Genomic DNA, 227,402 nt, shown 5'->3' with positions numbered 1-227,402 from the left:
TCCAATTACATTTGACATGGCTTCAAAAGAATAAACTCGCAGCAAAGCTGCAAGACACGCGCGTAAACGAAAACGCTACTGAAACGGTCTTTGTCTCGTTCAAACACACCGACGTCCGCGAACAAAATATGGTACTTTGTTACCACGATTCTCCGGAGAGCTACGCGCCGAACAAAGGACAACTGCAGTGGTGTCACGTTTTTGACGATAGTCACGCTATTTTTCTACGATAAAAGCACAATTGAACGAAGAGTGAAACGCGTCCTCGTTTCACGAAATTCTCTATCGCTCTAATTTTTACGTGATAAACAGAACATCGAATCTTGTTCTGTCAATTTATGCCTCGTGATAAAAAATTAATTTATGATTTTGGGGAATCTTTAGATTACAAAGATTCGTTATTAAAAACGACGTTCCGAAATTGTGCTTTTCTCTAAGGACACGACGGACTGGAAGAACGATACAGTTGTGGATTCATCGATTTGACTAAATCGATAGAAAGATAGAGTCGAAACGTTCGTTGAAAAATAAAGTCGTTAGACGGAGCAAAGAATTCTTTGTTGTTGAAGGGTCTCAACGTTACTCATCGCTCGCGGTTATCAACCATCGACGGTTAATGAGTTAGAAGAATCCCAACGATCTCAGATAACCTCTGAGTCACCGAATATATCTCCACCTCAACGCGCATTATATATATTTATGTTTTTTTCATGTTAGAAAAAAATATTACTTCGAATGTGTTTCACTCTTTAAAATATATCATGCCCGAATGATCGTATTTTATGGGTGCTTAAATTCGATCGATTTTTATTCCCGAATTAACGATATTATCAATTTAAATTAATGTCAGAGTTATTAATTCGAAATTGTAAAGAAATTTTTTCAACTTATCTTTTGGCGAATGAAATTACAAGCCATTGATTAATCGGGGGATCCATCACTGACTGAACCACAAATTTCATTCGTCCCTGGTGAAAATACTATAGTTTTTTATGCAATAAATCGCATTAGAGAGCGCAAAGGAAAAACAAGAAGGGAAATGGTCCAAGAAAAAAGTGTTTCTTGCTCCATGTTCAAAAGTGTTTAAAAAAAAAAAACAAAAAAAAACAAAATGCCGAAATAAGCAAATGCGTGAGGTTACGAGTGCTCATTACCAATTTCGTTCAATCTTTAACGTAATATATCTTCATTACTAGTAAGACAATCGTCTCGAATTTTTTTCCAGACCTTCGTTATATACTTCATTGTTACTGTGTACTTTTTTATAAACTTTACAAGAAGCGTTCATTCCTTATATGGAAAAATAAACGATTTTTTAAGCATAGTCTCTATAAGCCTGTGCATTTTTTTAAATATTTAAACACGTTTATATAAATAACCAATAAGACGAACCCTTTAAAATTTGATATGCGCATCAGTCGACCAGCCATTTAAACTCTGTGTAAATTTCAAGGCTTTCTTAAGAAATTTGTTTCGTGCATTAAAAGTACCTTTTGAAGGTTTCTATTTTGCTCTATCCTATTATTGCTACACATTTTATATTATGTTTTTTCGTCAAAACGTCGAAAGAACAATTAGAAGAGACAAATGCATGGCTGTCCCTTACACACTTAGATACTTGTACGATGGAGTTTTTTATATTGCATCAAATGAGGGATGAAACGATCGTGAAAAGTGTTTATCGGAGACGAAAAGTCATGACGAAAACTCGAAGGAGAATCCTTGCACAAGAAAGAAAATAAAATGGTTCCCGTAGATCGGGTCCGTAAACGTCGAATTCTTCATCAGAACGTTGAGCAAACTTAAAACCGAAGGAAAACGAATGTTAATAAATAGCTCAGATTTTTTTTCGTTTCCTCTCGATGTGTTGTCGTTGAAGTGAAAATACAGCGACTATTATCAATGTTGACAAACGAATAATCGGAATGGCGTCCCTCTGTTTTTCTTTCTCTCACACACTCCCTCGCTTTCTTCGTTTCTATCTATCTGTCCGTTTATTGGTACAACTGTTCCGACTACATGAAATCGTTTAATGTCGATGTTATTCGCGACCATGAAACTCGAGAAGGAAAACAAGCGGTGGAATGCAGCTGTGGACAGATGCAGTGTGAAACGAGAGGAAGAGAGATCGCGGAATAAAGATGAAGAGAAATTCGTATGACAAGCCGAGGCGCGACTCGTTCCAGGCAGCTAAAGCTCAATTCCACGGTTTTCAGAACGTTCATTCGATGCACGTTGACGCGCTCATCTTTTTTTTATTCATTTTTAGATGCCAGCTTTTCGTTTTGTTTTTCGAGCAAACCCTCGAAATGTCCTCCTCTCCGATTCGACGTCTCTCGTTCCTGTTTGCTTTCGGATTAAATTTCAAGTACATTTATCTAAATTACAATTCTTCGTCGAAGAGAAAACGCTACTTCCGCTAGATTCGACGTGTATATGAATGAGAATGAAGTCTTGGGTCAATACTATCGCTGGAAACTCGCATCAAGGATGGCAAGAGAGACGCGGAGAAAGAGAGAGAAGGATAAATACAAGGAGAAATAAGCCTTGAAGGAACGACCAAGTTGAAGACTCTTTGAAGCGTCGCTCGTCCTGCATATACAAAACTCTCACACGTTATATTTAACCCGTTGCGAGAGCCCATCTCGACCGTTTCGTGAAACTGGTTTTATCACTCGCGCGAAATTCGTTTTTTTCCCCTGCAAAATATGTACATTTTCGCGGCTAAGCCGATCCTCCGTGTTTCTAGAGATTCATTTTGACGCCCGTGGAGCACACTCGACTGTGGGAACATTTTGGTCTTGCGAAGAATATTTTTCTTCTCCTTCGCCAGATAGTTTTTCTTCCGAGATTTTATTTCAATTCTGGAGAGAACCGCTTCCTCGAACAAAAGATTTTCCGCTGCTCGATGCACCGAAAAATACTTTAATTACGACTTTAATTAACGCTCAGCAGCCTCGAATCAGGTTTTCAGACGAAACGACGCAATTTCCAGCAACGTTCGCTCGCAATCACGAGTGTCTACGATTGGCGGACCGAGAAGCAGCGGGGGTGAGAGACGATGGACATGGCGAGTACGCGAGCACGCGAGAAACCTCCGGAACGAAAGAGAGCGCGATAAGACGACCGCGAGAGGGACTAATCAGTCGCGCGTACGTTAGTCCAAAAATAAAGTGAATATCGACTTGAGCATTTTTCATCCAGCAACGACATCTTTTATTACGACAGACACGGGGGCCGAGGAGGCGTCGTAAAAACGTTGAAGGAGACAACGAAAAAATCGGAGCCGGAGCGAGCGAAAGAATTTGAAATATTTCGCTCGACGAAACGTCCAAACTTTGGAAATTATTTTGCACAGCATCGATCAACAAACTGAACGATTTTCCCATATTTTCTCCCTCTCTGTCACACTTATCCTCCATCCATATTCCACGTTACGTGCTATCGGTACGAATCAACATTCGAGACCGGCCCGGAGTCAAGAATAAATCTTGTTTCGCAAAGGAGAATTCAAAAGCACGCTCGATAGTCGGCATTAGGCGCATCGAAGCGCAACCATACAAATTCGCCTTTCCCAGAAGCAGGAGAAGTCGATGACTAATGCAGTAAGTAAGCCAACTGTAATCCGCATCGATAGAGAGTTTGATAAAAAATAATAATAAAAACAACAGCAAGGAACTAGGACATTCGACGTAGATCCATGCTCGGTGTGCTGAGATATTTGCAACGGCTCTCTCCTGGAGGAATAAAATCGAACGAACTTTGCCAGTTTTCTGAGCCTCGGCGAATTCATGTAGTCGAACAATTCGAATTTCCGATGTTTTTTACTCTCTTCCATCCTAATTTTGATCACTGCATTTTTTCAACAACAATTCATTCAACAACTTCGAGGTTGCGGACACGAGTGCGTTACGATGATCGAGAATACCACGCGAGTCAGATTGGTTACAAAACAAACTACTTGTGCTGCACACGCTCGATATTGAGCTGACGATTACCGGTGCTCTTTCCTACGATACGCACACACTTCCGGTACGAGAGTACTCGAAGCCGACGATGGGGAGAAAAAAAGAGTGAAAGAGGAATCAAAGAATAGCTTCGTTTCATGAGTGTAAGGTAATCATTGATTTTTTAGCCACACTTTATCGGTGACTGCTCGGAAATGCAACTGCTTTCTCACCGCGATTGAATGTCACTCGAAAAATCGTCAAGGATTGTGAAAAATCTTTTTTTTTCGCTTTCAAATTCGACAACTTTTTCGAAACTAAATTTTTCATGAGTTTTCATGAAATTTCGTACTCTCGCTCGCGTCAGATCGCGAAATCGCTTTCGTTTTACCGTCGATTCTTGATAAGTTGAAGAAAAATAATTTTCAAAGTCCGATAATTTGAATATTCAGTAAAATGTCGGTTACACGTGCGAATTCAAACGATTTTCGAGGGGGTTCGGAGTATTCAAATTCACGGTGGGCTAAAGCTCGCCGAGAACGAACGGCGAACCGCGCGCGTATGTACCTGCGCCATAGAAACGTGCATCGTTCCCCGTTCAAGGACGCAAACGCTTAGGCCGCACCTACGCATAACTTTCCCTCTCTCTTTTCGTCCCCTCGCCCCCGATCCTTCCTCTCGGCCGCGCGCAATCGTTTATCTCGTCTTCGTCGTGTGCCTGAGAGTCGTCTCGTCGGGGGATCGAAGAATCTATCTCCAACGACCCTGAAGAAGCTTCTGCACAACGACCTTTCCGATTATTATTAAATTTCTGTTTGCCAAATGGTCGGTGCAACGTTCCTTAATGGCACGAACAATTTTCGCAACAATCACCTCGACTCGGCGAGAATTTGACTTCGATCCGGGTCGAATTGAGCCAGCCAGAAAGTCTCCTGCGGGCTTCCTCACATGCGTGACTCCTTTTCTTGAAACGGCAATAATATTCCAATTTTTTGGGGGAACATTTGCAAGTTGCAACATGCCAAAATACCTATTTTGTTGGCGATTATTTAAAGTTTTGAAATATTTGACAAATGCAAAATGACAATATGAGCGGCGTCGGTGAAAAAATGTTCTGACCATGAAAAATCATAAATGTTGCGTGTCGAGAATAAATGGGAAACGAAACGTGGAATGTGTTCTCACTGTTCTCAGTATTGCAGCCCCGAAACAGATAAATTATCTCGTTTCCTATCGAATTTTAATCCGCGTCTTTTCGATTGCGACTGTGGCTATTTACGAATGAATTGTCAAACATATTCGCGCCTTCGACAAGTAGATTGAAACGCGAGAGATAAAAACGACTGCGATTGGACGAGCGAGGAAGTGAGAAGGGCGACGATAGCCTCTGCTCGATATATTGCATTTCGTCAGCACTGTCAATCGAACGTTCTCGGTATTGCATCGATAACTGTCCAGAGATTGGTAGCATTGATGATTACAGACAGGAGAATTCGCGATAAGGGCGATACTTTATCGGCGTTTTCTTGTATTCATTGATCTCTCGCGCGGAAACTTCGAGAGCTCTCAATATTTTTAGCTGCGATTCCTCGATCGTCTCGATTTTGAGGATTTCAGGTTGAGAAAACTGAAAATTCCATTTTTAACTGGAAAAACGTCAACGAAACGATTCACTTCCACGTTGGTCAGAGTTCGATAAATCGGGGTGAATATATAATAAAGGAAATTCCATGACCGAGCAGTCGTTTCGAGGAAAATGTGCCACTTTTCCGCGGCAGCGGATGTTTTTTAAAAACCCATTCAGTCTTAGTGCCGCGTGGATAATATTGCTTGGGGCGTTTGCGATACTCGGCGATCGCGAAACAATGCGGCATTAGGCTGCCCGTAAAACTTGGGTCGGTTGGTGGTTCGCGGTAACGTTTCTCAAGCCTTTTCCACCTGGAGTCTCTCGCGAGCGATTATCTTCGGAAGTCCGTTAGTTACGGATCATCGAGATAAAGCCATCCGCGAAACAAGGTGAATTTGATGGTCGTTCGAGTTGTGCAAACAAGCGGGTGAAATAGTCGGAAAGGCTGCGGCGAGGGGAGCGCTCGCGGTCCTCCTTTCTCGTATAACTGTACGCGTGTGTCACACAGCTTTCTTTGGCCACGCTCGAGATTTCTCGAGGAGAAAATGAATCCTCGGTATTGTCGTTTGTTCGGAGGAAAAAATGAAGGAGACAAAATTCCTCTTTGCCGAAGCGATAACCGTGCGAAAATACCGCTCGAGGCTCGAGTTATTTTCTCGAGTTTTAGACACGAGAGAATCGGTAACCGAGCCCTCGAACTACTTGCGCCTCGATGAATATTCATCGGAATCGATGCGGTGATGCTGGAAACGGCGTTTCTATGGCGATTCGTAGCAGGAGCTAATAGCTCCAGGAACATTGTTGCCTCGAAAAACTGCGAGGAAATAACTGCGCGAGTTTCATTGGATCATTTGCTCCGCCGCAAAAACGATCCCAATTGTTTTATAGAGACGAACCACCGGACAATTTTACGTGATTCCTCGTAGCTACAAAAATGGCAGAGCGACGTAAAAGAACAACGCGAAGTGTCTCACCAGTCGTAAAGTTACGACGTTTCGTGTGAGCAGAGCCGCGCGGCAAAACTCGCTTGAATGAGGGCTCGTTCATTCCACGAAATTTCCGCTACGGGGATTACTCACGCGGAGATACTCCAGTCGTGCTCGCTTTTATTCTTTACGTTCTGCGCACTCCCCAATGATTATTACTCATCGAGAAAAACCATATACAATGTCGCTGACGTCATGGCTTGTTATTTTTATTATGCTCGATCTACCGGATTGTTCCAACAGCCAGCATCTCTCAAAGATTTTCAAGAGCTGGTTATACGTGACAATTGGTCCAAGGACAAAATATCCTGAGACACAACATCCTCTGTAATTTTGTTCAATGATTTTTTGTTTTTTCGTTGTTTTACACACTTTTATCATTATACACACACGCACGCGCGCGCACACACACACACACACACACACACACAATTCAAACAAACAGACACACAAAAAAAACAAACATACAAACAGTATTATTTTTATAATATTATTTACTATATTATTTTTATTATTCATAAATACTACTCATGAAAATATCCAAGACATTCAGTCTTATAAGTGTAGGATATTCTCAAATCGAGGATATTTCTCGTCAGGCTATTTTGGCTCAGGAGCTTTCGACCGTGTATCTCGAGAGCTTCATCCAAAATCTCAAATAACGATAGAAAAACGACCTAAAATGAGCCTGCAAACGAAAATCTGGGAATCAAAGTTTCCAAAGATGAAAATATCGTGAGAATTGCGTTGAAAGTCGTTCGGATCAAGAGACTCGAGAATCTCTATTCATTAAAATGCAGAGATTTTTTTTTCAATGGAGAGAAATTGGTCAGTCAGTCTGGTTTTGCGCAGGAAGACGACAGGAAGAACGATAACATTGCACTTGGAAGAGAGTCTTGGACTTCGCTTCGGTCGATTATCCCTTGGTAAATGAGTAAATTGGACGTTAACGAGGGATAAAGATTCCCTTGATTTTTAGGGCTTGATCAGAGCGTCGCACGTTTCTGGCGCGGTAATCGAGCCAAGCCCGGGCGAAATTCGGTTCGTATCTTCCGTGGGGATGCTCGCGTTCCGGCATTTATCCGGGCCGATCTGTATAAATACATACGAGAAGCGGTGCTCGTGCCCACACACGGACTTGCAAGTACAACGAGCTCGGACATCCACGTCCATGATTTTCGGGAAGAACGTCTTTCTCTGAGACAAGGCGATGGAAGCGCGGCCGGATGAAAAGTGCAACCGACAAATTTCTTCGCCTAATTGAATTTATGCTTCATTTTACATGGACGATATCAACATGTGGGCTGAAACGAGCAGGGGAAGGCTGAAGGCTTCATTCGAGCCGCGGACCTCTTCTGTCCCCTGACTTTCGTGTCATTGACATTTTAAGCGCAGGGAACGGTCCTAGAAACCGAGGAGGACGAGAAAGTTTATTTTGATTCTTCTGGGAACGACGCTCCTCAAACTTTTTCAAACGAAATCAAACAATTTGATTTCGAATATTCTTCCGGCGAATTTTAGCAGCCGTTTTAAGGAGGGTGGATCGCGACGATACAAGTATGGCATGCCGAACCATGCATGTTAAAAATATTAAGATGAATTTCAAAATTATAAGAATTTAGTCAAATTTGGTAAATGCATTCTTTCAAAATATATAAAATAATATGAATTTTTTTAGATTTTTCTACCACATAGCTCTCGAGTAATTCAACACTAAAGTTATACATCTCGTGCATAAGAACTTCGATTTAAGGAGTTTGGGTACAGTCGATACAATGTTGTCACGCTAAACCATGTTAAGAACATAAAAAAATTCAAAAAGTTCAGAATTTTATAGAATTTGGTGAACATATTCTTTGGTACCAAATTCGACAATAGATATTTTTTAAAGATTTTTCTTCTACACCGTTATCGAGTAATTGAACTCGAAAGATCACGTGTATAAGAAAATTTCGAAAAAAATTAAGCTTTTGCGCGTTACGTTGAAGAAGATTATCACCGCAAGTTTTATCAATTTCTTAACATTTGTTAACGCAGGTATCGAAACTCCTTAACGCTCAATTATGCGTTACCATGTGGTAAAAAAATTTGAAAAAAATGGTATTTGTATATTTGATGCGAAAGAACGTTACCACCAAATTTGATCAAATTCTGATTATTTTGATTCCGCGATCCACCCTCCTTACGAGAAATAGTGATAAAAAAAATAGACGAAAAATCCCGAGGTGGAAACGAAGACAAACAATCGGGACGAAAATAATTCGAAGAAAAACGGCACTCGTCCAGCGAGTCAGCCGGGGAAAGCAGCTCCCGGAGCTTCCCGTGCGCGATCTTACGTTCGAAGAGAGGCCACGTTCGAAACCGGAAACGGAAACTCCGCCTCACTCTCGCCGAGAGTGGTATAACAGCGGCGTTACTATTACGCCCGCGCGCGAGTTCCCGTTTCATCCTCGTACGGCATATTTCACTATAAAACCTCGAGGAATGTCGGTGTTTGTACGGAGCTTGCGAACGCTCTGCCGTATCCGACGAAAAAGTCGGATCAACAGACGCAACCCGAAGAGGAATTCCCTTCCCAATGCGTAATCTGCGCGCGTCCGAGTTTGAAATATTTGATGAAAGCACTGCCGCGAGTATTCTCGTTGACGAGTGCGAGCAGCTCCGATAAATACAGAAACATGAAAATTTCAACGTTCGCGAGCGAGACGAAGAAAATATTACGAGAAGGACGCGAACGTCGGGGACGCATACCGGCGCATAACTAAGCCTTGTTTAACGAAATATTGATAGTGACTAATATTCGTGTTGATGCGGATCGAATGCGAGAGCTCGTATAAGAAAGAGCGTTTGAGCCATGGAATGTGAGATTACCATTATAACTCGAGACTCGACGAGACCCGATTGTTGTGAAACACAAATCCTCGAGACGCTGCTGCGGTGATTAGACCGTTAAGTTGCTTCTCCCACTTCCCCGCGGTAATTCGATCCCACGAGTGTACACTCCCGCTTAATAGACATTGGTTAACGACGAAGGCGCGAAGGGAACTCGACGAGAGCAGAAAAGAGCTTCGTTACGAATCGAATATACCTCCGAGTACATCGCTGCATAAAAATGAGCGTCTCGACTGCACGACTCGATGGAATTCGGCAAGTTGAGCCGCACCGAGGGAGGAGCGGAACGTCGAAAAATCTGGTCCTCGAGTGCGGGAAGCCGGCTGAATTTCTTCTAGTATCGACTTCCGCGGCAGCATCGTCGACGCGAAATCGCGCAAAGTTCGCGATAAAAGTTCCTCGACTCCGAGGCCGCGCTCTACGCCTTTTTAATTCGACTAACACACCGCTTCCTCGAACGCTCCGCGAGAAGGTAATCGAGAACGGCGCGGTTCTACAGACAGGATATGAGAAAGAGGAAGTGAAGAAAGGAGGACAAGGAGCGAAGATGAAATATATGGGGCACAAGGCCATAGGGTTCTCGGGTGTTATACTTTATCCTCGTTCTTCCTCGATCCCGCTGCACCGGGCAACGCTCGGTCGCTCTCGTTCCATGTACGTACATGCACCTGACGCGTGCAAGAGTACGGAGCTCCTCGGGAGAACGGACTGAAACCAGCGCCCCAAGGGGCCTTCGGTGTGTCGCGGCATAAAGTACGTGCGCGTCTTGTTTTTTCCAAAAAGTGCTGGAAGCATTGCAAAAACGATTGTGCATATTCCTATTTTCTCGTGGCGGTGACGCTCGCTGACATTAGTTTCACTTCCGATCATTTATCCGTTTTCTTTTTCTCGGCGTTCTTCGCTCCGGAAATTGTGGTCTCGGGGAACCCGTCGCAGAAACGACCTCAATTTGGGTGAAGGATCTAGCTTTGACGAAACGGGGGCACACCCTCGATCCGGAGGCCGATTTGTAGAAAATTGTCGACATTGGAAAGAAAAAAATGATTTTACGCAAGATTTTGGGAGTGTTGACGATTTGGGACGAAGCTAGCGAGACTTTTCGAATTCCGCAGGAAATAGTCGGAATAAATATCAATTCGGAGATATCCGTCGGGCACTCTTGGAACACGCGAGTTAAGCTCCGACTTCCGAATTAAAAAATTCGTCAAATTCCCCCGGAGGAATATCCGTCGGAACCGTGGCCGGCTGGCGCCCGTTTTTTTATCTCCCCAAGCGTGTGTGCGGCACGTAGGACGTAAATTTTTCGTCGTGTGAGTCATATTCTCCGCGTCACAATAATACTCCCTAAATACATACGTGAAATTGGACTTGCGCTTCGTTCGTCCCCCTTGGCTTGTACGGCGGCTCACACACTTTGCCCATAATTATAATCGGATGCACGGCTCCATTGCCGTGAATTCGCGCATCCGCATCCTAATAAATCCAATGTCGCTCTCTTCCTCCGTCTCTTTCACTCCTCGATTTGCACTTCCGGTGGGCCAAACTTTCGGCAATTTCGAAACACGCAGGTACGTCGTGCCCTGGGAGCGCGACACTTTTGTAATCGAATTTTTTCCTCTTCCTCCGCAAACTCGAATATCCCGATTCGAAAAATTTCGCTTTTGCCGACGACGAGCATCTCGTTTTTCAAAGACCTTAACCAACGCGAATCGAAAGAATTTGCCGACCTTTTCAACTTACTTTCTTTCATGCTCGATACCATTTTCTCGAGAAAGTCTCGAAATTTACGCAGAGCTTAAATGGCTAGTCGACTGACACGCGTATCAAATTTCAAACGATCATTACGATAAAGATTGAACGAAATTGGTAAAATGAGCACTCGTATAACCTCGCATTTGCTTATTTCAGCATTTTGTTTCTCCTTGGCTCGGACCATTTCTGTCATAGCTTGTTTTCCCTTTGCGCTCTCAATGTGATTTTTTTACATAAAACACTACAGTATTTTAGTCAGGGACGAATGAAATTTGGGGTTCAGTCACTGGTCGATCCCCGTTGAATTAATGCCTTGTAATTTCATTCGCCAAAAAATAAGTTCGAAAAATGTATTTACAATTTCGCATGAACAACTCTGACATTAATTTGGAGCGATAATATCTTCAATTAGTCAGTAAAAATCGAGCCAATTTAGACACCCATAAAATACGATTCTCCGGGCATGATCTACCTTAATCAGCATTGCGACTGAAACGCCCTACATCCTAAGCACCTCGTTCCAAGTTTTTTTCGCCGCCGCACATCCCGTTACGATTCCCGTCCGTGTCGCGTTGAGTCTCGTCGTCTCCGATGTGTATACATCATCAACCTTTTTCCCCTCAATTTCCGTCTCTCTTTCTCTCGAGGCAGTCGCACAAACGTGTTAATCGATCAATGGGCCGCAGCGCGAGCAAAACTAAGCATAAAAATGATTCTCCGCAAACAACAAAGTCGATTCAATTAGCGAATGCGAAGTGAGATAGAAAATGGAATGCGTGAGCAATCCGCGGGGCTGTCTCTTATCGTTGATCGTGTATGGTGTTGCCCGTTATTCGGACTCGGTTAACGGCTTACCCGGGAGAATTCTCGCGAAAGATCTACGGTTATCCCATTTAGACAGATTCATTGCTAGAGTTATGCGCGTATTATTTCATTCTGTCCGTCACTCAGACAGTCTCTCTACATGCTTCATCATCCATCGATGCATTAGGCTTATTAATTCGCTCGCTTACTGCTCCCCGTCAACGCGAGTTCACTTCCTGGACCATTCTCGAGCATTATTTTATATCGTGAATTCCACTACTTTGGTGATGAACCAAAAAAGACTAATTGACAAATTTCCACTTTCATTGGGTCAATTTCTATTCGGAGCAGATTTCATCAACTTTGAGATTGATCGGCGAAACAATGAAAAAAACAAAAATGGATAAAAATACATGGAAGACGAACGTTACGCTTCTTCTGTCAATTACGTCGCAAGTGACGCGAACAAGATGCAAATCCTCCGATTCGCGTAGCAGTTTACTCCGTTTGGAAAGGGGAGACGGATTTTTATGTAACACGCAAAGGAAACGGAAGTGGCGTTTAACCCTTCGCCCGCTCGATCCCGCGAAGAACAGGTTTTTAGCTTCTCAACTAATGTACGCGCACTTCGCTCATGCACGTGCAGATTTTTTTTGCAGTCAACTGGAACGATCGTTCCTCACGTTTAGCTTTCGATTTACCCTTTTTTTTCTTGTTGAACTATCCGTTCGTTCGAATGGCGGAGCTCCAGAACCTTTCTCCGTAACGCTGCTGACTCATTCTAACAGTGCTTCGATTACGCAGAGATTCGGAAATATCCAGTGCGCTGAAAATCATTTTTATTGCTACACAGCCTCGCACCTCTCGTCCAGCATTTCCCAGTTTTTCCATTTCAACCGATTTTCACGAAAGTTCGTACACAATGGTTCTTTGAGATGTTCCGTTCGGAAGAATACGTCAATGTGGGAAAATTGAAAATCGCACATCGATCGGACTTGGATAGCAAAAATTTCTGAAGATATTTCATTTTTGAAGAAACTCGAAATTCGTTGGGTCAGGTAGGAATTAATCGAGTGAGCCAACGAACGCGAAATCCATGCAATTTTCGCTGAGTATACAGAAAAAAACTCGGATCCACTTACCTTCGGGTTCAGGTTTAAAAAGGTTTCCAGATTTACAAGGGTTTTTGAACTCGTTTGGATAATTATTGGAGTTTGGGCTCTTTTGATCTTGTTTCTCTTCATGAACAAGGCAGGCTGCTCGAGAGGCTCGAGATATTGAAAAAGTCACATGCCACTTACCCGTCGTCAGAAGCCGGTTATCCAAGCGTGTCAAAATCGGCAGCGTAGACACAGCACAAGAAACACCACGAAAGTACGATAAGACGGATGTTAGCTCAAGCGATCATCACTCGGATCTCTCGATACACTCTTCCTCACAAGTATATTGCTAATTTTCTGCAAAACAGACCCAAACATACGTTCATAGAAATATTCCAGTTTAACACAAACTTATTTACCTTAAAAAGACCATTTTTTGACGAATAGAAGATTATTCGACTAAATCGTGAAAATATTTTTCCAGTCGCTTCAATAAATATTCGTTTGAATCTCTATAACTCAATGAAATTTTATTATTCATTTTTCCATAATAAATTTATCATAATTAAATTGACTGAACACCAATCGTTCACAAATTAGTTTATACCGAAATATATTTGTTGCTGGAAATGAAATTTGAACGAAAAGTTCAAGAGATATTTTGGAGCAAACTGGGAAAAGCGTAGACCGCGATAACTCGCATTCGAGTTTGTTGCGATAAACTTAATTGTAAAACGATTATCACCGCGAGCAAGTTAAAAATAATATCGAATTCGCATGCCACATGAAATGAGAAGGTTTAAATTTAAAGGAGTTGAATAAAATAGTTCAGGTCGTTTGGTTGGGCGCTGGAAAGACGCGCGGGGAACCCCGAGCAGCGATAGCTCATGGTGGATGAAAAGTGAGTCGAGTAGAAGCGGTATCGGCGTGGAAGGGTCGTGTATTGATTGTGCCCCGTCGGATGATTCATGGGACTTGGAGCCGCCACCACTACTACTACTATCGCCGTAACAGTGACTATCGCCCCCGCTTCGACAATATTCTAAGCACGAGTGCACCTCTTTGAGCACGCGGTTCTCATATCTCGTTCTCTCTCTCTCTCTCTCACAGTCGAGGTTTGCGCCATGCTCGAAGATACAAACTCCGTGAGTTTGTACAGCGTTTTTGAAAAAAGGGGGGCGTGACGAATTTCACTTGTTTAACGACGAATATCGATTGAATTTAATCTCTTCGAATGCTACAAGTTTGAACATTTCTGTATTAAGGAGGTAGGAAAGCCTAATCCGTGCATGTCCATCGAATGATGCGCATCGAATGGTCGAGCCATGAAATCCATCGGGTCCCTTTTCGACGGTAACTGCGATCGAATCTTGGATCAATAACGTATCTCATTACGCGGGCGGGCTATAATATCATATAATAATCGTAATGGGATCAAATATTTTGACTGAAAACGTTTATTGGAACGGTTGAATTGAATCCACAATTTTCTTTTTTCTTCTCGTTTTTATGAACGAATAAAAAGTGAGCGGAGAGTTTTTTATCATTGGTTCAATTCATTTTTCGAGCAGCGCACCGTCGTTTTGTCTCCCGACGAATCGTCACTTGACCGGGGCGTTTTTGCACAGATAAAAATTGATAACGGATCCGCCGCGGAGGATTTCGTAACGAAACCATTTAGAGGAGCCTCGATGCGATTTTTGCGAGAGCCTGTACCTTCGAAATCGCATGTACACGCAAGTACAGGGCAAGTCTCGAGTTCAGGAACGAGGCAGCGCGCGCATGCACACCCTCTACTCTCAATCAGAAAGCATCAGCCCCATTCTGTGATCATCTGCCACGACGAGCCGCACATACGCATCGATAAACCTTCGAACCCCGCGGTGAGCCTGTGCAAGCTGTAATGCCGGTGTACAGCGGGAAACGAGGACGCTGCAAATTTTCGACAAGTTGGGCCAACCGCACGAGCCTCGTTATTGCGCTTTGTACTCCGAAAGTATGATTTTCACGTTGCGAGAGTACGCTCGAAGAAAGAATTTCGTTGAGACGAGAAGATTTTGGGCGCGGTTATGACCGCGTGGAATTGCACCAAAACTCGCTCGATTATATCCTAATTTTATATTTTCCCGCACTATTTCCATCGCCATTTAAAAGTAAATGAAATAGTGAGCTTTTTCCGATTCGTTGAACCCCCGTTGAACTCGCGCAATGTTAAATTAACGGGGTCACAGGCTCTCGGTTCGAATTCAACGAAGTCGTGTACTTTATCGTGTCGAAAGCTCAGCGACCGATACTCGTGGCAGCATAAAAAACTGCATTTCTAGTTTTCCCGAAGCATAACCGAATAAGTAACATTCATTTTCCAAAGTCCCGTGTCCCGTTCAAGACTGCACTCACGCTAATCTCGTACTCGGCCATTTTTCTGCTTCATTTGCCTCCTCGGCGAATGGGATGATCACGAGGAGACGGAGAAGAGAGAACAAAAGCCAGCTCTTGGACGTAAGTATGATTCAGGAAGCCGTGATTACTGCCACTTCTACTCGGACAGTTTCATTATAGGTGACGGGCCGCGCGCGCGCGTACGGATAACGCCTCTACGCACTTGGAATTGCAATATCCCTTTTTATATGAAAAAATATATATATGTATATACGTGCCCTCGGTTGGGTCAATGACTAAGGTTATTTAGTGTCACGAGAGCAGCCAGAGAGCGTGAACAGTCGCTTTTACCACTTTATTCGCGTTTCCTGCTTCCTTCTCCGAGTTTGCACTGATTTGGATCAATTTCGTCATGATTTATACGCAAAAACGGCTAATTATATATTTCATTTTTAAACCTCTCGGGCGGTATGTTGCTTCTGTACGCAACACGCGCTTTCAGGCCCCATAAAACTGAATCGGTCGCGGTAAGCTCGGGCTTCTAACTGCCTAATTTTGTCAAGTAAGGTTAGCGCACGAAAGATACTCCTAAACCAAGAGATGAACTGCCTTAACCCATCGAAATATCGATATGAAGCCGGCGTTTCGTGTTGAGTTGGCGCTGCGTCGTGAAAACGTGCGTTTTAGATATCGCAAAAGAAAAGTATACACATTCAGTTTTTATATCCCAAACGTTATATCCATTCAAATGGAAGCTAATATACGATGTATTTAAGGCGCTAGACTTATTCGTAAATTTTCCTGATTTTACTCCTCCGAGTACCCGGTGCTGCGCGCGCACCCAACATTCAAAAAAAACTAAATTGTTACAATCGATTCGTAAACCAATCGATTGTAAATTCTGAGATTAAATTATGAAAGAAATAACTTTCCTTCAACGTTAAATAGGCCTCGGTCTGAGAGGGTTAAATTGATTTCATTTATCTTTTCTTCGTGGTTCGTATTCTACTCCAACAGCTATAAAAACTCGAAAAAAAAAAAAAAACAGCTGAAAAGGTGTATCGCCCTGTTTTATTCGCCGCGTTCCTTCTCAATTTTGGTCTTCATCGCGTGGCACGACAGCGAAAAAGGGGGAAGAAAGAGCCTCGAGGGTAGGTAATTTCCTCCCTTCCGTGGTACTCAACGTTGGTGAAAGATTGACGAAAATTTCATAGGAAAGTGATCGAAAGCGTTGGGGAAGATGAGGCGTTGAATAATCGACAAAGTTGATTCGCGATACGCATGGTGAACACGCGTCGCAAGGTCTCGGTTTCGTCGGTGGTTCCGGTATTGCTTTGTTGGCTTCTTCTTTGCTGTACTTTCGTATCCATATAATATTACAGACAGGAAAGGTGGTCAGCGTGTCCAACTCAAACGAGTGCCAAAGTTTCGTGAGCGAGTTGGAGCATCTAATTAGGATTGGCGGATCAATTAGTCGGGAAAATATCAACGATCGAAACAACGTTTGACAAATAAATGATCGAGCACGAAGGAACGAGGAAGGACGAAAAACGATTTGAAATAAAGTTTGAATGGATTTCTGGCTTCTTCGAGAACGGATGACGCCGCAGCTTTTTCAACTGAAAAAACTGTAACAAGGGTCAACCTTTTTTCACAAGGATCAGCCATGAGCGGGTCTTGAGAGAAATAAACTACGCGGCGCACTACGATCGTCTCTGTGGAATGGTTTCTCGATCGGGTGACCCTCGTCTCCGAGCTCGAGAACAAATTCCTGCCAGTCAGAGATTTCTCGGCATACTACACCAAGTTGAAAAAACGATATTATAGAACGGAGCAAATGTAATAAAGTGAGGGAGAGAAATAGACTCGAAAGTGGGCAACAAAGGATCGGGACCAACCGGTTTTCTCGAGGGAGATAACCGATTCGTGAAATGCCTTAATTATTGTGGACGAAAGGAGCTCAAACCGAGAAGATCCTGCTGAGAATTTGAGTTTGTGGCTTTCGCAGAGGTTCTCGTGATTCGGAAAAATGGTACGAGCGTATAAAAATAAATTTCAATCAGCTCGAAATCCTACAATTAGCCGAAGATTAATGAAGCCCCGAGAACGCCAACTGTACAAATAGAATACGATATTTCAAGACGGAACGTGAAATTATGATAAAGAGCAAACGCGACAGGGATCGAGCAAAGTGGAACGACACGCAGAACGAATTGAAATTATTTGAGAAAGTGCTGGGAACAACAAAGAATTATGAGGGATAAAAAGGAATGCGAGAGAGGGCGCAAGAATGCTCTCATTCTCCCTTATCACTCGTATCGTGTCCCCTGCTATCTCGCGCTGACCCATTCTTTTGCCTTCTGCTCCACTTACTCCGACATTGTCCCATTCGCTCATTCTCGGCTATCGGGAACAGAGCTCTAAGCCTCAGGCACATTTTTCGTCGATCTTTACATCGCAGGCTTCGCTTGAGTCACGAAATACCGCGTTCATCAAAACGAGCAATAATTCTGATCCGGAAATGCCAAATTATTGCTTCTGCGCTCGGCCAATCCGATTGAATTTCCTTTAAAATGTCGAAAATTTCATAAACACATTTTTAAAATATTTCTTCGAGGAGCAACAGAAGCAAACGGAAGCTGCGACGCGTGCTCGCCAACTGGTACGAACGTTTTCCGTTCGTCATCACTTACGAGGAGCTGAATGCCTCCTTCTCGGTTGCTCTCAGTTAATCTCCGTTCACATCGTCGTCGTCGTCGTCTCGTAAACATCACGACCTTAACCTTCGTCTCTATCTACCACGAGCAAGTGTTCGTTGACTGCGTATTGCAGGCAGCAACGACGTTGGAGGAGAGAGAATGAAGAAAGCAGATGATAATTCAACGGGGCGAGGGGGGGGGGGGAACTATTTTGAGGTTTCACTCGATCCAAAGCAGACGCGTCGAGGATACGGGAAAGCCATGCATGTTCGATACTTGGAGATAGCACAAGCTCAGATCTTATGTATACAAATACCGTACACGAAGATACAAAGATACGGAGACACACGCACGGATAATGTATAAACGAACGTCACGACTCCCGGCTGCATATCATTCGCGAAGAGTTTTGTACACTGCGCGACCGAAGCCGGTGTACGGAGAGCGAGCATTTGCTTCAATCTTGACACGTTTATGCTCGACAACGCGGTCGTTAACGCGTTGGAGTATGTTGGAGTTGGGATGGCTAGTTGATCGAATTTAACCAGACGACAAAGAAGCGCAATGTCGCTCCATAATTGTGGCATTGTATTAGCACAACAGTCCCTCGTTTATCTACGCTTCGCCGCGAGTCGTCGCAGCCTGGTTCGTCATACCATACGAGATACCGCAGACGCAACTCCTCCACTGATAAATGTGTTGAAAGACAAACACAGAGTCAGGTCGAGACTAACTTTCATCCGGGCGAAAAAATCGCTCAATTACAAGTGTGTTCGTAACTCGCTCGTCGCCGACGGTCAAGAAGGACTTATACTGCTCCCCCGATTCGAAGACGGTCTTGACTCGGTTAAGCCCTTTCGTATAGGAGTCCCGAGTCCCGAGATCGAACGACTCTCGTTATCCATGCGCCGAATCTCATGTACGCTTCTGAATATTGAAACACCGCGTGGGCAGTCGTTTTTTTTAGGGATTTTCGCGATTTTTTTGCGGCGAGGAATAAAAACGTGGTGTTTTGAAATTCGAAGGGTTTATTAATTGGTGATATTAAAAACTGAAGGATTTCCGCGCTTTGAAACATCCTGAAAATTAAACTTTTGTGTTTCGAAGCGCGAGAATCCTTCAATTCTTAATATTTCTCTATGATTTTAGTTCGGGCGATATAGCCGCACTGCTTTACACGTCGCGAAACGCTCCGTGGTTGTTTCATCTCAGGGAAACCAATCCCCCGGAGCCCCGAAGAAACGCGTTGGTTCCTGTGGAGTAATTTTACACCGAATCTACCCGAGATATCAGAGTTGAAAAATTCTATTACAGAGTCGAAATACCAATAAATAAACCCTTAAAATTTCAAAATTCTTTGTTTTTATTCCTCGCCGCAGAAAAATCGCGAGAAAACCCGGCTGCTGCACGGGGTGCGACCCCCTTAAGTGCGCTCGAATGAACGATTCGTTGGGTCTAGGATTAAAAAAGTCTGTGCATCAGTGGATTCGAGTTCACTTTGCGAGAAGTATTCGACCGGGTTCCCACGGATTTCGTAAGGTGCTCCGACTATGACGACAAGTTTTGACAGCTTCGAGCAAGAAAGGGAATGAAAAGTACGGAAAAGAGCCGAAGGAGAATCGCTTATCTGTACTTGCCAGGATTAGACAAGACGGCTCGTCGCTAATTCACGGCGTACAAAGGCCATTGTATTACCGGCTGTCCGCCCGGCTTGAGTTGACGCGGTGGCCAACGCGATGGAGTTAATTGATGTAATCAAGTGTCGGATAGTCGCGCGTCTATAAATTAATTACCAGCCGCAACGTCGTCACCTAATACGGTAAGCTCGAGTTTTGGATCGAGTGTTGGCACAATAAGCCCGTAACTATGCTCGAGTTTCCGTCCTGACGAGTCACTAATTAACAGTGAGAACTTATTAAGGACGCGCGAGAGAAAGGATTTCGAGACGAATAGAGCGTTTGAAAAAGAGAACTGTTCTGCAAATGCGACTCGCGCTCTTTCTGTTGCTTGTTGTCTGCGCTCTTTCCACACAAAAGATACAAACAACACTGATATTTTTATCCTCCCTCAAATATTTACGCAGGTCCGCGGTTCCGTCAGTCGTAAATCTCACAGACGTTCGATGATAAACTCTTGGCTTCTTCTTATTTCGATCTTTTTGTTCGTCTCTGAGGGAGCTCGCGACTCGGAAACGCGAGGGAGCTTCGCTTTGTTTATTTATATCAAAACTCACGAGTTTTTCCGATTATACGCGCAGTTCGGTAGTCCCATATTCCCCCCTCAACTCTCACGAAACCTCAGCAGATTCGATTTTCGCTTCATTCGATTTTCAGTCTCGCAAATCTCCATAAGTTCGTGAGAAATTGTCAAATCAGATTAAAAATTCTCTTTCTCCTTAATCCAACTGCCAAAGCGTAGTATCGACGTCAAGAGGATTCTTCTGACCCGGAAGTCTTGGAGTGTATCCTCGTACAATCATGGTAAAATAATGAAGAATCCCTCATCGGCGCTGTTGCGGAGGGAAAACATAGAAAGGGAAGCAGCTTCGCGAGATGAGGGAAGATGGAAAATAATCGAGGGGCGCAAAGGAAGCCCTGTGAAAAGTCGGACTCTGCATCAGTATTTCCCCCTGAAAGAGCCCGCAACGCTCGTGTAGGCGTGCTCGTCGCTCCGACGAGAAGAAAACAGTAAGACGATATCCCGATTGTCGACGCGCGGTGACGTATCGAACGAGATTAAGCTCGTTCGAAGAGTGTGGCAGACGAACGCCTCGCCACTTCCGGTGCCGAGTTACATACACGTGTACAATTGTCTATTTCCTAGGAAATGTAAACGGAGTGAGATTTGCAAGAATTAGGCTCGCGCTGCTTAGCTACCCCGTGATAATGCGAAAAAAAAAGGAAAAAGGTTTCATGAAGACGCGCGGACGTAAGTTTTGTCCGCGTGCGCAGCCCCCGAAACCACGGAGCCGAGGGCAGCCAAAGGGGAGAGAGATGCGTACGTGTGCGTCTGTATGCAGAGACAGAGAAAGCGAGAGTTTGGAATGCGGGGGAGAAAAAAGAAGGGAGAGAAAAATGCGCGAAGAGAAGTGAGTAAGCGAGGAAAAAGAAACTCGAGAGAGAGAGAGAGAGAGAAATAGCGAATGAAAAAGCCGTATAGTAGAGCACGGATGGTGAACAGCTGCCAAGCAATGGCGTGGAAGTCTCTTTGGTTATGATTTTATAAGCCAATGTCTTGCTGCCCCCATAACCCCTATACCATTGGCAAAACACCCATCGGTCCTCACCCCGCTCGCTCGCTCGCTCGTTCTTTTTCCCTTGGTCAAATATAGAGGCGCTCTGCTTCGGTTTACCTCCCCGCACCCGACCGTATATCCTTCATCTTCGAAAACACACAAATACGCTTGTGCGAATGCAATATAGCAAGCGATTAATCCACTCGTGTTATCCGGTATATAATCGACACAAAATCTCAATCGTATTTACCAACGGAGAGACGTTAATTCCGATGTTACGAAAGCCTTGAACGAAGCTCCACCGAAGTCGACGCTTTTCACGGTATTTGTACTACGCGAGGATCAGTGATCGAGAAACACAGCGGTGCGTTTCCGTTTGAAAATAGTTTGGAATAACTCGGTGCGACGAGAGTAGAACAAAGAAAAATATATCGCTACAACTAGCGTTGTAGTGGCTTGAAACGGATGAATGGGTTTGTTGTGAAATCGAAAAAGCACGGTTGGCTCGTGAAACTCGGGAGGGAAAAAAGATGGAGGAATGTCGAGGCGCGAAATATCAATAAATTTGTTTTGTTCGAACCCGAGAGTGGAACGCATTGTTGTAACGAAAGATGATATTGTGCGTCCAACTTGACGACGAGTGTGGGTGCGGCGGTGAGGACAAACCGGCCCGAGTTAGAGGCTCCGTTGTGCGATCGGTTTTGTGGCACAAAATCACTCCTGTGACACGTGAACGCAATAATACATTTTTCCAGGACGAAAATTTATCGATCGGCAGAGCGTCGAATGGGTTCGTTGAAAAAAAAAAGCGAAAAGGTTTTTTCCCAAATCTTGCCTATTCGTCGCATCGAATTAAGTTTGCTGCCAGAATAGTTTCCTTACTGTTTTCCAAAGAGCTCAATTTCATTTGTCCCTTGGGATAAATCGATCGATCGATCGATCGATAGCCTCAAAGTCAGATATACAAACACGAGAATTAATCGGTTTATTGCTCACGGATAACATCACGGGACGATTGTCGAGCTGAATTCTCTCGAGCATCGCTACTCCGAAGGGGCGTTCGTACCCGGAACGAAAGACCGATCAAAGTCACGAAAATGCCCAGCATATTTTTTGTTCACAAGTCGGAGGACGAAAAAAGCTGAAAACCACTGTTTTTTCTAGCGAAGGAGCGACGAGCTTTTCCAAATTTTCTTCGAATCGGGATTCGGGCTTCGGGCTGAGATCGCCCGCACATAAAAAATAGTCGGAGCTCATCGACGTTGATTTTCTCGTATTTCTTCGTGAAATGGTCACCTGCCGTTGTGCTACTCCGGAGAAGTAAACCCATCCAGCTCTATGGGGCTTCTCGTGGCCAGCTTCGTTTCAGATCGCTCGGTTTATGTCTTATAAAGAAGTTGCTTTACAATGAGACGAGGACGGAGAGCTCCAGCGAGAGAGAAATAGAGAGAAAAAAGGGGTAAAAAAAGCAAGGATCGCGGGCTAGCCTGGACCTTGGGTGAAGAGAGAAAAAGAAAATGAGCAGAAGGGGCAGAGAGAGAAAGGAAAAAAAGGATAGACGCCCGCAACCTCCGCGTGTCCCGCCACGTAGAGAGGAACTGGTTCTTCCTCTCGCGTTAAATGGACGGTTCTCACGCATCGAAGAATAACGCCCCGATATGTTGCTACAGTAATTACACGAACGAGAGGAGCATTAAAAAGCCGTGGCCTATCGCCATGAGCACCACTGGACAACACCAATATTTCCTTTTTTTCGCTTCAAACCTTATTATTCTTTTTTGGATTCGGTGCCAGTTGCGGGAACGACTGCTCCCGGCCGTACTCTATCTTGTTTGTGCGTGCGCCTCTCTATCAAAATGTATCTACTAAAACTATGCCTCTCGTTATTGCTGACATTTTTTTCCTAATAAATCCCCGTTTTTCTCATTATTTCATTCTATAGTTTTTATCGGGTTTCTCATGTTCCCCTTTCAAGGGGATTATCCACAATGGAAACGTCATTGAAAAAATTCGTAAGCTACCTTGACGAATATTTCGAGCTCGCTCTTTTCAATGGTGCCATTAAAATTTGTCCGAAACCCTTTTTTTTTATTAGGTCTTTGCAAAATAAAGCAAAAGAGTAGTAATTTTAGAGGTCCTTTTTTCAATCAACGATTCGGAATCTCAATCATTTTTAATGGTCAAGGTCAAGTGCATAGATCGTGTCCTCGATGTTTGTACTTTCGAAGTATGTGCTTGGTTTTCTCTTCCCTAGACTTATCAACTAGCAAATAAACGACAAAATTGCTGAAATGAAAGGTTTGATTTTCAGAGTACTCAAATTTTGTGACGAGAACGAGTATTTTAGAGTTGATATATGAATTACGCATGATGCTCAAGGTTTTTTGGGTCGCTCGTAAGGAATTTGCTATTATTAGTATTGCGAAATTAATTTGTTTAAAGGATCTTTGACGGAAAATCAAAATTTTTTCCAGAATCGTGATCCTCGCGGAAAAGTACGCCAGAAAAGCATAGTTACAATGTGTTCAAGCTCGGAAACGTCGAGCTCGTTCGTCAAGCATAATTCCCAAAATATTCCGAATTCGAAAGAATTCCAACTTTTTGGAAAGTGCGTGCAAGTTTTTAGTTTCTCACGATCCCGCGCGAGGCTATTTTTAAGCGGGTTTGCACAATGCGATTTATCGCGAGAATGCAAAACTCACCGATCAATGATGCTTGATAAAGCAATTATGCATTCTTCGACGACTCGAAAAATAGACGAGCGAAGCAGTCTCGGTCGTCAGGCTCAACCAATCTGACTCGCGTGACGTTGTGTATACTGAGAAATTCATCTATCGCGATAAATATAACTCGAATCGGTAATTGCTCCGCTGAGCATTAATTGTGAGCCATTGCGGAATGAACCTTCGCGGGATGAATTCGCAGATCGGAAATGGCTGAGATTAGTCACTCGAAAGATTCGATAGATCGAACTCCATTGATCGGAATCGTGCGAGGAAACGTAATTTCGGAGGAAAAAACTTGGAACCCGCTAATGAATATGCTACGAGCTGCAGCCAGAACAAAATCTCTTTCTCAAGCTTCCTCTTGCCTCGAGGTGGAGAAAAAAATCGAATTACCGTTGACAAGTTTAATTCGTGGGAGGAAAAAATTAAAGCGTCATCAATTTTCTGTCTCGTTCGGATTATTCTGACAATGATAAATGGACAGTTAGCTCCAAAAGCGAGTCCTCGCCTTTGTGAAATGGAAAACTCTTCGTGACCGCGCCGACCAAGTGTTAACCATCGCGTATTATTCGAGTGAACGCATGCACGATTTATGATCAAGTGCATTCTCCCCATCAGAAACTTTATTCCCCGAGAAATTGATTTTTTCCCACAAATATTGCCGCGAAATGTATCCAAAATTCCACTCAACTTCGATTTTATGGGATAGGCTCAAAACGAACTTAAGATAATGGATCAGTCGGTAATCACACCTCGAATTTTTGAAATTGAAACTCTTTGACATCGTTCGTCCGATTAAAATAATAAAAATGTCATCGTACGCAGCACGATCGCAAAAATCCGATGAAATTTTTATTTTTTTGATCAGACGAACGATGTGGAAAAATTTCCTTTTCAAAATTTGCAACTATCTCTCTCGCACTCACGGTTGTGATTACCGACTGATCCATCATCTTAAGATCAACTGTCTCGTGCCAAAGTATCCTAATGACATAATATTCTCGATTGGAAAATATCCTAAACTCGTAAATAATATTGTTTGTATCTTCATTTTTGAGGGACAATAAAAGTGTGTAAAAAAAAATAAAAAAATAAAAAAATCATCAAACAAAATTATAGAGTCAATTGTGTCTAAGGATATTTTGTCTTGGAACCAATAGTCACGTAACCGATATTGTATAGCTCTAGAAAAACGCTGATGAATCTCGATAATGATTATATTTTCGAGGATACTTTTCTAGAAAAAAGTAGTTGAATTTGTTTAGAAATATATTTGTTCATTGGCTCGGATGTAAAAGTGAGAGCTCTCCAGTCGTATTTCTTATTCTTCTCGCACGTGTCGAAAATTTATTCCTCAATACGTAAAGCGATAAAAAGCTCGAGTGTCCAGGCCCAGTGGAGATAATGAGATAGAAGTTGTGGGCATTTAAAATCAGCATAAACAACAATGAAAGCGGCAAATTTTACTTCACCCACTTGCCATCGAATGCTTGAATTCGGAACGTTTAATTACTGCTAAAAAAGGATTAAGGTAGAGGTGGATAAAAAGGGTGGAATGGCCGAAATGAAAATTTATGAAATTCCGTAGGTAAATGGACAATTGTTTTGTTGGCGGCGATGGAGATGAAGCTGTTGCGGAGTCGCTGAGAGGTTTGAATAGGAACCGGAACTCCCAAGTTCCGTGCGCAGAATCGCGTATTCAAGAGAGTCGACGCGGTCTTGCATACGAAATCCGTACAGTCCGGATCGAATTCTTGCTTGTACTTAGGTACGACGGAGCGTCAGAGATCCTCGTCGATTAAAACCAATCGCATGCTTATATATTCGATGCGTTTGTCGTGCTTGAAAAATTTTATTCGACAGTCCGAAACTGGGGTAGAAAAAAGTTGAACCAACAAAGGGACTATCGAAGCTTTTTTCGTTTCCAATTACGGAATTTCGAGAGCTGCCACGACTCGGGGCTCGAATTTCCCATCCGCCGTTGGAACCAATATTGCAACGGATAACAAAGAACAACAAAAAAGCTCACGAAAATACCACTCCCGGTCAGTGACATTTCGAGATGGAGCCTCGAAGGGACAATAACCGTAACGAGAAAAAAAGTCGTTATTTTCGGGCTTTTTTCTCGTTACCGGGGTATAACAATGCTGAAACGAAATATAATGATATTGTAGTTGAAATGAAAAAAATGATAATCGATAAGATGCAAAGACTGCAATATTTATGGTCCGAAGGTCACAAGGGTCGTAATGAGTTTTTTACGATCGCGTTCAACGGGAGAATATTTGTGCGCGTTTTCGCGTCAAGAGCCTCATCAAGGTCATACTTCATACGAGCTAAAAACACGCGTAAACACTGTTTTTGTACCGCGCGTCAAATTACGCGAAATCAACGTCCGAACGCTTCATTCGTAGGACGATTTTTTGGTCATCTCCCTCATGAATTCTTTCCACTTCCGCTCCCCGACCCTCTCTCGTCTGGCACTCACTGAATACCCGAAATTGACTGGAACGGGCGATATCACGTTGGAAAAAACTCTGTCTCAATCCCTCTCGCTCGTTTGCTTTCACTGGGTGCTTTTTTAGCTGTCATTTATTCACTCGAAGGTGTGACGCGATCCAAGAGAAACGAGAGTACACTCACCGTCATCAATACGTCGTATCGGTGTCAAACAAAAGCTCTCGCACGATGAGCGATGATTTTTTCGATTACTCATACCGCTGATTAGGCGATTACGGAATCACAGAAATATTTCGAAGCTTAAACGTATGCGAGCAATTGAGCCACGCATTTTTGGCCTAACCTAGCTTTTATAAACATTTTTGGGTCTGATAAATCCGATAAAAAGTTCGAACGTTTCCACTGAATAAATGTAATTTTAAATGTGCTCCTAAAATGAGAGAATAAAATTTCAATAGAACCAGTTTTGCGGCCAGGCCACGAGGACCCGGAGTATACGAGAAGGCCATAATGAAAATTCATCCACATCACCCGAGTTGAAATAAAAAAAAAGATCAATAGTAGAAAGTAAATCCGCACGACTTTGGCACTCTCGAACATGTTGAGAAATCACGAATATCCGAGGAAGGTATCTCACGAGCATTAAATGGATTTTACTCGTATATAGCAAAAACATATTGAATGGCAATTACTCGAGTAAAATAAGTCTATGTCAGGCTTATTTCGATCCTCCTGTGTCGCACATTATTTTCGAAATATTTATAAGATACGAATGTGTGAACATATTTTTGTAGGTTATAACCTTTCGCCGAAGAAAGAAAAATGATGTTCGAGTCGCTAGACACGCCTATTCCCTCGTAGCTCTCCCGTATCGCGGGATAATTGCCCGGGGAACGAGACGCAAACCCGGCACATCGTGCATCATCGCGATTATATTTGATTTCACATGATATCTATATTCATGCGTGCTTCCTTGAAAAACGGGCTTTCCCGAAGCACTTAGGACGAAAGTCGAAATATTTATCGGGCGAGAACAAATGCGAGAAACACTTATGTTGTTAAAATCTCGTTTGACGGAATAATACACGTGCAAATTGTGTGTGTTCACGGGTGAACGTCGTGGGGAACCGGCGCGCGTCTCGCCAGAAATGACACACGCCATTTCATCAATTCTTTTCGTTCGTACAATGTAATTATGCTTTATTATCAACGTTGAATAATCGTAAAATTGACAAAATGTGTGAAAAACCGTACAAAAGGTATGTCAACTCACCTCACGGGACAGGATTTATCGTAGACAAAAAAACACGTCGAAAAAAGCACTCGATCACACACAGTTTTTGTCAGCAACACGAAATTTCAGGCACTGGCCGCCGTTCGTCTATGCCGGTTGGCCGGTTATATTGCGTGCGCGGTGCGCGTCTTGTGCGCGAATTCACCGGCGTTTGCCGGCGTTTCTCTACCCTACCCGTACATCTCGCGACATCTTGCGGATATTTTCTGATATACAAAAAATGGCGGATTCAAATAAGCCGAGCAATCATGGATATAACGAAGAATACAGACGAAACAGACGAAATCCAATAAAATATAAATTTTGATTCCAACAAATGAATTAAGGCCCTTGCATGAACAACGCAATTTTCCGTAAACCAAACACTTTTTTGTCAAGTATTAAAAAAGCCGCCACTCGTGTACAGAACAGAAGCCATGATGTAGATGATTGAGAAAATGATGACCGAAACGAACGACAACAGCAAGCAGCGCTCCTGGCGTTAAAAAGTTCCAAGCGTCTTACTTCAAATTACCCGTCGTGCATCATTTCAAAGTATGTTTTTCCGTTGCGACGGTTGCAATGAACATTGCTTGTTTGTATCGATGGAATGCTTTTCAACATCGTTAATTCATAATATTACTCGGTTAGAATAAAAAATAAAAGCGTCCGCAACAAAAGTGAAAACGAATATAAAATCGGATTTAGAAGATGAATGATTATCGCGGTAAATATAAACGAAAATCAGGTGGCGGGAACGATCCGGATTTCGGTCGCATTTTCCGTACCGAACAACATGAAGAAAGGCGGAAGGTTATGAGAGCGGAATATTATTCTCGACACCGAGATCTTTCGGACAGTCCGGAAATACAGGGTGAGTTTCTTGATTAAATTTTTTCGAAATGCCTTATCCCGTGGTGAAACGCGATTATCCTCCTCTCAGCAGTTACAAAAGAATTTAAATGATGAATTCACTTTTACTCCAAAGAAAAAATCCAGCAAGATCCGATAACTCGACTTCGGAAGTGGCAGCTGGAAAAAGCATTGAAGAAGAAACTAGAACAGAGAAAGAAAAAGCCAGCTTTCAAAGTTGGAGTAGTACATCATCATTTTTACTCGCCAGTGCAGGATGAAAAATCAAAAGCAAAACCAATACCGTGTCATGGAAAAGGAGCGAGAAGAATCAAGCCACAGCCCAGTCCGCCCAAAAGAATAACTCGAGCGACGCTAAAACGGTTAGAAGCTAAAAAAAATGCAGCAACACCAACACCAGGGAAGCGTATTGTTAATATCAATACTCCAAAAGAAAGGACTCGGACGGCAAAGAAAAATGCGGCAACGTCAACACCAGGAAAGCCTGTCATTAAGACCAACACACCAAACGAAAAGGTTCCACGGGCAAAAAAAAATCTGGGCATGTCATTTGCTCCGGAAAATTACACCTTCAAAGGCCCAGCTGGGATTGAGGAAATTCCAATGTTTGGGAAATTCATCAACAGAGATTCGGTTGTCGATAAACAGGATCTTGCAGAAGAAATATCGGCTGAGCTGAATAAACCCTGGCCAGATTCCAAACTCAGTTTTCACATAAGATCGTCCCAATCGAAACAACGGAATAGCTTTACCCGTCAGATGGCTGTTGATTTGTCCAATAGCTCAGTAGAAAAAGAACCTCCTCAAACGGAAGACTCGTCGGATGAAAAAAGTGATTATAAAAATGTTGATCCTGAACCGGAATTGGTGACAATTAATACTCACTGTAATGGAGAAATGGATAGCAATAGTCTTGAAACTCCACCGCGTACGGGGTCTCCGGCTCCTGCATTATTTTCTCCCTACATAACAACCTCGCGAGGGAAAGACAGCGCTCGTCGGGAACGACGCTCGAAAATGGGAATCGGACGAACGACTCCTGATGAAATACCAACCAAAGAAACGATAATGCAGAGTCTCAACATTTCTGTAGAAGAGGAAGAGCGAACGGCTCAATATTTCAAATTTCTGTTGCAACGCGAAGTTGACAGGTTGAACGGATTGTGCGCCAAATGGGAAGGAATGAAAAACGAACCTGACATTACGGAGGATGGGCTTTATTTCATTAATCAGGCAGTCGGTCAAACGAATCTTTTGATTAAAAAAAAATTTGAAAGATTCAGAGGACTGGTTTTGGATTGCGAGAGCGGGAAGGGCGAGATGCTTGTACGATGCCGAGACCTCCAGGGCTTCTGGGACCTGATGCACATGGAAGTGAAAAACTGTGACTCCCGTTTTGAAAAACTCGAAAATCTCCGCTCGAAAAGTTGGATCGAAGATGAAATTGTTATGGCTGTAAAAAAACCAACGGGGATTAAAAAAAAAGTCGCAGCATCCAAATTCGCCGGGAATGCCAAAAGCTCCGTTCGCTCGTGGATTTTAGAAAAAAAAAAAAAGATGGCCCAGACTGAACAGATATCCGAAGATGGGATTCTCGTTAAGAGCGGTCATAGAACGTCTGTGCCTTCCGAAATCAACGAAGAAACGACTGCAGATAAAGCATTCAATTCTCGTCGTAGCATCAAAAGTTCTCCCAGTGCTTACCCCCAAGCAAGAGTACATGCGAACTTAAAGGCAACGCCAAACAGGACACCCGCTTCGCTTCTCAAAAAGGTTCAATTGTCCCAAGCCCGTAAGAGCATTCACAGTCCATTGGCGGTTATGAAAATCAGCAAAATGTGTAAAACACCTGAAATCCATTTGGACGACACGATATCATATGTAAATTCAGATCAAACACCACAGAGGAGTATTCTCAAAAAATCGTCAACAGAGGACTCGTTTTCGGCAAACGATACTGCCATTACGAAGTCCAATCGTAAAGTAGATTTCAACGATGACGTTATAGCCAACGAGGCGGAAGAGGTTGACGAAAATTTGGAAAACAGCATCGATCTTGGTCGTGCTCTCGCCCGCATCGATAGCTACAATTCCGATGATAGTTCCGACGAAATCCCCGAGTCACCCGCTGTCCCGTTGAGAAACGTTACCGTCAGACGCATTGAGAAACGCCTCGATTTCGAAAACGAATCTTTCAACGAAACCGAAAATACCGAAACCGGTGAGTGCTCCAACAATGTCGTCGCTGCAATACCGAACAGTTTCGAACTTCCGATTGTCAATGTCCCGGAGTCTCGTTCGTCGAAACCGTCTCAAATTCCAATTATTCACGTAACCGAAGCTACTCCTTCGAAAACGGATAAAACGCCAATGATTTACGTAACCGAAGCTACTCCTCCGCCACCTTCGTCAACAAGCAGATCCACCAGGTCGAGAAGACGAACCGGCGGTGTCGCTGACTCTTCGATTCAAGAAGATCAACCTACGGAAGATCAAACGATAACCAGAGTATTGAGAAACCGAATTGTACCCGCAAACACACCGGGTAAAACAAACCGCAAAAGTAACAGAATTTCGGAATCGTCGAAACTCGATCTCGACTTTGATAGCAGCACAAAAGAAAACGAAAATCCACGGGCGTCTGAACGGAAAATCAATTCGTCCATGTCAAGCAGCAAAATCATTGAAACAGAAGATTCTGATGATAAACTGGCTAAAAGACGAAGGTCTACGAGAAAAAGCGTTCGTTTTAATGGTACTTATCCATTGTTTTCATTTTATCACCAGCTTCTCATTTTTTCGTAAAAAAAAATTATATTCCGCGTTCTACGACTGTAGTTTTGATTTTTTTTCTATAAATTTTTGTCGTTAAAGAGTTTGAGAAACTTTGACGTGTAGTATTATCTATCTATTTGTTTATAAACTTTTACAAAAGAGATCGTTTTAAAGCATTTTTTCTATATATAAAAATATTAATAATGCACTTCGAACATACGTCTATTATAAATATTCACATACAGCCATTACATCTATCTTTCCACAGTTATAAATAATACATAATTTTTTTACTTTTCCGGACTTTGGGCCTAATAATTATGATTTATGATTTATCATATGGATAAATATTTTTCGAAATATTGATGCAATTTTTTTTCTATCCACAGCCGATGACTGCACGGGCTGCGTAGAATCATCGAAACCTGTACATCCGATGACTCCGCACTCGCGTCGCACTCGAAAAATCAGTTTACTAGCTGACGATTCGCGGCAGTCGGTAGTCCCATTCACCAATGGCGATTTGATGTCGTTCGATTCACCCGCCTCAATATCAAGTGAGTATCACAAATGATTTGAAAGTTCAAGAATTTCTTACAGTTTATAAAATCTACTCATTTTTTGAGGAATGCAAATGGCAATCGATAAGGTTTTGAAATACTTTATTTATTTTTGTTGAAATCAAACTGTAATTACGTCAAAGATTTCTTGTAAATGGTACTTTCTTTTTACAGTTCCACCTCGAGTTCGTCGTACGAGTGGATACACCAAAAAAACATCGAAACAATGAAAATAAAAAAATATAATTTTATTTCCAAGACGTTAACTCTATAAACGTAAGAATATTTTGTATACATACATTTTTTAAATTAGTTTTCCCTTATATTGTTATCTTTCTAATTCATAATTAGTGAAATGTACGATTTGATGTATTCGGTTCTTTGTATCAGCTGTGGAGTTATCGATTTAAATAAATGTACCACCATAAAAATTCAGAAAATCAATCAACGATCAGGGAATCTTTATTGTGCACCCTGAAAAAACCATAATCGAACGCTGTTGTCACGGTCGATGAATTCATCCTCGCAAAGCCTTTGACCCGAACTTGTCGCTAATATTGGTAAAAACTTATGGATACTGACGCCATTTATACAATCCTTTGATAATTGAATTCTCGAGAAAGGACTCAACTCTTCCTCTTCTTTGAGCAGGTCGGTTTCTTGCCATATACCGATGAAGCCATCCGTTCCTCCTATCATGAATAGCAGAATAAAATAAGTTGTAATGTTTTTATTTTAACTACATTCGGAGAAAACTGAAGTCTTTTACCTGAAACGATTTGTGTGCCATCGCTCGAAATTGCAAACATAATTTTTTGATTTGTGTTGCTATGACGATTTTTCATCGAATATAACAATACACCAGGATTCCGTAAATCCCAACAAAGAAATTCATTGCTACGACGCACAGCTGAATACAATTTTGTTCCGCAGGGGCTGAATTCGATCTGAGTTACCCCACTTTCCGTTTGAAGCGAACACAACGGACCATTATTGTATAAACCTAAATTAAAATATATTTTTACTATAAAATTGTAATGGATATGCGAATTTTCAATTTGAATAAAATGTCGCTTACCAATGGATTTTGAATAAGTGCCAAATGCAATTAACCCCGGCATGATTGGATTTTCACGTATACAGGAAACAATCCCTGTTACGTTTGGAAAATCTTTCTTTAATGAAATCGTTTCTTTTTGACGTCCTGGACGACTCGTATCGAAAGATCTCAATGCACCTTTGAAGCCACACCAAATTTCTTGACCACCCTCAACGAATTGGACACTTATCGCAGCTTCCACTTCATCTACCCTGAATGAAAGGGTAGAAAGATTTAAAATAAGTTTTTTCATGTGCAGCAACAATTTGATGTATAAATAACACATTTTTTTCTACTCTCTTCTCTTAACTAGGAGATCTTATCATTTCAGCAATAAAACTTTGCTGTCCATTTTCTACTTCAAAAGTTATCGGCCCTTTGAAAACTTCTATTTTTAAATCATTTTCCACAATTTTTTGCTTTCACGTTTGCTTTTCTATTACTTTTTCTATTCTAGAGCTGTTTTATTAAAATGCATTGTTTCGAAAAACATCCTCGAGTAGCAGTAGTATTGTTACTCTAAAGCAGAAATATGGTGAAACTAAGTATTGAAAATTAAAAAGAAAAAACAGTAACAAAAATAAAGACCTACTGGTTATAAGGACGATAAGTAGCTCTGAGCTCCCCTGTAAAAGCATCCCAAAGATGAAGAGGGCTCTCTCTGCTGGTGCTAAGAAAACAACAAGTAGCAGGATCCCATGAATTCATCATGGGATACCAACAACTATCGTAGACTAAACCACCTTCTCTCACTGATAAGGCAGGTTTTAAATTATCCGATGGTGGTTCAGTATTAAATGTGTAATTATACATTTCTTTGGGAAGTTCATATACCCGTATTCGAAAATCTTCAGCAGGAACAAGAAGGCATGTTCCATCCGGAGACCACTGGCAACCTTTTGTAAAATTTTCATTTGTTTCAGTAGGGATGTAGTCTTCAACAGCAGAGCATAAAAGTTTCGGCGAGTTGTTCCAATCATAACGAAATATTTGTGGTTGCACCTCAGATGCAGAAAGCTCTTCCGAAAACTCCGTTACATTGTTTACTTTTTCGTTAGTATTCTCGATTGTTTTATCTTCACTATTATTCGCTTGAATAATGTCAGATCTTGAAAATGGTAAATTTTTATCATTCGTACACATTTCTTCACTTTTTTCGATACACTTTGTGTCAATTTGAGCAACTGATTCGCCTCTGTTTATTTCATGATTTTTTACGGCAGTTTCAGTCATCATTCTGTCAACGTTCGAAAGTTCACTCGACCAATTTGTTGGACGAGTAGCATACTCCATAATTACGTATTTCTAATATGAATGATTATAGAATATGAGGAAGAATAATTTATTATTTCAAACGATCATATTCTATCTTTTACTGTTGCTAACATTTTCACCGGAAAATTTGTTGAAATTCAAGGTTAGTTTGTATTCATTTACGAATCACGTGCGTCGCTGGAACGATGTAAATCTGACTACTCGCGCGCAGTGTGCAGAAATCATAAACGTAGGGTGCGTTGGCGTTGTGCGTTCGACTTGAGGTCTCACACGCTTCCAGCGCTCACGCTTATAAGCGGTGCTGTGAGACGTTTGAGTTGCAGTGAGCGCACCAAGGGAGCGCACACTGACGAGCTAACGAAAACGTGTAATCCATGGTGTAATCGTTCAAGCCGTTCAAGTCGAACATACCCGTCAACCGTAGTCGTCTATGTTGAGTGTGCCCCCTGCTGCTTCTCTAGAGTTCTGACGTTTTGGTTTAGAGGGAAGAAGAAAAACAAACCACTCTGTTCGTTGTATCAAAATAGAATGTGATTGCTTCTGCTTTAATGTATTCGTTCTATAATAGCACGAATTATTTAAACGTACAATCTAAATAAATAGCAAACAGAATTTTACAAAATATGGGGCCCCCGAAACGTTTCAAGAAAGATAATGGTACATAACCTATGGAAATAAAGATATTCTATACGAATACTTACAACTTTCATAATTTTAAAATATTAGAAAAATACATTCAATCTATGGCAATGGCATTATTTATAAAGAGGACAAATGCTTTATACGAAATTCAAATTGTTCATTACCTTTGTCTGATTTTCAAGACCGCGGCAAGTGGAAAAAGCGGAAAGAAGATCAAGATGAGTATAATGAAGATGATTATGGTGAGGGTACGGAGACCGATGGCATTCCAGATGCAGCAAAAAATGATGTTGAAAAACAGGACGAAAGTGCGATTGAAGATGAATTTGGAGCTAAGGATTACAGATCACAAATGATATTAAAAACTGATCACAGCACTAGACCTCTGTGGGTTGTGAGTATTTTTATATAGATCTAATTACACTAATGATATTTTGAGATTCAATGAAGCAATTGGACAAAGGCTTTTTACGGCTAGAAACTACAGTGTTAACAAACTTGTCTAGCGTACAACAAAACTATATACTATCTAACAAAACAGATAAATGTGATATAATCTGATATAAAAATAATATTTTAAAGGCACCCAATGGACACATTTTCTTGGAATCCTTTTCTCCGGTTTACAAACATGCTCATGATTTTCTTATTGCCATATCAGAACCGGTTTGTCGCCCGGAATACATACATGAAGTAAGTTTCTGTTATTCCGTAATTTTAAGTTTTCAATATAATATTTGCACAATATTATGATTTTTTTCTTTTGCAGTACAAACTAACAGCGTATTCATTGTATGCTGCTGTGAGTGTGGGCTTGCAAACACACGACATAATCGAGTACCTAAAGAGACTGAGCAAAACTAGTATACCCGATGGCATTGTAGAATTCATAAAACTCTGTACATTATCTTATGGAAAAGTAAGTTGGGATAATTATAAATATTTTTACAAAAACTCTCTCAATCTAACCAATTCACGTTGAATCCATCGATAGGTCAAACTGGTTTTGAAACACAATAAGTATTTTGTGGAATCTCCGCATCCGGAAGTACTGCAAAAATTGCTCAAAGATCCGGTCATTCAGGAATGTCGGTTGCGAAAAAATGTAGAAGAAACCGTCGAAAAGGAGGGTTTTATAACAAATGTACAGAGTAAAACAAAAGCTATACAGGTACATGATCAATACTCATCGAATCCTCATATTTTTTATAATTTTGACTATGAGCAATGCGATTCCTCGTATCAATTACATCTGTAAAATTGAGTACATGAAATTTATAGTTTGGTGCAAAGCCCACAACGATTGTGCCGGCTGTGCCAGGAACATCGAACCCAACGGAAGGTGCAACAGAACAGCCAACTCCGGTCGAAACCGTTGCTGTGCCTAATGATATCACAACTTATTTGAATAAAATTGATAAAGACGACGAGGAAGAGGAGGAGGATCAACAATTAAAAACCGTTAGTTTCGAAGTGAATCAAGAAAAGATTGAAGTCATACAAAAACGATGCATCGAACTTGAACATCCTTTACTCGCCGAGTACGATTTTAGAAACGATACCGTCAATGCTGATATAAAGTACGTTGAATTCCTAATCGATCAAGCGACTACGATCTTTTTCCTTATTCTATGTCTTTCACGATTTCCTCCACTATCATTCTTTTCCTATCAAAAAAAATTGAATTCAGTACATAAGACGAAAAATTTTTTTAAATCATAGTAAAAAGAATAAAATTAACGTACTTTCCATTTCCAGCATTGACTTGAAACCATCCGCTGTCTTGAGACCTTATCAGGAGAAAAGCTTGCGGAAAATGTTCGGCAACGGGCGTGCTCGATCCGGGGTCATCGTTCTTCCCTGCGGTATGACGTGAAAACGAGATCTCATAACCATCCTCGTTGTTTTATGACGTGAATCATGTTTCTTTACATAATGGGTTAAAGGTGCTGGAAAAAGTTTGGTCGGCGTGACAGCCTGTTGCACTGTGCGCAAACGAGCATTGGTACTTTGCAATTCTGGTGTATCGGTCGAACAATGGAAACAACAGTTCAAAATGTGGTCAACGGCTGACGATTCAATGATATGTCGTTTCACGAGCGAAGCTAAGGACAAACCTATGAATTGCAGTATTTTAGTCACAACTTATTCCATGATCACGCATACGCAAAAGAGATCGTGGGAGGCTGAACAAACGATGAAATGGCTGCAGGATCAAGAATGGGGAATAATGGTGTTGGACGGTGAGCCCGACGATCTTTTTGTTGCTTCAAACTCTACCTCAATATCTTATATAAAGTACAATTTCCTTTAGAAACAATTAGAAAGTGTTAATATGAGTAAACACATTTTTTTACAGTTTTGCGTTATCACTAAGAGTGATTGTCTTTTATTTTGAACAGAGGTGCACACTATACCGGCAAAAATGTTTCGTCGTGTATTGACGATCGTTCAGTCGCATTGCAAGCTCGGTCTGACCGCGACTCTATTGCGAGAAGACGACAAAATAGCTGATCTCAATTTTCTCATTGGACCAAAACTCTACGAGGCCAATTGGCTTGAATTACAGAAAAGAGGTTTTATCGCCCGGGTACAGTGTGCCGAAGTCTGGTGCGCGATGACACCCGAATTTTATCGAGAATATCTCAGTCGTTCGTGCAAAATGAGTCGAAAACTGGTAAATCCATTCGATCCATTGGAAGACATTTTTTTCCGGAAGCTTCTCTTGAAACAATATTTGACATGGAATTTTGTTACAGCTCCTTTACGTTATGAATCCAAACAAATTTCGAGCCTGCCAATATCTTGTTCGTTATCACGAGAGAAGAGGCGACAAAACCATCGTGTTTTCGGACAACGTATTCGCCTTGAAACACTACGCCATCAAAATGAACAAACCATACATTTATGGTCCAACGAGTCAGGTGAATTTTCGAAAGTACATCCTTTCCCCGAGAGTGCTTTCACCCAATTTTTCAAAACAAATCAACTTTCGCCCACAATAACGAGTCATCACTTTCATTGTTTTTAATAGAGCGAAAGAATTCAGATACTGCAAAATTTCAAATACAACATGAAAGTAAACACAATATTCGTCAGTAAAGTTGCTGACACATCGTTCGATTTGCCGGAAGCTAATGTTTTAATTCAAATATCATCGCACGGTGGATCAAGAAGACAGGAAGCTCAAAGATTAGGTCGTATCCTTCGAGCAAAAAAAGGTTAGTACAATATGGCAATTCGCATGTATTTTCTGAAAAGTCGAGAGATGCACTGGAATTTTTCTTCGGACGAATCAAATGTGTGTGTAGAAAAGTATTTTTTTTTTTTTTTAATTCACAATATTCGTTTCACAGGTGCAATTGCCGAAGAATATAACGCGTTTTTCTACACTCTTGTATCTCAGGATACAATGGAAATGAATTATTCCCGGAAACGACAGCGTTTCCTTGTCAATCAAGGATACGCTTACAAAGTGATAACTAAACTCGCGGGTATGGAGGAAGAGCAGGACATGTTGTACAAAACACGCGAGGAACAAGGTCAATTGTTGCAACAGGTGTTATCAGCTAGTGACATGGACGCCGAAGAGGAACGAATACCCGGAGAAGGTCCTCGGCAGGTGAGTTTCGTGAAGAAAAAAAATAATAATTCCGAATTTGTCAATGAGCATTAGTCGGGGCAAATTTGACCATTCGAGGGAAATTATCGAAACAAAATCGCCAATTATTTCTGACATGGCAATCGTATTTTTTTAAAAAATAGGCCACAACGCTGATATTAAACAACAAAAATTCCAGATTTTTCCATGTTTTGAGTTTTATGCGTTGTGTCTAATTGCCGAATTGTACAAAATAAATATTCAAACGAATTTTCAGATTATTCGAAAAACGGGCAACCTGGCATCGATGTCAGGAGCCGATGACGCCGTTTACTACGAGTACAAAAAGTCAGCTTCTTCTTCGACGGCAAATAAGCATCCATTGTTCAAAAAATTCCGTGCCTGAATTCTGTCGAATCACTTCCATAAGATTATGCATCCGGTAAATAAAAATTTATAAAATCCTTAAAAAATTGATCATTTTGAGATGACACCCAGTCGAGATTTTAGTTTGTCGATTGGACTTGTTAACAGGTCGTTTTTATTTTTAGCTGCCAAAAAAATGACATCATCTCAAATTTTGAAGTAGGCATCATTGAATTTACTCACGAATTACGAAATTGCGTTGATACACTTTTATTTTTGTCCCCTCTTCGTCAATTGCCCCGGTCGTAGAGGGCACGTCTGCCAAGGTCAATGAATTTGTCCAGGGTTAACGAGTACATCCAGCTTTTTAATTAACCCTCGTTAGTTTGGTTACGTCAATATCTGCGAAAAGCATTTTCTTAAGTTGATAATTTTTTTTTTTTTTTTTACTATTGTTTAAATCGATCTGATCCCAGTCCGTCCGATTTTCGTCGGTTCTTTCGAATGAAAAAAATATGCTTTTGAGAACGATGACGTACTTTTGTCTCACGTTAAAAACATGAATCGAGTTCGTATATCGAATTACAATTGGATTTTGTATAAAAAAATCCAATCGTTCAATTTTCAAAGCTCACTCAAATTTACGTGTTGTACGTGCTAAAATGATAATTCGAACTTTACTTTTATTCGTCCGATTCCACGATCATGCGCGCTGCGAAAAAACGTCTTTCATGTGCGTGCGCACAGCCACTACTGGTACGCAAGCTAGAGAAAGGCTACCGAGAGTTTAGGTACTGAACGTTCCGAAGTTAAAATCTCTAAACACGATTCCCACAACTTCTGGAAAATATAGCAAACTAGACAAGGATCAATGCTCAAAATGCGATTTTCAGACTCAACTCCGCCAAAATGTACTTGATTGTGAAACTAGAGGGAAGAGCGAACAGTCAAATTCGCACAATCAAAGGATGTGTCTCTCTTCCAAAAATGTATTCAAACTCAAAGTATGTGTACGTGCGCGTGTGTGCGTACTTTTCGCCAGAGGTAAGCGACTGGCTTTTTGAATGTCAGAAGAACAAGTATGAGAGATATTAGTAATAAAGCTTTCACTACGTTTTTTGTTCGCTGAAGTTCCGAGGATCGAGCTGAACGGAATTGCGGATCATCGACGAATAAGAATGTCACTCTTCGATAAAACGTTTTTCTCCATTTCGCTCGTAATTATTTTTTTGACGCAGTAACATAAGATTCGTATAAATAGGCACAATGTAGAAAATCCACTAGCATAAGTTTGCCGGGGATAAAGAGAACGTCGTGGTCGAAGTGGGGTGGAGTGATCGACGCTAAGGTAGTATTGCGGTGGCCGTGGAGCTCTTTGCTTCGTGTGCTTCGCTCCTATAGAAGGAAAGAGGGAGGGGGGGGGGGGGGGGGAGAACGTCACGTCGGTGAGTTACACATACCGGCGAGAAAGAAGCAGCGTCGAATCGAAGCGACTGAACTGAAACGAGCGAGAGCCAGCAGCACCAGCAGTACAGCAGCAGCAGCGGCGTTCGATATTTTCGTCGAGTCTCCCTCTGCCTGCACCCCACACACTCATTTACCGGTTGTCACATGTGTCAGTTCAGTTGTGTCCCGTGGACGCTATTGAGCTATGCGCTTTCCGCGGATCTCAAATTTCCCAAGAGACTTCAAGACGGATGATACTCGAGTTTTTTCTCTGAGAGACACAAGCCTGTGAAAAACGTGCGAGAGCAAAAGAACAAAAAGAACACGCAAATATAAAAACCGCAGTCTCACGGATGTCTAGTTTATGGGCGTCCTGAAAGCGAGAGAACGAGAGATCATGACTCCTGTGATAATTCGTGAGTGGGAAACGGTTTAAAAGTTATAAAATCGAATGTTGAAGTGAAGGAAACGGAACGCGAATAAAGTGAGCGAACAACATCCTTGAAATATCTATTGACGTAAACGTTGAAAGAGAAACGCCGATTAACGAGTGTGAAAAGTGAAACAACCCTCGTTCGTATGATTTTTATAAAAAAAAAAAAAATATATATATAAGGAGCTTCATTTGTCTGGTATGAAACGAATCGGAACGAATCCTTTCTATCAATCATTTTTTATTCGAATCCTCTGTTGAAAATGAACGATACGCGTAAAACCAGAAACGAAAGTGTATGTTACGAGTTTTTTCGATTTATATTGGATGAACCGTGAATTGGCAGGCTCAATATTTGAGAAAGAGAGAGTGTATATACGTTGACACGCGCGAGTTTAGAACGGAAGAGTTTTGTGTGGTGTGTACCTTCAGGTAGGGCGAGTCAACACACCGGAGAGACGATATCACAGCAGCCTCTCTCTTCCGAAAGAGAAAGAGGGAGAGGGAGAAGAATTATCCTGCTTGGGCGTATAGTGTGGAGTGGCGAAGGGGAACGAAAAAACAGTGATATATAAAAACATCGCATCAATCGACTCTTGGGTAATATTTTTTGCAGAGTTGTCGCATTTTTTCTACGCAATTCTCGGGCTGTCGAGTGTGTACGTGTGTAACGTAGTTGAGGACGGGTAACCGGTGTTTTCGAAATTCATTGGCCACGCGAGTGATGGCTCAGGACTACTACAGGACGAATTCCGGTCACGGGGGAACAACGTTTCTGTGATAATTGTTTTTGCCTGACAGCTAATTGGAGAAATATTAAATTTTCGGCTATGCTCGATCTTCTGGCTCTCTCGATTCTCGGTAACAATAATAATAATGAGCATGATAATGTCTAAGAATGATAATACACAGTGATGAAAGAAGCACCAGCGAGAAGTAGCGTTTTCATATCGTTTTCGTAATTTTTTTCCAATGTTGGTGGTTGAAAAGTGGATAAGCGTTCAAGAAATCGAACGTGCGCAAATTGATGAGGTGTGTCGAATAACGACAGTTGGTGCTGGATATGACAGGAACACCGGGCTCATGCATAATTTGAAATAGTGAACGTGTATTACGTTGGAAAAAAGTGGTCGATGGTGTGTCTCTCTGGCGGCAGAGTATCGAGGAGTGCAGTGAATATTGAAAGTGAGAAAAGCACAGTGAATTTGAGGAGTGAGGGGTGTGTCGTATTCCGCGTTTGAAATAAAGGATAAAGAGTTTTTAAAAAACCGCGTGAATGTGTCGACTGCTGGTGACGTCGAGGAGGAGGCAGAAGACGCGGTGTCAGAGCGTTCCTGAGATAGACGACGAAACGAAAGTTCGCTGTACGTGTGATTTTTCGTTGATTTTGTTGAAGAAAACTAGGAAAAAATCGCTTCGGCTTTTATCCGGTATTCGCATTATTAATTATCGAAGGAAAGAAGATAAAAGAAGGACGACATCGAGACGAAAGGAACAGGGTGACGTGACGATAAAAAAAGAAACATTCGAAATGGAAATAAAGGAATTTCGTTCAAGCCGGTTCAAGGGCCCCGAAACAACGAGGTTCAAATAAAAAATAAAACAGTGTCTCGTCCCAGCCGGGCGGACACTCATTTACAACCCGGTTTTCCCGGGTTCGTGCGACTACGTCATCCGTGTCGAGGAAGAAGAGAACAGTGATAGTTTTTTTCGCGCGTTCCGGCGCGCTGGACCGACGACCGGCTTCGGTGTAGCGGAGCAGCAGGCGTTACGTGGGCTTGTTTCTTTGGGGGCAGCACCGTCGTGTGTTTCGCGATCGAAATTAACGCGCGGGAATCACGCCTAGTGCCTATAAGAAAGGATTCAAGCCTCCGCGCTCAAATTCATATTCCGTTTTCTTTTTTTTTCTTTTTTTTTTTTTTAATTTTTTTATTACTTTAACGTTCGTTTGTACGAACTCCTCTCCCATCTCATTGTTCGAACAAACATGAGCTCCATGGTGTACACCCTCTACGGGTTTGCGATATTTTTCATGGCATTTTGGCTCGGTATGTGGATTGTTCACGTACTGGCGCTCGTGGCAAGTCGTTGGAAGCTTCATCGCAAAACAACTACGGTACCCAGTTACGAAGTACCGTTCCCGGGGGTGACAGTGATAAAGCCTCTCATGGGGGTCGATCCGAATCTTTTCAACAATCTCGAGACTTTCTTCACCATGGATTATCCAATGTACGAGTTATTATTTTGCGTCGAGGACGAATCCGACCCCGCACTGATGCTCGTTCACAAATTAATGGAAAAGTATCCTCTCGTTGACGCGCGATTATTCGTCGGAGGTTCTCGCGTTGGGGTTAATCCGAAAATCAACAATATGCATCCCGCTTACGAAGCGGCCAAACACGAGCTCATACTGATAAGCGACAGTGGTATTAAAATGAAGGAAGACACTTTGCTGGACATGGTGACATATATGACGGACCAAGTAGCTCTCGTTCATCAATTACCGTTCACCTGTGACAGAGAGGGCTTTGCGGCGTCTTATGAAAAAATATACTTTGGTACCGTACAGTCGAGGATGTACCTGGCCGCGGATTGCCTTAGGATAAATTGTCACACCGGAATGTCTGCGCTCCTCAGAAAAGCTCCGCTCGAAGAAGTCGGAGGACTCAAGACTTTTGGCGTTTATTTAGCCGAAGATTTTTTCTACGCCAAATCCCTGACGGACAGAGGCTGGAAAATAACTGTCTGTTCCCAGCCTGCCCTACAGAACAGCGGACACTGCGACATGCATTCCTTTCAGGCCAGACTCAAAAGATGGGCCAAACTCAGAGTCGCTATGCTTCCCCTCACCATACTCTTTGAGCCGCTGAGCGAATGCTTCGTTCTTGGGGCTTGCGCCTCCTGGGCAGCGGGTATTCTATTCGACTGGGACTCGCTAGTATTTTACCTCGTTCATGTGCTACTCTGGTTCATGTTCGACTGGACACTTTTGTGCGTCGTACAAAACAGTCCCTTGCCGTTCAACAAATTAGAATTTGTTTGCGGATGGCTTCTCAGCGAAACCACCAGACCCTACCTATTTCTTCAGGCTGTTCTTCATCCTCTCATACAGTGGAGATCCCGCGTTTACAAACTGAGGTGGGGCGGTTTGGCCGAAGAGGTCAAAGCTAAAGTTAAATATTAGACGATTTTACAATGATCGCGATTATTGCCCAAATTTCGCGCTCTACATGTACATATTTTTGTGTGCGTCTGCGTATGACTCTGCGACTATGTAAATATTATATTTAAGGAATGCTGAACGAATGGAGAATGAATTTGCGCCGGTGTTCATGAGATACAGAGTATGAATTAGCGCAAAAATACTGCCTAGTTGGCTCGCAACAACTCGTTTGATATCATATATAAAACACTCCATCAATGCGTTTACATTTTCATGTATGTAACTATCAATTGCCTATGAACCATTGCTCTCGACGATAAATTCATTTTTTTCCCTCCGATCTTTCAAGCACGCTCATAATTTCAGATATGAATAAACTATTTTTCAATATATCACTGCGACGCGGTTGAATCGCAGTTTAAATTTGAAATTTTACAAAATACTGCTTTGTATTCGAATGCTTTTTAACGAAAAAAAAATTCAAACGTTCGGTAGTAAATTTCGAAATATTTCAACCGGAAGAAAAGTTAAATTTTTGCCCCTCTTGAGAAAACGTTGATCCCCCCCCCCCATTTTTTTTCGTAATCACATCGTTACCTCACAATAAATGGGGACTTTCTTTCACTTTTCTCGAAATTTGAAGATCGATTAAAAATGTCTCGTCTCTTTGAACGACCCTTCCAAATCTGCTCCCATTTTTGAGCCTCCTCAACGCCAATGCGTATTGTTTGTCGAATCGAGAGCTCGGGTTCTCGCCAATTGATTCACACGCCTCGAGTTCTGTATATAATTACGAAAAAAATGGGAAAGCGTACTACTTGGAAATATTGTAGCGCTCTCGCGTCGCCTCGAACGAGTATCTGGAAGGTCGAAAAAACTAAACACGTGTGTGCACTAGAGTCGAGGCTTCGCAATAAGAAAAAATAAGAAACAGATGGCCGACGTATGTTTAGCGATGCGCGTCGATCTGAAATTCAAAATTTCTATTTCGTATCCATCCTTCGTACAAAGAAGCAGGTTGTCCTTAGCCATTTTCCAAAAAATAATATTTCCAAACTATGACATCACAAGCTTTACGACTCGAACTATAAATATAACACAAGAAATAAATCGGCTCGAGCGAGCGCGCTGAGTGGACGAGATCTCAACCTTGAGACTGCATTAATAAGAATTTGAAAAGAGTTTGAACCGACTCCTGGACTCTAACGTTGTCACAAAATTAACCAAATAACGATAAACGCTTTTTTCACATATTGTTGATAAGGGAAAGGCTAAAAAGAGCTTTGTAATCACGCTATACGTACAAAAATACGGTCATCAAGTTGATACGAGAGTCAGAAACAAAAGACAAATCATCAAAGTTAATATAAGCTGCGGTAAGATTACGTAGAAAAACGTAGATACTGAGCCCGGCATAAATATTGCCGTAAAAGACTAAACGAAAGTTTACCGGATATCGAATAGTTTTAGAAATACTTGTCCGTAGATAGACGCGTAGTTAGATAAAAACAAAGTAAATCAAGGCGCGAATAATTTGTTTCCTTGAGGCAAAAGAAGCGAGCTCGCGTTGACAGAAAAGTCGCCGTGTGCGTTCCTCGAGTGCGTATGCGCGTGTGCATCGTTCAGGCCGTTGAAGCTCGAGAGCCAGCGACGAAAATCCGAGTTTCCAACGAAAATTACGAGTCGAAATGTTCTGTGATAAACGAGCGAGTTATCGATTGAGACAATGATCCGCGAGGCGGAAGAGTGACCTCGGTGAAGATTTTTCGCCTCGAAATTCCTGCGGAAACTCGTCGCTACGGTACGGGCTTTCGACACGGGGGCGGGATAAACACCCTACGTCAGCCAGGATCGATGAGATTGATTAGCAAGCCTGTTCCCGCGGAATTCGCTACACCGCGCCCTCTAGTTCCGTTTTATAGACAAATACGTTCAAGATTAAGGTATATGAAGAAGCAATCGTCGCAATATTTTGTCCAAGCGTGATAATCATTTATTCCTCGTACACATTTCATGCGAACAGAGGGCTTAAACGAACCAAAATTTTCACTTCGACAATTGAGGTCGAAAAAGTAAACTTCAGGTTTATCGAACGGATGAGAATAGCTTTGAAACGGCGAAGAGTCATTGAAACTCGAAGGAAACCAAGTCTGACGATCTGAAAGTTTTTTCAATGAAACGCTTGACCGAGGGGATTCTCAAGTTTTCATAAACGAATTATGTGAAACGTGTAAAAATGGCTAAATTCGTGCCAAAAGTAAAATAATCGGAAAAATTGAATTCCACTTGGGAAATGAGTAAAAATACTTGGCATGCTTTTTTTTTTCTTCTTCTTTTTTACACTTCCGTCGCAAACTTATGACGAGTGCACTTTTTCAATGATCTATTTTCCTCGCTTTTACGTTACTCGTCTTGGTACGGCGAAGCGTTTATTTTCCCGAGCCAGGGCAAGAAACTGTCAAGCTTATATTCGCCAACGCACTCTCGGCAATCGTGTCGCGAAACGAGTTTTTGTACCGCCGCTTTTTACTCACTTTCCGTATTAGGTGTAAAGCGATTCGGTACGCGTGCCTAACGAGATCGAAATCTTTGTGTTATCGTGCACTTGTAGCCTTGCACCGTAACACATTCCGCTCAAGAGTTAATACACCACGATATTCCGCAGGGAGCAGTAAACGATTGAATGTTTGCCTGTGGCAAGACTCGGGATCTCTAATCCAATAGCGATTTCTGGGGCTGCGCAGACGTTTTCAAATTCCGCAAACCCGTGAAACTATTTTATTTCTAATTATTTTGCCAGTTCCTCGTCTCCGGTGGGAAAAACTTGATGCTTTTTACGTCACTCCGCTCGAGCTGAAATCACATCTGTGATATATATCGTCGACGAAACTAGTGTTACGAACAATTTTAGAGCGATTAAGAGTTTATCTCGGAACAGCAGTCTCGGCATCTCGAATTAGCCTCGCTTTTTTGTTTTGTTTTCATAAGCGATTATACCGTTGAAGAAATGGTTTGTTTGTGTGGTAATTCGCGGAAAAACCTCGATCATGCTTCCGAGCAGTTTCGGACCTTTCGGACCGTTTAGATTCGCGCGAAATTTTTCAAACTGACGCTGAAGTTTGCAACGTTGGGGTTCAACGAAGTGGAGGAAAAAAACATTCGTAATTCACCAATTGTGCAGCTTGAAAAACTACCAATTGCAAATTCGGCAGGGAACGAAATTGGAGAATTATTGGAGGCTTTTATCGATCACGCAAACAGTTCGACGTTTTACCTTCGACAAGAATCATCCTCGCAAAATATTGTCAAACGCGAGCATCGTTATACCCTTCGCAAAGCTCTTTAATCAATATTTTCAAACATTATTTATTCATGAATAAAACTTTATGAACAGTCAACCTTCGCCGGTCACGCGTCGCGAGCTCGTCGCACGCGCTCATGAATAATGGATGAGACAAAAAAATGAATGACAACTGAACGAATGAAACTTCGACTCCTTCGGAAGATGATGATTCTTTTCAGAATACCGCAAGGAATGAAGGGCGTTTCGTCTCGTTTTCGTATTTGAAAAAAAATCTTCCGAATTTCAAACCTTTTGCAGACCCAATTGACCTCAATCCGTCCCCACATTTTTTCGTCCGTTCGTCGCTAGATGCTCGGACATTTGCCCTTCAACATACTCCGTCTGCGTCGTTAGTTCACCGCCCATAAATTCGTGGGCATCGTTCTCGCCTCTCGAGTCCCGCAGAGACTCTTAATCATGAATTTATTCGTAACAAACAACCAGCAGCACGTATTTATATAGGAAACTGAATATTGACGGGTGACGCTTGACTTTCAACGGAATGTAAATGCGCTGTTGCCGCACGATTACTGCATCGCTCGCAGTCTGCGTACTCAAAAAAAAAATTATAGATCTTTCCTCGTAAGCAGATTCGGACGAGGTACGATGTTTCCTCAAAAGTTTACGACCGATCGTTTATGCGAGAGTTTAATTTTGCTTCCCGCAGCTCAAAGTCAAAACTCTCATTTTCGTACGTTTCCTGGCGTTTTTCATGTTCGCGCGTCAATGTCATTCGTCGCTTTCTGCTTTTCCATCGTCTGTACGTCAGCACGTCTGAGCCTCGTTTCATTTTGAGTTTCGGAATTTCGATACGGTGTTGAAAAAAATATATTTTCCGAAGAGAAAATACGAGATAATTGTATCCGTTCGCGACGAGGATCTCTTTTCTTTTTGTCTCAAAATTTTTATAAAAAGTCTTCATTCGATTTCTACGCTTTCATTACGTCCACGTGACGTTGAAGTTTGCAAGGTTGGCTCCAACGAAATGATATTAAAAAAAGTCTCCAACAATTCCAGAAATTCTTCAATTTTCTTTCCCACAGACTCGGGCGTCGTTACGCCCATTAATTCTCGCAGCTCAGGTTTCCCGATTCTGTGTATTTTGCTACTCTCCCTTAATCATTGATTTCAAGAATAATAATATCGCGTCACGTTAAAATTGGACGAAATCCGATCCTCTGTAGCGTTCCTTTCAAAATTCGGTCCCGCGCTCCTGTCAACCGGATTATCATCGGCCGTAGGACAGCTCGTATAGTGCACGCGCTCCGAAAATAAATTCAGGCATTCACACTGCATTAGAAACTTGCGGAAGAGAATTCAGTTCAAGAGTATTCTAATAATAGATTCAACGTTGGACGATAATAGCTAACTCGGTGACAATAATCACTCAAACTCTACTTAAAATTTAGCGAACTTTGCCAACGTGAGTTTAAAATAATTATGGAAATATGACACCCTCATCTGGCTTTCGTTTATTGTCGTTTTTGCTTCGTTTTTCAGCGAGGCAAAAAATCGCGCTTTTTTCCCCGATTCATCGGGTGCCGAAGATCGCACTTTTCGTAGCGAATGTATCTTCCACAGTCGTTCAACTTCCGTCGTAAATTTGATGCTTGGGCAGCCCGAGGGTCGTCACCGAGACTCGGTCAAGTTATCTTGCCTCGACATATGCCTCTGAGCGTGCTCTCGATCGTTTTTATGTTCACCCGAAACTCGTGTTCGCTCTCAACCCCGCAGCGCGTTTCAAAAGTTCCTCTTGAGGGAGCGACGAAAAGAAAAAGCTCGATGCATTATTCGCCATCGCAGCGGTTATTGAATCTCGCACGAATTTCTCATGCCAACGCGCAACCAAATGGACCAAAATAAAATAGCTTCCTCTCGCAGATTATTCCTCCGGGAGACTACTTCGTGCGATATAAAAAGATTTTTATCGCGCGAAAATCACCCTCCGATTAATCGATGAAGCGGAAGAGAAAAAACAAGCGTAAATAGTTCCTTTTTTCAACGTTCTTATCATCGATCGCGAATGTCAGATTCGTCGAGCAATAATCGTTATATTAAAGCGAGTTTCGTTTGCAGCTTTATTTTTCTCTTTGTGAATTGAGAGGCTTACAGCAGCTACGAATTTCGCCCCTTTATTTTCGAATATGGTTCGTTATTCGAGTGCACATTTCTATCACAATTGGTTACCGCGCACAGCAACATTTCGATTGTGAGAAAGAATGAATCAAGACTCCGCGAGAGGGCGAAATCGAAAGTACGTTTTTGAATTTTTTATAAAAAGTGCGCGAGACGAGGAGAGAATGAAAATGGTTGAAATCCGGAAGGAGCGGGACACGAGAAATTGAGCCGGCAAGGGGCGAACCCCTTAATTGTTGTATATAGGCTACAAGTATACACGCAGCTGGCACAGTTTATTTTTATAACTGTGCAAGAACGTTGTAAATATAGATTTGGGCAACGATCGCCCGTCCGATCATAATCATCTCGAATCTCATTACACTCCCGCCTTACGCATAATAACGCTTACGACAAAACTGTACAAAAGTAAAGGAATAAAAACACATAGGACATAGTTGTATCAGTGCCGCGCGCTCTCAAATACTTGCCCGATCGAAGTTGCACGCAATGACTGCTCTTTTCCGTTTGAGACGAATTTTTCTGTAAATACCAGCTCAAAGTTTCAACGAAGAAGCGACGAAAGCATTTCCGAACGAATCTTCTGCGCGTTTGAGCACAATTCTATTAATAATAACCTCGAAAGTCTATTCCGCGCCGGAAAATTTGTCGATGTGGTTATGAAATGGAAAAAAATTGAGTTGCGTATACCAATCTCCCGCGAATATGCGTCGCGTGTGCGAATAAATCTGATCGCGCGAGTTATAATTGGGGGGGGGGGGGGGGGGGGCTATCAGAGAAAATCAAAGGACGGCGTCGAGACTCGAATATTCATTCTATCGGTGATGTCACAATCGTCGAGCGAGCTTCGGACACGTCTCCTCGCCCGAAGCGAGGAGACGTATGGACGAACGAAACTCAGGGACGTCACTTAAACTCCAACACGAATTCATGCCCCTAATTGTTCCCGACACACTCACCGAGCACCAAACACGCACTGGGAAAAGAAATGACTCGAGGGGAATGAGAAAGAGATAACGTGGAAAATCTTCCTCTTTTGTCGCCCCCCTTTTTTCGCTCGCCCTACAAACATAATTGCGCGCCATTAGAGCAGACACGACGAAGCACGTGGAAACAAACTCGTATATATATCCGTTTGCATCGACTTCGTTGACTGGACGAATCGCGCTTCAAGTGGCTCGCAATATTACGAACAGTCCCGCGAATAAATCCCGATCACTTGACATTTTATTTCTCTTTCTTTGCTTCCCGAGTATCTTTCTCTTTCTCTGTTCGCGACCGCGCGAGGCCGCTCTCGAGGGAAGATTTGAACGCGCAAGGTCCGAATAAAGTTGACAAAAGCGCGACGTTGATCACGAATTTGCATAACAATAGGACTTCTTACCGTTTGTACCAAAGGCCAAATTTCGAGCTTTCATACGCTTCTTGCCGTACGATTATCTCTCATGTCGTCATGACGTTATCTTATTATTTCAAACGACTCGCAAGTCGTTGCCAATGAAATGACGAGTCTTTGAAACTCGGAGAATCTGAATAATTCGGTGGTGTCGAGGATCTCCAGATTCTCATCGGATTAAATCGTTTCGAAGGGACGCTCTCCCGTCGTGGACAAAGCTGTACCGTTCATCAGGAAACAGCCAAATGCGTAATTTGAAAGACGCTGCGAATATTTTTCATGGGGTTTCGAGCAATGAATTATTTTTGATTCGTAACGAATCGTTGTTCACCACTTCGAATACTTATTCGAGTAAAGATTACGTTTAAACTGAGCGACTGTTCCGAGAGCGGATAGAATGCCCGAGAAAATAAAAAATATAAGAGTGAGTTTGAATGAGGAAAGCGGTGAATTATTTGCAAGTCAATCAAGCTTCCTTTGCCCATTTCTACTTAACGATCCTTCATCCTGTACATATAATCGCATGCATATAACGAAGAACAAACAAATACGACCGCACCAAAATCTACGTACGTGGCCCACGGTACCTATAAACTTTAAACTTAACAGTTCATACTTTTTACAGATAATTGTATAAAAAAATAGAATCTCCGAGTGCGTGTAAGACGAGAATAATATGAGAACGAATGAGTAGAAGAGCAGGGCGAGAATAACGAAGAGCGCGCACGTTGGCTCCTGTACGAAAGATGAATCGCCTCGGAAGCATGCTGCATAAAAACATACTTAACGAAAGATCAGTGTTGGATATCGAGAAACAAAAATCCATCCCGCGTCGTTCGATATGACTATGAGAACCGTAGAATAACTATTTCGAGGCATAACTCCGATAACTCGTAGTTCCAGGACGCTCCAGTAACGTGTGCAATATCCTTAAATTCAGAGTAAAAAACAACAAACGGAACAATTTTTCAAGATTTACCAACAGATTACCCGTATTTAGTCTTACAAATAATGACATTTCAATTTTATAGATATCTCGTCATAATTCTGAAACAAAGGTACGAATTTATAATGACTTTCGACCTTCGAGGCTTGACATTTCGAACGAATTATCTCATCAGATCGATTCTCGTGCGTAGCTACGACACCGTTCACTGCAAAAGTATACGTACATGTGTGATTGAGTTTTTGGCAGGGATTTTAAGGTCTTGTAACTCGACTGCGATCACATCGTTTCGCTGTGCGAGCCTGTTATTCCTGCATATTAAGCACGTACAAATATTATGTCGATTTTTCGAATTTATCATTTTTTTCAAACATTCGCCATTTCGTTGGTGTTAACGACGTGAGACGCGAGTTGTGCTCGTACTGGGGGAACAAAAAAGCCACGGGTATCTGAATAACACAAAAAAATATGAATAAATTAAACGGAACAAACGATATATGCGAAAGATATTATAACAATTATCTTTTTTCAAGGTAAAGAAGAAAAAGAAGAATTAATAATGATAATAATAATAAATGTACAATTAAAACGGCGTATTAAAATAAATGGAGCACGTTCGCGTCTTGATACGAAATATCAACCTTCTCGATGAGTACAAGCGAATTTTTTTTAATTTTCTTTTTCCCATCGGAACGTTATATTATTTATAATTTGCATCGTCGAGCGACACACGGAACTCGAGTGATCCGTTGGCTAAGTTCGAACGAAATCCATATTCCGACATACATAAATAAACAGAAAAATTCGTTCAACAATGAAATAATGAAAACCAAAACGCGGCGAGGCAAAAAAAAAAAGAAAGCGAGGTTTGCCCAGCCGCGACGATCTCGTTTTATGCAGTTCTATTTATTGCGATACGTTCGTATGCATGTGTAAATCGAAGTGCGTCCGGATGCGTGTGCGAGAGAGAGAGAGAGAGAAAAAGGAAGAACGAGCGAGAGCGAAACGAATCGCATTTTGTGATATTTAATTCTGTTATTGTAATTACCATGTAAAAAGCCAGTATTGATTTGCCTATGCGCTTAAGAAAGTCCTTTCGTCGGTGATTATTATTATTGATATTATCGTCATCCGTATTGTTGACAAAGCGAAAATTGTTAATACTGTCATGTAATGTAATTGATTACTTCGTTTCTATATCGGCTTATTAGCGTGCTAGTCAAGTTAACGTGAATCTCGATGAACTTTAAGTTAAACTTAAGGTGTGGTCATGACGAAGTTGACTGTATATATATTATTATACGAGGATGAAACAATATTGTGAGCAATACAAAAGAAAACGATGAAGAACGATCAAACTCGAAATAACGAAATAAATAAAGGCCGTCGGCAGCCGAAAAACTCGTCCAATTGTTATGATAAATTACTTATACGTATACACACGAACGCTTGTTTCGACGGCGTTCTTCGCATTGTAATAACGGAGAGAAAAGGAGGAGAAATCGATTACATCAATTCTCACGAAACAAAAAATGTCTTGATCAATTATTTATTAAACTTTTTTGTTTCCCAGCACACGCTTATTTCTACGGCTATCCCGACTCGAGCCGCGCGATCGAGTTTTCTGCTGTGAGAAAGTACAAACAATTTTCCATTGAACGTGTTATCCGTCGATGTTACCGATCCCGGAGTGCGCTGCGCAAAATTATGTAATACAAATGTAGAATATTATTTCGTGGCCTTCGAACACGAGTAGCTGTGCGTCGTACCGGAATTAATTTCGACGACGTTATTATATCAAGCTCGATGCGTGGGACGAGGCTGAGAATTAAAACTCGCATACCTCAGAGGTTGATTCACTTCGAGATGAAATATTTTTTCGTTCCCGATGTACGCGTACCAAAAGAGAAAGCGAACGAACGCGGCGGCTAGATTTCGAAGATGATTCTCGTTGGAAAATAATTGAGCACGGGCCCGAAACGCAAAGCGCGCCAGTGGCCTCAGCCCTGCTTATAAACTTGGAGCGTTTCATTTCCTGGCCTTGGATCGCCAACGAAAAGAATTGGAAAAATCAGCCGGTGTCCGCGCGGAGAATCTCCCAATATATGTAATGGAGAAAAGGCGATCCCTTTCATCGGCGCCAGGCAGGCGCCAGTCATCGTGACTGATTAGAACATCAGTTGCACCGTTTCCGGCCTCCCTCCTTCGCCCCATCGCCTTTTCGCGCTCGTCAATCGATTCACCTTCAAATTTACTAATAAGTTATAAAAAATTCACTCATTTCGTTCCATCGTTGAGCAAGATGCGGCCACGAGGAAAAAACCTAGAACGATGTTACTCCGGTGACGTGTTTGATGATATTTGTTGCCAAGACGCACGTAAAACGTTGCCGTATCGATACGCGGACTGGTCCCTAAATATATGGGGGCGTATACACCGATAACATCTCGAGAATAATTTCCCTCTCTGCGATTGTAATTCGGGAGCGAACGTTATTGTCGAGGTCGCACATTTATGCGTGCTTTTAAACATGATCGATTCAATACGTTCCATTGACGGGGGGGGGGGGGGGGGGGGCTCCGTACAATGTCACAGCTCGAAAACTCTATCGAAGCGGAGTCTTTATTCTTGGAGCTCTCGTCGGCGTGTCTCGTTCGCTGAAAAAAAAAAAAAGTAGGCCGATGTACCGGCGACGAAAAGACCGAGGACGCATTGATCCGAGTGCAATTATTAAATGGAACTCGTGGCTTCTCCTGCGGTGTCAAATCTTGTCTCCGAGGAGGCCTGTTTCGCCGTATACGTATGCCACGCGTTTTTTTTTCGAATATAAAAATTCACTCGATTTTTTGTAAGATTAAAAAAAATTGAATTCATTATTTTTTATTAATCAATTCATAAAACATTCACAAGTTTTTCTCGTTCTGAACTTCGACTCTTGTCGGCGACGTCTCTCGAGATCGTGCCAGCGACGATTGAACCGTATTAGAACGACGCCAACGAATAAATTCCATTGCCAGCGAATCGACGGGCAACCATACGGACATTAAACTCATTTTTAAGCATTCTGTAGAGCATGAGCTTCGGATACTTTAAAGCTTTCGAGATACAAGCGCTCGAACTTCGTATACGGTTACAAAAGATTTCGCTCTATTTGTTTCTCGCAAGCGAGCATTTGACATCATTTTTTGTTTTCTTTTAGTCCGATACAGAGCGCGTGGATCAATGGTTCATTATTCACGGGTTCTCGGGATTTTTTCTAGAGAAGACCGGGACAAAGCGAAGTACTTTAGAAAATATTGTGCTTTTCTGTTGACATTTGACAGTCTTTCCATATTTTAGCAGAATAGTAATAATAAAAAAAGCCTTATCTTATTTTTTTAATCGAGAATAATATTTGAATTCATTGCAGAACATATTTTATTCAGAGTCTTTCACATGATTCGATAGTACATTGTGGTGAAAAAGCAACGTTTGACAACGTTGAACGTAGTCACTTGACAGATCAGATCAGAGATCACTATAAATAACCCCGAAAAGTACAGCTGTCACTTCCATTGACAATATGATGCAGGTTTCACTAGATACGACAAGTGACTTATGGACCTAAAAAATTTCAAGATTCTGTAACCATTCGTCGTCTTCAACTCAATATTTCTAATTCGTTTTTTTAATCTAACTCATTTTTTAACGTAGCATCATATTCCGCGAGATTTAATTCACATAAATGATGGTTTTAATATTTGACGTTTAATTTAGAAATATATTAAATTTTGAGTTGAAGATAATTGAAGGGGCCATAAGCGACACTTTAATTTCCGTACTTTTCGATTGTTAATATTTTTCACCAAACAGTCGATAAAAGGGGTCTTGAAATTTCACAGGCATAGAGAAGAAATCTTGGATTGTAAGAGATAAAAAAATTAGAGTGCTCTCTAAAAGCAACCTTCGCGCCTGTACATCCTTAACAGGCTTCGTCTTAACAGATAAGAAATGTTTAAAAAAGATGTTGTTTTTTCAGGGCAAAAGATCTCCCCTGCATTTACGAAAGTGGGACGAAATGCATTTATATTATTGTTCGAAAGATGGTGAAGATTTCGTGGGTAAAGTGTGATTTTCAAAGTGTATTATTTGGACGGAGGCCTAATGACAGTTTCTTGGTAAAATGAGTCGCGTGACCGGTCTGTGTATTGTACAATTTCAATATAACCGAGCCGTTCTGTCCTAGATAATATTATCGTGGAGTCGGTGCTTCGTGGCACCTCTGTCATCGTTTCGTGTGTAAGAAACACATTATTATAAAGTCTCTCTCGTTCGTGTCTTTCGAGCAGAAAAAAAAATGTCACAACTAAAATGTGCTTTCCATGTTTGACCTCTCACAATATTTCCCTGTCATAATATCGGGCCCGGTGAATTTCAATCTTTTTCATTCTGTTTGACTGATCGACCGAAATTCCGTAGAGAAATATCGCAAGCGGCTCGAACGCGAAAGCATTTTTTTTCCCCGATTATATACATAATTCATCGAGTCGAAATAACCGAGACTGATAAACGCACGACGAGAGATTAGTGTTTTGAAAAATAGTATTTTATCGTCTAATTTATGCCGCTCGGAGGCTCCGTTCCCCAAAAATTGTCTCTCAAGAATAATTAGCTCTAATAGACAGCGGTTCGTTTATTCTCGAGTCGTAAAGTGATTAATAAATGATCAAAGCGTATAATCGTGCTCAGAAAGCATTCAGTTTCGAGTGGAAGCCAGAGGTTTGTTTGGATTTCACTTGCTCCGCGGAGAGCAATAAAAACTGCTCGACTCTGGTGTTAAACTGATAACGGAATAACGTTGTGTACTTCTCATAAAACATACTGGCAAATACGCAGGAGTGGAGCTATTTCGAAAAGACATCGTAAGTTCTTTCCCTTCATCCGCTACCGCGGGCTAATACCAGTCGTAACACTTGACGCCACTGTTGATTCACTCACGAATTCTTCGCCCCCGTTGAGCCCATTTGAGTAACGAATTTCTGGGAAAGCAGGCCCCGATTTTCTTCCAGGTGGCAGTGAGCCAGCATCACAGAATTTCAACCTCCAAGTTCATTGCTCACGCGTTCAGCGCGACAAAAAGTAATCGGTTTGGATGATGCGTCTCCTCAGATCGGTGACAGGATAAAGGAAATGAAGAAAATTGGAGCGGAAACGACGGTTCGACCGGAGTACGGACTTTGTTTCGAATGTTTTCACTTGCAAGGTTGGGGAATTGGCACACGGTTTAAAAATATCTCAGACTTGTTTGAAGTGTCGTCGAGGAACCTGTTTGGTTGTGGCACCCTCAAAGATAATGCTTTGAAAATTCGTCCAACCCTCTACCCGCTCTGGAGTGGGATCGATCGCGAGCGTGACACACGAGCGAGCGACGAGGGTGACGAGGATCGTACAGGATGGAGAGGAAGACAATCGAGGTGATAGGTCACCCGGAGCATCGGCTTGGCACATTTGACCCTCTCCTCCACTGTCTTTCCGTCTTTTTTCACGTTGCTCGCCTCCTTTTTTCTCTTTCCGACTCCGCGACTGCTTCTCCATTCGTCCCTGTCGTTCTTCCCTCCGGTTTGACTCGCGTCTTCTCCAACTCTTTTTCCTTCTGTCTGCTATTTATCTCGGGGAAGCTGAAAGCGTTTTCTCTCAAGCTGAAAATGCACGAATGCGAGGCCTCTTTGAGAACGATGATGCGAAAACAACGGCGGAGGTTTTTTGTATACCAGTTGCTACAAAGACCGTTTTTGTTTCTTTTTTTTTTTTTTTACATCGCGACGACAAATAGAGCCCTCTCGTAATGTATTCATTGACGGAATGACTCGGGGACTTCTGAATTGAAAGTCTCTTTCGAACTGGTTCAAGGAGATTTTCTGATCGTCCCGAGATTTCGTCGTTGGGCCGTTGGAATTCTGAAGTTCTAGCACCCAAACTGGCACGACTTTACGTTTCGTGTATTAGCCCCGCGACCGCCGCTCTTCCGATGCTCGCACTCTTGAACTTCGGTTCAAGGGCAAACGTGCCGCAGTGTGTAACGAGAGATGCACGAAGGGCGATCACACGAGATCATGCGATGGAAGAAAAGTGGAGATGGCGAGCGAGGGAAAGCGATACGGCGTGGAAGTCGAACGCCGCTGGCATGTTCAACCGCGACTATTTAACCACCAGCGGGAAAATTCCTCCGTAAAAACATTCTCGATCGCTGGATCTTTCGCCTGTGGTCATGCGATGAGTTTGCCTCTGAAAAAAAAAAAATAACCGCGAAGGTGCCAACTGGACGATGCCCATTTTTCGAGAATTCATCCGCAAGATTTTTTCGTCGCTACAACCGCGATATGATATCCAACTCGGTCTCTCTGTAACCGCAAATATTATGTCACTTTTTTTCACCTACCAGACATTCCGAGATAAAGTAAATACCGTTGTTTGAAGATCGGCAGCCACAAATCGCGGACGCGTGTACACGCGTGCCCGCACCCAAGTAAGCCATGCGTACGTGCGCGGAGCTCCGGAGTCTGTCTATTTGCCTGCAGTAGCACCGTTTCCTGGTTTCGTTCTAGCCCGTAGATAACGATGATCGTCGTTCAAAATTTTGGAATTCCTTCACTCGGGGAACCCTCGTCTCTGCATGTCCAAGGCAGGAGCACAGTCTTTCGATCCTGCTGTTTTTTTCTTTCGATCGCCGTCGTTGATCGTCTCGGCAATTGATTCGTCGAAAAATATAAAAAACTCGTATTCTCACAGCCTTTTCCGTGGCTCGTTTTCATGGGGAAAATAATGATTTTCATAAGGAAATGGTTACAGGTGCGAGAACAGCGCAGACTGCTCGTTTATTCGATATTGCTTCTGGCTGGGTGATCCGGAATATATATGCGAACTTTATCTGCACGGTTGATTGCCGATGCCAAGAACGGCTCGAGGAGTAACAGATGGAGGGATGCGGGAAAGCCTATGCCACAGGATCGTGTGTAAGGCTAGTTGAAAATAAGTATTCGATTGTAATATACAGATATGGACGAGGGTGGGCTCTCAAGGACGAAAGTACCGCAGCAGCCGTCTACCGGTCGCTTCTATATACTCTCAGCACTGCGGATGTATATTTGTAATCCATCGCCTTCCATTTTACCTACCCTTCCGAATACCGTTCCTACATTTATGCTCTCGTATTGATAAAACTCTATTTATGAATCATACGCTCGTGTCATCGATAATAAAATCATTAAGGTAGAGGTGTGCTCATTGATGAGTTATCGATGAGTGACGTCTACCGATAAACTGATTAACCGATAATACTAATAACCGATATGATCGCGATAACGCTTTTTTGAATAACTTGAATAAGAACGACAACAATGAAAGCCGAGAAGATTCAAAAGTCTGTTTCGCAAATGCAACAAAAATATCCTGCGCGGATTCGAAACGGGCGAAGGAAATAAATGAAGCCTTGCTAGAGATGATTGCGGTAGACGTACGTCCATTTAAGATCGTAGAGGGAAGAGGATTCCGCGAGTTCCTTAATGATTGGGGGCCGCGTATAGTTCGTCCGTTTGTACGCGACGAATTTTCTTCAATGGAAAATATTTATTTTCCTTCGAATGCGTGTCGAAATCGCTCTTCCAGGGGATGAAGATTGTTTGTATAACTCGAAAGCATCGGAGGCGCATCTAAGCATGTCAACGGCCATGGAAAAGTTCTATTTGCTTTCGGTATTTGCTTTCGGAGATCCCTCGCGAGCTTGACACTTATAAGATTGTTTTAGCCTTCTCTGTATCTCTCTATAATTCCATCTTCCACACTATTTTTTGTGCAAAGGAATGAACATTTCGAAGAAATATCGTTTGGAGTACTCACATTTTTCATAATTTTTGGCTCAATTATAAATCATTCGGCTCAATCGTCACTCAATCGATTTTGGGTGATCGCTCAATCGGGGCGTTGAAATTTGTCGTATTTTCATCTGCAATTCGGTGAATTAAAATTCGAAAAGTTATGTTCGAATGGGACCGGACTGTGGTTACGAAACTGAGTGAAAAAATGCAATGCCTCGCTCTTGCGATCCGCTGTACCCGATCGGCTATCTTTATGTTCTAAATCGAGAGCTAGTCTTGTCTTGCAACCGCCGACCTCGAAGGCTCCTGGAGGTTCTGAAAACTTCTAGCTTTCAAAAATATTCATAATCTCACATTCGAAAGTTAGATTCTGGGATTCCCGCGTAAGAATGTTCGTAGCCTCAAAACTGTCGAGTACTTTCACCTCACTCGTTACTGACAAAAAACAATTGAACGAAAAAAAAAAACGATCACAGTTATAGAATAGTATTTTACGAGTAATGCTCGATTTTCGTAAGTTTATAAAGTATTAATTCGAAAATAAATCTCTGTTTAGTTTCTTGGCTCATGATGAAGTACGATATTATGTATCTGTTTGAAAACAATTAACCAAAACGAAGTTTGTATTACGCGTGTATTCGCGTTGAAGTCACGTCTGCGAGGGCGAAAATTGAAGGGGGCGAAAGTGTTTAATGAGAATAGCTTCGCATCAGTGCACGTCGTTCGACTTCTGTGTATTTTTCGTAAATTATAAACCACGATTATGCTCGATTCCATTAAGGGGTCTAGCCTAAGGGGCAAGAAAAAGACTATTTTCACGAATTATTTGACCCTTATGAATTATAAATATGGATATAAAACGTGTAAGGCCTAAAAACCACACTCTTAAAATACTGAAAAACATTTTTTTAAATTTGCTTTACTCAGTTTTCGTATACAGAAAAATGGAGGAGAAAACAGGTCGAAAAAAGATGAATGTGCGCTGTTGATAAAATTTCTGGAATGGATGATCGGAGAAAAAAGTGGTTTTAGATTCAATAGGCAAATGGCTATAGCGCAGATCACACGGTTTTTCATTTTTTTCAAAAATGACAAAATGGCGCCGATTCTCCCGAAAAAAAATAGTTCCGCTCAAAATTTCAAAATTCGTATGATACGCGCTATAGCTATAGTCATAAAGAACACGCGTGGTAAAATTTTGGTAAAGATCGTTTGAATAGTTTCGGAGATTTTATCAACGAGCCGTCGAAAATCGTAATTTCGAGAAAAACGCGTTTAGTAAACGCCGCTCAGATCTTTGTAAAATTTAAGTGTGATATTTAGAAATATTTATCGAAAAATGCAACAAAATCGATCGATTTTTTGAAAATTCTAATGAAAGTAGACCCCTTAATCGAAAAATGTTTGCCTCGACGCGATGCTTTCTACGCCTTACGACTTTCATGAAACAAAAATCGAATGACAGGCTTGTCAGAGAGCATTAGAATCTAGAATTTATCTCTCTTGCACGTTCACCGCGATTGACCGCACGTTTTATCTTAGCCACTTACGGGTGCATCCTCGCCGGCGCGCCTTCCTCTTAAGTGAGAAACTCATTTTGAAAGCTCTCACACCGCTGTGCGTGTATACCTCGTGGATGGAGCTAGAAATTCTTGAGAAACCAATGTTTTTTCTATTTTTATAACCGTCCCGGCATAACGGTCACGTATATTATACGTACCTCCTTTAAACCCAATTAACCTTATGTCAGTTGTGATGAATTTAACGAGACGGAACGAAGTTGACCGAGAGTGTTGAGACAGGATAGTCCTATCCGGGGCTATCGCAATAATTCGAGCCCGACATTACGACGAATGAAGAATGAAGAGGGGCTCCCAGCAGCGGGTGTAATCGGTGATAAGTGATAATGATACAAGGTCATTTCTACTTCGACATTTTCAAATGAAAATATAACTCACCCCGTCGAGTCAATTGACGTAATTAGTAAATGCGTTTTAAAGAACGATTGGTATTTCGATCGAGGCTTTCGTAGTCTAATGAAAAGAAAAACGAAAAAAACGCCCGACGTTTTCCATGTGAGGATCAATTTTCGGGGAAGAAAATGCTTCAACAGGAATATTTAAACGAAGAATTTTTTAAGAGTAACTACGACTTCGGTTTCGTCTTCGAACCCCCTTTCAAACAAGTCTTTTTCCATTCTGTGGACTTTTCATTTTTCGCTAACGTCTCGAGAGTGGAGAAAGATACTGCGCCGCGTTCGTGACGTCGTTTTATCGAACGGAGCGCGCATTTAGCGATCTTTTGACGAAAGATTCATTGAAATGGTCCGGGTAGCCCCGGAGTTATAAAGAGTTCAATATACAGAGAGACAGACAGGCGGGCAGCAGGCTTCGCTCTTTCCAGACGTTTTTTTATTGGAGGCAAAAGCGCAAGTTCGAGTTACGCGTACACACGGAGTACGTCAGTGTCGTATGGCAGAGCGTTCGACAACGCGGTGTATTATAAATAGGTCAGGGTCACGAGCGCAAGCTCTAGCCTGCTCATTCTCGTAACTTGCCATTGGATTGAGGTTTGTGAGGCGAGTGTGTAGCGATTATGAATAACACGAGCATTAGTTACTCGCCGATCGAATTGCGTCGAGCTCGCGCTTGTGTATGCGTTTTATTCGCGTTCGACTCGCAACACGCTCGCTCGCTGCGTCGTTGAAATCGCGGTAGTATTAACGCGCGTGTTTAATTTATCCACGAAATTAAAACCAATATCAGCAAATATCGAGTTCGTTATGTCCTTTTATGATGTGTCATTTAGTACAGAAGTTAAACGTGCTCGTACGATAAACGCAGTTACAGCTCCGAGTGCATTTATGGCTTCGGCTCGGCGCTTAATCCCCACTTTCCCTCGAGCTTTCGACCGTTCAACTCCGACGCTTCGCTTTTTTTATTATTCTTTCTCGTGACCGGACCACGCTGGAACTCTTTGACGTGGCTTTTTCTCTTTCCCACTTTGCCGAATTCTCCGACACTGTTTTGCTCTTAGCCACCGGTTCCGAACGGCTGAGAGCACTCGGAATCTCCGATTTTTCATGTTGCTTTATTCTCCTCCGTACACAGCACATCTTTCAGTTGCTCGCTCTTCGATTACGAGGGTAAATAAATCTTGAACAAATAAGAAACCTTCGATCGCGTCAACGCAAACTTGTTTCTATTTTTTATGCACGATCATGACCTCCGTGTCCGGTCTCCCCGGGTCCATGCGACCCGGGTCACGTGTTCGACCTGCAACATCCATGTTTTTAGGCCGCGCGCGTCTGCCGCCCGAGCTCCGCGCCCTCGCCATTTCAGGTTCCCTCGTGATTGATCGATCGAACGATTTTTTCGCGTTTACGTTTAAAGCTGCCGACACGCTTCGGAGCGGGAAGCAAATATTCAACATTTGCGAGTACAATTTCTATAATTTCTTACGCACACACGTCTCCGCATATTGAACTCCATTCATAAACCATTCATTCACAAATCTCAATTGCTCGTGCGTCGTGACAAAAGTCTTGTTTACTCGTGCCCTCCTCCGTGCGGTCGTCGCTTCACTTTTTCGTCTCTTAAATAAACATACCCCAAAAACCGAGTTATTCTTAGAAACATTAAGAAAATCGAACTCTTCCGTGCATCAGCGATATCCGCCACAAAACATTCGATATCTCGCAATGAAACTGGCCAAGTGGCTCGTGCCAGGATCATCTTTCGTTTACACCGGGTCGAATAAATATAACGAGAAACTGAAGATGTACGACAAGAGGTTTAAAGATCGATGATAAATAGTATCGATCGTTAAAGATAACGCGGAGCGTCGCGCACCGGCTCGACTCGGAAGTCTCTCATTCATCGAACGACATTTGGATAAAGGGAATTGAATTTTTGAGCGGAGTCCTCGATGTACGTGCACATTACTGTCGCGTTTCTTTTCGGCTCATAAATTTTTAACGCGACACGAATTTCTCTACACGGTACAGTCATCGATACCGCTTCGATCAGCGCTGCAAAGTAAACGTCGATCCACGCGGTAGAGCTGAAAACGTCGAACGCTAACTTATATAAGTAATTCGATCGATAGCCGTCGCGTGAGAAACAACTTTTATAAGTCGCTCGATCATGTATAAGCTAAACTACGAATAGTTATTGTTTGCACAGCGTGTTGTTACGTCCTTCTGATAATATAACTTCATGCAGGCACGTTTCTGGAAATGTGTGTCACCGAAAGCCACCGATCAACAAGACTAACAAATAAAACTATAATTTTTCTTCATTTTTTCGATAAACGCGTTGAAATTTCGTTTATTGATGCACGATCAATCTCGACTGTTCCACCGTTTTCATTTTTTCGTTAAATTTTGTCATTTTTATGAAATGAAATCGAAAGACGAGAATCGTGATAGAAATTCTCGGAGCACTGCTCCGCTTTTTTGTAATGTCAAAGGTCTCTCCGATACGAAAGATCTAAGAAGCTTTTATTTTTCTTCCGCAGCCGGCTCCCGCGGAAAGCGAGTGAATTTCGATACTGCGCTGGGCACCGTTCCCTGTAATCCACCGTAAAAATCTCCTGTTCACGCTCCGGCATTTGATCCCGCGAAACTTCACGGGCGCGAACTCGAGGATTCGTAGAGCTCGGAGTCCCAATTCACATCGGCGAATATGCTCAACGCCGGAGTCCAACGAAACGATATATAAAAAAAAGCTCTCAAATAATTCCAGTAAATCTTCAACATTTTGTCCCGTCGAATTTGAAATTTGTCGTTTTTCAACCTACACCAATGAATCGTCAAATAAATAATTGGTCAATTGCAAATATTTTTTTCGTTCGCTTCGTTCAGCTCTAACGTTGCAAACTTCAGCGTCGTATCAGTCATCCTGTAAATCCGGAGATCATAATCAGGCTTCAGATTAAAACAAGTATCGTCCCTCCTGAGATGGCTCCGAGGCGTTTTGACCCAGAAAAATATGATTGACGCTATACTCGAAGCTCCGCGAAGCGTCTTACCATTGTTCGATTTATTAAACGCTAAACATTACAGATGCATAGACATAGCTGGCACTAACAGTTGTTGCCGCACTCCTCGTACATACATGTATGTGTATGGAATACCGCGGGCCAATCGATAAGTCGCGTGCACCGGGTCAAGACCGAGAGACGCCAAAAGCATGTAGTACTTCTGCTTTCTCGGCCTGTTCGTACGGAGTCGAGTCTGGCCCTCCCCTCCGCTTCTACAAACATGTAATAATCGTTCGATTAAATAAGTCAGTCCGGGGATTCGGCGATGAACGAGATCAATGTAATAGGCACATAAAATTGTAACATCCTCGGCTCCGAGTCTTTTTGCCGTCTCGTTTAAAAGATTGAACGCTATTCGCGGCTATAAAGTGGGATCGATGGAATTGAAAGGGAGCTTCGAGCGACTTTCGTCGCATCCCGTTGCCGCGACGGGGTTCCGTTGATTTGGCTCTTGCCACGTTCATTATCCTCCGAAATCGTACGACCACGTTCTCGAGTTGACAAACATCCTCGGGGGCGAAGCCGCAGCCTCCTCCCGTTCGAAAATCAATGCGCAACGAATGCGGAGTCATCGTTCATCCAAGCACGGCGACTAGGCTCCGACCCGAGAATCAGCCAGCACGTCGTTCCGACGATCAAGATATTTCGTCATTTGCTTTGCCGGCGTTTATCGCGTTTCCGCAGTTTTTCGCACTACCCTTGAATTTTTAATGCTAAAAATGACGCCGCACTCGAGGAACGAACTTTCCGAGGGCGAAATGAGGCTCCTCGAGAAATAATAAAAAAGAAAGAGAAACGAGTTGTTTGACGCAAAAACAGCCAATTCCGGTAGACAATAAATTCCGAGCGTCATTACCATTATAAAATACAGATATACTCGGACCGAAATTATTAAATGGACTTAGAGAATGCCAACGATCTTATCTAATGCCGGATGTCCGAGACGGGTTGCACAATCTTATTTCTAGACGAGTTGCTCGACGTGGCGCGTTAGGCGCGATAAATTACAACGCGCTAGTTTAGATACGCGACGTCGGACGGTTATCCTCGTACTTTGTAATAATAACGATTTCATTCCGAGTATCCCGGATCGTTGAATTTACGTGCCGACTACCCTTTGCAGATTCTTCTTTGACACGGATATTTTTCTCATTTTAAAATCAAGCGATTCGAATCACGGAACGTCACAGTTGTGCGGACGCAAAAAATAACGAAGGTGAAACTAATCACGCGACATTTTTTTCGCAAAAGCTGAAATCGCAAGTTTATTCGGTAAATATTTACTTTATTCACTTTTCCTAAAAAGCATGGAAAATTATTTTTCGAGCATTATTAACAATAAAAAATAATATCGCGATCAATTTTAGGGAGGGGGAAGGTACAAAAACCAAAAAAAAAATATTTTGAAAAAGTCCGAAAGAAACTTCAGTTTCTTCGCTATATTCAAAGATGCGTTCCGGAGTCACCCAACAACAATTGTTTGTTGCTACAAATACAGTAGAATAATATGAACGATAGTAAAGTTTACGTAGTATCATTCAATGGAATGAAAAAATGTAAACAAAGGCATAATGTTCACGTGTCTGGCCACAAAGTATGAATGTCAACGATTTCAATTTGAACAGTATATACGGAATAATCATGTGTGACGGGTGTTCCTTGTCGCTTACAGAAGCAATCGTTAAATTTCAAACGGAATCTGAAAGTATAACTTTTTTGGAAAATCACGGGGTGTTTGAACGGGAAGTGATCCTACCGTGCTCGATAAAAATAACAGATTTTGGCGTTGCCAAAAACAGTTTACAAACTAAGGAATAAAAAAATCATATGTTGTTTTTTCCCGTTTTCCCTCCTTAAAATTAATCGCGATAATATTTTTTATTGAGAATAATGCTCGGATGTGTGTGCGGAATCGTTGGATGGGTTTGAATATGGGAAGAAACTGAAATTTCTTTCGGACTTTTTCAAAATTTTTTTTTTTTGGTTTTTGTACCTTCCCCCTCCCTAAAATTGATCGCGGTATTATTCGTTATTGATAATAATGCTGGAAAAAAATTTTAAGACTATTTTGAGCAAAAGTGAATAAAGTAAATATTTACCCAGGGCCAAGGTAAATGAAATCGGAGAGAAAAACTCTTTCGCACAGTCGTTCGGAGTCTGTTGGTTGCACACGCGGAGATAAAACGTGTCACGTCGCATCCGCGAATTCAGAGACGCTTTCCTGTTAGTCACTCAACAGTCTAGAATGATTCAGTACTCTGCATTGTCCCTTAATTTATCTCCGTTCGGGTGTCGAGCCTCCCACTCGATGTGACCAGTTTACAATCGCGAGCAACGAAAAAATTTCACTCGGTGATCGAACGAGGACTTTTGACGATGCGTTCTACTCCGGTTACGTGGATGCTCAATCGGAATCTACGGAGAGAATTAAAGGGTAATATTTGGCGTGTAAAATTAACCGGATGCGTTTGACTGCGGGGACGAGTTGACGAAAAAAAAATTAATTCTTGTAACGCACTGGAAAATTTTAAATATTTTACGGAGTTTTCAATTTTGTAATAGTAAATATTGCAGTTTGTGAAATTTACGGTACGTGTACCGAAATTAAAAAAACGTTCAGTTAATTGTGTTCATTTATCCGAGCCGATCCACTTGTTCAACGTATCCATGAGCGCCGATCCCATTGGCCTAAACGACGAAAAACTTATTTTCTTAATCACACGCTTCGAGTATTGTATTTATACCACGAACAATTGTGATTTCGATTTCTTTTTTTTTTAAGAAGGAACGTCAGCTTGAAAAAAGTTTAATCCATTTCATTCAGCCATTTTTTAGTAAATCATTTCCAAACTTGGAATATTTAACACCTGCGCATAGGAAATAACTCCACAGATCCATCTTTTCATACTCAAAAACAAATAAAAAATGGTGATAGTTTAGAAAAAAAGTACTATTCCACAGTTTGAACTCTAAAGCACATGTGTGCAAAATTCGAGGTCGTTTAATTCTGCCATTTTTTTATATATCACATAAATTCCACCCAAAAATGACGTAATTTTGAGGGTCAATACCGTATAAATAAAGCAAACAGGGTTTACATAATCTAGATAACTTAGATAAAAACAATGAAATTCATATTTACATAACCTCACTTTACGTGAAGCTGATGTTCCTCCTTAAGAGCACGGATCAGTCGACTAACCTCACTTGGAATTTTCGAAATCGAAATTCTTTGACACAGTTTGATCGATTAAAAAAAGGCTCTGCCAGCCTACGCAGAACGATGGCAAAAATTAATTGGCGGTCTTTTTTATTTACAACGGTCTCTCGTTTCCCGTGACTCCGAGCGAGGGCCTTCTTCTTTTGTTTTTGATCCGCCAGAATGATTCGAATGTGTCCACACGCCTGTATACATTCATACAACTTATTGCTACTGCATAAACGAAATCCAACACGCTTGGAAACCTCATGCGAGACTCGAAACACTTCTCCGCATTGCGCAAAAAGCCTACTCATTAGAGAAGCTCTCTAACGAGGGGAGGGTAGCATCGATAAGACTGATTGAGAAGAAAAATATTTATGAAATAGTCGATTGATGGGGAATTATTGAGATCTTGAAGATTTTCAAAGTTTGACGTTCATTTTTCACTTTCAACATTCCGCGGGTCGATTCGGTCTTGTTAAATAATATTTATTTAGCTCGAAAAGATCGGGAGGTTCATCAAAGACCATGAATTCAGCTGATTTTTACGGGAGCGCGTCAATTAAGAGCGGGAAGTTCATTAAAGAAAAAACGGGGAGCTCTTGATTCGAGACAGAAAAATGTGGGATCTTACGGGCACGAAGCAACGTGAAAGGAAAAATGCAATTAAATATTCATGGGCTACAGGTGGGGGCACAAAAAAATTTTCCGCACAATAATCGGAAAGAACGCGAGGGACGAAGCTCGCACAATAATTGTTCTATCCAAGTTTACCGGAAGTCGATAAAAGGCGTCGAGTCACAACGTGACGAGCGTAACGAGAAACGCGTCAAAAACACACGTGGCTGAATTCAACCGATTCAACCTAATACGATCGAATACAACAGGTGTACGCGGTTGGATCTCAGAAAATATCAACGTGAACGCACCGTAAAGAATCTTGGAGAATATTTTTCGAGTTATTCGAACTCTGCTCTTTGAGACGAAATTCCGAGTAAATATCTAGCTCGGTTTTTCGAATTATTTTCGCCATCCGTATTCTACATTAAAAATGGTAATACTCGTAATAATATTTTCATCGGTAAAGTAAAAAAAAACGAGGTTCAGATGTACACAGTTTTTTCTTGTTACGACGAAGCGATAGCTCGTACACTCGTAGATGACATGTAAACACGAGGGCTGCACTATTCGAGTCATGCGGCCCCTCAATTATGTTCTAACGCTCTCTCGTTATACACGTAACTGTTGTGCACACGATGAACGATGCAGTAGTTGATGCTTCAATAAAATTATATTTTTACGATTCGTCAACAGCGCGGCGTTTGTAATTTCGATGTCTCCCGGTAAACAATGAAGCCCCTGTTGCTTTGTTTAATATTATTAATTGTTCTTTTGCATTGTGCACACACGGTTTACCAACGTACGTGTAGAACGAGTGTTAAAAAGTTGTGTCCGTCGCGTCAAATTACCGAACGGTATAGCGAGAAGTAACCTCAAAAAAGATTCCTACTTTCGATACACTACGCGAGCATGCGTGTTTTTAATTGGTTATGTTCTACTGGTCCTACGCTCACGTCATTCCGTCCGAAACCTGAACTAACTTTGTTCGAGCTCAATTTACGAACCCAGCAACGCGATGAGAACACGCACTGTAGCGTAAAATTTTTATGTTGGTGCGTAATCCGCGGCACGTGTTTTGTGAAAAAATTCGAAAGGACGACGACTAACTCGAATAGCTCGTCCAAGCATATCGAGCGTTAGTAATCGACGGCGACGCAAAAAAAGTTGAAATTTTGGTTATCGGCAGTTTGTTTTAGAGAATATCGCTCGAGGGAAATGATTTTCGAGATCGGAATAACTTTCTTTTGAGATGAATTCGTGAAATATGATAATGTCGATTGCGCACTATCTCCATGCTCGATCGGATCACGCGAGAACGGTAAAAGCTTATAGCAGATAGAAGTAGGTAACTGTTTGCATTATTTTTTTATCTGTGGAACCGCGAAGCCTCACGGCTGGCTGGCTACCTGTTTCTGTATAATGAATCATGCTTTCATGTAGATTCACATGTATTCGAACATCCTACGCGACTGTCCGTTTCATTCTTCGTGAATCCGGCAAACAACGAATGTATAGACAATGAAAAAATGAACAGGTCATGTGAACGCTAATTAGCGAGCCTTGTTCTGCGGTTCGAGGACACCGATTAAGCGCTCAACGATGACTAACAGAATCTGACCTATTGAGCGTTCGTTCTCATCGTATGATAATGACATTGCTTAAGTCTAGTGTACACAAATATTTGTGTATACAAACTTACATAACCTTGTTTTTGGTAACCGCTGAGGGATCTTGACATTTTTCCTTTCGTATCAGTTATTTAATCGCACTTAATTGACACTCGTTGTCGTTCAAGGGCTTTGGATACATTGACGCTTACGTTTATCTCACAAATCGTTAAATTTCTCGAGTGGTTCAACATAAACTCAAGTGCCTTTATCTCATATATTGACATCGATCGTATTGGCTCACTTTCAATTGACTCTCGACGCTCCGCAGTAACAGTCCGGGTGTTGTGTTCGGTCGCACGACTACGATCGTACGAGATGTATCGGGTCGTTTCGAGATTCAATTGAAGAAGAAAAAAAACATGTATCGCCTTGAATTTTAGAAGCGTATCACAAAGTTCCCGAAAATAATAAATGTATCGTAACAAATGAAAATTTATTCAAAAGTTTGAGGTTACAAATTTTCTTCTATAGACTTGATCACCGTTCATTCCTATCGGATCAACGATTTCTGCGATTCTTTCAGTGCTAATTACGCTTCGTACATGACACTGTGGAAAAACTAACGTGACAAGATGTATTTCAACTGCCACGCCTCGTTATATATACGCACTTAATAAAACGTATGTATATATATAATAGAATTTGCGGTAACTGCTTCAGTCACGCGGAAGGGGGAACTAGCGTCTTTCCTGCGTCGTATTACGCTTGCAAATTAAATTCTGTTGTAGGTCTAAATCCATCCAACTCGTGTATATTGAATAAAAGCAGCAAGGGCTGTCAGATTGCTATGAAAGTACCTTACCCTCAAACATATTTTCCTTGAAGGGAGTAACGAAAACGTAGGATCTAGTATGCCTATAACATTCGTAGAGCTCGCGGGACAGGTACTTGGGAATTCAGATTTTTGGCGAAAAACCCGCATACCCTCGAGCCGACGACTCTCATATTTTCTCCTCTGTACATGAAGAGATCGTGTCATATATGTTTGAATGCAGGTAAGTGGACTCGAGCTGAGCTACCTTGAAGCGACAAGGACCGGGCTCTTCGTAAAAACTTTTACAACTGTAGTCTCTTGTTTCTTCACACAAATTTGTGGTTGCAAATCACGAGCCTATTACACATTCTCGAAATATAAAGTGTCGAATAAACCACTTCTGAAAACTAAGGCTAATCAAATAGATTGTGAAACGAAGTTCGGTTTCTGCAGCCAACTCGCTCGACGACACGCGAACGCCGATTTATTTCAATCTCATCTCTTTCAATTCGATATTTTCTCGTCTTTGTCCGTTTTACCAGCTTCCGCATGTCATTATTAGATTTTACGATGTCTCTTCAAACAAGAAAATCTTCTTATTATTTGTATAATTACGATCAATGTTCATTTAAACGTGTTAGAAAGTACTTTTCGTTAAATTTGTCCGAGTATTTCTGGAATAGATAATCTCTGGATTAATCAGATTGGTTCGAACTATTGTCGATAAAGTAGAGCGCTTGAATTAATTCTAAATAAATCCATTCTGCAGTGGCGTGAACATTAGACGAAATTTTTTTTCATGAAAATTTTTCAATTGCTGATAACAAAGTTCCCTACAAAGTTTCTTATCAAATGATGGTCGATAATAGATGTACTACTATAACGAGGTTTAAGGACTTATAAACCGTCGTCGTGATCGTAGTTCGTTACATTATGTGTTCTCTAATTTAATTAGCTTTTCACAAGTACATAATCCTACTTATTATACATACTAGAAAATTATTAATTTTATCATCCGTCGGTAAGTTTGATTTCAAATTAGTCGACAAATTTTCGAAGCTGTAGCGCCACATTCGAGGTTTTTTGGAAGCTCTACGAATTTCAAGATGGCGCGAACTGTCAAAGTATTTTTTTAGCGTTCGGTGTATCGCGCTTGGGGAAAACTGCGAGACCGAGAGTGAGATCGATAGTTTTTATTGCTTGTGCAATATCCATCCCCGTTGGGAGGGTGTGAGTTGTCGGGTTATAGGTTAGGGTTAGTGACTTCCTGACACCCGGTCGGAGCGTCTTGGTTTTTTATACGGTTCTTCATTACCCAATTTCTTTACGAATTGATTCCTGTTTTTTTTTCTCGTCTTCCACGACGAACTGTACTCTTGGTCTTAGCCTCCCAGTGCAGTGATTTTTACATTTGACTCATTATTGCTAATTATTCAACGAAAAAATTACGTGAAAAATATTTGTGTGCGAAAAGAATGGCAAGTTTGTTGTTTTTGTTTGAAAAATTGTAGAGACAAACCTAGAGAAAAGTTTTCAAGATTTAAGTGATTATTACCCGGCCCTCGTGACTAAAATAGATTTTCTTTGTTTACTTGTTCTGTCTGCCGATTCTAAAACATCGTGTATGCATCTACATGTCCTCTTCTTTCTACTTTAAAACACGCACTCCTTTACCTAATTTTACATTGTACTTTTGTGATATAGCTTTTTTTATATAACAAAAAAATGTGTCATTGAAACTGAAGTTTAGTCTTTTTTCAATAATATGTTTTTTAAAGCAATGTAAATTAAGAATTCAATCATTTTTCTCGTTATAAGCAATATTTTGGATTTTGGACATGGAATACTTTATAATATTCATTTACAAAGTGAAGATTCCAATAAAAACAAGATAAAAACCTGATATTTAGAAAATTAAAAATGCCAATGATTTGCTCAAAATGGAACGTCAAATTGATTTCTAGAATAAAAAAAAGGAATTATGGTTACCTAGAATTTTTCTATAAATGAATATTATTTGTGTAAAGATTGCAGAATTGGTGAGAATCAATTGTCATGGCTAAAATACCTGTTAAGTGAGAAATGTCTCACATTGCGGATGGTGAGAGCGAAGCAGGTTCAATCTGCGACGAAGAGAGAATAAGAAAACTTTTTCAAGCATGCGACGGAGACGGAGATGGTTTCATCGATAGGTAAGTGGGAAGAGACATGCATATTTTGCATGCATTCATTTTTTTTGAACATATGTTATGCAATTATTGCTGAAACTACAGTATCCACTCTGCAACTCGATTTTAGTGACATCGTACCCAAAAAGGTAATAATTTTTAAGGTTAAGTTCATTTCTCAAGATTCAAATGAATCACCGCAGACTCTCAATCCAATTTCAGATCTACATTCATAATATGTCCTTTTTAAAAATCACACGAGACTTTTTCTTTCTATTGTAGCTATTATTCGGAGGCATCTATTTCATGATTAAAATACTGAAGTGAATGATTGAAAATATTGCCATCGGGCGCCGGCGATCGCCTCGGCTTATTTATCGATCGAAAAATTACGAAAAAATTCCGGAGTTTATTAAATCCGGAAAGTAGATGACACTGAATATAAAAATTGAAGCCGCCTGGGCAGTGCAATTAGAGCGAATATCGCGATGTATTTAAAAAATGTTTGTTTACTTCTCGTCGAGTTATCTCCACGAGTTTGAAACGTTTTTTTTCTCAATTAATTCCACTATTTGAATGCTCAAACGTGCTCGCCTATCTCATCGCGAATTAACAAACCGGAACACGATTTTATTCCACCTATTCGCAGACAGATACGTACGCGCAATTTTTTCCCTTTTTTCTCATTCTCAAAGGCGCGCGTTGAATAAACTTCAGAGATAATGCTCGACTGCTGCACTCTATTGTATATTACTTCTGTCTCGCTCGGCCTAAAGACGCAATACCGGAAAAAAATATGTTACGAGCGAATGGAAAATAAACGAAGCGAAACAAAGGAAAAAACTTTCGTACAGGAAAACCCGTACCAATAATTACGAAACGTCCAACCTTCGACGATGTCTCAACGCGAGTTGTAAACTCGGTATTTTCTTTCGTACGCATTAGTATAGGGGCCATTTTTTTTCTGAAACAAAACACACTTATAACGATACGTTCGAAATAAAAACGGTGGTTCGGATCGTGAGTCGAGCAACAACAACTCGAGTTTTGTGTTTACGTCGTTCGGGGAATGTTGGGAAAAGATATTGGAATGGTTCGAAGAAAATTTAAAGCAGATGTCGCCATCGAGGTTAAGTCGCAGACAGTATCGCTGAGATGATGAATGCAAGGCAAAATAGCGAGAGACCGAATTATCAAGTGGGCTATTCTATGGTGGGAAGTATCTCGACGGTTCTTGAATATAAAAAGTCAGCATTTTGTGCGGGGAAGTAAAAATGAAAAAAGAGAAGGAGAAAACACATCCATTCAAGCGACTAATCGGTACGCTAAAAGCAGTTCGCTTTGTCCACCAGTCGCTGCTGGCTCTAGGCTTTTTTTACTTTTCATTTTTTTCTTTCATTCTTTATCCATCTTTTTCTCTTTTCCTTTGGCTGCTTCTGCTCCACTTCTCTTCATCAAGCTGCTGGGTGCTCACTGGTAACGCTCATGCGTGCATGCGTCTCCACGTGCTGCCTCGCTATTGACTTTGTGTAGATGGGAAAAGGTCCCCGCGAGTCGCGAGGGTGTGGAAAGAGAAAGAGAGCGAGAGAGAGGGGGCAGAGCCCGAGAGTACGAACTAGTGAGAACCATTGCTTGCACATTCCGCATTTTCCATTTCGCATTCTCACCTCTCTCTACATATATACGACTCACTTTTTTGTCCTCTCAGCGCGGCGACTCTTTCAACGCGGAAAATTCTCGTTAAAAAGCTCCGTAAATTCTGACATGTTCTTCTCTCGAAATATATTCTTGAATTTTTTTCCCTCGACGTCGAAAACCCTGACGAACGTAATTTCCTAATGGAATTATCATGCGCGTTTTTAATGCCTGTAACACATATCGCTCATTTGGAACAGCTTTCATTCGGTTTTAACCGGTTCTCTTCTATCCAAACGGATCCTAGTCGCTTTCGAGCGATTATATTCAAAAACCAACCAGTTCCTCACGGTTCAAACCAGTTCGTCATCAATCTAACTGGTTTATTCGTTCCAAGCGAATTCTGTGTAGTTCAAAAAACGTTCCACCGCGCTCGATAAGCTGCCTCGAGGATACCCTTCGAATTATGAAATCGCTCTCGATCGCTTTTCTCCCGTCATATTTTATGCGAATTCGTACTTTTTCATCTCGAAAGATTCTCCGTCGATGCGGAACCGGTTCCGAATAGTTGAAGCAGCTTGAGCTCGCTTCTCAACAATGGACTTGAACGCTTTATTTTCAGCTCGAACGAATTCATAGTCCTTCGGAGATTAGCTTTTCGGCTTCCGTTCGCGGAAATAATGAAATTCGAAAAATTACCGTCCAAGTGCGGTGACGAGCCGCAATTTACGATGAGGGAAAAAAAATTTCTTTTCGTACACATTAAATATCTGTTCAAAGTAGGAGCTTTGCCATAGTTTGTGCGCGGTATCGTCGCATGGATATTCCTTAATTTGAATTTTCATTTTCCCACCTTCCCCTTCCTGATTCTTTCCAGATTTAAAAAGAACATTTTTAATACAATTTTTACCTTCCCCCTCCCTAAAATTAATCGCGATATCATTTTTCGTCATGATAATTCTCAAAGAATAATTCGCCGCATGCTTTTGAGCAAAAGTAAGCACTGTAAATATTTACCAAATCGAAATCTCCTATACATTAAATAATCTTCATTGTTCAGAGTAGGAACTTTTACCAGAGTATTTTTAAATGTCTAAGAGTCCGGTTAAAGGTGCCGTACTTTTGAAGGATTATTTAAATATTCATTTCGAAATATTACATGAGCGTCACGGTGAATTTTGCTGCGCCGCAGAAAGACATTTTACCGTGGTGCACCGTAAAATTGACAAAACGTTTTGTAAATGTTGGTACACGTACCATAAGTTTGACAATCTGGAATATTTACTGTTATAAAACTTGAAATATCTCGAAATATTAAAAAAATTTTCCGGGCGTTACAGGAGTTAATTTTTTTTCGTTAATTTGTGCCCGGAGTAAAACGCATGCGGAGAATTTAACAGCGAATTTCACGCCGAATATTACCCATTAATTATCTCCGCGTTTATTTTTCGAAGCAATTCTGCCCATACAATAAATGCCATTTTATGGGTCTTTGGAAAGCCTCAAATTGACTCACTCCGGGTGTTGTGAAAGAAACGAGGAAAAAACGTAACTCGCCGGTGAAAAAGATGCGGCAAGGCAAGGCTCTCGGTGAAAAGGGACGGGAGAGTGAGAGAGGCTTAAGGGGGCAGAGGATGAGTTTGAAGCAGGGAATGATACTCGAGGAAGTGCTTTGACGTGTGCCGCGCCTGTATTTTTTCTCCCTTGACTGCAGCATAACGAATCCAAGCTGCTTAAAGTCTTTTGAAAACCGCTCTCCAACCCCTTCGAGTAAGAACTCGGCCGTGCGGGGGCTCCGGAGGAAAACAAGGTTGGGGGGCTCTGCAACGAGGACTGCGGCGACTTCCGCGGTTACGCGTTTCCTCGTTATCTCCGCGCTGTCTTCTCCCTTCAACCTTTTATAATAATCTTTGTTTTATTTCTTTCTACGTAATTGCTTAATTTCATCTTTATTCCAAGCGATTTCAAAGTTTTTCGGGGTCTTGGACGATTCAGCGAAGGCGGCTGCGATCCTTCCATTCGGAAGCGTCGCTCTCATCGAGCTCGTGAAAATTCAGACGCGACAGCTCGAAAGAAAAATAATCAACTTTTTCGCTTGGCTTTCCGGGCTCGTGGACAGCCACCAAATTCTCATTCCATTGTTACTCCTTTCATGAATGACGCTGAAGTTTGCAACGTTGGAGTCCAACGAAATGATCTAAAAAAACTCTCAAATAATTCCAGTAAATCTCCAATTTTCTTTACTGCCGAATTTTTAATTCGTTATTTTTCAATCCACATCAACGATTCCTGAAATAAAAAAATGATTAATTATAAATCTTTTTTTCGTTCATTTCGTTGGACTCCAACGTTGCAAACTTCAGCGTAATTTTCATGACTGATTGAGAGAGCCGCGGATTCGTCCGCAAATGCTTGAATAGAATTATTTTCGTTAACAAAGATGGCTGCTGGCGAATCGGGAGACTGCGGAATTAACGATTTCCCGTCAGAATGAAATAATTCATGGCTAATTGACTTTGACGAGAGTCTCGCGAGTCCCGTTTCACCGTCACACTCACCGCGACTCTTTCCCCACAAAGCGTTGCGAAAGTCATCATTTTTCATCCCTCCCAATCAAACAAACCTTTCCTCCTTCGTTTCTATCCAATTTTTCACCTTTCTTCACCTGTCTCTAATTTTTGGTTTTTTTTTTCTTTTCAGCCAAGATCTCTTGACCGTCTGCCGGGAACTCAACCTCGAAAATTCGGTGGAGGAACTCATGCGAGAGCTCGGGGCGGATGAGCACGGTCGTATTTCCTATCAGGAGTTCCTTAGACGGAGGTTAGCCCTTCGACCGGAAATCGAGGCTCTCAGATCCGGCAAACACACAACGAGCCCTCATCACACTCACACACCCGAATATCTACCCACCAGCAGTGACAATAGCCTCGGTACTGTTCATCATGCGCATCGAATTTATAATAATCGTCGAGTGACCTCAAACGGTTTTCGATTATTCCATTTTCATCTGTCGAATCGAGATTTCGTAGCAGTTAAACTTTTCATTGCGGTGATTAATTTCGGTTGGTTCAGCGAGTCGGCATAAACTGGAAAATCGATTTTTGCCACCGAGTAACAAATAAATGACGTTAAATCAACGACGCTGAGGTTTGCAACGTTCGAGTCCAACGAAATTAACGAAAATAACATTTATAATTAACCAATTATTTATTTCTCGAATCATTGGTGTAGACTGAAGACTATACGAATTGCAAATTAGGCAGGTTACAGAATTGGAGAATTACTGGAATTGTTGGAGAGTTTTTTCATGTAATTTCGTTGGACTCGAACGTTGCAGACTCCGGTGTCATTTAAATCATAAAATCCCGTCTCAGGCACCGTATCCGGACGCCATGAGAGTTGGGAATTCGACAGTGGAGCGCGTGACCTCTCCCCGGAGCCGCACACCCTTCAAAAACTCGTCGAGGCTGCTGCGGGGGGGACTGGAAACATGCTGGATCTCGCCAACAAGGTAAGTGTGCTTCTGAACAAATATTACAATGTTTTCAACAAGTTTGTAGGCTCCGTTTTCCGTGTCCTCGGTCCGGCCACACGCGCTCGTAACCTTGCGCGATCCTGCAACGGGGAAGTCCCCTCGGAGACGGTGCTCGAAGTGGCGAGAGGAGGAACCCGTTCTCGCGATCACTATTTTTTCCTACTCTCAACCGTACAGTCGCCTCGGGACAAAAACGACTGAAACAATTATTCGAGCGTTATCTCATTCTTGAGTCGCGTCCGCGTGTCTCGCAACGGCGTTCATCCTTTTCTGTAACTTCCGGCTATTTCGCCACGTTTCACGGTTTACAGCATTTTTCTTTTTATACGTTTTTTCTGGTGATCGCGACTGCTGGAAACTCTGTAGACGCGCATAATCGTCGAACCACCGCATTTCACACTGCTCCGCGTTGACGCTGGAGAATAGAAAAAAAATGAATTTATGACAGTGACGCAAGGGAAAAGTGATTATTTCGATTTGGAATTTCGTCCTAGGAAATAAAAACTCGAGGAAAACATGATATTTTTCGAAGGTATCGGAGCTCAGTGTTTTTCATAAATAAAGGGACGAGAAAGGGAGAAAAATGGTGGGGTCCCGCACATTCGATAAAATCGACCATAATTTCCCATTGTTTTGGTTATTTTCCTTCTTTTATCGAGGAGACGTAAAGATATCGGGAAATGTGGGAAAGACAGTTGTGGTAGTGTCTCGATTCGTTTGGGTGAAACGCGTTTGGCGCCAGTCTCACCAGGCAACGGGAGCACCGTATAGTAATGGAATTTGTACTCGTGGTAAATAGCAACTCAGTCAGAGTGCTCAGTCTGTGACCGACCACGGTCCTGTCCACCCTGGCCTTTCTCTTTCTTCTTCGATCCAGCGGTCTCACGCCCTCGAATTTCCGTGTTTAAAGTGGCATCCCAGTATCCTCGACGAATTTTAATGGAGTATTAAATTTCGGAGTAAATTTAGTGACGCTAAAAAATCTCGGGTCCAGCGTCTGAGTAAACTTGCCCCACCGGAGCGAACGAGAGATTACAGTTGTCGTATATTTTCAACAATCAAACGAGGCACCGAACAGTCATTGGGCGCGCGTCAAATTTCAACCCTCGTTAATCGAGTTTCCCTTGGATCGAATCTTAAAAAAAATCTAACTCGATTACACGCCGCGACACCGTATCGGGAATCGTTATTCGTGGCTCCACTCGGTCTGTCAGACAATGAGGTTGTTTTTGCACTCGTATTCGCGAGTCGGTTCGTCGTTCATCGATCCGAACTAGACTGTCCCATTTTTACCGGAACATCCATTGTTTTTCTACTCCCACCCTCCTGAAAAGTAGTCAAGATCAGCTGATGAAAAAGTATCTACGAATTGGGCTCGTGACGGTTGGCATTGTACAATTTCATTTCGTCCGAGGCATTCCGGGATACTATTTTTGAGAAAATGAATCTTCAGGGAGTCGGGCTCAAATAGCGCAGTCAGAGGTGGCGCCGGTGAAGAAAAAGTACCGAAGCTCCGAATTTCAACGGCCCCGAGGGTTTTCGAGGCTCGGAGAGTTTGCCGCGACGCCGGCTTCGTCTACTGGCAGCCAATGCCACAATCCTCTACGCCCACGTGTAGGCCACGTGACGTTTCGTCTACTGCAAGCCCGTCCCAAGCTCGCGTGGATTGAAAAAAGAGAGAAAAAAAAACATTGTAAAAGAGTGTTTTGCGATTATGAGATAAGCTCCGAGCGACGTCAACGGGACGAAAGTCAACGATATCGGCAAAGTGGAGGCTTCGATAGTCACATTGAACAATGGCAGAACGCAAGTCCCCGATGACCGCGTCGAGCTTCAGCGGGAATTCCTCTCGGAAAAAATCCCGGAACCTTCGAGCCATCGGTACGATTTTGTTTACGCTCATTGCCCTACGACCGAGGACGAGGTCGAAGAAGAACGAAATAGCGGTTACAGGGTAACGAGGCCCCGCACTTGGCTCTGCTGTCCTCTCGCCGCCTCTGCCGATCAAACTGTCGCCATTCAGGTCCCTGATAGCTCTGAAAATAACGTGAGTTCCGGGCTCAAAAGACTACTACAATTGCCACTGCATTCCCACGACACTTTATTCCCACGTTTTTACAAATTTACCTTACTCCCGACACAATTATGATAAATGATTTGAAAGATGTTGAAAATTGATTATCAATGTTTATGGCTTCGGACCACAAGTCGGCACCAACTCCGAACCACAAGTGCCGACGTTGCAATGCGGTTTTCCCATAACGCAGGGCCGGCTATCCGGACAGGGTGGCGCGTCGTCACACGATTTTCCTGGTAGATGAATATACTCATCCTCGGCACTTGCTATCGTCGAAAATCCGACCATCACGATCAGAGCGACCGTCAAACAGTGCATTTTTACCATTTTTTTTTACTCTCCTGCAAGAAAAATTCAATGGACTCTTCACGAATCGAGCGATTACGAAAACACACACACACGAATTTTTTATTCCTTCATCACTACTTTTGTCTCCTTCGCACAGATACAAAAAATTACGTCATAGTCTCGAAGAAACTGAGATTTTTGACATTAATCAATATTCGATTCGCTTGAAATTTTGAAATATTTTCTCACTTTGCAAACTCTGTTTTCGTCCCAATGAAATTTTGTCTCCCTTACCGTTTGAATAACACGTTGAAAAAAAATCCTTGCACTAATAATCTATAGACCGGTATATTGGTCGACGCGAATGACGAATTTTTCAACGTTGGAATCCAACGAAATGATGTAAAAAAACTCCCCAACAATTTCACACCAATGATTCGTGAAATAAAAAATGAACAAATCTTTTTCCTTTCGTTTCGTTGGACTCGAGCGTTGCAAACTTCAGCGTCGTCAACCCGAATGTGGGACTTCCAACCGTAACGAGAAGCGACTAGCTCGAGGATTCTACTTCTTTGGATGCGATCGCACGAATGCATACATCGTGTTATGTTTCAGAGTTTTTATCTTATGTAACATTACGAGGTCGCAATTAGCTCGATACGCGCGTTATATACATTTGTTATCGATCGGTCCGAGTCACCGTCACGCACCGTTGCCTCGTACGAAGGACACTGCATCATTGTTCGCTATTTCTGTATCTCGATTAAACATACAGGTAGCGAAGATAATTCTCTACTTTGGAGAATCGAGAATGACTATTAAAACACAGATTTTTCGCTTGAGCTCTTCAAAATGAATCTTTGTTCCGACAAATCTTGGAAAAGCATTTGAAAGCGTTCAGGTATATAATTATGAGAATCGTTGCTGAGGTAAAATGCGAAAAATTCTTATTCGTATTTTTCGCGCCGCACTGGATGAGCGAGCGCTTAAATTTGTAACAATTAAATCATGCTTCTTTACTAATGTTATTGTACTGATGATTATCTCGTTTAGTTGCACGCGGCTGCTCTCTCCTCGCTGAGATCCGAAGTTGCGGAACTAAATTCGAGGCTGCTCGTCGCGACGAGAGCCAAAGAATCGGCCGATGCTGCACTGATAAGAGCCGAAGCTCAAGCGGCGAGGGCCGAACAACGGGCTGAACAATTAGCATCCAGACACGAGGAAAGACTGACGGAACTCCATTCGGTGATCGCTGAACTTGGAAGACAATTGGAGAGACATCGAGCCACGGTTATTACCGAAGAGGATGAGTCCGGCGAGTTTTATTTCCACGTTGTTTATGCTTCTATTTTTTTACTACCTCTTTGGTTTCGACGCGGTCGGGACTCGATTTTGAAATTTTTATCTATTGGCTCAATTGTTTTTGGAGTTTATACGTCATTTTCGCGATGCATGATTTTTGTGCAGAGGTGGAAACGAGTCGGGATGCGGAAGGCTCCATCACGAACCCGGTCGAAGAGAGCGAAGCTGGTGGAGACATCCAAGGTGACGGAGACCGGACCCTCGGCGATGTTGACTCGAGTTGTTGCGAGGAGATCGAAAATCGACAAAACGAGGTGAACCCTCAAGCAATTTTATAATTGCCAGCAAAGAAAAAAATCCATTCATTGTGATTTTCTTCTTGAGATCATTCTCTTTGCTACCCTTGAATTTAGTGTCATTTCTTTTTCGTAGAACGAAACTGAACAGCTGGACAGTCCAGCGGCGCTTCCGACTCCGGAGCCAACTCAACCGGCCGTCTCGTGTCAGAGCGTCGCGGTTGCGACCCTTCAAGAAGAAGTTTCTGCTCTTAGAGCAGAAATTGCGATCCTCCATTCCCAATTAGCCCAGTACAAAAACCAGGGTCAGAACAGCAATCATGGCCAATTAACGAGCAGCGATTCCCCGCGACGAGATTCACCGCGTCGGGAAAACAGGGTAAAATCCCCGAGCACGCTGTCATAATTTTTTTCAATATTCTTCCAGTTGCTCCTAAACCTTGCGAAATTCTCATTTAACGTGTTGCTTACAAATTTTTTTGAACGTATGGAAGAGAAAGAATGATTTTCAAATTCCTGGATTTTTTCCTCCTAGACGAGAGGTACCGTAAGCTCACCCGAACCTCTGACAGCCCCGTGTTCGCCGCTCCTGCCTCCTCTTCAAACTCCGCCAACGAAAATGATTTCGAGGGAGGAGACGCCGATTTTGAAAATGGCCGAACGCGTTAAACTACGAAGAACCGACGAGAGACACATCACGGGTCCGGATATAACGAATCTTGGTGTAAGTCAATACTGAAAAAATCGTCTTACTTGGAGAGCTTTGTTTTTGTGCACGGTTGAAGTTGAAACAATGTCCAATTTTCGTTTTAACATTCGTAGGTGTGCTCTACTATGGTCGCTGAGCATCTGGTCTCCGATTTGATGGAGCAATCTAATCTACAGGAGCTGAATGGGTCCGAAAAACAATTCGAAGTCGAGACCGAAAGATTGAACAGCAGATTGGAGCATTCTCGTGCCAACAACGCGGTCCTTGCTCTCACGCTTCAAGAGAGCAAAGCCCAGTGCGACAAGTGTGTTTTGTTTCTCTCACTGTTTCACAACTGCTCGAATGACGATTTAATTTCTTTGTGGAATAGTTTATAACGCAAATTCATTGTCATGAAATATTTTTATTTCTAAGGTTGTGTCTACTAGTCGGGAAATACGAATCGAACGCAACAGCCCTGCGTCTCGCACTTTCCTTCAGCGATCGAGCAATCGAGGCTTACGACGTTTTAGTGGCTTTGCTTGAGACCGAATTGGCCTTGTCAACCGATCGCAATAATGTTACGATCGATAATCGGAGAACCGCCGAAAACGTAGCTCATCACGTGCTGAACCGGTTGGAAAACGATTGCACCGCATTGGGCGCACCGTGGGAAGATAGTATGGTGTTGTCGGACGAGTCAGTACATCTTCGAACACTCGTCAGTTATATATAATTATCGTGACATGTCCTGCGGTCAATTAACATTTTAATAAATTCTCTTAGTTCCGAAGTGTCCTGGTCGGTGGAGGACGAACAACGATTACGAAGGCACATAAGCAAATTAAAAGGGGATCGAGCGATGGTAAGGTCGACAGCTGTTGAACTCGAAAGTGTTCACGTCGAGCCATTGAACTCGAAACACACGATATCCCTTGCCGAAGCTAGGAAATTGGATCTTGAGACCGCTGTTCTTATGCAGGTAAAAAAATCGAATGATGGGAATACATGAAAGTACAAAATACTGAGTTAATCTCATTTTTAATTGATTTGTGTAGGAACGACTTATTCCTTTTTTATTGAAAAGTAAAAATGTTTTTTCGACATTCACGATAAGGCTTTAGTATTGGATCGAAAAAAATCGTGAAATTGGTCAATAATCGCTGCATTTATTTGCATTAGGAATTAATGGCAATGCGAGAGGACAAAGCGGAACTTCGAGCTCGAGTCTTTTTGCTAGAAAAAGAACGAGCTACTATAGATCTCAAATTGAGCGCGCGCGAAGCCCAAATCGCTGCGCAACACGCCGCGATACAACATCTTCAGGGTCAACTCAGCGACACCGAAGCCATGCTGGCTATGGCCTCCAATAGGGTAACTCCAATACTGATTTATTTCGTGTTTTGAACTCAAAAGATTCGATTTCTTCGGAATTAATTTAATGAATATTATCATCCACTTGATATTAATTTTTTTCTGGGCTCCAATGGACTGTTCGTTGATACAATATTTCAAATTTTCATCTTCCATACATTCTGAAAATAATAAATTGAACCTTTTCCAATTCAATATTGTTGAAATATTCGAATGGTTCATTTTTTAGGATCGTGGTGTCAGTGACAACGAAAGTGAAGGTATCGAGTCCGAATTGATCGATGCACTTGGAAGAGAGGCTAGATTGAAAGAGCGTTTGCAAGAATTGGTCTCTACTTTGGACAAAGTTACAAGAAATTCTGAGTTGCGGCACCAACAGTCGGCGGAACTTGTGAACGACTTGAAAATGGCTAATGGGTAACAACATTTATATGAAAATATTGGATTCATTGATAACTCGGATATCATTTTTTAAATATATAATCCGTGCACTCGAAATTGCCTGACATTCAATTATCTAAAATCAGATTTGTGTACATGTGCGCAAGGAAAAAAATGTCCTGCGAGCTTTGATTTATAGCTATGATATAATAGATTTATGAATAATAATTGAACAAGTATCGATGTGATTGATATGAAGATTTTTTTTTTTCAGAGCGCTCGTTCAGTCGCTAGAAAAGTCAAAGAAAAAATATCAATCCAGACTGAAAAAACTGGAACAACAAATGTTAGGAATGGTGGAACGCCATGCAACTCAGGTAAGACAAAGAGAGGTTTTCAATATTCTATACATTTCAAACAAGATTTTATTCAAGACTACTTATGCATAAATTAACAATACAGAAAAAGTTATGGATACATGATTTTGTTTCCACAATTTTACAATTTTTTTAATTATCGACGCTTGCCTGTTTAGCCTTGAGTTTTTCTTGCACAAGAATTTCTACATCTTCCAGCGGTTTATAAAGTACATGAATCGTCTGTGCTCCCAAAAACATAGTGAACATTGCAGTCGCTGTAAACCGTAAATATCTGCCCCATGAAACTCCAGCAGGCATTTCTTAGAAGTTTTTAAGAAATTTTCTACTCGTTGCAATTGTTCAAATCGAATCAAATTTCGAAAAATTGTTGATAAACGGTAAATTGCTGAAGTCTGTCCAATTTTTAGGAAATCAATTTTCCTTTTGATTTTTTTGTATTTACCGAGCTTAACTAGCTTCAGCTATTCCAAAAATATCGATGTTCCTTGGCGTTATTTTTTAGAATTTTTGGATGATTCGATTCTGGTATTCGTAGTTTTTACAAAATACAAATTTAACGGCTCTTCGGTATTTCGATGTGAAATTTTTCGAGCAACATTCTCCGCTCAACGATATCTTCGACTTGACGGCGTTTGAAAGTACTGTAGAAGTTAACCTCTCCTACACGCCAGTTTATCATCGACCACTCAAGGGCAGCGCCAAGGATGAAAAACACCGGTAAAAAACGATAGACACCAAAAGTTTTTGCACCCGGCCACTTTCTTAATAACTTCTGCAGGCCCTTGCTATAAATCATCTGTTCTCGGTTTATTTTCACGATTTGAAAATAACTTTTTCCGCGAGACCAATGTTTCGCGTATTATTCAGTGGCGGCCATATTAGATCTGCTCTCGTCCGTCCTCGTCAACTCTCGTGCTCGTGATTCGTGTGATGGCCTGCCCTCTGGAAATCTACGCGCATGCGGTAGCCGCATTCCGAAATGATGAAACTTGTATATGATCAAATTCGTCGATCAGATTTCTGATTCTCAAAATGAACGAAAAATTGCAAAAGTTTACGCACTTTTGCGATGGTTTTAAGATTTTTAGGGTTAGGATTCCCGAATACCGTGAGAAGATTATTGTGAAAATTTTTAAGAAAAAATTCAAGTTGACTTTATGCGATCAAAAAATCTACGATTGATTGAACCATTTCTTGTTGGTTGATTCAATGAGAAACTTTGTGTAACTTCAATATGGTAAATTATGAAAAATAATGCATGGAAAATATAGCTGATTTAACAACTGTGTAAATTGACCAGGTCAAATCGTTGAAGCAGAGAATAGTTTTGCTGGAAGAAGAAACCTCGGGTTACAAAGGAAGTATGCCGCTACAATCGCAGAGTTCTGGAGCCAGTGAAACATCGTTATGACACTCGAGTGACGAGCCCGACTATCGTACATCCGATTATTACAATTAATTACCGCAGCATAATAACGAATACTCGAAAACTTTTTTTTCGTTCTCGAATATCCTTATTTGAAAATAAACGTACACTAAAATTTCCTATCCAGCGAGAATAAACGAATCGACGGATGAATATTTGAAGCAATGTATTTTTGTACTTGAAGTGTGTCGCGCCCCAAAAAATGTAAATCGCTTAGCTAAAATACCTTCAAAATATCAATTACATGAAATATGAAAAATCATGTGAATCGAAATTTTTAATAGCAAACAAATATTGGTTTCACGCAAAATAAGGCTTTGTAATTGCATACATAAAACACTCTAATATAAAAATGAAACAAAACATGAAATGGTCAGGAAAAAAATTTGGTCTACAAATTTTTTTGACGCATAATTAAAAAATTTTGATCTCTACGGTTTATCGTATTTTTTGTGGCTTTAAAATAGTAGGAAAGAATAAAACGTGCCATCGAACGCCCATGACGCTTACGTCAACACAAATATGCGTACCTATAACAAAAAAAATAATTATTTATACAAATATTTATAATAATACGAAATGGAACTAATTACCTGTATGAATTTGTGTCAGCTCTGCATAGGCAATTGTGGCTAATTGTAAATATGTATATTTTAAGCACACACCTACACGAAAATAGTGTACAAGAAACGAAGCGTGATATATAAATTGTGCTTTATTAAAATTCGTACTGTATTTACATTTATTCCACTATGGTCTTGGATAATTATTCGTTCGAATCAAGATTTTTTGGTTTTGAAAACCTATGACCGAAAACAGAAATCGAACTCACCCGAATGCAAAATATTTGAACGAATATAAAAACGTATGAAAGGTCCAATGATACAGTTGGGTTTGTTTCATATTTGTTTTGAGGTATACAAATTGATGTTTTCAATAGATTTTTTGGTTTTTCCATAATTGTCATTTTGATTGGATCATTCACTGCATTAAAACACTCAAGTTAGTCTAATGATCACGCAGGCTCTGCTTCTTGATTATTGCCAACATCCATGGCCATTGTTTCAGTTGCATTATTTTCTGGTATTGCTGGCTCCTGTTCCTCGCTGGGTACGTCAGCGATTTCTTGAGCTTCCGACACCTTTGACGTCATCAATTTATACATTTCTTCTTCTATGTGAACACAGGCCTGCTCGATCTCATAATTTTTTGACACCAGACCCACCCACTGAGCCTCAAGTGCTCTCAATTTTTCTCCGCCTTGCGTTTGCATTGATTTTCTCTGCCAATTGACCTCTTGTATTTTTTTTCGAAGGGATTGCAATTGCTTTTGTGCCTCGTTTACCAATTGTACCAACACTTCGAGATAAGCTTTCCATGCTTCGCATCCATAATCCATCATCAATTCCAAATTACATATCCTGTCATAGAAAAAAAATCAGTCTTCAATCCACCAGTTTTACAGAAATGAATATAAAGATAAAAACAAGTGAACTTATCGTACACTCTTTTTTCAGAAAAATGAATTTACCGTGTAGCTTGGTGCTCCAATTGTGCGCTACTATTTTCAACACTTTCGTTCCAGGCAGCAAGGTCGTTCATTTTTCCAGGTGGAGGAGGTGGCAGTTCGTAACGCTTCATACTCAGGACTTCCATTGGCAAACGATTTTGCATTCTCTCGAATTCGTGTTTCATTATTTCAGTCTCAAACGTAGTAATATTCAATGGAGGTAAATGTTCTAAATAATTCTTTGTAGGCCTGTAGCGTCGAGTTTCTTCTTCGACCATAGCAAGAGCCTGAAGAGAATCAATAAATGTTCAACACTCATTCAATTCTGGATAAAAAATCATCACTTCGATATTAAGCACTGAAAAATACTCATTTTATTAAAAATATACCTCCCATGTAACTTGTGGAGCGAACATAACCTCTAAACAATTTTATTTTATATATATAAAAACGTTTTTAACAATAAATTTTACTTACCGCTTCTCTGACACCAGGCTCGTCATATCCTTGATCAATATACGGTAACGCATCAACAATAACTTCACCAGCCATTTCTGATAATTATGAATTTTTTCATAAACAATAACAGTCAGAGGAAATTGGGGGAAATGTCAAAACTCTTTGATTTTTTTGGGTATTCCAATGCGATTTCAATGTTTCAATGTTTGTTCGAAGTTACTCGAATCGCCACTCAAAAATGCCGAGTAGCACCGTCGCCGGAAGTCCTGATATTCATGTGACATCGGGCATCAAAAACGAAACTTTGAGATGTTTTTGAACAATGGAAATAAACGAAGGGTGATTCGGGTATGACAATCCTATTTCGATAATTGTAGAAATAAATTTGACTTTGTTTGAATTTGTGCATTGCAAGGCTAATATTGTGCTTTGAATTTGACAAAAAGAAAAGATCCATGAAGATTGAAAATGAAATTTTCTACTTGACGATAGTAGTGAACGCGACTTACGCGACGGAGCATTCTTTAGAAAGGGCATGCGCGAAAAATTGTAGTGGCGCCGCTTCCGCTTACGTTCTTCTTCCTTTACGGCCAGGCAAGGCGTGTTAACTGCCTGGTTAGTGTTTCTCTGATGCGCCAAAAGTGGTAATAAAAGCCACGAAAAATGGTGAGTCAAGAAATAATTATATTTATATTGATATTATATTAAATCGCGAGTTATACCTTCGTGCAAAATTGCAATGAGATTTATTTCTTTTAATATACTCGTGCAAATGTTTCCTTCGTGAACCAACTCGTTGTCGACCACGTGTGATCCATTTTTGATCTCTTGAACATATCGGTTATTTGCTTAATGCATCGCAAATTTCTTATTCCTCGTAGCTCTCATCATCGAATTCCGCGAATCATGTGAATGTATTTTTTTCGCAACCGTTCTCAATTTTTCGAGTATCTGGCGTAGTATTTTGTCTATTGCGGCTCGTGGAGAGCCGCCATGTGCACGTCATCGAAATATCGTTGACCATGCGTTGGGAGTCCCTATGGAATACTTACCTTTTTTCGAATTCTTTCATTCCGTTTATATAATACTATGTTTCTCCACACTTTGACATTTTTAAGAGAAAAACCAGCTTACGACTTGTCCAACAAACAAATTTACGAATAGTTTCAATTTTTAGGCTAGTTTCTCGTATTTCACAACGCGTCCACAACTAACAATAGGTAATCGTGAAGTATTAAAAATGTGAATATACACCAAATTGTTTAAATTTGAATAATAGCTACAATTGGTACAGTAAAGTTGCTTCTGTATAATCAATGAACGATCTTTTAACTTGAATCATTGATTTTTAAAAAGCTTGTACATTTTTATTTCGAAAATGTTGAGTTCCAGTGTTTTGAACGCATTAGTAAAAAAATCATTAGAAATAGAATCTAGCTTTTTGCTTCATTTGTGTTTTAAATTCGTGTCAACCTAAATTTTGACTCCTTTACATTGTCACAGTCGTTATCAACAGCTCGACCTCTGGTCACCGTCTACACGGACAAGAATGAGCCATCCGGTGATTCCATCTCTCTGCCGGCGGTGTTCAAAGCTCCAATTCGTCCCGACGTTGTGAACTTTGTTCATCAGCAAGTTTCCAAAAACAGCAGACAGCCGTACTGCGTTTCCAAGGAAGCTGGTAAAATAATATAAAATTTCACTGAATTTTTCACTTCTTTCAATAATGAATTCGTCCTTGCTACTTTTATCGGTACAATGTTAATAACAAAACTTGGTTTTTGTAGAATACGCATTGCTACCAAATTTCTAAATGCATTTAAAATGACTTACATTTGAAGAATTGAATCGATGAGTCATTAAAAAGCAGATGTGATATTTCAGGTCATCAAACCTCGGCGGAGTCATGGGGTACTGGACGTGCAGTAGCGCGTATCCCTCGTGTACGAGGCGGTGGTACCCATAGATCAGGCCAGGGTGCTTTCGGCAACATGTGTCGAGGTGGACGAATGTTTGCCCCGACTAAACCATGGCGCCGTTGGCACAGACGCGTCAACGTCAACCAAAAACGTTACGCCATCGTTTCGGCAATCGCTGCCTCAGGTGTACCCGCCCTCGTTCAATCCAAGGGTAAATATTTCAAAAATGTTCGAATTTGCGTTTAAATTGTGTTCAATAGAGTTCATCTTCTTTCATCGTAATCTCTAAGCAAAATGGATAAAAACAATTTCGAATTTATTTACAGGACACATGATCCAGGAAGTTCCCGAATTCCCGGTTGTTGTATCGGACAAAATTCAAGAATACAACAAGACGAAACAGGCGGTCATTTTCCTACGCCGTATCAAGGCCTGGAATGATATTCAAAAGGTGTGGAAACAAACATTTCGTAAATTTAGTCGGTCTATGAAACTAGCATCGTAGAAATGTCCCCAGCCTGGTATTTATTTGTACCCGGATGGTCCAATCAGATGCTAGAAAAATATGGTAACTAGGCGTTTCAGTTTAGGGATTTCTTCCTGTTTTTACTGTGACATGGTTTACCGCACACTTTTATTTCGACAGTCACTTCACTAAATTGTTTTTTTGTCACTTCACTAAACAGTTTTCGATCAAACGAATTCAAACCCGAACTGCTTTTTTACAGGTCTACAAGTCGCAGCGTTTCCGCGCTGGTAAGGGTAAAATGCGTAATCGTCGCCGCATCCAACGACGCGGACCTTTGATCGTATACGGACAAGATCAGGTTCGTTTTGAATTTTTATTTACAACTTTGGGAAAAAGTAAAAAAAAATATTGATACGCTCAATCACTTTTGGAGTTTGCATCGTAGAAATGTCCCTGGCTCAAAATGATCATTTTTTGGGACGGTCCAATCGGATGCTAGATAAATATGGTCACTAGGCGTTTCAGTTTAACATTTTTCTCTTTTTTTAACTGTGACATGGTGTACCGCACACACCGCAAAATAATAGAAAACTATTCGAAAACTGATGAAAAAGATATTGAATCAGAATAATCATCACAAAGTTTATAGAGTCGAGAATAATCGTGTTCTTTCATCTTACAGGGAATTCGCAAAGCTTTCCGTAACATTCCCGGTGTCGATTTGATGAACATCAATAAGCTGAATTTACTGAAGCTCGCACCGGGTGGTCACGTAGGACGTTTCGTTATCTGGACGAAATCTGCTTTCGATCAACTCGATGCCCTCTACGGAACTTGGCGCAAGGAGTCGAAACTCAAGGCCGGTTACAATCTGCCCTTCCCCAAAATGGCCAATACCGATCTTTCGCGACTCCTCAAGTCTGACGAGATCCGCAAAGTTCTCAGAACACCGAGGTAATTTATATTTCTTCAGTCATTTATTTGCGTCTCGTTTCATTCTTACATGATGATCCAAATGGTCCGTGTTGTTGAATTACATTGATTATACTCCAACCACTTCTGACAAAAGAAAAACTAACATGATTAGTCAATGAAGATTTCCGCGTGTATTAACGTTATTTCCTTTTGTTTCCTCCTGCAGAAAGAGGATCGTACGTCGCGTGAAGAAATTGAATCCATTGACCAACACCCGAGCAATGCTTCGTCTCAATCCGTACGCCGCTGTACTCAAGAGGTCGGCGATTCTTACCGCTCAAAGACGTCAACGTGAGAAGGAACTGGCCGTCGCCGTTAAGCGCGGTGTAAGTAACCGATAAATGTCTCGAAAATGAATTGATCCGACAATGTCGAAAGAAAATTCTAGATTATTTTGAAATTCCTAAATCGTTTAACGGTAAAGTGAAACTAAAATTTTTTTTAATGAATTCTGAATGATGATTTGCTTTTGGTCCGTGTTTATGATCGACAGTGATTTTAAATCAAAAGCTCTGACAAGAAAATTCGATGAATATTTAGTAGACAACGAAAGACGATGATTTGTCTAAAGAAAATTTTGTTTTCTCGATACGAAGGTTGCCCTGCCCAAGAGCGCACCAGCGGTGAAAGCGAAAGTTCTACAAGAAAGGCGTAGGAAGCAAATACTCGCTGCCAAAGTAGCGAAACCGAAGAAAATGGGAGCACCGAAAAAAGCGGCAGCCGCACCAGCTAAAGCGGCCAAGCCCGTATCCGCGAAAACCGGCAAAGCTGCGCCAGCCAAGAAATAAAAACAAAAATTAATGATTCTCTACGAACATCGACCGGAGTTTATTTGTCGACCTGTGAATTTTATTTGAGAATAAAATGAGGATAGACGCGACTCTTGACTGTTGTCACAATTCTTACTTGTATTTCATACAGTTCTACATATACATCTTTTTTACTATTAATTCATTCCACACATTTTTTGTCATTAATGTTTTTTCCGTTTGAAAAACATTCAGATCATTTGCCCCGTATTGGTGCTCGAACGAAAATTGAATTCCCGTTGTAAACCTCAACAGAAACTTGGTGAGGATCCGCTTCCGGTGGAATTAGGAAATTGATATTTCTCACTTTGGGTGTAGCACCTTCGACTTCGTGCAACTTAATGTTCAACACATTTTCGCTTGCCAAAGCCGCTGTTCCTATCTTGAGGCCTTCCACCTTCATTTCAGCCTGCCGAAAATTCATTTTCATAAAGCAATTTGGGGGGAAACGATTACCAATATTTTTCAATAATGTAGCATCATTTTACTAACTGCAAAATATTCCTTCTCATCGATCATATAAAAATCAGGAACTTTGATAAATCTAAATGCGGTTTTGACTCCTCGGGATGTCATTCGTAAATCCATGTCATCGTAACGGTGGAAAAAGGTTGCATTTTCTCGGCAATGGCGCGGAATATTCATGATTTAAATAATTATTTTTTACGATTGTAATGCGGTTAAAATGGATCGAAACTTCTGAGATCATCGACTTGTCATTTATAACTTTAAGTAAAATCGGGAAAAATCTTTTTTTAAACCGTTAAACTGTCAATTTTGGCTTGATAAAAATTTCTCGCTATTCAGGTGTTTATAATTTTCATCTGAATTTCAATTTTTTAATCGTTTTAATTAATCTCACCAAACTCTGTACCAGGCGCTTCAAAATTACCTCATTAAAATTATTTACCTTTTTTAAGTAAAAAGTACTCGCTGTCGAAAGTACAGTGATGTCAAATGAAGACAATATTACGACATTGAGGATATATTTCATTTGCGATCGTGTAAAACATTGATAATTGAAATGAAATTTGTATTAATTATCTAACATCATAGAAAATCGTCTTCTGAGTGCTTTGCAAGGTTTTATAGTTGGAGCTGTTAGGACGAGGACTCTGTTTTTATTGTCAACAATTGCACGGACTTTGTCGCCATCGATACTCTCGGGTATGAGAAAATTTTCGTAATGGGTGACCGCCTTTTTGATGAGCTCGTTAAGGGGAGATTTTTCGTGAATCGAGAGGGGCAGACGTCTGGCCAATTCACCCAAGGAACGGTGTAATTTAACGCGGAGATTTTTACTTTTTACAGTTATTTTGACCGTTGACACATCGATCCCGGGGGCTAGGAGCAATTTCACCTGAAACGTCAGTTCAAAGCCTTTCATTTTAAATGGTTTTCGTCGTTCAAACGCTTCGAGATTTCGATATTCTGTGGCGCGACTTTATAACCTTTTTTTCGGCAATGTTTTCGTCGAACGATACATTTTTTTTTTTTAATAAAGCGCGCTTTTAGATTCTCAATACTTTTTTATATCGTGAGTTACCTCATAAACGTTGTCATTGCGAATGCCCGCGTGAACTATTCGTGTGACGTAATTCGACTCGATTTGTTTCGCGGAAATTCTCGCGCTATCACCACATTTGTCGAAAATCGTATGAGTGGAAATTTTACTCGGTCTTCGAGTAAATTTTCCACATTTTATACACTCGCACGTGGATTCAGTTTCGACTTTAAAACCAGTACAATCCTCCCTACTCACACTCATGTTTACACACACTATTTTTCATATAAAAGGATTTTGTAATAGTTTGTATTAAAACGAAGATATCATGAAGGAGTTTTCAACACCCCTTAAGAAAGGGTCCAATTATGATGGAAACGTCAAATTAGTTGGCCCTTATCCAATATTCGCCATCGGCCCCTCGTATGAATGTAGCTACGAATGATCGAAGAATTTCACAGGATTTCGTGTTTTCACGAGCAGTGGCCTCTCGAGCATGCTGTAAGTGCGTGTACTGGAAATTCATCTCCAAGAAAATATCAATGTAATCTACTCGCTTTGCACAAAAGCAGTTTCCGTATTTACGCACGTGTTTCGCTTCAGTGCTTTAATATTCAGCAGGATGGTAAAGCTTCGCGCTTTTGTAACAGTGTTCCCGATCCCACCGAATATCCTCTCAGGATTATTTCAAGCAGAATTAATTCCGAGCGAAAGCAAGCTTTCGCAGAAACAGTTTACGGCAGATTGATCCTTTTATTTTCACGCGCGCGTTACAACGGCTTACAGGATTTCGCTGCAAACCATTTTTTTTGACTTTATCGATAACACCATTTTTAACGGGAATCCGAAAAAAGTATTTTCACAAATCGCAGCTTTCGGTGATCACACTTCGAGCGACTCGAACTCGGGGTCGGAAAATTATTTTCACAAAATTTTTTTCGAACCTCACTCCCGTCACGTTCCCGCTCGAATTTTCAGCGAGGGTCGAACGCCTGCGCCGTCATAAGAGAACCAAAAGATATTTTACTCCGGCGATGGAAGGGATAAGCGCGCGCTGGACCAACACGCAGAGTAGAATTGAAAAGCCAGTTCGAAAACGCTCGGATACAAACTAGTCGGAGGCCGGTCGTCCTTTCGTTCGCGTATTTTTCATCCGAATTGTCCTCCCGTCGATTTTCCACATGCCGTCGTCCTTTCGTCCTGCAGCTCTTCTTCGTTTCGGAGTCCTGGCCTGCTTCATCGTTGCCGGTAAGCAGATTTATCAACTTTTTCGAATCCTTTTAGACGACGACTTTGGAAAATCCTGTCGAGAAACGACTCGACTCTGAGCTAACCGAACCGACTGAAAAGTTCCTCAAACTTCGTCAGTTCGGATTCAACTGTTCGAAAGAATCCAAAACACAAAATACCACTCGTCACACCTCTAACGTCAATCCAATTGCAAGCTTTATCAAAAACTAATATTTTACAGTTGCGAGCGTACGAACTTAATTATTCCCAATGCAAATGTCATTTCCACGGTGAAATTTCGGCCCAAAAGTTTACAGAAAATGAATTATGAATGAAATTTTTATTAGCGCAATCTTGTCAACTGTGATTTCAATTATGGTAATCGAATTTTGATGTTACGCTCGACGTGTTGCGAAAAAAAGGTATGAAGAAAATTTCAAACGTGCTAAAACATCGGTGATAAGGAGCTGCGACGATGAAGTTTGTAGAGTTGAATTTTTCATTGGAAAATAGAATACAGGGAATTTGAAGGAGCGGTGAGAACCGAGATAAGATTCATCGTTTGATTAAATAGAACAAGGGGATGTTAACGAATGAAGATTGCGTGACAAGAAGTTACGAGTGTCTTGATCAAAAAGCAAGAAAGCCAAGTTCTCCAAGGAGTTGAAACGGTTTTGCTCTCTCCCGTCTCGTTTTCGAGCATTTGCAAATGTTCGCTCGAGTAATTTTCGTCGATTGTCCCGAGGGAATCTGTAATTTGTGATTTAAATTGTGAAATTCGTGTTCTGCCATTTGCCCGAATAGCTGTTAAGCAAAGAACGACGGAGAAGAGATAATAAATTCGTACACATTGAGTCTCCGTCGTGAGAATTTTCGACGCAGCAACTTTCCTCGCATTCTTAATGATTAAAACGTGAATATCTGTGGGAGGCTCGTTGAAAAACTTTTGAATTCAAAGGAGGGGGGGATTCGCGAAGCTTTCGAGTGTACAAGGGGTTTCAACAGTTCCGAGAGCTCCAAGGTCAAAGTTTTTAAGTTTCCCAACCTCCGGCGGGTGAGATTGAAGTGAAAAAAAATGGATTCAGAGCAATCAGCTTTCACGGGGGCATTGATTACGCGCAAATTTTCTTCAACGTTCAACTTTTCCTCTCGATATTTTATCAATGTAAAGGGCCGAAAGTTATTAGTCAAAGTTATCACTCGAAATTTCTAAAGACAATTTTCCTGCGGGACTTTCCTCATCGCAGCTTCTCCCTCCCGCTCTGTACCATCGCATATACGGAAACCCCTCAATGGAATTCGAAAACACGGAAGTACGCTGCTGTCGAAACTAGTCGAAGCTTAATCCCGAGCGAAGATCGCGAGCAGAAGTTATATATACGCGTACGCCCCGCTCTCACTCGATTTAATAATCCCCGCTACGGTATTGAGCCCGCCACTTATTGTTCAAAAGCCCCACTGCTTCGAACTTGGCACTTCGGGGTGAGCCCCGAGCAGCGTTCCCGTCTTTGCTCCTTTATGAATTTCGTAGAGCGCACGTACGACGGTCGCTCGAGCGTTTGCAAATGTTGTCCTTCCGCGGTAGGCTTAAAACCCTTCCGCGAAGCCTGCTGCTACGGTAGGTTCGCTGTTGAGGTTTGAACTATTTTGCGGTTGCGATGGGGCAAATCTGCCAATTTGCATATTCCCAGCGGCAGCCCCACCTCCGAACAATTGGAATCGGAAATACATAAGAGCGACGCAACGCGGCACGAGACGGGGGAGGACAGGAGCTCGCTGACTGACCGGGGCAGACTCAAACCTCGGCAACTATTGAGTTAGCCAATTGTGAATTCCTCGAGTGAAATTAAACGAGAACGAAAAACACGAGATATACGCGTATGCATGCACGTTGATATACAACGAGAGATTCCGTGCCTCGAACCGCGCGAATCGATGCAACCTTTTTCCATTTGTCCTCGCAAAAAATAGAAATCAATTTTTCGACCGCATCCTTCAAGAGATAGTACCTTTTTTCTCTTTAAAGAGGAATGGTGCAGTTTTAACGCGCATCCCAGCATCCTGCCCCGGCCCTCACCATCCTCATGAACGAGACAACCAGCACCGATGATGTTCCGGGTACCCTGATCAAATATTCAAGCCGTACGAGACTATGCAATTAGTCTTCCTTTCCATTATCCGCGAATTATCCAGCGTGAATTTCACCTTCCAACGTGTCCATTGGAATTTCTGCCGGCTCCGTTATTTTTTCCTTCCGAGATGGTAGATCACGTGACTCCGAGAGTCTCGAATCGAATCCTGCTGCAATTTACTTATTCCGGGAGTCGCGATCATACCATCTCATCTGTCAGCAACCCTCTTCGCGCGCACGCACGCTCTTGTCCCACGTTTGATGGAAATTTTTTTCGATTCATGCCACCCCGTTTGCTACACACGTCGAAGATAGTGTCAAATAAAGAACTGAGGAATTTCCTCACCAGAGACACGCGTACGATATTCGTACGAGTTCGTCTGCGGAAGGATTTTCCCTTCGAAAATCCATTATAACTCTGTTCGATATGCTGCCGGCCGTATGCCTCTATTTCGTTGAATATTCCTCGCTCTCATTTTTGTAAGCAGGGTGTCTCGAAACTCGCGCTGCTCATTCGAGGACTGGGCCGCTCTCGAGGTTCCGGGGAGATAACTTTTCAGTCATTTTTCGATGTACAACGCTCACGAGCTATTGATCGATTGCAAACGACGAAGCGGAGTTCATCCAGAGTCGCGCTAGCGACTCTGAGCCAAGTACATTTATGTAGGGTGTGACGAGTCGCTGCCAGGGAGTCTTTACCGGAGCGATGGCGTTTCCGATTGTTTTCGATAATTTTCAATATTTCTTTCTTCAACAATACATTTGATCTTGTTATTATTTTATACGAAGCCAAAGTTCTATCGCGAAGAGAACAAATGACGCTGAAAAAGTTCACCAAAAACATTGTTCAATTAATTATCTCACAAAAATCGTTAATCTTAAAAAGCTCAGCACGCCGCTACTCGTGCAACACTCTGTACATAGAAACGCATCAATAAAATTCCAGCTGAGAAAACTCCCATTGAGGCGTCACGTAACTTTGAAGTGAAGCAAAACTTTTTATCCGCGTCCAATTATTTGTGTAGCTAACAGTTTTCAACAATTTAACTGCATCTCAAATATTGTGTACACAAAATTCGAATGGAAGTAGAGTTCTCCGGTATTTCATGCTCGCTCCAAGAGTTTTGTTTCAACTCAAACACTCGGTTGGACCTCGAGCGAATTGTCGTAGCGTAAGAATAGTGGTTTTCCTCGTTTTTTCATAAAAAATCGTTGAGGTCAGATCCGAAGGAGTTCGATATCGAGTGGCCGATACATAGTGGGTCAAGCAGCGAAAGGAGGTACATTTTGCATCTCTTTACCTGTCGAACCATAACAGTACGCCCCTCTGTTTGCTATAAGTCGATACAACGCTGATACAGAACTGATTGGAACTTGTAGGACATCATCCCTTTGGAGAGATAGTACTTCCTTCGTCCGAAAGCTGCTCCTCGCGAACATGGAAAAACCGGATGTGGGAGATGGGAGATGCGGAGGGACTGGGATGAAATAGGAATAGAATCGATAAAATTGCAGCTCAAACTATCGGAGCAAAGCCGTATTCGTTAGGAAATTGGCTTTCTTGATAGTGGTTGCAGCTTCCGGGGATAGAATTATTACAATTAAATGAGCGAGGACGTATCGGCGAAGCTTGTTTGCGTTCGTTCGATTGATTTTCGATCCGTTCGGCTTTCCATTAATCAATTCACGTGCGATTAAGATCGCTTGGGATTAGTTATTATTGCATCGACGCGCTGTTGTATCGCCCAAAATAATCTGTCCTTTGGAATATCGGAGGGTACGTTCGGAGGAGGCGTGAAAAGCTGAGGAGTCACTTGGAACGTGGTGATGAAAGAGCCACTTTGTACCAGACGCTCCGCGATGATTACATCGATCTCTTATCGTCGTGGCAGCTCTCAAAGGTCATTCGATGCGAGCGGAACGTTTTGGGGATTAATTTGTTCGATGAGAAAATTCGATGAAGCATGTGACAGGTCAGGTGAAAACGGTACAGACCATGAAAGGATGAAATCCGCTTGTTCAAACATCGGCGTTGTTGACTCTCTCATCAGCGCCTTTAGCGCGTGCAATAACCGCTCACCAGGCTCGTAGGATCGATGGGTTTATCTTTAGCGACCAAACTTATCGAATACTTGATTCTCATTGTTCGGGCTTGTCTATAGTTTCTTGGGGGCTGAAAGCACTTTATAGGATTTTTATGACTTCGGAGGACTTGAATTCGCTGATTTTAATATCGATTTCTTAAGAATTGTTTCTTATTTTTATTTGCAGGCTCTTGCGACGAACACGAATACAGATTAACGAAACATTTGCTTGATAATTACGACGCGGGAGTCCGACCAGCCAAGAATTCGTCACAGCCGCTTGTTGTCGTGTTCGGGCTCTCCCTCCATCACATTATCGATGTTGTAAGTCGTGACATTGCACTCTTAAACATTGATCGGGCGATGAAGAATCTCCGCAGACGCGTACGTCCTCAGTTTCGAGTTGAAAATAGTCGGGATGCTTAAAAAAAGACTCAACCTCTTCGGTGGCAAGACTTTTTCCACACCAAGTGTCCGAAACGCTGAAAAAAAGTTTTCACGTTTCCACGAAAATTGGTAGCGGCGGTTTTCGAGGTTGCCGATTACGAATCTGCACTCAGAATGCAGAAATTCAAAATGACGGACCAAAATGCGCGAATTGATACGACGCCAAATGGCGTCAATGCCACCGAAGGGCCGAAGAAAAAACATCCCGATAATTCTTCGAGGTTTCGGAGTATTTAATTAAATTTTCGATAAAAATATGTGAATCCCGTCAGGGAAGTTGGCCAAAATAAATGCTGAATATTATCAGGAATAACAGTTGTTTAACCGATCGAGAAAATTTCTACGAGTTTCCTTTCAGGATGAGAAGAATCAGATTCTAACAACGAACTGCTGGGTTACCCAGATCTGGACGGATCACCACCTCAAATGGAACACTTCGGAATTCGCAGGAATTCGGGTAATCAGGGTGCCGTACAACCGCGTTTGGCGACCGGACACGATACTTTACAACAAGTGGGTAAACGCGGGTTTTCACACTTTTTCGGTAACTGATTTTCACGTACCGTGCCAGTCGGCGGTAAACGAACGATCGCTGTTCGCCTCATTTCCACATATATTCGCGTATCAAATGACGCAGTACCGTTACGAATAATCTTTCGAGCTCGAATCGTAGCTGTAATATTGTTTGCCGAATTACACGCGTTCGTAGTTTGCACCCGCTCGGTGTACCGAAGTTTGTCAGCCAGCCGGGCAATTCGCGCGGTAATTGGCCAACTTTCACTGCATTTGCTTCTGAGCAAGTTACACCAGTTCTGTTTATGTGAGCTGCCATAAAGTATTTATTTGCATGCGCCGGATAGCAGCGAATAGTAACTTATTTGAGAATGTGCAGGAAGCTCCCTCTTGGTTATTACGACATTTGAGTGTATATCTTAAGGAAGTATACTCGACGCTCAACTAATATTGTCCCCTGATGACGATTAATTAAAAAACAGTGCAGATCCACAGTACAGCTCGGCAGTAATAAATACGAATGTGATAGTGAGCCACACCGGGGAAGTGGTTTGGTTGAGCCACGGAATTTTTCGTAGTAGCTGCAACATCGACGTGGAATTTTTTCCCTTCGACGAGCAAAGATGCGCTCTGAAATGGGCGTCGTGGACGTACGATGGATATCAGGTGAGAATATCGTCGCGTAAATATTTTTCTGTCTTCCGTGGATCCTCGAACGTAAATTATTCGCTCCGGAATGAATGCGTGTGGCTCCTTCGTATTCGAAACAAACGCCGTCCGTCCGTCGGCCGGATCGAAATTGGATAATCCGTGAAATTTCCGAGGGTGCGGTTAGTTGAAATAAAAAGAGTGGCGCGTCCGCGTTGATCGAGTTATTGTCAACTGCGAGGGCCTTTAACGAGTAAGGGGAAGCAGCATGCCGTCGGGGAGAAAGCTCTCCTGAAAAACTCGAAGCGTTCAGCAGCGATGAACTCGTTATTCGCGAGGAAAAAAGTTTGCAACGCCGAGGTAAACTTTTCTATCGGGTTTGAAAAGCGGCAAATCGAAAGAGACGCCAGATAGCTTGACGAAAAAAGGTCCAGGAGCCTTCACAGTTCGAACAGCTTAATCCCGAATGCACCAATCGATCCTTCTGCTCCCCTTTTATTTCGCGCTAAATCAGAGCCCCGTATAAACTTGACATTTTTTTCATTTTCCGATATCTGACATTTACCGCTCGTTCAATAAATATTGTCCATGCACTTTCGCTCCCTGATTCACAGCCGCGGCCGCGGTGTTCGGTCCTCAAGTCGGGAGCAGTCCAATTTTTACGAATCCTCTTCGTACATACTCGGTGATTATTCCCAATATACTTGCTCCCGATATACAGATCTTATATTATAACTATACAGGAAATCATCGAGCTCGTAAGCTTCTGCGTCCGTGAATCCGTGTCGCCTTCCGCCTGATTGATTTTCTCAGAATTCTCGGTAGAGCTCTCGATAAGGACCGGAAGTCTGTGAGAGCCGCGCGATGGCTCGTTAATCACCTTAATACGATCCTCCAAGTTAGCTGTTTCAATCGCGCGTCTTCGGATCCTTTGTCCACCGTCTTCCATCGGGAATTTTCGTCCCCCTTTAATTTTCCAGCTCGAGTTGGAGCGTCAGAGCGAGCAGGGTGACATCAGCAACTATCAAGCGAACGGCGAGTTCGACCTGCTTGACTTTTCAGCCCGAAGAAACATCGAATTTTATTCCTGCTGTCCTGAGCCTTACCCGGATATTACATACGAAATAAGGCTCCGGCGGAGGCCGATGTTTTACGTCTTCAATCTCATATTGCCCTGCCTCCTGATCAACGGAATAGGTACGTTATTGAATTCCCATTTTTTATTTCGTTCAATCCGACGTTCCTGAGACCGAGTCTTTCCTCGCGCCGTTCCCAAAAGTCCAGCAGAAAAGCGCTAGCTTATCGCTTTTGCCGATCGTTTTTATGATTAATCGAGGTCGTAAGAGGCCTCTTCGCGGATCTGGAGCACGGTCCGGGTGATGAATTTTCCGCGCAATTTGGGCTCCTAGTGAGTTCGCACGCGAACCGTATCTCATGGAGAACGAATCTCATGGAAACGTTGTATTATTTTTGTCCTCGCACAGGACGGCGGTAAATCTCTCTTCCCCTCCCTCGTCACTTTCAGCGTGCCCGCGTCCTCTCACTCGTTTCACGACAGCAGACCGGCGGGTAGAGACAACACGGCGTGCGTCGCGCTACTGCATGTGTCGATAGGGTGGGAACAAGCCGCGGGTAAACGGGCGTTTAAAGGGGCTGGCGACAAGCTCGTTTCGCCTATACGGAAGTGGCTTTTGTACTGTTCGCTTATGAATTTTATTACCCGCGCGTGGCCGCGGTGTGAATCCACGGAAAAATGAATCTTCGTTCGGCGTCCTTTTCATTCGGATCTCATCGCGGTTAAAAGTATTCGTTATCAACCCCGCGGGAGATGAACGAGGAACGGCGGGCTGGGCATGCTTCCTAGATTGGAGGAGAGGAAAGAGAGGAATTATAGTTAGCTCAAGTTCAACCATGAGCGGTGTTTCGGAACGTCAATCCCGCACTAGCTACGACATCCAACAACGTAACTATACGAATAATTCCATCGGTGATAAGCCCCTCACGAATATGTACTTTCTTATGAATTTTCGTTTGTTGTAAAGTAGCGAAAATCCATTCGATGATTCCTAAATCCATTCATAAATATTCCGATGAGCAGACAGGGAGTATCTATTGAAAATGTTCCTCTCGTTCATCCGCGCGTCGATAAAACTTTCCTTCCATGTTTGAACAGCACTTCTCGTGTTTTACGTGCCATCCGAGTCAGGGGAGAAGGTCACCCTCGGAATTTCAGCGCTTTTATCGATGACGGTTTTTTTAATGACTATCCGAGAGACTCTGCCGCCCACGGAAAAAACCCCACTCATAAGTGAGTCGCCATAAGCCATGGAAACTTGAATAAAATGTAATACAAACTGAAATTCTACTCGCGCGAATGAATTTTTTAACGCGAAATACGAAATTTCACAGGTCTGTATTACGGCGTAAGCATCTGTCTCGTATCGTTCGCCTCGGGTCTCGCAGTAGTGACTCTCAATATCCATCATCGGGGAGTACGAGGGACCAGGGTACCAGCCATCGTCCGGTCGCTGGTACTCGACAAATTGGCCAAATTCGTCTTCCTCAACTTTCAGCAAGTACGTACGAAACCTCATTTTTGCTAACCCGTAGACACCGCACTCCCTTCGAGGTCACGCGCTCACCGCACTTGGACTCTTCAAAACTTTTTATTTCATCCATGAATGCATGGAATTAATCTTACAACGAGACTTTTCGGGGCTAAAAATTTCTCAGTAATCGATTAGAATCATTAAAAAAATGGAAAAATCAAGTTTTATTATAGAAAAATTGAAAGGCCAAGTTGAAGAAAGGAATTTTGAAGTTCTAGCAATTTTCGTGGGTGCAAATTTGCAACAGTGCGTCGTGTCTACGCGGGTTAAGCCTGTAACGAAACAACACCAGGAGGCTTCGCGAGCTCGAAGTGCCTGCGACAAATTTACTATTGAGAGATTAAATAACTTCTTTTATGAATCGTTCGTACACCCACGATTCAAAGATTTTATCGACCAAATGAATTCTGACGTTCTTACCGATTGATACGGAGCTCACAATGACCGCTTAACTCGATCCCTGTCATGACCGGCCACGAAATATCATCGTAGACATGTTCTGCCGCATTTCTGTGTAGCAAGTAGCGAAGAACTCGAACCTCAACGCTTACGAAGACTCGTCCTCCGAATCCTTGCGACGGAGAAATAATTGCCCTCTCCATTGTTCAACGGAGTTTTCGTCCCAACAACAACCACAACACTCTTCACCGAAATACGTGTCAGCCCGAAGGCACGGAAGCAACAACAGCAGCCCTAGTTTAGGTGAAGTAATTTCATCCTTTTTGCATTCATTACGTGTAACATGATAAAGTTTGAGTATCCCTCATCCCTCGGGAACTTGACCAAGGCAAAATCCACGTCGACCCGCATTTTTTCATACAAATCACAATTGAATTTCCCAAGTTTCCTAAATTCTTGGAGTTTCCCTTTGTCCTCCAACTCGCAAATCTCAGATACTTTCTCGATTAGTTTCACATCCCCTTTTTCGTATTCCCGAATTCCCCGTGTATTATTGCGACACAAGCTACGAGGTGTCGTCCAGCATACATCGGAATCGTAATACCTTAATATATAATACCGATTTATGCACTGCCGCGTATGCGTTCTTACGGATAGATTCAATTTCCGTTCTCCCCAACGCGCGAGCTACGCCCGTTGCGATCGTTCCCCTTGTTCGTCTGAATTTATTCTTGCAACGATGCGATACATGCTCGCATTTTTATGAATAATAATTTCATTGACTGGCAAAAGACGATTCGTTTAAGCCTTCTCCTACGAAAATTTCTACGACGTTGAAATTTGATATTTGCGAACGGGAAAGGATATTCCACGACTCATTCGGAGCGTTGACGTGAAATTTTTCTGTTGATGAACAGATCTCGCGAGAGAAAATAATCTCGAATCGCACTGGTCACGAATCCTGGTGAGGGTGCACACAACGATCGATCGCAACGAGAGACGCCTCATGGACCAGGATAACCGTGAGAAAACGGAACTCGAGTGGAAGCAGGTCGCCCTTGTCAGCGACCGTGCACTCTTGTGCGTATTTTTCTTCACAACGATTATCAGCACAGCTGTTATACTGTGCGGCTCACCACCGGCTTCCGAAGTCACGAAAAAAGGTTAAAACGGAGCAGCTGCGTTTACGCGAACGAGTTCTCGCTCGAAGAATAATACGAAGTCGAGTGCGGCTGTGTCTGTCAATTACAATGATTTTAATAGTGTCAAGACAGCCCTGTGAAGGATAACACCATGGTGCGATCCACGCCAAATTTTAACTTTCGTGATATTTCAATTACACTTCTAATTCATGATAATTCATTATTTTTCATTTATATTGTTTTTCGGGAGCTCCGAAGTTTTGTAAACCGCAGGGAATAAAAACGAAACGAATGCAACCTTAAGTTGGTAAATAAATTATTATTGATTTTTCGAAGACAGGAAATACAGAGCCGAGCGTTGTAGATACCACGAGATAAGACATTCGAAACACTCTTTCAATGCCGTCTTCACGGAATATCCCCGGAACAGAGTATGGATTTCCATTTCACTGGAGAGTTGTCAGCGAGGTAAGAATACATTTTTGTTTATGTTCTTGTTGATATTGATTTGAGTTCGTTGGAACTCCTGCGGAAGGTTCGACCCGCCATCGCGAACGTACTCATTTTTCTGATCCGCGGGAAGCCGAGTGCTTCCGGCAGGAGAGCTGCTTTTGTCTTTGGGAATGAGCAGCGTACGACCCAGACGATCGATAAAAGTAATAAACACTTTACCAGTTTCCGGATCGACGTGCTCGTCATCTCGATCGCCTGTGATTTCGATTGGTTCATGAGTTATCGGATGGACGAACTGGATCGTCGGACTCCCGTTCTGGTCGACTTTCCACTCTGTCGGTGCAACATAAATTGCGTTCGATGTGTTGTAAGGGGGATCACTGTTATCGACGCTCGGGTCCAAAGGTGGTTCGCTCGACGGTGGGAAAGTTGAAGGAGGCTTGGTACCCTTGAAGATTAAGAGCGTTTTCCCTTGGGCGTCAGTGAAAATGATGTAGACATTCAAAGTGAGCGGGTCCACGTACTCGTCACCTCCTTGGAAAGGCACCATAATTTCTTGTTTGCTTTTCGGGTGCAGAAATTTCAACATCACTATGCCCTTCTTCGTCAATTTTGTTTGAGCCCTCGTCACGATTAGTGCGTGCAACAAATCGTATTTCGGGAATCCCTTGACCACTAGGTAACCCCAACCATTCTCTTGGGCCATGGCGTTGTATTCCTTGGTGAGAATGTCTAGTTTTTCGTGATTTTGATAATTCGGCTCACCGGGGGCGAGCCTCTTGAAAATTAAAAGCGTTCTGCTGTGCGAATCAACAACGATGAGGAAAACTCTGAGCTTGTGGGGATCCACGTATTCGTCACAACCGACAAACGGCATGCGAACTTTTTCCTTGGACACTGGGTGTACGAATTCTAACATCAACATCCCATTTTCATCGATCAACGTTTTTCTCTCCATCACATATAACGCCGATGATAGATCGTATTTTGGGAATCCCCCTACGACCAGGGTACCCCATCCAATATTCTGCACGATTTTGTGCTTGCCCTTGAAAATTAATAACGTACGTTTTTGGAAATCGACGAAAATGAGGAAAACTTGTGACGTACTCGGTAATACATATTCGTCGGTGCCAACTAACGGGGCTTGAATGATTTGCCCGGTTACCGGATGTTTAAATCGAATCCATTCGACGTTGCGTTTGTCAACTAATTTCTTCGTCTTCGTGACGAAGATAGCTTGGGACAAACGATATTTAGGGACTCCCTTCACTACTAGCCAACCCCATCCTTTTTCCATTGATATTTCTAACCACTGACTTAAAACTGTAGGGACTTTCTGTTTCGTTGTGAAATTGATATTTTCTGGATGGCGCGAAATCGTTTGTGGCCCCGAATCGGTTTCTTTACGAATTAATAAAGTTCGACCTTGAGCATCGACATATATGACATAGAGCTCGTGTGTTTTTGGGAAAATAAATTCATCTCCAACTTGTGACGGTATATGAATTTCTCGACCGGTTAAAGGATGGATGAATGCAAGCACGGGCAATCCATCTTCTTCGGTTAATTTTTGTGCATCGGATATGAATATCGCTTTAGATAAATCATATTTTGGTAATCCGTTGATAACAACTTGACCGAATTTTTCCGGTCTGGAGATGTTGTGCGCTTTCTTATAATCCATAGAGCTCTCGCTTTTGTTCGGTACTTTTGGCTGAATAAATGGTTGAACATTGTCTTTAATAATAAGAAGAGTCCGACCTTTGACATCGACGAATATGACATATACTTTTGATGTTTTTGGCAGTACGTATTCATCGCCACCGTTGTATGGTATTTTTATTTTTTGTCCCGTTATCGGATGAACGAATTGAATTATCAAGAAACCATCAGGATCAACTCGTTTTTCAGTTTTGTTAACAAACATAGCGCTCGGAATGTCGTACTTAGGTCGGCCGTGAATTACCAACCATCCCCATTTTTTTTTCTCAGCCATTTCTCGATATTTTTTTATGGCGGCGCTAACGTTTAGCTTCGATTGATCACGATCAGTCGGTGGTTTAGTTCCCTTCAATGGATTTTCTTTCTTGAGAACAAGTAAGGTCCTGCCTTTGACATCGACGAATATGACGTACACTTTTGATGTTTTTGGCAGTACGTATTCATCGCCACCGTTGTACGGTATTTGTATTTTTTGTCCCGTTATCGGATGAACGAATTGAATTATCAAGAAACCATCAGGATCAACTCGTTTTTCAGTTTTGTTAACAAACATAGCGCTCGGAATGTCGTTCTTAGGAAGGCCGCGAATTACCATCCATCCCCATTTTTTTTTCTCAGCCATTTCTCGATATTTTTTTATGGCGGCGCTAACGTTTAGCTTCGATTGATCACGATCAGTCGGTGGTTTAGTTCCCTTCAATGGATTTTCTTTCTTGAGAACAAGTAAGGTCCTGCCTTTGACATCGACGAATATGACGTACACTTTTGATGTTTTTGGCAGTACGTATTCATCGCCACCGTTGTATGGTATTTTTATTTTTTGTCCCGTAATCGGATGAACGAATTGAATTATCAAGAATCCATCCGGATCAACTAGTTTATCAGTTTTATTAACAAATATTGCGCTCGGAATGTCGTTCTTAGGAAGGCCGTGAATTACCAACCATCCCCATTTATTTTTCTCAGCCAGTTCTCGATATTTCATCAAGGCCGGACTGATATTTTGATGTTTACTCGGTTCGGTGGTTCGCGTAGGTTTTTGCGGTTTCAATATTAATAAAGCGCGACCTTTAGCGTCTACAAATATAACGTATTCTTTTGTGGTGAACGGCAATGTGTATCGATCCCCTCCATAGAATGGTATTTGTATTGTTTGCTCGGTGATCGGATGAACAAAAGTAATAAGTAAATATCCACTAGAGTCTCTAGTTCGATAAGTATTGTCCACAAATATCGCACTCGATAAATTGTAGGCGGGGACTCCATGGTTAACAACCGATCCCCATTCTCTCTCTTTTCCTATATCCCCATATATTTTGATTGTCATTTTTATATCTTCATCGCTCATGTCGTTCTCAGGTTTTCCTTCACTCGACGGTAACTTGCTCTTAAAAATCAATAAAGTGCGACTTCTATTATCAACAAATATGATAAATATTTTTGAGATTAAAGGCATCAAAAATTCGTCACCCCCGTCATACGGTACTTGTATTCTCTGTCCGGTAATAGGATGCACGAACTGCACTACCAAACATCCATCAGAGTCCAGTGTTTTGTTCACTTTATTCACAAATATAACATGACGCGTGGTAAACTTGGGAACTCCATGAATGACCAGTGATCCCCATTCAGTTTCTCGTGCCATTCGCTGATGTTTATTCATAGCATCAATGACGTTTTTGCATGTATCAGCGTGTCCATACCCTGGTCGGCGTTCCTCCGGAGAGTAGGTATCCTTGAAAATAAGTAAAGTTTGATTTCTGTGATCAACGAAAATGACGAATTTTTTGTGAACCGATGGCATCACAAATTCGTCACCACCGTAATACGGAATTCGTATTATCTGTTCCGTCATGGGATGAACGAATTGAATTTCCACACATCTATGAGAATTCACTATTTTCTGTGTTTCATCGATGAGCATGGCGTTCGATGTGCTGTATTTAGGGACACCGTGGATTACCATCGATCCCAGTCTTTTTTCTCGTTCCGTTTTGCGGTATGTGTCAAGAGCCTCGATTATGTTATCGCACGAACCACCGGACTTGGGGGTTTCTCGCAATGGTAGCTTGTCCTTAAAAACGAGCAAAGTTCGTCCTCTGGTGTCAACGAATATCACGAACGTTTTGAAAAGCAATGGAACTACGTACTCGTCTCCGCCGTGGCCTGGTATTCGTATCGTTTGGCGCGTAACCGGATGGACGAATTGAATGACCGAACAACCGTCGGAGTCCAGTATTTTTTCGGTTTTATTAACGAATATGACGCACGATTTATTGTATTTGGGCACTCCATGAACTGCCGTCGACCCCCATTCTTTGTCTCGCGCAATTTGTTTATATTTTTGAATAGCATAAAATACGTTGGCACATTTGTCTCCGGAGTCGACAACAGACCTGTGTTCTTTCGGTATATACTTGTTTTTGAAAACAAGCAACGTTCGATTTTGAGCGTCAACGAATATCACAAACGTCTGCAAGGTCGATGGGAGCAAATATTCGTCGCCACCATTTTCTGGTATTTGCATTACCTGTCCAGCGATAGGATGGACGAATTGAATAACTGGAACTTTGTGAGAGTGAAGTAATCGGTCGGTTTCATTGACGAATATAACACAGGATTTATTGTATGAGGGAACTCCACCGATCACGACCGTACCATTTGGCTTTCCTTCTGGTGCGTACTTCTTGACATTGCGATTCTTGAAAACCAGCAAGGTTTTACCAGCAGAGTCAACGAATATGATGTATACCTTGGACTCTTTGGGTAGTACGTACTCGTCACCTCCGTCGAATGGTATTTGCACGCCCTTGCCGGTAGTTGGATGAAAGAAATAAACCACCAAAAAACTATCGGTGTCTATCAAAGTGTATGTTTGATTAACGTAAATGGCTCTCGGTATATCGTATTTGGGAAGTCCGACGATAACTATGGAACCCAGACGCTGGTTTTCGGCAATTTTTTTATATTTCACAAGAGCCAAACCGACGTTAGCGTTGAATCCGTTAACGCAATCTCGTGCCAAACTTGATTTCTTTTTGTCGATATCCTTGAGAATGAGTAAGGTGCGATTTGCCACATCGACGAATATATGATAAACTTTCGATTTTGATGGGATGACATATTCGTCGCCCAAATTAGCCGGTATTTGTATTCGCTGCCCGGTGATGGGATGTTGAAATTGCGTAACCAAATATCCGTCGACGTCAATGATCGTTTTCGTTTCGTCAACCCTCTTCGCCGCTGTTAGATTGTATTTCGGAATGCCACGTACGACCAGCAGTCCCCAGCCGTATTTCTGGCCAAATTCCCGATACTTTTTATATGCTTTCATCGTAACGATATTGTTGGACGTTACTATTTTTTCATTCTGTTGAATTATGCCTTTGTACAGAAGAACGGTTCGGCCATTATTGTCGACGAATAAAATAAACACCTGGGACGTTTCTTGTATGAAATATTCGTCAGTACCGTACGCCGGTATTTGAACTTTTTGTCGATCCAATGGATGATTGAATTGATGAACCAACATTCCCTCGGAATCGACTAACTTTTGTGAGCGCCATACCCATAACGGATTTCTCACATCGTGCGGAGGCACGCCGTTCACGACGACAGATCCCGATGGCGATTTTTTCCAATATTTGTCAATTATGATTTTTCTATCGAAAGCATAATTGCAAGTGACATTGTTTTTCGGCGGCGGTAATAGTTTCGGGATAAGTAACGTTGACTTTGCGTTGTCAACGAATATAAAGAACGTCTTTTTCGTTTTCGGATTCACATAGACATCGCTAGTACTGAAACCTGCGACCTGGATGCAAACGTTTTTTTTCCTCGGATGCTGGAATTCCAGAACCAAATAACCGGGAAAACGCCATATCCTTCTGATTTTATCGACCTTCGCAGCATGTTTCACGTCATGCTTGGGCACACCGTTGATGACAAAAACACCTGGATTTATTTGATATATACACCCTGGAACTGAAAATCGTTGGACGTTATTCTTCGGACATTAGGCAGAATAACAACCGTCCTTTTTACGGCTCTAGTCAAAAACAACGCTGCTCCTGACAGCTCCACTCTCAAATTTGAAAATCAATATGTCTCCTCTTTTGTCATTAATCTTTTGTGTTATCCGCCTAGAAATGTTAAAGAGTAGTGACGTGATTCATACATAAAATAAAAATCTTCGGAGTGGAAATGTTATCGAGTAGATTTTTGTAAGAGTCGAGTTGTCTTGCAGCAAGTCAACGATTCTACTCTCAGTAATGTATTCAATAACAGTTCTCCTCTAAACACATGCTCAAAGAACCGAGTTGTTATCGTGTCGAGCTGTGATGATGTAGCTACTAGTTAACAACTCTATCGATAGTCATTCTTGATAACAACTCCGCTCCTTAAGAGCATGGATCAGTCGACTAACCTCACCTCGAATTTTCGAAATGAAAATTCTCCGCTGTCGTTTTAATAATCAAAAAAAGGCTCTGTCAGCGGACGCGGAAAGATGGCAAAAATACACTGACAGGGGCTTTTTTTTATTGATCAAACCGTGTCGCAGATATTCAATTTCGAAAATTGCAGCTATCTCTCTCGCACTCACGGTGGCGAGATAGCGACTGTTCCATTACCTTAACAATTGCGGATCTGAGTAGAGAACGTCCACCCTCTTTAACATATCTACTCCGGTGTGATATTTAATCCCCAATATCTCTACTCATGATGATTCCAGAACGTATCTCATCATGAGTAGAGATATTAAAGATCATGGATGGTACACATGAGTAGACGCAGAGATGTTATGAATTTCGGAGTAAAGATTTTAAGAGCAGAGTTCTTTTTGAATAGAGCCATAAAGAGGACGGTCGTTATTCTGCCGGACTATACTTAATTATATGCAGAAAAAGCCAAAAAAAGTGAAAAAAAAAATATATAGAGGCAAGGATACTTCTATTTGTCGACTAGAAGCCAAAATGTGTGCCTTTTTGTTTCTACTTCTCGATCTCCATTCGAAGAGTAACAATTCGTTAACGGAATTGGCTTGGTGCATTGCGCATTAAAGAATATAACAAAATTCGAAAGGTTCAAAACTATGCTTTACGTGGTTTCCGGGGTACGAACCTATTGATGACTGATACGGTGGTCTTTCCTGAATTATCAGCATAGAATCGGCGTCTGATGGAGGCTTTTGCAAGGTAGTTATTTGTGTGTGCGGTCGTGTCGGTCGCGTCGATCGTGTTTTCCACGGCCGCGTCGGTCGCGCTGTCCACGGCCGCGTCGGTCGCGTTGTCCAAGATGATGGTGGCCGCGTTCGCGGTCGTTTTGTCGTGGTCGATGGTGGCCGTGTTCGGCTTTGTATTGTCGACAATGATGGTAGTTGTGTTGGCGGTCGTTTTGTCGTGGTCGGTGGTGTCCGTGCTGTTGTCTGTGCGGTTGTCTGTGCTGTTGTCTGTGCTGTTGTCTGTGCTGTTGTCTGTGCTGTTGTCTGTGCTGTTGTCTGTGCTGTTGTCCGTGCGGTTGTCTGTGCTGTTGTCCGTGCTGTTGTCCGTGCTGTTGTCTGTGCTGTTGTCCGTGCTGTTGTCCGTGCTGTTGTCCGTGCTGTTGTCCGTGCTGTCGTCCGTGCTGTTGTCCGTGCTATTGTCCGTGGTGGTGGTCGTCGTGTTGTCCGCGGTGGAGTTGGTCGTATTTGCGGTAGAATTGGCCATTTAACCGGGTACGGCCTTATCGTTGGCGGTGGAGGTCGCCAAGCACTGTGGGCAAAAATGAAAGTTTGTCGAAAATTAGCAAAACTTCTCCAATATGTTACGATGTTAGATTCAACAAAAGCTGGGTTAAATTTCAATGAAACAGAGAATATTCTCGAAAATTCACTACCAATAATTAACTATCTTACTGTCGCAGGATTCAATAACAGCCTCTGAAAGAATGCGATGGACAAAAGCAATGGTTATAAGATCGATTCTCTTTTTTTCTCACATCAGATTTATAATCTCACTCGGACTATTCGATTATTACCACGACGCTTGAACAGAAGATAGCGTACTACGTTCACTCACAATTTGTGTAACAGCAGAGCAAGTATGCATCGCTTCTTCCGCATAACGGTCCTGAGTAAAGCAAACTTCCTGCCCCCTCCGCTCGGCAAATTCACTCTTCCGTTGACCAATGATGCGTTTCCGCTATCGAACTTGACGACGCCGTTTCTTCCAAATGTTACATCAGACAGCTCCTTTGATGAGATTTCTCTGTCGAATGTTTCGTTCTTGTGCGTTGGACCCATCCAATTGTGTAGACTCTCCAACGCCTCCGATTCTGTTTCAGGTCTGACTATAAAAGAACATATATAAACCTTTTTATTTACCGGATGCGTGATAAAATCGTTGACTTTTTCCCCGAAATTCCTGCTGCACGGGCCTCGGGATTAAACAAATAAATGAATGGCGCCACTCAGCGTGGCATCAAATTATCAATTGCTATTGTTAAAATCGCTTCTAATGCGAGTTGCCGCATTTCTCCAAAACTATAACCGTTCACATGTTCAAAAATACAATAAAGTTGGCGCTTTCTAAACGTGTCTTCTTACTGAGACTCGGAAACAAGATTTTTCTCGTTTTTCATTCTCAATAAATTTTGTACTAACGAAAATAAATTTTTCACTCAAACGAATCGCCGATAATTACCATTTTGATATTTCTTCGCGTACGCTCTTGATGGGTCAACCAGAATGAAGTTGATTACTATGATTCGCACCATGTACGAAAATGCAAAAAGGGCGCGCATGATCCATGCCCCGTTCGAGCTCAAGTGAAACTGCGATGCGAGGTACGTAATTCGCCAACTCTTAAATCATTATAACTTTATTCATATGTGAAGATTATTTTTACGCGACGCTTCATATTTTGTTACGGGTACGAATGGATAATCGTTCGTCACATTCGTACGGTTGTCCTTCGAGTCAATACTCTAAAAAAATTTATGATAGAGAAGATGCATTTTTTTTTTACAATATCGTCAATCGATGTTTAAGTTTCTCGTCCAATTAGGTAACATTCGTCATGCTACACCGTGTGTATGAAGAAGAACAAGATACGCGATGTGATCCTTTTGAATCATGACCACATACACGAATTCGTATACAAGGAGTTCATTTGGAACGTCGATTGACCGGATCTCCGAACAAAATCGGCCTATTTTTCACTAAAACCTTTTCTTTTCTCATTTTTTTCTCAACCGAGAGCACAAACTTGCAAAATGCTTAAAACACAAGTTTGAAGGAGGTCGCGTTAAGTTTGCAGCGAACAAAAATTAGCAAGCGATTCCAAATATTAAATCAGAGGTCGAAACAGTGGTCTGAGAGATGAAAAAAAATTCATTAACGAAGAGTAAAGTTCGAAAAAGTTGGTGTGAAAATCACGTATGGAGATCGCCGATGATTTCACATGAAATTCCTCGTATATATTTATTCTATATCTACCGACACGACAGCGTCTTGTTTACTTCTTCATTAGAGCCGGACGGTAACTGATAAAAACAATTGCTTTTATAAATAAAATCGTTTTCATCCTATTCGATACGGAGATATTTTTTTCGTTACGGCCGTATAACGCATTAGATTGTCACTTGTTGGCTCATATTTTTTTCAAAGCGGCTTATCTGACGTTACCTCGCCGGGTATCGTTACAGTATATTGGCCATCATTCCCACAACTTTTGTTCACTTGGACGACGAGAAATCGTCAGCGACATGGGGAGCAAACGGGATAGCGTATGGTCGGAAGATAAATCCTGCGAACGTTCATTCATTCAAATATATTAAAATTTCAAAAACTTCAGACCTCTTCTTTTTTCTTATTGTAATACAAGTAGTTTTGAAAAATAGATAATAATTAGAGCTAAATTAATTTGAATTATTCGAAATACGTTTTTATCGTTCAATAAGTGTGTAACGTCCGAAATACTTCAATAATAATCCGGGACAGGGGCACAGGCTATTTTGACAAAATCCTCGTACTTCACTTGGCCGTTCAGGGAGACATTGGCCTCGCGAAATATTTGTTCCACTGAAAAATAATGGGGGAACGAATTAATAGACTAGAAAGTAATTTCATTAGCCATTGGCTACCATGGCGAAAGATTACATTGTTTATGGGAAGGAAATTTAAAAAAGAAACCTTCTTTGTTGCTCAATTGTTCTCCCCAGCGCAGAAGCATATGAGCAAGTTGCCTGGCTGGTATAGTTCCGCTGCTCGAATTATCCGCAGCCCTAAAAGCCTCTATTACTTCTCTTGGCAAATCTTCCGCTCTTGTTTGTAAATGCATTACTTCCAAAAAGTCAGCAAATGCCATTTTACCATCTAAAATAACCCAAATTTATCCTTACGTTATAACGATAAACATTTCAAAAAATAATAGAGTATGGAATACTTGTAAAATAAAAGAATTTGTTCTTACTTTTTTCCTTGAGGTACTTATTTAATTCTGCAATCGTTGGACTCAGTCCGAGAGAACGCATAATTATGGTCAACTCGTCGAGCGTTTTTATCTGACCGCTTCGAGCAAACAAGTAAAAACATTCACGAAATTCTGTAAAAAATTTTTTTCTCTTCATTCCAATCACATTGAAACTTCTACGAATCGTAAGGTCCTGTTATTTTTCATTTCTACTTACCATCGATATCCTCTTCCCGAAAATAACGAGCCTGGAAAAAAACGATTCGCTTGAGAAAGAAACTTAGAGAACGGTACGTAAAACTACGCAAAAATAAAAAAGGGTTTAATCTCTCTCTCTCTCTCTCTATTACTGACAAATCGAACACATTTATATTTTTCACTATTTTTCCGAAAACCGGACAGAAATCTCAAAAAGGAATTCTCAAATGTGCCGTTTTAATTATGTTATTCACTATACACCGTTAAAATTGTATAAATTTTGCAGAAATGTCAAAAAACACGCAGCGATATCATATATACGAGATGTAAACAAAAGGATAGCAGCAATAAAGTCAAACAAGTACGGAAAAAGTTGATATTGTTATGGATAAACAATCACCATGGTCCTTGTAATTCACGTATTGATTGAACAGTAACCAAATATCAGGAGAAGTTGACTAATCGCTTTGCCAGCGATTCAGAAAATCAACAAGCGATTTAGGTGAGCATACGTGTCAACCTGACGTTTCTAACCTAGCTATTTTGAGTCCCCATCAAGTGTCATCCGTTCAGTCTTATTGTCCGTTAGTGTTTCAGGACGTTCATTGGAGACTCGATCAGAACAACTTCGTCTGATTGGTCCGAGCTTGATAACTAATATAAAACGGCACCTGTGTGTCAAGTTAGGTTTCGAAAAAAACAATTATTTTTCAAATTCATTATCATTTATAACTGTCCGTCTCTATAAGAGTTTCAGCGATAGATACTCTTATCTTTGAAGCAGTGAAACGATAATGCCAATAATAAGATAAAATTTTTTCAAACGGAAATATAAAACGGTAATCACCATAGAAATATTTTATTGGTTTGGAAATCAATATTTCATGACTTATTCACGAAAACAAAATTCTAGCTAATAATTGCGACATGATTATCGTCCAAATGGACTTGCAGTGGTCAAGTTGTAGCAGCATAATCAATTATCAATCAAAGAACCCAAAGAACCCTAAAACGTCTAAAACACAAGTAGAGATATTAAAATGGCGCCGAAACAGATGCTGTGTGTTTGTATACACACGTCAGTTCTGAGTGGCGCCGTCGTGAGCGCTGCTGTACTGCGAGGAAGAGACGGTGCTATCTCTTTTTTGTGCTTTATTTATATTTTTTTTCGTATGGTGACGTCGCCAATATGAGTTCTTGACATACGAAATACGAGAAAATTAGTACTAGAGATTTGCGACGTGCTCAATGTCGTAGTGTGGTTTGAGGAGTCGACTCGAGAGCTAAGCTTCATTCGTGTGACGTTTTTATCATTTTTTTTCTCACCCCCTTCTTTAGTATAAGTACATGCGAATAAAAATATAAGTTATTTTTGGATAAATGGCTTTTGTGACGTCATATTCGGGAAACGGTACGTGAAAAACATTACAAATAAAAAAAAATAACAAAAAACAGCACCTGTAAAGTTTTATAACCTGTGTATATGAAGATCGTTTGCGAAAAAACGTGTGGCTTTCTTTTTAATTTTCATTTTTTTATGTACAAACTGCAAATGTGAAGAAATTGTAAATCATAATATGTGTCAGAGAGCTAATTTGTGGGGGACTGTACTTGACCAGTAGGATGTCAAAGATTTGTTGTCCTGTACAGTAGATTCCGTAAACTTGTATTTTTCAATTTGCATTTTTGTGGCTCAAGGTTCGAAGGTAAGTTATATCGAGCTCGTGATTGATCATCTCTCTTTTCGTCTATTATGTATAATCACTAACTAATTTTGCGCATTGAATTGAAAATTCTGGCACTCCTAAAATCTTTATTTCGAACATGAAAAAAGGAACAATCTTTGATTTCGCGAAGGTATGGTACAATCGTAGCCAAAAATACAAAGTGTTTACACAACTGTTTGTGCCCCATTTGTTACGAGCACGGGCAAAGTTCATTTTAATTTTTGCACAGTCAACACGAACAATAGAATCAAATGGACTTTTAGTATTTCATAGCAATTTCGAAATTATCCGATTAATCACAAATATTCGTCATATCATTTGGAACATTGGTCAAGAATACTTTGCTTATCGCAACAACATGACGAAAAATGTATTCAGTATTCAGTTGTTTATTAATGCAGCGAGTGCGAGTGCTAATAATAATATTTGACATTCATTGTGAATCATGGTCTTTGGACCCGTCAGAACAGGAACGTCGTACTTCGTTACAGAAAAACCATTTGAAAAATATTACTCGGCAATCTGTTATAAAAAAAAAGCGACCGAAATATTAAAAATGAAATAATTCGAGGTTATGAAAAAAATTTCAAACTTTTCTAATTTCATTGATTTCATCATTATGATAATCATTGATTTCAACATTTTTCACACACAACTACTGAATGATTTGATAAAGCACATCAATAGACATGCAACTTTCAAAACAAGTGTTATAGTTCTCATCATGAAGTGATAAGCGCGAGTTATTATCTACTACTCCCAATCGAGATTAACCACAGTGATAACAAAGAAATTATAACTTTATTGACGGCCAGCAGGATGCAACGAAAATTATGAGCAACAAAAAAAAGCCTTCCACCTTTTATGCTCGATTTTTTTCTATCAATTACAAGACAGCTCGGAGGAATAGAAATCGATGAGGAATAATCATCGCGACGGCTATTCATATTGCATATTTTTCATTAGAAAATCGATTATGCATCAAGTGCATTGCTCGCAAGCTCGTTTAATTTTAGTAGTTTTTAATTAGCAGAGCCGAGACGCTCGCATATAGACGCGTGACAATTGCGAAATATTTGAGTCCAATACGAGGAGGCGTCTTACGGAGAGCGCGAGAGTGCGTAATTGAAAATAGGACAATCTCGTGTTCGAGCCACAATATCATTGATGCATGAAGATACATCAGGAATTTTGTCGCGTCATTGTTTACGCGCGAGCGCGGATGTGAATAATTAGAATTTATTGGTGTGCTATGAAAATCATTTGCACAAGAAGATACTGCGGAAAACGAGTGATGATTTTTCTGCAGTGTTTTTGCAGCTTATCTCGTTGAAGACGCACCGGAACTCTTGGCAATACGAGGATTATTTTTCATTGCGATATTAAACCAAAGTTCAATACAGAAAGCAACGAGTATTTCCTTAATGCAAATAAATTTACGACAAAATATTTCAATTGTCGATTTTGAGGCAAACGCAATAATAATAATAGGTGGACATTTTATGATATGATAGATTTGAAGATCAATCGTACTATAGAAAATGGAATAACGTATTTACGAACTCAATTCCGTCATTTCTACATGAGTGATATCACTCGAACCAGTTATCTTTGCGTGATAAAAGATAGAGAGCCAAATAAGAAAAATGCAGTGATGACCTCAAGTTCAACCACGTGTTGCGTAACTGATTGTTGAAAAAACTAATAATTTTCATCGACCTTCGAGAGCGGGGAAATTTTCGTAGGAAGCAGATTAACGTTGAATAACGAGTCGCAATTAAGATAGTTCATACACGAAACCATTTTTTTAAGAAAGTCTTGAAAGTTGGAGAGCGTTTAAATATGAGTAGTCGACTGACACGCATATCAAATTTTAAGGGGTTAGTCTTGTTGGTTATTTAGATAAACGAGTTTAAATATGAAGAAAATGTATATACAGTGATACAGGGACTGTGCGTGAAAAATCGTTTACCTTTCCGTACAAGGAATGAACGCTTCTTACGAAGTTTATGAAAAAACGTACACAATAACAATGAAGTAGTATACAACGACGACATCGACCAATTTTTTTATTTCATACGAAGTATCGATCAGCTTGAAAAACTACGAATTGCAAATTCGACAGGGAACGAAATTGGATTACTGAAATTGTTGGAGGGTTTTTTAAAATCATTTCGTTGGACTCCAACGTTGCAAACTTCAGTGTCATATATAACGAGGGTCTGGGAAAAAAATCGAGGCGATATTCTTACTAGTAATAAAGATACCTTAAAGACTGAACGAAATTGGTAACGAGCAATGGTATAACTTCACATTTGCTTTCTGTCTTTCTCTCTTCTTTTTCTCAACACTTTCTGTCTTTTTATTAACACTTTTTTCTTGATCCATTTCCCGTCAGGTCTTTCCTTTGCGCTCTCTAAGGCGATTTTCAACATAAAAAAATTTTGCGTTCAGTCAGTGATGGATCCCTGATTAATTAGTGGCTTGTAATTTCACTCCCTAAAAAATAAGTTGGAAAAATTTATTTACAATTTTGAATTTTAATTAGGAAATAAAAATCGAGCCAATTTAGACACCCATAAAATACGATCCTACGGGCATGACCTACCTTAAAAAATATAGTACTTTAAGTAAAAAAAAAAAAAAAAAAACGATAACATAAAATGCAGTTTTTCAATGGAAATGTGTTCTCATGTAAATATATATAAATCGAAGGATATGAGTAGCCACGTTGGAGCCGGTTCGGTGGAAGGGAGCCAAGTCGTTCTCGAGAGGATTCAGGTATCCGTAATGCAAGGGACGACGAAGCAACCCGTGGCTCTCTCGACCTCGTCCAGTACCCTTGAAAAAGGTGCAGAAACTACGGTGAGCTTCGAGCAGGCGAAATCTTTCCCCGAACGAAGACCCGAATTAGGTATAGGGCGAATTTCCTAAATTAGCCTTAGGAGATTCGGTCGTTCGAAGTAAAATCTTTTTTTTTGTGCTTGAAACATCCATCCGTCGTGGATGATTTTTCAAATGGAATATTAAAAATAAAATTGAGAAATTTGAATAAATCGATTACGAGGAATCGTGACGGTTTTAAAAGTTCAAGAAATCACGTTATATTGAATGTGACAAAAGTTCTGAACGCGAGTTACGAGAATCGCTTCGTTCTTGTTTGTTTTTATGTGAACAGCGCTCAGAATCACCGGAATTGAAAAGACAAATATCGAACGCGGATCGAGTATGGACGAGCCTGTTGGCCGGCGCGGCGGCCGGGGCTCTGGCGAAAACGACGATCGCTCCGCTCGATCGAACAAAGATAAATTTTCAAATATCGAAGAAGCCCTATTCGGCAAAGGCAGCGATCGAATTTCTCGTTCAATCGTACACGAAAGAGGGTCTGATGAGTTTGTGGCGAGGTAACAGCGCCATGATGGTCAGAATAATGCCCTACGCGGCTATCCAATTCACAGCACACGAACAATGGAAAAGGATACTCAAGGTCAATGGCCCGGAAACGTGAGTTTAAAAATACATTTGAACGAAAAAAAAATCGTTTTCTCCTCAGAAATTTACTGGGGAAAAAACAGTTTGAATGACTGATCGTAAAACAATGATTTTTGGTGAATTTTGAGCAGAGATAAGAAGAAGAGATTCCTCGCTGGTTCGTTAGCCGGTGTGACGTCCCAAAGCCTCACTTATCCACTGGATCTTGCGAGGGCACGAATGGCTGTAACTCACAGGGACGAATACAAGACACTGCATGAAGTATTCCTTAGGATTTATCAACGAGAAGGAGTATCAGCTTTTTATCGAGGCTTCACCGCGACGATACTCGGCGTCATTCCCTACGCCGGTTTTAGTTTTTTTACTTACGATACCCTTAAGCAGTGGTTTGCCGGTAAGTCGACGTCGTTATCTCAGCATTCCAGCGAATGTTTTTCTTCGTTTTCGAAATGAACGAAAATAATGTATTCTACGAAAAAGAAAAGAAAAAAAACAGTGAATTCTTTGAATTATTGGAATTTATTCGTGCCCGCAGTACACGCCGTGGACAGCCCAGGACTTTCAGCCATGTCTTCGTTAATTTGCGGAGCTTTGGCCGGCGTCGTTGGTCAAACGAGCAGCTATCCTCTCGATATAGTACGCAGACGAATACAAACGTCCGCCGTAACTCGGACCCACTATCACACGATTTACGAGACTTCGGTGAAAATATACACGTGGGTATTTGAAAATATGTGCTCACTTGTTGAATCATTGGACAATGCGGATTGCGCGATTGACAAAAATTGAAGAATATTAAACATGATAAACGTAGTTCGAATCTTCCGACCTTACGTGGCTGTGAAAATCTGTGTTTGTTTTTTGCTTACAGAGAAGAGGGCGTGATGGCCTTTTTCAAGGGGCTCAGTATGAATTGGGTCAAAGGTCCGGTCGCGGTAGGTATAAGTTTTGCGACCTACGACACGATCCTCGTCACCTTGAGAAAAATCATGTGCTGATGATGTTGAGTTTTCTCGTAATAATATATTAAACCAATGCTCTTTCTCGCGTCGTGATGAAAAAAAGTAATACGCACTTTTAATGAATTTCATCTTAAATTGTACGGTGAAAAGAGAAGGAAATGAGACTGTTTAGTGCGAAATGAGGTTGGTGAAGAATCGTTTGTTATTAAATTTATATACGAATGTTATGGACTTTTATGAATCGTGGCGAAAGTTCGAGTTGCTTGTGACGCGCTTGTTTAGGGAATGAAAAAATGCGAAAATTCGTAAAGAAAAAGTGTTTTTCTATATGAACCGCGTCGATTCGGTAGAAATCATTTTGAAGAATCGATCCAATTCCATTCGCTCAAAAAGCCACAGAAAAATTTCGAAATTATTGGTACAATAATCAAAGTAGATGTATTTATCTACTTTACACATTTTTTTTTAACAATTCATATTTTTTACTTCCAACTATCGGTCATCATCGAACATTAAATGTAGGATAAAGTTAAATTGATTAGAGCTTAAGTGTAATCATGAAGTTTAGTTGATGAAATTAATCTTCGAGCAAAAAAAGAAATGATTTTCAAAGAAGAATCTATGCACACTGATGATTCCTGATAACGACAATAACAGATTTTCCTGCTGGAACTCGAACGTCAAATTGTTCTAAGCTAAATCTGTAAACTTTTTGAATTCTATTATCTTTCAAACAACATTGTCCGATATTAGGCGGTAGCTCCAGCTCCGTTGCTTGGGTTACGTTCGTACGTAGTCGACTAATGTATCATAAAATACCATTGACAAAGTTCAATTGAAATACTCTAAATTGTAAATTGATATAATGTCCATTTTGTGCGATTAGTTTAGTCAAAATCGCGCTACGTCAATTGACCTAATTATTGAAAAAATGGAGATAAATTTATGGTGCTGTGTCGTGTGGGATTGAACGCTTTTTTCTCAATCTCCGTGCGCGACGCGTTCAAAAGTACGGATATACGTAAAAATCGCTCTGCAATAAATCGATTAGTTTGAATTAATTAACCATTTTTCGGACGAATATTTCATTTGCGAGAAATCAGACTCTGTTAATGTGAATAACACGAATCTAGTAATAAAAATGTTGGAAGAAGTTGCCTCGAATGAGAGTGTCGAAATTCGATTGAAACTTTAAAGTTTCATTCAATCATTTCCAACCGGAAAATCCATCCCGTTATGCCTTTTTTAAAAATGTTTATTATTGTTTGTCGCATTTTAACATGAGGCTCGAGGAAAAAGATTTGCTTTTGAGAGCTTCGAATATCATTTTTTTCAACTTTTAACGCGTCAACTCCAACATTTCGGTGGGCAAGGTCCGAAAATGGTTAATTAATGGTATACTTCTTAGAAAAACCCAGTATCTATGCAACGCAACATGTTAAATATATGAATATATGTACATATATACACGGAAAGAAATAATGTATTGTACACTATTTGATGCATATGAGTAGTAAGTGAAAAAAGCCGTGAAATGTCAAAACTTGTCGATTCGTAATAAAAACAGTATAATTTTATTTAAAAAAAGTTTTGCTGTTTTTTTTTTCGTCTCGTTCGTATTATTATTTAATCTGAGGAAAAATTGATTCCATTCGTTACTCATACATAAATTATTCGACAATTATGTACACCACTCGCGTTGCTCATGATCGTTGATGGTCAAAAGTTGATTTTTCGTGGTTCAAGATAGAAGATTATTTGGGTTTAGTTTCTTGATCGTTTACGTATCTTATATAAATTTCTTGTTCTTCGTGACCACCCGGTGGAATTTCTGCAGGGTCTAGATACGATACGCCAATCGCGAGGACCGATCCGTCGTGACTGAAACTCAAAGCCGCGACTCCTGCATTGTAACGGTGAAATTGGCAGAGACGTTTCTTGTTGAAACCGTCCCATATGTTTACGTAACCGTCCGATCCACCGGTCGCAAACGTGTTGTACGTCGAATGAAAACTTATCGCGTTCACCGGATATATGTGCTCCACATTGTTCTCCTTTATTCTGTGACACTTGAAAGCGTATTTTTTTTTCTGAGCTTCGGGTGTCGTGTCCAAATATTCCACTGCTACGCGACCTTCGATACTGCTCAATACGTAGCCCTGCAATATCATACATATTCGTTCAAAATTCATTCTTTAGTTCAATTCCAATTGAAGTCGTTTCGTCTGTTCAAATTAATTTCAATCGTCGACAGATTTCATATTTAATTGCAAATATATAAACTCCAAATACTATTGTACTTTATCAAAGCATTGAAATAGTCACTCGCTCGCTTCTTTTGTTTATATCAATGTTGTTTCCGATTTCAAAATATAATAGTTCGATTAAACAACCGGAATCGTTTTAAATTGGGACAAAGAGCTCACCTGTTCATTGGGAAAACCTTTGATACATCTTGTTTGATATTTAAGACTACTCTCACGTCTCTGAAACATTCCTGCCATATTTCTCAAGTCCCATATGCAAACTTTTCTCTTGGCAGTACCGACAACGAATTTGTCGCCACAAACAGACAGAGCAAGAACAACATCCGGCTGTAAGTAACTTCCAACACAAGTTGGTGTTCTGGGATCCCATAGCTTAACCGTTGCATCCCAACCGCCTGTTAATATTGCATTAACAGCGGCACAATACTCAATTTTTCTAATAGGTTTTTCGTGACTCCCCATTATTGACTCTGCCAATATGAAAAAAGTAAAACCAAATTTTTAAAGGATTCAAACAATTATCGAAGAATTTTTCATTCATGTTGAATAAAAAGTTTTTTTGTATACCTGTGTTTGTGTTGATGTCATACATTTTTAAAGTTGTACCCAAACCACCACTGTACGCATGCACAGCATCCTGTATAGAAAGCAAATTTTGTTTATAATGCTTTTTGGTAATTTATTTTAAAGTATTTCCAGTTTTAATGGTTTTTGTCGCTCATGGTTGCGCTTAGAATTTTGATAGATTCTCTTGGAATTCTTGATTATTAATATCAACCTTTATATTTTCATTGTTCTATTCTGTTTTGTAACACTCACCTGAAAAGCTACGTCGAGTACGGGCATATCGTGATTATATTTGAGCCTCATAGTATTAGCGTGAATATCGTAAAGTCGTACTGTACTGTCCCATGATGAAGCTAGAAGAAATTGAGTAGAATTTGGTCCAAATTCTACTGCAGAAATAGCATCCAATGGTGGCGATTTAAGCTTGAATTCAGTCCGGGATTCCATTTTTTTTTCAATTTCTTTTTTATTCTTGTAATAACAAACACACGCGCAAACAATTGTTTGATCTCACATAACCTAAAAATATCAAAGGACGAATATCACGTAGTTTATTATATCGGATTACCACAAAAACAAATTTATTTTCGTCGCTCTTATATATACGAAGATTTCTTTTTACCGTTAAGGCATCAATTATTGCTTTAATTCTAAATTATAAAAAAAATATTTATTTATAAGCTTCGTCCGTAAGGAATTATTGGACATGTCAAATAATAAGAGCCGCGATTTCCCAGCGCTGGCGTCGCCTTCACCGGCTTCGAGTTAGGTTATAGGAGTAGCTCATTGGCTGCGACATGAATAAAAATAAAACTTGATTTTTAAGATAAAACAACTATAACATTCATCCACATAATGTATCAAATTTTTCAAATCTTAAACATTTTCAAAATAGGACGGATTTTGAAATGAAAGTTGACAATTTCATTCTTGCGGCAAATATCTTTACGTTCCAAGCATGCTGACCAGAGGATGCTAAATTTGAATTTAAACTCACGCAGGGCCTGTTTGGTCCCCCGCACGAGCTAATTGGAAGGTACATGAAGAACCATACTCGCCAGGCGGCCATATTTCGGGCCAGAAAATCAACGCGTGTATCCGGATATCATGATCCAAGGAGATCGCTTTGATACGGTTTATCACTGCGATGAGAGAGCGACATTTTTGACTGAGTCGCTTCTGAATAAAATACAACTATATTTTCTTATATTTTTCATACCAGATCGGAAAAAATAACCAGGGATAATATTTTTATTCGAACAATCATTTCCTTTATCCTCGCTTCTTCGGAAAAACTGACAATTCATTTTTCGATAAAATGACGTTTCCATGTCTCCACCTTTACAAAATTATCCAACTTCCATGCGTAACCCTACTTTTCGGATATGTTCCATTCGTATACCGTCGATCCCGCCGATTTCGTATCGCTTAACCCTCTTTCTTAACAGTTATGCTCTCCGAATAAAGATTACGATTTTCAATGCCCAAATCCACAAGTAGCAAACAAAGGGGTTAGATGCAAATTCAAAATGGCTGAATAATTGATTTTTTACTCATGTATATAATAACACGCGCAATGGTCCGATAGGTTCAGGAGTAGATTGAGTATTGTGCATTGTTTTAATTGAAATGCCGATCTAATGGTTTCGAACGAATCTAGCATTGAATTTTTGAATAATCAAAAATCTTAAAGACTAGGAATTAAATTCGTATTTTTATTGACAGTTTCTTCATTTCATTATAACGGCTAGAAAAAAATGTTTCTATTGAGTTTACCGTAAAAAACGGTATTCTTCGATAGCAAATGAAAGTTTAAACATGTCACAAGTGAAATTTATTTAATTCATTGGAAAAATGGTCAAATTCTCTTATTTGTTAATGAGGAAAAATGTAATAAAAAATCACAAAATCAAATCGGACATGCGTCTATTTGGGAGAGAAAGACTTGGGTTGCCATAAGTCCGAATTTCCGACCAATCAGCCCCTACAAAATGCGCAGGTCGGCCATATTGCGGTCCAGAAAATCTCGGTTTGTATCAGAATTACAGAAGTTTGTAGAGGTCGCTAGGCACACTCCAATGCTCTATTATACTGCTGTTCGCCTGATACGTTTTCTCGCTAGAAAGACCGATGCCAAATATATGGTGGGTCGTATCGTGACGCGCAGGTCGGCCATATTGCGGTTCAGAAAATCTCAGTTTATATCAGGCGCGCACATGCACGAGTTGGTCATGCATGCTGTGCTGTACTCTTGCTCGCCTGATACTTTTTCTCGCTAGAAAGACCGATGCCAAGTACGGCCAGCACTCGTCGCAAGAGGTCTCTCACTCCCTTGTCGCGTCCTTGTCCGTTCGCGACCTCTTTCACTCTCATGTGATTCTACTACAAACTGAGATTTCCAATGCCCAAATTCACGACGCGAACGAAAGATATCGATACGTTACGAACTTAAAATGGGCTTTTTTCTGTTGCAAATTATGCCGGTAAAAAACTATCTAAATTATGATACTATTATCTCGTACTTGTTATCGTTGGCTCGATTGTCGTAAATCAAAAATTTATCACATCTTATTGCATTAAGAAATCAAGTTTTTAATCACGCTCACAAATATTTGGGGAAAATGAAACGGAAATGACATCGTAACTCGAATTATTCAAAGTTTGTGTTATAAATCAGTCGCGCAAATAATTGAAAATCATACCAGGTGAACTTCTACCATTTTTATTGATGATGTTTAGTGGGCCGTATAGTAGTACTTTTAGTGAAAATTATGAATATTTTTTCATTATTGAGGTTAAGATCGTTCGAATTTTGTATGGTATTATTTTGTTTTCGTTATTCCTCAGCAAAGCTTTTTTAACAATAAAATACCACAGAATGTTTTCAGTTTGCACACCAGATAGCGTACAAGTATAAAAGCGAGTGGTAATTTCAGTTTTCGGCAGTTGGTAAAGAAAATCGAGTCACTTTTAAAATGCATTTTTTTCATTCTGTAAATACCATAATAATATAGATTGTTTTACGTCTATATTCAAATGCTTGAGGGATTTTTAATTGGTCAGGCTTTTTTCAGGTTCAATGGGAAATTGTTTATTTCGCAACGAACGAACCCGTTGAATAATTCAGGTCACTTATAACACTTGAATATTTCAAGTCTGCTAGACTCATTCGCAATCTCAAGTTTTTTTTTGCGACTTTCTTTCAATTTGTAAGGATTTTTTTTTAATACTATGAAGCACATTGAGCGCGCGCCATCATGGATATTTTTTGGGCCTTTTGTACAACGTCAGGACATCGACGACGGCGTACCAAACGACAGTCCTGGAAGAAGCCCTCGTTGCGTGGAAAACCATGAGATCCATCGGAGTACGTTACAAGACCTGTGTTCAACAGTTATCATTATTGATTTCAATTGTTGTACACTTTTTTTGAATGCAAAATTGTTGAAAAAAAAATTCAACTCACCGAGACCCCAAACACGCCCACCACGGAATTCGCCTTCGAATTTCATTCCGTCTGCTCGCCAAAATACCCCATGACCATGAAGCCATCCCTGCATAAATTCACCCTCATACCTGGCAAAAATGACCAAATTTTTTTTTTATTTTTCGTTTATCAATTTTTATTGCAACGACTGCAAGGAAGCAAACTCACTTTGCACCATCCGGAAAAATAATAACTCCGAGGCCGGAACAGAGACCATTTTGAAAAGCCCCGTCGTAACGTGTCCCATCGGGCAATAATAACGCTCCTGCACCATGTTTCAATCCTCTGTTATTCCAATCTCCAATGTATCTCGTACCATCCTCGTATTTGAAAGCACCATTTTTAGCCACACCTGAGATAATAAAATTATAGACTTCATTTAAGAAAAATTTTAACATTTAATGAATTTTCAATCGACAGCGAACATAATAATCAACAAAAAAAATTGAGTGTAAAAAAAATTAAAAAAAAAAACAAAAAATAGTAAGTAAAGTTGCTGTAGGAAAATGCTAGCGAAATCCAATTCATTTTGAAACAAATAATGAAAAAATTCCATTACATAAACATTAAACATAAATGGTTGAAAAATTTCAAAGAAATCGTTACAGAGATCTTACCTTCGCCCATGCTTCTGACACACTAAACGCATTACTGACTTGAGTTTCTAAAGCGTATAATTAAATTACACAAATCGATACTTTATTTGATTAAAATAACGTTGCTCATTCATATCCTCAATGGGTATTTCGTGAAAATATTTCTGCAACTTTTATTATTATTATTATTATTATTAGCTATTATCTGTACATTGTTTATAAACATGTGCGTTTTACGTTAAGTACGTTTTTTCATGACTCAACAATGTTGGAACTTTTCACGGAAAAATTCTTAGGCGAAAGTCGAAATTCAATCAAACTTTACCGAAAATCGTTTCTCAATTATCGAATAACAATAAAACATTTTCCAACGATTCGAATAAGAAGATAACTCTTCAACTTCCTCGAGAATCAATGTCTTGAAAAATGATTTCAAAATTTACAAGATGAATCCATAGACGTTCATAAAATTATCATTTTGACCATGCTAAAAATTTTTTTTCTCCAATCTTGGAATAATATTATTCCTGGGTTCCATTAGCACCGACGAGGAACCAGCGCGTTCTCGCTTTAACAGCAATTTGCCTGACCAGGCGTTTGTGATCGTCCAACGGTTCAGCGAGTTGGTCAATGACGTCTTGCTTGTATTTCAAAAGTTCGCTCGTCGGATATTTGCAGTAACTCAAGAGACAATCCAGTGCCGCGATTCGAACATTCTGTAACATTTAAATATAAAATTGTCTTAAGGATATTCTCTAATAAAATTGAAAACTCCCAATTAGTAGGAGCATAAACTTGGAATTCTTTTTTTTCATCGAAAAGTTCATCTGTAATTACCATTTTTTTGTACGTCGCAAGTTGCAGGCATTTTGGAATGAAACAATGAATTTGATTGAGAAAAATATGGTGTTTCGTTTCGAGAAGGAGTTTCAGGGTTTTCAAGGTCGATAGTAACAGTTGTCCATCATCGAGCGTCAGAGATTCGACTAGCAAAGGCACTAGCTGAAATTTTTTTATTCGTGATTCGTCGACAATTCAATTTTTTCACAGGTACAACCAAACAAACCCATTTCTTTGGGTCTGAATTTTTTTTGTTTATACTTACAGCTTGCAAATGCATAAACAACAGTTCAGTGGGAACTTCTTCCACCAAATATGCCAACGCAACGAGATAATTTTGCCTCGATTCAGCTTCAAAAAGTCTGTTCGATTCTATCACATTTTGAAATATTCTTTGCTTGTAGAATATTCTGATCACACAAAAGTTCTCTTCCGTTATCGAACTCTCCGATCTCTTGACCAATGTCCTGAATTCTTGGGGCGCGTACGACGAATCTAGTCTCAGAATGTTTATTTGCTGAAAAAAAAATACTATGAGGATCTTTTCCATTGGACAGTGTTGTCGATTGACTTAGCCGAAAAATAATGTACATACATAATCCAAGAAATCTTGGGAATTCTCGCTTCCTTTTGTTACAAGGGCTTTTGTGAGCCAAGTGTGTAAAGTAATTGCAGCTCGTTTACACTGGACATTTGTGTCTTCCGATTCCAAAATATCAACTATTTTTTCACGCAAACATTGTGTAATTTTGAACAGATTGGAATGATCGTTGATTTTGTTGACGAGCACAGCAATTATTCGACAGGCCGATCGAACTATGTCGGGATTCTCTGTCGTAATAGCAATCTCGTACAAAATAGAGACGAGATCTCTAATATCCGGGATTAGAATATTTTGCTTTAGTGGTGTTAAAATTCCTTCAAGTTTGAAAATGTTATGATCCGTAATTTTCCCAATTTCCACGATGATATATTTGTCGACAATTTTTTGTTGATCTTCGAGCTTAAGTTTTCGAACGATCGATCGAATTACGTTGGAAACGAGACTCAATATTTTCATGTCATAATTGTCGATTCGAATGAAACGATCGATAGCGTCAAAATGGGCGTGCATGTATTCGTGAATGTCAAAAGATGGATTCGGTGACCCGAGGATTCGATACAAACACCGAATCGCCGTTTCATTTATATCGGTTTTCTTTGAAATTGCTATTTTCATCATTTCCGGAAGTAACGCCATACCGATTTCCGGTATTTTTGCTAGCATCGAAATTGCCTCTAGCCTGCGAGTCACAGTTGCAGGCTCAACATTTTCTACAATAGTAATTATTTTACGAGTTATACAAAATCTGAAAATGTATTTTTCTTCAATTATTGATCGGAGCTAGGGAAGGTTGTTGCCGGATAATTACCGATATCGAGGGGCATTTTTTTTTCCAAAATGTCCAACACTTCATTGGGGTACAATTTAGCGAATGCTAGAAGAGTCAAATGACACGAATTCCTCACATCACTGGAAATATCGGAGTCAATAATTTTACTGACGTCTTCGTAAACCTGCATTCTTTGTCCTTCCTTCAATGACGATTTTTGAATAATCAATCCCGCCAGCGCTTTGGTTTTTAATGTTTGATCCTTTGAACTAATCTCGTTCAAATATAATCCAGGAATGTTCGTCCACGCTAGTTCGGGAACGTCTGGAATGGTTCATATTTATTTATTCTCTTGCTCCTATTATTTAGTAAATGCATTTGTTTTTTTTTCTAGTTATTGAGTGGATTGAAATAAAGAATAAAGCATGAAAAAATGATGAAAATAGTTGTGTGAATAAACGGTTAAAATTTTAACTCACCGCATATGTTAAAATTAAATTCGGAACATATTTTGATAAAATTATTCAACGTTTCCATCAAATTTACTTTGTCATTAATGGAAGTTTTGGTAGAATATTGTCCAAGGCAGAGTGGAACTATTTCGAGTAAGACTTGAGTACAAGATTTGATTTCTGTTTTGGCAACAGATTCGAGCAGTTTTTCGGCCGGCCAATAAAGACTCAATTGAACATCGCATAGGGACCAACGCGTATCAGTAAATATTTTCTCGACGAAATGCTTCCGGAGCTCTTCATCGTCGGCTATTGCTTTGACCACTTCGTTAACCGTTTTTAAGGCCAATTTGTTAATTTCTTGATCGGTCACACTCATCACTTCCTTCTTAAGAAGAGGCCATAAATCGTCGACATGATGTTTCAGACCTTTGCTACCAAAGGTCGATACTCCTCTTATCAATAAATTCAGAGAATCGATTTTCGCAACTTTACGATCGGAATCCAGCTTTTCCATCACGTGCGGTAAACAAAATTCTGCGAACTCAGGAATCGCGTACAAGCACGGCGCCAAAGCATCGGCTAAATCTTCCCGGGTTATTTTCTTCCTGTTGTTTACTAGACTCTAAGAAATTAAATTAACAAAAATTACATATGTAAATCATTTCTGGAGATCGCGTGATTGATCAGCAGAAACATAGATCCAAACTTGTTCTTCGATTCAACAATTAATATTCATTAATTTATTCATTTATTGTTGCATTGCAACGGATAATTTTTTCCCTACTTACTGCATTGAAATCAATGGGAAAGTAACAAGCAATGACTTCGAACATTTCTTCTGTGAGATGGCCAAGAGGAAATTCCTTTATGAATAAGGGCAGAATGTTGAACAGTAGCATAAGATTTCTGGGATCGCTTTCACCATCCATTGAGGAAATAACGCCGTAGACAAAATCTGGCCCCATCGATCTTAAATTATCCAGACGACTTTGCAAGAGTATTTGGAATATCAAATATATATTTCTTCGTGTTTCTTGAAGTTCGGATTGACAACGAATGTGTTGAAATATTCCACTAAGTAGACGAGCTGGTGCTTGAGTTGGTAAATTCTTCATTTTCACCTGATAAATTGAAACGCATAACTCAATGAATTTCCAGGTATATAAAATTGATCAAAAAGTTAGAACAACTACGAAACATTGAAAGCGGAAAAAATCAATAGATATTACATATGATCAATAATATTATACATACGATTCCTCGAATACCAAGAATTGTAGCTGGCCCTATTGAGTGATGATCCTTCAGCCTGTCGCAATAAAATGCAGAAAGTAATTCCACTTCGGACTCATTGAGATAATCATGTGGTAAGTACTCCAAAATTAAAGAAAGAGCTTTCACTCCATTGATACGAATTTTAAAATCAGTATTTGTAAGGTACTGGCCCAAATCTTTAACGATGGAATGAATTTTGCAGCGGCCTGTTTGAATCTCTGTATATATAAAAAAAAAATTTATCAGAATTATTAAAATTTTCATCTCATCCAACAATCTGAAAAGTTTTTCAATTTTTTTTTTCTATTTTAGTGGAAGTCTGGAAAAGCTTTGAAAATAATTTCTTATTCTAACTGTGTTCAAATGACCTAATCGAAATTTGAAAAAAGAAAAAAAAAAGAACAAGTGAATTGAAAAATAATATGAAAAAAAAGTGTTGATAAATGTACCTAAGGCGATATCCTGGCAAGTGACGATTAGCGTATTATGATCCCCAAAGTCCTGAGACAACTTTTTCACGAGAGCGGCGATAGTGTTCGAAGTCATTATTTTGTAGATTTTGTACACTGGTGAACTACGATAACCCAAATGATCAACTTATGATCACGTGTTGTTTTATTTTAATTGCACAATGTGAATAACGTGATTGTTGAGAAGTCGATTCTGTTAACCTTCAAAAGATGGCAATAATAATAGAAACAAACATGCGTTGACGCGACGTTGAAAAACTGAAAAACTGAAAGTAAATCGTATTGCATTGAACAATGAGATGATTGAACTTCTCGTTGTTTTTTAATCGCAAAAAGCCCGTGCGGTTATAATCATTGTCGTGGACGGGAGTAGAAAAAACTTGTAGTTTACTTTCAGGTTATGTTTGAAAAAAAAAACTCTGTTACTCGTGGAGCGGTGGTGGCGTGGTGGCCAATGAGGATACCCCGTTTATCCGTTCACGCTCACCCCCCAATTCCTAATAATCTCTCTTTTCGGCAGTCGAAACGCGTTATGTGGGCCGAGAACAGCATATGAGAATTTTATGAAAAATGGACGACAAATAACTATAGTATAGTGTTTTCGGCCTTCGAGTTCACGTGATCATTTTTTTTATTTATCACAATTTCCTTCCCTATAATCCCTATATAACTGCCCGACCTCTGTTTACGGAAACACGATAATCTGTCGCCATTGTGATTGAATTTTGCCAAACACAATAAGCACTTGGACAGCAATAAGCTTAAATATTTTTTTATATAAAAACTATATAATGAGTGACATATGTTTGGGAAAAAGTCAATCAGTAAACAAAGTGAAATTCCATCAGATAAGAAAAAATAACAAGAAAATGATGTGCATAGTGAAACTACGAGAATGAGTAATACAAAATGAATTCCCGGTGAGAAGCAAAGAAAAAGCAAATTAAAAATTCGTCTGGTTTCATTTAACGACAACTAAGTAACATAACCAACCTTTTGATCCAATGACGCATCTGTCAATGTCAAAAATTTCAAAAAACCCACTGTATCAATTCTATGATGCGTAAAAAGCGATTATTTTTACAAAATGAAAGAAATATTTGAACTAATTATAGATGAAGAACGTGATGTTTCATACGAAGCAAGTGACGCAGGATTAGATCAAACGTTCTGACGTTTTGGAGCAATATGGTGATAAACGGATAGAAGCATACTTTTCGTTTAAATAACATTGTGCAAGTAATAAAAACCAAGATATTCGAAAACTTGTCAATGGACAGCAGATTAAGATGTAAAACATTCAACAAAGATGTCCCGAGTTTGTAAATTTCTTTATCAACTAATCCTAAGAGAGGGAAAACTGTTGATCCAAACAAAAGGCCCATGGAGTCATCGGAGTCAGAAACTGATCTGTCATTGCCCTTGTCAATCAGTTGCAATGACGAAAGGGATATCGATGAGAAGGGCTATAACGTTACACAGTCGTCGGACAGTGGGGTATCAACATCCAGTGAGACATCGAGCTGCGAAGATTGCAACATTAAGGGAGATTTGGACCAACCTATCAGTAACCGTCGAGACACTGTCACACTGTTACAAGCGCTGCTGCCATGGCGGCAGAAATCTAGGGCAAAGAATCTTAGTTACATAGACAAAGTTGGTGGGACTTTGGCTCTCATACAACACCCTAGACCACCAAACTTGCCCTCCAAGAGCTTAGAGGAAGAACGATGTCACCAGAAACAGTATACAGTCATTTTGGCTCAGGCAAGAAAACGCGAAATTGAAGAAGAACTTGCTCGCCGATGTCAACGAGAAGAACAGTTGCGGAGAGAGGAAAAATTGGCAGCAGAATCTGCTCTATGGACCAATAGCATTCTTCCACAATTTGAGACTGTGAAAAATACAAAAAAGGTTCAGGATCTGTGGTGGGCTGGTTTACCACCTAGTATTCGTGGTAAAGTTTGGAAATTAGGCATTGCCAATGATCTTGACATTAATTCAGATGAATTTGATTTGTGCATCCAACGATTAAATAAAGATGCTCTTCTCAAAGCCAAGGATGAATCTATCCTTGCTATAAAATTGGATGTGTCTCGTACTTTCTCCAATTTGGGGGTTTTTCAAGAGGGTGGACCCTTACATGAAAGTTTACAGGGCTTGCTATCCGCTTATGCCGTTTATAGAAAAGATATTGGATACGTTCAAGGTATGAGCTTTCTGGGAGCAATTCTCACTCTCAATATGGAACCTGAGGAAGCTTTCGTCTGCTTTGCCAATCTCCTAAACAAGCCTTACCATCAAGCAGCCTTCACTCTCAACCAAAAAAAAATGGACATTTATTATCGTGTTTTCTCAAGCACTCTTGCTCATAAGATACCAAAAATACATGGGCATTTTCGTGCCACCGGCCTCAGTCCTGATCTCTATCTTCTCGATTGGCTCTACACCGTCTTTGCCAAAGCAATGCCACTCGACGTGGTCTGTCGAATTTGGGACGTTTTCATACGCGACGGCGATGAATTTCTCTTCCGAACAGCCCTCGGTATACTCCGTATGTTCCAGAACGAATTACTCAGCATGGATTTTGTCAGGTGCTCGCAATTCCTCACCAAATTACCCGACAATTTAGAAGCGTCTGTACTCTTTGATAATATTGGAAAAATCAATACGAGCATCGGTGCTCAGACTTTTCAAGACATGATTTCCCAATTGTCTTGATTGGGTAAGATTAATTAAGTCTAATCCAGTCGACCAAAAACTAAGAATTGCAATTTGTCGCACCGTGATAAATAGGAAAATTGAATTAGCTTCTGATTAATATAAGAGTGGGTTTGACAATTATTATCTCAAAGCCTGCAAAAAATTACTTTTTTTTTGGTTCCACCAAATATTATCGTGAATAGAGATTTTTTCATCCATGGAAATCTATCGATTTAAAAAATTATTTTCAAAATTAATGCATCGAATCGTCATAGAATTCAATTATTTTTTATAATGATTACAAAACAATATCCCGGATTATAGTGATTAAGAAAGTCAAATGGAGATTACATGTAAATATATATGATTATATGTCACTTTTATGTGACTGAAAAATTTATAAGTAAATATAAAAGACGTGTATTTTTGTAGACTGTTGGTGCTTGACTCTATACAGGTCCACCGATTAATTATGTCTACTCTTTTGTTATAGAATTTTATTCACCTGGTTAATTTCGTAATACAAGAACGATAATACCGTCCGTGCATTGCCTGAATACTCAATATTATTGTTAACCAATGTAATTAGAGCAATTCCCGGAATTTTTTTATTCTACCGACATTATTCCCCGCGTTTATAAAACGAGGTCAAGTACTGCATGCTAACAAATGGAATTTTCTTATGGTCGTCATTGTCGAAATTAAATGGATCTACTTTTTTGAATCTCATCGAACTCATAGAGTCTCACAGATCATTACAAGTTATTAAGGTTCACGATTATTTATTCAATGAATTTTTATTATCAAGTCGCATCCAGTTGCGTATCAACAATACAACGAGATGCCTTTCATTTTTGACGTAGCTGTATTGATGAAACGCGATTAATTTTTATTGGATCTCTATTTTATTATAACTCGACGTATTGGACGAATACTCAAACAACAATTATATCCAGTTTATGTATCTCAGATTTTATTTAGCGAAATTCGATCTTGATTATTATCTAAATTTGGACATGTTACCGATTTTTTTTCCATTTTCGTAATGTTTCTATGACCTCCGATCACAGTGCACTTTGTATTCCGTCGAATGAGATTTTTCTGTATTTTTTTGTTGTTTGTCATTGTGAATAAAGTTATATTTATACATAAACAACGTTTTTTTTTGGATTATTGTCAACGTGTACAAAATTCATTCTTTCATTACTTCAAACAATAACAATAACGAATTATCATTCAACGAAAAGATCAAACTTACAGGACAAATTAATGAAACAACAATAAAATTTGTTTGTAATTCTTTTTTTCATTATTTATAATTTGGACATAACTCAATAGAATTGCGTTATTTACAGCGTAAATTTTCTAGTCATCGAACTCGAGGTTTCGAATAAATAATCTGTTATTCACAAGATCCAACGGATCGTTCTCCGTTGAGATGCTATTATAATTATGCAACAATGCTATCAAGCATTGGGGTTTCTGTTCTTTTCTTGATAAAAAAAGGACCCACGAGATTGATCGTGCAGCACAAAAACAGTATAGACCAACGCTATCAATAAGATTATTCTCGTTTCAGAACCGATCAGCTCCATTATTACCATACCGATGTCCATGCAAACAATATTCATTGTCATTTATTTCGTGAGCCCAATTTTTTCTTGTACCACATGTAGGCAAGCTATCAATAAATATTATTATTTTCCTAAGATCTCGAACTTTCCGTAACTTCGAGCCCGTGCTTTGTCTCTTTTTTGTGTTCTTGTTTTTGGTACTACAGGTTTCTTGCTTTTCACCAAGCAACAATTTCCACGGCTATTTTCATGGCAGGTAACACTTTAGGATGAACGCACAGGATAGCTCACTGAGAAGCTGTTTGGCAGTTCATAATTTGACGGGATCTTGTCAATCTGAAAAGAGTAATGAGTCGAAAAATAGAGTAAAAAATCAAAATTTGAAATTTGAAGAAATTTGTATAATATTACAATAGTTCATTTGAAAAACAAACTTTAGAATTTATGGGGATCGATTCTTTATAGATAATCGGTACATATTAATTTTCCTACTTACGGTCATTCACGTGCGTATCGAAGCGCTTGAGCACGACCAACAGCGAGAAAGGTTGGATCTTCTAACATTGCTCGTAAAACGGCGAGGAAATCAGCAGCTTGATCTTCGTTAATGGCTCTTCGATCGTAGGATAGGGTCACTGTGAGCCGCGTTACTTTCCTCAACGAAGAGTCTATCGAGAAAAAAACATTCACAATTGTATCCGTCGATTCTTCAAAAATTAATGTTTTTTCATTCTTAACACTCACCTAACTCATTTCGTCCTGCACCGACAGCCAAAATAGCTGTTTGCGGGGGATTTATAATCGCAGAAAACTCCTTAATACCGAACATTCCTAAATTCGATATTCTGTTGAAAAAACAAAATTGAATGTATAATTATTTACACATATTTATTGAAAAAAAATCTTTTGATTAGCAACTGCTATTACGTGAACGTGCCACCCTGGAATTCGTTTGGTTTAAGTGTTCCATCGCGCGCTTTACCAGCCAGTTCTCGTACACTGGAGGAAATTTCCGTCAGGCTTTTTCTCGAGCTGTCAAACACTATCGGCGTTATTAAACCCGTTGGCGTTGAGACGGCAACCGACACATCAACGTTTTGCATTCGGATCACCTAATACAAATTTTCAATCGTTGAGTTATCATCACATTTTGAATGCAAGAGTTTCTTATTGAACCGATTATTATGTTATCGATTTCATATTGTTTATAGACTTTCCAATTTGCTAATTGAAATATTACATTTTTTCACTAGCGCATAAAAGAGTATAATTTTCAATCTTACCTGCCCATCTTTGTATAGGCAATTAATATCGGGACATTCGAGAAGTGCGTGCGACACGGCTTTCGTAATAAAATCATTTACTGAAACCGAAACACCTTCAGCCTTCATTTTATTTCGTATTTCGGACAGTTTGTCGATATTTATGTTCATCGTAGCGTAAGCATGAGGAATATTGCTCTATAACGGAGACAAAAAATTAAGTTCGTTGCAATCTAACGACAAATTGCAAATGCAAAACAACGAATCGAGTTTCAATTCAATTTTAATGTACCTTCGATTCCGTGAGCCGTTTAGCAATAACGGCACGAATGTTATTAATTTCCAGATCTTTGTACGTAGATGGAGCATTTTTTCGAATAAGAATTGGTCCCCTAACTTGGGTAGGACTGGATCCAGATTTACTCGATGGTGGACCATCTAAAAAAAATACAAAGTTACACAAAATTTCTTGAATTACTGGAAAATTGAGTTTGGTTATTTACCAGCTTTGAGTGTGACTTTCTGTATATTATTCGCTTGTATATGAGCAAGGACATCGCCTTTGAGGAGACGATTTGGCCGACCGGTTCCTTTTACAGAGCCCGAACTCAAGCCATATTCTTCCAAGAGTCGTTTAACTGCCAGGCCATAAACTCTGTGAAGCGAGCGTTTAATCACGACATTAATTACTCTTCCAAGCAATTTCAGAAGCTAGTAAAGTTGTTACACAAATTGAGGATTTCAATTTTTGTTTCAACATACTGTCCACTGGCTGGTGGCTTTGGTCCTGCAGCTACAGGCGTTTGGGAAGTTGGGGAAGCTGATGCTGAACTCGGCGCAGCTGGACTGGGCGTCGACTTTAGAACATTCGTTGGAACTACAACGTTTTTCCAGTCAGTTCCTTTTTCTACCGTGATTGCAATTAGCTGACCAACTTCAACTTGCGATCCTTCAGAGACCTTGAAATACGAATTTCAATAATAGTTATTGAAAAATGAGCACTTCTGTGATGAAATTAAATATTCGATTGTGTGAAAAAAACTCTCACAAGAATTTTAGCCAATGTTGCCTCTTCATCCATTTCAAAAGTCATCACGGCTTTATCTGTCTGAATATCTGCTAAAGCATCTCCAGGAGATATGTCATCGCCTTCCTTTTTCAACCACTTGACAATCGTCCCTGTTGTCATTGTTGGTGATAGCGCTGGCATCATTACGCTTATTCTAAAATCAGAAACGATTAAAAAATTAATAATCACCATGATTCATTTACGAATTGGAGAATATCAAAATGCAATGAGACAAAATATTGTAGATATTGAAGAATAGAACATGGTTAAACTCTTTTCACAGTTAAAAATTTATAACTATTTCTAAAAGATAAATAAAAAAAAATTACTGTCCAGCTGGTATTTCCTGGGGCTCCGCACTTGCAGATGATTGTGCAGGAGTTGACGAACTTGGGGAAGCTACATCGGTGCCAGTCGGCATTTCAACTGTGGTCCAGTCTTCATCCGGTTCGACGGTGAGAGCAATAAGAGTTCCGACTTTAACATCTTTGGTACCTTCAGGAACCTTTATCGAAAAAAAATTTATTCATATTTTGAAAAACTTTGGAAAATACAAGGACAAATGAAATAGATTCTTTATCAGAGCATAGTCTCACAATAATTTTGGCCAGTACGCTGTCATCATCCATCTCAAAAGTCATCACAGCTTTATCTGTTTGGATGTCGGCTAAAGCATCCCCAGCTTGAATGGGATCTCCCACACGTTTGATCCATTTGACAATGGTGCCAGTTTCCATGGTCGGCGAGAGCGAAGGCATAAGCACTTCTTTTCCCTTGACTAAAGTGTCAACAATGACGCGTTTGACAGAATGTAATTTTACAAATTCGCGATTGCATAACCATGATATACAAATGAAAAAGCGTAAGTCCATTCCCAAAAAGAATTAAAATCCAAGGATATCAACATCGTAGATAAAAAAGCTTATTTTAAATTCCAAATCGGCTGTCACGACTTGGCTAACTCTTGAATTTGAAGCAATGTCATTTCATCGTATCCTCGCATAATCAAACTTAACCTCAACACTTTTTGTTCCATTTTTGGTCTAACGATTCATGAATGATTTCACTCACCGTTCATAATGTAACTCGTATGAATCCATGATCGTGGATATTTCCAAGGTACAAATTTACGAATATCCGGACTTTTGTCCAATTTCAATGAACCTAAACGAAATGTGCATCTAATTATCTGGGCCATGCTCAGTGGAACAATTAAGAGCCCAGGTGGTGACTGGTGACCGATTGAATTGAAACTCACTGTTCCATCCAGCAGACGAAACGAGTGACCTCTACACGTCAAGGTCATGCAATTAACTGATAAATAATAAATCATTTATTCATTCATCAATATAATGTCATGTGGTTATTATGATAAAAATTCTTCTCGTAATATTATTATTGTATTTTTTGTTTGTCATGGAGATTCATAAAAAAAGCGCGCAGCCACCGGGCCAATCAAATTTCTAAATATTTGATTTCAAAGCTCATTCGTAATATCGTATGATTTCTGTTATCGTTCCGATTGCAAAGTTGTAAGTGACTATAGTTATGATATAATTATCAACGTCATTGAAACAGTATACATTCCGAAAAATGAACTTCTGCTCTATTTATAATACTCAAGTTCATTAATAGTTTCAATTTTGTCGTCAACGACCATACCATGTTGAAAGCACAAGTTCTCGTCCGATCACTTAAGTTAAGCAACATTGGGCGCGGTCAGTACTTGGATGGGTGACCGCTTGGGAATACCGCGTGCCGTTGACCTTTTTGGCATCATTTTCAATTCAAATAATAATGCTCATCAAACAAAGATAAAAATTAAGATTTGGATAATTGAAAATTCGAATGAATTGAAATTTATTTTACTTATTTACACACACGATCATTGTAGTAAATAACAGTTTTTTCTGTAGATTTTCATTTTATTTCTTTCTAATACACATAAAAATAAAATTCATCGATTATCCTTGGTTATTTTCTAAACAACTTATGTCACTGTATTAATAGTCATGTACATAAATAATTCCTTAGTATCTATCTGGCTCCGCTGAGCATTTATCATTTTACATTGAGTTTTCTGAGTATTATTATCGAGGATTTAGCGACGATCGACTGATCGTTGGAAGACATTGGAATATCACGAATAACAATATTTTTGGAAAACCATTTCCAAAAAATGGTCCTCAAAATATTTTTCAGTTACTCTATGGAAGATTTACAATTTGAGGTTGCCTATACAAACATATTTGATATCCAAATAATCGTCGACGCCGTGTCTTGAGCCTTCTCTCCCAAGACCGGATTCTTTGACTCCACCAAAAGCAGCTTCTGCGCAAGATATCAATCCTTCGTTTACACCGACCATACCAACTTCCATTTTCTTAGCAACGCGGAATATTTGAGAAATATCGCGTGAAAAGAAATAGCCGGCTAGACCAACATGGATATCGTTAGCAGCTTCAAGAACGCTGTCTTCAGAATTGAATTTGTGGATGACAGCGACAGGTCCGAATATTTCGCGGCGATAAATATCCATGTCGCTGGTAACGTCGGTCATTAAGGTGGGCTCGTAAAACAAAGGTCCCAAATCATTTCGAACTTTGCCACCGCAGTGTATTTTGGCGCCTTTCGAAATAGCGTCATGAACGAGGTTATGGACGATTTGAAGCTGGCTTTCTTTAATGAGAGGTCCATGAGTCACGTTATCCTTGATTCCATCGCCCAATTTAATTTCGTTTTTTATTTTTCCAACGAATTTTTCGACGAATTCGTCGAATATACGATCTTGCACGAAGAAACGATTTGCCGAAACACACGTTTGTCCAGTATTACGGAATTTAGAGGTCATTGCTCCCGCCACGGCATGGTCGATATCGGCCGATTCGAAAACAATGTAAGGAGCATTACCACCTAATTCGAGACTCAGACGTTTCATTGTTGGGGCGCATTGTTGATACAACATCTTACCGACGGTCGTTGAACCCGTGAAGGAGAGAGCTCGTACGCGAAAATCAGCGCACAGTTCCTTTCCGACTGCCGGGGAATTGCTCGCGTCTGCGGTCACTACGTTAATAACGCCGCGGGGAATCCCAGCTTCTTCGGCCAAAGCTGCCAACGCGAGGGCTGTCAATGGCGTATCCTCGGAGGGTTTTATAACGCAAGTGCAACCTGCTGCAAGTGCTGCTCCAGCTTTTCGTGTTATCATTGCATGAGGAAAGTTCCACGGTGTTATCAGAGCGGCCACTCCGACCGGTTGCTTCAATAGTAACAATTCTCTGTTGGGAGCGGGAGGTTGCAGAATTTCACCATTTATTCGACGCGCCTCTTCCGAAAACCACTCGACGAACGAATTTCCGTATTTTATTTCCCCCCTTGATTCTGCCAGCGACTTGCCGTTTTCTTTCGTTAATATACACGCCAATTCCTCCGAATGCTTCACCATAAGGTTGTACCAATTTCTCAACCAATCACTGCGCTCTTTCGCGCTCGTGCGGCTGAAACTCTTGAAAGATTTACTCGCCGCTGTTATCGCCAATTCCGTGTCTTCTTTATTCATATTCGGCACTTTTCCCACTATGCTTCCGTCAACCGGGTTTAATACCTCGAAAGTTTGCCCGTTTTTTGCATTTACCCAATTTCCATCCACATAGCTTTGTTCTCGAAGAAGAGACAATCTACGAGAAATATTTATTGATTTACACGACGAAGCGCGAAGAAACAAACATTTCTTAAGTTGCAGCATCCTGAGTACTCCAAGCCAAATCTGTAACCCAACAATTTTCAACTCAGTTAATATTGTAGTGGAGAAAAATATTGTTATGTTCAATATGTCGTCCATATTTGTTGGATATTTATTAATTATTGTAGAGCAAATACATGTTTTAAGAAAAAAAATTATTTTCGCATTTTGGCTCTAACACAAATGCATCGCGGTGAACGGAAATCCATTCATAGGTTATGTTTTTCAATTTAAACTTTATGATTTGCAATTGGGTAGGTCGATTATTTTTGATTGGTGCAGCTCTGCCAATTGGGTAACGTCAGAATACGTTCTATTATTGTGATTGTCGTCTTGTATACATATATATTCGATCATTTGCTTACCTTTCACAAGTAAAAACCCTCGAAATAACAACGTATCACCAGAATCCAATAAAATTCAAATGTTTTTTCGTTGAATCTCTCCGATTTATGCGAACTCTCGATTGAAGAACTGAGAATGATGTTCGCAAGATTGGCTGTTCTATCAAAAGATAAATTCTATTAACAATCTTATCGCTATCGTCTCGGTACAATTTGATACACGGTTCGTCCCGGTGTGTACCATCGAAGGCAAAAACTTTTTTCTTATCAAGTTGCGTGTGCGCACGTAATTTTGTTGGAAATGAAATGACCGTTGTATAAAAAGATTCCATTGCATAAAAATACGATTATTCAAAATGTTTTAAATTATGAGATAATTTGTAAGTGACTACTGAAATTTATCGCTGAAACGAGTTCAAAATTAAATCGATAATCAAGCACCAATCAAAAGTTAGATAAAGATTTCGTTGTTGCATTGTAATGGAAATCGAGTTTTCTGGTTGGCCCAAAAATTTGAGAACGCCACAAAATACAGTTTTTGACAAATAATCGGTGGGATAATTCGCATCTAAATTTCCGCTGTATCGTCTTCATCACGAGCACAAATAAGTTGCTTCAACTGCGACTGTACAGCACAATCATATGTTTGCCAGTGTTATGTCCATTCGCGTGTATATATTGTTGATCAACAATCCAAGCTATCTTTCATATACATGATATCACACAAAATCCAAGTTATCAATTGTTACTAAACAATGAATAACACAAAACGAACGATATACGTAGGTAAGTATATTCAGATAATTCGTAAAATATCAAAAAAAACTATTTGAATTGATTATAACCTCAAAACTTGCCGGTTTTCGGCACATGCATTATCTGAGTTTTAATTTTTAATTTAAAAAGTTCAAATAAATAAATAAACGCCTATATATTATTTCTATAGACGACATATCTGATGTTGCAAATTGACGTTGTAAGCTTTCGAAATGACCGGATAATTCGAAACGATCTTAAAACGTATTGAGCTTGAAAAAATGTATGATTGTAAAGATCATGGAATTGAATAAAATTATCTAACAAGTTCGAACAGTTCTCGTTATCAACTACTCGTAATGAGATATGGTCACGTAAATTTTTGATAAAAAAATCGATGTATATTTTCTGATAGACGCGAGAGTGAACTTAAATTCTTGCTCATTCCTGATAATCTGTTCTTTGATAAGATGTATTCAAACGTGATTTCCACGTTTTGATCCAAATCACTTTGAAAATTCTTAATATAAAGTTATTATTGTGCTTTTATCGTTAGTTTGCTACAACATCTAAACAGTCATCTATTATTCAGATTTAAATTCATTATTGTCAGCCAGTAGTTCATGACAAGAAAAACCTTTCTTACTATGAGTTTCTAAAATTCAGGTGGCCTTGCGGAGGAAGTTGACGAAAAAGTACTCCACGCAGCATTCATTCCTTTTGGAGAAATTGTTGATGTCCAAATCCCTTTGGATTATGAGTCAGAAAAACATCGTGGTTTTGCATTCATAGAGTTTGAAGTTGCTGAAGATGCAGCTGCAGCAATAGATAATATGGTAGGATACTTAGTTTCGATTAATGTATCTTCTTCTTAGTGATCGCAAAACACAGTAAAATATTTTTTTTCGTTGTAATTGAAGCTCAGAATTTTTTTTCCTATGCAGAATGATTCAGAATTGTTTGGCAGAACGATAAGAGTTAACATTGCAAAACCACAAAAGATAAAAGAGGGATCCTCGAAGCCAGTGTGGGCGGATGATGTTTGGCTGCAGGAGCATGCCGGAGAAACACTTACGACAGACGAATCTGGAACGGGTGCGGCAACCACTGCAACAAATGAAACACCACCACAAAAGAAAAGTAAACAGAATCCACAGGTTTACCTGGATATAAGTATCGGGAAGCAAGAATTGGGCAGGATAATAATCATGTTGAGGACTGATATTGCTCCAAAAACTGCTGAGAATTTTCGATGCCTCTGCACCCATGAGAAAGGCTTCGGTTACCAAGGCAGTATTTTCCATCGAATTATTCCAGATTTTGTATCCTTGAAAATTTGATTTACTATTTGAAAAGAAGTTATTGTAATATTGTGAGATAACTATTTTTCTTTTTTTTTTTTACTTTTGATGTTTCCTTAATGACTTATCATTCAGATGTGTCAGGGTGGCGATTTCACGAATCACAATGGAACTGGTGGGAAATCAATTTATGGTAATAAATTCGAAGATGAAAATTTTGAGCTCAAGCATACAGGTCCAGGAACTGTATCAATGGCGAATTCGGGACCAAATACGAACGGCTCCCAATTCTTTCTGTGTACCGCACGTACAGATTGGCTCGATGGAAAACACGTAGTTTTTGGTCACATCATAAGCGGTCTTGATGTGCTTAAAAAGATGGAAAAGTGCGGTAGCAAATCAGGGACACCCTCACAAAAAGTTGTTATCAGCGCGTGTGGCGAATTGTCTTGATGATTAATTATATTTATAACTATTTAATTGTACATCAAGCTCGACTGTATTTTTTAACTGAGTGAGTAAAACTAATTAATAACCAATTGTTTGAAGTTCTTTTTATTGAGGGTTGAATTCAAATAAATTTCAAATAATAATCATATGTTCATGTCGATCTTCAATTCAATCTTTCAGAGAATACATTCAACGGCATTGAAAATAAAAATCATTTCTTCCTGGTAGTTTTGTAGTCTAAGATTTTTTTGCTGCTTGCATTTGGGCTTGGTGGAAAAGTTGTTGTAATTTATCCAAATTTTCGCGATGGGTTTCTTGCTTCTTATCTAGTTCGGCAATCAATTCTTCCGTCCTCTTTCTGAAAAAGATATTTTTTTGCATTTTATACTCTATAGAGGGAATCAGATATTTTAAGACTCATATACAAATAGGAGAACAGTCCAATCTACAGTACAGAACAATTAAATTTCAAAACGCAAACATAAATAAATTTTACCTGTCCAAATGTATAAAAGGGAAAAAAGTAAATTGATGTTGAACAAAGCTTCAGAAAGGTGCATCAAAGAATATGACTAACAATGATGGGATAAGACCTCTAATACAGAATTCAACTTACAATTCATTAGAAATGTATTCCATACGTTTAGCTACATTCTGTTTAGCCTCAATCAAATCTTGTTTAATGAGAACAGGACCGATTAATTTAAACACTTCATTTCCTGGCTTCAAAAGATCAAGTTCTTCTTTCACAGCTGTGTTTTCATTCAATTGTCCATCCAATTGTTGACGTTTGACGACAGCCTTGTGATAATCTGCAAAATTTCAAAAATTTGAAATTTTTTTTGAGGTTATGTTGAGCTCTCACTCAATTTAATGATTTCAATACTGAGGTATGAATTCTTTAGTAAATAATTGCATTGGTGTTTTGGCTTAGACTTCAGAAACCTTTCTGTATTTGCTTGTAAATGTCAATTTCCGCCTGAAGCCGTTTTTGATTTTCCTCGACCATTTTTCTGCAACACGAGACACAAATTAAAATCTTGATCAATGAAACAAATTTTGTTATGAATGTATTTTATATTTTACATTTGTGAGAAGGACAAGAAACAATTGATACAATTATTCAACTGTTTGAAACTTATTTGTTTTGATAGCGATTATTTGGTCAAAATTTGAGGAGATAATGCGAGTTGGTTCGACACTGGAAATTTCGTGATATGATTTACACGGATTTATCCGCACACATATACGTCAAAATGGAGAATACACAATGGAAAGCAGTCGAAAAATTCTACGGGCCATTTTAGGGCATGTTGTTTCTTATATACTCTGTCTTTGTTTCACTCACACAAGTTTCATGCCTTGAGAGAGGCCAGAGAGGCGAGTCTTGCCGAGTACATTTCGAATGAAAATACCAGTGGAAAAGGCGAAAACGTTGGATTTTTTGAAAGTGATAAAATTAACGAATCACAAGAGATTTTCTAGGGTTTTAGCCAATGGCAGCATAGCGTGACTTTCTTCAGTTACCATCGTACGGACCTCCGCGAGCTTGGCCGACTTTATTTTGGATTTCTGACTTTTTATATTTAAGATCAGAACCACCCGAAACTTTGTCTAGAATTAGAAATTAGAAACCAAAAGGTTTCCCAATCACACTCACAAATGATTTACACAAAAAACATTTCGAAATCCAAAATCATGTCGGGTAAGTTCACGAAGGTAGTGTATGGTACACTGGACCTCATTTTTTCCTAAGGAATAATCAACAATCTGAAAAAATTGAATAAATGGAAAAGAATTGCTATACAATATTTTAGAATTCCAAAAAATTTTTAAACTCAACATCGAGTCGTTCAAATGTCAGTGCTCATCGCGTTTCCGGAACGATTGGAAAGTGTGACACTCCCGGGATGAAAAGAGCCCGGTATTCTGTAGCGTAGCAGTAATCTCATAAGATCGAGCCTTGAGGAAAAAGAGGGGAATTGAGGGAGAACATTTGATACGGTGAGAGAGATAAAAAAATAACCTGTATAGGGTTTGTAGTGTGTATACACGTCACATTTGTAAATATTACTCATGAGACTTATTGCTGTCAGACGGCTCGATAAAATTGATAATAATCTATTTCATCTCATCGTGTATCGTGTTGAACTATAGCCAGATGGAGAAGGAATTAAAGTAATTATATTTAAGTGACATTCAAGTATAAGTAATTGCGAAAAAATGGAAATATCATATATTATGTTAGGTTATATGGCTTGTTCGATTATGTTTTGAACGGTCGACAGGAAAATTCTTTCGATTCAATTTAGAAATCTTTTGGCATTATTTTTATCAAATTGAATACGATTGATGAAGTTAATCAAGATGTAGATTTTAAATTGAAATATCTTCTTATAAATGTCATTAATCATATTTCCTAATTATAATTTTGAATTAAAAATTTTCAATTTCAAAATTCAGTCGAAACTGATTCTATTTTATCTCAAAATTTAATTTCTACAGACAATGGATGTATGTCAGAATTGATGCGCTGTGAAAATTGTCTATTCAACAGAATGCCACAGCTCAATTATTTCCATGTACAAGCAAGTTGAAAGTGACCAAAATGTTTAAAATTGAGTCTTACATCACACCTGTAATTCTCAGTTATGTAGAAAAGTATGTGAAGAATTTTAAACCCGAGCAATCTCAGGTGAGACTAATCAAAATAATGGTAATGAATTAATTAATTGAGTAGGATTAAAAACATTAAAATTATTGAAGAAAAATAAATTTTGCTACCTTAGGTTTCTCTATGGGGCGGAGATGCATCTTTTCAAAACCTTGATTTGCGTCTTGAAGTACTGGAGGAGCAGCTCAACCTTCCGTTTACTTTTGTTAGCGGACATATTCACGAACTAATTATCCATGTGCCTTGGGTGAAAATCACATCAGAACCTATAGTCGTTACAATCAACACAATAGGCATGTTGAACAATTGAAATTTTTAAAATTTAACTTGCTATCATCTTTCATATATTTGTAAGTACTTGGATAATTTAGCTTTACAAAAATAATTGCAGAATGTATACTAAATCTGAAGGACCGAGGACAGGTGGAAAGGAGTACAAGTATGCACCAGGGGGCTGGGTTAAAAGCAATACAGTATGTTTTTTCTCAAATCCGTTGTGTCAAAATTTTCTTAAATTTTTTAAATGCAAGTTTTTGAATACTTAAAGAAACAAAACTTTTGAATAGTGAGTCAGATAAAATTAATTTCAAATGTTATATTCACAGAGAAGAATCACCGCCAGGTTACATAAAAAGCATCGTTACAAAAGTCATAAACAATATAACAATAAATTGCAACAACTTGATTTTGAAATATGTTGAGGAGGACATAGTACTCAGTGTGAATGTTCGATTTCTGAGTATGCAAACGGTCAACGAATCGTGGGAGCCAACTTTCATGGGTTTGTTACCAAAAAAATTACATGAAATTTGAATGAGTCATTGAAACAATAAAAGATATTATTGTGTTTCCAGATGTTTCGAGTTCCGATGCTGCTCTTCGAAAGATTGTTATTGTTGAGGATTTAACTCTATGTTTAGATAAAATGGACACGGCTGGAAAGATCGAGATATATCAGGTGAAATAATTGAAACAGGAAAAAATGGTATTGGAAGAAGGAAGGTGTGGTTTTCGGAATCAATAAACTTTTATTTTCAGGATCCGGTTTTATATCGTTGTTCCATGGTTATTCGTCTCATGATGAATTATAACAGTACTCTTGCGAAATGCGCTTCCCTAACGAGATTTGATCTCCACTGTGAAAAAATGGAATTCAGCATGACCGAGCAACAATTGCCTATGCTTTTGCGATTAATAACATTAATTAACAGTTTACAAACAAAACCACCAGGGGCTCGTAGTGATAAACCGGCACATTCATCAGAAGAGAGAGGAGACGTTTTGCAAGGTGAACAAACTTTAAATATTCATATTCGTTCCGAACTAATGATTATATTTAGATGACTAAAAACGTATTTGGAAACAAAGTAACACTCTTTTCTATTCGTTGTTTACATCGAATGAAATAGAAGACGAAGATCAAGTGCATGGGAGTTCAAACGATGCACCAAGTTGGAGCGGTTGGGCTTGGAACACGGTGACTTCGTTTTTGCCTGTTAACTGGGATCCGGATTGGTCCGGTGAACAACAAGTTGCAGCGACGGGTCACACGATCCACATGGGTGTATATGTAGACGAAGCAGCATTGACTTTCAAAGTAACGGAAGTTATCAATCAAAATTTACATCTTATCTAGCTGAGGGAACACAAAATTTTGTTAAAAGTGTTCGTTATGCATAAATTGAGAGCTTAAAATCATCTAATTATTTGCAGACTGTGGAAACTCTTCAAGAGCAATTATTTTATAAAGCTCGGAAAATAAGATACAATTCGTTCCTCGCTCTACGAGTTACGAGCGCTGTTATGTCGATGCTCATTAAAGGAGTATCTATGAGTAACTTACAGTTTGGATTGGGAAGCATTCGTTTGCAGCCGCAAGGTATTTGCAGCTGTGGCTATCAAGAAGTTGTAGATGAGATGCAGGTAATATTTCATTCACCGTCATTTTTTGATCTTGATGATTCCCATGATAAAATCCAATAATTTATTGCAACATATTTTCAGCCACCAATCTACATAGAAGCTGGTACTACTCGAAATGATTATTTAAAAGATTCATTGTTTGATGAAAACGTAGGTGAAAATACACATTGGAAGAATCATTATAGCGACTATGACATTGATTATCATCTGAGGACAGTCCAAGGTTAGTTATACTAATAAATCCGTCATAGAAAATGGAACGAAAACTTCTCACTCTGTTCATGATTTTGTAGTGACAACGATGTTGGACAGAAGTCCAGCTTTTGGAATGGACATTGTACGTACGATCGATATACCTGACGATTTTCCCGAAGAGAGACTACCTGAATTTGAATCGAACTTCGAATACAGGTTGAACAATTTTCATAAAAAAATTCAATTAACGAAAAAAGATAGTCTGGCGATTGTTTGGCTGAAAGTTTGGTGTTAATTCGTTTTATATTCACAGTAACTTCCCAGAACGCAAAATAACGAGATACGTTCTGGGAGATCTCAAAATTCAGATTTGCACAGGATTAATGCATCGCATAAATGCTGTGAAATCTGCAGCGAAGTACGATCACAGTTTATACATAACGAAAAAAGCCGGTGAGCACACCTTTCTAAATAATTCATAATTTATACAGAATCAATTAAACAACGATAATTCCATGTAATAAATTTTTCCTGTTTCAGAACCAAGCTTTGACGAATTGCCACCGGTGACTGTCGAAGAATATGAAGCCTTACGGGAAAATGTGTCGATGACTGAAACTTATTTCAACTTTTATCGGTTGGGTGTACAACTGCAATTGACTGATCACAGTTTAATGAAAAATTCCAATCCAAAAATTGTCCCTGAAAGCAGAGTAAGCAATGTCTAATATTGGAAGTGGTACAAAGTCAACGAGATTCATGGAATGTCGAAATTGATGTAATTTTGAAGTAATTCAAACGTTTCTGTTAATTTGATAGTTTTCCTCTCCTAATTCTGCGCGATCTGAAAATGCTCACCTGAGCGTAGAATTCAGCGAAATAACGGGAAGCATAGTCGAACCGATGTATCCATTTAGACTGGCGTCCTGCGCTTCACAGCAACCCGAAATTGATCCCGACATGCTAAACGACTGTTACAGTATTTTAGATTTTAAAGTGAGAAGTTACAATTTCGAAATATAATTGCTATCGCTACATATGCTATAATCTCAAATATTTTGAACTTTACCATTATTCATTACAGATTAGCGGATTGCAAAGTCAACTTTATCTGAACAGAAATTGTCGTACCACAATTGTGATGCCGTGTAATGCAAAGTGTGCCAAAAAAACCTTAGTATTTTCGCAATATTTTCGTCAGAGTAACGTCGATCACGATTCCATAAACTGTGAAATCGATGACATCACATTTACCGGAACAAAAGCAAAATTTCTAGTAGCAGCGTCAATTGCAACGTCGATTGTAAGCCCGACAGAAAATTCTAATCCACTTTTTTCCTCATCTCTCTTAGTGGATGCTTGCAGTGAAAAGGGTTTGTTTCCAAAAATTTTTACTCCTTTATCTCCAAATTTGACATGTGACATCAAGCGTTGTGAATAATTCTTTAATCGTAGATCCAGTTTATCTGGAGTTATCGTTGGAAAACGTAACGGGAAAACGAACAAAATCTTCGAAGACCATTTTCATTGAGCTCGAAGTAAATTCCGTCAAAGCTTTCGCCATTAACGATACTCAGCAAGCCTTTATTCTTTCGGGACCGGAAATTGATGCAAATCGGTACGTAGTAGATTCCCATTCTACTTAGCTCATGTAATTCAAGAAAATAAGTTCCATCGGAATCAAACTAGTAAAATTTGAAGAAAAAGTGAACTCAGTATTCGTGCCATTCTGTACAGTATTCACGTAATAAAGATTGTTGTTTCATTATTAGAGAAAAAAAAGATGGTGCTTTATTCACTGGAATTCTTCGGTACTCGGAATCGCTCGGTGAAGACGTGAAGGATCCACCGATATTGTCGTTCAAAATGGCAGAAATGCGTGGCTCGTTCGATCCTTTATTGTGCAAGTGGTTGAAATATCAGGCAGTTTACGAGAAACCAAAAGAAGCTTATGTTGCGAGACCGGGAGTGGAAACACCTGCGGCGGATGAAACGTTTTCCGACACGGATGTACGAAAAAAAATATTTCGTACGTTGCACGAAAGTGTTCACAGTTTGTCTGATAAAGAGAAAAAACGATCGAGCTCCCGAACCGATTGGTCCAAAGGGATTACAGCTAATGACGAGTCAGTCAAGAAAAATACTCTCAATGATGATAACGAAATCGAGGTACAGAAATTCTTCATTTCTTTTAAAATATTTACCGTGTTCCTTTACGACGTGCCTGATATTAATTATGGGGGAGGTTCCTGTATGAAACGGGAGTCCGTTCTAAAAGAAGAATAATTCTTATTTGCAGGAACTGCAAAAAAATGGCTTTGCTTTAAAAATTGCTCAACTTTATCCTTTTTGGCGTAAGCTCGTGCTGTGTGGATCAGTTGGTCATTTTGTTTTATATATACCGCTGGTAACGATGGACGGAATTGGAGTTGCTGGTGAGCGTGAAAGAATCGATTTAAAAAAAAAACAGTTGGTTACAAAAATTTTCCGAACAAAATTATTTTTTTATTTATTGTTGTTTTTCTTGTAGGTATCGAATCTGCGAAGGATCGAGCACTAACGGTGGATCCCAATCTAAATATTTTTACGATAAAATCTCCGACCTTGATTGTTCATTCGGCTAACGTGCAATTGGACAAATTTTTACCTAATTTAAAGCAACTTTCGTATCTTCTACCCATGACAATACGGTTACCAGGTTAGTCACTCAAAACTCAGTTAAAAAATGGGTCTGCAAACTTAAAGAAACGCAGATTTTAAAAGAAAAAAAAATAGATTTCGCGTAACGACATGTTTCTTTTTTTTTTAGATTACCACAGTTTTCCTTGGACATTGAAATTCAGTAATTTCAACTGTTACACACTGAAAAAAAGCTGGCAAACGAATCTTATTCGAAGTGTTGATTTGACCGCTACGATCGACGTTACTACGAAAGCAGCCGTTACTGAATTTGTTGAAGGGGGACATGTTGGCTTGGGACTTTGTGTTTATGTCGACACTTCGCCTATTATTATTTCTCTTTCGGAAGAACAGGTACGTTTATGTGGAGTCTTAAGCAACAATGACATAGTGAAATTATTATTAAAACCATATAATAATACCGAAATGTTATTCATTCCCTTACATCGGTAATTCCTGTCGTTTTGATAAAAATTTTCAATTAATTTTGCACAGATTACTGCATTAAACAGCGTTGCTTCGGATTTATTAAGTTTGATGGCTCTTCTTCAAAATTGCGACGAGAAAATGGAAGAAACTTCGGTCGTTGAGACAGAGGCTACGTACATCGATGTGCCGAAAACTCCATCGAGTTACAATCCCGTCGTGTACCCGGAGAATACAACCTCACCGTCCAGCATTTCAACGGCCCGAAATAGCTCGGATCAAAGTAATTAACACAAAGTTCTAACTTCCAATTACAACGATGAGTATTTGAGTGAAATGTATTAAGAAAAAATTCGTTTCGAATTGAAGCGGAAACCGAGAGCCCTATCATTACTGCGATGGTACAATGGACCGTTACGAAAATGTCATTGAAAGTTTACACTCTTGATCGAGAGAACGACAAGTCTATGAAATTGTTGCTCGAATTGGAAGACATTATAACGACCTTTGACTGGCAGCCAATTTATTTGCAAGTAAAGAATAAAATTACGACTGCCACCGTTTGTCATTTCACAAGGTACAGTGTTTTTGTGTTCATTTAAATTCACATACTTCATCGCATATCTCATCACAAATTTGGATATCGTCATAGTTATTACTACTACATTTGTTTAAACCAATATAGTGCCGGAAATTGATATGAAATGAATAGGAAGTGATTTCTTTTAAGACTATAAAACGAAACAATAATTAATAAGATAATTTCCCAGAAACAGGAAATCGGTAAATGATAAATGGGCATTAGGCGATTACGCCGGTTTGATTATGCTCGGATGTGAAAGTACCGCGGAGAAGAGCGAAGACACAGGATTTTTGAGTGTCACTTACACGAAGGCACAATCCGGTAACGTGCACACGAGATGGGGCGCTCAGAAACATCAAAAATTGCAGAAAGTATATGAAAGTTTGAATATTTAGAGCCTAATAGTCACATTTTCAACGAGCATAATACCGACCATACTTGCGTTGAAAATAAAATAAAATATCTTAAAAATACATCACACTCAAAAAGAAAGTCAATTTTTGTGTTTATGAATTTCATTGGATTTTGTGTCTTTCCAGATTCGTATGAAGCGAGATTGTCCACTTTCGGTAGAGGGTTACATAACCGAAATAGATATGAGTCTCCAGAGGGTAGACATTATCCTTCCACCGAGTATTGTCAATAAATTCATAGTTATTTTGAAGCCGTTCGTTGGAGCAACTTCAGAAAGTAAAAAAACGAACGAATTCGAAACTAGCAGACCATTGCTTAGGTGTGACAATTTTGACAATAAATCGTTGCCCTTGATTTACTTGGAGTTCAAAGGAATGAATCTGATGATACCAACATTGCCAGAAGTCAATCAAAAACTAGATCACAATTTGTTAATGATTCAGGTACGAAAATTTTCCGCCTTTTCCTTTAAAAAATAGTATCCAATTAAGATTTTTTTTCGACGAGTTCCATTTAACAAAAAAAATTGGTTTTTCTTTTATTTCCATTTTTTTTTTTTCGAAATTCAGCTGGATGGAATCAGTATAACACCGAGTACCGAAAATCCCATTTGCAGGACGATTCTTCGCTCCGACATTTATCAACTCGCTGCACAGTCCAATATTCTTAACATTCCCGGCTCGACTGTTGAAGATAGACAGTATGAGATAAACATCAGAGGAATTTGTGCGTGCACTACGACTTGGCTGAACTATCAACAAAATGTTCCGAAGGTTAATAGAACAAATCATGACAATCAGCTCGATGACTAATCCCTTTTTCCTTTTTTGTCATAATTTTTAATAAATTTTTCTCCTCAGCGGATTTCTCAATCTTACCTGTATACCATGAACGAAAATCCCGCATTGGAATGGAATAATTTAGCGAGTAACAGCAATCTTGAGCCTCAACTTTCAACTTCCCTTCTTACTTCAAGGTAACTTCGATATTTTCAATTTTCATTAAAAATCCAATTCTATTAAGGTATTGGAGGAATCGCTAGAATTCTTGGAGCAATCTTTTTTTTTATTCAAATTAAATAAAACCACATCCGAATGAGCAGGTTTAAAATAACATTATCATCACGTATTTGATTTATAGGATTGACATCCGTGTGATAATTGCTCCGGCCATCGTTTTACAACCTTCTAAAATAATTTGCGGAGGAGCTTTCGAATTGACTTGTTTGACGGATATAGACGTGGCCATGAACTCCGATCAGATGAAATTGTTGTGGCGCATTTACACCGAGATCAACAACTTGTTTTCCAACTTTTCTGGTAGTTCGGAAAACTTCTCCATATCTGACAATCGACCGTCTCTTATCATTACCGATCCGCAAGAAGTTTCCGCCCCTGTTTCGAGGGAACGCAAACCTGACTTTACTGGCGACAGTGGAATTGATTTTGGATCGTCCAGTGTCAATTTTGTACCTGCAGTATGATATCATTTTTATTTTTTAACGATTCTACGACTCCGTGCGAAGAAATCGATCTATGATATCTTTTATTTCTCAGAGAAAAATATCAACGCGAGGAACTTCGATGCCTCTGCCATTGGAAATTTTAGTCAATTTTGGTTTGGTTAATATTTCGTTAAATATGATTAGCCCATTGGTGCAAAATGAAAAGGTGAATTTTGGGAAATATTATTTTCATAGAATGCATGAAGTAATGTTCGCTTCATTAAACCGAAATGTCGATCGAAGTATAAAGATACTTGTATCTTTCTTGACTCTTTATCTTTTGTTCTTAGAATACCAACGAATCAGCAAACGAAGAAGAAGCAACATACGAATTCCCCATTTTCCATATCATGCTGACGGAGCCAAATTTCTACATCTCTCAATTGAATGAAAAGGAAAAAATACAAGTAATTACAGTCGACCAATCTCCTCCGGAATGAATTGAATCATAATAGGTGAATGATATTTTTATCATTTTCTTCTCAGATATCATGTTTCGATATAAGCGTTTCGCTTAAAAACGGAAGTAGCCAGAAATTGCTCCTGGTCGAGACGACGAGCGGAAGCCCCCATCCAAACACCGGAATTCCACCTTCGTTCGTAATATTCAAATGCGAAAAACATCAGAACTCGAATAATGAATTTTTCGTCGATGTTGGTCGACCGACCAATATTAATTACTCTATGACGGCTATTAAACACTTTCTTCGTATCAAGCAAGAGGTAAAGTGAGATTTCATAAATGCAAATATTTAAAAAAATGGTCTATTTCAATTCGGAAGCAAATGAATAATGATAAACCGTTGATTTTGTTCAGATAGCAGCTTCTTTCAACGTCGAGAAAGTCGAGAATTTTGAAGAAAAAATGGAATCAACAAAAATCGAATTGCCCGAGTTGAGTTTTATGACGAAACAGCTGGTGCTGCGTTTATTCACCAAGTCGGATCCAATCGTATCTCTGAGCGTTGCAAAGTTGTTCGGGAATATATCGAGGACCCCGAAAACGGAGAATATTCATGGGAATTTAAGCCTCGAGTCTTTGGTTATTTCTTCTATGAATTCAGCGCTAAAATCCAAAATAACAGTTTTTCTCAATCCCTCGTCTTTCCAAATCACGGCCAATGTTTTTTGGGAAACTTGGCAAGATCCTGAGGAAGAGCCACAGATTAAAGTCCAGGCACACAGCGATAACATTTATTTTAATGTCGAACCCCAACAGTTGAAAATTCTAGAGTCTGTCATTCAAGAATATCACGCGTGCATGGAATATTTAAATATTCATTCGAGCAAACAAGATAATAAAAATTATGAAAATTCACCATCTGCCGAGCAATACTACAAAGACGATCTCAAAGCTGGTGCTTTTCAATTTGTTAACGGAAACGTCGAAGAAATGCCGTTGCCTTATCAGGTAATACAATATTTTTCCTAATCTTTTTTCAGATGCAAACTTATATTTTACTATAGTTACCTGTTCCATTTCATTGTAGGTCGTTTTTTTCACACATCCGAAAAAAGGAATGGCATGGAGATATCCTCAACCTCGGATCATTACCGGTCTTTTTGTGTCGCCCATACCTTTTGAGGCGAGTACATACATTCTGATCGAACAAACAGACAAAAACATCGACAAAGAAGCAATGAAAGAGAAGATAATTTCGTTTTACAGAGATGAAAATCATAACGATAATGTCAGAAAAATTGAAGAACAAAAAATAATATTTTACAGGTGTCAGAGGAGGTTGACCTCGAAGAGGAACCGATAAGATGTACGTTAGAATACTGGAGCGAGAGTCATCGGAGTTACCGTCGTTACGTGGATTTTCATTTATCGGAGACGGAAAATGGTCAGCCGGAATTGCCGAAAGCTTGTACGCATCAGGCCGTGGGATCCATTTGGCGAGTAACGATATCGACGAGAGAAGAAATTAATGGAGAAGAAGATCGGGGATTAGCTCCTCAACTTTTGGTTGGTTGTTTACGAGTCGATTCGTATTTCAACGCGTTGTCGATCCCAAATTTGCAAATCGCATTGAATTTGGGAAATTGCGAGATATTCGTATCGAACGAGGTAATGTCATCGTCGTACGAAAAATTGCCAGCACCCTTGTCGAGTTTTCGGCTGAACGGTCACATGCCAGAAACGCAATGTTTTTTGGAGCTATCGCATGAGAGAACTTCGATCGTGTTAAACGGGTGGACGAACGGAGCGATGTTGATCGACGTCAGCGGAGATTTGAGTCTCAGTGTACTGGATTATGGGTTATTGCATCGACAACCGGTAATCGAAAGACTCGAATCAAACATCCAAATTTGCGTGGCGGATGAGACTTACGTGTCAATCGAATGCAATCCTTTTTCCATCAAATTCGGCCCCTCGATAGCGCATACCCTCGCAGTCTCGAGCAATTTGTGGCTCAACTATTTCGAGCCTGGAAATAAATATGTTGCCATTTTGACGAGAATAGTCGTTGCCAACGATACCAATATTCCTCTGAGATTTGGACAGACCAATTCGAACGACGACTTCCTCGTTCAAACTCGCGAATGTCATTTTTATTGCTGGCGTTATCCTAACAACCGAACTCTTCGGCTCGCGTTTGATGAACACCCTTTGAATTGGAGCCAACCTCTTAGTCTCAACAAAGATGGCAAGCAACTCGTCGCTTTTCCAAATTTGACCAATTCGCCAATAATTTGCGCGAAAATTGTCTCCATTTCTGCGACACAAAAACTCGTCACCTTCTCTGGCTTGCTCGTACTCACGAACCAACTTGTCGAAACTTTCCAAATGAAGATCGTCCCTCTTCAAGACAAATCTGCCAACAAAATATACGAAGAAGTTTTCTGGATCAATGGCAACGATCGACCAGCTTCGATTGCTTTAAACAACACACGGAATATTGCTATACGCCTGCGATTCGCCTCATCTACAAATTTATCTTGGACCGGCGATATTCCACTCAAAAGCAATTCAAAACTCGGACAACCTTGGCTCGTTAAAGGTTTATTTCAATCAGTTGTCATATCATTTTTGTTTCTATCATCGGAAGAATATGATTTTTTTTCGAATTTTGTAAATTCTTTTTCACACGGTCTCAATACTGCAGATTTTCGTTCCGAGTTATTTGTTTATTTTTTAATAAGAATTATTACGTTTTCATTATTGTGTATTTATTCATTATTTAAATTATCTATGACAAATGAGTTGTTTGCGCATGAGAATGCAGAATTTTATTTTACATTATTCATTTTCAGTTCCTCTACAAGAACGTGGTCAGTTTTTAAGCATTTGGGTTCGCATCGTTGAAGAAATGATGCACGGAGAGACGCGAATTCTTGTGAGTAAAAAAGTTCGATTCGGAATAACTCAAATGTGATTTTGAACTTTCAAAGACCTCATCGTGTATTTATATTTTTTCTGTTACCAGGTTGTGATGAGCCCATTGTATATGATAAAGTCATATTTACCGGTGCCTGTCGTTATCAAAATTGAGACACCGTCACTAGGAATGTCGTCGAACGCGACGATAAAGGGACAAGGGAAGATTCAGCAGCTCTACTGCCCAGGAACCTTTGAGCATTGCCATCAATTAACTTTTCAATTCGAGTATGTTTTTACTCATCGCTTAATATGTCCATTTTCAGTTATTATCTAAGTCCTTAAAATATTATTGGTCAAGCTTTACTTTGTTTTCTCTGAAAAATTGATTTTTCGTTTCAAGGTCGAGTATGCCTGCGTCGAACCCGTACGTTCCGTTATCATATAGCTCGGTCGAAGAAAGAACATTTTTCGCTAGACCCCGGAACGAAGACATTGATGCGATTTTGGAAGATCTCGAGAAACCAGAAAAAAATTCATTCTTACCATTTCGAGCAAATCATCCGAATATTCATATTTCACCTGATCAACCTCAGACTCATGTGCAGGTGGGAAAGCTAAAAGGTAGTTGAAATCTCAAAAAACCGTTTTGAAAGTATTTTATGAAAAATGTTTGCTTGTGAACATTGTTGCAGATTAAATATCGAGACGCTGGCTTAGTATCGAGTACGTTGTTATTAGAATTACAGCCATGGTGTTTCATTTTCAACGTATTGGGTTGTCATATTGCAATTGTTGCCGAGAATCTTGAGCTCTGTCAAATACCCCACAATGGAATAATCACCCCACCAAAATTGGAAGTAAGATGCAAATTATTAATCACCATATGAGTTTATTCATGACTTTTTGACCGAATGAAAAGATTTTTACTCTGTTGTAACTTGAATTTCATTTGTACAAGGGAACGTTCCATCTGAAAATCACAGTAAAAGATAAAGATTATGTATCGCCGGCGATTCAGCTCGCTCGACCCGACTGGAATCCTGGATTTTACATGCCAAGAATTCGAGGACTCGTTCCTGTTGATGGCAACATTCAAGCTTCGATCGAATGCGGTTCAAATGTAAATTACAGAATATCTCATTCCAGTATATTTATTTTTCTTTTGGCATCTCTTACATGGTTCTTTTATTTACGATATTTTACAGATTTGCGTAGCGAGTATTAATTCAAAAATGCACGAAGATATGAGAATCGTCCGAATTATGGCGAGTCACGTAATATGTAATCTAACTCCTCACCCATTGCGAGTCGCCTGTTTCGCTGTGAGCGAAAACTGCACTGGACTTGAATTTCCGGAAGATCAATCGATTGAAAGTTTTGAGATTTCCCCGTGCAAGAACCGAACGTAAGGACACTGAACCAATGGCATTAATGGCTTACGAAATAGAATGATTACTATTTTGAAAATTGATTGTTCCATACATAAAACGACTGTTGCTCTTTCTAATTACTTTTAGTGAAGGCATTCCCATTGATCAGTGGCGTGTCGTGAACGATATAAATACTCTCGAGCATGAAGCTTTATACATTTCATTGAGTCGCGGTTTCTCGTGGTCGTGTCCTGTGAGGGTCGATAAAAAACTGACCGCTCGAAGGTGTACAGCTGTATCGGTAAATAAGACAATGATAAATGAGAAAATTGAATTAATAAAAAAGAAACGAGTAAGAAACTTTCCAATGGAGGATTTTATTAAATCGGTATTTTGAATTCTTTCAGGACGAAACTCGTGGTATTCCCGTTGTTATAATAACTCAAGAAGACGAAGGTACAACCTACCTCTTGATTCACGTTGACGATCACCCCCAATTGTACATCGAAAATTTGTGTCCTTTCCCAATTATATTGGGTGAAGCGAACGGAGACGGGGGTACGTTTATCCGCGAGAGCAATTGGTTTGAAAGGATGCGTTCAAAATAGCAATCTAATAAAAATTCAATTATCGAATTTCTCCACAGAAGGTATTTTCCAAGAATCCCCGCACTTTTCATGGAGGTTTCAAGTCCAATCGGAGAAATCTAATTATTATTGTACTCCCAGCACGGCGAATAAAATGCCGGATTGTCAAACGAACGATTCATTGCCTAAATTACGTTTATGCGTAATGCCATCTTCTCGATCTGAAGATCCTGCGGGTTAGTGAATTTTTCATTACATCATGAAAACCGACATTTCTGATGTAACGTTATTTGTTAGATTATCCAACAGTTTTGGAGCAGAACGAGAATTTTGAATAATTGATTAAATTAAGGACTTTACAGAATATGTAAACTTGAGTTAAGATTAATCGACACACAACAATTTTTCCAGACAACAAAGATGCCATGTGGTCCAAGCCCATAAATATGTCGCAAGCAACGAGTTCAAGAACGGAGCAATACGTCCGACTTCCGGTTTACGGGGACATTAAATTGTTGATGGAAAAACGATGTAACACCATTTGCCTTCGGATCGTTTGCATGTCACAGGTGAAAAATATGAATATTTGGGATTTTAAGTGCGGTAAGTCGCGTGGCGCCGTCATTTGAAAATAAAACATTTTACGATTTTTTTTCAGGTGGAAATTTCTGCCCATGATATCAGAACTCGCTTGATTTTGGAAGAAGGTAAATCGTCCGACGTTGAGGCTCTCAAGTCTCCTTGGTTGGATAATCGAGATAGAGGCAGATTGTCCGAATTTGGAGTGAGTTCTAATTTTTTATCAAGTTTTGCGAATGCAATTGTCGATTCCTCCAACACAAATTTTTTAGACATGATTTTTCCCGGATTTGATGTTATTTCACGTCTGTTAAAAAAAAAACAAAATTAATATATTTCAGAGCTCGAGTACAGTGGCTGGTTTTTCGGATCCCGGAAGCGAAAGCGACGAGGGAGAGCAAAAATACGAGGAACCTAACGATTCGTGTTTGGATTGGAAAATTGAAGAAGCGTCGGGGACTGTCAATGTATTGAGGGGATCGTTGAGCATTTACGTTCGTGGAATAAACGTAATAATAATGCAGGACATAAACGAAAATGCCGAGCGTGTCCAAGTCGCGAGTTTGTGTCTGAGCGATTTGATTATTCTGAGCACATCGAACGAAACATCGTTGACTCTGTGCGCCTGCGTGGGAGATTTGCAACTTGACAACCAAATGTTCGATCAGGGCGGTTTCGACTTCCCGGTCGTGTTTATGAGCCAGAATCCCTATACGAGAAGAGGCTCCTGCTCAACCGCCAACAATCGATCGAAACATTCCATCAACGAGATCGAGGATCAATCGCTTATCGTTATTGACTGTGCTTGGGAAGTCAATGCTCCTATTTATGGTTTGTACGAAAATTCAAAAATTATAGAAACTTCATCAAATGTTGTGTCTAAAGACTCGAAAAGCATCGACTTTGACAGACATCGAAGTAAAAAAAATGATTGCCCATCGCAATTAAAATGAAAGTGAATGAAAAAAATCTATTGTTACACATAAAAAAAAAAAGAAATTTATTTCATCAACAGCTTGTAAGAACGTCAACATCAAAATTGGCCCGGTGAGTGCTTACATTGAGGACACCTTTGTGACGCAATTGTTGGAGTACACGACGTCAACTTCACCACCGTGTTTCAACGCCCAACTTGATAGTTCCCAAGAGACTAAAGTCGAATTCTTCCGGAACGTTGTCACGGTACCGGAGCACGTGTTTCTCGAAGCTCTCAATTTGAGAACACCCTTGAGACTGCAAAAATTAACGATCGAGCCAATCTCAGTTTTGTTGAGCGTCCATACGTCGATTCGTCTCTACGTCGCTCTCGATCATTCGCCACTTTATTTCGGGGCTTTTGAAAGAGAGCATCTCATCACGACTCCCGGTGGACTAGCCAGCGCCTTGACCATGCACTATATTTCGGGTGCTTTATTCGGAGCTGGTAAGCATTCTTTTCATCCAACATAAAAATACACATTGCAAATTAAATTCTTGGAATTCATAGTAAATATAACTGAAATGAGAATTCATAGAACAAATTTGATTATTTGGAAAATCTAATGAAATTACTCAGGTTGGATGGTCAGTTCGTTGGAAATACTGGGCTCGCCAGGAGGCTTCGCGCAAGCTCTTGGCAGCGGTCTCAAGGACTTCGTAACACTCCCCATCCAAGGAATATTACGGGGACCTTGGAGCTTTTTGATGGGAATTACGCAAGGTTCCGCGAGCTTAATGAAACATTTAACAGCAGGTAATTTTTTTCCAACGAAAAATACGTCAGTCATGATAACATCGGTTAATGACCGTTCCAAGTTCTGTTTAGTACGATAAATTGTGTATGTTTGCGAATAATTATTTCTAGGCACCGTCAATTCCGTCACGAAATTGGCCTCTAGTGTGGCGAGAAATTTGGATCGTTTGACTTTGGACGACGAGCATCTTCAACGACAGGAGGAGTCACGACGGACTCGGCCACAAGGAATGGCCCAAGGATTATATCAGGGCCTTACAGGATTTGGGATGAGTTTGCTCGGTAAATATTTCTTAATTACAAAAACGTATTTTTCATTGTAGAAACAGTTGTGAATGTTTTCGACAAAAATGATGAATATTGAATGTTCAATTATTACATTTCCAAAGATAAAAATAGTTTCTTATAAATTGAATAAATGAGAAATTCTCGAATCGATTGTGAATTCCGATGCAATTATTCATAATGGAATATTTGAAAACAAGGGGCTGTCGCGGGTTTGGCTCATCACCCATTGCAACAAGTGCTTTCCGGAGGTGCAACTCCTCGAGGACTCGTGACAGGAGTTGGTCTCGGAATCGTTGGAGCCGTCACGAAGCCATTGAGCGGAGCTGCCGAGTTGGTTGCCTTGACGGGACAAGGGCTGCTCGAGGGAACCGGGTGGAACCCTTTGCCCACTGTGAGCCTAACGTCGAGAATGAAACATAATTTTTTGTTGTAACAATTGAAGCTTTAAGGATATTTGATACAGGCTTACAATGTTGCCATGCTAAACCATGCTGAAAACATAAAAAATTTCAAAATTATAAGAATTTTATAAAATTTGGTGAACATATTCTTTAGGGCCAAACTTGACAGTACAAATTTTTAAAGATTTTTCTTCTGTACAGTTATCGAGTCATCGATCACTAAAGTTCACCTGTATAAGTATATCGTTTCCATATATATATATATAGGTATACATTCCGGGCATAAGAAATCTGCTTTAATGCGTAATTACTCGATAACTGAGCAGAAGAAAATTTTGAAAAAAATTGTCTTTTCGCACTTGATGTTGAAGAACATTATCACCAAATTTGATCAGTTTCTGATTATTTAGACTTTTGTACCATACATCGTTAACGAAGATTATGTTGGCAGCCTCGTCAGCGACCGATCGTTGAAAGTGTCGACGACTCGAATAATTCATCGCTGAAGTGCATTTGGCGACTCTGGCCCGGATTGACGAAGAAAGCTGGTCCTATTTTGCACGTGACCGATGCCAAGTTGCCGATTTGCGAGGGTGTCGAGCGGAGAATCATGCTCATTCTCACGAGGCAAACTCTGGTTGTGGCGAACATCGACGAGAGTAGCGCCGAGAAAATTTATTTACTTAAGGAAGTGACCAACGCCGAGCACATTTCTGACCCGACTCTGTTGTGTCTCTACTGTCAACAAACTCAAAATTCATCGGAAAGGTCCCCATCGCCGACCGAAGATCCAGAGGTAGTACGAACTTTCATCATTCAAATTTGCGAATGCTCGGTGTGATCGTTCATCGAATGATCGAAAGATGTTGAAACTCTAAACGTTGAGATTAATTAATAATAATGTGACAAACATTTTTTTATCAGATGGACCAAGCGATGCGAGTGAGAGTGGAGCAATTCGTGCGTGGAAGCAGTACCGGTCGTACGAATTTTTCCGGCACGTATCTACAACCGGAACCGATACAGGGGCTCCAATCAAATCGCAACAATGTTCTCACGTTTTATATTGAACCTACCAAACGAAATTACTTTTTATCGTTATTTGAAGTTGCCAAACGCCAAGACCAAGGAAGTGATTTTATTGTTTTATAATAAAAAGAAACAAAAATAAGCGACAAAACCAAAAAACAAAAAAAAAAAAGAAAAACGCGCAACCAAATGTACATAAATAAATATTTCTTTATAATTGAAAGAAACTTTATTTCGTAGGTGAATAACAAAAATAATTTCCAGTTATTAGCGATCGATTTATTCGCGTCAGCTTCAACGCGTGATTTGTGTCTAATTTTACAAATAGGATGAAAAATTTGATGCAATAATTCAACATGTCTTCGAAAGTTTATCTGAAAAAGCCCGTTCTATCGATATCGTATTGGATAAAAAATAATTTTTTTTGTACTCAGGAATAGTTCATAAGTAAACGCGGCTGAATTTAAGCGGCTCATTTAAGCTGGTAATAATACGCGCGCGACCGAGCGGCGATATATCGCAGAGTTCATTCAAAACATCGTGACACAATAATACGGGTATTTTCGTGCGAGTTCCTGAAAGAAAGAAAAAAAACATGCCCGAACGTATACACGCACAAAGAATTCGTGGAACGGCCCGACCGTTTTTTAATTCTTCTCTTTTCTTTCTTTCTTCCGAACCGAGAGTATTAGTGAGTTTTTAAAAGGTTTTGCGTTTGGCCCGCGGGCTCCGCACACGAGTAAGCACGGACAAATCGCGGGCGTTTGCGTCCAGAAATTTGTCTTTTTCGATCGAGTTATAGCCGACCTCGCTGAACCATCGGTTTTAATGATCTCTTTCGTTCCTTCGTTGATAAAAAAAAAAAAAAATGAAAGGATATCATGACGTGTGCGAAATTTGAGTCCGATTGACCGGCGTTTGGGTTCGGTAATATTCATAGTCGAGGTTGGGTCATCGAAAAGTAATCGCGTCGAGGCTTCGGTTTATTGAAACAGTCACGTCGTGAGAACAGGGCTTTGGAAAGATAACGAAACTCGCGGCCGCAGGAATAAAACGTTTTGAAGATTAATGTGTCGAAGCTTAAAATCGATTGAGCGTCTGATTTTCGATGCGTTAAAAAAGGCGTCCGGACCTCGAGAGGATATCGGGGGTCTATGCAAATTCTAGTCTCCGCGACAACTGGGAACGAGAACGATCGATAATCGCATTAAAATTGAACACCGGTGAGAAAATAATAGGAATAGGATGCGCAAGAAACTCACGGGTGGCCCTCAAAATACAAAGATTCTATATTTACTACTTCAACTTGAGATTTGCAAGTTAGATAAATATGCAAGTTCCGGAGGTCTACCCCTTTGCCTTTTCGCAACCTTGCGGCCGTTATATAAATTAATAACGCGTCAGCCAATCGAACGTACGTTTCTCCCACCGCAGACGCAGAGGATTGGCTATACCGAAAAAAACTCGACAACGCTGCGCGTCACAGAAAAATAACTGGAGGATATTTTCTTCCGAATTTCTAAATCAATGTACCGAAAAACATTCGTTTTCATGAAGAACAGTGAAAAAAATAATCTTTAATCGATTATCCGTTGGAGTAGTGCGAATAATCACAAATAAAAAGTGTGCCTGCAAGAAATTGTACGGACTCGTGAACCCCTCTATAGATAAGTGTAAACGAAAAATATTTGGTACAGCTACGATCGTAGACGGTTGTTTAGCGGAGACGGGAGGGGGTTATTGGTCGTTGGTGTTAGCCGCTGCTTAGCAAAGCTCAGTTACTCATGTGCGTCGGAGGTCTTTAATAGAAACGAGTTTTAAACTCGAAAATTACAGACACGCATATTTGGAGGCTCACAATTCGCGAAAAGATCACTCTGTGAGATCGTATCCTGAGTGAGAGCGAGTTCATGCATATATGGATATAAAAAGCGTGTGTATATATATAGATATAAAAGTAGGGTCGTTAGAAGGAACGGCGGATATTGCTTTGACCCCGAATAGACAGGATCAGGTGAGCTTCTCTCTCTCTCTCTCGCTCCGTCGAAAATTTGGCGAACTCTCGTTGGTATGAATTAGACAATCATAGACATTAGAGTTTCTTTCAAGCTAGCGCGAATAATATCATCAATCCTTTGCGAACGGGCCAAAAAGGACAAAGAAAACGAAAAAAACAACAACAAAACGAGCCCGAATTCTTGGCTCTTTTTTTCTATAGTCCCCTTAAGTATCTTGAAACGGGATTAAATCCCAAACTGTTACGCACACATACGAGCAGACCCGGCCGATTGTTCCGAAGCGTTCCTGTGCCGATGGTCGATCATTAGCGTTAGAAACTCCGTGACGTAATGTCGTATACAGCCTCGAATGGAATAACGCGTTTGAAAGACGAAAAGAAAAATAATTGGCTGGGTAAGTTTCAAGATTGCACGTCCTTGATGCGGAATTCGTGAAATCGCGATTAAGAAAATAGAAAAATAAATTATTTCAAAAAATCATTTAAATTCCTGTCTGGAAAGTTGTACCCCGCGATGCTAATGAAATAGTTTCGTCAAGGAGAAAGAAAAAAATAATGACTTCGATTCCATACGTATAGTATTTGCAGCGCGCGAGACTCGGGGTGATTTATCGCTCAAACGAATACGTAATCTTCTCATTTTCTTCTCAAATCAAATAAACATATAGTATATACTCGTTGATTATTGGTCGACAGAAGGGCGTAACCCTCGAAATTCGCCGCATAAAATTACGAGGCTCAGGCCTATTGGTTCGTTGGAGCATTCTCGCGACTGTGTATATACCGAAGGACTTCCACTCGGTGGTCTTGAACCAGACCTGATTGAGACCTGTTGGATCGTTGCGAATGTATATACATTTGTATAGCTCAGTCGGGCGAACACCTCTCTCAAAGTACATTAACGCTCAAATTTGTGTCGAGAATGTTTCTTCGAAATTTGCCATGTTCCAACTTTCAGCCCCTTGATTATAAGTTACGTTGACTCCCGTTCGAACTTGAAAACATTTCGCTCAACAGCATCCAAGTATTTGAGTTTAACATTTCCGAACGATTCGCGACGGCTGAGAATGGGTTTTTGACGCCGCAAAGAAAGTGTTGGTAAGTCAATTCGGCGATTTGTCGTCATTTTTTTTATTTGTGTTATATCGTTATTTATTTAAATATTTAGGCCCCGAATTATTGTATGGAAAATAAAAATGTCGAGAATCGTGTGAAATTTTCTTTTTTCTCCCACCCGTGAGTTTTTCTACTGCGTGGGAACGTCGCTGCGCAGTCTTTTACAATTCGACCACAGCATAGGTTCGGGGGCGCTAGAGGACAGAGAAATTTCGTTTGAATGGACGTGGGTGGATCCCCAAAAAGTCTCCGTTATGACGAGTCTCTTCTCTCGCATAGTGAAATTTGAGGGCAAGTGTACCGCGCTCAGAAACGTGTGCGTATCAACGCCACGAAGGAACGTTCGTGAAAAATATTTTTCGCATTACGTATTCGCGAGATTTTGTTCCAAAAATGGTTATAAATTGGTAACCGTCAAAGTTTCCGATGTTTTCGGCGAATCATCAGAAAAATGGAAGGCGTGCAAGTTTGCCTTTGAGAACGTTCCAAAAACCGAAAGGTTTGAATATTTCGCATATTTTTTTTTTATCATTAGAGATTGAGTATGGAAATCTTTGAGAAGGCTGTACCATTCGTGGAAGTCGTTCCATTCATGGAGTGTAGTGCTGTTAAGCGTGGATCAGTGGTTCCCATCCCCATTGTACCTGAAAATATGCTCGAGCGAGAGCAAAGAGGGCGCGAGCGGGGAGGGGGGAGAGTCGCGATTTTACGTGTCCACGTTCAGGTAGTAAGGAAACAAACGACCGGAATAAAATATCCAGCATCACCTGTATACCGAAAGAGCCTCGATTTCAGATATTCTGGAATGTTGAGCTGAGATAAGAGTAGCTTTTTCGAGGCCTCCCGTCGCATTAATTAAGAAACTGCCAAAATTCATTCGTCGCAGACATTTTATACCCCCGTGTGTATAAGCAGAGTCAAAAAAATGACTTTGCTTCGAAAAAGAAATCGATGTAGAAATAAACGACAAATTTGTTTGGCTTTTACTCTTTGTCGGGAGTGTGTGTGTGTTTTTTTTCACTTTGCGTTTATTTGAAACCGAGTGGATGACCGTTGACAGCTATAATTTGAGCTTGTCGGTTGTAATTTGCAAGTTTGCCTTTCGCGTAACGCATTATAATCCTGAGGCCGTTGAGATTGTCTCTGCAATTAACCGATAAATTTAACCAGTCTTTTTTTATAAGTTTCCTTCCAGCGACAGCGTGAAATTTGTTTACCTCCTACGTAGAAAAAAACCGTCGAAGAGAAAATGAATTCTACCAATATGATCGCGGAACGTGTAAATCGTGAAAAAAAGTTAACCTCTCAGAGGACTGTTCAGTAACGAGGAAAAGTTTAGCACGAATTCACCACTCGAGTCAAACAATTCGAGATTTGAAGAATCTGCGTGCGACATTGAAGCTCACTGCGACACGCGAAGACAGAAGGGACTCAAGAACGACAGTGTTCTTGTACCCCTTGAAAAAAATAATAACCAAGCATTGTGCGCTTCGTCAATCTCATTACGAATGCAGACGTAATAAAATTTGATGAACTGTTTCCGTATTATTTATATAGAGTTAAAGGAGAGTCTATCGCCACCGCGATTACCATACTTTTAATGTTTCCTGGCCGATATAAACGTATATACATGGGCCGAGAGAACAAAATTATAAGAGAAAGAGCAAGAAAGGAAGGGACAAAGGGAGAGAGGAAAAGAGTAAAGAGTGCTGCACGTCAGAATAACACGCGTAAGATTCCCACGTAACAGAAACAACGAATGATTTTTTCAATTTTTTTTCTCTTTTTTTTCAATGCTTGCGCGACACACATAGTATCGATAATTTTGCGTACGACCTAAGAAGTAAAATACCGCTCAGGTTATATTTTCTTTTTTTGCCTTCCGTCCTTTTTTCTGCGATACAATTATTATTGAGTGAGCGTCTATCAGGAATTGTACGTACGAGTTTATCGCCTTCGTAAGGTGTTTGTACAGAGCGATACACAATGGGTCAGCGTCGAAAGAAAGTAATCGAATTTTTAGGTTAGGCCGAGATTCGCCGGTCAAGAGCATCATGGACGTTCGATATTCCTGTAAGCTCAAAAAATTAAATATCAGAACATCAGCAAAAGTATTCGCATCACCGAATCCTCGAATGTTAGAAATTCGAAGGAAAGAAGGCTTTACGCAGCTGAAATGAACCGTCAATGAGTTTGATCATTGACACGCTCTCCAGTGTGTAGTAATTTCATAAATTCAAGCTGAACGATCCGGTACACGCACAACAGAACGTGGCTATACCGCGAATTCGCAAAGTGAAACCGCCTCCCGCAGTGAAGAAAAGCAGTTTCTCGTATCACTGGCAATGAGTCGGGTATAGTGCGGCGATATTGTTTTTTTGTTGTTCTTCTTGTCGTTATTAACTCTTTCGCATTGACGGCTGTAGGGACGAGGTGTTCGCGGTTCGTGCGTGCGCGATCCGTACGGTTACCCGCTCACGTTTCTCTATACTTTTTTATGCATATAAGTTCTGCGGTAAAGCGTACTCAACGAACTCGAATTGCTCGACGACGACTACGACGACGACGACGACGATAACCACAACTGAGGGAGACCTCGGGGTCGTCTCCGTAACGTAAGGTAAAGTCCGTACGAGAGTGTAAATCCAACTGTGTGTGTGAGAACTTTGTGTATTCCAGCTACTGATATTGAAGTACCACGTACGTAGTACGTATACGATTCGCTTTTTTTCAGACTTTTTTACATATACATGTGTGCGTGTGTGTGTACTATCATACGAATATGAGAATCAATCCCTCTACGCAGACATCGTATGACTTCCGGTCTCGAACATAGTAATTTCCTCGCGCACTCGATCTTCCCCGTATATCATGTGTACGAAAAGTATTTTTTTTTCCAACTCAACTTCCACGTTCGATACTACGGTCTGCTCACTCTACCACAAAATGACGTAACTCTCAATGTACGCTTTTCTTATAGAACAAAGGTGGGGGAACTTTCTCGCAGACGCGCACGGATGCTCATTACCGATACAAATGGCAATGTCCCTTTAATGCTTCATATTATCATACTGGGTTACGGACGACTACGGTAGATACCGTATACTACATCATAAATGCCCCACTTATAAATACATTTGTACACCCATACGGTTAGATTCGAAACATAATAACGCCGAACATTGAGAGAACGTTTTCGGGCATCATTCTCTTCGCTGGCTGCACAGGCGCCTCACAGCTATTCGCGCTCTGCCATCTAGCGGAATTCTGGACTCACTGACAGTTCTACCGTAAATGAAGTCTATTAATCTACGGCGATAATCTCATCGAACTCAACTAATATAAGGAAATCTCAGCCTGCAGAAAGTTTGCGTCTCCTTAAACCGTACTAAGTTTTTCTTGTATCGTTCTTTATTCATTTAAACGTAAGTTATTACGTGTTAAAGATACGTAGATTACAGTATTTTTACGAGATAATACTGACTAGGCCAGTGCTTCGGCAGGATCATCGCAGCGACAAATTTTCCATGGAAAGGAAACTTCAAACTCTGAATTTATTTCTCGAAACTGAAAAGAAGGTTGTACCAACATTTTTACTTATTTACATTTCTTTGACTGCTCAGCCCTCATTTTATCGTATCTGTATACGAAAAATTCTTGTATCGAATACACAATATAACCTCGTTAATTCAACCGATCTTTACGGACTGCTCTACCGACAAAATGCATTTGTACGATGAAATTCAACGCAAATAGCCTCATAGACGGGTCATTTGTAAATAAGAACCCGACATTTTTTTTCGAGTTAGAAACCAACAGCCAAGTTCGAGAATGAAGCGGGTGATCTTGAAAACCCGAGAACGAGCGGATTATTGTATATTAGCTTTTACCCGCGACTTCGTTTCGCGTGGTAATTTGAAAATTTTTTATCAGTAGCAAAAGATACCGACCATGAATACAAAACAGTGTACTATTTAAGGACGCTTGTGTAAACAATGTTGTGTGTCTTTCCATTAACCTCTAAGACATGCGAATTTCAAGCATTGGAAAAATACGAATATTCCCGTAAATCTCCGTTGGCAGCTTCATGTTTTTCCATGACCAAATGTAGTTAACGTCATTCTTCGTCTTTTCAACTATTTCTATGCCAAAAATCAAGTCGTTTGGACGACGCTGAAGTTTCCAACGTTGGAGTTCAACGAAATGAACGAAAAAAACGTTTTTAATTCACCAATTTTTTATTTCACGAATCGTTGGTGCAGCTTGCAAAACTACGAATCGCAAATTTGGCAGGGAACAAAATAGGAGAATTACTGGAATTATTGGAGAGTTTTTTTCGATCATTTCGTTGGACTCCAACGTTGGAAACTTCAGCGTCATGTCGTTTGGTTGGTTTGATAGGACGCGAAGAAAGGACCATTTACGAATATTCCTGTAAATCTCCCTTGGGAATTTGATTTTTTTCCATGACCAAAAGTAGCCTGTGTTACTCTCCATCCTTTCAACTAACTCTATGCCAAAAATCAAGTAGATTGGTTGCTTAGTTAAGGCGTTAAGGAGGGACAAACAACCAAACAAACACTCTTTCGCATTTATAATATTAGAATTAGAATTTCGGTAGAAAATTAACTCGTAGCACTTTCGTATGGAAACTAAATAGATTGCAGCGTTGTACCGCTTGAGTAAAGTCATGCAACAATATCACCAGGGACACGATTTTTCCAACGACCGATCTCAACTACCGTTATAAATTTCGTTCTATCTCCAATTATCGTAATTTCTCATTTGCGTCAATTCGAATGATTAAAACGCGTGCGAAGGATGAGCCCATTGGAAAATTGTCTCGCACATGAGAATCCAGATAGCAGATTTATTTTTATTTAAGAAAAGCCAATCGAAGCCGAGAGGGCGGCCGGGGGGGGGGGGGGGGGGGAGAAGAGAACCTTTTCAATGTCGCCGATAAAACCAGTATTTCCCCTTTCGTTCCAGCACAGAGACTCTTGCACAGACGATGAATATCGAATGCCATCTATATTTATACGTAAGTCTGTATACATATATATATGACCGTATTTACTCACACGGCATATACGACACTGTACTGCATGCCTAGTTTAAATTACGCGAGTTATATCCTACAAAATACTCGTCGAGTAGTGTACTTTGCTATGTTTATATATTAAGTTCCACTTGTCCCGATACCTCGAGAATACGCGATACGCATCGTCACGTCTCGTTCTGCCTGTTTGAGGAAGCCTGCGAGGAGAATTTCTTCGCGCTCTTAACCTCCACATTGAGCTTAACTATCGAGCTTTTATTATCCATACTAATGAAATATTTGGGATTAATTTTATGGCCTTAAACATGAATTATCGACGAAATAATTGATGCTGAAAATTCGTTAGAGATTTTTTGTCGATTCCACAAACATCCGGCCCTAAAAATATCTTCGAATTCGGCCAATCGTGCTGGTCGAACGCATAACTGCCGTAGGGTTTTCCACCTTTTATTGAAAACTGTTTTTCATTGATTTTGAGATGGCAACGAACCAGTAGGATTTTTTTTCTAATTTTACGAGACCGAGAAGTGTCTGAAAAACTATTTTTCATTTGTGATTTTGATTTTTCAAGCGGAAACGCTAGCCGCCTTGCTGTTTCGGTTTTTGACGTCACTCCGTTAGTTAACAATACGAATGGGAAAGACCAAGTAACAAGATTTGTGAAAATAATGAGTTTGAATGTATGTCATTGGTGTCTTGGGCCTGAACGCAATAACACAAGTGTAAAAACGCCACAAAAATTGTGGATTCGTCGCCACCATATTTACTATTGGTGGATTTGTACTTTCTGCTTTTGCGAAACCGTCTTCCATGAGGCAATTTTAATAAAATAAATGATAAAAGTCTACAAACGTGATAATAACTTGTAAAATATCAAAATAACTGAAATGATTTTTAAAAACTCCAATAATTCCAGTAATTCTTCAATTTCGTTCTCTGCCGAATTTGCAATTCGTAGTTTTTCAACCTACACCGATGCTTCGTGAAATAAAAAATTGGTGAATTGCAAATATTTTTTTCGTTCATTTCATTGGATTCCAACGTTGCAAATTTCAGCGTCGTTAAGATAAAAATCTAGATTGCTTACTATCGGAGTGACGTCACGTTGGAATCCAATATGGCGGATGGCGTTTTAGACATTTGAAAAGCTGATGAAAAAAGACGATTTTTGAAGTTATAAAATTTACATCTATCACAAACATGCATTTTTATATTTTTTGTTAAGCGGCTCGAAACCTTTTTGCTGTTGCGGTTAAATATCGTTGTACGAAGATTGAAGTGGAGAAGTGGGGAATAATGTTGCGTTTGACGTAAGCGAATTAGGCTTGAATGGGGGGAAAGAATCGACGATCAAAACCGACGAATTCGATGCTCGGCTTCCGAAAAGTTGAGCTTTTTTTCCAAGTTAAGAAGCAGTCGGAGGAATGCGGTTGAAATAACTTCACGGAAGTGATCGGACGATGTCGCTCCCGCAGTAGTTCAATCCCGCGAGACGACACGCACCAAGCTTTTTTTATTTTTCACTTCAAGAACGCAAGTCCGGCTCGAAAAGCTGTCTTGGCTCAGTCCCATCGGGCAAGAAGAACGAGGGAGAGCAGGAGAAAGAATCGAGACGAGCGTAGGGAGGCTTTCTTCTTTCCACCAACCGAACTCCCTTCGCGGTATCCACTAAAGTTTTACCTCCATCGGACCGAGCGTTCCGAGGCTCTGCCGATCGAAGATTTCAACGTAGACAACGATTATCGTTCAGCTCATTCCTCGCGCGAACGATCCGACCCCGATTTTCCGATTTCCCAAAAGTAGTCGATAACTTGAGGCCGTTTGCTCGATCGGTACGCACGCAGAATGGTTTTGCGCGTCGCATAACTTTCTCACGAAATTTTTGGTCCACCGCACGGGGGTGCGGCGAGACCGGCATCCCCCTCACGTTACACTTCATTCAATCCGCAAAGCGACAGGCTGCCACCATGAAGTGGCAGCGAGATTTGATCATGGTGCGCAGACGTGGCTCCGCAGACGGGAAGGAAAAAGAGCAGCGAAGCTCGGAGCTCAGCCTCGCTCCTGTCTATTCTCATTCACCTCGAACTCTCGTCTCCCGAATCACAACTCTGTACATTCACAAAACTTTTTATCTCTCTTTCTCTTCGTGTTTCCTCCAGGTAGACCGTCGAGCCAGTTCTCTTTTGAGTAACGCAAGTCGTCCTCGTCGTCGAAGCTGCTTCGCCACCACGAAGCGGTGGTGGAGACCACGAGAAGGGAGCGATTCTGATGTGGGGTCTCTTGGATGAGGAGGAAGAAAAAGCGAGAGGCGAAGAGGAGGGGGGAGAATGAAAGCGAGAGAGAATGACAGCAAAAAGGGTTCTCCACTTCGCATTTCGCCCCGCGAAAGAACGCAGAAGCTGCACTTCTTTCCTTCATTGTCCGCCCATAAGATGCCAAAAGACAATGTACATTTTTCTCTCTTTCTTCTCCTCCTGATCGTCTTCTTTCTGACGCTGAGCACCGGGTTTCTTTCTCTCCCGCTTCGTCCTCCTCTTCCTACTTCCCGCTCGTCTTTCCTCTCGCTTCTGTACCGTTCGCCGAGTTCTCTCCGACAGCCCGCAATACCCCATTGCCAGGAGCAAAATGTAGTTCTCACTTTCCACCTCTCTCTCTCTCTCTCTCTCTCTCTCTCTCTCCTCTTTTCTTGAAAACGTTTCTTGGAAACCCGAAAAGTGAAACACGAGCCGGTCCAGCGCAAAGGTTCGAGCGGCGGCCTGTGTGACATTGGAGAGCTTATCTTCGCCACTCCAACCGTCCACGGTACCCCACCAACGCTAATACCAACGTCGCCATACTTTTTACTCTCTTGTTTTTAATTTCATTCCACTTCGTTTGTACTGACCTTGCCCCAGGAAACCTTCTACCGTCCGCAACCGAGCCAAGTTTCCAACCCTTTTCCCGATCACCCCGCCGGGAGAAGCCTTTCTGAGATTCTTGGATTTAATCAGTGGATTTCTGCTGCTACACAAGCCCCGAAGGGCTTGAAATTTTCTCGTTCATTCCCCATTTCTTTGGGGTATGCTTCGAGGGTATGCCCGCTTCGTCGTTCTGTCTTGGCCGAGGAGAGCCTCCGAAAGGTTTTCCTGACCACTCCGGGTCGAGGCTCGAGAGGCTCGCTTCGGTAAATAAAGTAGGTTCACGAGGACGCGAGGTGCTTCTTTATTTTCTGATTTTCGGTCGATTGATCGCGTGCGAAGGCTTCGCAGGCCCACTTCCTTTCGGTTCTACCGCTGATTTTCTGAAATTCTTGGATGGCCGCAAATTTTGGTTCATTTTGAACCCGCATTAAGTTTCAGCGGTTGGCAATAACGTCTAAATCGGCGAGACCGATGGGACGTGAACGTTGATGTAGATTCGAGATAAATTTCATCGTTACTTTGTATCACAGCGATGTGGTCAAAGTTACATTGTTCCCTGCGGAGGGGTGAAGATGAAAAAAAGATGAACGGACATGAGCAGAAATGTGAGAAATTTTTGCACCAACGAATATTTCACGACACTCGAGTTCGCTATCAATTTTTCATGGGTCCGAACTCTACACCTACCCAAAATCTACGTAATTAAATAATGCACGAGAGATTGCGTTGGAGAACAAATGTTCTTCATATTTGTCCGCGTGCGAGAGCGACAAAAGGGAAAACGAAAGCGAGTCAAGCACCTAAACAAACATGCCTTTGTCGTTTGCATAGACGTTTGCCGGCTTGACTTATGCAGAACTTGGACTCTTCGCGTCTTCACCCTGGCAAAACTTGAGCGACTATCGCGAAATTATTATTGCCCGTCGCTCAAACGCGAAACACGGAATAAAAAGTATGTTAAATTATTACGAGCTGGCATGCAGGAACTCGTGGACGAAAGCGTATATCTTTGCCAGCGACGTGAACGCGTTCCGGCTCAAAGATACGCCCTGAGGGTTTCCGTAAAACGATAAGAACGGCACGTTGGCGATAAGTTAGACGAGCCAGTGAGACCTTTTGGCTCCGCTATCGTTTCTTCTTCCTTTTACTTTTTTAATTCCACGAGAGCTGCTCTTTGAAAATAAATAATTTGCGAGAACAATAATTAAGCGTCGAATCTCGTCAGGGGGAGCCGTGTCCCGAGGTGCGACGTCGCGAGATTCCTAAGCGTTCGTCGCTATTGTTTTTCTTCGTGGATCTTGGCGGGTATCGGATTGAGCGCGCGGTGAAGACAACCGCGGACCTCCAACAGTCATTTCACTTTGCATTCGAATCAGTCAATTAGAGGCTCGATCGGACTGCGTAATTGGCTCTTGTTAATGGACAACGAAAAGCCTAATAGTCAGCCTCTAACTGAATCACGATGATGAATGATCGTCACGAAACAAGTACCAAAGTTGAGCGCATCGTCAATCAGTAGCCCTGAGCTATGAGACCGAAGGTTTTTCGCTGGGCGGACGAGTCGCGAGGACTAGAGAATAAAGTAGTCGAAAAATACGTGAGCCCGTAATCGGGCGAATCGAACGAAAAGAGTCGACAGAGATCGACTCTGTGTGCTCACATGCGAGCGGAGAGTGTTGCAAGTTGGAGCGATACTTGGAGCGAGGTTTCTTAGAAGCCAATGGCCTTCCGTAGCCGATCCCGACTAACCGGCACCTAATAAGAATCGCCCCATGCCCCGGTAACTAGATTAACCAGAATCGGAGACGCACCTTTGAGAATCAAGTCTCCTCTCGGTGGATTCCACAATGATAGAGTACCCCCGATACCATATTACCGTAGTTGTGGCAAAGCAAAGGTATGTGGAACCGGCGGACAAAAAAGCCGTTAGCATCGGGAGCATATGCGCGGAGGAAAGTGGTTGTTCGAATGGCGCGAGCCGGAGCGGATTATTGCCGGGATTTTACGATCGCGGGAGCAGCGGAATGGGTTCGATTACATTTTCAAGGGTTTTCATCGAAACAATCGGTTTCGTCGCAAGCTTTCATCGCAGAAATGGAATGTTTCAAGGGCGCACGAACGCTCAAGTTTTTCTCGCGCCAGGCATCAACCCGAGGAGGCAAGATTCGCCATGATCTTCGGCCGTTCTCAACGCGCCTCCCGCGTCGTTATAGATCGGAGATAAAAAGCCGCGGCACCCGCTGCGAGCACCGAACCATACGTCCCATCAGAGCAGTACATAACAACACCGGGAGAAAGCGAGATGAGCAGCGAGGTAGGGAAAGAAGAGACAAGCCATAAGTACGGAATGAGACTCCTCGCCGAATACTGGCTGAATTGCCCGATTTCATGATTAGCTGCAAAAGCCCGGCGAAGGAAGGAAGGAAAGTATCAGTGATCGACATCCTTGTGGCGCCTTCTTTACGAAAGGCGAAGAAGGCGATTCTCTCGGTGGAATGTGGCAATCACTGGCCGCGTCTTGACATTAACTGTGCCGGTTAGCGTAGCCGCTCCTCCGCTCTCTTCTCGACATTGATGACGACGCCGGGTCTCGGCCCTTTAACTGGCAAGCCGGCTGATGCTCGCGGAAATTGAGGTGGTTAAAGGGGCAGGATCGGCCTGTCTCCCCCGACCCTCATATATTCCGTGGCCTCCAGGGGCCACCGCCAACTATACTCGCTACACCCGACATAAATTAAATGCGGTAACCCCCGTTGTTCGCCTGTATTGGACTCATCATTGCAGTCTCGAAAAAATTGGAAAAGTTTTTGGATATCGTAAGATCGATGTGAAAATTACATTTTTCTACAAATTACCCGGACGATCCGTGTCGATGGATTCATTTCGAGGAACGCGTACCTGCCAAACGTATACCGGAAAGAAAATATGACTGAATGTTGGGTGAAAGGTCAAGCGATCATTGGACGGATATGAGTGCACGCGGACTGGTAATGTTGGAGACTGAATTCCGGGCGGTAACAGGATTCTTTGAATAGTGCTAGGCGCTTCAGCAGGGACGATCTCGGCCTCTTGGAGGTGATATCTAATTATAGCAAGTGGAAGCTGCCGCGAGAGAAAGGGGAGATGTGGAGGGAGTGCTCGTTCAAAGTCGTCCAAGATTGGTGAACCGTATAAAAAACTGGTGTGAGCTTCAATCGCTTCCTTGACTGGTTGGAACGACCGATCCAGTAGTCGAATAATGGAATAATCGCGAATGCCGATTGCAAGTGATACTACAAATTCTGAGTTAGCGAGCGATCACCTCGAAATTGTTGAATATTGGCTCAATTTCGTTCCATAGCTGTAAATCACACGACAAAAGAACACTGACAAAATAATCACCAACAAAAAATAGCACGGACAAAATATTACCATTAAATTATTTTGGTAAAGGTAAATCTAAATACAAAAACAGACACTCACCTTGTGCGATTGATACTAAACTACAATCACGATTATCACTATACAATACACGCAACATTGAGCTTCGATTACTTCGTGATAAATGCCTGCTCTTCATGTACTATCGACGTGATATTTTGTCACAGTTATTTTTGGTCGTGTGATTTTTTATCGTGGCGATATATTGTCTGTGATATTTATTCATATGATATTCCGACTGTGATATTTCGACGTGCCACCCTCAATTTCCCTCGTTAACTCGATCCGTTTTTTTCAAAGTGTAGATTGAAATGTTAAAAAAGCGCGCGGAGCGGATAATGAAAGAGTGATAAAGGGAACGCTTTGGCGAGGAAAGAGAGTAAACGAAGGCGAGGTATTAGCATGAGAGGATCGTTGGAGTCGCGACTCTTGAAATTTCCTCACGAGACTCGTGCGTCAAGCATAGTCGCAGAGTCTTGCCGTGAGGAGAGAAAGAGCGGCGTGATCTGAAATTCGGAATGAGCGCCGCCAGGAAAACGCTTGTTCATCATCCTCACGCACTTCCCAGCCGGAGCCCCTTTAAATCCCCGTCTGTCGTCGCTCTTGCGTGCTTCTAATTCTCTCCCTTTCTCGTCCTCGTTCCCCGCGTATCTCCTTCTCTTTCTCATTCTCGGCGAAAGATCATCTTCGGTTTCGTCTACCGAAGATTGTTTCCTGAGAAGGAATCCTCCTTTCTGTTTACGAAAACAACAGAGCCCCGAAGAGAAACGAGAAGAATTCCTCGTATTCGACTGACGAGATGCCGACCGAACTGTTGGCTCTTCGCAGTCGCAGATATTTTCAATTAGACTCTGCTATTACGTGGCGTTTAGAGCGTCCAGACAGATTCACAATTAAAACTAAAATCGAATGGCCTAACATCCGATGACGATTACAGCGCGATCCTCCGAAGATATTTCATTCGCGATCAGCGGGAGGACACAAGTATCGAATGAAAATTTAATGGGGCATAATGATAGTTATTTATTACACGAGTTATTTTTACTGGCAAAATTTGATGGAATCGGTTGAAGATTGCTTCGTGCAAAAGCGTGTTGAAAGCCTCTGAAGGTTCCGAGAGTCGAAAGCACATCTTTTGATCTGTCCCTTTCTCACTTGAACTCGATTGTGGATGGCGGGCGGGGAGAGGATAAAAAGTATCCAGACCCTGCGTCCCGTTTCGTGGGAGAACGCGCTAAGGTCTCTCGAAATTCTTCGACGTCCACTTCTTCATCTTCCTCCTCCTCCCCCTCCTTCGCCATCTCGTTCCTCCTCCCGGCTTCTCTGCCACTCTGTTATCCCGTACAGTCTCCGAGCAGTGCCCCTGGTTCGCTGTCGGGGTCCTTTCGGTCTGGGGCATCGGGATAAGGGAGATTTCACACGGAATATTGCACGAGTCTCGATGGTGCGCGACAAGGCAGCTTCCTCATTGAGCCAATCGCAAACTCTCTTCAGTGGCCAATCAGCCTTTCTCCCTGCGATTTCACGTTACGCTCGACTGTTCATTCACCGCCTGTGTAGAAGCACCTTAAAGAGAATCTTTTTCGCATACCAGACGTACTCAATGAACCGGGAGAGCAAAAGCCTCGGTGGAGGGGGCCAGTTGAGGAGCAAGAGAACGTTACCAGGAGAGAGAGAGAGAGAGTATTAATGAACTAGCAAACCTTTCCCCTCATTTTTCTCTCGGCGCTCCCTCCCCTCCGAGCTTGTGCACCGAACCTTTTTTTTAACACCGTTGGCGTGTATTTTTTTCCGATTATATCCCCGCTCCGATGCGCTCAATAAGATCGAAACGCGATGCACTCAAACTGGCCAGAGGAGTATATAAGCTCTTCCGAAACTCATGGCTCGTTCCTGCTGCATGATTTTCGCGTGGCAGTTTCGCTCCGTCCGCCCTTTGATAAAATGCAATCCAATCTTCTTGTTTTTCCACCAAGCTGTATCTTCGGATCCTCTCGCCGGATGCATTACCTTTATCTTTTCCCGTGGGCATTGACGAATAGAGGCACATTGAAACTTTGCCCTTTCCTGATCATCTGCCAAACGATATCTTATATTAACGAGCCGCGCCGACGAACGCGTCGTAACCTCATAAATGCCCGAAAGAACGGGAAACGACGAATATGGCATGACCATCGTCTCTTATCTTGATTCTCATTTTAAAAAATCGGAGACCGTTCATTTCGCGTCGGATAATCTTGCGAACGCTATTTGTCAACGACAAGAATTCCCACAGCTATTCGGCCGCAGGCTGCAACCTTCATGATCCGGTAGTAACCGACGTTAGAGATACTGCGATTGTTAAAATTGGAAATTTTCCAAGATGAGATTATGGGAGACGCCAATGAAATCATCGCAGTCAGGAATGCATGCAACTTCCTTCGAAAACAGTCGTGAATCTCTCTCTCTCTCTCTTTTTACCCCTTTCAGTAGTTGTCCCAGCGGTTGTTGTCCTGCTCGGAAGAGGAGACTCGTAAGAATGGGAAATGCCATGTGCGCCGGTTTGAATATGATCGTGCATGGCAAACAGGTGCGGGTATTCAGTGGAATCTTCCTCTCGCTCTCCCTACTTCTCCGTCAGGTAGACAAGGCTTATATCCACATTACAGACATACAGTAATGATAAAAACGGAAAGTGCTAACGGACAAAAGGATCGAACAATCACGATTTCCTGCAAGGTGAATCAACGTGGGTAAGACCTTTTGTCACTCACCCGAACGACTTGTTCTCGCACACACTCGACATTTATCTCGCGTGCAGACTCGAAGGTCAGCCATCGTACGTGACATATATACATGTGCGATCGTTTTTAGCTGCTAGCGATCGAGAACCACGTGTTTCTATGTCCACCCACACGCACGCACCTATCGCGTTCAATGCTCTTTTCGCATCTAGCTTCTGATAATAAGATAGCAAGCTACTGAACCGGAAGGAACAGGTGGCTACTGTAGACATTTTTTCCTCGCTGTGAACTCCCCCCGAAGAAATGAGCTGTCCGGGCACCGTGTTCCGGAATTTTCTTATGACGATCGAAAGCCAGCGCTAAGTCTGAGCTTGAGTCGATGCACGTGAGCGTCTTCGTTAATCCAGGAAGGTAAATGCTCATTTCAGAGGACAATTTCAGAGCCAAAGGAAATCCTCTCGTGCATTTTTTACGATCTCGATGAAGAGTGTCACAAAGTGCTACCTCGCCGACTCTTCCCGAACTGCCTGCATGGCCATCCTGGCGTGAAGCTTCTTCCTTGATGGCTCCTCCAAGATGGGACTCGAAAGACTTCCGGACGATTTCATCAACTGAATGGTCGTTCTTCTGGCGCACCGTATCCCGTCCCGGTAACCCGTGGTCTCATTAGCCAATTGGCCAATTAACCGAGTGTCATGTTCCAGGGAGATTCGCAATGAAGAATTTAACGATCACTGCATTCGGGATTTTATGAATTCACGGTCTCTTGTGGGTCTGGGCCGTTGATGCGCTTTTCAAGATATGTTTCTGGGGAGGACGTAATTCAATAAAGGTGATCAAAAGAGCCTTCGTCTTCCCGTATTCAGCGAGTCCCAGAGGTAAAAGGAAGAACGCCATATGGCGCTCAATTACAACCGGTCAAGGGTTATTAAAAGGGGTTGAGAGAAATAAGGAGCGATTCCATCAAGGAACGGGACATCCTCAAGGACGCAGGGATAAAAAAATGCTTCCTCCCCGGATGTTTGAGGGCTTTTCTTGGTTACGGATCGTGCTGCTTGAAAATACACCGAAGCTGCTCGTGTTTGATCGTTTTTTTTCTTTTTAATTAAATAAATACCTATGCAACGTCTCCCGAGGAATTTTCTTACATCTGGACACCCGAAGCGTACAGACAGACCGTAAATCTATACTTTCGAAGGAAGAAAAAACCTACTTGGTGTGTACTTGGAGACGATACGAGTAGGTAAAGAGAGAGCTCTCGCGATCATTGTCAGCAGATTATATTGTGCTAGTTCAAGTTTCCCCATGGGAATACTTGCCGACATTTTATGGTTCCTTCGTCAGCGAGCCTCTCTTTCTTTTCTTTTCCTTTTCGAGTTTTGTTCCGCGACTTTGAAAAACAAGCAGATTCTCGGAAGCGTGAACTGGCCAAAAGCTCCGGGACTCTCTCGAGGTATTAGAGGCCCCGTTTCTCATTTTCTTTCCATCCATGGAACCTTCTCGTCTGAACATAACCATCCAAGACGGTTAACTGAAATTTTTCCCTCCTCTCTGTTACTTTTTTCTGCTGCGCTCCCTTGTTTTCCGCCGCTTTCGACAATTTCCGTATCGACATTGACGCCCCTGACAGAAACGTGTTTTACAACTCACTACGTGCACGTGGGCCTCCCAGGCAGTTCTACGCATTTCCAAAAGAATACACTTTCGGAGAAAATAGTCGTGCACAGGCAGCCGCGTACTTCCACCGTTCGATACAAACGGAAAGATCGCCTTTCCACTATCCGTAATCGTTGACCATTTTTGCAAGAACGAGATAGAATTTCACACGATGAGAATAAAATGGGGTCGTTGTTATTAAGGAAGATCACGCGCAAATTTAATAAAATTCGAAAATTCCAACTTTAGGAATTGAAATTTGGAAATATCCTACAAATATACAGCGTGCCTAGAATTCCCAGAATTCTTATAGGATCTACCGTCTAGTTGTCAACGAAACAATTAACGAAAGTCGCATTTTTTTAAGGGTTAAGGCTCTTGTGGCAGGCACACTCCCTCTGCGACAATTTGGATTCAATGAAATAGGATCCGTCCAACTTTGAAGAGCCAAAAACGAGAATAAGAAAATATAATGTTTTTAGATATCAATGACGTCTTGAGAAAGCCTTGTTACCGGGTAAAATAACTTGGGAATGGAAAAAGAAAAACACTTAATTGAGGTCAACGAGTAACAACGACATAAACGGTGCACAAGGTTTGACAACACCACGAGCCAGCAGGTTTAAAATATAGATATGCATACGTATATAAATAGAAAATGGCTGTTGTCACATTTTGCTTAACGATTTTACTACGAAAGTATTTAAACGGCTGTGATTAAAAATCGATCAATTTCAACAAATAAGTTATACATTATTTTAATAATTGGGAGAATAAATTTTAATCTCTCTTTGATCATGAAAAGAGCAAAAAAGTTCAGTTGCTTTTTGAGTCACAAGTAACGCATGATCTTCCTTAAGAGCTGTGACGTGACAATTTTGCTCGTCACTAATAATGTATAATTCGATCGAAATGGCTCAGGGGAATGCGTCTTTCGACGTTGTTTGAATTCCTCTCAAACGAACAATATCGAAACGTCTCGGGCGATAACGTAACCATTGTTGTAAATTTTATTTTTTATTTTTTTTGTTCCAATTTAAATATTTTTTATGAACGAGCGACGCGACTCTAAAGAAGAAGTGAGAGCAGAGAAATTGGGCAGTTCGAAAGTACAAGATCGTCCGTCATTTCACCGTAGATCTCGTTGGCCATCAAGTACGAGTTTCAAAACATCGAGCGGTGGGACGCTAACTTGAAGAAGTCCTCACTCGTCTACAGCATTGAGATCCAACGCCGAAAACTGTCAACATCGAATATTATCGAACGGCTAATTTGATTATTATGCGAATCCCTCTCAAAGATTCTCGAAGAAATCGTTAGAAGTAGGATCAAACGAGGAGGCTAAGGGTGGGGGGTTAGGTCTCAAGAAACAGCGTTACGAAATTTCGAATCGATCTCGTGACTCGAAATCCGGACCACAACGAGGAAGGACGTATTCTCTTGAGCCTCAAATTTTCCTGTCGAGAAGCCAACGCCCCGAAGTCGAATAGTGATTCCGAAGATAATTGCGGAGTTACGATTTCTGAAACCATTGCGATGAGCCGTTGTCTCGTTCATATTTTAGTCTCGTTTTGTATTATTTTGCGCGAAAATTTAAATCTGTGAAATATCGAATAATTGAACGATATCGTTTGGTTACTTTGTCGCACGAGCGAATTCAATTCTAACGTCCTTTCTGAATTAGTTTTCTATCATCAATTGTATTTTTCTTATCGTTGTGAAATTAATAGAATTGCCGAGAGGAATTCGTTAAATTGAGAATTGAAATCCGGATCAGAGTCCTAGGTTAAGAATTATCGTATTTTCGTGTTCTGTCACCGAGAACCTGTTTACCGTACTTTCGTAGGCCTCGCCTTAATTTCATTTTATTAAATTGTGAAGTATTATCCTCTGAATTACATCCAAGAACGAATATTTAACGGAGACGACATTTGTTAACAAAATTTTATATTGACTGAATTACGAACTGAAATTTTGGGAAATATCTAATTTTATATTTGGCTCTTATTTTCTATTATAACAAATCATATTTTGTAATCCCAGCTCTTACATTTTCCGCGTTATTATTTTCCTCCGAAAAACTCATGTCCCTCTACCGAGAATATTGGAAAACTCTGCTAGTCTGGTCGATTCTCGAACCTATTTCCTTTGTTTGATTCAATAAAAGTTTTGTCGAGGAAAAATCCCCGACTGGCGCCCAACAGCAAGAGAAATACGTTAATTTGTCGCTCAATCTGGGAAAAAAGCGTCACAGAGCATTGAAAAGGAAGAGTGTAATTCAACTTCCCATGGAGCTAGGTCCGCAAGAAAAATCTCAAGTCTTCGGTGACACGATTTCTCGTGATGAGTAGATCGAGATGGATTACAAGAACAAGACTTTGTTATACGCGCTATTTTTATGGTTGTACCTGTGTTCAGGAGAGAACCGGAAGGAATTTCAATGGAGTGTTCAGGCCCGATGCTTGAGACGCACTTTAATCCAAGGACTCTCCCACGCGCATTGGCCCTCGAGCTGCTCCAAGGAACTCTTGTCTCTTCTCACGAGGAGACGGAGACGCTGATTTCTTCTTTTTTCATAGTCTTTCAGGTGGGCCTGTACTTGGCCCTCGGAATCCGTAGCAGTTTCCATTTGGCATGGTGGTCGTGCGAAGCCACCTTTGTCGTTGCTCTCGCTTTCGTTCAATATATCGCACAGACCTTAAAGTACGTGCACACGAATACGATGTGCTTTCGTCTTCATTGAAGTCTCCTGAAGTATGCGCGTCAGTGAAGACCGCGAAGCACGTGGGAATCTAACCGTTTCTCCCTTAACTTCTCTTCGCATTTCTTCGCATATACACGGCAAGCACGCTTTTTATTAGCCTGAGAAACATTTTTTCACTCGCCGCATTCTCGTCCTTTCCTCAAAAATATCACACGCGGCTTCTCACCATCCGAGACTGTAATTCGATATTGATTTCCTTTCATTCCACGTTACATTTTCGTTTCTTGAGATTTTCATTCACAACTACCGACAAAAAGATTGAACAATCCCATTACGGCAACGCGGCGAATGTTTCTTATCCATGAATGAATCCTCTCCATAAAAAACGTACGACTAATTCATGAAGCTTTATTTCTTACTAGTTTTTACCCGCACCAACCATGAAGCCATGAATACAGAATAGTGCACTATTTAAGGACGCTTGCGTGTAAACAATGTTGTGTGTCTTTCCATTAACCTCTGAGACATGCAAATTTCAAGCATTGGAAAAATACGAATATTCCCGTAAATCTCCGTTGGCGGCTTCAGGTTTTTCCATGACCAAATGTAGTCAATGTCACTCTTCGTCTCTTCAACTATTTCTATGTCAAAAATCAAGTCGCTTGATTGGTTTGATAAGACGCGAAGAAAGGACGATTTTACGAATATTCCTGTAAATCTTCCTTGGGAATTTGATTTTTTTCCAGGACCAAAAGTAGCCTGTGTTACTCTCCGTCCTTTCAACTAACTCCATGCCAAAAATCAGGTAGATTGGCTGTTTCGTTAGGGCGTGAAGGAAGTACAAACAAACAAACAAACAAACACACTTTCGCATTTATAATATTAGTTAGGATGCGCCTCGAGGACTTTGGACGAGCGATTATTGCCATTTTTATCATTGCATCACCTTTCATTCAGCTCGATCACGCTTTTTCTCGCCGAGACGCATCAGCTTTAATGCGACGACGATTGAAATTTGCATATAATGACGGGTAACTGATTGGGGCGGATGCTCATCGCGACGCACCCACGCTCGTCGATGACTTTGCGAATTGATAGCCGTGTTTTCTTTAACTGATGCATGTTTTTCAATAATCATTGACAAATATTTTTTTCTCTTTCATGAGAATGAAAATCTTCCTGGCATGTTCAACACTGAGAGAGTTTGCGAGGGTTAAAGAGTTAATCACATTTGAAGAAAAAAAACTTCTCGTCTCCGTGGGAAAATCATTTGTCCAAGAAAAGATAACTCGCGAGAAAAAAGATTTTTCTCTCACCCCCTGTTGTGTGTGTGTGTTTAAAAAATATGTCCGCTCGAGAGGGTTGTTCCTCGGGTTCCAAAGGGTCCGCGAGAATGCAGCCAAATGTATACTTTCCGTAGAAAAAAAATCCTGGCTCTATTGCGCTCCGAGGGTTCGATGCTTCGGTGCGACGACGTTGAAAAGGACGAAAACAGGAACGTCACTCGTGTCTTCTACTTCGCTTCTGTAATAATATTTACACAGTGAATGCGTCTGTCGATTGAGAAAGTACCGCGCCGATGTCGGTGGACCACCTAATATGCGCATAACCCAATTGATGCTCCTTGCTGTGGCGCCATTGGCCTTATCAGATTGTTTATCTTCAAAATCTTATCGGGACCCACCATCAAAGACATCCAAACTCCAAAACATTGCGCATTTCACTTGCTTCCATGAATTTTTCAACTGCGTATATGGGACGAAGACAAAAATACCTCAAGCCCTGTATCAGTATGCTCCTAACAGTTGATCTCGAAAGCTCCATTATCCTTTCTGCCTTGCAGAACAGGAAAGATGCCGGAGGGAGGGCGGGGTGGGGGGGGGGGGGGGTAGAAATCCCATGGATGAAATCTCGTTGACGAGCAAGTATTGTTGTGTAAACCCCAACCCTCTTTACACCGAACCCTCGTGAATTCCCGTACAGAATTCCCACAAGATGAAGCGGGCTCATGAATGAGAACCCAGAGGTGAATCGGACACCGAAGAATCTGCGGATGATCAGGTACATCGGGCGCGTATACTGTGAATTGTGAAAAAAAACTGGTACAGGAACTCCCAACGTGGTTCCCATCAGCATCGGGCCTCGCGGAGTCCATCAGTCGCGCTGCAGTACGAACTAACAAAGTTCTGGCGTAAGAAGAGTGCGCACGGAGTCGAGTCCGGGACGAATTACACGATAAACCGAGCCAGCAGATGGCCCTCGGTCTTCCGGCATGAGCGAAATATTCTCGGTAAGAATGAGCCAGATATCGATGGATTTGGAGCCGGGTGCGTCTGCGTCGAACCACGTGTCACTTCGCCACGGGCTCGACTATGGGAATTTTCAATTGCTCGGAGTACTTGTCATTGCGACTGGACCCGGGGGGAGGTTCCGACGAACATTAACGCCCCACCTGTCCTTTTCGCCAGCTCGGAGCTTCTGGTCACCGGATAAGCCAGGAGCCATTTGCTGTTCCTTTGCCTCTATAATTATTTCGATAGTACACGATTACAATCTTGGATATAATGATGTGTGAAAGGTCTGCTGAGAATGGACAGCTAGTTAGCAGGAATTGCGTCGAGCTCGTATGACTTGATTATCAATAATTCCCAGGTAATGTATGGAAAGCCCGAATCCAAACGAGGCAATGAGATCTTTACTGATCGCTAAGTAGGCAACGAATTTAAACCCCCAAGCACGCGGCGGAAGCGCCTGCGCAGTTGAACGAGCTTCGGATAATTTGAGGACTTATCCACTATTCGGTTCGACAAACGAGGTGTTTTAGTGGGATTTCTAATTTCGGTGCTCCGTTAGACCGTTTCAGGGAAGCAGTCTCTTTGAAACGGCTTGTCACTCGCAGAGCAGAAAGGAAACGCTCGAGCTTTGTTCTTGCAATGATTATGAGGTCTTTTTAGCCCCTTCGGGGACTATTTATTCTCGGGGTTCGCGGTGTTGGCCAACGGCCAAATACTACAAATCGTGTTCCATTGAGACAATTGGCAATTTTCGACGCCGAATATCCGTCGGAAGCGGCATTGCGCGCCCACGGCCACTCACTTGGCAAATTGAAGACCCAGACGATAAATTGCAAACGTTCTCATCTCGTCCGTACACATGCGTGTGTACTTACACGCCTCTATTTACCGATTCACTTTCCATCTCTTTCTCTCTCTTCAATCTCTCCTGTTGACGCTCTTCCTTATGCGGTTATGGCAGCGGCGTTTTCGTGTACGTGCACTCTCGTGCGAGCTCACTTCATCGACATAAGGACCGCACGCAGTAACATTACCATTCGGTCGCAGACGAATTCATTGGGTACGCCCGGGCGTCTTCCGTTCACAGGCATTACAGTTGCGGCCAGTTCAAACTACTAGAACCTTCGTTCGCATATACGTGTGTATAGAGAATGTGAGTCAAGTTGCTCTGCACCAACTCGGACCTTATCACAGTACATGGACGAGGCTCGACCGATTTATCTACGCGACTTGGAGATTGTCCGGATGCCTCTCGAGAGGCCCGCCGATGGATCGATGAATTAGGAGATCCCAACGAGGAGCGGCGCACACTTTCGGAAAGGAAGAGCGAGGCTCACGGAGCCCCAAAAATTTGGACGCAGCCAAAAGGAGACGAAAATATGGGGCAACGCCGCGCGCACGGCTGAAAAGCTCTTCGAATGGGTCGAGATTGTTCGGTTCCTCGGAATAAAGTTGGTGATTCCATCCAGCAGACCCCTTTACCCAATTCTCTCCCGTGTATATAATCCTGCGCAGTCGAATTCGTGGATATTCTCACGTGGCCTCTCGCCGAAGGGATACAAATGTATGCGGGCACATAATCGCTCGCCCTTGCGCCGCTCTTCTCGAAGGGTCTCCCCGCGATGGAATTCACCCGTGAGAGACAGAGAGATACCAGGGCAGCAGGGCGAGAAATATTGCTCGAATCCCACGGGAACTCGAATATAATGACTGGACCAAAATCTGCGGTCGTCTCGCATTGCCGAAGCTTCTGCTGTTTCAACACGCCTTGTACACAGGCCCGAAGGGCTCTCTTTCGTACTTGCGGTCCCAAAACATTCTGTTGCATCACCTCGTGTATGTGTACATGCGCGCATTGTATCAAGCATTGTAAACGTCGACGCAGGTTCGTGCAAAACGCGATATCGAATGCTTTCGTGGGCATTCTTATGATTGTCCGAATATCATCCTTCACTGGAGGATCGTTTTGTCCAACGAGCCCTTCCCAATTCCATCATTAATTATTCATACTTTGTTATATATTTCAGTCATTTTCAGACCCTCACACAAATTAAACGCTTTCAGTTATAATAACATCAAGTTTGGCAGACCATCAATTTCGTGACTGTTTCGTGGAGAAACGAGTCTGGACACCCAGCATGGGGGTACCCTGAGCCCACATTCGATACTATCGTGACAGTATTTTTTTCGGTGCTTTGACCCCGTCATCGATTCCTCCGTCTATCCACTTTTGTCCGAGCCGAATTTTTATCTCTCTTCGTTTTTCCTCGTACCCCGTCGAGTTAGTCTTTCGCAAAGAAATGATTTTTCGTAATGCGACCGCAAGATCCGGCCATCGTTCCAGGTCACGTGTGTCGATCAAGCGAAAAAGCCCAACGGTCGCAAGGTTACGAGTCGTTGATTCCAAGACAGGACGACTGTCCACCTCGATCTCGTCCTACGTCAATTAGGATCATTTAATTAAAGTACCGTTACGATGGTTCCTCGCACTGCAGAGGTGAAAGACGCATCTGGCGCTTTTGCAAGATGGCTCGAAACCGAGAGGGCTCTAAGGAACGGGAATTCGTTGTCTCGGCCGACATAAGGTGGTTTTTATCGCGCACGCTTATAGCACGTGCCCCCCCCCCCCTCCCCTATGCTACTACTTCAACCATACTTTCCCATATAATTTAGTATTCCTGCCATATTATGCACCCCGCGAGAATACAAAACTGAGGCTTTTCGGGCTTCTGTCACTGAAGAAAACGAATGCAAGGGCCCCTCATGAGACGGAGACGGTTTTCGTTGTCGCGCTTCGTAGACTCGAAGCGCCCCCCGAATCATACATAAATTTATTCTTATAGACGGTGACAAAAAATAATCATTCGGAATTGAGAATTTATTTGTAAGAAAATTGAGAGGATTCGCGGGCCTGAAATGCTCGGAAGTGAGACTTTGCGCAACTCTTTTGTCTTGCGGTTCCTGACAGTTTTTTTTTCAAACTGTTTCAAATATTTTTGCCTTTCAAAAATTTGTCATCGTCCAGAGTCACCCGGTATGCCGAGTTCGAAAACTGGGCAGCCCCGAAGAAATCGTTAAACGGAAAGTCGGCTCTTTCGGTGTTGCTGCTTCTCCTTCTGTCTTGCGCGACACCGGTCCGAAAGAGGGTTGTTCAGCCGGTCCAAGGAGGGCGATCTCGATGCATGGGGTCCTGTCACGGGCCCCCCAACCTCGAGACCGAACGGTTTCCGTTTGTTCTCGACCAGACGCTCCGATCGGCTTCAACGTTCGGCAATTAATCGTTGGGGAGGAACGGCTAAGACTATTGAGCTCGTTCGTGACCGTTTTTTCCAATAAGAACCACTGTCCAAGTGGTTTGCAAGTAGAAAGCGGAAGCAGGAAATATGTGTCGGTGAATTTTCCGAGTTTTTCCCGTAAACGAGGTCCCTTTCGATCAGAAATTTCAAGCGAAACTTTTTACACTCCCAAACAAATGGAATATTTGGACGAAAAACGACGGTGCTTTTTTTGAGTCGCAAGGTTCCGGAGCCAGCACGGATCGTGGGGCTTGACAGGAAGGCCTCCGTCGACAATTAAAAAGTGCTGGATGTTGTTACGAGGGAAAGAGTTGCTCGAGCAGAGCGCGTGCCAGAACACCTGCCTGCTCTTCAAGAAAGACTCAGCCGCCATTTTGGATCTCGAATAGCGGAAGGGTGGTTTTTCACGTGCCGTAAGACGCATCGCGAGCGCGCGAGAGATACACTCGTAGTACGTTGCGTTATTACCGGTGCTCGTTGCCCCGAGGACTTACGAGGAGAACCGGAGCTCCGCACCTGGCTGCAGGGCCCCGCGGCTACGACGCAATACCACTTTGCCATTGCATTGCATACGCAGCCTCGAAGGGCAAACCGGCGTGCATGGCGAACCCGAGAAAAAAGAACCCATAATCAAGGGGAAAGGTGAAGAAAGAAAGACGGACTCTGTCGATGCTGGCGAAGAGAGCCGGAACTGGGAAAATTAAGGGTGTCCAGAATCGTCTCAAATCGACTCTGACACTATCGAAATACACTCCTACCGTCTTTTTCCCTTTTTTCATTGCTTCTTTATAAATATCGATACCGGAATGCGTGTCAATTGCAGCGAAAATTCATCGAATGACAATTCCGAATGACGTGAGATTGAAAATTGGACGAAAAAATACAAGACTTGAATAATTTATGTGAATGTGATGCGAAGATGATTTGGAAGTCTATCGTCAATCTGTTCATTCGGAAAAGTTTGCCTGCTTTTCAAGCGGAAACTCATGATTTTATAAATCACGATTTTACGCTTGCGGTTTCTCTTATTTTGTTTTTCATGGAGATATGGAAAAAAATTTTGAACATTTTCCTCAATTTTCAATTTCAATAAATCATCATTCTTTCAGGGCTACTGATAACTGATGAAAATGAGTTCAGCAATTTGAAGACAGAAAAAAGTTGGAGCATTTTTTAATCAAGCAATAAAAATGAAGCAATCGATCCTTATAATGATTTTTTTGAAAAAGAAACAAAAAATTGTGTTTTCGAAGAGAAGCTCGCCGACTCAGCTAGTTTTCAATAAATTAAAAATTCGGGGGCGAACATCTTTAGGATAGAAAGTGAAACTTTCAATACGATACAAGCCAAGTGATGAAATAGCACGTCGAGGAGAAGGGGAGGAGAAAAAAGTGCAGAGCGAGGGTAAAGACACCTGGCACACGCCACGTCGTCCCAACGGATCTCTCCATGAGCCGTAAGACGACAAGGTGTGCTCGGTACATTAACTTATCTCGAGATACGCAAGGGCGTATTTTGGAGGAACAGAAGATCTTCCAGTTCGAAACGAAGCCCTTTTCATAGCCACGTGGATAAAAGACACTTGGTAGATCCGTAAGACCCTCTTGCACCCGTGGCGCAGCTGCACCTCGAACAGTCGCGTGCTGCCTTAAACATAATCGAGCCTCTTGATCCTTCGCGTACTACGTGATCGATCTAGAAATTACGTTTCGGGTCAAGGTGTCTTCGGAAGTCAAAGAAAAGCCGTTCGCTTTCTCCCCCTCAGTCGTGCGAAGCCACTCGTCCGTTTCTTGCGGGGGTGCGGGAGATTGAAATCAAAATTCGATGGAAGTAAACGTTGAAAAACTAGAAAATGTGAAAAACACACTCGTTTGGTTATGAACTATAATTGAACGTAGTTGCCTATTCGCATCTCGGAATTCTTCTCCAAGATATTTTGGTGAGCTCAAATTCATTGTATTGTCGAAGAAAAAAGCATGCGAAATTTTTTTTGGGAATTCAAACGTTGGCAAAACTATAAGGGCTCCCCGGACAACCCCTGAAACTTCTGCAAGGGGTGTTGAATTTCTCTCGATTGCGAAAGTCAGCGTCGTCGTTGGCTCACCGTGTCCCATGGTTTGTGTTAACGACAATGAAGAAACGAACAAAAGTCTGGCCCGTGCTGCACCCTTAAAGAAATGTATATACAAGGGTCGCGCACTCCCCGACTACTTGGCGCGCAGGGAACGAAAGAAGAAAACGAAACGGTCGCAGCTGCGAAATTTTTATATTCAAGATCGACCAGTTTTTTCCCTCTCTCTCTCTCTCAATTCGATTTCATTTTTATTCAGTCATTCTTGTTGTTACTTTCTCCATTTATTCTTATCTTACTGTCGCTTTTTCGAGACCGTTTTTTCGAAAACGTGCCCAGATATTTTCGGTTCGATCTAATGAACATTTCGGATAACGCCTCGATTGAAAAAATAATAAATTTTTTACGTACGCTCCATCAATTGTTCAATTGAACCCGATCTTGCCAAAGAGAAGTCTCTTTAACCCGATCTTTTTTTTCGATCGAGGAAACCTGTTCCGACTTCGACGAGTTGGGAGAAAATCGATGCCGCGTATGTACGTGTACGTAATATAGAAAAGACATTCAGGGTCGAGGTATAAAGTCGAGAGGGAGGGGGGGGGGGGGGGGGCAAGAAGAAAGATAAACGACGTCTTATAAAATTTTTACCACTCCACTCGCCTAATCATTATTGATGCCGAGAATTCATGACAAAATAAATGCACGATTGGATCACAATTGTCAGAATAGGGAGATAAATATTCAAATATTTGCCCTTGAAATCCAATATCGCGGAGGTCAGTTAAAAAAAAGTAGATAGGTCGAAAGACGTTGGGCCCTTAACGGGTATCAGGGGTCAGGCAAGATTCCCTTAGCATGACAATGACAACATCTGCTCGTGGCACGAGCTTCCAGGCCTTGCACAACCGTCTAAGGAGCAAAAACCTTGGGCCGCCACCCGAAATCGACCCTTAACGAAATCTGCCCTCCCTTCTGCTGTCGTCGATCGTCTACCGTTGCTATTTGGCTGATAGATTTTAGGCCTTGTAATCCTCGATGCTGTAATAGAGGAAAGAAAAAAACTCCAATTTTTCATACTTTCTTGCCACCTGGACCAAGTTGGATGGATCTTTATTCCATTATTTCGTTATTTTCTCCCTAAATATGAATTTGTGATTTAAACGCTTCTCACAGTGGATTTTTTTATAAAACTCTTTCCATCAATTTTTTCCAAATTCACATTCTTTTCATTCAATTCAGTGGAATATTTCTAAACTTTTTTCACACGAAATATTTGGAGTCTCTTCAGTGAGAAATAATGTTGTGAAAGCTGGCCAGAATGCTGCCGATTATCTCGTCATATCTAAATTCGTCTCTGTAAGAATTTTTACATAAGTAGATTCTCCTCGAATGCCACACGTTCATTCATTATTTTCGTTCGCGTGATTAGTCCCCTCGTAGATGTCGATGGATCCAGAGAGAATAGAAAAGCGAAGAATGAACGAAAGCCGAACAGAAAAAGAGAGAGAACGTTAGACTGGGAATTTGCACAGCCCAGGCAAATTTATCGCTCGAGAGCCACTTGAGATTAGCGTGCCGCATGACGTCTTTTGTCCCCCAGTTCGTATCTCCCTCGAAAAAGATTCCACCAAATTCCCATCGTAAACTCCATTACGAAGATCCCTCTTTCACTCTTACTCTCGCGGCCCCTAATTACCCAAAGAATCGACCTAATTATATACATCGATATACATGCATGTATACACACACATGCCTATAAAATAGATAATAAATTCCACGCGACATCTGGCTCCGAGTACATTGAGTAACTTATAGGTGGACATTAGTGCTACGGTTCCCACCGAACAGGACACGAGCGTCATTTGCGTTTGACCCTTTCGTGTCAACTCAACTAATTTAACATCGCTTTTTATCTCGAATCTTGTCATATTTCGCGAGAAAATTAGGATCCTCGATAACTATCATTCAACGGATGGAATGAGCCTTTTTCGAAACATGATTTTTCATTTTTTCTGAGCTCCTCAGTGTCCTGTGGAACGAGGCGTCGCTCCGAGTCGAATAATTTTCTGTTTTCGTGATGAATCATTGAAAGATTAGCCGATCTGGAGTAATCGAGTTTTCAAGCAATTTTTAGTCATTGAAATAACTTATTGGCTCTCAATGTTTGTTTGCGTCGATTGAGTAAACCTTAAGAGCTCACAAAAATACGAAAATGAGGAGAGAAGAGCGTCTTATAAATTAATGAAGATGGTCAAAGTCGAGTTTCCCTGAAAAATGGATAAGGACGTGGCGGCAGACATGACGCATAAAATGCAGCAGCCCCATCGTGGCCGATGTAGCCGCGACGACGGTTCACGGCAAACTGGACTATTGCGCTGGCGTCGGACATAGCGCCGTTTCCCCACTCCGGTTCGCTGACGTCACGCTATTCACAGTACCCACGTGTGGAATTCACAACTTGGTTCACATTCTCGCTCATGGTTCATCCATCGTTCGTCGTCGTGCGATAAAACATAGTCGATTTTGTACGAAAAGGGTCAGACTTTGAAATGCTCCAACTTTAATGAATTTGTATTCGAATTAAAAGACGGGAAATGTGCGCGAAGGGAAGAAAATGTCGTCCGTTTGAATCGGCTTTGAATTTCCACTTTTTATTCTCAAATCTTGATTCGATTCGGATCTTCCGTGTTGTATCCAAAGAATTTTCGAACTCGATGACTCTTTTTCTCTGTTTGATAATGAAAATTTGACGTGCAACCGATGATGAAATAACGTGCGAAAGCGCGAGTCGATGCATGCACGGGGCAGCTCTCGACAACACAGGTGAGCCCGATGCATCGTTGCTGCAATTAATCAAACTGCACGCCATATGGCCGAACCGCAACGAGAGCTATCCTGCGTTATTATTTAGCGTGAGGCTTCTCTCTCACAATGAAGCACTCGGCAAATCTTCACTCGGTGCTCTTCTCACCTCTTTTTCAATCTTCTTTTTTCTCTTGGTGCTTGTCTTTCATTTTCGTTCGAGGAGCTCTTCTGTACTCGCAATTTTGCATCATTGAGAGTTAATCGTCTCTGCTGTGTGGCCTTGACAAGGAAGAATGCCACGAACCCGCAGAGCTCCGCGCAGTTGCGATTCCGCACACAATGTAGAATTAATTATCCAAACCTGCGACAAGAAATATTGAAGGAAAATCTCATTTAATTCGATTGAATTACAAACAATTTGCAGTATTTACATTAAAATGAGAAATTTTCATTTGCTGTTGTCAGCATTTTGGTGTTTGGAGTTGAATCGAACTATTTATTTCCCGAAGGAGGTGGTTCTTGTGTCGATTTGCATCAATCTTACGATCGAATGACGTGTTTTCAAACATTTCAAATACACTCGCAGCCCGTCGAAAAATTAAAGTCGAGGATAGCGAGTCGGAATTTTACTTCTATTCGCGGTGCTTTGTCGTTCGGTGATTTTCGTCGGTCGTACAAAGCATCTCTCATCCAGTCCGAACGTTGAAGCTCGAGTGTGCGAGATAGTTAGCATTTCAACGACAAGACATTTCCATAAACGTTACGCGCATTCTAATTATTTGAGTTTTTTTTTCTACGAGGTTTTTTTGTTTCTTGCTCCCCCCTCAATCTTTGGCTACATTACTGAGAAGTCCTTCGCCGTACATGGGGAATTCTACACCACTCGAGCTGCTCCGTCAATGTCCAATTTCCGGTCGATTTACCTCCAGAGTTGGGAGTGTTAACGAGTCAATTCCAGCATCCCGATTTACAGATTTATCTCAGAAAAATCTTGGAATCTCACTATGAAAAAATGGAGCAGTTTTCGTCTTGATTCGGATCCAAATTCTCATCTATTCGGCGTAGAAAGGTCCATGTCGACACGTGTGACGAACATTTTCGGAGTAGTATCTGTCTCGTGTGTCGCATACTTCGAGTTTTCGAGGGGGCTAAATTTCGGAAACAGGGTGCGCCTCATAAATAAATGCAATAAAACTCACGATGCTTAAGTTTCCACAGACAAAAGTGGACAATTAAGTATAAAAAGAGAGAGAGAGAAAAAGTATTTATAAGAATTGGGGACTCTCATTGAGCGATGAATATGGGACACAATTTTGATGGCACCAAACCATTTAAATACCTGCTCGTATACTTTTCATTTGCGCAACAAGAAACCCGTACTACAAATCCTCGGATTCGTAACTCGAAACGTTTTTCTTGATACCTTCTTGGAGCGAAAAAACGTTGCGTATCGTTTCAGGAATTCGGTCTCTCAAGCAATTTTTTCCTTCCCTCGAAGCAAGCCTGTTGCTGCGATTTCGTCGAGTTTGCAAAAAGTTGCAGTTTCCAATGATTTTGCTCGTGCAGCGTTAAATCTCGAGGCCAAACACTGCGTAATACAAATTTCTACTATTCAGGTTTCCGCAAATGTATTTCGAAATTCGTTCATCGAATGGAGCGATTTTCGAAGGAATCACGCCCATTTTCGTGCATTTCTATGATCAACAACTTTGTATTCTCCGATTGGAATGTAAATTGTGATAAACAATTAAATAAGATTGCAATGGAGGAAAAAGATAAACATCATAAACGAGAGAAGAGGAGAGAGTGAAAGGGGAAATAGAGTTAGAGGGGTTCTTGAGTTATTTCGATCGTGGCAATGGAATATGAAGCCTGTCGTGTTGTAACAAGCCTCCGTCCTGGAGCCGACCTCTAATCATCCCCCTGGGAATTTACTACCCACTAATCGAAAGACTAACGGAGAAGAGATGAGTAAAAGAGTGAGAGCGTGAGCGAGAAAGAGTGGGTGGGAGGGAAATGAAGAGAAAAAAAGTATTCGAGCCTGTTGTTGCGTTAGTCTTTGGACGAATGGATAAAGCCTTTGGGAGCTACTCCAGCAGCTTTTAGAGTTTCGCGCTTGAGCTATTCAGCTTCCATGCGAGAGTAGCTTGTGGTGGTGGAGCCTTTTGCACTATAATCAAGCATGGGTAGCGAAGCGAGGGTAACTTTGAAGGATTTAATATGACCATACGAAAGTCAGGTGCTTCGGCTTCGTTGTACCTGCTGGATTCTTCATACCTAGTTGTGTGTACAAAATACCTTTACAGAGGAGGTTTCAACGCTCTGGAAAAGGTGTAAATTAATTTTATGCTCCACTCGAGTCTCGGAACACTGCTTCGACCTTTGGTAGCAAGTGCTACGAAATCCTAGATCCTCGCAGCACGAACGTCAACGTTTATTCATTCCCAAACGTCATAAAGGAGCTAAACGAGTTGTGACCCCAAATAATAAACGAATAAAACCGTAGTTGCTTTTTCCTTTATATACCGGCAGTGCAGAGGAGCCTGTGAAAATCATTCGATTCTCCAGCTAATTTGAGCACCCAAACATTTTATCAATTCGATTTCAATTCCGATACATTCGGCCACAACGTCTCGCAGGATATTGATGCTAGTTGGGCGTCTTCAGGTGGAAGTCACGGTTAGGGAACACTCGTTAATTCTTTCGAGGTTGCCGCCATACCTGTAGGGATTGTCTGGCTCAAAGGAGCCTAGTACAGGGAGAATTCTGATCAGAAGAGACGGTAATTGGCATGAGTATTTTTCTATCGTTTTCTCTCTTTCTCTCTCTTCAGCGGAGTGAATCGCTCGTCCAAGATTGGCTGATGACCAGCCAACTTTATCACCTGTGCATGCAGCCGCGGTTATATTAAAGGCACGAAGAGGGGAAACGTGATAAAAGCCTTGGCTAAAGGAAGTAGGGGAGTCCCCGTCTTGAAGTCCATAATACAGCGTGACCTTGGGAGAAGCTACGAGCAGGGAAAAGGCCCTGGACGTGGACAAGGCGGAGCTGTGTCGAACCAACAGGACAGTTGAAAGTTCAAGGTCACCAAAACAGACGACTCGTTTCCTGCTAAGATCCTGTTAAGGAGATGTCAACTTTGGATTGGATCTGCTAGAAAATCGCTCGAAGGAGTGATCGTTTGAACAGCCTCGAAGGAGTTGCAGAACTCTGAATAGAGATATCGACTGCTGAAACGCGCTTTCTGAGGAGATTCTCCCGTAAGAATGGCGAGGAAAGAAGCACTGAAACGAAAGGAATGCGGTCTCCTTGAGAGCCAGGCGCGAACAGGTATCGCAGACCCACACGCAGTGCGGTTGGCTCTGCTGCGTCTTCGGCGTAGCCCGCTCGCTTGTCATCCGATTCTCTCCCCCGCGTGTCTCTTTCGGCTGCTGACTCGTGGGCTCGGAAATCTTTTGTTGTTGGAGCATCCTTGCACCTCCGCAATTGTCCATGATCCTAAGCCAAGAAATACGTTGTCATGAGCCGATGGAGGCTTTCGATCAATCATATTTCAACGAAGCGCAGGCTCACTTGGAGGCGAACGTCAAAACTGGAGGGCCTAGTTCGCTCATCATTATCTGTCGCTAGTCGCGGAGCTCTTCGTAGTCAGGACGTTAAAAATTCTGCTGTTCGCACCGAGCCAGATACGAAGGAAAATCATTTTTCACCGACATTAAGGTCTTCCAAACTTTTATCCGTTTCCCCGTCAACTTCCGCGTTCGAAAGACTTCCTGGCGTTGTTCGGGTCAGTTATCATCCGAACGACGATAGATTAGTATCGCTCACTGGAGTGACCACTGTTTATTCATTCCTAGTTGAGCCATGTCTGGGCCTGGAAGAACCGACGAAAGATAAGGGCCCGCTGGTGCTGCTTGTGGAACGAACGATTCCTCGCTTCAGCGAGGCGCCCCACTCACTCGATATCCGCGGTGCATATCTAATTGTTACAAGCTGTAAGTACGCGCGTACACTCGTGTCGTTCCGATTTGTCTACCATACCAGCAGGGAATCGAGTCCATGGAAAATGGAGGAAATGAAAAAAGAACTTTTCAAGGCTGAAAGAAATCGAAAGTTTAAGGCCCCAAGGAAATCTCAGCCCCCCCCCCCCCATCCATAGGCCAGAACCTTGACCATCGACGCAACGATTTTTGTGGCCCACCGCATCAAATCCACGCTCTCTGACTTCCCCCGAGTGGCTTGTCCCTCGCTATACAAGACCGCCATCATTCTCACTACCACAAGCCGCAACGCGCGACGAGCAACGAACTACGTTAACCCACAATCCAGGCTCCCCTTTTTTCCTCTTTTCCTGGCTCACCCGAGCCGAACCTATCTCCCGCATAGACGCGTCGCTCCTCCGAATGCTCTCCCCCACTGGCCGTCGTCACTGTGCCACGATGGCCCTTTTCCTCCCCCCACCTTGGCGCGTTCTATCACAGCAGAGGATGCGGGAGAAGTCCGAGAATTCCTAAAACTCAGGCGCGCTTTTTTCCCAGCGATATTCTAACCGTGTGTGTAGTTTCATCGCGCCTACATGCCCGAGAGACTTCATTGCTTTTCCAACCGAGCTACGAGAAGCAGCCAAGATTGCGAGCGCTCAGCCCGGCATCTACGTGGCAACGAAACGTCCCGATTGAAATTCAGTAGAGTGAGTAAAATCATACTTAAGAACACGGATTATTCGCATCAGTGCGATTAATCGAGAGCTTGAAGAGCGCAGCAGGTGCAGGGGACACGCAGGGGACGCGGGCAGGATCGGAAACACTTTGCAATTGACCGATCCGTCCTTCCTTTCAATTTACCCCTGGACGAAGCGACTGTTTGATCCGATACGACTGCGATAGACGTCCGATTATGTTCCATGTGAGGCCTCTATCCGGTTGGATCGCTGTTCGGTCGAGAATGAAATGTACGATAACAAAAACAAAGTATGGACTTTTCTTGAACTTTGTTTATATTCAACGACGATCTATTGCCAATCAATTTCATTAACCCAAAAAACCAGGCGTTCCTTTCCCTGCCAGCTTTGCTTAAACCCACATCTCGAGAATAACCCTCGAATCCGCGGTTCCTCCTCAACAGGCAGAGTCTTACTCGAAATAAGTTGATAAAACAGAAGTGCTTTGATAAGTTGCCGATCCAGTAATTCTCATGGGAGTACAAATACGAGTTTTAGACTCGAATTTATCGAGACCAATTCCGAGTCGTCCAACAAGTCCGCAGGACACTCGATGAGGGTACAGAGAATAAAGGAGAGGAATGATGGGAGGATTGGGAAGCGGTGATTTATACGTACGTATGGCGATGCAGTCGGTATCGCGTGTGTCCAACAGCGTGGCAAAGAACCTACATTCGTATGGATACATACACACAAAATAATAATACGGTAGTGGGGCAAAAGATTGTTAGGGGCTGGGGTGCGCGAAGCAAGGAGGCGGGAGGGGGAGAGACGCGATTCAAGGGGGTGAGAAAGGTAGCAAAAGAAGAGAGCGCCGACAATGCGGCAGGTACCTATCCCGCGGGCATTCCATCAAGATGCTATCGAGGGTGCAGGCTGAGAGAGGAGGCGAGGAGAGCTGGACCGGCGAGAGATATTAAAGGATGCTGCGCCGCCGCTGCGTCGCGATTCGGTGGTGGTGTCTGGGACGTATAGAAGGGAGAGGAAAACTAAGCGAAGAAAGGTGGAAGAGGAAAGAGAGGGAGAAAGATAGTGCGTGCGTGTTTAAGATGGCGGTGGGTTTTGCAGAGAGGATCAAGGAAGAGAGTGAAAAGAGCACGAGTATCCCGTGGCGCGGTGGGTCCACGGTCCACCTCTTGGCCCACCTTGGGCCTTTTCTTCGCTCTGCGAGATGTATACCTTGGTGTATGCTATAAGAAAGATTTCGGGGGCCTGGGCCGTTTCTCGAAAGAGGGACCGTTGTTGGCCTCGCGGCGGGACGGCTACGTGTTGTATACTTTGAAATAGGTAGAACGAGAGTTTGGAAAATCCGCTGTGTCCCCACTGATCTTCGGGAGAATCTCTTTCTCTTGGCCGCATCGCTGCAGGTTTGATAGCTTAAACTGGATTAGCCGGGTGAATATACGTGTTTGTGTTGCTCCGCGGATGACACGGAACTTTAGTTTAGTTCTCGGAGGCCCTCCGGTGTGGTGAGGCCTCTGCAGAATCCTTCATTCGTATTCTTAGCGTACGCGCTCACAACTACGCGTCACATTTTTGGAGACCCCAACTTGGGTAACGGTTTTAAACCGGACCGCAAGGGCTACTCATCGTCGGTCGATCGCTCCAAGCTCATTAGAACTCTGCAATCTCGGCTGTAACGATGCGACTTACCACCCGAATGTTGCGCAATCGTCCAATCAAGCATTTATGGTTTTGATATACACGCCTGTAAAAGTAACGTGCCGGGTGAAGGCGAGCTTAATTAATCGACCTCGGGACACTGAATCACACGCTCGGATGTGTGTTTCTTTCACGTACGGCAGACGCCCGATAGACGCGGCCACTTACGTCGAATCACATGAATGAAAGCCTCGCGTGACGCGTACTTTGCTACACATAAGCGAACAATCCGCCGGATTATTAACTCCGTAATCCGGTGCAAGCGAGATTGAATGCAAAGTTGAGAGTAAGGGGGCTCCGTGGGGTAAGAAAAATACGTATTTCGGTTGATTATAGGCGCGCGCACGAGTACCGCGTCGTCTATCATTGAGCAATGTCCGAAATAATTGAATAGAGCGTCGACTATAGCGGTCGTGTACAAGAGATCGCGTGTAGAAAAGCAAAGAGAGGTATGAGCGAAGAATTTACGGTTCGGGCTGGGATCGGTGAAGCGATCGTTGGAGAGCAGAATCCCACCGATCCGGGTTTTAAAGGGCGCTCGATCCTCGCCATGCGCTCTACACTCGTTTTTCTATATACATCTATACAGAAAACGGTTTAACAGTTGAAAGGATCGCGTGTGTATGTGGGTTGGCAATGGTTGCCGGTGTGCTCGTGGGTCCACAGAGATTGGATTAAAGGTCTGGTCACCGTGCCCGAAGCGCGCGGGGGAGTGAGGTTTCGGTTGAGACAAGAGGCCAGCCAGGCAGACCTAACAGGAGCAAAAGAGAGCCGCCGGTACCAAGTGAACGTACAACCGAGGCAAGACGAGAGAGAGAGAGAGAGAGAGTGAGAACAAGGGGTTGGGGAAGGAATAACAGAGGGGACCAAAGGTATGCGGCGCGTCTCTCCCGGGTTCGCCGTTCCTCTTGGTGTGTGCGCCCAAGTGCGTGCTCACACGAATATTTACACGTGCAAAGAAGGATTCGGGAGGGAGGGGCAGGCAGGAGGTTGGGAGGGGGGCAAAGGGGGTCCCGTAGGAATTGGTCGGGTATACGCGTTGTCTGAGCAAGCAACGAGGATACGTAACCGTGGACAGCTCACGAGCGGAGCCACCTTCGCAAGGTGATTCACTGCGCGGCGCGGTTCTCGAGATGCGCACAGACTCGTTTGTCTTTCTTATTTTCTCCTCCTCAGAATGCCACTCCACCCTCTCGTTCTCGTGCTTCGGTGATTCTCTCACTTCTATTCGGCTGCGTGTCTCTGTAATAATGCGCTCCTGGCTCCTCGAACTCGGACACGATCCAAGTTCCATTTTTGGGGGTGATACGTGATGAACCGTGAAATCGATCCCCCGCCTTTTTTCCCTATCTCGAACGCGTTGCATAAACTTTTTGTTTCGCGCGCACCAAGATTCGTGCGAGACGCGATACGTCCTTGATCGATATTTAAAGCGCGCGAAGAGCTCTCGTTACCGATACATCGACAACCGATCCGGTGACTGTTGCGGAAGCCACGGTTTCTACCCAATCCTCCGCGCGATGTATAAATTTTAAAGATTGTCAAGCGTACCCGCAGAAAATATCGGAAGTGCCCGCTCCGAAAGCGTGGTCCATATTTCTGCCGATTTCTCCGCTTCACTCCCTTTTATTGCCGAAGGGAACGAGACGCGCCGGGCAAGGGCAGAAAATATTTCAGGCTGCTGTGAAGCAGCTCGAGAAGCTCGTGGGACGCAAACGAGCTTCGCCCAGGGTCCCCCGCACCCGCCGCCGCCGCCCTCTCTCGTATACATTCTCCTTCTTTCTCTTTCACTTCCCCCCTCCATTTTCTCATTCAGGACGAATGCAATCGCCCGGGCTTTCTCGCCCGGAAGGAGGATCGCGGCCGCGTTGGCGTTTCTCAGGACGCGCATATTGTATACATTCAAAACATGCTGTATACACCGTATTTTATTCGCGCATATATACCAAGTAAGGAGATAGCCGAGTTGAGGGTGCAAAGACGACGAAAAAGGGACATGGGAACCGCCCGAAGCGTGTCAGAGCGTTCTCCCGAGAGAAACGTTCTCAGCCGTATTATATACGGGGATACAAATAAAACTTATCTTATCAGGTCTCTTCGAATGAAGAAAGATTGAGGACTTTTGTACCGTGGCGTCACACGCGCACGCATTTAAACGGTGGGAAGAGCGCCGTTTAATTCATTCAAATGACTCAATGACGTAGAAACTCGTTCGTAGACTTGCACCAACATTTTCGGCCTCCAAATAAGTTTTGGTCGCAGTACATTATCATGACAGCCGCAGAAATAATCTTTCATTGAGACCCTAGATTGAAAAGGGACAAATAGAACATGAGTATTCGCGCTGGTGTGCAGCTTCAAAAAAGTCTGTTGAACGTTGACCAGGGGAAATTCGAAGGAGCCGAGATGCGACCGCGAGGGGCCCGAGGGGGGGGGGGGGGGGGGGGGGGGGGGAGATAGAAGGCAAGGATTCGGCAGCTTGTACATAACATCGGCACCGGTACCGGGTCGTTAGTGGATTCTTGGTAAGGATTTAATTTATTCGAACGTTCGAGCTCGCACCTTCGAAAAATACCGAGTACCAAAAGCCCCTTTTCGCGAGTCAAACATACCGCGGATTTACTTGAAAATCGAAATATATATTTGCTCCGAAAGGATCCGAACGCGGCTAGAATTTTTCAGCGCCTCAAAGAATATATTTTCTGAAAATCTCCAGCTCTACTTCGAGACCCGTATCGCCGTTGGAAACTGGCTGTTCTTCCTGCCCGTACCTCAACTCGATGCTTCTCACCGCATTGATCACGTGTTTACCGTACCATTTAAGACTCCCCACATATTTTTCGTCTTCCACGTGTTTTCGTTCCGAGTTGTTAATTGCCCGAGCTCGTAAAGTAGGGAGTCCATTAACGAGAGACAACTGCAGGAGACACAAAAGCTTCGAAAAGACAAAAAGAGTCGAACTCGGCTGGGTATATATATGCAAAAAGATGCTGCGACAATGATTATCTGTTATCGCTGGGACACACTTAACCATTCAGTTTCTATGACGCACCGATCTCAAGAGACTGAAAGACACGAAGAAATACACCGCGTACGCGGTGATAATTATCGGCGTGAGAAACCTCGCGTAACAGCCAACACGTCCCAATGTTATTGCGCTCTTTCAAAAGAAGCATCTCCCCGAGAAATACGACCTCGAGGATTTCAGAGGAAGAAAAAAGAAATAGGCAAAGAAACTGCGAAAAGGAGATTCAGCCTCTAGATGAGAGAGAGAGACAGGCAAAAGATACAAAGAGAAGAAAGGAGAGACTTGATTTACGCATCGAGTCATTAAATTGGACGGAAGGTTCGCCAACGCGGCCCGCAAAGCCAACCTTATACCATAAGGAATGACTCTTCGGGATTTTCTTAATAAGATCTTAATTGCGCTTTTGCGATCGAACTTCAGCAGCATCTTCCGCCTCGTAACAATGTCTGAAAGCGGTGTGGTGTTTATGACGCGGGCGCGCTTTAAATGTACGACGCCTCGAAACTTTGTATGACCGCCTCGCAGGTACGTTTTAATCACAACGAATCTTCCAGAGACATTTTTTTCCAAGGAGCCAGCAGCGAGTTGCCCAAACTTTCGTTTCCTCGGGCGGAAATCTAGCCAGAAAATTCGTTAACATCGATCGCGATTATTGGGAGTTTCATTTCGCGTTCGTTGTTGGGTCTTCGAGAAAGTTGGACTCCACGAGTCCTTCGCCGAATGTTTTTCCTCCGCCTCTGCCATTGTCCAGCCGTACCTGCCGAAATAAGTTTGCCACCCAGAGGACCTCTTTCAGCCTTATTCCTATACACGTACCTATACACGTATCTATACATATATCGTCGTTCACATTCATGAGAAGGATTCGAGTTGGAATGCGGTTCCACGAGCCTCACGCATACACATGCACAGTGGAAGAGGGGTTGCCTGGTCCTCCTGTCTTCCTCGTGTTGCTCGACGTAGCCGATCTTCGCTGCGAATAGGTGATGATGGTGTGCGCCGTGGTCTTCATGGGCCTCGAACGTTACGGCTTCGCGGTTCTCTCCCTCTCTCTCTTTTTTGCTTTTGCATGCTCACTGTCGTTTTTTCGAGAACGATGAACAACGATCAAAAGACACTGCGCGTATATCTGGAATAAGCGAGAAGGCAAAGAAAATATGCTTTATTGGTGCACAGACTCCGGCTCAACTTTCTTCTCTGGCACAGTTACCAAAGCTAAATCGAAGATGAGTGCTGGTTTCGTAGCAAGTGTTTCGTCCCTTCGATCTCAAAGATTTTCCCATGCCAGCTTCAAACTCTTCTGCGGGGGCGCTCATTGGTGCGAAATATCTGGGACTAATTATCGCAATTGTGCATATAAGCATACGTTCGCAGGGTTCAAAGTTTCAAGTTGTGTTGGCGCGTTGATCGAGAGCGGAAGAAGCCACTCGGGATAGCGGCACTTTGACACGCGTATCTACGCCGCATTATCAGTTCGATGCCCAATCGCTCGTCCAGAGCTCGCACATCCGTGCCGCAGGTTATCGTTTCGTTGGAATTATGATTCAATGTGTCATTGATGCTAAGCGGATTTATGGCTCGGAAGAGCCCCGGGGGAATGGAAGTTTTTTTCAATGTATTCAACGCGATGCACTTTTGTTGAGTGCGACAATGGAGTTTTCGGGCTTTTGCTACTGGGATAAGAAAGTCTATGGAAAATGAGTGTTGTTAGGATCGGGGAGGATCGAGCGTGACAGAATAATAACTAAAAAGTGATTGAGACCTCGAAATTTCGGGTCGAACCGCGATTGCCACGATCATGTAAATTTCTCCGTTCCTGTGAATTCCCATTGATCGTTCGCGCAATTACGGAGGAGTCTGGCCTACACCCTATTACAGTTAGTTACACGGGCATATTATGGGAAGCTGGATTCAGATGGCGTTTTGGTGGCTCGCCGAAAAACGAAGGGTTGTCGATAACATATGGGGGAAGATTACCCTGGCAGGCACGAAGAAGAGAAAAGGAGAATCTCTATCGCGTGTTGGGCGGTTCGCGATCCCGCCAACGTAGCCGACGCAGCGCCATTGCTTTTGGACCACCGGCACTTTTGGCCACTCCCGGCTTCGGGCTCACATGTTCTTCTCGCTCTTTCTTACCCTTTTGCTCGTTGATTTTTGCTCTCCTGCTCGTGTTGTACTCTTTCATCCACGAGGCCCCGGCGTATCTGCTGTTCCGAGTCGCCCTCAGAGAGGGCGCTCTCCTCGCACATATTTTCCTCTCCCTCTCTAACTCTCTCGCACTCTCCTCGTCTCTTGGCCTCTCGTGCCTTCTTTCTCCGAGCATCAAGCGACTTTTATACATTTCGCATACACATACACGTGTCTGCGGGAGGTTCTTTCTCATCCTGTGGCCCAGCAACAACGTCCAACGCGTTCACATCCTTTTCCTTTTTCCGCCACACGTGCGATCAACTTCTCTTTCCAATCGAACCGCGCGCGCGCGCGCGCGCGATCCGCACCAAGGTCACGATGGCCCAAGGGGGCCGCGCATATCGCCGAGTGTTCCCACCTTTTGCCAATTTTCGAAGGAAGCTAAACGAATGTTGATAGCGCGAGAGCAATGACAACCCGAGTGGAATGACCGGTCCGACGTCTTTTGACGGTCCGCCGTCCTCCGTTCACCGGGGGAGAGGATCAGGGTCCTGTCTTCGCTAGAGCGGCCACAAATCCTTGCGGAAGCTTGATGAACCTGCACAGCCGGTTAATAACCCTTCGCGACTTCTCCCAAAAGAATTTTAACCCAAAAACTTGGACGAAATTTGTTTTCGCTGCCTCGATGATTCAGCCTTCCTAAATCATACTTCCTGCATCAGAATATGGCGGCGTAACGTACCGTTTGATTCGGCGATAAAGTATTATTGCTTCTGGCACATAAAACCGTCGCCCCCAACGAGATCATTAAGACAGTTTACTCAGTCAATTATCGGGAGGTTACGAACAACTTGCCGGTTCCCATAGCAATTTTTAGCCGCCGGGTGTGCATACTTTATGAAATACGAGGTCTGAATTGCTCCAGCGAAATGGGGGTAAGTAACTAAATGAGCAGAGTCCGAAATAAGAACGGTCGGGAATAATTACTTAATCCGTCGTTGTCTTTGCCGAGTGTGCAGGCCAAGGGAGTCAGCGAGACGGAGAAAAAGGAGAGAAAGAGACGAATAAAAAGGGAGTCTGACTGGTCTTATTTCGTGGTGCGAGGGAGTTACACGCAGAATCTTTGCTACGTATCAGTGTTACAGAGACACACCGAACGATCCGGTGCGAATGAGAAGGCCACGATTCACGCGTCGAGAGGTTCGAGGCCCAGGCCCTTTTGTCAATCGGCTCTTGTTTCATGCGAAGCAAGCTGTCACGAGCGCTAGGAGTGAAAACCGCGACTCGCCGAGAACGCGTACTCTCGTATGGAAGAGAAACGATTTGTTTAAGGCCCCATAAAACCGTATGGAGATACGGGAGAGACGGAGAGTGCTCGCTCTTTTCCTCCTTCCCCCCGTTTAGAGCTTAATGGAACAATGGAGAACGAAAGACACACAGTGGCCGGGCGAGACCTTCGCGCCAACTCGCGGACCCGAGTCAATGAATCTGGTGGCCTTTTCCCATGCTCGCGGGCACGACAACGACCAGCCCGAGCGCTTCACTCGTCATCGCGTCTCGCCGCGCGTTTTCGCCTCCCTCGCCTTCTTCATCTTTTCCGTCTTCTCTCTTCTGTCACACTCTTCCCCTCTCCTCGCCGTACAGCCTCCGTCACTTTCTCGTGTCTTTCGTCGCACGGAGACTCGATTTTATTAGCTTCTGACTCATTCTCGTACAACCGCGCAACTGCGTGTGCGTGCGAGGCAACCTCGAGTTTCGCATTTCATCGAAAAATCCTAATACTCAGCAGGTATTGTCTCATCCGCACTTGGACAATTACGCTCGCAGCGGCGATGATGGGGCCACTTGCGATTCGAAAATTCTCACCGCTCGGACAACGTCCTTCTGTCAGACTCGGAATCGAAGGTTCATAAAAAGGGACGAGCGAGAGACGAGTTCGCGAGTACGTGCGAGGTGGCGAGAACACCATCGGCATCAACAAGATTGGAAATAAGCGACGATCGGGGAGGGGCCGCGATCCCCTGATAGATCGCCCAAATTGCTGACCAACCGTCCATTTATATTTCTTTGCTTCAACCTTTCGTGCTTTACCCTCTTGTCTCATACCTCTTTTGGAACTCCCGAGCCCTCGGGCCACTTCTCTTATTCTTCCTTCCTCGACCCTCGACTCTTTAGGTGGATTCGGCTCTCTTGGATCTGCACGGTCTAGGCCCATTTATCCATGTTTCTCATGATAAAAAAAAAAAAAAAAAAAGAAACGGTGTTCAAACAATCGAAAGAATAATTCTTTCCGAATGATTGTTTTGCCTCGCTCTCATCCCCCCCCACCACTCAGCCTCGGTCCTTATTTTTTCTTCCTCCGCCCGGTCTTTGTTTTACGTCCTTTTGTTGGCGACTCCTCGTTAAAGGCTTGCAACGAAGCCGACGCCTGTATAACCGCGCTCAGCATGTCAGAATGGCGTTAACGAACTAAAAAGAATTCTCGCACGAACGTCTTCGAGTTGCCCCACCGCCGCGCGGCGTCTTCGCCAAATTTCTTCCACCTCGAAAATATTTAATAACTCGCGAAGCCTCCTCTGATCGAACTTTGCCGATCGTTATTCGACATTTTTTTTTCTAAGGAAAATAATGAAAATGAAGAATCGCAGGCGGACCCAACGGAATATGAGTTTTCTCGGAGTCAGAGTGAACCTCTGTTTAAACTGATCTCAAATATTGGCTGTCCACTCCCGTGCGCAGGGATGGATCTCTTCGAGCACGTAGTGATTTATCTCGGAATGCGCTTAAAATATATATTCAAACAAACCACTCCGTAAACCCTTTGCATTTTTTCAGCTTCCTTTTTCTCACTCCTCTTTTCCTTTCCGCACTCCGCACACACGATCGTGCATGCGCGCCATACGCGGTCTTCAGCTCCGCTGAATTTCCATCCGGCCTCCGATATCACTAGCTCGCTTTTTCGTAACATCCAAAATCCCGAAACTTTATAGCCAAAGACCGTGAGAAAATCGATCTTTTCCTGTCGTCTCTGAAAAGGGCTTCTCGAGAAAATTGACCGGCGGCGCGGAAGAGACGCGTGCAAAATTGGCTTCGAAGGCGTTTTTTTGTGCTATTTCGGTTCCAATCAATCATTCCGATAATTTTCGCGCGGTTTCGTTCATTCTTAAACTCGACTTTTTTCCTTGGTCTTTCACCAGAATCGCGACGCTTATTGAACGTTTTTTCACAATTTTTTCATTCAGAAAGGGCAAGAGAGAGGGAGATAATGAAATGCACATATGTGCGTCCGAGGTCTCATGTAATTTAGCGCAAAAGGAAAGAAGAGGAGGCGCGAGCGAGGCCGCTTTTATAAGGAGCAGCGAGCAAAAGAGAGGAGGAAAGACCAACGCTGAGGAGATTCTCCTCGTTCCTTAGAAGCACACGTGTCCAGACTCACAAAAATGCAAACGCGACGTTTCCTTTACCGCCTCTTTTTTTCTGCACATTTTTATACTATTTTTCATCTCATTTTTTAAATATCTCTCTCAAGAGTAGCTCGCAGGCGTGTGTTAATCATTTATTTTCCGCGACGATTTACTTATGGGAGAAAAGAAGCCGCCGTATTCTCCCGCCGCGTGGCTATTTTTTTCGTTCCACTGGCTTCGTGGCCATATTCCGGCAAGTCGATCCATCGATTTCCAGTGAAAAGGAACTTGCTCAAATATCGTAGAAAATGCCGACTTCTCGGCGGAGAGGACCGCGAGTGAAACTCTTTAAAACCGACTTGCAGACTTTTCGATGCTTCGGCGCGTACGTCGACTCGTGTTTTTAAATCATAGAGCGACCGCGCCGTCGCATCGTTACGCCCAGACTCGCGATTGCCATCTCGAATCACGATCGAATACAGTAAATTATCCTTATTTAGCAGGATCTTAAGAAACTCGGCAGACTCGAATGTAGATTTCTTAAGCTACAAGGACGACTGGAAAAAAAAGTCACGGAGAGTTGATGATTTTGAGTTGATCATACGCGAGAAACGATAGACGAAAAAGCGGAGGTCCGAAGAGTGGTAAATACCTTTTTACCTGGGCCATATAGATAGAAAGAGATGATTGGTCCCGCGGGTGAGTTTGCTCGAAGCGAGCGCGCGGCGACACAAAGAATCGCCTATGGTTTGCTGACCGCGCGTGTGGTAATTAAATTGTTTGAGACGCCAAAGAATGTTGGCGAAAGAGGGAGAAGGACGCGAGGAGAGGAGGAAGAGTACCAAGAGGATTTATGAAGAAGCCGCGGGCGCGCGTTCACTCGCGCGCGCGCGCGCGAAACGAGTGCTAAAATTCGAAACTGGCCCCCTCCGCGCGCCCGCCCCTACGAACAACCGCGTTTGACGTTAAGTAATAGCCGGCTATACTATTTATTACCTGTCTTCCCGCACAAAGCGCCAAACCGATTTCACAGATTCCCGTCTCTTTTATATACCAGACTCGTTCTCTCGCGTCCCAACTCTCACGCATTTCCAAAAACACTCTCGGTGCGCCTCGATCTCTCGAGGACCTGAGAGCCGTGTCCTCGCTGCTGCTCGTATGAATAACGAACCTTGCGGAGCGACCGGTGTCAGGTGCGTCTTCGCTGATGTCAGAGAGACAGGTTCACGCTCCGGGAGTCTAAATTCAGGGGAAGAAAGACGTTGGAATTATTTTCTGGAGGTGTTGCTTCTCGGGGCACGACTGCGACGGCGAGTGACACCGCAGGGAAGAGAAAATATGTTCTATTCGACCAGTAAAAGTGTCTTTTCAAATGATCCTTTTCGAATGATTAGCCCAAGAGAACTCCGAGACGGCGATCGCACCGTTGTCAGCCATTTTGTTGGACAAGCATGGAATAAGAATCGTCAATTTTCACTTCCCTCGGAATGAAAATCTCCGGGAGGGACTCGCTTGGGACTCGCATTAACAAAAATGCATTCCAACGGTGTAGCAACTATTCTCTGTTAACGTAAAACCAGTTGTTAACTGAGATACGCTTTGCAATCGGATCCCCCAGCGAGTGTTGTATAAACTCTCTTCTTCCTCGATCCTCGCACCCTCCGTCTCTCCGCACTCTTATATTATTCCCTCTGGTCCAACTTACTACGCGCTTTTCATCGTTACGAAGGTTTGTCATTGATTAAAAATACGAGATTCGAAGAAAAATTGGAAGCAGCAGGGTCTCTCGGTCGTTGTAGTTCCATTCATAAAACGCAATTTCATTCATTCGCCCATGAGATTACCGCGAAATGTCGCGGGCCCGAGAGGAAAGGACGATTATTAGGAAAAGAGCACTCTTATTTATTATTAGCAACCGGACGTTCTTATCGGGCTTACGCGATTTTGCTTTCGGCCAAAGTTTCTCTCACAACGACCTCTCTGTATCCTGTGGATAAATACTGGACCACAGATATCAGCGCCGTCTATTCAAAGTTGAAAGCGACATGATTCTTGAAACTTTTAACTATCGAAAACCATTTAAAAAAACAATGAATGTTTTCACTCTTTTACATTCATTTTTTAGAGTATGAAAATTGAATAATAAAAGAAGCAATGAATGTAATAACTCTCGTAAATGAATTTCACTCTATTAGAATTTGCCTCAGGATTAATAAATAATCGCGTATCAGTGCCATAGGCAGAGTGAGCTATTTCAGTAATTATTTAGTTAATTCAATTGTTTTACTCGGTATGAGATTTTAGTAATCGATTTACCGAGAGTTTCTCGAGTTTCAGCAAGTGATAATTTTCTCTTTTTTTCCGTTTCCGAATTTTTATGATTTCCGGCGAGCTTTTATTGTTACGTAAATATTGGGACGCCTTTGGTCTCATAACTTAAGGTAAGAGTCGCGCGACTCTATGGTCAAATGACTATTTATTAATCGTCGAAATAAAATAGGTTATAAGAAAGGTTTTCTGTATTGAATAAATCTTGGGGCAATTTAAACTGGATTCGTCTAAATTTATACAAGATCATATTTAATAATTTATGATTAAAAATATCTTATGATTGCTTATTTGACCCGGTTTTTCAATATATACATATATATATCGGTTCTCTTCTCACCTGACAGTCGAGAGATATCCTAGCCTCCAAACTCGCCGGCTATCACGAAAAGTATATATATATGTATACATTCTTAACGTTGCCAAGTATATCGAGCCACTTCATGGCAGTCGATCTCCTTCCATTTTCTGAGTTTTCATCGAGATTATTTTTAAAATTCTCTTCGAATTAGTCGATGGCCCTATATTTTTATGGTCACATTATAATCTTTATAATATAATCTATGAGGAGCAATTTTATCATAAACTATATCTAATCGATAAGGAAATGAATTCTGCAATCATAGTGTTGGCGGGATGGGTTTCTCATACGATGCCGTGTTATATTTCTATTTTTGATCGTAAATTTCTTGATATAATTTTCGGTAACCTATTAAATCCTTTAGCCATATGAAAGTTTATCACGTAAAAATGGTATAATTTAAAAATCACGAGTTCGTCTAATATCGATTGTCGCGCGACTCCTACCTTAAATATAATAATTCATTCATCCGAGGGACACACGAATGCACACGTGAACTCGAGATTTGGAAAGAACGAAAAATCTTGGGTGAGAACGCGCCGCTAAAAGTGAGAGGGTGAGAGGAGCGAGAACGGTGGAGGAGCGAAAAGGGCTGTGGAGGGGGTAGTTTCATTCATAAATGCTCTCGGCCGAGGCGTCAATGGATGCGCCTGTAACCAAGCGAGACAGTATCTCGCCCCTCTCCTTCCTCTTCTTCGTTTTTTCCCCTCTCCGCCATGTAACCCGCCGGTACGTTGCGCTTCTTCTGCTTCTCAAACTCCTCTTCTTCGTCATACTCCACCTCCCCCGGTTTTTCGTCTTCCCTCATTCCATCATTCCTTTCGCCCGAGTTCTTCGCTCAGCATTTTCCCTTCCCTAAATTTCTCCACCCCGCGGCCGCTTCGAATCTTCCAAAGTCTCTCCAAAGTTTACTCCCAGTTTGACAGTAGCACTTGTCGTCGATCAATAAAATTCGATTGAAAAAGCTTCGAAGCACAGAGAAACGAATAGCGAATAAACTTTTTGAGGCTCGCAGCTTATAATTTTCTGTCGAAATTTCGTCGCAACGCGTTTTTATCATTTATCAAAATGGTGCGCAAATAATCGCATTTACAATTGCCAAAAGTTGTTTATTTCTTGAAGGCCAACAACTCCGATATTCAAATCTTACAAAGATCCACGACGACGACCTCGGAATCGACATAGTCAGAAGCACAGCTAAAAAAGAAAGCATCGGTCGCGAAGTGCGCATTGATCAACACCCGAATCAGCTAGCAACACAGCTACTTTGCAGAAATCGCATCTGACGCAGATTAAAGAAATAATACAAACCGGTAGACCTTCGACAACGATTCGACGATCAAAAAGCAAAATAAAATAAAAATAATAAACTTGACCACGTGTACAAGCGATAGCGGTGTACATAAACGTTAACTTCATTTTATAACAATGTTAACAAAATTATTAATTGTTATGTAACATAACAGTTGATAATTAAACGTTAGAGGAAAAAAAAAATTGTCGAAGAGTTTCGTGCAAGCACAAAAGTAACGTCGTTTCCGAAGAGGCTCGAGATCACCAAAAATCGTTCTCTTCCTGCTTATTCTCAGACTCTCCTTCTTGTTTTCTCCTCTCGTTCGACGAAGTACGACGCATGTGTATAGATGTGTGTAATATCGTGCGAGAATTCGGAGGGTGCCTCCTAGTGGACGGCGAGGAGGGAGGAGAGTGGAGAGAGAAAAGGGATTCTCGTGTAGCCCTGTTGCTTGTATTTCGGCCCTGCCTCTCGTTGGAATCTCGGAGCAAGAAACCGGACCCCACGAATTGCGATTACTCGTTGAATCCTAAATAATTCGGCGCTTCGTACGTTCGCTCTGGAGCCTTTGAGCTTCCATTTCTTTTCCCTTGCCATAACCCCACCGACGAACATTGTCGATGCTCGGCGTGGATAAAAAGTAACTATGAGAATCTTCTCATATTTGCAAAACGTCTTTTCACTCTTCTCTCATTGGCTCCAATGAAATTTTCCCTTTCAAACGACTGACAGGTTTATTTCTCATTCCTCTTATTATTTATTGTTACCGCCCCCCCCCCCCCCCCCCCCGATGGACATGGAATTATGTCTGTATCGTTCTACCTCTGCGATGCCGAGTCGTCCGAAAAACTGTGAACGAAAAAAACCACACGCTCAGAAATGAATTTTGAGCGTTGTTTTTGTCTTTTTTTCACAAACATTCCACTAGAACGTACAATTTCGTATTGAAACAAAACTCGAAGATAATGAATTCCGATACGAAGGAAGATTGCGGAGGTGTCAATGGGTGATTAATCTTGTTGAACGAAATGAATAAATAACACGTAAACACGAGGCATACAGATATATAAATTGGTGAGAGGAACGACGACGGCGGTCTTCAATGACGAGTGCACTCCGCGAAAAACGAGACGCCGGATATGACATCATTCCCGAGGATATATATTGTGACCGGAGCGAGCAAAAGAGCGCGAGAGAGTGGAGGAAAAAAACGCCTGGCAAGAGAATGAGAAACATTTATATATTCGCGGTTTGCTTCAACGCCCATGCCTCTTCTTCGACTCCCCCGCATGCCCGGCCACCCCTGCGTGCCCCTCTCGGCTTCTTCGACCCCCGTTCTCTCGCGGTACACATTAAAGACACGCGTGCATAAATATTTTATTGGTGCGTCGATGTGTCCCGGGTGTTTCTTTTCTCACCGTTTCCTCGATACGCCGAAATAATAACTCTATTTTTTCCTCTTCGCTCAAATAATAAACGCTCGTCGTCGTATCACGGACGAGAAACGAATCGCGCCGTTCAAGCGCGCTCCGCAGACGCCCCTCGTTTCGTGCGATCGACTGATCTTAGCGAGAAACTCATTTTTATGTTCTCCTGATAAACTCGATTAATTCTATGACGAATGAGGAAATAAAGGTACACACGAGAGCGCTAATTCCGATGGGAAAAACGTCGAGAATCGAAATTCCTTTGCTTGGGAGCAATCGAACCCACGATTCCGCGAGGCACACAGTTACTTCGACGATATGTTGCTCGAGTGTACACAGATATAGGCACGCATGCAGGACATTTGGCACGTACGTTCGCACGCCGCTGGGACTTCGACCCGATCATAACTTTGCTTGGAGCGATAGCACCAGAACTGCCTTTTTTCTTGCGTTACACACGCCGCATACGATGCCTACACATGCACGCATCTGCAGTGGTATTACACATCGTGTAGCGTGTCGTATATTGGCGATTCGCGACATCGAACACTCCCCGAGCACGACGAGGAGAGGGCGGACCTTTCGTTTCGATGTTCAAGTATTACGATCCCGTGAGGGATTCAAAATAAAAGCGAAAAGGAACGAGAATGAATGATACGAGCATTCTGCCTCCTGACAGTCACAAATTAACGAGCCTTTTTCCCCCTTTTTAAAGCATTTCGAATGCGGAGCTTAAAAACCTCGCGCGTCCGAGAGGTTCTCTGTTTCGATGTACCGCGGTTAATCGTATATCGACGCTGCGCGCTCCTCGTTCATCTCTAATCGGTTGTTGTACTTTCTATTCTACTATTAAGTATATGTTGTTTGGAATTTTTCGTCAGCGTGAACGATAGGACGACCGATAAATGAGGCATTGGCCTCGATAATTAGAGTTTCATCAATGGCTCTCGCAGCGTCGATCAGAACGACAGGTCGACTCCATAATCGCGCGGGGGTTTAACATCGAACGCGCGATTGCGCATTCATTCCGGAGGCGCACGCATGCACTACGCGAGTATACGCGATACGAAAGACGTTTTCGTATCGCGAAACGAGCGAAAAAGAGAGAAGAGCTTATCACACGAACGTCGTGCTCGTCATGAGATACGATTAGGAAAATGAAGCTTTCCTCCTTCTTGTGGTACTTAGTTACGCATATGGAACAACTCGGACGCGTTAAAGCCTCCTTTTATCGCGCCGAGCCAAGAATTTATGTCGTCATTTACGTACTCTAAATACGTGTACGTACGCGAGCGATTTTTTTTCTGTCATTATCGCAATACGAGTATGTTATCATTGACAGGCTTCCTTCAAGACTTTTTCAGTTATCCATGGGGTTTTCGATACTCATCCGAAACGTTTGACAAAATCATTTGACGAAACACGCGCGGAATTACTGATCAATAAAATTGTCAGCAATTTCGCTGCGTCTCGCAACTCATCTCCTCGGCAAAAACCGCAATCTCTATCTCGCGAATTTTTCATCTCGATTTCTCAAATTCCGAGGTGCTCGAGAGAAAACGACGGAACAATAATCGCGTCGACCTCGTCAGGACACATTTGATGGGCAAAACGGAGTCCATTTTCCAGCTGTATAGAGGAGAGTGGGGACATTCGTAAATTGATATATTTTCGTGGAGGTAAGAGCGATTGTAAAATTTCGTCAATTTTCATGTGATTTTTGGCCATCAGATGAATTGACAAGAAAATAAATTGAATAAGTTCTGTACGAGTATCATAAACGCAGTTCAAACTTTAACTTTTCCCACTGTTTTTAAACTATTAATTAACTCGTGAAATTTCGCATTTTGGGGTAACTCCGAACGACTTTTTGGTGGAATTCCGGACGTCCTGCCCCATATGAATTAATTTTTTTCAAATTTCAAATACCTCGTAAACACATATGAAATAAAACACCAACTTATGATAATGAGTGCATAAATAAAGCAGTTGACGATGTGAAAACGAAAAAGTTATTTTTTTTTTTTTTTTTGAAAAAATATGAAGATCCACCATCCGAAGACTGGATTATGTGAATCAAGTGTGAAATGTCTGCTCTGAGTCGAGAATTTGTTTGCGATATGTGCAGCAATCTCTAATGCAAACTTTACTCCAAGGGCCGTCCGCGCAATTACCTCGGAGGTTCAGGATTAATCCGAATTTACGAAGTTTTGTTATTCGCTAAATATCTAGCAATTTTTTTAACCTACCAGTTAAAATTTACATCGGAAATCGTAAACAAGATATCAAAGAGTAAAATACATCGAAAATTTATTTTGTAATTTCATCACATGATTCGTTATATTAATAAATTTCCCTTGGGCGGTCGGAATACCATTTCCTGAGTTGACGAAAGAAATTCATTGGAAGTGGAATGTAAATTCGACTCAAGTATTTTCCAGTTTTCCATTATTCGTTCGAAAGCTTCATTTTTGCTGAACGCTTTTGCACAATTCGGACGAGTCCATTGGGAAAATTGAAGTCTATGCTCGCAATATAATTGATGAATGATTTGCCGAAGCGTACTACGGCGTTGAACTACGCGCCCGATGTCTGAGCACTGAATTAACGATATTTCGTACGCGTCGTGGTGAATGAAGAGAAATCGAACGATGCGTTTTAATATTCATAGGTTGACGTTAAAATTCGAGCCCGCATCAATGGGGTGAACTTTATTTTGCAATTCAAGCTTCTCGGAGTCACCGACGCGTATTATGAGAATACGAAGCGAACAATAACTGTCGCTCATTGACCAGCGCGAGGGGCAAAAAACAACGGAGACGAAATTCGACGGGCCGATGTACTTGCGCAATGAAAAATGAAGAATCGTGCATTAAAATGAGCTTCCGATTGCAGCGCACGTTCTTCAACTTCCATTGACTCGGTGACACGCGTGGTTCTTGAAAATTTCACGCCGACGCGCATGCGTGTTCATTGCTTTTGGGAAGGAATTGAAGCCTCATTTTTTCTAGCATCGAATTTGGCGCGGAGGATCGGAACGACGGTGTTGAGGTCTCGTCGAAAATTTGAAGAGATCTATAGAAACCCTTTTCGTCGTGACAGAAAATCGTTCCAGCGGCCCATAAGGCCACAGTATTGCGTAATAGTTCATTAAAGCAAACGCGCATTTGGGGTGATGCTCTTGGGAATGCGAACGAAATGAAAGTTATTTCCGAGTGTATTGAAGCGTCGCGGTGAACAAATATCATTTGTACGGTAAAACGGGCGTGGACAGAAAGGGTCCGATCGAAGAAAAAGTGTGTCGAAGCTCGGTAGAAAGTGCGAAGCGAGCCGAGTGTGAACGAGTGTAATTTTGAATTTCGGAGCGGAGCGAAAAAGTTATCTCGAAAAAAATGGAAACGTCTCTGGCAGAGCGTGTCGCGCAGTCGTCCCAGATGTGAACAGAAAAAAATGAAAGATAAAGGAAATATCGTTGGAGCAGGATAAACTTGGGCGGACCGCGAGAAATGATTAGCCGTTATCGCGACCGATCGCAGGATCCGCTTTGACGGAGGCTGCTCGGCAAAACGCGACTTATTTTTCTGCTGCCGAAGAAAGAATGAGGAAAAAAGCGAGAGCTGTTGTTTTGATGGGGATCGAACGTCTTTAAAGAGCACAAAGAGGATCTGGCGTAGGATTGAACACGGGCTCTGAGGAGGAGGTAAAGAAACAGAGCAAAAAGCCTCAATGAACTGGCTTCCTTTCGGTGGTTGTCGGCTCGTTGAGGCCCGGGTCCGGTCTATGGCCGCGCCGGGCGGCTCTTTCGCGTCCCTGACGAGTTCTCGGAACCAAAGCCACCCGAAATGTTTGGCACGGTTGCCCGGGGGCCTCCTAGGCTCGTGTTAGAGAATCGAGACTAAAAGAGAGAGAGAGGAAGGAAGAGTCGGAAAGAAAATCTCCTGTTTTGCTTCTGCCGAGACCCTTCCTTGACTCAGCTACAAAATTCTTCATAGCGAACGGTCGTAGTCCACGCGGAACCAGGCTCTGAGCCACTCGAGCGAAGACCTCAGTCGATCGGTGCACAGTCGAGTAGCCCGGCGGATTGGTCATTCTTCGCTTCTCCGAAACTCTCTTTTTTCAGTTCTCCTAGATCCTTTATTCTTCCAAAGCTTCTGCGTCGCTCGTTCTATTTTCTAAAAGTTTTTCCTCTCAGCTCCTTCGCGACGGAGTCTCGCGCCGCGCGCTGATCTCTCATTTTCGCCGTTGCGAATACAAATGAGAGAAGATATCGCTTCCTTCGGTCCAAACTCGTATGTTTCGTTCTAAATAGTGGTGCGTCAATCCCAGCAAGTTCACCTGCACTTATTTCGAGCCCAACTCGACGCTCGGCTCGAACCCACCCAAACAAACGGCCATTCCGAGCCGGAGCGACGCGACGGAAATCCACAAAACAACCGCCGATCTCTCCTTCCAATTTGGTCAACGTCATTTCCTCGAAAATAGTCGCGTCAAAATTTGACCTTTATTATCTTTTTTATATTTTATTAGTACCAAATGGTTGTACATACATGCACTTTTTGTCACATATACTCGAGTCACGCTGATAATCCTCTTCTTATTTGCATAATGAGTATAGTTGAGTTATCGTTGAAAATTCTTATCACCCCGCGGGTTGCCGACAGAGTGTATTTACCTCGTAATATTATAGTTCGTCCAGGATACAATCGGTGGACGATAATAGTCGAGATAGCGTACGCAGTACTGAGAAAGAACGAAGGAAGAGCGAAAACAAGAGGGCAACCTCTGACGAGTCTATGAGTCTGGCGCCAGCAACGACTGCTCTTCATTTCTCATTTTTTTTCAATTATTATTCTCCGTCACGCTCGTACCGACAACGGAAAAAAACTGTTGAATAGACTAATAATTATGCGGATGATACGAATATGTCGATGACCTAGAAACATGGGAATTCCCACATTTCCAACTTTACCAAGTTTTTCGAAAGCTCTTGGTGAGACGTTTCTAGAGTCGCGGCAGCGACTCTGAGACATGTACATTTATGTTATGACGAGTCGCCGCTGCCCAGAGAGTCGTTACAGGAGCGATAGCGTTTCCAATTGTTTTCGAAAATTTTCAAAATTTGTTTCTTTAATAATTAAATAATTACAGTACTTGAGAGAATACTATAAGTTGACGTATTTTTTTATTTTTTATTTTCTTTAGTTTGCGACCTCTTCGAACTCTGTCGAGCTCAACGCATTGAAGAGATATTAATTATTTATTTTTTAATAGCATTAAAAAATGAGTCGGATTTTCGCACACATTTTTGATGTTTATTTGTTTTTTATTTAGTGACAAATCTGGTGCCATAATACAAGTATATAGTATTTTCGTTATGATATGACGTATGGCGTGTTGTTTAAATGCTAACTAGATGAGGTTATAAAGATCGCGAAAGTGACAATTCACCGACACTGTTCCAATTCTTTCCGGTTCTGTAGAAAATAGATAAAAACAGGACAATATTTTAGTAAACGTGGTGAGAAAAAAGGGAAGAAGAATAAAAGAGAAATAAAGGCCGAGGAATCCAAGAGTTTTATGTGATGGAAAATAAACCGAAAATTATCAACAACGCATACGGACAAGCAATTTGAATGAAAAGTGATGGGCCGGACAAGTACTTTTAGCACATATTTAAACATCATTTGTACCGATACGAAATCGACGTCGAATATTGTGAATACCAGGGGATCCTGATTTTTTTTGGATTTGAATGCTTCTCAGAACAATTTCATATTGTGAAAAATTGTGGATTATAATACTAATAAAATACTCATTCTCCAATTGATGTTATAAATTTTAGTGCTGCACATGGTAACTTTTTTGATTAACTAGAACTTTCTCAAGTTCCGGATGCTTCCCGTAGGAATGAATTTCTCACGTTCTATTTGATTTTTTTTTTCCTTCACAATATATTTACGGATTTGTATTTTTTTAAATATAATGTTTTTTCATGATTTGTGAAAGCTTTTCTTAATTGTTTTGTTGAAATTATTTACAGTTGGTTTCGTAATTTTTTTTACATACCATTATGTTTTGAATTTTTTTCATTCGTCATCCGATGTACTCGTCACTTTTGCATTTATTTGACAAAGTTTTGTTCCTTTGATATAGAAGATTCATTTTTTTTTATTAGAACAGATCGAACAACTTCTTATATAAATCATCGTGTATTTGTGTTTTGAACTACACGAGTGTTTTTAAATTCCTCCCCGAAGCCTCCTCCTCAAACGGCTCGGCTCGGAGAGTAATTTTTTCCAGCCGCTCATTAATTAAACACGCGGAAACGTTCTTCTGGCTCTGAGCAAACGGGACGCGATCAATGAACGATCTTTCATCGATCTTTCCGCAATCGATATCTCGTGTGGTTTTACAAAGGAAATGAGAATGATGTTCGTACAGCAACGTTACGAGCGTTTAACTCTTTGCGAACGTGAGTACAACTTCGTATCGGATATACGCGTTTATCAGGGAGAAACGGAAGCAGTTATCGGGCGATAAGCTTCCCGGGTATTCAATACGAAAAAAGGAGAGACCCAGAATGGAGGAAGACAAAAAAACGGGCGTGGCAATTAAAATCGATTGAGGGAGAAAAAAGATTCGAAAAAAAAGTTCGAACGCCCACTTATACGATAGAGGAGAAAATAATCGAAATGTCGAGGAGACGTTGAAAACAGTTTTCAACAAAAAAAAGGCCTCGATGAACGTACGCAAATGTATGCATTGACCTTGAAGTGTCCGGGTTGCAACGAACAGATGGAAAAAATGAAAAATCACAGGGATTTTTGCATTTTAAGCAATTTTTAGGATGCTCCCTTCTCGAAGAGGTCGGGTATTGCGTGAGAGTTGGATAATTCGGTGGAATTTAAAGATGTATGGGAAATTGAGTGGAGTTCGAAATGACGAATAAATACGTATTGTCGGGAGTCAAAGACACGAGAAGGTCAAGAAAGAGGAAGATGGAGAAGCGAGAGTGTTCGTTTAATAGAGGCGATCTCGTGCTTCGTCAAATTTTCTTTCTCCGCTTCTCCTTCTTTTTATTCTCCCCCAAGATCGTTGCAGAAGCGCGCCCGAGCGCGAGCGCAAGTTTGTCTGAAAACGAGATTCCGCGGAGGACGTCGGTCTGCATCTCAAGCAGGCCCACCAAAAACTCATTTGCTTCACAGCATCATTTAGACACGAGAGAACGCGCGGTAGCTTTGATGACTCGAGTCTTCTCCTTTTTATTCCTCTTCTGTTTCTCCTCCTTCTGCTTCTCCTCTTCGGTTCTCCCTCTTTCTCCTTATCCCTATAGACAATTCTCCTTTTATTATTTTATCTCTCGGATTCGCGAATCGGCGACGATACAACGGAAATTAGATAGCAACCTTTCCAATTATCCCGCGATATCCAAGAACTTCCATCCAATTATATATTTAACGATTAATAAAATCGCTAATGAAGTCCTCATCGTCCTCGTCGTCGTCGTCGTCGTCGTCGTCAAACCTCTCACGCGAATTCACCTTTTTTCCCCAATTTCTTATTGCCGAGACTAGTTCGAAGAATCGTGTTCACTCGCTATTACTTCGCGATCACTTACGCAAATATTCGACAGTTGTACACGCTTGGGAATCGACCAACCGAAAATTAGCTCTACAACAAAAAATAAAGCGACGCGGCTCGTCGTCGAGCTCGACCTAACTCGTGCTGACTTTTTCATTAGATTAATGAATTTGCGAGTCCCCCTTTTCTCTCGTCTTTCGCGCAGGCGATTCGCCGCACGATATTAAACTCCGTTATTCAGACACGAAAAAAAGAGTACAAAGTACGGAGCCTCCCGAAAGTCGCTTCCGTTGAAAATCGAAGACAACAGTTTTCTCAGACTTCTCGTTGACGAGCTGGAAAATTATTATCGCCGGCGAATCACAAGACGCGTCGTCGCAGAGCGGGCGTGGTCGACGCACTCCCACCTTCTCGCGCTTCTCGGCGGCGTACCGGATTGGCTGACCCAATATTTGTTCAATATCTCTTCGACGATCGATCGGCGAAAAAATCTTTCGAGGACTTTTATGTCCGGAATTTTGCGATCCATCGGTCTCGCCGAGAAATTCGATGCAAAAAACGGATGGGAAAATGTCAATGAAAAAAGAAGTCACGCGAATGCAATGTTGAGTCGAAACCGAAGATTTTTCTCTAAAATCGTTTCGAAGAATCGCGAAGACGGGGAGATCCACGCCGATCGGAGGA

At 41.5% G+C, this 227,402-nt stretch overlaps 22 protein-coding genes, 2 long non-coding RNA genes and 2 other non-coding genes across 33 annotated transcripts; 12 read left to right on the top strand and 14 right to left on the bottom strand.

Moving 5' to 3' along the window:
* The first annotated feature begins 28,447 nt into the window (after positions 1–28,447).
* Positions 28,448–32,532, top strand: LOC122406742 (uncharacterized). Its single transcript, XM_043412415.1, has 4 exons — positions 28,448–28,754; positions 28,869–31,508; positions 31,918–32,085; positions 32,263–32,532. The coding sequence occupies exons 1-4, from the start codon at positions 28,592–28,594 to the stop codon at positions 32,316–32,318; spliced, it is 3,027 nt and encodes a 1,008-aa protein (XP_043268350.1). The 5' UTR covers positions 28,448–28,591; the 3' UTR covers positions 32,319–32,532.
* WDR79 (WD repeat domain 79) lies at positions 32,322–34,101 on the bottom strand. Its single transcript, XM_043413175.1, has 5 exons — positions 34,022–34,101; positions 33,780–33,857; positions 33,167–33,399; positions 32,858–33,091; positions 32,322–32,780 (listed from the first exon to the last, which is right to left on the bottom strand). The coding sequence occupies exons 1-5, from the start codon at positions 34,099–34,101 to the stop codon at positions 32,551–32,553; spliced, it is 855 nt and encodes a 284-aa protein (XP_043269110.1). The 3' UTR covers positions 32,322–32,550.
* A 776-nt stretch (positions 34,102–34,877) lies between these two features.
* Positions 34,878–39,178, top strand: hay (ATP-dependent DNA helicase hay). Its single transcript, XM_043412418.1, has 13 exons — positions 34,878–35,119; positions 35,287–35,498; positions 35,687–35,797; positions 35,874–36,023; positions 36,099–36,275; positions 36,386–36,684; positions 36,863–36,969; positions 37,051–37,347; positions 37,507–37,781; positions 37,864–38,028; positions 38,139–38,325; positions 38,461–38,726; positions 38,983–39,178. The coding sequence occupies exons 1-13, from the start codon at positions 35,086–35,088 to the stop codon at positions 39,109–39,111; spliced, it is 2,409 nt and encodes an 802-aa protein (XP_043268353.1). The 5' UTR covers positions 34,878–35,085; the 3' UTR covers positions 39,112–39,178.
* LOC122406749 (uncharacterized) lies at positions 36,594–37,056 on the bottom strand. Its single transcript, XR_006260064.1, has 2 exons — positions 36,850–37,056; positions 36,594–36,771 (listed from the first exon to the last, which is right to left on the bottom strand). It is a non-coding gene; the product is annotated as an uncharacterized lncRNA (long non-coding RNA).
* Positions 39,179–40,529: 1,351 nt separating the features above from the next.
* GlcT (ceramide glucosyltransferase) lies at positions 40,530–64,664 on the top strand. Its single transcript, XM_043412420.1, has 2 exons — positions 40,530–44,088; positions 64,306–64,664. Exons 1-2 carry the CDS (start codon positions 42,938–42,940, stop codon positions 64,361–64,363), a joined length of 1,209 nt encoding a protein of 402 aa, XP_043268355.1. The 5' UTR covers positions 40,530–42,937; the 3' UTR covers positions 64,364–64,664.
* Positions 64,613–70,460, bottom strand: LOC122406750 (uncharacterized). Its single transcript, XR_006260065.1, has 3 exons — positions 70,353–70,460; positions 66,930–67,245; positions 64,613–65,042 (listed from the first exon to the last, which is right to left on the bottom strand). It is a non-coding gene; the product is annotated as an uncharacterized lncRNA (long non-coding RNA).
* Positions 70,461–70,790: 330 nt separating this feature from the next.
* Positions 70,791–87,351, top strand: LOC122406743 (colorectal mutant cancer protein). Of its 2 annotated transcripts, XM_043412417.1 has the most exons (16): positions 70,791–70,943; positions 71,052–71,318; positions 73,105–73,269; positions 77,581–77,810; positions 78,255–78,391; positions 81,834–82,095; positions 82,248–82,396; positions 82,515–82,757; positions 82,914–83,102; positions 83,201–83,391; positions 83,502–83,765; positions 83,853–84,048; positions 84,249–84,440; positions 84,670–84,857; positions 85,096–85,198; positions 86,502–87,351. In XM_043412417.1, the coding sequence occupies exons 3-16, from the start codon at positions 73,160–73,162 to the stop codon at positions 86,610–86,612; spliced, it is 2,565 nt and encodes an 854-aa protein (XP_043268352.1). In that variant the 5' UTR covers positions 70,791–70,943; positions 71,052–71,318; positions 73,105–73,159; the 3' UTR covers positions 86,613–87,351. The 2 variants fall into 2 exon arrangements, with proteins under 2 accessions (XP_043268352.1, XP_043268351.1); XM_043412416.1 differs by lacking the exons at positions 70,791–70,943; positions 71,052–71,318 and adding an exon at positions 72,219–72,555.
* Positions 87,325–88,831, bottom strand: BCAS2 (BCAS2 pre-mRNA processing factor). The gene is made up of 3 exons (XM_043412421.1): positions 88,615–88,831; positions 88,159–88,424; positions 87,325–88,048 (listed from the first exon to the last, which is right to left on the bottom strand). Exons 1-3 carry the CDS (start codon positions 88,687–88,689, stop codon positions 87,643–87,645), a joined length of 747 nt encoding a protein of 248 aa, XP_043268356.1. The 5' UTR covers positions 88,690–88,831; the 3' UTR covers positions 87,325–87,642.
* A 276-nt stretch (positions 88,832–89,107) lies between these two features.
* RpL4 (ribosomal protein L4) lies at positions 89,108–92,839 on the top strand. The gene is made up of 8 exons (XM_043412419.1): positions 89,108–89,262; positions 90,100–90,277; positions 90,481–90,726; positions 90,842–90,966; positions 91,244–91,342; positions 91,667–91,938; positions 92,126–92,285; positions 92,556–92,839. Exons 1-8 carry the CDS (start codon positions 89,260–89,262, stop codon positions 92,745–92,747), a joined length of 1,275 nt encoding a protein of 424 aa, XP_043268354.1. The 5' UTR covers positions 89,108–89,259; the 3' UTR covers positions 92,748–92,839.
* Positions 92,410–92,479, top strand: LOC122407389 (small nucleolar RNA SNORD18). The gene has a single exon (XR_006260189.1). It is a non-coding gene; the product is annotated as a small nucleolar RNA SNORD18 (small nucleolar RNA).
* Positions 92,840–93,804: 965 nt separating the features above from the next.
* On the bottom strand, positions 93,805–94,536 carry LOC122407150 (uncharacterized). Its single transcript, XM_043413174.1, has 2 exons — positions 94,315–94,536; positions 93,805–94,128 (listed from the first exon to the last, which is right to left on the bottom strand). The coding sequence occupies exons 1-2, from the start codon at positions 94,534–94,536 to the stop codon at positions 93,805–93,807; spliced, it is 546 nt and encodes a 181-aa protein (XP_043269109.1).
* An 836-nt stretch (positions 94,537–95,372) lies between these two features.
* On the top strand, positions 95,373–105,778 carry LOC122406230 (neuronal acetylcholine receptor subunit alpha-7-like). Its single transcript, XM_043411551.1, has 9 exons — positions 95,373–95,520; positions 99,905–100,041; positions 100,523–100,677; positions 101,160–101,343; positions 102,306–102,522; positions 103,499–103,633; positions 103,735–103,901; positions 104,453–104,636; positions 105,251–105,778. Exons 1-9 carry the CDS (start codon positions 95,454–95,456, stop codon positions 105,499–105,501), a joined length of 1,497 nt encoding a protein of 498 aa, XP_043267486.1. The 5' UTR covers positions 95,373–95,453; the 3' UTR covers positions 105,502–105,778.
* LOC122406229 (uncharacterized) lies at positions 105,775–113,149 on the bottom strand. The gene is made up of 2 exons (XM_043411550.1): positions 112,775–113,149; positions 105,775–111,637 (listed from the first exon to the last, which is right to left on the bottom strand). The coding sequence occupies exons 1-2, from the start codon at positions 112,815–112,817 to the stop codon at positions 105,936–105,938; spliced, it is 5,745 nt and encodes a 1,914-aa protein (XP_043267485.1). The 5' UTR covers positions 112,818–113,149; the 3' UTR covers positions 105,775–105,935.
* Positions 112,853–115,335, bottom strand: LOC122407149 (histone-lysine N-methyltransferase set1-like). Its single transcript, XM_043413173.1, has 4 exons — positions 114,334–115,335; positions 113,710–113,980; positions 113,205–113,403; positions 112,853–113,155 (listed from the first exon to the last, which is right to left on the bottom strand). Exons 1-4 carry the CDS (start codon positions 114,431–114,433, stop codon positions 112,853–112,855), a joined length of 873 nt encoding a protein of 290 aa, XP_043269108.1. The 5' UTR covers positions 114,434–115,335.
* A 111-nt stretch (positions 115,336–115,446) lies between these two features.
* LOC122406100 (calmodulin-like protein 4) lies at positions 115,447–116,842 on the bottom strand. Its single transcript, XM_043411329.1, has 5 exons — positions 116,702–116,842; positions 116,321–116,351; positions 116,104–116,235; positions 115,824–116,006; positions 115,447–115,712 (listed from the first exon to the last, which is right to left on the bottom strand). The coding sequence occupies exons 1-5, from the start codon at positions 116,702–116,704 to the stop codon at positions 115,612–115,614; spliced, it is 450 nt and encodes a 149-aa protein (XP_043267264.1). The 5' UTR covers positions 116,705–116,842; the 3' UTR covers positions 115,447–115,611.
* Positions 116,843–117,475: 633 nt separating this feature from the next.
* DPCoAC (dephosphocoenzyme A carrier) lies at positions 117,476–124,069 on the top strand. Of its 2 annotated transcripts, none has more exons than XM_043411324.1 (6): positions 117,476–117,712; positions 120,744–120,893; positions 121,207–121,532; positions 121,652–121,914; positions 122,056–122,236; positions 122,392–124,069. In XM_043411324.1, the coding sequence occupies exons 2-6, from the start codon at positions 120,747–120,749 to the stop codon at positions 122,516–122,518; spliced, it is 1,044 nt and encodes a 347-aa protein (XP_043267259.1). In that variant the 5' UTR covers positions 117,476–117,712; positions 120,744–120,746; the 3' UTR covers positions 122,519–124,069. The 2 variants fall into 2 exon arrangements, with proteins under 2 accessions (XP_043267259.1, XP_043267261.1); XM_043411326.1 differs by lacking the exon at positions 117,476–117,712 and adding an exon at positions 117,747–118,007.
* Positions 124,034–126,094, bottom strand: Bub3 (mitotic checkpoint protein Bub3). 2 transcript variants are annotated; one of them, XM_043411328.1, is made up of 5 exons: positions 125,939–126,094; positions 125,569–125,835; positions 125,317–125,386; positions 124,909–125,219; positions 124,034–124,641 (listed from the first exon to the last, which is right to left on the bottom strand). In XM_043411328.1, the coding sequence occupies exons 2-5, from the start codon at positions 125,761–125,763 to the stop codon at positions 124,237–124,239; spliced, it is 981 nt and encodes a 326-aa protein (XP_043267263.1). In that variant the 5' UTR covers positions 125,764–125,835; positions 125,939–126,094; the 3' UTR covers positions 124,034–124,236. The 2 variants fall into 2 exon arrangements, with proteins under 2 accessions (XP_043267263.1, XP_043267262.1); XM_043411327.1 differs by having other exon boundaries at positions 125,569–126,061.
* Positions 126,095–128,381: 2,287 nt separating this feature from the next.
* Positions 128,382–129,533, bottom strand: rtp (retinophilin). The gene is made up of 4 exons (XM_043412279.1): positions 129,421–129,533; positions 128,972–129,155; positions 128,783–128,892; positions 128,382–128,697 (listed from the first exon to the last, which is right to left on the bottom strand). Exons 1-4 carry the CDS (start codon positions 129,428–129,430, stop codon positions 128,546–128,548), a joined length of 456 nt encoding a protein of 151 aa, XP_043268214.1. The 5' UTR covers positions 129,431–129,533; the 3' UTR covers positions 128,382–128,545.
* Positions 129,534–129,547: 14 nt separating this feature from the next.
* Mms19 (MMS19 nucleotide excision repair protein) lies at positions 129,548–134,290 on the bottom strand. The gene is made up of 9 exons (XM_043412271.1): positions 133,792–134,290; positions 133,322–133,560; positions 132,856–133,188; positions 132,092–132,689; positions 131,652–131,936; positions 130,835–131,553; positions 130,505–130,756; positions 130,237–130,401; positions 129,548–130,115 (listed from the first exon to the last, which is right to left on the bottom strand). Exons 1-9 carry the CDS (start codon positions 133,886–133,888, stop codon positions 129,921–129,923), a joined length of 2,883 nt encoding a protein of 960 aa, XP_043268206.1. The 5' UTR covers positions 133,889–134,290; the 3' UTR covers positions 129,548–129,920.
* Positions 134,291–134,356: 66 nt separating this feature from the next.
* LOC122406678 (TBC1 domain family member 14-like) lies at positions 134,357–137,668 on the top strand. The gene is made up of 2 exons (XM_043412275.1): positions 134,357–134,732; positions 134,928–137,668. Exon 2 carries the CDS (start codon positions 135,196–135,198, stop codon positions 136,531–136,533), a length of 1,338 nt encoding a protein of 445 aa, XP_043268210.1. The 5' UTR covers positions 134,357–134,732; positions 134,928–135,195; the 3' UTR covers positions 136,534–137,668.
* Positions 137,669–137,801: 133 nt separating this feature from the next.
* LOC122406676 (dihydrolipoyllysine-residue acetyltransferase component of pyruvate dehydrogenase complex-like) lies at positions 137,802–141,679 on the bottom strand. Its single transcript, XM_043412272.1, has 12 exons — positions 141,492–141,679; positions 141,017–141,198; positions 140,750–140,925; positions 140,400–140,574; positions 140,114–140,310; positions 139,855–140,006; positions 139,644–139,789; positions 139,373–139,549; positions 139,017–139,201; positions 138,834–138,934; positions 138,586–138,757; positions 137,802–138,425 (listed from the first exon to the last, which is right to left on the bottom strand). The coding sequence occupies exons 1-11, from the start codon at positions 141,616–141,618 to the stop codon at positions 138,588–138,590; spliced, it is 1,788 nt and encodes a 595-aa protein (XP_043268207.1). The 5' UTR covers positions 141,619–141,679; the 3' UTR covers positions 137,802–138,425; positions 138,586–138,587.
* A 389-nt stretch (positions 141,680–142,068) lies between these two features.
* On the top strand, positions 142,069–142,187 carry LOC122407388 (5S ribosomal RNA). Its single transcript, XR_006260188.1, has one exon. It is a non-coding gene; the product is annotated as a 5S ribosomal RNA (ribosomal RNA).
* A 76-nt stretch (positions 142,188–142,263) lies between these two features.
* Positions 142,264–144,734, bottom strand: Ssadh (succinic semialdehyde dehydrogenase). The gene is made up of 2 exons (XM_043412274.1): positions 144,528–144,734; positions 142,264–144,186 (listed from the first exon to the last, which is right to left on the bottom strand). Exon 2 carries the CDS (start codon positions 144,163–144,165, stop codon positions 142,639–142,641), a length of 1,527 nt encoding a protein of 508 aa, XP_043268209.1. The 5' UTR covers positions 144,166–144,186; positions 144,528–144,734; the 3' UTR covers positions 142,264–142,638.
* Positions 144,735–145,099: 365 nt separating this feature from the next.
* On the top strand, positions 145,100–147,102 carry cyp33 (cyclophilin-33). Its single transcript, XM_043412278.1, has 4 exons — positions 145,100–145,292; positions 145,929–146,098; positions 146,207–146,584; positions 146,699–147,102. Exons 1-4 carry the CDS (start codon positions 145,262–145,264, stop codon positions 147,014–147,016), a joined length of 897 nt encoding a protein of 298 aa, XP_043268213.1. The 5' UTR covers positions 145,100–145,261; the 3' UTR covers positions 147,017–147,102.
* Positions 147,103–148,284, bottom strand: Pfdn6 (prefoldin 6). The gene is made up of 4 exons (XM_043412280.1): positions 148,100–148,284; positions 147,959–148,026; positions 147,630–147,825; positions 147,103–147,371 (listed from the first exon to the last, which is right to left on the bottom strand). The coding sequence occupies exons 2-4, from the start codon at positions 148,020–148,022 to the stop codon at positions 147,251–147,253; spliced, it is 381 nt and encodes a 126-aa protein (XP_043268215.1). The 5' UTR covers positions 148,023–148,026; positions 148,100–148,284; the 3' UTR covers positions 147,103–147,250.
* A 597-nt stretch (positions 148,285–148,881) lies between these two features.
* On the top strand, positions 148,882–166,948 carry Vps13B (vacuolar protein sorting 13B). 5 transcript variants are annotated; one of them, XM_043412262.1, is made up of 51 exons: positions 148,882–149,017; positions 149,519–149,708; positions 149,803–149,980; positions 150,079–150,160; positions 150,293–150,468; positions 150,542–150,645; positions 150,726–150,975; positions 151,097–151,284; positions 151,401–151,610; positions 151,692–151,833; positions 151,904–152,021; positions 152,119–152,258; positions 152,346–152,518; positions 152,625–152,801; positions 152,890–153,178; positions 153,261–153,423; positions 153,578–153,974; positions 154,105–154,240; positions 154,336–154,503; positions 154,615–154,838; positions 154,980–155,193; positions 155,280–155,487; positions 155,681–155,864; positions 156,033–156,350; positions 156,477–156,680; positions 156,768–156,883; positions 157,048–157,384; positions 157,464–157,577; positions 157,702–157,818; positions 157,898–158,134; positions 158,229–158,822; positions 158,902–158,997; positions 159,141–160,416; positions 160,670–160,752; positions 160,843–161,021; positions 161,137–161,341; positions 161,429–161,593; positions 161,695–161,856; positions 161,942–162,141; positions 162,254–162,407; positions 162,514–162,664; positions 162,753–162,929; positions 163,105–163,262; positions 163,352–163,477; positions 163,614–164,103; positions 164,288–164,695; positions 164,828–165,004; positions 165,116–165,286; positions 165,490–165,683; positions 166,145–166,489; positions 166,618–166,947. In XM_043412262.1, exons 2-51 carry the CDS (start codon positions 149,622–149,624, stop codon positions 166,843–166,845), a joined length of 11,190 nt encoding a protein of 3,729 aa, XP_043268197.1. In that variant the 5' UTR covers positions 148,882–149,017; positions 149,519–149,621; the 3' UTR covers positions 166,846–166,947. The 5 variants fall into 5 exon arrangements, with proteins under 5 accessions (XP_043268197.1, XP_043268200.1, XP_043268199.1 ...); XM_043412265.1 differs by lacking the exon at positions 148,882–149,017 and adding an exon at positions 149,049–149,191 and having other exon boundaries at positions 155,687–155,864; positions 166,618–166,948; XM_043412264.1 differs by lacking the exon at positions 148,882–149,017 and adding an exon at positions 149,049–149,191 and having other exon boundaries at positions 162,756–162,929; positions 166,618–166,948.
* The last annotated feature ends 60,454 nt before the right edge of the window (positions 166,949–227,402 follow it).

The sequence above is a fragment of the Venturia canescens genome, chromosome 2 (assembly GCF_019457755.1).
Source record: "Venturia canescens isolate UGA chromosome 2, ASM1945775v1, whole genome shotgun sequence".
NCBI classification, from domain to species: Eukaryota; Metazoa; Arthropoda; class Insecta; order Hymenoptera; family Ichneumonidae; genus Venturia; species Venturia canescens.
This window is presented reverse-complemented; position numbering and strand designations above follow the sequence as displayed.

Excerpts from the sequence above, each read along its gene's own strand:
- LOC122406742 (XM_043412415.1), top strand. The coding sequence starts at position 28,592 with ATGAATGATTATCGCGGTAAATATAAACGAAAATCAGGTGGCGGGAAC. Across the intron at positions 28,755-28,868 it reads GGACAGTCCGGAAATACAGG|AAAAAATCCAGCAAGATCCG; the intron begins GTGAGTTTCTTG and ends TTTACTCCAAAG. Across the intron at positions 32,086-32,262 it reads TTCACCCGCCTCAATATCAA|TTCCACCTCGAGTTCGTCGT; the intron begins GTGAGTATCACA and ends TTCTTTTTACAG.
- WDR79 (XM_043413175.1), bottom strand. The coding sequence starts at position 34,101 with ATGAAAATTTTACAAAAGGTTGCCAGTGGTCTCCGGATGGAACATGCC. Across the intron at positions 33,858-34,021 it reads CTGAAGATTTTCGAATACGG|CACCAGCAGAGAGAGCCCTC; the intron begins GTATATGAACTT and ends TTGTTTTCTTAG. Across the intron at positions 32,781-32,857 it reads TGGCACACAAATCGTTTCAG|GAGGAACGGATGGCTTCATC; the intron begins GTAAAAGACTTC and ends TATTCATGATAG.
- hay (XM_043412418.1), top strand. The coding sequence starts at position 35,086 with ATGGGGCCCCCGAAACGTTTCAAGAAAGATAATG. Across the intron at positions 35,798-35,873 it reads GCCCGGAATACATACATGAA|TACAAACTAACAGCGTATTC; the intron begins GTAAGTTTCTGT and ends TTTCTTTTGCAG. Across the intron at positions 36,970-37,050 it reads GGTCATCGTTCTTCCCTGCG|GTGCTGGAAAAAGTTTGGTC; the intron begins GTATGACGTGAA and ends AATGGGTTAAAG.
- GlcT (XM_043412420.1), top strand. The coding sequence starts at position 42,938 with ATGAGCTCCATGGTGTACACCCTCTACGGGTTTGCGATATTTTTCATG. Across the intron at positions 44,089-64,305 it reads TCCCGCGTTTACAAACTGAG|CCGGCTCCCGCGGAAAGCGA; the intron begins GTGGGGCGGTTT and ends TTTCTTCCGCAG.
- LOC122406743 (XM_043412417.1), top strand. The coding sequence starts at position 73,160 with ATGTCTCACATTGCGGATGGTGAGAGCGAAGCAGGTTCAATCTGCGAC. Across the intron at positions 82,096-82,247 it reads TACCGAAGAGGATGAGTCCG|AGGTGGAAACGAGTCGGGAT; the intron begins GCGAGTTTTATT and ends ATTTTTGTGCAG. Across the intron at positions 84,858-85,095 it reads GACTTGAAAATGGCTAATGG|AGCGCTCGTTCAGTCGCTAG; the intron begins GTAACAACATTT and ends TTTTTTTTTCAG.
- BCAS2 (XM_043412421.1), bottom strand. The coding sequence starts at position 88,689 with ATGGCTGGTGAAGTTATTGTTGATGCGTTACCGTATATTGATCAAGGA. Across the intron at positions 88,425-88,614 it reads AGCCTGGTGTCAGAGAAGCG|GCTCTTGCTATGGTCGAAGA; the intron begins GTAAGTAAAATT and ends GATTCTCTTCAG. Across the intron at positions 88,049-88,158 it reads TTGGAGCACCAAGCTACACG|GATATGTAATTTGGAATTGA; the intron begins GTAAATTCATTT and ends TTTCTATGACAG.
- RpL4 (XM_043412419.1), top strand. Across the intron at positions 90,967-91,243 it reads CCTGGAATGATATTCAAAAG|GTCTACAAGTCGCAGCGTTT; the intron begins GTGTGGAAACAA and ends GCTTTTTTACAG. Across the intron at positions 91,939-92,125 it reads AAAGTTCTCAGAACACCGAG|AAAGAGGATCGTACGTCGCG; the intron begins GTAATTTATATT and ends TTCCTCCTGCAG.
- LOC122407150 (XM_043413174.1), bottom strand. The coding sequence starts at position 94,536 with ATGAGTGTGAGTAGGGAGGATTGTACTGGTTTTAAAGTCGAAACTGAA. Across the intron at positions 94,129-94,314 it reads GCAATGACAACGTTTATGAG|GTGAAATTGCTCCTAGCCCC; the intron begins GTAACTCACGAT and ends CTGACGTTTCAG.
- LOC122406230 (XM_043411551.1), top strand. The coding sequence starts at position 95,454 with ATGCCGTCGTCCTTTCGTCCTGCAGCTCTTCTTCGTTTCGGAGTCCTG. Across the intron at positions 100,042-100,522 it reads TCCATCACATTATCGATGTT|GATGAGAAGAATCAGATTCT; the intron begins GTAAGTCGTGAC and ends GTTTCCTTTCAG. Across the intron at positions 103,634-103,734 it reads GGAAAAAACCCCACTCATAA|GTCTGTATTACGGCGTAAGC; the intron begins GTGAGTCGCCAT and ends GAAATTTCACAG.
- LOC122406229 (XM_043411550.1), bottom strand. The coding sequence starts at position 112,817 with ATGCTGATAATTCAGGAAAGACCACCGTATCAGTCATCAATAG. Across the intron at positions 111,638-112,774 it reads ACCGTATCAGTCATCAATAG|TTCCAGGGTGTATATATCAA; the intron begins GTTCGTACCCCG and ends AACGATTTTCAG.
- LOC122407149 (XM_043413173.1), bottom strand. The coding sequence starts at position 114,433 with ATGCGCGCCCTTTTTGCATTTTCGTACATGGTGCGAATCATAGTAATC. Across the intron at positions 113,404-113,709 it reads GCTCTGCTGTTACACAAATT|TGCTTGGCGACCTCCACCGC; the intron begins GTGAGTGAACGT and ends TTTTGCCCACAG. Across the intron at positions 113,156-113,204 it reads GGACAACAGCACAGACAACA|CACAGACAACAGCACAGACA; the intron begins GCACGGACAACA and ends CACGGACAACAG.
- LOC122406100 (XM_043411329.1), bottom strand. Across the intron at positions 116,007-116,103 it reads TAAGTACCTCAAGGAAAAAA|ATGGTAAAATGGCATTTGCT; the intron begins GTAAGAACAAAT and ends GGGTTATTTTAG. Across the intron at positions 115,713-115,823 it reads ACAATTGAGCAACAAAGAAG|TGGAACAAATATTTCGCGAG; the intron begins GTTTCTTTTTTA and ends ATTATTTTTCAG.
- DPCoAC (XM_043411324.1), top strand. The coding sequence starts at position 120,747 with ATGAGTAGCCACGTTGGAGCCGGTTCGGTGGAAGGGAGCCAAGTCGTT. Across the intron at positions 121,533-121,651 it reads AAGGTCAATGGCCCGGAAAC|AGATAAGAAGAAGAGATTCC; the intron begins GTGAGTTTAAAA and ends AATTTTGAGCAG. Across the intron at positions 121,915-122,055 it reads CCTTAAGCAGTGGTTTGCCG|TACACGCCGTGGACAGCCCA; the intron begins GTAAGTCGACGT and ends TCGTGCCCGCAG.
- Bub3 (XM_043411328.1), bottom strand. The coding sequence starts at position 125,763 with ATGGAATCCCGGACTGAATTCAAGCTTAAATCGCCACCATTGGATGCT. Across the intron at positions 125,220-125,316 it reads TGACATCAACACAAACACAG|AGTCAATAATGGGGAGTCAC; the intron begins GTATACAAAAAA and ends TCATATTGGCAG. Across the intron at positions 124,642-124,908 it reads AAGGTTTTCCCAATGAACAG|GGCTACGTATTGAGCAGTAT; the intron begins GTGAGCTCTTTG and ends ATGATATTGCAG.
- rtp (XM_043412279.1), bottom strand. Across the intron at positions 128,893-128,971 it reads ATTTTTCCGGATGGTGCAAA|GTATGAGGGTGAATTTATGC; the intron begins GTGAGTTTGCTT and ends CATTTTTGCCAG. Across the intron at positions 128,698-128,782 it reads TGGGCGTGTTTGGGGTCTCG|GTCTTGTAACGTACTCCGAT; the intron begins GTGAGTTGAATT and ends TGTTGAACACAG.
- Mms19 (XM_043412271.1), bottom strand. The coding sequence starts at position 133,888 with ATGACTTCGAACACTATCGCCGCTCTCGTGAAAAAGTTGTCTCAGGAC. Across the intron at positions 133,561-133,791 it reads TTGCCAGGATATCGCCTTAG|AGATTCAAACAGGCCGCTGC; the intron begins GTACATTTATCA and ends TTATATATACAG. Across the intron at positions 130,402-130,504 it reads TGTTTATGCATTTGCAAGCT|CTAGTGCCTTTGCTAGTCGA; the intron begins GTAAGTATAAAC and ends AAAAAATTTCAG.
- LOC122406678 (XM_043412275.1), top strand. The coding sequence starts at position 135,196 with ATGGAGTCATCGGAGTCAGAAACTGATCTGTCATTGCCCTTGTCAATC.
- LOC122406676 (XM_043412272.1), bottom strand. The coding sequence starts at position 141,618 with ATGGCCCAGATAATTAGATGCACATTTCGTTTAGGTTCATTGAAATTG. Across the intron at positions 140,007-140,113 it reads AAGCCACCAGCCAGTGGACA|AGTTTATGGCCTGGCAGTTA; the intron begins GTATGTTGAAAC and ends CTCGCTTCACAG. Across the intron at positions 138,935-139,016 it reads TTCCAGGGTGGCACGTTCAC|AATATCGAATTTAGGAATGT; the intron begins GTAATAGCAGTT and ends TTTTTTCAACAG.
- Ssadh (XM_043412274.1), bottom strand. The coding sequence starts at position 144,165 with ATGCTGCAACTTAAGAAATGTTTGTTTCTTCGCGCTTCGTCGTGTAAA.
- cyp33 (XM_043412278.1), top strand. The coding sequence starts at position 145,262 with ATGAATAACACAAAACGAACGATATACGTAG. Across the intron at positions 145,293-145,928 it reads AAAACGAACGATATACGTAG|GTGGCCTTGCGGAGGAAGTT; the intron begins GTAAGTATATTC and ends TCTAAAATTCAG. Across the intron at positions 146,585-146,698 it reads ATCGAATTATTCCAGATTTT|ATGTGTCAGGGTGGCGATTT; the intron begins GTATCCTTGAAA and ends CTTATCATTCAG.
- Pfdn6 (XM_043412280.1), bottom strand. The coding sequence starts at position 148,022 with ATGGTCGAGGAAAATCAAAAACGGCTTCAGGCGGAAATTGACATTTAC. Across the intron at positions 147,826-147,958 it reads TTACAAGCAAATACAGAAAG|ATTATCACAAGGCTGTCGTC; the intron begins GTTTCTGAAGTC and ends GAAATTTTGCAG. Across the intron at positions 147,372-147,629 it reads GAATACATTTCTAATGAATT|AAAGAGGACGGAAGAATTGA; the intron begins GTAAGTTGAATT and ends TATCTTTTTCAG.
- Vps13B (XM_043412262.1), top strand. The coding sequence starts at position 149,622 with ATGTTTAAAATTGAGTCTTACATCACACCTGTAATTCTCAGTTATGTA. Across the intron at positions 151,285-151,400 it reads AAGCAGCATTGACTTTCAAA|ACTGTGGAAACTCTTCAAGA; the intron begins GTAACGGAAGTT and ends AATTATTTGCAG. Across the intron at positions 155,488-155,680 it reads ACCGTTTGTCATTTCACAAG|AAACAGGAAATCGGTAAATG; the intron begins GTACAGTGTTTT and ends ATAATTTCCCAG.